Source organism: Sorex fumeus, unplaced genomic scaffold, assembly GCF_029834395.1.
Source record: "Sorex fumeus unplaced genomic scaffold, SorFum_2.1 ptg000054l, whole genome shotgun sequence".
NCBI lineage: Eukaryota > Metazoa > Chordata > Mammalia > Eulipotyphla > Soricidae > Sorex > Sorex fumeus.
The window spans coordinates 25,867,139-26,155,496 of record NW_026606111.1 but is presented as its reverse complement, the minus strand read 5'-3'; the positions used below and the strand labels follow the sequence as shown (position 1 = coordinate 26,155,496).

Below are 288,358 nucleotides of genomic sequence, written 5' to 3'. Positions count from 1 at the left end.
ATAGAGGAATGGACCAAAGGCCATATTATTTAATTTTATTTTTATGTTTTTTGACTGAATCACCGTGACAAACAGTTACAAAGCTTTCATGTTTGAGTTTCAGTCATACAATGATGGAACACCCATCCCTCCACCAGTGCACATTTTTCACTACCAGTGTTCCCAGTATCCCCCCACACCCCCTTCCCAACCTCCTTCTGCCTCTATGGCAGACAATTTCCCTCATATTCTCTCTCTACTTTGGGGCATTATGGTTTGCAATATAGATAGAGACACTATCACGTTTGGTTCTTTATCTACTTTCAGCACACATTTCCCATCCCGAATGATTCCTCCAACCATCATTGTCTTAGTGATCCCTTCTCTATTCCAGCTGCCTTCCCTCCCATCTCATGAGGCAGGCTTCCGACTATGGAGCAATTTTCCTGGCCCTTGTGTCTACTGTCCTTGGGTGTCAGTCTCATATTATGTTATTTTATATTCCACAAATGAGTACAGTCATTCTATGTCTGTCCCTCTCTGTCTCATTTCACTTAGCATGATACTCTCCATGACCATCCACTGATAAGCAAATTTCATGATTTCATCTTTCCTAACAGCTACATAGTAAGGAATATTATTTTCATAGCCACTGCTGGAGATAACAGATTACAAATTCTATGCTTAGCATGTATAGTCTTTCGCTTGGCCTGGTCTCTGGGCACTCAAACAACAACAACAACAACAACAACAAAAAACACGAATATATTTCAAATTTTGATCTCAAATGAATCTTGATTGGTTTAGACAGTAAAATATATTATTTTTGATATAGAAACAAGAGACTTATAACACTTCATCTATCCATATACCTGCAGGATTTATTAAAAACCATACTGAAATTTTGGATGAATCACATTGCAATAGATTTAAGAACTAATTTTGCCAAAATTAAACAACCGGGATACTTTGGAATTAAGGTGATTGGGAGCAGTACAAACAGAATAAAAGTTGCTTGTGTTTTTCCCTTCCTTCCTTCCTTCCTTCCTTCCTTCCTTCCTTCCTTCCTTCCTTCCTTCCTTCCTTCCTTCCTATAAACCACACATACCCAGTGGTGTTCTGGGCTTAGAATTCTCTTGTGTGTCTTACTTTCTTTCTTTCTTTTCATGGCTTTGCTTAACTACTTTCCTTCCTCTCCTTCCTCTTTCCTTTCCTTCCTCTGCATTCTCACATATTTGAAAGTATCCATCCAAGTACTCCATATTCAGCTGCTTCATAAAAATTAAAGTTAAAAATCTAAACATCAAATGTCACACTTGAATAAAGTGTTCCTTGGGAAGGCTGCTTCCAATTCAATCTTTAATAATAGCTTGAGCATACAGAATGCATGACTCGGAGTGGTGAACAAAAACCTTCTTAATAGTTGTTCGGGGGCCAGGAGATAGACAGCTCTGAGTCCAAGCTTCCCATGCCGGATGCCTGGGTGATTTCTTGGTACTGCATTGTCCCCAGCTATAAAACCCAGTTCCCGGAAGAGAACAGCACAGAGTCTCCTGCCCCCACGCCTGGCTGTCCTCGCCAGGGCCCCGTGGAGGGGAGCGGGTTGAGTTTCCTTCCCTGCCCCAACCAGGGCTCCAGCAGCCGAAGACCTCCAGAACCACCACCACCATGCTGAGACCACTCTTCACACGCATGAAGGTACTGGCAAAGAAACAAAAGCATGTGGGTCCTGTGACTGAGATCTCTAAGCCTGCTCGGATCAGGGCTGAGAATCCTCCACCCAGATCCTCCAAATTCCAGTAGGCAGGGGTCACACCCACCAACTGGCCCCCTGGCGCCATGTAATCCCATCAACAGGCCAAAACTCAGAGATTATAAAATCCAGCTTCTGGAATTGCGAGGCCGCATTTGCGGCCGCGCAACATTTTATTATCTCATTCCTACTTTGGACAAACTGGCAGGTTACTGAATGTAACCTGCCCACACGGCAGAGTCTGGTAAACTCCCTGTGGCGTACCCAATATGCCAAATACCAGTAACAATGATGGGTCTCACTCTCCTAACCCTGAAAGAGCCTTGAATATGGCACATTTTAAAAAATCTCAGGGCTAGTTCTTTTGCAAACCACAGCACTCAAAAGGAGAGAGAGGGAAATTCCCTGCCACAGAGACAGGGTGGGATGGGGGCTGGGGGATGGGAGGGATACTGGGATCCGTGGTGGTGGGAAATGTGCACTGGTGGAGGGATGGATGTTTGATCATTGTATAATTGAAAACCAAGCACAAAAATGTGTAAGTCTGGGAGTGATAGCACAGCAGCAGGGCGTTTGCCTTGCACGCAGCCAACATGGCCGACCTGAGTTCGATTCCTCCGCCCCTCTCGGAGAGCCCCGCAAGCTACCGAGAGTATCTCGCCCACATGGCAGAGCCTGGCAAGCCACCCGTGATGTATTCGATATGCCAAACACAATAACAACAAAATGTTTTTTAGTGGAAAAAAAATAAAAATAAAATAAAATTTAAAAAAATCTCAGGGCTAGGATGAAGGAGACATAACTGGGGCCTGCTTGAGGCAATCGACGAATAACAGGATGGTCGTGCATTGTCCCCAGAGCACCACCAGGGGGACCCCTGAGCACCAAGCTGGGAATAGCCTCCATCACTCTGGGGTGTGGCTCAAAAACAAAAGAAAAAATAAAATTAAAAAAGAAAGAAAATTGCTCATAGCCCAAGAAAGTCTCAATGGCAGTGTGCCTGCATAGTGGAGGCTAGAGGTCATGAGTTGGGTGCCACAGAATGTGGTTCCTGTGCCAGGTGTGATCTCCAACATATGGCAATCCAGGGAATGTGTGAGCACCAAAATAGAGCATGCAGCCACTAATCATCATGGAGAATGGGGAGGAAAATAACAGTTTCAAACAGAATAACAGTTAGAATAGTCGGATTTGTAGTGCTCCAGATAGTCCTCTGTATTTGGTACCATGCAGAAGGATCAGTGTGCACCAGAGTATCCACCAGATACTCCATGAGACAACTCTGGGGACAGGTGGTCAGCCCCACCTCTCACAGCATCTCTGCATCAGCCATTTGGAACTTTTTGAGGCAGGAAATGGGGGTCAATATCTGGCAGTGCTGAGGATTTACTCTCAGCTCTGTGCTCAGGGATCACTCCTACTGGTGCCCGGGAGTCCATATGTGCTACCAAGAATCCACACTGGGGCCAGTTGTGTGCAACACAAGTGCCCTACCAGGTGTGCTATCTCTCCACCCTGGCACCTTCTTTTTTTAAAAATATTTTTATTAGTGAAACACCATGAGGTACAGTTGTAGACTTAGAAATTTTTGTGCTTGGGTTTCGATTATACAATGATCAAATACCCATCCCTCCACCAGTGCCCATTTTCCACCACCGTGGGTCCCAGTATCCCTCCCACCCCCCCCCATGCCACCCTGCGTCTGTGGCAGGGCATTCCCTTTTGTTTTCTCTCTCCTTTTGGGTGTTGTGGTCTGCAAAAGAGGCATTGAGTGGCAATCATGTTCGGTCCATAGTCTACTTTCAACATGCATCTCCCATCCTGGGAGGATCCTCCCAACACCCTTTATATTTGGTGCTCCCTTCTCTATCTGAGCTGCCCTTTCTCCTAGAATGCCTGGCTGGCCTCTAGGCCATGGAGTAATCCTTCTGGTACTGATCTCGGCTATTCTTGGGTATTAATTTCCTATTTTGTTACTTTATGTCCCCCAGATGAATGTAATCTTTTTATGCCTATCCCTCTCTTTCTGACTCATTTCGCTTAGCATGATACTTTCCATGTAGTACCACTTGTATGTAAATTTCATGACTTCATCTTTTCTAACAGCTACATAGTACTCCATTGTGTAGATGTACCAAAGTTTCTTTAGCCAGTCATCTGTTCGTGGGCACTGAGGTTTTTTCCAGATTCTGGCTATTGTAAAGAGTGCTGCAATGACCAGTTGCCCCCCGCGAGCGGCTCTCCAGCACGGCCACAGCCCCAGAAGCACAGGGACTTAATGCAGAACCCGGCAGCTTGGAGCAGAAAAGTGAAAGGACTATGCGTTAATCCAGGCCATCATGTCTGTCTGGAGGGGAAAGGGTGTTGCCCCAGTCGCCTTCTCCTCTCTGGAAAGAAAGATGGCGGCCGCATGGGAGCCTTGTGGACAGCAGGTATGAGCCGGGGGAGTGGGGGGGCGACTAAAACCTCATGGGAAGGGGGCGTTTCGGTCCGCCCTTCACGCCCTACCGAGGCCACCAGTTGCCCCCCACTAGCGGCTCTCCAGCACGGCCACGACTCCAGAGCACAGAAACCAATTTCTTAACTATCTGACTTTCAGTATAAATACTTCCAGGGTCAATAAGTAAAATAGCAGAAATCCAAAACCAACATTTAATTCTTGAACCCAGCTGTAGAAAGCAAATCACGTCACAATGCTTTTTCAGCATGTCTGATTTGGGGGGGGGGGGTAAACTCTAAATTATAGTGGTGAATCTTTTATTGAAACAATGAATCTAATCAAAGCAGATAGAGTGTTAACTAGAATTCATCTGCCCCACAGGGACTGGGAGGGGTGGGGGGTGGGGTTTTATTGGGGTTCTTCATGGTAAAAAAAAAAGTATTGGTAAAGGGAAATGTGTTTGATATTTGCATGACTGAGACCTAAACCTGAAAGCTTTGTAACCTTTCCCAAGGTGATTCAATAAATAAAAAAAAATTAAAAAAAAAAAAAGAGTGCTGCAATGAACAAACCAGTGCAGATGTCACTTCGACTATACTTTTTTGCCTCTCTGGGATATATTCCCAGCAGTGGTATTGCTGGGTCAAGTGGGAGCTCAATTTCTAATTTTTTGAGAATCGTCCATACTGTTTTCCAAAAGGGCTGAACCAGTCAGCATTCCCACCAGCAGTGAAGGAGTGTCCCTTTCTCACCACATCCGCGCCAGCGTCGGTTGCTTTGGTTCTTTTGGATGTGGTCCAGTTTCTGAGGTGTGAAATGGTATCACATTGTGGTTTTGATCTGCATCTCCCTGATGATTAATGATGTAGAGCATTTTCTCATGTGCCTTTTTGCCATTCGGATTTCTTCTTTGAGAAAGTTTCTGTTCATTTCATTGCCCCATTTTTTTTTATGGGGTTGGATGTTTTCTTCTTGTGGAGTTCAACCAGTACTTTATATATCCTTGATATCAATCCCTTGTCAGATGTGTATCCGGCGAATATCCTTTCCCATTCTGTAGACTATCTTTGTATTTTGGTCACTACTGGCACCTTCTTAATACCTGAGCACAGTTCCTCAGACTAGAGGTTCGTTACCACTGTGGCATCTTTTCTTTTTGGAGTGTGTGTTGGTGCCGGGATTCAAACCCAGTACCTCACACCTGCAAGGGGAGTACGCTGTCACTCAATTCTGGTCACCTAGACAAATGGTTTCCATACTTTTATGCCCATGAACCAGCACTGGCCAGGCTGCAGTTAAAAACCACCAGTCTCCAGTTTCCTGGCGAACTAGACCCACCTGATCCTCCCCAATCTCTCTTCCTGCTTCACCCCACTTCACCCTGTTCTGGCCTAGCTGTTTTCTTTGTTCCTCAAATTTAACTGGTTGATTCTTGCTTCCAGGCTCTGTACCTATTCCCCCTGCACCCTTGACCAGAAAGGCTGTCCCTCAGCATAGGCTCCTAAGTGCAAGGGAAGCCCTCCTGGACACTGCTCTGTCTGCTCAGAGTTCAGACCTTCATCCTGCTGGTCTCCTTTACACACTAACTGCCCTTGGAAATGGTCAGTCACTCTTGTTGTCTGGGTCCTGCTCCTAACCCAGGAGACCAAGCACCATAAGAATTTGCTGGTTTTCATAATACACAAAAGGAGAGAGAGGAAGAAGAAAAGTGTTTGCCATAGAGGCTGGCTGGGAGATGGGGTGTTGGGAATGGTGGGAGGGAAATGGGGGACATTGGTGGTGGGAAATGTACACTGGTGGAGGGATGGGTGTTGGATCATTGCATGACTAAAGCCCAATCATGAAAAACTTTGTAATAGTCTATTTCATGGATAAATAAAAAATTTAAGAGAAAAATACTTATAAAAATATTTTGGCCCACCCACGTTTTTGAGATAATGTTTATTTACTAATTTTATTTATTTACTTATTTATTTATTTGCTTTTTGGGTCACACCCAGCGATGCTCAGGGGTTACTCCTGGCTCTGCACTTAGGAATCACTCCTGGTGGTTCACGGGGGACCATATGGGATGCTGGGAATCGAACCTAGGTTGGCTACGTGCAAGGCAAATGCCCTACCCGCTGTGCTATTGCTCCAGCCTTGATAATGTTTATTTTTTATTCTTTTAAAAAATTTTTATTAGTGAAATACCTTGAGGTACAGTTGTAGACTTACAAATTTTTGTGATTGGGTTTCAATTATACAATGATCAAGTACCCATCCCTCCACCAGTGCCCATTTTCCACCACCACAGATCCCAGTATCCCTCCCACCCCCGATAATGTTTATTTTATCTAAATGTTTTAAACTTCTTTCTAGAAAAAAATGAATTTGCTGGTTTTGGGGCCAGAGCAATAGTATAGCATGTAGGACACTTGCCTTGCAGGCAGCCAACTCAATCCCCAAGACCACAAAGGGTCCCTGAGAGTCCTTCTGTGCTCAGGAGTGAACCTGAGCAAAGAACCAAGAGTAAACCCTGAGCACCCCTGGGTGTATCCCTGAAACACCTCTTCCCACCAAGAAACCCCCCAAATCTTGCTCAAGGGCATGCAGCTAGTAAGTGAAAATCTTGGATCCAGTGCAGTGGGATGTAATACCAGCTTCCACCCTCCTCTTTTTTTTTTTTTTGCAGGGGGTATTTTTTATGAGGGCTGGGGGCCACTCTCCTGGTGGGCTTGGAGGATAGTATATGGTACTAGGGATCAACCCAGTTCAGCTGCATTCAAGGTGAGCGCCTGACCCGTTCTGCTAGCACCCGGGTTCTTCCTTGCACTACTCTTGTTGGAAATACTCCAGACCTAGTTCCTCCCTTTTACGGAGACACTGGTGCTTCACTCAACCTGCTTTCTCTGCTACTCTCAGGGAACATATTCTACATAACAGGCAAGAACCTGGAGACTCAGATGTCTCAGCATGGAGAGTGCAGAGCAGAGCCACACCAGGCTGCAATCCAATGACGAGCCGAGACTTCCCAGCTCAGCTCCTGCCACAGCAGAGCCTGCCTGGGACCACCATGTGGCCTCCTCTCCTGCCCCAGGCTTGGTGTGTTCAGCCTCTCACTTTAGTTTCCTACAAATTCGTCCTTGATGAACATGGCTGTGTCTTCCCCTGGTGTGCTGGGCCCCGTGAGGGGTGGAGTGAATACTGGTCCAGGCTCTGGAGGCACTTGTATCCCGTCTCGTACCTGTTTTCCTCCTGACATAGCTTCGTGGAAAAACGTGCCTTTATTCCTCCTTCTGAAATCTCACAAATATTATGACTGGCCATGTCAGCCATGCCAGCGAACTTCCTCTTGGTAAACTCAGGGCTGTTTAAATGGTGGCAGAAACTGGGCAGGGAGGCTGGAGTGGGCAGGGACAGACCCACGTCTGTCTTCCCCAAGCATGTCCTCCTGCCTGCTGTGCTGCAGAATAGTACCTAGAGCTTCAAGACAGTACCCAATGCTGTGGGACAGTACCCAGTGCCACAGGACAGTACCCAGTGCTGTGGGATAGTATACCCAGTGCTTTGAGACAGTTCCCAGTGCTGCAGGACAGTACCCAGTGCAGTGGGATAGCACCCAGTGCCACGAAACAGAATCCAGTGCTGCAGAACAGTACCCAGTGCTGCGGGATAATACCCAGTGTTGCGGGACAGTACCTAGTGCCATGGGACAGTACCCAGTGCTGTGGGATAGTACTCATTACCGCAGAATAGTACCCAGTGCTGTGGGACAGTACCTAGTGCCATGGGATAGTACCCAGTGCTGTGGGGCAGTACCCAGTGCCATAGGACAGTACCCAGTGCTGTGGGATAGTACCCAGTGCAGTGGGATAGTACCCAGTGCCCCGGGATAGTACCTAGTGCCACAGGACAGTACCCAGTGATGTAGGATAGTACCCAGTGCTCCGAGACAGTTCCTAGTGCTGCAGGACAGTACCCAGCGCAGTGGGATAGTGCCCAGTGCCACAGAACAGAACCCAGTGCTGCAGGACAGTATCCAGTGCTGTGGGATAAAACCCAGTGTCGCAGGACAGTACCTAGTGCCATGGGACAGTACCCAGTGCTGTGGGATAGTACTCAGTACCGCAGGACAGTACCCTGTGATGTGGAACAGTACACAGTGCTGTGGGACAGTATGTAGTGCTATAGGGTAGTACCCAGTGTTGTGGGTCAGTACCTGGTGAGAAGGCAAAATGGTGAAGAATAATGTTTGCTTTACTCAGGGAAGAGTGGACCTTCCTTAAAACCACTTCTTTGGAGCATGTGATCAATAGCCAATATCTTCAGTATGAAATGGTTTGTAGGTATGAGTGATAACTGACTTCAAAATAATGCTGAATATGGCCCCCAGACTAAACAAAAACAATATAGGCTTTAAGAGAAGGCTGGTCTCTTACTAGCTCTCCTTTTCCTGATTTCTTTTTCTTTTCTTTTCTTTTTTTGGTGGGGGGAATACCCAGTAATACCCATGGATTACTTACTCCTGGCTCTGAGCTCAGAGATCTCTCCTGGCAGCGCTCAGGGGACCTTATGGAGTGTCAGGGATCAAGCCCAGATCAGTCGTGTGCAAGGCAAGCACCCTACCTGCTGTACTATCTTTCCAGCCTTTTTCTGCTCTCCTTTCCTTGTTTGTTTTTTGGGGAACTGGGACCATTCCCCACTGTGCTCAGGGGTTATACTCCTGGCTCTATGTTCACTCCTGGTGATGCTCAGGGGACCGTACATAATATGTGGGATCAAACTTGGGTTGTACAACATGCATGGCAAGTGCCTTAACCCCTGAACAGTCTCTCTGGCCTATCCCTACTTTCTAAGAAAGCCTGTGCTTATGTGGGGGGGAGTCACAAGGGAAATAGTGGGAGAGAAAAGGTGGGAGTTGGGGAACAGAGAGGCGAGAGGGAGAAACCAAAGGACCCTTGGGGCGTAAGCCCTCTTCTCCCTGATCCTTTCCTAGAAGCATAAACAACAGGCTTCTAGGACTTCGGGCCCATCTCAGCTCTTCCCAGGAGCAGGCTGCCACCCAGGGCAGAGACTCTCAGGGGAGAGCTTGGCAGTGACAGAGGCGAAGGTCAGGTAGCAAGACTCTGCCGTGGGCTGGTCGCAAGCAGCTGATCTCCTATGAGACCTAAGGAGAAAACCAAGGGGCGTCTGTCTCTGGTGAGAACGTCTGTGCCCAGAACATGGTGGTGAAGTGGTTGAAAACAGACCACTGGCATAGTGGAGTGATTCTGTAATCCGTCATAACAGCCTAAACTCCAGAGCCTCAGACTTTGCCCCTCACAGGTATAATAAGCGCCTTTATTCAGCCTGCACAGGGTCTCCCTGTTGGGAGGTGGGGAGGAGGCCCTTATTGTAATTACATAGCTAAAGCAGATGTTTTGCTGGAGAACAAAGTCTTATTATATTCATTAGCAACAATCTTATGAGCCAGGTTCTTCTCACTAGCCAGTTAACTAATTGACAGGAGTTTGTATGAATAACACACTGCAGGCAGGCATTGCTTAATCTGGCCATTTCATTAAAAGCCCAGGCAAGCTCTGCAAGCCAGTCTGATTGCTAGCCTTCAGGGAGGAATCTTGCTTACCCAGACTCGGAAGTGGCCCGAAAAAAATGCGATCTCACCGGAGTAAGATTGTTTTATTGTTTTCTCCGCTTGAAGTCCTCGAGTGAGCAGTTTCTCGCTCCAGTGATTTTTTTCTCTTTTGTTTCCTTTGTGATGCCTCAGAATAAGGAAGTGATTTTTGTCCGGCTTTTTGTTTTCTTAAAATCTTATTGGCATGGTTCACTTCTTCTGAAGTAAAATGATTTGGGTAGTGAATTATCCCCATTCTTTCTGGTTTTCTGGGTCCTTTGCTCTCTTTCATTTTATTTCTTTATTTAATTTTGATGCCACACCTGGCAGTGCTCAGGGGCTACTCCCAACTTGGTACTGAGGTTCAGCAGTTCTCGGGGTACCAGGTGTGTTGGGTATTGAACCCAGGCCTCCTGCATGGAAAGCTGGTGCTCAGACCATTGAACTCTTTCCAGCCTTTGCCTCCCCTTTTAACAATAATTTTATGGGTTATAGAAAGAACTACTTCTCAAGTCATTAGCAACACCATAAAAAGATATGTAAGTGAGTGGAGAAATAGTGAAATGAAATTTTGTCTTATCTGGGGCTGGTGTTAGAGTAGAGCAGGTTGCCTTGCATATAGTTGACTTTGAAATCCTACCCATTCTTTAGGACCCAGATTAAATATTCCATTCACCATGACTTGGTCTCAATTTCCACATTGATAGAAATCAAATCCTTTCCTCTTCCACTCTCATAGTTCTTTATTTTTAAAAAAATTTTTTTTTATTAGTGAATCACCGTGAGGTACAGTTACAGACTTACAAACTTTTGTGCTTGTGTTTCAGTCATACAATGATCGAGTACCCATCCCTCCACCAGTGCCCATTTTCCACCACCAATGGTCCCAGCATCCCTCCCACTACCCCCCCCCGCCCCCCCCTCTGTGGCAGGGCATTCCCTTTCTCTCTCTCTCTCTCTCTCTCTCTCTTTCTCTCTCTCTTTCTCTCTGGGTGTTGTGGTTTGCAGTAGAGGTATTAAGTGGTCATCGTGTTCGGTTTATAGTCTACTTTCAGCCCGCATCTCCCATCCCTATCGGGCCCTCCTAACACCCTTTACTTAGTGGTCCCTTCTCTATCTGAGCTGCCTTTGCCCCCAGCATGTGAGACTAGCTTCTAAGCTGAGAAGTGATCCTTCTGGTACTTATCTCTACTATTCTTGGGTGTTAGTCTCCCATTCTGTTACTTTATATTCCACAAATGAGTGCAATCTTTCTATGTCTGTACCTCTCTTTCTGACTCATTTCATGTAACATGATACTTTCCATGTTGATCCACCTATATACAAATTTCATGACTTCATATTTTCTAACAGTTGCATAGTATTCCATTGTGTAGATGTACCAAAGTTTCTTTAACCAGTCATCTGTTCTCGGGTACTCGGGTTTTTTCAAGATTCTGGCTATTGTAAACAGTGCTGAAATGAACATATAAGTGCAGATATCATTTTGACTATACTTTTTTGCCTCTCTGGGATATATTCCCAGAAGTGGTATTGCTGGGTCAAATGGGAGCTCAATTTCTAATTTTTTGAGAAATGTCCATACTGTTTTCCAAGAGGGCTAAACCAGTCAGCATTCCCACCAGCAGCGAAGGAGAGTCTCTTTCTCCTCACATCCATACCAACACTGGTTGCTTTTGTTCTTTTGAATGTAGGCCAGTCTCTGTGGTGTGAGATGATATCTCATTGTTGTTTTGATCTGCATCTCCCTGATGATTAATGATGCAGAGCATTTTTTCATGTGCCTTTTGGCCATTCAGATTTCTTCTTTGAGAAAGTTTCTGGTCATTTCATTGCCCCATTTTCTGATGGGGTTGGATGTTTTCTTCTTGTAGAGTTCAATCAGTGTTTTGTATATCCTTGATATCAACCCCTTATCAGATGGGTATTGGGTGAATATCCTTTCCCATTCTGTAGATTGCACCCAATTTTTATTGAACTTCTACTCACCTGATTGTAACTCTAGTGAAGCACAATTATTTCCACCTTTGCTTTCAACCCTGCCTCCCATGACACCTTGCAAAGAGTTTGTACTGAATATTTGCCGGGTCATGTTGAATTTGCTCAAAAATGATAATTCTACTTTCAGTCTGTCTGTAAATTCTTTTCCTCATATTTATCTTTTGGGGGAGAGAAACCACACCCAGTAGTGCTCTGGGGACAACTCCTGGCTCTGTGGTTGGAGGTCACTGCTGCTTGTGCTTGGGGGACCATGTGTGGCACCAGGGATTAAACCAGGGTTGGCCATTCTGCATGACAAGGGCTTACTCTGGCCCTGAACTCAGGGACCACTCCTAGACAGCTCTGGAGTCCATATGGAGTATTGGGTATTGAACCTGGTTTAGGCCCATGCAAGGCAAATATTTTAACCACTGTATAATCTCTCTGGCCCTTATATTCATTAAAAAATAATTTAAAATATTTATCAGTGATCTTTGTACTACACAATTCCGCATATATAATTGTACACCTCAATAGTCCCATTTTTCCTATCATCAAAGTTATGGTGCCACATCATTAATCATCAGGGAGATGCAGATCAAAACCACAATGAGATATCACTTCATACCACAGAGACTGGCCCATACCCACAAGAACCAGGTGCTGGCGAGGATGTGGTGAGAAAGGGACACTCCTTCACTGTTGGTGGGAATGCCGACTGGTTCAGCCCTTTTGGAAAACAGTATGGTTGATTCTCAAAAAATTAGAAATTGAGCTCCCATTTGATCCAGCAATACCACTCCTGGGAATATATCCCAGAGAGGCAAAAAAAGTATAGTCGAAGTGACATCTGCAATTGCCTGTTTATTGCAGCACTCTTTACAATAGCCAGAATCTGGAAAAAACCTGAGTGCCCGAGAACAGATGACTGGTTAAAGAAACTTTGGTATATTTACACAATGGAGTACTATGTAGCTGTTAGAAAAGACGAAGTCACGAAATTCACATACAAGTGGTACTACATGGAAAATATGTTAAGCGAAATGACTCAGAAAGAAAGGGATAGACATAGAAAGATTGCATTCATCTGGGGAACATAAAGTAACAAAATAGGAAACTAACACCCAAGAATGGCCGAGATTAGTACCAGGAATTCTACTCCATGACTTGGAGGCCAACCACACATACTAGGGAAAAGGGAGCTCAGGGGAACACCAAATAAAGGTGTTGGGAGGACCCTCCCAGAATGGGAGAAGCATGCTGAAAGTAGACTATAGACCAAACATGATTGCCACTCAATGTTTCTTTTGCAAACCACAACACCCAAAAGGAGAGAGAGAACAGAGGGGAATGCCCTGCCACAGAGCCAGGGTGGGATGGGGGGGATGGGGGGTGGGAGGGATACTGGGATGCATGGTGGTGGGAAGTGGGCACTGGTGGAGGGATGGTATTTGATCATTATATAATTGAAACCCAAGCACAAAAATGTGTAAGTCTGCAACTGTACCTCATGATGTCTCACTATTAAAATTTTTTTTAATAAAAAACCCTCTTAAATGTAAATCCCAAAGCCAATCAAGTTCCAACCTTGTAAGACTGTTTAAATAACAGTCCCAATCAACTGCTATGTTAACTCTTCTGCTGAATAGTGAAATGAGAACACTTTTGACAATAAAATCCTATAACTTTCTATTCTGTAAAAAAAAAAGTTATGGTGCCGTTACAACTATCAAAATGACTCCCGAAGCCCATTCTTCCCTTCTCCCTCCCCATCATTTTTATTTTCACAATTAAGAGTTCTTATTGTCATGCATTTTGCCACTTAATTTTTTAATTTCTATTTTTAAATATGTATTTATTATTTTGGGGCCACACCTAGAGTTGCCCAGGGCTTACTCCTGGTTCTGCATTCAGGGATCACTTCTGGTGGGATTTTATGAGATTTCCCAGGTCAACCTTGTGCAAGGTAAGTGCCTTATCCGCTGTACTATTTCTCTGGTTCCTGCTTTTGTTATTTGTATACCAGGAGATGAGGGACAAAATTAAGTTCCTAGGCTCATTTATGATCTGTTGATTGGATTTATAATGCAAAATATGAAATCCAGGAATCTCGCTGGGCAGGTTACCACCCCTACATTGAAGCAAGATTAACCTGTCTCTCTCTCCCTAGGCCCCTGTTGGGAGAGCCGGAAGACCATATGGCTGGGCCTGTGGAAGGAAGGGGCAGGGCCAGCTTTGCTGGAAGTTCACAAGTGAGCACGTGCACAGAGAGCAAGAGCATGCCAGTTAGTTTGCAAAGGGTTGTGGGTTTTACCTGCACTTCTGGGGCAGAGCCTGTGCAGGAACACCCAGGGTGTTGGCTGCATGCTGCAAAGTGGTGTAATTACAGCTGGAGTGGGTGAACTATTCACAAGAAGTGAGTTCTTCACAAGAAGAACTCGATCCTGTTTGTCAATAAGTCAGCCGCTAGTGAGTCTGTTCTTAACCTGCAATGTGTTTCATATCTCTATGATTGGAAATAGTTATCTATCTCCAATCAAGAATGTCCTTATTTAGAAAAAAAAAAGAATGTTCTCATTTTCAGCACCTCATGTATTCCAGATGTTTTATAGGTTATTTGTTCACTCGTCCACATTAAAAAAGGAACTTAGAGCTGGGTATTAACCAGGACCTCACCATGTAAGGTAAGTACTCTACCACACTATTTCACATCCCTCATTCACACATACTTAACAGGATCTATGAATTTTATTTCATGAGCTATTTATCTACTTGCCTTTTATATTATTTTTTAATTTGGGGTTTGGGGGGCATACTTGGCTGTGCTTTCAGGGGCTTTCTCTTGACTCAGTGCTCAGGGATCTCTCCTGGTGGTGCTTCAGGGACCAAATGCTGTGCCAGGAATCAAATCCCAATCTGCCACACATATGGCAAGTGTTCTATCAGCTATACTATCAGGTCACATTTACTTCCTTTATTAATTTTTTAATTAAATTTTTTTCTTTTTTTAAGAGAAGTTTTAATTTTAATATTTTTACTGATGTAATTTTACTAATTTTAGGAACATAAATATTCTGGTCTTTCAAACCTAAAAATAACAATCCAACATAATTTTAGTTTATACACACCTTATATAGTTTTAGTTTATATACACGTTTAGCTAACAAACTAGGTATATAAAAGGCATAAAAAACATTTTGCAGGTGTGGGAAAATGAAGTTATGAATCTTGATTGTAAGGAGGGAAATATAGAGTATATGAGGATTTCCCCCTATCTTACACAGGGCATTTCAAATTTATAATCACTAATGTTCTTGCTGAGAGAATAAGCATTTTAATTTCATTCATCTGAAGTCTTAAGTAGAGCATCTTTCTTTTTTCCTTTTATTGAATCACTGTGAGATAGAGCATTACAAAATTGTTTATGATTGCATTTCAGTCATATAATGTTCTAACACCCATTCCTTCACCAGTGTAATTTCTTAGCACCAGTGTCCCCAGTTTCCCTCCCACCCCTTCAAGCCACTCTTACTTTCTTTTCTGTGCTGAACACTTCTTGTGAGGTTTAAAAAATATTGTTTTTTTATTTTTTGGTTTACAATGCTATTATTCATGATTTCTCATGGACATAATTCCAACACCACACCCATCACCAGCATACCCATCTCTCTCTCCCAAGGAACCAGCTCCTCTCCCTCACACCCCATCAACAATTACATGAGTCAGTTTCCCCATTAGTTTGCCTTTGGATCTTTGTTGCTACCTCACTGTGCATTTTTAAGTCCCACATAGAAGAGTGATCATTCAGTATCTGTCCCCTTTATTCAAATTCACTTATTTTTTTTGTTGTTGTTTGTTTGTTTGGGGGCCATACCCAGCAGTGCTCGGGGCTTACCCTGGCTCTGTACCCAGAAATGGCTGCTGGCAGTTTTTGGGATACCTTATGGGATGCCAGGGAGAGAACCTGGGTCAGCTACATGCAAAACAAGGGCTCTAACTGCTGTATATTGCTCCAGACACCTGACTCACTTATGAATTTTATTTATATTATGCATTTCTCTTTCTTTTCTAGAATTGAAGACTTGTTGTTGTTGTTGTTTGGGGGTCACATCTGGTGGTACTCAGAGGCTTCTGGCAATGAACATGGGGCTCACACCTCAACGATGTTAGGGATTGAAACGAAACCTGAGCTGAAGAATTCTGCATGTGAATATGTGCACTAGCCCTCTGAGCTGTCTCTCTGGCTTCATCGTTTTAGTAGGGGCCATCCCCTGTCATGAGCAGCCTAGCTGTTGAGACCATTTACACAGTGCTCAGGTCCAATGGTGCTTTGGGGTCACAAGGGCCATGACCAGTGGAGCACAAAGGTAGTGTGATGTCAGGGATCAAAGTCAGCCTCACATTTGCTAGGCATGTGTACCACTTGAGCTATTTCTCTAGACCCAGAATCAGGCATTCTAAAAGAACACATCCAAAGCCATACATTATTGGCTGGACAAGAGAGATTGCACAGTGCCAGTTTAAGTGTGTCTGTGCCTTCATGCAATGTCTTGGAAGATAATTTCAGCCAGTAATTTATGCCCCTTACCACCTATTGTGAATTCCCATGATTGGCTTGTTGAAGAACATGTTTAAAGGCAAGAGAAAAATGAAAGTCATAAACCCTCTGGGATTATTAATTATGTAAACCCATGCTGGTTAATGATCATAATAGCTCATGGGAAAATTTTGTTTCCAAGCACCTTAGTAACTCAGAACCTTTCTCTTTTTCTGCATAGACCCAGAAGGACCTAAACAATTTTTTTTAAAAAATGCCTCTCTGTTAAAGGAAGGGATTGGAAGAAAGATTACTAATATTTTGGGTCTTTTGTTTTGGTTTTGGCTTTTTGGGTCACACCCAGCAATGCTCAGGGGTTACTTCTAGCCGTGTACTCAGGAATTACTTCTGATGGGGCTCAGGGGATCATATGGGACCAGAGATCAAATCAGGTTTTGGCCATGTGCAAGGCAAACCTCCCTGCTGTACTATCTCTCCAGTCCCTGATTACTAATATTTTGATTTTAGATTCACTCCTATATTTTTCTTTTTTGTTTAATAGGCCACACCTGGTGGTGCTCAGGGCACTGCATTTGGTACCAGGACTGATCCCTTTGCACAGAGCCAGACCCCTCTCTTACTCTTGCATCTCAGAGCTGCCTGCCTCCTCCAATGATTTTTCACTCAGCTTATTCCTGAGTCTTGCATTAAGTCCCCAGCATTAACACTACCCCAGGGAAGACTCCCTAACCTGGGAGTGCATCTTCCCAGGACCCAGACACTACACTTGTGCTGTGCTTTCTCAATCCTTGGACTCATGAGTCATAGCGTTCCTCTCACCACGTTATAATTCCTTCACTGCGAACCGAGCTGTTTGTCTGTGATTTCTCAGCAGCTCATGGAGTGTCTGGTGCTAACAGGGAGGAAGGAGTGTGGGCCTGTTGCTCTGCAGCTAGCCTCTTACTATACACAGTACCACTGTTTGCAGGCCATGCCGGAGCTCTGTTCCAGGCCATGGCCTTCTGACCCCCTGACCCCCCAGATGGCCTCAGATCAGCCTCCCTGCCTGAGAGTCTCCTTCATCTAATCCACCCTGCTCACCAGGCAAGAACAATTGTCCTCAAGCATCATTTCCATCATATCACTGTCCTTCTGAGACTCCTACAATAGCTCCAATTGCCTCTTGAATGAAATTAAAACTCCTAATCATAGGTTTCAAGAGTCACTACCAATTAGCTGCCTCCCTTCCCCCACACCTAACTGCCCTCATCTTCTCTCGGGCTGCAAGCCTGGCTCCCTGCTCCCCACTTCCCACTTTCTGCCCTCCCTCAGCCCGCCTGCTGCTCTCTGCCTTTCTAAGCTTCCTTCCCTTCTGCTTCTCTTCCAAGTCAGGACCCTTCCTGCACTAAAAGAGACGGACCAACTCTCCTGTCTTTCCTGAAGAGGTCCCAGGTTAGCGCTGTGGGTTGCAGTCTCTGTCCTCCAGTGACTCACTCTGAACATCTGTGCTTGTGTATACTTTACAAGCCATCATGCCTGCCCTGTGGATCCTGCTTTCTATTTCTGGAATCTTTGGCCTCCTCCTGGGCTAGCAATGCCTTTCAGGTTTCTCAGACCAGATTCATCCAGTGTGTGGTACAGCCCTTATATGTCCTTGGCATCTTGATCCTGCAGGGATCTTAGCAGAATGCTAAGAAAAGGGGACAAAACAAACATGTCTCTTTGCTGGGGCAGTACTCAGGGGTTATTTATTACTCTCTTCTCAGGATTGGACCCCCTCCTACCCCCTGGCCCTCGAATGCTTGGGGGACTGTATGTGGTGTGGGGGGATTGAATTGAGGTCAGCCAGAAGTCACAGATGAATGGGGAGGTTTTGCCTTCCCAGCCTTAGCACCAAATAGTCAGATCTGCACAACCAGGACTAGTGTCACTTGGAGTGACCCCATTTGGTAGTGGACCCTATTAAAAAATAATACAGGGACCAAGTCTATGGCTCAAGTGGTTGAGCACATGATAACACCACATGGCATCCTGAACACCACTGGGGATCAGTTGTGGTGGACCCAGCAACAATGGTGTGACCCTTCTAAAAAAAAAAAAAACCTTAGGATTCTGGGACCTACCTTAAATTAGAAACTCTAGGGCACTCTACAAGAGTGGATTCAGGATATGTAGCCTTCCCAGATGGCTGGGGGCAATTTCTTTCTTTCTTCCTTCGTTTCTTCTTTCCTTCCTTCCTTCCTTCCTTCCTTCCTTCCTTCCTTCCTTCCTTTCTTTGTCACACCCAGCAGTGCTCAGGGAACCATATCGGATTCTGGGGATCGAACCTGGGTCAGTTGCACGCACTATCCCTCCGGCCCCTGAGGACAATTTCTGAACTAGTGAGGAGGTTTTATATTCATCATCATGTTTGGCTGAGACCAGCAATTATAGTGCAGGGAAGTGCTTATGTTTACCCAGAAAGGTTGGGTTGACACCAAAACTCAAGACTGGATGAAGGACACAAAGGGCTGGAGCATGTGGAGGTCTGGGTTTGATCCTCTGGACCACACATTTTCCTGAGCACCTCTAGATGTGACTTCACAACAAACCAACAACAATAACAACAAAGAATTTCAGCTCAGCTACTTGCTAGTTGTATAATTCTAGGAAATTATTAATCTCTCTGGATCTTAAATTTCCTGATTTGTAAATATGGAGCTAAATAATTTATTTGCCTCATGATATTATTGCTTATAACATAGTGAGTCTAACATATATTAACTCTTCAACTTCTCTCATCCCCTAAAACCTCCAGCTTCTTTCATCCCCCAAAACCTCCAGGTCCAATCTATTATTTACTTTTTTAAAATATACTATTAGTGTTTTATTTATTTTTTGGATCATACCTGGAGGTGCTCAGGGCCTACTCTTGGCTTCAGACTCAAGAATCACTCCTGGTGGAGCTCAGGATACCCTATGTGGTGCTGGGGATTGAACCTGGGTCAGTTGTGTGCAAGCCTTACCCACAGTACTATCTCAGAAATGAAGTCCAATGTTTTATTTTATTTTATCTTATCTTATTTTGCCTTTTTGGGTCACACCCAGCCATGGTCAGAGATTACTCCTCACTTTTCTTTCAGGAATTACTTCTGGCAGAGCACAGGGGGACCATATGGGGTGCTGAGGATCAAACTCGGTTTGGCTGCATGAAATGCCCTACCCGCTGTTTTATCACTCTGGCTCCCAGTGTTTTATTTTAAAGTGTTTTAGAGAACACAGGAGAGAGCCTAATGGTTTGCATGCATGCTTTACATCAGGAGGCCCAGACAAGATTCTTGGCACTGCATGGTCTCCAGAACACTGATGCGATTAACCTTTGAGCACCACCATGCATATCCCCCCAAAATACATACATATATATATATATATATATATATATATATATATGGGCTGGAGCGATAGCACAGCGGGTAGGACATTTGCCTTGCACGCAGCCAACATGGCCGACCCGAGTTTGATTTCTCCACCACTCTCGGAGAGCCCGGCAAGCTACCGAGAGTATCTCGCCCGCACGGAAGAGCCTGGCAAGCTCCCCGTGATGTATTCGATATGCCAAACACAGTAACAACAAGTCTCATGATAGAGACGTTACTGGGCCCACTCGAGCAAATCGATGAACAATGGGAGGACCGTGAACCATATATATATATATATATATATATATATATTTAAAAGTGCTGGGATTAGAGAGCTAGTATTGGACTTAAGGAGCATGCCTTATAGGAGCCTGACACAGAATTGTATCTGAGCAGCAAATGTTCCCATGGGCACAGATGAAGTGATCCCTCTCTCTGCCCCTGAACACAGACCTGGGAGTAGACCTCTGTTGCTAGATATGGCCCACAAACAAAAACATATAAAGAAAGTGCTTTGTGAGGGACAGGGCTGTGGCTCAGTGGTAAAGTTCTTACCTTGTATGTTGTGAGGACTTGAGTTTGATTTTCAGTACCACGCAATCTCTGAGGAGCATCACCAGGGTGTGCCCCCTCTAAAGAAAAACTCAAAAATAAAAACAAAATTGAATAACAATGTTTTGTGGGGTGTTTTCTCATTGACTTGTCAAAGACCAAAGCAGGTTCATTCTTTTCTACTGCAATCCATAAGCCAGGTAAAATGTTTGTGTTTGTTTTCTGTAATTAAATGTGCCTGAACTGTCAACTGTCCTCTTGTTGTTTATCAATTTGCTTGAGTGGGTCCAGTAATGTCTCAATTGTGAAACTTATTGTTACCATTTTTGGCATATCGAATCTGTCACAGGGAGCTTGCCAGGCTTTGCCATGCAGGTGAGATACTCTTGGTAGCTTGCCGGGCTCTCTGAGAGGGGTGGAGGAACTGAACTCAGGTCGACCGGGTTGGCCGCGTGCAAGGCAAATGCCCTACCCACTGTGCTATCGCTCCAGCCTGCCTAAACTACAAACTGTTATTAATATTAATTTTTGTTTGTTTGATTTGGGGCCACATCAGGAGATGATCAAGGATTACTCTTGGCTCTGCACTTAGGAATCACTCCTGGTGGTGCATGAGGGACTATAAGAGATGCTGGGGATTGAACACAAGTCGTCTGCATGCAAAACAAGTACCTTACTCACTGTACTATCTTTCCACCTTCTGTTAACTGCAAATTAAAAACTAAACTTTTCTTTATCTCAACCTGGTAGAAATATTAGAAATATTCATATCAGCAGAGTCGCTGACAAGACAGGTCCTCCTAGGACTCTGATCTGAGCAAAACAAAAGCACAAATACCAGTACTTACCAACCAGGACATACTCCCCGTACTTAAACTGGCACATTATCCAGTGTGTTGGTTTCAAGTAAGACTAGATCCCTGGCACCGCTCCAAAAGCAAACAGCAAAAAAAGGAGAAAAAAGAAATTTCCATTTATATAAAACCAGCTATAAAGTCCTGTTTGGTATGAACCAGCCCACTTTGCCCCATCCGGCACACATTGTTTCCTGCAGAGTTGGTCTTCCACAGCTGTGTTTTCTACCAATGCAAAAGCACTTACAACAGTGTTCGCTTTTACGTATCAAAGAATATTTACCCTAGTCCAGGCTGAAAGCATTGTATTTCTAAAGGAAATATAACGCCTAAATAAAAACAACATATCTTAAAATTCATTCTCACAGTCTGATCTTTTTTGGAGGTGAGACATTTATTCCACACTTAGAAAGAGACTGGCTTGGAGCCTGACAAACTGTGGTAGGTTTGTGAAGAACTGATACACAGGATTTTGTTTCCTATAAATGGTTACACTTACTATTCTTAAAATGTATCAAAAGCATCTTGAGCAGGATATGCTTGCGTTTTGTATTCTTTGGTTGCCATCTGCTGGTGGTCCTCTGTAATAGAATAGAAAATTCCCAGGAAGATGGCAACAACCTGATTATTGTTTCAATAATTTATTGCTCTGTGTATGTGTTTTGGGTTATCTTGGCAGTCTGGGGAGAACATATAGTGTCAGGGATTATACCTAGGACTCTCACCTGCAAAGTATGAACTCCCGTCCTTTGAGCTCTCTCTCTGGTCCTGACTTTATATTTTAGAGCAGGTGTAGCTTTACAGCAACATTGAGTGGTGAGTGTATGGAGTTCAAGGGTGCTTGTCCCTGATAACTTCCCCTGTTGCCCCACTCTCAACATCAGGCATCGGTGAGGCACATTTTTTACAGCTGATGAACCTACACAGGCACCTTGTCAGCACTCCAAGAGCCCCTTCTTTACATAAGCTACACACTTGCATTGTGCATTCTGTGAACTTGATCAGTTATATAATAACATGTATCTTCTATGATAATATCATATAAAAACTTTACTTGCTTTGAGAAATCTCTGCTTACTGTTTATCCCTATTTATGCCTTTTTCAGATGTCTTCCAATCAGCCATGCAGTATGAGTCTTTTCAGACTGACTTCTTTCACTTAATCATATGCATCTAAGTTTCCTCCTTGTCTTTTCATGGTTTGATAGCTCATTTCCTTTTAGTTTTGGATTATGTTTCCTTGCCTGAATGTAGTACAGCTTATTCTTCATCTATAAAGGGCATCTTGGTTACTTCTAACTGTAGATGCTGATGAATAAAGCAGCTATAACCATACAAGTGAAAACATTGGCATGGACATAAATTTTCAACTAAGTTGGGTAGATACCAAGGAGCATAGTTACTGGATAGTAAGAGTTGCTCATTCTTCATTTGTTTGTTTTTGGGGTCTCACCAGAAGCCATTAGAGCCATACCTAGTGGTGCCCAGGAAGCTTTGTGGTGCTGGGGGTTAAATTTGGAAGCTTGTGCTCAACTTTTTGAAGTATATTCCTAGCTCAAGAATTTCTCAGTACTAAGAGATCTAAATGGGCAACACTGGCCATGAATAGCTATGGCAAGAGGACTTAGCCTTATTCCCTCCACCTACCATATGCTCCAGAGGTTGGAAGTCCCACAAAAAAAATACCTACAAACCATTGAGTATTGTGTATTTCCTAACACCGGGTTTCTTGGCTCACTGGTGTTCAGAGATACCTGTGACTTAAGACACAACTGTCTAGAAACCTTGAGAGGAGTATGGCTAAGCAGCCCAAACAGGAGATAGGATTCACTAACAGGATCTGTGATTGAAGTTGAAATTAGAAAACAAGAAAAATGAACATTTCTTGAGAACTTAACCATGTGTCCCATACTCGAAAATAGGTCCCACAGGGGCAGGAGAGGTAATACAGGGGTTAAGGCTCTTGTCTTGCATATGGCTAACCTCAATTCAATCCTTGGCACCACATTTGACCGCCTGAGCCCCATCACCAGTGACCCCTGAGCACAGAGCCACGAGTGAGCCCTGAGTATAGCTGGGTGTTGCTCAAATACTTCATTCCCAAACAAAAATAAAATAAAATAGCTCCCATACAAATTAAATATCATTTATGTATATATTGATTGAACTAGCTGGGCACTGTCTTGCTAAGTGAAATAAGTCAGGAGGAAAAAAAGACAAATATTGGATGATCTCATTCATATGCAGAATCTAAGGAAGCCAAACAAACCCTGAATATGATCAACAGAACTGTGATCTGAGGTTGTGAAGGGAAGGGTACAGAAGCTTTGGGATAATGGTGGAGGGATCCTGCATTCTGGTGTGAACATGGTGTCACAACACCAAGTATAAGATAATAATATTGATACTATCATATGATAAAAATTATAATAAGCACATTGTGAAAAATAGAAATCACATAAAGACCATGGTGCATGCATGGTCTTTGGTGAGAGTGTAAGGACACTAACTACACTCATTTTTTTTAACCCAAAACATAAGCATTAACACCACCATATTGTATAACAATAAACTAAACAGATATATAGATGCATGAATAATACATGCTACTCAGAACAATAGCAGAGATTATGGAGGATTTATCAAGCAAGATTATTTAACTATCTCTTGTTCTGTTTTATTTGTTTTGCTCTGGTGTCACACTAGGTAGTGCTCAGTATACTCCTGGCTTAGTGCTTGGGGGGACCATGCGATGTCAGGGACTTAAAGTCTGGCCTCTCACAGATGAAGCTTATTCCCCAGCTTTTGGAGCTATCTCCCAGGCCCTAAATAATTGAACTTCATTATTCTGCCTCTAAACTTAGAATGAACCTCTGATTACAAATGATTTCTATCTTATCAAAATGTCCACGAATCAGAAATATGACATTGCCTAAGTCTTGTACATTGAATCAAGGTGCTAAATTCAAATGTGAACATGACAAGCTTTCCACTTCCTAATAATAAAGATAGGAGACAAAATCTATTCCTGCAGTGACTTCGTGAAGACAAAGTGCACACCATTGGTGGTAGGAGTGGGGCTCTGGCTCCCTTGGCTATGCACAACTGAGGACCCCTAAAGAGCAAAAGAAATTATCAGGAGGAAGTAATTTTGTGTCTGTGGGCATTTTGGGCCACACGCAGTGATGCTCAGGGATACTCCTGGCAGTGTGCTCAAGAGTGACCTCTGATGATGCTCAAGGGCCCGTATGCAGTAATAGGAACTGAACTGGGTTTGCCGCTGTGTGCAAGGCCACAGTACTTAACCCAAGTACTATTTCTCCCGGCAGCTGAATGAAGTGTTAAAGGGCAGTAAGGACCCAGTGAGGCAGAGAAGACAATGGCAGAGAGAAAATTCCAACTGAGAAAACAGCTCATGTCATGGCACAGAACACAAAACATGAATATTCCAGAGCTATGCTGTGATGCTCAGAAAGAACAGGTCTTTGCAGCTCTTGAGACAGTAAGACAAAGACCACTCATAATCTCAAAAAAAAAAAAAAAAGAAAAGAAAAGAAAGAAAGAAAGAAAGAAAGAAAGGGAAGAAAGAAAAAAGAATTTTCTGGAAATGGGGATTTTTCGAGTTAGAATGCTTGCCTTGCATATACGAAGCCCTCGGTTCCATCCCTAGAAGCACACCACAACAGAAGATCCCTCTCCCCCCTAAAAAAGCCAGTGTGGTTATTTTTATTTGCTACACCTAGTGGTGCTCAATGTTCTTTCCTAGCTCTGTGCTCAGGGGTCACTCCTGGTAGGGCTCTGGGAACCATATAGGTTGCCAAGGATAGAAACCAAGTCCACTGCATATGAGGCAAGTGCCTTCACTGTTGTGTTATCTTTCAAGCCCATAGAAGAAAAAGATTTGGTTACATGGGACTCTAAAGAGGACATACAAATGGTCAACAAACACAGCACAAGTTGATCATCACTGTAACACTGTAGATCAAAATCACAATTAGATGCTACTTCATGTCCATTGGAATAGAAAAAATTCAAAAAAGACAATAATAGAATTTGAAAGTATGAGGAAGAAATTGTCATTCTTATAATTGCCAATAATGTTGTAAATGATACAACTACTTTGGGAAACAAGTTGCCAATTCCACAAAATGTTATATATGGAGTTAGTATAGACCGAATAATTCTCCTATTTAAGCATATATCCAAGAGAACTGCAAACATCCCTTCACACAAAACCCTATAAAGAGTGCCCATAATAGCATGATTCAACCAAATGGGAGAAACAACACAAATGTGGGGACTGGAGAGATAGTACAGTGTGTAAGAGTTTGCACAAGGCTGTTGCAGGTTTGAGCCCTGCCATCCCAGACATACTCCCATGAATCATGAGGAGAGTCAGGTGCAGAGCCAGGAGAAAGCCCTGAGCACTGCTGAGTGTGATCCAAAAACCAAACCAAACCAACCAATAAACAATAACAACACAATATGCACTAATTGATAATTGGACACACCCATTGTGACATGTTCTTATACTGGGATATTATTTAGCCATAAGCAAGAACGATGATGTGCGAACACATACTACAATATGGATGAACTTGAAAACATTTTGTGAATTGAAGAAACTTATGGCAAAACACTACATGATAAGTGGTCCTATTTATACAAAATATATAGAACTAGCAAATCCATGGGGAGGAAGTAGATTAGTGGTTGCCGAAGAGAGATTTGGGAGAATGAAGAGTGACTGCCACAATGGACAGGATATTTTGTTGTTGTTGTTCTTTTACTTTGGGGCCATACCTGCTGGTGCTTAGGGATTGCTCCCAGTGGTGCTTAGGGATCATGTGATACCAAGGATTGAGTCGGGATTTCCCACCTGCAAAACATATGCTCTGCCCACTGAGTGCTCTATCAGGCCTAGAGTTTCTTTTTAGAAAGATAAAATATGTGAAACCAGACAGTGGCGATGCAAACACAACTCTGTGCTGAACCGCTCACCCACTTTAAGGAAGTGAATCTTAATGTCTACGAAATAAGTATCAATAAAATTGTTGTTGAAAAAAAATGAGGAGGAAGCATTCCTGAAATAGAGTTTTTCTTCTATCTAAGTGAAACCAGAACAGGAGAAAGGAGGCAGGAAGCTTAGGCAATGATATCTATAAGGAGCCTAACAACTAACCTCATTCACTTATACTACATTTGTAGAGCATTAACCGCCATCTAGATGCCAGGAATAAAGACATGAGCAAGAAAAAAAATATCTGCCTTCACTGAGATTCTATTTTAATAGGGAGAATAAGCGAAGTCCAGATGTTCCAGATGGTGGTGACGGTTACTCAGAATAATAAAGTCAAGCAGAGAGGTAAAAGGTGATGGCAAAATGGACACAATTTGGGGGATAGCTTTTGGAAGGTGGGACGTGCATCTGGCCCTCCCAGGCAGGGAGCCAGCCGCTTCGTGGGCAGCATTATTTAATCCACAGACGTGGCGGAGAACGCAATCATCCCCACTTCACTGATAAGAGAGATGAAACTGGAATTCACATCTAGCGGTTGTCCTTTTACAGCCTCTTATAACTTTCCAAAACACTTGCATGCAAATGGAATAATATATGCAGAAGTGCTTTGGGGATGATAAAGTGCTATGCAAATGCAAGTAATTATAACTATTTTAATGTAATCTGATTTGACCTCCACAGCATCCCCGTGAGGGAGGCGAGATGTGTAATGTTCTATCATTCTGCTGGTAACAAACACCCAGCTGTGAAGAGCAAAGTAAAGTGACTTGCCCAAGGTCACAGAGTTAGTGATGTATTTAGAATGAGCACCTGCATTTTCAGTTATTTAGTCATCCTCATTTTAGTGCAGGAGATAAAACTCAGAGCTTCCCACAGGCAAGGCCTGTTCTCTTCCATCGAGGCACACCCCAGTCCTAGCACTTTGTTTATAAGAGCTTGTTCTCTTATCTCCTGGAATCCTAAAGTTTACTGACATTTTTCTTGCCGGGTTTATTTATAGTTATATTCAGTATTAGAGCTAAAAAGTCTAGTGTTGGGGCGAAAGAGATAGGACAGGGTTAAGGTGCTAGACTGACAAGCAGCCCACCTTGGTTTGAATCCTGGTATCACATATGGTCCAAGGGTCACTTCTGAGCACAGAACTAGGAATAGTGCCTGTGAGCACTGCTAGGTGGAGCCCCAAAACAACAACAAAAGTTTAATGTTCAAGTACTTATAAATAATACATTGTAATAAGTTAATCTTGTTATGTACTCAAAAGAATTATATATTTCTTTTCCACTTTTTAATTTTTGGGTTTTTGGGCCACACTTGGTAGTGCTCAACCAGAATGCCTAAACTCCTGTGTGCTCCCTCTGATCCCTGAATTACTCTTTCTTTTTTATCTTAGATTTAATTCCTTCTGTAATTGAGAAGGTCCAGATTCACTGCTATTTGAGGTGCTAATCATAAGAGACATGCTGACAGATAAAGAACTTTATTACAGGCCTGAGAAATAGTAGAGGGGTTAAGGCACTTGCTCTGCATCCCACTGAATCTGGCTCAAATCCCCAGCATCACCTATGATTCTCTGAGGTTGTTGCTTAAGTGATCACAAGAAATGTTTTTATAGGGAAAAAAAGAACAAGAAAAAACATATTTAGAAAGACTGGATAATAGGCTGATGGTCACCTAGTGATGAATCCATTTCCTCACATGTTGGTTCCCTTTGTTGTATCTGCAAATCTCAATGAAGATTTCTGATGAAGGGACCAGTCCTCTTTCCTTAAGGACAAACCACAAGAGATAGTCTCAAGTGCCCCTCCTCAGGCGACCTTGCTGCTTTTTCATTTTTGGGAGTGAGAAGGTTGCCACACATGGTAGTGCTCAGGGTTACTCCCTGTTCTGTGTTTGGGTTTGATCCTGGCCCTGCTGGGGGACCATGTGGTGCCATAAATGAAACCCAGGCCTGCTGCATGCAAAGCATACACTCTGCCCAGTGAGCTATCTAGCCAGCCTGGTTTTGAATTTTTATTTCAGCTCTTAATTTCTTTGGTTCAGTTTCAGTTCTGCAGACTCTATCCTTCTTAACTTTTCCCTAGTCCTCACCTCTCTGGGGTCATGAACACACCTCACAGAGACACTCTAGGAATTAGAGAGAAGCTGCTAAGCTTCTTGGGGAGATGCATTCATCTTGATTGTAAATTGAGACTGGAGGTGCTGGAGCCTTAGTACAGGGGGTAGGACATTTGCTTTGCACACAGCTGATCCTGTTCAATTCCCAGCACCCCATATGGTCCCTCAAGCACTGTCAGGAGTAATTTTTGGGTGCAGAACCAGAAGTAACCCCTAAACATTGTCAGGCATGGCCTCAAAACCATAAGAAAAAACAAACGAGCAAACAAAAATACCCAAACCAAACCAAAGCAAAATACAACTTGAGATTAGATCATCAGCTCTCAAGAAGAGGAAATCTAGGGGGCCTGAAAGATTGTACAATAGTTGAGAAACTTGCCTTGCAAGCATCTGACCCTAGTTCAAATCCTTGGTATCACATTTGTTTATCTGAGCAACACCAGGACTGATCCCAGAGAGAGAGAGAAAGAGAGAGAAAGGGAGAGAGAGAGAGAGAGAGAGGAAAAGGAGAGAGAGTGAGAGAGACAGAGACAGAGAAAGACAAAGAGACAGACAGAGACAGAGACAGAAACAGAGAGACAGAGATCACAGAGAGGTGAGACTCATTCTTCAAGGTGACTCAATGTGCTTGGCTTCACATGCTCTAGATCAAAGGGAATTAGCAACATCTTCAAATGTAAGACTAGCAAGAGCAAATAGTAGCAATTAGTCTTCCATTTGTGGACTATCATTGACCATAAAGGGCTGAAGGCAGAGCCCGGGAGAACTCTTACTGCTATTTCAGAAATCTTCGAGGATTTGGTTTGCCAACGATGCCTGGGAAAGTGATGGTCAAATAATTTGGGAACTCTTACATCTTCTATCTCATTCTAAAATTTACATTTCTGTCAACATATTAAGAATTTAGGGTGTTCTGGTTTGTTTTTGGCCACATCCAGTGTTGCTCAGGTGTTATTCTCTCCAAGCCCTGCGCTTGGAGGTTATTCCCTGCCATGTTACCTGAATTGAACCTGGGTTTCCCATGTGCAAAGCATGGGCTCAGTCCTTTGATCCATCCCTCTGGCCCAAATGAAGGATCTTGGAATGTGTTTCAACCTGTCTTTTCCTCATTCTCTCCGAGTTGATTCATGTTTGGGATTCTTCATCTGAAACATGTAGGTGATGAGCGGGTTACACAGCTATAACACTTGTGACAGTTCACCAACAGCCAACAGCTTCTCACCTGTTCTTTGTTCACCGGCTGCAGACTGTAATCTATCTGAAGCTCTAAGGCCTGCTCTCATCATGAGTATTGGTTGGACAGGAACACTAGTGTGAGACTGCCTGTGCCCACATCTGAAGGCAGATGAACTTGACTTTATGTTTTTTCCCTTCTCCCTATTTTATCCCCCTTCTTGCTGATCTCCTCCTCCAATTCATTGTATTAATTGACATAGTCATTCTGCTCCCCCAAGTCCTTTATAAACTCATTCTGTCATTTTTATGTCAATCCTATAACTAGTTAACTTCACTGGTACAGAGGTGAGACTGAGATTTTTTAAAGACTTGAAACCCGGAAACCCTTTGCTCCTTGCTCCTATTTGTATTCAGTGACATGCAGTTATTGAGAGAACTGAGGGATCCCCAGGGGAAAAACCTAGTCCACTGCCCCACTGGGGTCAGGACATATACTGATCTGTCAAATTGATTAGAGTCCCAGATTGAAGCCAGCTTTCTAGGAGAGCACTTGATAAGAGGGATCTGATGCTGAACATCTTAAGTTCTGGAATTTGTCTTGTCTGAATTCTAAATTCTCCCCTCTTCAAGCTTGGGTGACCATATATATATATATATATATATATATATATATATATATATATGCCGACTTCAATTGTGAGTGTGGAAAGGTCTAACTGCAGCTGAATCTCACTAAGACAATGTTCCTGAAAAAACGAACTAGTCCCTGATGTTCCATTTGCTTTCAACGGAATGAAAGTTTCCGAATGCAGCAGCTATGTGTACCTGGGTTGAGAACTCAACATGAGGAATGACTTGGCATCAGAGCTGCGCAGGAGGAAGAGAGCGGCGTGGAATGCCTTCAAGAGCGTTGAAGAAGTTGTTAAGAGGACAAAGAACCTCCGGCTCTGGGCACATTTCTTCGACTCCACCGTTCTTCCTGCACTAACATATGCCTCAGAGACCTGGGCCCTATGAAAACAGGACAAAAATGCCGTTCAGGTATCCCAAAGACTAATCAAAAGAGCTATGCTTGGAATATCACATTTCACTCAAGTGAGAGAAGGAATCTGGAGTTCCATCGATGATCAAGAATCAGGGACGCTATCTCGTTTGCCAAGGTGTCAAAAATCAGATGAGCCGGACATGTAATGTGATTTAGAGATGACCACTGGACTAGAGCTGTTACTGACTGGATTCCACGGATGTCAAAAGGATGCATGGCTGCCCACCTAGGAGATGGTCAGACTTCTTTGTCAAAACCCTGAACAAACAGTTTGAAGCTCTTCATGTTCCTGGAGCGAACAGATGCCATTGGGCTACACTAGCACAAGGAAGAGACAAATGGAGATGTTACTGGTGCCCACTTGAGGAAATCAAAGATCAACGGGATGACAAGTGATACAAGTGATATATAGCACTGTAGCACTGTACTCCCATTGTTCATCAATTTGCTCGAGCGAGTCTAGTAATGGTCTCCGTTGTGAGACTTGTTACTGTGTTTGGCAAATCGAATACATCATGGGTAGCTTGCCAGGCTTTGCCATGAGGGTGAGGTACTCTCGGTAGCTTGCTGGTGTCTCCGAGAGTGGCGGAGGAATCAAACTCAAGTCGGTCAAGTTGGCCGTGTGCAAGGCAAATGCCCTACCACTGTGCTATCGCTCCAGCCCTACAGTTCCAGAAGGCAGAATCTAAATGATGGACATGGGAGTCTCCCGGTGGACGATTCCACAACGAAATAGACCACATCATATTCAATCGACGGTTTTGCCTGACTGATGTCGCTGTTGTCCCAAAATTTCGAACGGGATCGGACCACCGTCTCCTTCGTGCAAAATTCTACTTCACAGAGCGGGGAGAAAGGGCTGCAAAGTTCAAAAAGGGAACTCCCAGAATGACCACCAACTGGGAACTCTTTGGTACTATTGTGGCAACATGGGAAGATGCCATTGTTGACAACATTGACGAGGAATACGATCGACTGGTTCAGCACCTCCATGAATGTGCGAGGAACGCCAAGAGAGAGATAGCCACAAAAAATCGCCTATCTTCGAAAACTCTTGAGCTAATTCGCCAGCGTGGTTTGGAGCATGCCTCAGGCAACCGCAAGCTAACGTCCGAGCTCACAAAGCAGTGCAGAGATGCGATCAAGGAAGACCTCAAAGAGAGAAGAGCAGAAGTACTGGTAAATGCGGCAGAAGCCGGGAAAAGTATTCATAATGCCCGCCTGTCCTTCGCCAACTACAAGACCAAGATGACTGCCCTCCGACCTCCTGATGGATCCATCACATCCTCCAGAACGGCAATGGAGAAGATTATCCATGACTTCTACTCAAATCTCTTCGATAGCCATGTCCACTTGCCGACATACCAAATTCCACAGGATGGATATGTCGTTCCCAACGTTCTCCCTTCTGAAATCCGACACGCCATTTCATCGATAAAGAAACAAACAGCACCCGGCCCAGACAAGGTCAGACCTGAACACCTGAAGAACCTGCCGTCAGTACTCATCAATACACTGGCTCGGCTCTTCACTCGCTACCTGTCTGAATGCAAGGTTCCGTCCCAATGGAAAACCAGCAGGACCGTACTACTGTTCAAGAAGGGAGACATCCATGACATTGGCAACTATCGCCCGATCTGCCTATTGTCTGTCATCTACAAGTTGTTCACTCGAGTCATCCTAAATAGCATTGGCAGAACACTAGATGAAGGACAACCATGCAAGCAAGCCGGGTTCCGCAAAGGATTCAGCACCATCGACCATATCCACACGATAACCAAGCTCATTGAGGTTTCTCGGGAGTTCAAGATGCCGCTCTGTTTAACGTTCATTGATTTAAAGAAGGCCTTTGATTCTGTTGAGACGGAAGCGGTCATTGAAGCCCTAGCCAATCAGGGCATTCAAGCCCAATACATCAGGATCCTCCGTGAGCTGTATTGCGGATTCACTACCAGGATCTCACCATTCTACGAAGAAGTGATCGTTGATGTCAAGAGAGGGGTGCGGCAGGGTGATACCATTTCACCGAAACTCTTCAGTGCCACCCTCGAGAACATCATGCGACGACTGGAATGGGAAGGAATGGGAGTGAAGATAGATGGTCGGCAACTACACCACCTCCGCTTTGCTGATGACATTGTTTTAATAACACCAAACATCAGGCAAGCGGCACAAATGCTGGCCGACTTTGACCGTGAGTGTGGAAAGGTAGGACTACAGCTGAATCTTACGAAGACAATGTTTATGAGAAACAGCCTCGTTCCTGACGCCCCATTCACTCTCAACGGAACCACCATCTCCGAATGCAACAGCTATGTGTATCTAGGTCGAGAGGTCAACATGACAAATGACCTGGCACCCGAGCTGTGCAGGAGGAAGAGAGCGGCTTGGAACGCCTTCAAGAACGTCGAAGAAATAGCTAAGAGGATGAAGAACCTCCGGCTCCGGGCACATCTCTTTGATTCCACTGTTCTTCCTGCATTAACATATGCCTCAGAGACCTGGGCCCTACGCAAACAAGATGAGAACGTTATTCAGGTCTCCCAAAGAAGAATAGAAAGAGCTATGCTTGGAATATCACGTTTCACTCAAATGAGAGAAAAAATCCGGAGTTCCGACATCCATCGACGATCAAGAATCAGGGACGCTGTCTCATTTGCCAAGGTGTCGAAAATCAGATGGGCTGGTCACGTAATGAGATTTAAAGACGACCGCTGGACTAGAGCTGTTACCGACTGGATTCCACGGGATGTCAAAAGACCGCGTGGCCGCCCACCTTCCAGATGGTCAGACTTCTTCGTCAAGATCATGAACGATCGGTTTGAGGCCCTTCATGTTCCTGGAGCGAACAGATGCCATTGGGCTACACTAGCACGTGACAGGGACAAATGGAGACGTTACTGGCGCCCACTCGAGCAAATCGCCGACTAAGGAAAGTTAAGTGATTAAGTGATATATACACACACACACACACACATACATATGTATATATATATATGTATACACACTATATATGTGTGTGTGTATATGTTATCACTATATATACAGTGTGTGTATGTTATTACTATATATACTCTGTGCGTGTGTGTGTGTGTGTGTGTGATGCACTTGTTTTGAGGCTTTCCCAGTACTGCTCACAGGCTATTCCTGGCATTTGCTCTGGAGTTACCTCTGGCAATGCTTGTGGGGGGGGGGGGGGGTGATATGTGGTGCTGGAAGGATTTGAACTGGTATTGGCAGGATGAATGGCAAGCAGCCCTAACCCCTGTACTTTCACTTGATCCCATCTTTCTTAATCTCTCTAAGCTTCTTTGCAAGGAGAGCAGGTGCAGTTCTAGTATCTATTTCACAGGCATGTCTGAAAATGAAATGAGCTCACATGGGCAAGTACTCAATAAAAGTTCCTGTGCTCAGTAATGAGGCTTTTTGCATCAAGGAGCTGGTGGGGAGCAGTTCTGGATAAAGTGGAAGGTGAGCCTGGAATTTCACTTCCCTTGTGTTGCCCAAGGCTGTTAACAATGGTTAACAGAAAACTCTGCTCCTTTGGCACTCTAGTGTTCAGGTTTTGAACTTCTGAGGCTCCTTGTTGCATTACAATTTATATAGAATGTACATAGAATACTCTATGCCACCACCAAATTCTAGATAAACTACATCGTATGCAAGGAGGTAATCTTGCTGCAAGAACAATGATGTGGACTTTGCCCATCAAGACACAAATGCTCTAGCATTTAGTGGGGGCACAGCGTGGTGGTGAGCGCTGAGCAATGGCCTCTCTGGGTTCAGGTGTAGTCTGAACCTTCAGAATTGTAAACGAACTAGCTAGAACACTGTGAAATGAATATGTCCAAAAGGCGTGCCGCAAGGTATATGTTCAGCTTCTGCCTGAGGCTGGATTTCTTACAGCCTGTGAAGAGGGACAGAGAGAAAACAGCTCTGGGTATGTGAACCTATCTCTGGGGAAGCCCTAGAGACTTGGGCTCTGTTTATATAGAATAAATGAGTGTATAAGCACATAGCTGTATGAATTTTTTTTTAATTTACTTTTATGGGGCTGGAGCAATAGCATAGCGGGTAGGACATTTACCTTGCATGCGGCCAACCCGGGTTCGATTCCCAGCATCCCATATGGTCCCCTGAGCACCACCAGGGTAATTCCTGAGTGCAGAGCCAGGAGTAGCCCCTGTGCATCGCCAGGTGTGACCCCTCCCCAAAAAAAGCAAAAAATTTTACTTTTATTCTTTTTTGTTTGATGTTCAGGGCTTACTCCTGGATCTGTGTTCAGGGATTACTCTTGTGGTGCTCAGGGAACCAAATGCAGTGCTAAAAATTGAACCTGGGTCTGCTGCATGTAAAGCTAGTGCCTGATTCTTATACTATTTTTCTGACCCTACATATCTGTTTATATTTGAATATATACATATATTAGTAGATATACATGAGTATATATAGGCATGAGAGAGTGTGAGTATATATACATATATGTATGTTTATTCACATGAGTATATGTATGTATATATGGACATACATATATATGGGTATACACACACATTCGTTTATTGAAGTATTGAGTAGCTACCTACTATTGTTCACCCCTGGATTAGGATACCTTTTATTTCCTAAGCTTACATTCAAAAACCATTTCCATTTATAGGTGAAATTAAGCTAAGTTCTTTAGAAAGTCCTAAGTCATACAGTCAGGTTATGGCTTTTTTTGTTTTTGTTTTGGGGCCACACATAATGGTACTAAGGGCTTACTCTTGGCTCGGTGCTCAGGGATCACTCCTAGCAGATTCAGGCAACCAAACGGGGTGCCAGAAATTGAACCCAGGTAAGCCAAGTGCAATCTTATCTAGTACTATTGCTGTACTATTGCTCCAGACCAAGATTTTGACTTTTAATTTCTATATTTGTAAATTTAAGTATGTTTGAGTTGTTCTCTAAAATGTGATCTATCCTGGAGACTGTTCTATGTGCATTAGAGAAGAATGGGTATTCCAGTTTGAAGGATGTAGAGCCCTGGGATGTCCAACAATCCCAGTTCTTTTAGCTCCTCAATTAGGGCTCTTGTTGCATTACTGATGTTCTGTGTACTTCATGTGTCTGGTGGGGAAAGGGGTGTGTTGAAGTCTCCCACTACTATTGTAGTGTTTCTTTAAGTTTGTAAACAGAGCTTTATGGACTTTGCTGAGCCTTCATTTGGTGTGTATTGACAGTATTTCTTGATCTATTGTTCCCTTGACTGATAAGCAGTGTCCATCATTGTCTCTAATTATTTTCTTTATATTGAATGAACTTGGTATGGCTGCCCCACTTTTTTTTTTTGTTCTGCCATTGTTTTCCAGTCTTTCACTCTGTATTTATCCTGTGAGTTTAGGTGTTTTTTCCTGTTGGCAGCAAATGGATGGATTGTCTTTCCTGATTCATCCAGTTACTCCATGCCTTATATGAGTATTTAGTCCATTAACATTCAGAGAAATTATTGACATAAAAGATTTTGTTTCTCTGTGTGTGTGTGTTTGTGTGATCCAATTGTTTTTGCAAGAGTCTCTTTCTTTCTTTCTTTCTTTCTTCCTTCCTTCCTTCCTTCCTTCCTTCCTTCCTTCCTTCCTTTCTTTCTTTCTTTCTTTCTCATAAGCAGGCTTTTCATAATTCCTTCGGGACTGGTTTAGTTTTCACACATGTTGCCAATTCTTTTTTGTTTGAAAAGGTACTTATCCCTTTTTCAAGTCTCAAATACAGTTTTGTGGGATAATGGACTCCAGGCTGGAAGTTTTTGGGTTTTTTTTGTCACTACTTTGAATATTTCTACTCTTTTCTGGTTTGTAAGATGTCATATGGAAGTTCTGTTGTGATTCTTAAATTGTTTCCCTTGTATGTGAGAGCTTTCTTCTCTCTGGATGCTTTAAGTTGTCTCTTTGTTTTTTGACTTTATCACTTTGATTACTACATGTCTTGGTGTTCTTTTGTTTGAGCCTATTTTATTTGATACTCTTTGGGCCTCTTGAATCTGTGCAGGCGCCTCTCTCAAGATACCAGGAAAGTTCTCAGTTATTATTTTTTTGACCAATTGTTCTTTCCTTTTCTTCTTTCCCTCTTCTTCTGGTATTCCTGTGACTCAAATATAATTTCTCTCCCGGCAAGCTATCGAAGTATCTCACCTGCACAGCAAAGCCTGGCAAGCTGCCTGTGACGTATTCAATATGCCAAACATAGTAACAACAAGTCTCACAATGGAGACGTTACTGGACCCGCTCCAGCAAATTGATGAACAATAGGAGGACAGTGCTGTAGTGCTATTATCAATCAAGAATCTTACATTCTTTTTTTTTTTTTTGCTTTTTGGGTCACACCTGGCGATGCTCAGGGGTTACTCCTGGCTCTGCACTTAGAAATTACCCCTGGCGGTGCTCAGGGGACCATATGGGATGCTAGGAATCGAGCCCGGGTCGGCCGCATGCAAGGCAAACACCCTACCCGCTGTGCTATTGCTCCAGCCCCAAGAATCTTACATTCTTTTCCATTTATTTGCTTTCTTTTTTTCCACTTCATTATTAGTGATGGCTAGTATTTTGTCTTCAACGTCATTGATAGGTCCTTTGCATATTGAATTTTGTTGCTGTGACTTGCTATTTTATTTGTTAACTTGTTTGAGTTCATTTGTATGGACTCTTTGATACTCTGAATTGGTTCATCTTTAAGTTGGTTCAATTTTTCCCAGGGATTGCTATAGTTCCATGGTCAATGTATGAAGCACTGATTTGAATTCTTCATTGATGAGTCATGGGGTACTATTTGAGCTCAATGATTTGCCAGAATTTCTGTCCCTGTGTACTACAGCCCTATTTGACGAAGAACAGACAGAGGGACAGGTGGTGTCCCTGCCTCTCCCCAGCCCGTCCTGCAGACTCCTTTGGGTCTAAAGTGACTGCCAAGCATGCTGTTGCCAAGCCCCACAGGGTGCTGCCATGGGGATGCTTGCTCCAGACAGCCTCTCACCAGGTTGAGCACTGGAAAAGGAGCTGGGGGGGCTGCTGAAGGGACACACACACCCTGAGCACAACCCTGACACATCAGAAAACTCTGAAAAAGGATCCACATGGGGCCTGGGTGCTGAGGGTGCTGCCTCAGTGGGCCTCTCATAGGCGGGACGCATGCTGCCCAGTGACACCGGGCCATGCGTGCGAGTTCCTTGACTCCCTGGATGGAGGGGGTGGTACTCCTGGTGTGCATTGGGGGTACTGAGTCTTGTCCCCCTGGAAAGGCAGCACAGTGTGACCAAGAGTGGCACTGGCTCCAGGGGTCCTGGGACTGCCTCCTGGGGCTGGTGAGTTTCCAGGGCTCGGAGTGAGAAGTGGAAGGTCAAGTGAGACCACTCAGAGGGCACCTCACTTGTCTGTTTTTGGTGGGGGAAGCGCCCACACCCTACAATGCTGGGATTACTTCTGACTCTGCACTCACGGATCACTCCTGGTGGTGCTTGGGGGACTGTACGGGATGCCGGGGATCGAACCTGGGTGGGCCGTGTGCAAGGCAAGTGCCTTAGCTGCTGTGCTATTGCTCTGGCCCTGTCTCCAGTTCTAAGTGAACACTCCTTATACCATGGCTACCTTCTCCCCACCCCTGGTAACCCTCCACTCCGTCGGGGGAAAACAGGCTCCAGACAGCTGCCATTCCCTTACTGTTCAGGAACATTTGGGGGTACATTTTTGGGTTGTTTGGGGCCTCACCTGGTGTCTCCAAGCTGCTCCTCACTCCATGCTTGAGTCTCTCCTGGTAGTTCCAGGGATTGAATTCAGCCCTTGGAGCTCTCAGTGGCCATTGGAGAACAATTTTTATTTATTATTTCAAATTTATTTAATTTCTCTCTCTCTGAGAGCCTGGTAAGCTACTGAGAGTATCCTGCCTGTACGGCAGAGCCTGGCAAGCTTCCCGTGATGTATTTGATATGCCAAAAACAGTAACAACAAGTCTCACAAATGGAGACATTACTGGTGCCCATTTGAGCAAATTGATGAGCAACAGGAGGACAGTGCTACAGTGCTACAGTACTAGAGCAGGTGAAATCCTTTGTTTCACCATTGTCCCTAAAGATTTGTGCGTGCTACGATTTAAGTTTCAGATTCCCATATATCTGAGGTGTGATCTAATTTGTTATTTTTCAATAAGCAGTACTCTTTATAATCTATTAGTCTAACAATATCTGTGCCTTTAGGATGTTACTTCACTGGTCACACAGATTAGTGTCTAATATTTCCATTTATATAGAAGGGTTAAAATAGACATATTTGATGAAATATATAAGAACGCTTGGGATTGGTGGGGATATAGGAATGGTATTGTTGCTCAGACTTGTTACAATTTTTGGGGAGCTTGCTGTGGGTTCATGAGGGGACTAGAAGGGGAATCTTTAGTCCAGAGGAATCCAGGAAGAGGTTGCAGATGGTGGAGGAGTCGCAAGAATTTGACTTTTAAGTTCATTTGGAATGTTCCCTTTTATGTTGCTCTGCTGGCCTCCATGTTACGTCATTCAGGATCAGTGCACCCCATCTCTAATTGGACTCTCTCAACTATACCACATCCATTTGTCTAACATTTCTTTTTTACTGTTGTTTCCTCACCTATGGCCTTCGAGGATATATAATCAGCTTTGTAAGTCTCTTGACTATGTGAGAATCATGGCCCACATTCCCTTTTTCCACTTAATGTGCTCTTGCTGATTTGATCTGCTAGACTTCGGGCCAGATCTAAAACCTCACTACTGAGGTGTCCTTTCTGGTGCAGTGGTAAAATAGCATCTGGAGCATGTTAGCAATAGGAAATCACAGATCTCACACCAGACTGATTGGGTCAGAACCTTCATTTTCATAATCACCTCAAGGGATTCTAAGCTATTTAACATTTGAGAGGCACTATCCTGTTTCTCAGAGCAGCCACACACTTCCTGGTAGTTCCTGATTTAGTACAGTGTCTTCACACATCTGATAGGCAACTGGCCTCAGCAGGTCAGGAGTCCTCAGTATCACCTCATGAGATGTCACTCCCTGCATCTCATTCTTTTTTTTTTTATCATTTTTTTTATTAGTGAAACACCATGAGGTACAGTTATAGACTTAAAAATTTTTGTGCTTGGATTTCAGTTATACAGTGATCAAGTACCCATCCCTCCACCAGTGCCACCACCACGGGTCCCAGCATCCCTCCCACCCCCCATCCCCCCGTCCCACCCTGCCTCTGTGGCAGGGCATTCCCCCTTGTTCTCTCTCTCTTCTTTTGGGTACTGTGTTTTGCAAGAGAAGCATTGAGTGGCAATCATTTTTGCTCTATAGACTACTTTTAGCATGTCTCTCCCACCCTGGGAGGGTCCTCACAACACCCTTTATTTGGTGCTCTCTTCTCTATCTGAGCTTCCTTTTCACCTGCAAATGTGGCTGGCCTTCAAGTCATGGAGCAAAATTCCTGGTACTAATCTCAGCCATTCCTGGGTGTTAGTCTCCCATTTTGTTGCTTTATCTTCCCCAGATGAATCTGCATCTCATTCTTAAGAAAAATAGAGGTTGTCATGGTGGCAGGGGGCAACTACATTGAAAAGAGCTATGAGGAAAGGATAGAAACAGGAAAGAGCTTGCCTTATTATTTTGTTTGTGTGGTTTTTGTTTTTTGTTGTTGTTGTTGTTTGTTTGTTTGTTTGCTTTTTGGGTCACACCTGGCGATGCACAGGGGTTATTCCTGGCTCTGTACTCAGGAATTACTCTTGGGGTTCTCCGGGGACCATATGGGTTGCAGGGAATCAACCCAGGTCAGTCACATGCAAGGCAAACACCCTGCCCTCTGTCCTATCACTCCAGCTCCAAGAAGAGCTTACCTTGTATTAATGCGTGTTCTAGTTCTAAATTTGGTCTGCCAATTGGAATTAATAGGAGGCTCTGAAATAACTGGTAGACAGGGGCTTTAGGTATTAAGAAAAATTTTTTATGTTCCCCAAATGATGCATTTTTGTTTTTGTTTTGGGGTCACATACAGTGGGGCTCAGGGGCTAGTCTTGACAGTGTCCAGGGGGATCATTAGGTACTTTGGATGAAACTCTGGCATCCAATATGCAAAGCCTGCACTCTAGTCATTTGGCCTATCTCCCTAGCCCACCAATAGATTCTTCTATTTATTTATTTATTTTGGTTTTGGGGTCACACCTGGTGATGCTTGGGGGTTTATTCCTGGTTCTGGCTTTGGCTCTGGCATACTCCTGCTCTGTGCTTAGAAATCACTCCTAGTGGTTCTCAGGGAACCATATGGTATGCCACGGATCAACTCTGGGTAGGCCATGAGCTAGGCGAGTTTTAGACACCTGATTCTCATATTTAGCAAAGTTTGAGGACCACAGAAGTTGTGAATATTCTCTCCTATCAGTTAACACAATTATGGGATTTATATTGGATTCAAAGAAAGGTTGAATCAGGGTTCCTCTACTTTATTTAAAACTTGACTGGAGCAATCTTTAAAATTACAACGACCAGTTTTTATCTTCAACTCACAGATCAGAATCGTCTGGGACCTAAGAGCTGTCTTCTGAACCAGCACTCAAGGTGCTTTGCTCCACCTCCAAGAAACATAGTCTCAGAGACTGGTGGCTTATTAGCTTTAAAACCTGAAGCAATTGCTTGTTTTTTTGTCATCTTCCTGTATCTGAAAGGGCATCTGATCCTAGCAGGTTTTAAAAGAACAAATGGAGTCATCATTGTTCTATAGTTTTCTCTCTTTGGGGAGAAAGGGTGGTTTGAAAATAAAGGTTAGTAAAATAATAGTTCACTCATAGGAGAGAGGTATGGGTGGATCTTTACCTTGAGAAGTGAATGGTTTCTTAAAAAAAGCTTGGGCCAACTATAACTTGGAGCGGCAGTAAACTTGACCCTTGACAAACAGATACATAAGGAAGTGATTATTCATAGTGCAAAAGTGCTACTTGGTTTTAAAATCAAGGGCTGGAGAGACAATAGAGCAGGTGAAGCACTTACCTTGTTGTGCCAGCTGACTGACCTTGGTCTGATCCCCAGCACTTCCACCAGGAGTGATCCCTGAGCACAGAGCCTGGAGTAAACCCCGAGAACAACCAGATGTATCCCCCCACACACCCTTGCCCCCACCAAAAAAAGATTCCCTTGAGCAACGCTGTTCCCAGATTAGCAGCCGCAGCATCACCTGGGAACTTGTAAGAAATGTAAAATTTCAGGCCTCTGAGTCAGAAACTCTGGGGGTGGGGCCCAATAGTTTGCATTTTAACAACACCTCCAGATTGCAACTAAACTCTGAGAAAGTTCTGGGGTTTTTTTGTTTGTTTGTTTTCGGGTTTTTGGGGTGGGCGGGGTGGGGTGGGAGTGGGGCTCATGAAGGGGCAGCACTTCACAGGCAGCGTTAAGGAGATCATTAAGCTACTCCCAGTGCTACAGGGTTAGCTGGTTCAGTGCTCAGGCCTGGTGATGCTGGAGGTCACCAGGATCATACTTGGACATGCTCTGGGATCATGCAGTGCTGGGGATCAAATGTGGGTCCTTGTACTTGCAAGGCATGCACCCCTGCTGAATCTCTAGAAAAGTTATTTTTCATTTCTTTTTTTTTTCTTTTCTGTTCTTGTCATCTTATAAAGAGGGGTTCGGCAGGGTGATACCATTTCACCGAAACTCTTCAGTGCCACCCTTGAGAATGTCATGCGTTTACTGGAATGGGAAGAAATGGGAGTGAAGTTAGACGGTCGGCAACTACACCACCTCTGCTTTGCAGATGACATCATTCTAATAGCACCAAACATTAGCTAAGTGGCACAAATGCTGGCTGACTTCGACCGTGAGTGTGGAAAGGTTGGGCTACAGCTGAATCTCACGAAGACAATGTTTATGAGAAACAGTCTCGTTCCTGATGTTCCGTTCGCTCTCAACGGAATGAATATCTCCGAATGCAACAGTTATGTGTACCTAGGTTGAGAAGTCAACATGACAAATGACCTGGCACCTGAGTTGCGCAGGAGGAGGAGAGCGGCTTGGAACACCTTCAAGAGCATCAAAGAAATAGCTAATTCTGGCTCCAGGCTCATATCTTCAATCCCACTGTTCTTCCTGCAATAACATATGCCTCAGAGACCTGGGCCCTACGAAATCAGGATGAGAACGCTATTCGGGTCTCCAAAGAGCTATGCTTGGAGTATCACGTTTCACTCAAATGAGAGAAAGAATCCAGAGTTCCGACCTCCATCAGTGGTCAAGAATCAGGGATGCTGTCTCGTTTGCCAAGGTGTTGAAAATCAGATGGGCTGGACATGTAATGAAATTTGGAGATGACCGCTGGACTAGAGCCGTTACCCACTGGATTCCACAGGACATCAAAAGATCGTGTGGCTGCCTATCTACGAGATGGCCCGCTTTCTTCGTCAAGACCCTGAATGATCAGTTTGAGGCTCTTCGTGTTCCTAGAATGCGCAGATGCCATTGGGCTACACTAGCACGCTACAAGGACGAATGGAGACGTTACTGGCGCCCACTTGAGCAAATCGATGAGTAAAGGGATGTCAAGTGATCAAGTTCTTTTTGCTGTTGGACCACATCCTGCTGTACTTGAACTTACTCCTGGTTCTGCATTCAGGGATCACTCCTGGAAGTGCTTGAAAAACCATATGTGGTGCTCGGGATCAAGACTGGGATGGTCTCATATAAGACAAGTGCCCAAATCCCTGCACTACCTCTAGCAGTACTCTGGGCTTATGAGTACTCTTGGCACTGCATTCAGAGATCACTCCTGAAGGTGGTAGGACAACCTGGCTGTCCTTGTGCAAGGCAAGCACTCTGCCCACTGTACTTTCTCTCCAAAAACAAAAAGGGTGAGTCAGAGAGATAGTGCCATGTGTAAGGCATTTGCCTTGCACACAGTTGATCTAAATTAAATTCCCCTCACTGCATAAGATCCCTCTAAGTCCTGCCAGAAATGATCCCTGAGTGCAGAGCTAGGGGTAAGACCTGAGTAAAGCTGCACTGTGCCCCAAAAAACCGAAAAGAAACAAACAATGAAGGGGTTAGTTAGATTGTTCAAAGAGCTGAGCACTTGCAGGGTGTTTGGATTAGATCCCTTGCACGGCATGGTTCTTTGAGCAGTCCCGAAGCAGTGCCTAAGCAATGCTGGGAGTAGGCCCCTGAGCATCACCAGGAATGCCCCAATCCCTCCTTACCAAATAAAAGAAACAAGAACTGTCTCATTTGTGTAAAGGAAAAAATCAAGGGGCCTTGAGACCTTAAAATTTGTGGCTACAGCTTCCCAATAAATAGGCTAAAAGACCAGAGATCCTTAGCATCACATAGTCATTTCATGAGCACTGACCTAGGAGTAACCCCTGAGCACCATTAGGTGTGGCCTAAAAACAAACAAAAACCCACATTTTCAAGTCCTCCAAAAACCTTTTTCTGGACTTGAAAAGATGAAGTTATGAAATTTACATACAAGTGGTACTACATGGAAAGTATCATGTTAAGCAGAATGAGTCAGAAAGAGCGGGATAGACACAGAAAGATTGCATTCATCTGGGGAACATAAAGCAACAAAAAGGGAGATTAACACCCAGGAATGGCTGAGATTAGTACCAGGAATTTTGCTCCATGAATGGAAGGCCAGCCACAGGCTCTAGGTGAAAAGGAAGCTCAGATAGAGAAGAGAGTACCAAATGAAGGGTGTTGTGAGGGCCTTCCCAGGGTGGGAGAAGCATGCTAAAAGTAGTCGATAGACCAAACATGATTGCCACTTAAAGCCTCTCTTGCAAAACACAGTACCCAAAAGAAGAGAGAGAGAACAAGGGGGAATACCCTGCCACAGAGGCAGGATGGGACGGGGGGGTGGGGGGGTGGGGGGGCTGGGGGAGGCATGAGGGGTGGGGGGGGGATGCTGGGACCCATGGGGATGGATGACGGGCACTGGTGGAGGGATGGACACTTGATCATTGTACAACTGAAACCCAAGCACAAAATTTGTAAGCCTATAACTGTACCTCATGGTTTTTCACTAATAAAAAAATAAAATAAAATAAAATAAAAAAATAAATGGAAAAATTCAAAAAAAAAAAAAAAAAAAAAGAAAATGTTAAGTCATGTCCCAGCCTAAGTCCCAGGGCATCGGCCGAGATTCTGGGTGGCTGAGGTTTATTCCAGGGAAGCAGATCAAGGGGGCACTGAAGTGGCCTGATGGTCACCAAGCAGGACTGGCAGGGGAATTGCCCACAGAAACAGGAGCTCACTGGGTTACCCCTTGTCTTCCTTGGGGTTCAGTGATGAGGACCTCCTCTTCCTAAGGCCTCCCAAGTCTGTTTTTCAGCAACAATTCCTTTGGTTCTGTCAAAACAACTTCTTTTCCTCTATGTCCCCAATTTTAGGATTCTCTGGGGTTAGAAAAAGCTAAAAGAGTGTGGCCTGAGGCTTGTAATATAGAGGGGGGGTCACCTCTCTTGGGAGAAACTGCCCCAGTTGCATTCTCTGGGGTCTGATTAGGCCATGTCAGAGCCTTAAGGAAACTTTTGTACTGATAAGAACTCTAGGTTCCTGGGTGGTCAGTCCCAGTCAGTGGATGCTGTGTTATGTGATACTCCTCAAGCTCTGGTCTCCTTGATCTGCATTACTATACTAAAACACTCTCTTCCCCATGATGAGGGGATTTCCCTGCCATTTTCTGTACATGTGATACATGTTCTTTCTGTGTTCCTCAATTGTTCATGCTTGCTGATTGCCTTCATGAATATGCATGAATTTCCTGAAGAATGACTAGACTGAGTGAGCTGCTACAGTGGTCTGTTTCTGTGAGGTGTAAAACCTGACCCTTACTCCCGCTCTCCAAAGTTGTGCTTCAGCCCAGGCTCATGGATATCCTTCCCAACTAAAATGGTTCCATTGCCGATAGAGCCCCTCTGTGTATTCAGTAGGTCCTGTGGTTTTTTCCTAGGATGACAATTCCAAAAGCACCTTTTATTTCTGTGATTTCATCTCAGATTCAGGAAGTGAGTTTGATTCTTAGGATGATTAGTTGTTTGTTTGCTTTCCCAGAGTGGGTTTTGGTAACAGGAGATGAAGACATTTAGCAGGTCATTAAGACATTAATTAATACCAGACTACTAGGATGTGTCTGAGACTGTCCTCCACAGATGTGTTTTGTTTTGTTTTCGTTTTTATTTTTACTGTTTTATTTATATTACGTGGTTGCAACAGTGTGTACTTAACACATTAAGAAATGTTAGGAAGGATTCATTTAATACCACTCAGCTATGAGAAAAGATGAGATCTTGCAGCTTGTTATTACTTAGATGGGATGAAAGGATGTCATGCGAAGAGAAGCGAATAAGAAAGAAAAAGATAAGCACCAGATGATGTCACTTCTGTGCAGAGTAAAGAGACAAAGCAAATCTCTGATGGATAGAAACAACACTGAGGTAAGGTCAGAGGACTGTGATCTAAGGGTACCTGTTACCAGGAGGAGAGCAAGCGTTAGAGTAGTGATGGAAGGCGAGGGTGTTGGGGGACCTTGAATAAAAGGTGAAACTATCCAGGCACTCTGGTGGTGGGCATGGTGTAGCAGTAATGTAGGCATAAAACAATAATATTGGCACTACAGTTAGAAATAAATAAATTTTCTTAAAAAATTCATCTGTGTAGCATTTACCTAATAGAGAAACAAATGCAGATCCTCCAGTGGGAACAAAGAGCTGTTCCTCATTCAGAGCTGGCTAGAGCAGAGGTTCTATCACCTGTGTTTGGCCAAATCAAAAGCTTCATTTATTTGGTTTTTGGGCTACATCCAGCAATGCTAGGGCTTATTCCTGGCTCTGCACTCAGAGGTCACTTTAACGGTGCTCAGGGGACCATGTGGGGTGCTGGGGATTGCATCTGAGCTGGCCACGTACAAGCAAGTGCCCTCTTCACTGTACTATCACTCTGATCCCTGGAATGGGGGAAGTGGAGGGTTTCCAGGGATTATAGGGTGATTGTTGGGATACTGGGGGTCAGCTAAGAAGGAACAGGGTGTCCTCTGTGATTGGTTTATGCAAATCAACTGGCTGTTGATCCTGCTTTGAGAATGGGGGAGGGGATTGAGAAACTGAGTAAGAGAAATAGTTCATATTGGTTAAGGTGCTTGTTTTTGCATGCAGCAGACCCAGGTTTGATTCCCGGCATTACATATGGTTCCCTGAGTTCTCCAGTAGAGATCCTTGAGCACAGAGCCAGGAGTTAGCCCTGAGCACCACCAAGCGTGAGACCCTCTCCCCCTAAAAAAATAATTGGGAAACTGGCCCAGACCTGGTCCTGATGTTCTGGCTCATTGCTGAAGAGATTGTATCTTGGCTCCCTGAATGGGTTTCTGTAAGGACAATGGGTTAGAGTTCTATTGGCATGCAATTTGATCATTGTTTCATTGTCTATCCAGATGAGATGACAACTTAACCTGTAGAACAAGTTTTATTATTTATTTAGCACATGTGGTCTCTCGCTGACTTGTCCAGTGAATCCAAAATGGGATTGAATGGACTCAACCTGCAGGGCAAAGGTTCCATCTATTATCTGCCTTGTTAGTGTTGGCAGGGATGACCATAATCATGTGTTTTTGGTAGACTGGAACTTCCACTGATGCTGAAATGCTTTGGCAGGTTATTAGTCTGCCATAGGGTTGTTCCTTGGAGTCTGTCCTAGCCTGGGGATGGAGAGGGGCATTAAAGACCAGGACACAAGAATAAACAGTCTCTCATCCCCTGCAGCCCAGGGCAAAGCAGTCCCCCATCAGCTGCTCGTCTTGGCTGGGCTGTCAAGACTCTTCCACTGACTTCGCAACAGATGCAGCCATGGTGCCACTATTTTTGTTGTGAGTGGGCTTGTTGCAACCCAACAACTCAGAGATACCATACTCTGGTCTTTTCATTGTTCAATGAAGGGTCTCAGCCAGGTGCCCATGGCCAGGGAGCTTCACCATGAGACCACCCACCCATAGCCAGCCATTGACATCAATGGCATCTGCACCCTTTGAAAGGTTTTGGAATCTACTCCCTTGTGAGGCAGTATCCATGTCTTACCATAAAAAAAAGAAGAAGAAGAAAGAAAGAAAAAAAAAAGCTAAAATGCTCGCTTTCCAGTTTCTCCTGACTTGAGTATAGAGCTGAGACCCAGGGTTATTCATTAAGCACTGGAAAGCAACCTGAAGCTTTCTCATGATGTAAATGCAAAAATCCAATAACTCGGTATTTCCCACTATCTATTACTCTGATGGTTTGTTTTGGGTTTTGGTTTGGGAACCACACCAGGCAGTGCTTAGGGGCTATGCCTGGCTCTGTGCTAAGGGAAAGGTCACTTCTGACATTGCCCAGAGAATAGAATTCGGACCTCTTGCATGCAAAGTATGTCCTCCAGCCCATTAAATTACCTCTCTAGTTCTAATAAAGTTTACTTTAAAAGAACTATTGGTAATATGTAGCTTGTAATCTGGAAACTGGACTTAAAAAAGTATTCCCCCCACCTGTTATTCCCATCACAGCCAGACTGGACCCCACGCTCATCTTTAAATATACTCTGATGAGTCCATCTGCATTTCCCTTCAATTTCTATTTATATTTCAAGACTAGCTCAGTTGTCATCGCTTCCTCAAAGGTTTCTGATTCTCTTCATCACAGCATATAACTCTTTTCTTTGAACTTGAAAATAACTAGAATGTATGCAATTCATAAAAATCAATTCCTACCTTGGATTTTTAGTTGCATGTTAAAATAGCATTTTCTCTTTTATTAGATTTTAGGTGAATTTCTAGAGGCCTTTTTGTAGCACTTTGTATTCCCCACCATTGACAAATAGTGTATGTGAGATCAACAAATGCTGAATGACTTAGATTCTATTTTGTAATACCTGCCCCTGCCCCCCCCCCCCCCCCCTCATTTTAAGACTATACCTGGCATATTCAGGATTTACTGTGCTGGCTCTGTGCTCAGGAATCTGGCAGTGCTTAAAGGACTTTTTGTGGTGCCAGGGATCAAACTGGGGTCAGTTGTTGTATAAGGTTTTACCTCCTGCTCTATCTCTCAGCTTTATATTTTATGTTTTTGCAGTGCTGGGGATTATTCTCAGGGTCTCATATGTGAACGGCTAGTCCCTTATCCCTGAGCTACATCCCCAGCTCAGGAGAATATAACTTTGTAGTTTTATCATTTCTTCCTTGTATACTTGCTACCATTTCCAGGAATATTCCTTTGATTGTCCAGCACTGTAATATTAAGAGTGATACATCTTGATGATTCACCATACAAATATGCCCCGCTAGTTCTGGTTCCTGTATTGTGTAGGTAGTGAAGGAGGAACTGTTCAGAATCAGAAATGACTCTATGAAAAATTCTTCCACTCACTAAATGTTAAAATTGTAAGATGAGGATTTGTTCCTCATTGAACTTTGTAAAGAGAGAGAGAGAGAGAGACAGAGACAGAGACAGAGACAGAGAGAGAGACAGAGAGAGACAGAGAGACAGAGACGGAGACAGAGAGAAATCTTGGTGTCTGGACATACAGCTCAAAGGACTCAGTGTATGCCTTTCATGCAGGAGGCTCAGGCTTGATGCCTCGCACTATGGATCCCCAGAGCACCAGGAGGAGCAACTCCCTCTCCCTCCCCAACACAGGGCTGAAAGTAGCTCCTGAGCATCAGTAGGTGTGGTCCAAAATTGAAAATTAAAAGGAAAGAAAGAGCATAGTAGGGATAGGGTTCAATATGCTGGGAATACAGTTATAAGTTGACCCTATTTTTAGAATTCTATACCACAGGAATGATCAGATTTTTTTCTATTTATAGAACACAATTTTATAGTAATTGTAATTATTATAAATACTACTTGTTTTTTAGTAGATCTAAATTTTTGGATAATTTTTTAGATCACTTTTTATGTCACAGTAAAACCGAGTGGATGGTGAAGAGTTTTCCCATACACCCTGCCCATATCCCAGTATAACTTCATTATCATCATTCCCCCTATTGGTAAATACTTTACAATTGATGAGCCTACATCAACATATCATTATCAATCACAGTTTGCAGTAAATGCTAACTTTTTTCTCTTTTGATTTTGGGCCATACCTGGCTGTGCTCAGGCCTTATTCCTGGCTCTGTTATCAGGGATCACTCTTAGCATGTTCAAGGTACCAAAGACAATACCTAATCTGGGTTGGTCATGTGCAAGGCAAGTGCCTTACCTGCTGTACTATCTCTCCAGACTGTAAATATTAATTTTATATCAAATTTTATTATCATAGTTTGATTATTTTTCTTAATTACGGTTGGTACTCTTAATTTTATAAGCTTCAGAACCTACAAATAATTGTTTTTCGACAAATGATTTTTATTTTTCCTTAGAGTTTAATCTCTATTGTGTATTTTTATTTTTATATATAATCCTTTGAAATTATATATAGTGAATTCCTCTTTTAATTTATGGTCAAGTATATCCTCTTCCAGGCTATATTTCAATCTAGTGGGAAATTTAATTAAGTGATACTTTGTGGTTTACTGTAAAATGTCATTTTTTTTTATTAGTGAAACACCATGAAGTACAGTTGTAGACTTACAAATTTTTGTGCTTGGGTTTCAATTATACAATGATCGTGTACCCATCCCTCCACCAGTGCCCATTTTCCACCACCACTAATCCCAGTATCCCTCCCACCCCCCATCCCCACATCCCACCCTGCCTCTGTGGCAGGGCATTCCCTTTTGTTCTCTCTCCTTTTTAGTGCTGTGGTTTGCAAAAGAGGCATTGAGTGGCAATCATGTTCGGACTATAGTCTACTTTCAGCATGCATCTCCCATCCTGGGAAGATCCTCCTAACACCCTTTATTTGGTGCTCCCTTCTCTATCTGAGCTGCCTTTCCCCCTAGCATGTGTGGCTGGCGTTCAAACCATGGAGTGAATCTCCTGGTACTTATCTTGGCTATTCTTAGGTATTAGTCTCCTATTTTGTTACGTTATGTTCCCCAGATGAATGCAATCTTTCTATGTCTGCCCCTCTCTTTCTGACTCATTTCGCTTAGTATGATACTTTCCACGTAATGCCACTTGTATGTAAATTTCATGACTTCATCTTTTCTAACAGCTACATAGTACTCCAATGTGTAGATGTACCAAAGTTTCTTTAGCCAGTCATCTGTTCTTAGGCGCTCGATTTTTTTCCAGATTCTGGCTATTGTAAATAGTGCTGCAATGAACAAACAAGTGCAAATGTCACTTTGACTATACTTTTTGCCTCTCTGGAATATATTCCCAGGAGTGGTATTGCTGGGTCAAATGGGAGCTCAATTTCTAATTTTTTGAGAATCGACCATACTGTTTTCCAAAAGGGCTGAACCAGTCGGCATTCCCACCAGCAGTGAAGGAGGGTCCCTTTCTCACCACATTTGCGGCAACACCGGTTGCTTTTGTTCTTTTGGATGTGGGCCAGTCTCTGTGGTATGAGATGATATCTCCTTGTTGTTTTGATCTGCATCTCCCTGATGATTAATGATGTAGATCATTTTCTCATGTGCTTTTTTGCCATTCGGATTTCTTCTTTGAGAAAGTTTCTGTTCATTTCATTGCCCCATTTTTTGATAGGGTTAGATGTTTTCTTCTTGTGGAGTTCAACTAGTACTTTGTATATCTTTGATATCAACCCCTTGTCAGATGGGTATTGGGCGAATATACTTTCCCGTTCTGTAGACTGTCTTTGTATTTTGGTCACTGTTTCTTTTGAGGTGCAGAAGCTTCTTAGTTTAAGATAGTCCCATTTGTCTATCTCTGTTTTCACTTGCTTGGCCAGTGGTGTGACATCTTTGAAAATACCATTAGCTTCAATGTCATGGAGGATTTTGCCAACTTTGTCTTCAATGTACCTATGGATTCCGGTCTGATGTTGAAGTGTTTAATCCATTTTGATCTTACTTTTGTACATGGCGTTAGGCAGAGATCTGAGTCCATTTTTTTTTTTTGCATGTAGCTGTCCAGTTTTGCCAGCACAATTTGTTAAAGAGGCATTCTTTGCTTCACTTCACATTTCTTGCTCCCTTATCAAAGATTAGATGATCATATGTTTGGAAGGAGATGTCAGTATATTCAAGCCTGTTCCATTAGTCTGTGGCTCTGCCTTTGTTCCAGTACCATGGAGCGATAGCACAGCGGGTAGGGCGTCCGCCTTACAAGCGGCCAACATAGCCGACCCGAGTTCGATTCCTCCGCCCCTCTCGGAGAGCCCGGCAAGCTACCGAGAGTATTCGATATTCCAGACACAGTAACAACAAAGTCTCCAATGGAGACGTTACTGGGCCCGCTCGAGCAAATCGACGATCAACGGGAGGGCCTTTACCTTTACCTTTTGTAGTAGAGTTTGAAGTTAGGGAGGTTGATTCCTCCCATTTTCTTTTTCCCAAGAATAGCTTTAGCTATTTGTGGGGGCTTATTGTTCCATATGAATTTCAAGAGTGTTTGCTCCATTTCTTTGAAGAATGCCATGGGTATCGTTATAGGGATCGCATTGAATTTGTACAATGATTTGGGAAGTATTGCCATTTTGACAATGTTAATTCTCCCGATCCATGAGCAAGGGATATCTTTCCATTTTCTAATGTCCTCTTTTATATCCTGAAGTAGCGTTTTGTAGTTTTTCTTTGTACAGGTCCTTTACTTCCTTAGTTAAACTGATTCCTAGGTACTTGATTTTCTGGGGCACAATTGTGAATGGGATTGTTTTTTTCATGTCACCTTTCTCTCTCTCACTATTTGCGTATAGGAAAGCCATGGGTATTGATTTTATAGCCTGCAACTTTACTATACCAGTCTATTGTTTCTAAGAGTTTCTTGGTAGAAGTTTTAGGGTTCTCTAAGTATAGTATCATATCATTTGCGAAAAATTTTTGATACTACACATTATACATGATTTAGGAATAAAACTGTACCAAGTAGTGTTCACAGATGAATCGTCCAAACTATGCCTTTTCTTTTGTCTGGTCACTCAGAAATATTATGTTATTGGCTATAATGGTCGTTGCTTGTCGCCTCACATTATTTTTATCTGTGTATTCACCATAGTCTACTTTCCCTTCCACAAAAATTCGAGACCCCTTCTTCACATACTGATACGCCACATCTCTGAGGCCTGGCTGGAATACTGATATTCTGAGCCATGTTGTCTTCTGCCTGACGTTGCCCATTTGGTAGGCTTCATTGTACCCTGAACGCCACATCTCATTTGTGGCTAGAGAAAATATGATGACTGGGCTTTTTCCTTCCACCTGTCTTATTACGGGGTCCTGGCCCACCCGTCCAAGTAACTGCACACGATTCAGAGAGCGCTCAAGAACCAAACTGCTCGCTACCTCAGACTGGTGTCTCACGAACTGGTGAAGTACCTGTAATACAGATCTTTTAAACATGATTTCTAATGTCTTTTCATACAAATCTAATCTTTGGCCTTTTCCTGCCGCCTCGTCACCCCAGCTCCAGTGCACTCCCGTCAATCATTTTTTTTTATTAAGCAATATATATGTTATAATGCAGAAAGTTGACTCAGGAATATCCTGAGTTTGTCAATGAATCATTGACAAGTTGGTATCTAAAAAACTGGAATAAAAATATAGTAATAAATATAGTATTACAAATTCTTAGCTTTGTAATTATAAAAGCAGGGATAAAATAAGAACAATATTATAGGTTCAATGTCCTCATACAAACAGGAACTAAAACATAAACCAGCTCCCTTTAAAAAATCACAGTCCATAATTTCTATTTTAACATTGTATTCATGGTTTCAAGATTGAGTATAATAAAATCTGATGTCTCTCCTACCCACACCTCCCTTCTTGTTATCACCAGGTATATGACAGGAATTTCACTGGGTCCTCCAAGTCTTCACGGGTTGGAGAATGAAAGTACTGTGAAAGTTTAGTATCTTTTATCTAGTCAAAGTATGTGAATGTAGATCATGATTTGAAATTTCAACTGGAGTAATGCTGAAGCTACTTATAAATCCTAGGTGTTGTACAAATGTTACTTTGTTTTAAGTAACTCTTGTCATTATGATGGGATCTATTTTTCATCTTATTAATAGCAAATACAAAATGCGTTTGATTTTGTTTATTATAATACCATGATTTACAATGTTGTTCATAATACATTTGTTTCAGGCATTCAATGTTCCAGCACCAATCCCACTACCAGTGTGACCTTCCCTCCACTAATGTTCTCAGTTTCCCCCCACTCTAGCCTCTCCCTTAGCGGGCACAAATTTATTTGATATTATTTGTTCAACAAAATGGCAAGGGGAATATTAAAAAAATAGATCAATAAGAGTCAATTTGTGATACTTGTTATATCTCACAAAGGTATAACTAAATTAATTCCCTTAATCACTTAAACACTTAACTTCCCGTTAGTCGGCGATTTGCTTGAGTGGGTGCCAGTAACGTCTCCATTTGTCCCTGTCGCGTGCTAGTGTAGCCCAATGGCATCTGTTCGCTCCGGGAACATGAAGGGCCTCAAACTGATCGTTCATGATCTTGACGAGAAGTCTGACCATCTGGAAGGTGGGCAGCCACGCGGTCTTTTGACATCCCGTGGAATCCAGTCGGTAACAGCTCTAGTCCAGCGGTTGTCTTTAAATCTCATTACGTGACCAGCCCATCTGATTTTCGACACCTTGGCAAATGAGACAGTGTCCCTGATTCTTGATTGTCGACGGATGTCAGAACTCCGGATTCTTCCTCTCATTTGAGTGAAACGTGATATTCCAAGCATAGCTCTTTCTATTCTTCTTTGGGAGACCTGAATAGCGTTCTCATCTTGTTTGCGTAGGGCCCAGGTCTCTGAGGCATATGTTAATGCAGGAAGAACAGTGGAATCAAAGAGATGTGCCCGGAGCCGGAGCCGGAGGTTCTTCGTCCTCTTAGCTATTTCTTTGACGTTCTTGAAGGCGTTCCAAGCCGCTCTCTTCCTCCTGCGCAGCTCGGGTGCCAGGTCATTTGTCATGTTGACCTCTCGACCTCGGTACACATAGCTGTTGCATTCGGAGATGGTCGTTCCATTGAGAGCGAATGGGGCGTCAGGAACAAGGCTGTTTCTCATAAACATTGTCTTCGTAAGATTCAGCTGTAGTCCTACCTTTCCACACTCACGGTCAAAGTTGGCCAGCATTTGTGCCGCTTGGCTGATGTTTGGTGTTATTAAAACAATGTCATCAGCAAAGCGGAGGTGGTGTAGTTGCCGACCATCTATCTTCACTCCCATTCCTTCCCATTCCAGTCGTCGCATGATGTTCTCGAGGGTGGCACTGAAGAGTTTCGGTGAAATGATATCACCCTGCCGCACCCCTCTCTTGACATCAACGATCACTTCTTTGTAGAATGGTGAGATCCTGGTAGTGAATCCGCAATACAGCTCACGGAGGATCCTGATGTATTGGGCTTGAATGCCCTGATTGGCTAGGGCTTCAATGACCGCTTCCATCTCAACAGAATCAAAGGCCTTCTTTAAATCAATGAACGTTAAACAGAGCGGCATCTTGAACTCCCGAGAAACCTCAATGAGCTTGGTTATCGTGTGGATATGGTCGATGGTGCTGAATCCTTTGCGGAACCCTGCTTGCTCACATGGTTGTCCTTCATCTAGTGTTCTGCCAATGCTATTTAGGATGACTCGAGTGAACAACTTGTAGATGACAGACAATAGGCAGATCGGGCGATAGTTGCCAATGTCATGGATGTCTCCCTTCTTGAACAGTAGTACTGTCCTGCTGGTTTTCCATTGGGACGGAACCTTGCATTCAGACAGGTAGCGAGTGAAGAGCCGAGCCAGTGTATTGATGAGTACTGACGGCAGGTTCTTCAGGTATTTAGGTCTGACCTTGTCTGGGCCGGGTGCTGTTTGTTTCTTTATCGATGAAATGGCGTGTCGGATTTCGGAAGGGAGAACGTTGGGAACGACATATCCATCCTGTGGAATTTGGTATGTCGGCAAGTGGACATGGCTATCGAAGAGATTTGAGTAGAAGTCAAGGATAATCTTCTCCATTGCCGATCTGGAGGATGTGATGGATCCATCAGGAGGTCGGAGGGCAGTCATCTTGGTCTTGTAGTTGGCGAAGGACAGGCAGGCGTTACGAATACTTTTCCCGGCTTCTGCCGCATCTACCAGTACTTCTGCTCTTCTCTCTTTGAGGTCTTCCTTGATCGCATCTCTGCACTGTTTTGCAAACTCAGACGTTAGCTTGCGGTTGCCTGAAGCATGTGCCAAACCACGCTGGCGAATTAGCTCAAGAGTTTTCGAAGATAGGCGATTTTTTGTGGCTATCTCTCTCGGCGTTCCTCGCACATTCATGGAGGTGCTGAACCAGTCGATCGTATTCCTCGTCAATGTTGTCAACAATGGCATCTTCCCAGGTTGCCGCAATAGTACCAAAGAGTTCCCAGTTGGTGGTCATTCTGGGAGTTCCCTTTTTGAACTTTGCAGCCCTTTCTCCCCGCTCTGTGAAGTAGAATTTTGCATAAAGAAGACGGTGGTCCGATCCCGTTCGAAATTTTGGGACAACAGCGACATCAGTCAGGCAAAACCGTCGATTGAATATGATGTGGTCTATTTCGTTGTGGAATCGTCCACCGGGAGACTCCCATGTCCATCGTTTAGATTCTGCCTTCTGGAACTGTGAGTTACCATGAATGGTCTTGGTCAACATGATGAACTCAGACAGTCTCTCACCCTGTTCGCTCCATTCCAGGCCATGGGTCCCAATGTGAAGTTCTTCAGCTGATCTTCTCGGTCCTATCTTGGCATTAAAATCACCCACAATGATCTTGTAGAAGGTGTGGTCTTCTTTATAGAACTTCTCTAGCTCCATGTAGAACTTCTCGTTTTCTCTTTCATCATAATGAGATGTTGGTGCGTAGACAACGAAGATAGAAACTGCAGGCAGTGAGCCACATCTATATCAAATTAATTCCCTAAGGATTAACTAAACTGGTTGGTGCCGGTTGAGTCTTCTGTGTTGTGGTTTTTGCTCATTGTGCTTGGTGGGCTTCTATGCAACCTTTCCATCAAATTTGCTATCCTCCTACTGGACTATCAGTACTATGAAATTTGTAGGTGTTGCATGGCTACATATGCAGTCATGTGCTCCAGGAGCTGGGGAGCTGAATGATTTGGTGGGTTGGCAGCTTGAGGTTCAGTTGTGGAGCTGGATTGTTTCTGTGCTGGAAGATGTTGGGTTTGAGTAGAGCATAAAATTTGGTTAAGTCTTATTGGAGGATATTTAGCTCTAAATGAAGAAATTCTGGAACAAATAAGTACTTGAGAATAAAGAAAATTTGGTAGACTTTGGCTGAGAAAGTTTTTATAGAATGGAAGAACAGGGTAAATACTAGGAATAAGTGCATGGCCAGACAGATAGAATGGGAGGTAAAACACTTGCCTTGCATGTGGCTGATCCAGGATCAATCTCTAGTGCATACAATACAACCAAAACACAGCTAAGAGTAAGCCCTGAGCACTGCTGTTGGGGTCTTAACTGTGCCTCTTTCCTTCTCCCCAAAAAGAAATAATTACATCTACCCACTGAAAATTTTGGTTCCTCCCAGTCTCTTTGAAGAGAATTCCATTGAGCAGAAAATAATTTTGGTTATGGCTACATGTATGTATTTTGATAGGTATAAATGTAAGTCAATACCAGTAGTACAAAGATGACTTGCAATGAAGGAAAAATTCACTCCAAGGAAAAGCAGATCATTAAGCTAAACATAGGTCTGTTATACTAGCACTGTATCTCTGTAGCACTGTCCTCCTGTTGTTCATTGATTTGCGCGAGCGGGCACCAGTAACGTCTCACAACAAATTGTGAGACTTGTTACTGTTTTTGGCATATCGAATACATCACGGGTAGCTTTCCAGACTTTGCCATGCGGGCAAGATACTCTTGGTAGTATGCCAGGCTCTCCGAGAAGGGCAGAGGATTCAAACCCAAGTTAGCGGTGTGCAAGGCAAATGCCCTACCCGCTGTGCTAATTGATTAAGATATTTATTAGCAAACATAGAGAGGCAATACTAAAATATGCCTTTTATGTGCTATTATACAAAGAATAAATGTATTTATAGCTCTGGTTTTACTATATTTAGTTTACTAAATATTAAAATTATTTGTTGTTGTAAGTAACAAAATTGTTTGAAAAAATTTTGATTCATTATCCAGTATTTGTCATCTTTCCTCTTACTTACTTTGCGTTACATGATACCCTCAAGTTCTATCCAAGTTTCAGTGAATTGAATGATTTCATTATTTTTTTCATGGCCACAAAATATTACACCATGTTTATATATCACAACTTCTTCATTCAGCTGTTGTGGAACATTTGGATTGCTTCTATAGTTTGATCATTGTAATAAATGCTGTAATTAATATAGGTGCCTATATATATTTTTTCAAATGAACATTTTTGTATTGGGGGTAAGAAAGGAATCAGTGGACCATATAGAAGCTCTAGTCTTATTTTCTTGAGTAACCTTCATACTGATTTTCATGCAGCTTGAATTGGATAAATTTCCTCAACAATGAATAAGGGCTTTTTTTTTCACTACAGACTTTCCAACTTTATTTCCCATCTTGAATGTCTGCTGTTTTCACTGGTATGAGATGATATCTGATTGTTAGTTTAATTTGCACTTCCCTAATAATAAACAAGACTAGAGAATGGAATTATTAAATGACGGAAATCCCTTTGCCCTGAATCACAACACTGAGAATGCCACCAAGTAAGGTATGTGGGATAGAAGTTTGTTGAGGAGTAACTAGAGGTTATAAGGACATTGGTTTTAGGTCTTTGATGGTGGTGAGGTAAGGCATGTACATGATAATCATAAAGACTTGACACTAGATAATATATGACCCAAACTATAACAATTAATTTTAAAAATTAGTTTGCCAATGGGGTGGGGTGTTAAGATACTGGTGGAGGGACAGTGATGGTGGGTGTGGAGTTGGAGCATTGTATGCCTGAAACTATTGCTAGTTTCAGTATTGAAAATAACAGTGCCTAAAAATATTTTTGGAGGATAAAACTTTGTGTACTATGAGGCTGGCAAGATGACCCAAAGGACTAGAGGACATGCTTGCATTTAGGAGCCCCTGGTTTGATCACAGATCACAAACCCGCATGGTCTCCAGAGTACCACCAGGAGCAAAGAGTACCACTGGGTCTGACCACAAAACTGGAAAGAAAAACATACCCCAAAACATCCCAAACAAAATAGTGAATCAGAAATTATATTGAAATCAATTTAATATATGATTTGGATTTGCTTTGGTGGGAAATTTAGATAATCGCTTTATCAGTGGTCAGTAATGTTCTGAGATAAAATGTGTAAATGAAAATAGAGGATGTGTTTTAAAATCTTTGATTGTTTTTATTTATTTTTTAAAAAGTTTTGTATTTTGGGGTTTTCCCTCTGGAAAGAAAGATGGCACCCGCTTCGGAGCTTTATGGAAAGCCAGGTATGAGCCAGTCGTGACAGAGCAACTGAAACCTCATGGGAAGGAGGGTGTTCCTGGCTTGTCCTTCATGCCATACTGAGGTCACGAGTTGCCCCCCACGAGCAGCTCTCTGGCACGGCCATGGCTCCAGAAGCACAAGGACTTAAGGCAGAGCCCGGCAGCTTGCGGCAGAAAAGTGAATGGACTATGCGTTAATCCACACCACCATGCCTGCCCGGAGGGGAAAGGGTGTTGCTCCCTTCTGCCTTTTTCCTTCTGAAAAGAAAGATGGCAGCCTCTTCAGAGCATTATGGAAAGCCAGGTATGAGCCGGTTGTGATGGGGTGACTGAAACCTTATGGGAAGGGGGGGCGTTCCCAGCTTGTCCTTCATGCCCTACCGAGGTCATGAGTTGCCCCCCACGAGCGGCTCTCCAGCACGGCCATGGCTCCAGATCCACAGAAACCAATCTTATAATTATCTGACTCTCAGCAGAAGTACTTCCAGGCTTAATAAGTAAAATACCAGAAATCCAAAATTTGATTCTTGTAACCAGCTGTAGAAAACAAATTATTTCACAATGCCTTTTCAGCATGTCTGATTTGGGGGTGTAAACTCTAAATAATAATGGTGCATCTTTTGTCGAAACAATGAATCTAATCAAAGTAGTTAGAGTGTTAACTAGAATTCATCTGCCTCACTGGCATTGGGAGGGTTGGGAGGGGGATTTATTGGGGTTCTTGGTGGTGAAAAATAAGTATTGGTGAAGGGAAATGTGTTTGATAATTGCATGATCGAGACTTAAACCTGAAAGCTTTGTAACTTTTCCCACAGCGATTCAATAAATAAAATAAATGAATAAATAAATAAATAAAATAAAAAAGTTTTGTATTTTGGGACCTGTAGAGATAGTACAGTTGGTAGAGAGCTTGTCTTATATGTGGCCAACCCAAGTTTGATTCCTGGCACCAAATATGGTCTTCAGAACACCACCAGCAATGTTCTCTGAGTGTAGAGCCAGGAAAGCCTGAGCTCTGGTGGGTGTGGTCCTAAAACAACAAAAAACCAAACAAACAACAACTAAAATCTTTGTGATTGATGCAGGGGATGGGGGGGCCTACCCAGCTGTGCTCAGGGATCACTATTGGTGGTGCTGGAGTCCTGACTGGGATCAGGCAAATTCTTTAATCTATGCACAAACCCTCTGACCCTTGATCCATTTAAAATATATATTCATGGTTTATTTTGAAGTGCATAAGCTTCTTAATTTAAGATAGTCCCATTTGTTTATCTCTGTTTCCACTTGGTTGGTCAGTGAAGCGTCATCTTTGAAGATACCATTAGCCTCAATATTGCCAAGGGTTTTGCCGACCTTGTCTTCAATGTACCTTAAGGATTTTGGCCTGATGTTGAGGTCTTTAATTCATTTTGATCTGACTTTTGTGCATGGTGTTAAGTGGAGGTCTAAGCCCATTTTTTTTTGCATGTGGTTGTCCAGTTATGCCAGTAACATTTGTTAAAGAGGCATTCCTTGCTCCACTTCACATTTCTTGCTCTCTTATCAAAGATTAGATGTTCATATGTTTGAGGTTGTGTGTACGAATATTCCACCCTGTTCCATTGGTCTGTGGCCCTGCCTTTGTTCCAGTACCATACTGTTTTAATTATTACCGCTTTGTAGTAGAGTTTGAGGTTGGGGATCGTGATGCCTCTTCATGTCTTTTTCCCAAGAGTTGCTTTAGCAATTAGTGGGCATTTCTTGTTCCATATGAATTTCAGGAATACAAATACAATCTTTAGAACGGGAAAGGATATTTACCCAATACCCATCTGATAAGGGGTTGATATCAAGGATATACAAAGCACTGATTGAACTCTACAAGAAGAAAACATCTAACCCCATCAAAAAATGGGGCAATGAGATGAACAGAAATTTTTCCAAAGAAGAAATCCAAATGGCTAAAAGACACCTGAGAAAATGCTCTACATTACTAATCATCAGGGAGATGCAGATCAAAACAACAATGAGATATCATCTCACATCACAGAGACTGACCCACATCCAAAAGAACAAAAGCAACCTGTGTTGGCGTGGATGTGGCCAGAAAGGGACTCCCCTTCACTGCTGGTGGGAATGCCGACTGGTTCAGCCCTTTTGGAAAACAGTATTAGCCGATTCTCAAAAAATTAGAAATTGAGCTCCCATTTGACCCAGCAATACCACTCCTGGGAATATATCTTGGAGAGGCAAAAAAGTACAGTCGAAATGACATTTTCACTACTATGTTCATTGCTGCACTATTCACAATAGACAATATCTGGAAAAAACCCGAGTGCCCGAGAACAGACTACTGGCTAAAAAAACTTTGGTACGTCTACACAATGGAGTACTATGCAGCTGTTAGAAAAGATCAAGTCATGAAATTTACATACAAGTGGTACTACATGGAAAGTATCATGCTAAGCGAAATGAGTCAGAAAGAGAGGGGCAGACATAGAAAGATTGCATTCATCTGAAGAATATAAAGTAACAAAATAGGAGACTAACATCCAACAAGAGCTGAGATAAATACCAAGTGGTTCACTCCATGGCTTGAAGGCCAGCTGCACATCCTAGGGGAAAAGGCAGCTCAGATAGAGAAGGGAGCATTAAACAAAGGAAGCAGGGAGGATCCTCCCAGGATAAGAAATGCATTCTGAAAGTAGACTATAGATTGAACATGAATGCAGTCAATACCTCTTTTTCAAACCACAGCACCCAAAAGGAGAGAGAGAACAAAAGTCTCACAACAAGTCTCACAATGTTACTGGGCCCACTTGAACAAATCGATAAACAATGGGAGGACAGTGATAGTATTTATTTATTTATTATTAATGAATCACTGTGAGGTACACTTACTAACTTGTGAACTTTCGTGTTTGCATTTCAGTCATACAATCATGGTTTATTCATCCCTCCACCAGTGCCCATTCTTCTCCACCAATGTTCCCAGTATCTCTCCCACCACCCCCACCCCATTCCCCACCACCCCACCCTGCCTCTGTGGCAGGGCATTTCTTTTTGTTCTCTCTCTTTTTGGATGTTGTGGTTTGCAATATAGGTATTGAGTGGTCATGGTGTTCGGTCTATAGTCTACTTTCATCATGCATCTTTCAACCTGAATGGGTCCTTTATTTATTTTTGGTTTGGGAGCTACACCTGGCAGTGTTCAGGAGCTACTCCTTGCATTGTGTTCGTGAGTGACCCCTGGCAGTGCTCCAGGGACTATATGTGGTGTTGGAATTGAACCTTGTTTCACTACGTGGCCACATGCCAAGCAAGAGCTTTACCCTATGCCCTATGTCTCTCCAGTTCTGGTCTCAGGTTTAATAAGTAAGTATGATTTGTTCAAAATATTTCTTCATGGTTCCATGAAGATTGTTCCTGCTGATAAAAAGTAGGAAGGGGAATATTTATTTTTAATACATATTGCCACAAGTTTGTAAAACTGATATATTATGAAATGCTAAGTAAAACTTATAATCAGAGTAATACAATTTAATCAATAATTAAAAGCATATAAGCACTTTTAAAACCTGCTAAGACAGCTAAAATGTCAACATGACAAAAGGAACAACAGGATCTTACCCACCTCAGATGAGTCCCCCCTAACTGGCAATTTGTTGAAGAAGGCAGATTGTTGAGTAGTCCCAAGGTCAAGAGCACAAACTTCTTTCTGCACTTCCCTATTTTAGTGTTTCCGTTATAATCTAGTATTCAAAAGCACAGCCCAGAGAAAATGGGAAAAGTAGAGAGGATGGTTTTCAGATATTTCCTTTCAAAATGTGTAGGAAGACTTTTGAAAGAATCAGTTTGAACATAATCTGTTGTCAAGAAAGGTGTCAATAATTAGGAGAAATGCTAGATCCAAGGACAGGAAGTAAAAGAAGACCTGCCACCAGCTTTCTCTCCCAACGTGTGAAGTGTATTGTATGAAAGGAGCTTAGTGAAAAGATAAGACCCGTTCATACAATATATTTGAATGTTGTATGGGGGGGCAATTCCCTTGGTGCTTAGGGGTTTCTCCTAGCTCAGGGCTCAGGGGACACTCAGGTACTGGTGGAGGGGGACGGGCAGGAATCAGGCAGTGCTAGATTCAACATCAGGGAGAGCCAAGCATGCAAACATTCACTCACTCCCTGTCAAGCTAACTTCCTGACCCCATGATAATCTTATGATTAAAAAAAAAGCAAAATAGTTTTATTTAAGTTTGAGAGAGAGGAGAAAAAGAAAGGGTACTGGAAAAAAGATAATGAAAAAAAATAATAGATAAAGGAACCCCATAAAGTGAGGGAAAGAAATTGCACATCCCAAGAAGGTACAAGGGGGATTCCAAAGTGGAATGAATACTTAGAAGGATTTAAAAAAATATATAGTGTAACATGTGATATTTCCATACATAGCTGGAGCGATAGCACAGCGGGTAGAGCGTTTGCCTTGCACGCAGCCAACATGGCCAACCCGAGTTCGATTTTTCCGCCCCTCTCGGAGAGCCTGGCAAGCTACCGAGAGTATCTCACCCACAAGGCAAAGCCTGACAAGCTCCCTGTGAAGTATTCAATATGCCAAACACAGTAACAAGTCTCACAATGGAGATGTTACTGAGCCTGCTTGAGAAAATCCATGAATAAAGGAAAGACAGACAGACAGTGACAGCTTTTCCTTTGAAATGTTTTTTTTTTAAAAAAACATTGAATCACTGTGAGATATAGTTACAAAGTTGTTCATGATTGGGTTTCAATCCTACAATGTTCCTACATCCATCCCTTCATTAGTGTGCACTTCACACCAATGTCTCCAATTTCCCACCCTCCTCCCCAGCCTCTCTCTGTGGGAATCACTTTTCTTCTCTCTGTCTCTGTCTCTGTCTCTCTCCTTTTCGACATGATTTGCAATACACACAGGTTCTGATAGGTTATCTTGTATATCCCTTTACCTACTTTCAGCACTCATTTCTTATCCAGAGTGCTCATTCCTAACATCATGCAATGCTTTTTTTGGATGGATTCCCTTGAACCTTCACAATCACCGTGTGAGGGGTGGGTCATATGTATCTTCCTTTTTGATCCACAGAGGGGCGATGGAGACATTGAAACAGAGGTTAACCATGCTGCTGGGAGAGGTGAGCCACAGACCAGGACACCCAGCTCTCTCTGCTTCTATCCCTGCTGGCATCTCCCAAAGAGTCAAGAGACAGACTCCTGAGCACAACCCTCTCCCAGCTGAGATCTCCCCTGACCCCCCACCCACCCTTGAGAGTGCCAGTCTCTCTTAGGAAGATGTAAAGTCTGGGACCAGGTGGACTAGCTTTGTTGGAGTCAGTGATCTGGATCGAAATCAAACTCTTTTCTTTTTTCTTCAGATTTAAAAAATAAACTTTTTATAACGTCCACTGCTTGGAAGTTATTCTTAGTAATGCAATAACACATTTCACACGAGATTGTTGCTGAAGTCTATTTTTAATTTTTTTTTATTTGAAGCATTGTGACTGATGGCAGGGTTTCATGCTTATAAGGTTTCAATACTACACCCTCCACCAGTGTCGGCTTCCCTCCACCATTGTCTCAGGATTACCTCCCACCTGCTACCTGTCATTGCCCCAAACCATCTGATTTTCTTGCTGTGCACAACGCTAGGCAATTTCTCCGGGCCTCAGTTTCCTCATCTAGGATGTCTATTGGTCTATTCCGTGGAATTTACTGATTACTAAATGACTCAGTGCCATAAAGGTCTCAGCATTCTGCATTGGCGGCAGCAAATGCTGGATGCCTTGTGGATATAAATATTAGCTCGGGTCGCCTTCTATTATATATACTGATTTGGACAATATCGGTCTACAAAAAAAAAAAACAACCAAAAAACAAAAAACAACCCGCAATGTTGACAGCTGGGTTTTAATAAGCAAAGGAAACAACAATCCCTGGCTCCTACCATCCTGCCTTTTAGTCCTTTTGTATCCTGAATACACCCTTGTCTCTAAAATGTTTCCGAAAGGAAACAATACTATCCAACAGAACAATTTGAAAAGCGGGAGGCCAGCACAACGTGTGAGGGAGTAGATGGAGAGATGCGGAGGCAAGGACGCCTCAGCCCTGCTCCGAGGGACTTTGAGCCCAGCTGCAGTCAGCCGAGAAGTTTGGCGCTGCGTTCCCTATTCTGCGGGAAATTCAACTGCCCCTACACCAGGCTAGAGTGGGACACTCCAGGGAAAAGAAGCCAAGGACGAGGAGTCTGGGACGAGGATCCTCAGGTGAGGGGCGGGGTCCTAGAGGAAGACCTAGAGAAACTCAGGGGCGGGGCAGTGGCGTAGGGGGTGGAGCAGAGGGCGGGGCCTCGGCGGACGGCAGGCGACCTAGAGGCCCTCGGGGGGCGGGGCTATGGCTTAAGGGGTGGAGCAGAGGGCGGGGTCTCGGTGGATGGCACGGCTGCCTAGAAGCATTCGGGGAACGGGGCTGTGGCGTAGAGGGTGGAGCAGAGGGCGGGGCTTCTCAGGATTTCATGGCGGCCTAGAGGCGCTCGGGGGGCGGGGTTGTGGCGTAGTGGGTGGAGCAGAGGGTGGAACTTCTCAGGAGTTCACGGCGGTCTAGAGAAGCTCGGGGGCGGGGCTGTGGCGTAGTAGGTGGAGTAGGGGGCGGGGCCTCGGAGGATGTCCCGGCGGGCTAGAGGCGTTCGGGGGCGGGGTTGTGGCGTAGGGGGTGGAGCAGAGGGCGGGGCGTCGCGGGATTTCACGGCTGCGCACGCCACGTCTCCCTTAATGAACATGTGGGGGCCTTAGCGGCCGGAGGAGAACCCTAAGCGGGGCGGGCTCTCTTCTCGCGAGAGCTGGCGACGGCAGCGCGGTGGCGGCGGCGTGTCGGAGAGAGTAACGTGGGGGCGGGGAGGAGAGGCGGCGGCGGCGGCGGCGGTGGCGGTGGTGGCGGCGGCGGCGGCAGCGGCGGCGGCGGCGGCGGCGTCGGAGCTACGCCACACAGGGCCGGGGCGCTGGGAAGGCGAGCGCGGAGTGGGGTCGTGGCGGCGGTGGTGAGGCGCGGGAGGCGGCGGGGGGGAGTGCCATGGCGGGGCAGCAGTTCCAGTACGATGACAGCGGGAACACCTTCTTCTACTTCCTCACCTCCTTCGTGGCGCTCATCGTGATCCCGGCCACTTACTACCTCTGGCCCCGAGACCAGAACGCCGGTGAGTCCCGCGGGCAGCTGGGGCTCGAGGACTCGCGCCAGGCCCGGCCGGCCGCCTGCGGGCCGTGCCCCCTTGCCGGGGCCCAGCCGTGGCCGCCGCGTCGCGGGGCGGGCGGGGGGGGGGGACACGGTCCGCCGTGGGGCCGGGCCTGGCGCGGCGCGCGGGGGCTCGGCCGCCGGGGGCGCGTGCGGGGCGGTGTGTCGCTCGGCGCTTCCCGGGGGGGGCGGGGGACCCCTCGCACCCCTCTTGGTCGTCCTCCTCGGGAGTTGAGGCTTCACACCCCCCTCTCGCCCATTGTTCGGGACGCTCCTCGCAGCCTCCTGCCGCCTCTTTGTCTTCTCTTGCCTCCGGTTTTATGGGGTATTTTCCTTGCTGCGAGGGAGCGGGGCGGGATGGGGAGGATTGCGGGTCGGGAGGCGAGGGAAGAGTTGGCAGAGGAGGAAGCCCCGCGAGCAGGCACCACGCTTAAGCCCCCTCCCAAACCACGGCGCTCCCCCACTCGCACCCCCCCGCACACCCCTCCCGTGGCCCTGTTGCAGCTGTTGTTACAGATGTTTGACCCCCTCCTTCCTCCCGATCTGATCGGGGTGGCATGTTTGGTGGGGGGAGATCACCGGACGCCCCCCACTCCAGTTGCTTTTTCATTTGTTCGTTCACACGGTGGGGCTTGGAGCAATGCTGATAACTCCCGTCCCCCCCCCCCCCCCCCCCCCCCCGATTTAAAAAATAAAAGGGCTGTTGGCTGTTTCCTTTTCCTTGGAGTTTCCTGTTTATGACGGAAAAAGTGCAAGTCTGAAGGATGAAATCTTTGTAGGTTAGTTCGTCTTTGTCGGCAGTTGTTGAGTTGTTGAGTTAGCCCTGCTATTCCTTCTGATTTTTTTTTTCTTTTCACAGTAAGCGCCACGGGGTTAGAACGCAGGGATCGTCTGCTTTGGCAGGCCTCTTACGTTGTGGGTCGTCGTTGGTTGATACGTATTGCACTGGGCTAAGGACATATGGCAGGTGACATTCTTAGTGTTGGTGGAGCTGCAAGGCGCCTAAGAGGTCATAGCCGATAGTGTTGCCAGTAAGTAATGAGTAGGTTTAGAGCAACAGCATTTAGAGAAAGCTTTTTGTTTCCCAAGAGCTATGCTAACTTGCTGTGAAATACCATCTCTAGTTGGGTGTGAAGATCTACCAGGGTCTATACTTTGGGGAAATCGTTAACAGTTCTGTAGCTTAGAAACTTGTTACGCTTTTTAACACTTTTTATGGTTTGTAAGAAATATTTTTTCCCCTTTACCTCCACTAGTTCTAATTTTTTTTCCCTCTCTTCCCTTCCCTCTTGCAGTGGTAAATCACAATCAATACACTTGATTGTGATCCTTGCACACTAGCTCGTACTAATGTGCAAGGTCCTGTTTGGGGTTCACACAGCAGATTTGGGATGTTCATAACAGTGCTCACTTCTTTGAGTGGGGGTGTCCCACTTCTTTGCAGTTGCAGTTCTTGCACATGTGTTCACCTGGGGTCACACTCTTTCCACTTTGGTGTCTAAGCAGGTTCGATTTGTGGTGCACACCAGATGTCACTGTGGTGCTCCCTTGTTTGCTCTCTGGTGGGTGCATTCCAGGCCACAGAACTTGCACAGCTTTGTGCTTGCTGAGGGCTGCACCCTTTCAGTGCAGTGACAGTACACATCTGATAACATGAGGCTGAAAATTGCGAGGCTCATGTTTGTTATATACAAGTGGCACAGGGCAACTAAATAATCAGGACTAAGTTCTTTAGCCACTGCTGAGCTACCTTGCTACCGGCACACCCTCTCCCATTCTTGTTATGTAATGGTACTAAATTAAACTGCATATAGGATAAATAACAACAAAAGATTTTATCTCTTTGTGTGTTTGACACTAATTTTTTTTAAATTTTAATGAATTACTGTGAGATGCAGTTACAGATTTACAAATTTTCCTGGTTATGTTTGAATCAAACAATGCTCAAGTACCCATCCCTCCACCAGTGCCCATTCACTACCACCAATGTTCCCAGTGTGGCTTCCGCCAACCCCACCCCTTCCCACCCCCTGCCTCTGTGGCAGACACAGTCCCTCAGTCCCTTTCTCTCTCTGTCTCTCTCTGTCTCTCTCTCTCTCTCTCTTCCCCCCCCCCCCCCCGCCCTTTTGGGTGTTAAGGTTTACAATATAGGTGCTAATTTGCCATCATGTTTGATCCATAGTCTACTTAGTCTACCTTACCGAGTGATCCTTCCAACCATCATTTACTTACTGCTCTCTTCTCTATCCCATGTGCCTTTTCCCCCAGCACATGAGATCGGCTTCCAAGCCATGGGGCCATCCTCCTGGCCCTTATCTCTACTATCCTTAGGTGTTATTCTCCTATTATGTTACTTTATATTCCACAAATGGGTACAGTCATTCTGTGTCTGTCCTGCTCCTTCTGACTCATTTCACTTAATACAATACTTTGCAGGTTGATCCATTTATATGCAAATTGTATGGTTTCATCTTTTCTAACAGCTGCATAGTATTCCACTGTTGACACTAACTTTAAATGCTGGGTACTGAGCCAAAGACCACCCAGCTTTACTGATCTTGATAGGAATAGCTCAGCAGTAGAGTACCTGCCTTGCTTGTGGAGGACCTGCTCTTGATCCCTGCAAACAAATAAAACTGCCCTAAACAAAACAAAACTGGCAAACAATTGTTTCTTCCTTCAGTGGATTGTTTATGAAAACTGGATTTGGGGATCTTATGCATTCTTTTAAAAAGCGGTTTTAATGCTGGGCTTAAAACTCAGTCTCACATGTGCCAGGCAAGCATTCTCCCACTGAGCCACATTCCTGGTGCCTCATTGTGCCTTCTTTTCCTGAGTGTATATAAATTATATGGCTGCTTTGTACAGTGGTTGTGGACATATATGACAAAGTATTTCTTTAATATGGGCTTGAGTTCCCCAGAGGTGCTTGTTTTCTGGCAATATTCTGTCCCATGATTTAACTTGACAGTTCAGTATTCAGACCTCGCAGTGCCATGAGGGTCACCAGGGTCATACCTCTTGGTGATAGGGGAAGCATATGGTGATGGGTATTGAACTAGCCTAGGAATGCAAAACATGTCTGTTTCACCCCTTTCTGCTATCTCCCCATTCTGTGATGAACTTTTATTACCATAATGGTTTCCCTTGTCTGTCAAACCAGAGTTACTCCTCTGGTGATTGTGTAGAAGAGCACACTTTTCAGTTTAGTTTGTTTGTGCTTCTGTTGTATGTGCGTTTGGTTGTTGGAAGGCAAAAGGGTTTTGGGAAAGTACGTAGATTGGTTTAGATTTTATTTTGAGAAGAGCCCTAATTTTGTTATTAGTCATTTTAATGTACACTAGTTTTTTTTTTTAATGGGAGAGTCATATTTTCTTGGTATTATAAAACTTGCCTGATAACATATATTTGAGTCCCTACAGCATGCAATTGGTCTTGAAACAATAGTCAGAAATTAACATTAACCATTTTTAGCTCATGGACTTCATCTATTAATTCAGTGAATATTCTTAAATGTTCAATGAGATAGATACTAACTACTCCATATTTTTTCTTTTTCTTTTTTTTTGGGGGGGGGGGGCGGGATCACATCTGGCAGTTCTTAGGGACTATTCCTGGCTCTGCACTCAGGAATCACTGCTGGTGGGCTCTGGGGGCCATGTGGGATGCCCAGGATCGAACTGGGTTGGCTGCGTGTAAGGCAAGTGCCCTACCCTTTGTATTATCTCTCAGGTCCTAACCTCACCATCTTAGAGGAGGAAATTGGAGTTTAGAATGTTTATGCATGGTGAGCTTGAATTAGGACATCACTCCGCAACAACCGCTAAGCCCTCCTGTTTCTGTATTGTTAATGAGAAAGGTATTTGGTTGCTCCTTGCATCTGGTGCTCTGCTTTCCGCTTGTCTGGAACAGTAAATGTGTGTGTGATGTATTTGTTTGGTCTTCCTGAAATTTTTGTTAAGGAAATGAAAGGTGAACAACACTTGGGTAGTTTTTTGTGGTTCTCATATATAACTTTATTTCTTTAGAAATACCATGTCGTTAAATGTTTTCTTCATAGTTGCTTTATTTTTCTTCTGAAGTTACTTGCAGTTTCTGGCATTTACAGAGAAATGTTGAACTATGGGTTCTATTCAAAGCTCTGAAAAAGACAGTTTGCTGACTTGTTACTAACAAGAGTCTGTTTGTTTTCGTTTCTCATATTTAGCTATTGGAATATTGATTGATTATTGATGCTATTTTAGATCCTCAAGGATGTAAGTTAATACTGTATTTTAAGTTCTGAAACATTCTGAAGCCCTTCTGTCTCAAGGGGTTTAAATAAAGGATATAGACCTATATTACAGTAGTTTTTAATAATGCATCAGGATTTTGTTTTGTACCTTTTTTGGGTGGGGGGCGGTCCTCGTCAGTAGTGCTGGGGGAGCATCATCAGGGCTATGTGCAGTAATACTTAGGAAATCATTTGGTGCTGAGGAGAACCTAGGGCCCTTTGCATGCCAGGCATGCATTCTTATCCATTAAGCTCTCTCCATAATCCTCAAAACGGAATGCTTAGGTATTTGATTTTGAAATTTCTTTAGTTTTCTTTTGGTAAATCAGACTACCTGGTACAAAAATACAAAAATATAGACATTTATTTCAGTTTGAATTTCAAGAATTCTCTTTTTTTGGAGCCGGGTTGTGGGGCTCCAAGAGGAGCTCAGGGGGCCTAGTCAGTGGTTTTTTGGGGGAGCGTGTGGTGCTGGGGAGCAAACCAGATTTGGTCTCCGGCTGGACACATACTATTTCACTGGCCCCTGAATTTCAGGAATTTTAATTTTTTTGGTTTTGGCATTACACCTGCTCGCTCAGGGTTTTGGGCTTACTCCTGGCTCTCTGCTCAGGGATTACTTCTGGTCGTGCTCAAGTGACCATATAGGTTGACCACATTCAAGACAAACACCCTACCTGCTCTTCTATAGCTCTGACACCTAAATTTCAAGAATTCTGAGGCAGTCTTGAGTTTCACCAATACCCTTTGCATAAAAGTGGGAGATTTCTTTTTATCAGTAATCATGTTTCCAACTTTGGTTTCAGGAGTAATAACTTAGATTTTTTTTTAAAAAAAGAGTACATTAGGGGCTTTGTGTCAAGGTTGATGATTGTTTTAATAAATCTGTTTTGGTAATTTCAACTGAGTTTTGGACATTTCTTATGGAAGTATGGTACCTTTTTGCAGATTTTAAAAATCACGGTTATGTAAAACAGAAATAGCTTGGTCGAGGGCTTATATTAATTGGCATGTGTTAATTGAAACCACTAGGTTATCCAAAACATTATCAGTAGGGTTCTTTTGCTGGATTTTCCCCTTATTTGTGAGCAAAGTGCGCATGCAGTTAGTATCTCTTTTGATAGGTAATGGGTTCTTTTTTCTATTTTCTTTGTAAATTGGCTGAGATTATCAAATACTTCTTTACTACTAGGGATAAAAGCTTTGTGTGAATTGATAATATGGAGACTATAGATTTCCTTGGCTATCCATTAGAATCACTTGGGGGAACTTTTGAAAACACACTCATTCCCAGATTTAATTATTCTGGAGTGGGTGTTACATATTGTTTTTTCTCAGGGGTCCGTGTGTATGTGTGTGTGTGTGTGTGTGTGTGTGTGTGTGTGTTTGTGAAGTAAAACAGATTTTATTTGGAAGGTTTTTGAAAGTGTGGAGGGGAAGTGAGTATGGGGAGGTGGTGGTGGGGGGGAGGAAGTAACCCTTTCAAGAGAGAATGCAGCTTCTCCGAGGGCGGAGAGCCTTAAGGGTCCTTGTTTTATTGTAAATTGCAGTTAGGTTTGAGAAGCTCCTAGAGAACTTTCTTAGTAGTGGTCTTTTGCTGGAGTAGTCCTCATGGGGGTGGTGTATGTGCACTTAACTAAAACAAATTTCTAATGTCTCAGCATTTTTGTTTTACAACTTAACTCTAGAACTTATTGTAGAACACGGTATATTGCCCTGTTTGTTCTTTCTTGAGGACAGTGTGTGTTTGTTTTGCCTGGTGATTTTAAAATGACAAATATTCTTGGTATTTAAATCTTTGTTATAGTTGAGATAACATGGCTACAGTAACGTTAACATTTATGGTATTGATGTACAGTTACTGTCCCTCCCCATCATCAAAGTGCCCAAGATCCTGCCCTGCCCCACTGTCCTCAGGTCACTTCTGACTGATTCTTTCCATGTTCTTTATTTTATGTGAAATTTCAATCTGACCTTTATTCCAAAGTGTGCTCCTTTAAGGTACAATACATGTAGTGTTTTTGATGTTTATTGCTAGGTTCTCATTAATTTGATAAGATAAAGTTTTTCTCCCCCTCATAGTTGAAGATTATATATCTTTGATTTGGAAGGAGGTGGGGTTGGACCATACCTGGCAGCATTTAAGGAAAGTGCTTTAACTCCTCATCCCTATTTAATTTACCTCTCTCTAAATAGGGGTAGTAGAATTAAAGTAAGGAGTTAATAGATAACATGTAAAGTGTTTAGAAGAATGTCTGAGCCATACTTGGAGGCTAAATTTCTACTGTTTGTGTTAGTTGTATGATCTTTCTGGGCCATTTGAATCTTTTGTTTTAAATCTTTGTTACAATAATGTTAACTTTTATGATATTGGTATACATTGTTACTGGTATCATTTTGTTTACTTATTTTTGGATGTGCCACACCTAGTGACGCTCAGCGATTATTCCTGACTCTGCACTCAGAAATTACTTCTGGTGGTGCTCAGGGGACCATATGGGATGCTGGGGATCCAGTCTGGGTTGGTTGCCTGCAAGGTGCTATTCATTGTATTTTCACTTTGGCCCCTGGATTTGGTATTTATGTAATCCTAATTTTTGTCTGTTATTTGAAAATTTTAATGAAATTAAAGCAAAGTTACATTCATTATTCTTTGCTTTCTTTTGAACATTGTACAAGTGCACTAATTTGGAGTGTAAAGTCACTTACACTGCTTAATAGAATATTAAAATTTTCAGTTTGAATGTCAGTAGTTTTGTTGTTAAGTTCTAGCCTATTCTCTATTATTATTTCAAACTCTCAGCCTCATTTTCCTAGGGGTAATAATAAGCTGTTCTACCTACAGACCTAAGTATTATTTGTGAGAAGAAATAAATATTTATACTTGCAAAACTTAGCAAACTATAGAAATGACTTCATTTAGCACATATTAATAGGACATTGAGTTTGTGCTTTATGGATCAGTTTTTAAAAAAGTGTGTATGTATAATTTTTTTCTTATTGAGTTGCATATACTAACGAAGTGCAGAAGAGCACAAAAGAACAGAATGAGAACTGCTTTTAACTCATCACCCAAATTACCCAAAAGGTTATCATCATTTTGGTGTGTGTCCCTTCCTCTTAACTCTAGATACCACCTCATCTTTCCTTTTGGGGCCACTAGACCCAACTTCCCTCTCCAGTCTGGAACAGATGAAAGGACTCATGCTCAGCTATGTTTTGTGCTGCTTATGTATTTATTAGCATCAAGTTGGGCAGTGTTCAAAGTAGTCAGTCAGCAGCTTGAGGTAGACTCTTATTTTATCCCAATTTTATTAATTAAAAAAAAAAAACCAGCCCTGGAGGAAACCATTAACTTACCTAAATCCATATATATAGTGCTGTTGAAGCTTTCTTATGCTAAGGCTCCTGCTAACTCTATAATGCCTTCTGTAATATTAATAGCATAAAATATTAAAATGACAATTGTAGAGCACAGAAGTAGGAATGAATAGTTCTGTTTTGGGATTTGGGGCAGTGTTTCATGCATACAAGATGATTTGAGATATGCCTTAAAAGGTAAGTGGGAGAAGGGCTTTCCGAATGTTGATGAAAGCATATGCAGGAGAACAGAGCTGTTTAGTGTATGGTAAAGATTTGAATGTAATTTGGTGCTTAAGAGCAAGGCAGCCATTTTAGGAAGTCTTTTTATTCTCTGAGTTATTAGGTAAATATTGAAGTTTTCAAGTGGAATATGACATCTTTCTTTTTGTGCAGCATTATGTGGAGAATTGTTTGGCTCTAGGTGGGGTGGGAGATGGTGACTGGGTTTTGAAAAATTATATGGTTGAGACCATTTTTATAGACTCACTTAATCATTGGGGTCTAGGGGAATGGCAAATTGGACAGAACTCTAGGATAGCTTAGGTTATTAATGAACTCTTAAGTCCCAGAAGTAAAAAAGAGTAAAAGTACAGATTTTTGAATTTTCACTCGCTGCTGCCTTTATTTTTCACCCTCTTAAAAGCTGTTTAGAGAATCGGGAACGTAGTTCAGCAGCAGAACACTTGACTTGCAGATATGAGGCCCTGGTACTGCGGAGGAAAAAAAGTAAAAATGCTATTTGGTGACTGGTCCACTAATAAACTGTTAACCTTTATTAGTTTTGGGACTAGTACAGGGAAAGTGATAAGATGAACATTTTTTTTTTAAATTTAAAATGGAATATTGAAGGGACAAGTCAAGTTGGTAGTGGGTACTTGGGTTTACCTTTCTCGGAATAGCAACAAATCCATACCAGCTTTTGAATTAATTTGTAAAAAACTGACCTGAAATCCTGACCAACAAACCTTCCTCGGCAAGTGGCAGAAGCATAGTACCCAATAACTGGACCTAGGAACTGCTCTTGTCAGGAAGGAAACCCCACTTCAGGAAACCCCACAACAAGCTGTAAGTGGGTAGGGATTCCTTCTTTCCCTCCCTGCTTCCCTCCATCCTTCCCTCCTTCCTTTTCTTTCCCTCTTATTTTGGGCCCCAGCCAGCGGTGCTCAGGTTACTCCTGGCTCTGCACTCAGAAATTGCTCCTGGCGATGCTTGGGGACCACATAGGATACCTAGGATGGAACCCAGGTCAGCCAAACAAAAGAAAAGTACCCTACTTAACAGTTCTTATCTCTCAAGCCCCTTGGCAGAGATTTCTGAAGTCTGGAATTTTATCGTGGGAATCAGGGTGTGAAAAGTTTGCACCAATTACTCTGTACCCCTGTCCTGTAGTCCTTAAAATACTGGAGCAGGAAGCAGCAAACTATAAGGTATAAACCGGGCTTGGAGTTACTGGTAGAAGCCATCTAAATGACCATATTCAACCTTGTTGATGGATACCACAATGCATCTCTGTAGAAACAAACCCTGAGAGCAAATCTTTGGGGAGAACGCTACACATCCTGTGCAAATCACCACGCTGGCAAAGAGACACTTGTCAGCATTGTTTGTGTCTAAGAGATGAGCAGACCTGGCCAGCCAGTTCACATCTGATACTCCTCTACACAGATATCAGGCGGCCAGTCTTCTACTGCTTAGCCATTTAGCAGTGACTGCCCCCTGCCTCATGGCCTTTGACTCTGCTTCTTGCCAGCCCTAGAGCATGGATTCTAGTGATGTAGTGCATGCTCTAGGGTCTGAGGTCTGAGGTTCCAGTATTCTTTTAAACCCACCTTAGCACAGAGAGGTGTAGGCCTGCTCAGATTTGGTACTCAATTGACCGCAGATTGCTAGTTGAACTCTACTTTATTGCCAAGACCAGCTTGAACCCTGTGCCACAGTGGGACAGGTGCCTGTATCCCTTATTGAATGCCCAGCACAATGGGGAGAGAAGGCATCTGCCCCAATGGATCAAGAGGGCAGTGTGCAAAGAACTCAGACAACAGAGCTGTCTATGGAAGACTTAGCCTTAGCAATAGCCTTAATGATGATCATAGAAATGATAAAGTCTGAGGAAAGCTGAGGAAAATTCAAATAGAAATCACAGAGCTAAAAAGAGAAGTGGAAAGACCAGGGAAAATAGCCTGGGGGCAGGGATACAAAGACCCAAGTTCAATTTCCCAGTTTGGGACTGTGCCACACTTTACCACATAATTGGCACAGGATTTATGCCTTTTTAAAAAACTTAAAAAATTTTTTTGGTGTTTGGTCAATGCCTATGGTGCTCAGGGCTGACTCCTGGCTCTGTGCTCAGTGATCACTTTTGGGCTCGTATGAAATGGGACAGTATGAGATGCTGGGATTGAACCTGGGTTGGCAGCATGCAAGGCAAGTGCCCGACCCAAGCCTTCATGCCAGTAATTTTTTTACCCCAGGTAAGTGGAGTATGATCATTATGCCAGGCTTAAAAATTTTTTCTCCTTTTTAAAATTGTGTTGGTAAACTCTTTGGCGTAAGATTAGGAAGCACAAATATCGTGAATATATTTTAAAATTGAATAGACCACATTGATGCACATGATTTCTTCCTGACAGCTATTTTTTGGTCTGGAAAAAAAAAGTTAACAGTTGGGGCTGGAGCTATAGTACAGAGGGTAGGGCGTTTGCCTCGCATGCGGCTGACCTGGGTTCGATCTCCAGCATCCCATATGGTTCCCCAAGCACCAGGAGTAATTCCTGAGTGCAGAGCCAGGAGTAACCCCTGAGCATTGCTGAGTGTGACCCAAAAAGAAAAAAAAGGATATAAAAAGTTAACAGTTATTACTGATTTGTGCATTATATAGTGGAAATGCTACATTTGACAAAATTTGCTGCAGATTTGTGAAGTATGAACTTACTTATCTAATCTGTGTCCAGAGGTTCTGCACCACTATCATTGGTTTTGTTATTTGACACGCTGCCTCATTACTATTCTTATAAGACGTGTTTCCTTCACTGTCTGCTGCAGCATGTTATCTTTAGATTTGTCTAGTGCACTATGGAAGTTTTTGACAACTGTTTCACATGGCATAAGATCCCAATTCTCTCTCTCTCTCTCTCTCTCTCTCTCTCTCTCTCTCTCTCTCTCTCACACACACACACACACACACACACACACACATATAGTATTGGTGTTTGGACCTCACCCAGTAGTTCTCAGGCTATTCCTGGCTCTGTGTTCAGTTGTTTTTTTGGCAGAGCTTGTTCCATTAGGCAGTGCCATGGTGGGACCCAGGCTTCCAGAGTGCACTACATGTTCTTCAGCCCATTGAGCTGTCTTTCTGGCCAAGGAACTTTTATTTGAAAAATTAATAGCTGAAAATTTCTCCTAAATTGCTGAAGGTGTTAGACACCCAAATTGCAGGAAACTGAGTTCCAAGCGATACTAAGACATGTTATAATTAGAATGACAAAAGTCAAAGATAAACCTACAAATAGCATAAGCGAAGCAGAGTCATATGAAGAACCTCCTTAAGATTCTTAGCGGAGGCTGGAGTGATTGAATAGTGTGTTGGGTGTTTGTCTTGCATATGACCGCCCCAGTTCTAATCCCATATGGTCCCCTGAGTACTGCCAGCAGTGATTTCTGAATGTAGAGCCAGTAGTAATCCCTGAGCGTTGTTTTTTGGGTGTGGCCTCAAAAAACTAAAGAAGAAAATGAAAAGATTATCGGCTGATTCCTCCCCCCCCCCCATTTTTGTTTTTGGGGCCATGCATGGTAGGGTTTCCCTTCCCCAAATACTGTAAATAAACTAAATATAGCAGTGTCCTTTTTTTTTTTTTTTAGGGGGGTGGTCATACAAGTGGTGCTTAGGGCTTACTCCTGGTCCTATGCTCAGGGGCCACTCTTGGCAGGACTGAGGGGGACCATATGCCGTGCTGGGGATCGGACCTAGAACAGCCTTGTATATGACAGGCACATTACCAGCTGTACTATCTCTCCAACCCCGGTATGTTGATTTTGTCTAAGGGTCTAGCTGCATGATTTCAATTAGAATCAGTTGTCTCAATCGTGTTTGAGTACATTCCGCCCTACCTCCTTCCTGTGTTTGAGTCCATTCCCCCATATCTCCTTCCCTTGTGTTCATAGTCATTGTGGTGATGTTTGGTGGGTTGCACCACCCTTTGTTGTCTATCTCACATTAGAGGGTGCACACCAGTGGTACTGAAGATCCTGAGGACAGTGCCAGCAGGGTCACACTTGGCGGTTTGGAGAGGTGCTGGGGTTTGGCCTCATGCCGGCAACGTAGGCGATTTACCACTGATCCTGGAATGTACATAATTTTCTTTTCCTTTTCCTTGCTGTTTATTTCCCCCTTTCTCTTCTTTTCCTCTGTTTTTAGGTCTCCTTGCAAGTTTTGGCAACCGGACTAGCGGTTCAGTGTGAGGGCTCTAGAGTGTGCTGCTTCTTGAGCTCGTGATGCTGGGGACTACCCAGGCCACCTTGGCGATGCTTGGGAGCCTTTGCCTGCTTCTGGCGATTTTTCAGGGACCACCTGTCAGGAACAGATTGGGTTTGGGCACATGCAGAATAAAGTGCCTTGGAGCGATAGCACAGCGGTAGGGCGTTTGCCTTGCACGCAGCCAACATGGCTGACCCGAGTTCGATTCCTCCGCCCCTCTCGGACAGCCCGGCAAGCTACCGAGAGTATCTCGCCCGCACGGCAAAGCCTGGCAAGCTCCCTGTGACGTATTAGATACGCCAAACACAGTAACAACAAAGTCTCCAATGGAGACGTTACTGGGCCCGCTCAAGCAAACCTGTATATTCTCTCTCTAGCCCCTAGCTATTTATTTATTTATAATTAATTAATATCTATGTGGTGTCATGACAGTATCACTGTATCACTGTCATCCTGTTCATCGATTTCCTTGAGCAGGCACCAGTAACGTCTCCATTTGTCCTATCCCTGAGATTTTAGCAAGTGCCACAGTAGAGCTCCTTCTGGACCAGGGGAATGAGACCCATCATTGTTACTGGGTTTTGGCATATCGAATACGTCATGGGGAGCTTGCCAGACTCTGCTGTGCGGGAAGGATATACCCGGTAGCCTGTCGGGTTCCCCCAAGAGTGAGAACTAGACAATAAAAGGTCGTGCGGCCATATTTGCGGCCACATGCTTCCAGGAGTTGGGTTTTATAGTCCCTGGGTCTTGGCCATTGATGGGATAACACAGCGCTGGGGCAGTTGGTGGGTATAATGCCTAGCTACTGGAAGTTGGGAGATCTGGGTGGAGGAGGCCCAGTCTCGATCCAAGTGGGCTTGGAGATCTCAGCCCTGGGTCCTGCACACCTGGGTTTTTCTGCCGGTTCCTTCATGCTGTCTCGACAGTGCCCAGCTTTATAAATAGAGCCCCTAGCTCTATTTATAAATAAAGCCCCTAGCTTGCTTGCTTGATTTGTTTGTTTATGTATTTATTGTGGTGTCCTGTTTTAGGCTATTCCCTGCTCAGTGCTTGGGGGGTTGTTCCCATGCTGCTCAGGGGACCACGACATGCCAGAGGTCAGAGATTGAACCTAGGCCTCCTGCATGCAAATTACGTGCTTGGCCCTTTGAGCTCTCTTGGCTCCTGGATTTTTTTTTTCTAGTAGAAAAAATTGACTAGTATCACTTCTGTCTTCAAAGAAATCCGTAAGAAGTACATGTTTAATTTAGAACTAGTCTTCAGAGAACTTTTAGGTAATGGTTTTGTTGTTGTTGGTTTGTTTTGAGGCCTGGGCTTGTTATTCCTGGCTTTGTGCTTTGAGATCTCTCCTGGCAGTGCTCAGGATACCATATGTAGTGTCTGGGATTAAAACCAGGGTCAGCTGCATGCTGAACAGTTGCCTTGACCCACTGTCGTGTCTCATCAGCCTGAGGACTTCAGATTGTGAAGGGGTTTTAGAATTTTTGACGTTTGTGTTATTTTAAAAGTAGTCAATTCCTCTGTGTTCTGTCTTGCCAGAAGGGTGTCTTGCCAGAAGGGTAAAGTCAAGTCCTGTACTTAAATCCTACACACTAAAGGAAGCCAGCTGGGAACTTGCAGTATGAATTATGTTACAACACTGATTTTATTCACTTATTAATTTTTGGGTTTTTGGGCCACATCCAACAGTGGTGTTCAAGATCTCTTTCTGGTTCTGTGGCTCAAGAGTGACCCTTGGCAGTGCTTAGTGTGGTCCTGGGGGATCAAACTAGTGTTTGCTGTATGCAAGGCAAGTGCCTTAACTCCCATACTTCTTCTTTGACCCTGTATAGAATCATATATGATGCCAGACATTAATAAGAGCATTATATAAAATTGCTTTTATTTGAAGATACACTGTATATGTACTTGATCTTGAAGAAACTGGAAAATGGTTCATTTACATTTTATCAGATATTTGTACTTTTTTTATAGTTTTCAAATTTTATTCTTTTTGAAAACAAGCTATGTACTAAAGTTCATATTTTTTTTTCATTTTTTATAATTTTATTTATTGAATCACCGTGAGAGCAGTTACAAAGCTTTCAGGTCTAAGTCTCAGTCATACAATGAAACACCTGTACCTTCACCAGTGCCCATTCTCCACTACCAAAAACCCCAATATACCCCCATCCCAAACCCTCCCCCTACCTGTGGGGCAGATGATTTCCACATTACTCTCTCTCTCTACTTTGATCACATTCAATATTTCGACACCAGACCCACCATTATTATTTGAGATTTTACCCCAAAACTCAGATCTGCTGAAAAGGCAACAGTAGACAATTTGTGTTCTATTGCTGGTTATGAATAACATATGATGTCGTGTGGCTGTAGTAGGGCCATGTGATTTTGAAATTCTGAAATTTTAACACTTAAATCTGGAGGGATTTCTGCTAAAAGCCATTGGGTTTCGAGATTTGCTCCTGAGTCTCTGGGATCATGGCCATTGAGCAGCTTGATCAGGAGCCAGAAAGGCCGTTCGTGGGCGATGACTTGGGGTCTCATTGGGGTGGGGAGGACAGGCCCGGCTCCACCCCCATCCCAACAAGTTTCGTCACTGTGGGCCTAAGCTTGACTGTCCAATGGCCTCTGGAGGATGATGACCACCGAACCGCCAGGGGGAAGCAGGCAGAGGGACAGCACCCTTTCCCCCCTGGGGTGGCCTGGCGACAGTAACCTACTGCGTGGTCCGGATGCATTTCTGCCAAAAACCATGGGGTTTCGAGATTTGTTTCTGAGTCTCTGGGATCATGGCTGTTAAGCAGCTTGATCAGGAGCCGGAGAGGCCATTCGTGGGCGATGACTTGGGGTCTCATTGGGGTGGGGAGGACAGGCCTGACTCCCCCCCCATCCCACGAGGCCCAACAAGTTTTGTCACTGAGGGCCCAAGCCTGACTGTCCAGTGGCCTCTGGAGGATGACGGCCACCGAGCCGCCAAGAGGGAGCAGGCGGAGTGACAACACCCTTTCCTCTCTGGGGTGGACCGGTAACAGTAACGTACTGTGGGGTCCGGACGCACTTCTGCCAAAAGCCACTGGGTTTCGAGGTTTGTTTCTGAGTCTCTGGGATCATGGCTATTAAGCAGTTCAATCGGGAACCAGAGAGGCCATGCCTCCAATTATGTAGCTGAGCCGGAGGTGGTTTGTGGGTGTGTTTCCCACTACCTAATTTTTGGCTGTTTACTTTCTTGGTAAACTTTGCCCCAAGTTTTTGGGGTCTGGCCAAAGGCACAGCAGCAGTTTTGGGGTATCTGGAAGTCTGAAGGCGCCATCAGGCTACTGATGCACTTGCCTCACAGGTACAGATTGACCTGCTGGCGGCACCCTACCTCTATATTTGTACTTTTAATTATCCTTTTATTGAAACATGAATGTACTTGGCCTTCTTGTAAAAAAAATGTTTCATATTGGGTATGGAGAGTTAGTATGGTGGGTAGGGCCTTGCATGCAACCCACCTGTGTTCTATCCCTGGCACGCTATATGGTCCCCTGAGCACTGCCAGAAGTGATCCTTGAGCACAAAGCCAGGAGTAAGCCCTGTGCACTGCTGGGTGTAGCTTCAAAAACAAAAAAGTTTCATATAGTATATATAGTATATATAGACTTTTATGAGAAATGTTACACTGTCTCAATATTACTTTGTTTCTTTCAGGGCTCTGTTGTTCATTTTCTTTTCTTTTCTTTTCTTCTTTTGTTCTTGTTTTGTTTTTGTGCTAAACCCAGCTGTGCTCAGGGGTTATTCCTGGCTCTGCTCTCAAGAATTACTACCAGCAGTAGTCTGGAGACCATATGGGATACCAAGGATCGAACCTTTGTCGGCTGCATGCAAAGCAAGCATCCTGTCCACTGTACTACTATCTTTCTAGCCCTTGTTCATTTTCTTAAAAAGGTGTTCCTGGGGCTGGAGTGATAGCACAGCGGGTAGGGCGTTTGCCTTGCACGCAGCCGACCCGGGTTGGATTCCCAGCATACCATGTGGTCCCCTGAGCACTGCCAGGAGTTATTCCTGAGTGCAGAGCCAGTAGTCCCTGTGCATTTCCGGGTGTGACCCAAAAAGAAAAAAAAAAGGTGTTCCTTACATTTTGTAATTGTTATACAGATGAAAGAATTTTCTTATGTAAATTTCAGATATTTTTGCATTTAGATCTTTGTTGAATTTAATGTAGTGACTGAACATTTCATTATTTGCCTCTTCTTGAGGTAACAGATAATACAAAGATAATTGCAAATGTAAACATAGTCTTGTTTCGATAGTATTTGTTATCTGAGTGGATGGGAAGAATAAGAATCAGTGTATTACATATACTAATTATATCCAGAACATTACAACATGGAAGAGAACTAAGAATCTATGCCCAATAAATATCTTAAAATTTTTTTTTCTATTGAGGTTCTGGGATTTACAATACAATACAAAATTTACAATAAAATTTTTAAACTACAGATTATTCCTCGCCTAAAAAAAGTATACTGTTAATTATACTTTTTATGCATGCATCATTCCAATACTACACCCATCCAATAGATGCCTTATTTGCCCAAAACTCATGAGGATTTATTCTCTCCTCTTTTCAGTTTACTTTATCACAGTATTCTCTGTCTCTTGCTAATTATAGCTATTTCTTCAATTGGTCAGGCAAAAAGTCTTTGTATGGTTTTTGTTTGTTTCTTTTGTTTGGGGCCATACTGGGCAATGCTCATGGATTATTTCTGTCTCTGAACTACTCCTGGCGGTGCTTGGGGGTAGGGGTTGGGGGCATTCGGGCCTTATGGGATGCTGGGGATTGAAACTGTGTTGGCCGGGCCATATACAAGGCAAATGAGATTAACATGAGTTGGTGGTCTAGAGTCTTGTTTCTTTTAACTGTTGGCTCATGACTCCAACTAAAGGGTATATAGTGCAAAGAACCTTGGCAGTGGCAAAAGGCTTCTGAATGTGCAGTACCAAAAATGAATGCAAAGTCAAACACAAAGAGTCTGAGATGTTTCTGGCAGAATTTGCACCTGTTGTATTTTGTGGATGAAAAGTGGTCACAAATAGAAAAAATCTTGGCAGCCCTGGTCTAGAGCAGTGATTACCAATTCTTTTCATGCAGATTATTTTTCTCATGTCTTTTCAAACAGCAATATTATAATACAATATTTTCCCTATAGTTTTAATTAATAAAAGAACATCATTGTCCAAACAGTGACTGAGCCAGTTTTCAACATGGTGAGACAATTGGTATATTGTTGTCCAGCTGAAGAAGAGACTTTGGGAGCTAGATAACTGGTCTGTGATATCTTGTGCAGACTGTTCTGAATGTTGAATATAACTTTTTGATTCTTCATTTTCTTAGACGCCTTACGAATTTAGGAGTAGTTTTAGGAGCTACTCAGTTTTATTTGGAGAGGGATGTGGCACATTACAGTATTCAAGGGCTGCTTCTGGCTCTTTGCTACCTCCGGGAACTGTGGTATCAGGGATCTAGCCTGGGTCTCTTCCATGCAAAGTATGTGTTCCTACCATTGAGCACTTTCTCTCACCCCTAAATTTTGGAAGGAAAAATGATACATCTTTTGTTTGAATGTTAATGTCTGTATCATTTACTGTGTTTTTTTTTTATAGTATAGGAGTACTGCTATTTATTCAGCCATTGATTAAGCTGATTGAATTGGGCATGAACTCCACTATCATTTACTATATTAATTTTAGTAATTAAAACCTTTTGAATTTTATTAATAATTTTTATAATTTTAAAAATACCAAAAGGTAGAAATACTTATTTGAATTGATAAATAAAGATACTTTAAAAAAATATTTTGGTATGCCTAGTTCCTTTTCTCTCCTCCAAAATGCTTCATAAATCAATGGTATTCCTAACAATTTATAGTAAGCATGGATAAGCTAATACTTTTAAAATTAGAAAGTTAATAAACCTTTTATTCTCATATCATGAAAAATTGGAAGGACATTTTTGGTGATAGTAACTTTGACTTGAGCTCCTTCTTACAGATATTTGGAATGTGTGTCATGGATGTCTGGTATGCTAGAAATCTAAGTGCTATTGTGTAACTATATACCCTGTGGTGTACTTATTGATTTAAGTGTTTTAACTTGAAAAAGTTATGCAAACCTAGTGACTTTTGTGTTTGATAAAACAATATATAAGTTTTGACTTTGGGGTAGTTATTTTTAATTGAACTACAGATTATTCCTGGCCTGAAAAATAGCCTTTCGGGAACACCAAGTGGAGGGTGTTTGGAGGATCCTCCCAGGAGGGGAGATGCAGGTTGAAAGTAGACTGGACTGAACATGTTCGCCACTCAATGCCTCTTTGGCTGATCACAGCGCCCAGGAGGAGAGAGAGAACAGGGGGGAATGCCCTGCCACAATGGCAGGGGGGGATGGGGGGATGGAAGGATGGGGGGGGAGGGATATTATCCTGGTGGTGGAAAATGGGCACTGGTGGAGGGATGGGTATTTGATCGTGGTATGACCGAGATCCAAGCACAAAAATTTGTAAATCTACAACTGTACCTCATGTCGTTTCACTAATAAAAAAGAAAAAGAAAAAAAAAAAGAAAAATAGCCTTTCTAGTTATTTTCATGTCTGAAGTATATAATTTCTAGCTTCTGGAACAGACAGTATATTTTAATGTTTGTAAGAATATTTTTAGCTTTCTGTAGTAGATGGAAAGGAGAGAATTTCTCAGAAGTTACTGATATGTGACCAAATATTTTGGTTAATGTCAAGTTTTACATTTTTAATCAAATTATTTAAGTCTGACATGAAAAGTGGTTGCTTGGTACTTGAATAAAGTGTTTCAGATAGGTTAAATTTTCTACCACTTAGAACAAATAACCTATCTTATGAAATATTTTAAAGGTTACATAAATAGGCATTGCTTTCATGTTTCAGTAAAATATTAACAGAACAATGAAGGTTAATAAGGTATTACTCTGGTTTTTTCTTTCAGTATGAAAGATTATGTGACATTACTTATTTTTCTTTTTGACAGAGCAAATTCGATTAAAGAATATCAGAAAAGTATATGGAAGATGCATGTGGTATCGTTTACGGTTGCTAAAACCACAGCCAAATATTATTCCTACAGTAAAGTAAGTAATTGGTTTCAATTAACAGATATATTTAGTACTTACTCTCTCCTACATATTATTAAAAATAGGGGTATAATAATATGTACATGAGTAAAACAGGTCTGTAGAGAAATTGTAGCCTTAGAGTAGGGTAAGCTGTGATTAGTAAGTTGAAAACTGCCTGTACAGAATGGTTCCGAAGTTTAAAGTGATATAGAGTGGAGAGTGTGCTTTTGATTTAGGAGGAGGAAAAGGTTCTCAGAACTTGAAAGAAGACCGTATGCATCTTATCAGGATTTGACTTTTATTTTAAAGATCAGGGGCATCAAAAGCTGGGCAGTGGTGGCCAAGTTGGCCTTTTATAGTGCTAATTAAAGTTTATTGAGCACATACTGTATGCTGGGTGCTGTGCTAGGTTTTTATATGTGACCTCATTCTATACAAACTTGAAGGTAGATATTCTTGCATTTTCTTTTTTCTTTTTGTTTGTTTATTCTTTTTTTTTTGTTTATGTAGGAGTACTGCTATTTATTCAGCCACTGATTAGGCTGATTGAATTGGGCATGAACTCCACCTTACTTTTTTTTTTCATTTTTTATAATTTTATTTATTGAATCACCATGAGAGCAGTTACAAAGCTTTCAGGTTTAAGTCTTGGTCATACAATGAAACACCTGTACTTCACCAGTGCCCATTCTCCCCCACTGAAAACCCCAGTATATCCCCATCCCACCTATGGGGAAGATGATTTCCACATTACTCTCTCTACCGTCAGTATTTTGACACCAGACCCACCATTATTATTTGAGATTTTACCTTAACACTCAGATCTGCCTAAAAGGCAACAGTAGACAATTTGTTTTCTATTGCTGGTTATGAATAACATACGATGTCACACAGCTGCAGTAGTGGCTGTGCGATTTTAAAATTCTGAAATTTTAACAATTAAATCTGGAGGGATTTCTGCTAAAACCTGCTGGGTTCCGAGATTTGTCCTGAGTTTCTGGGATCATGGCTGTTAAGCAGCTTGATCAGGAGCCAGAGAGGCCATTCGTGTGTGGCGACTAGGGGTCTTGTTGGGACGGGGAGGAAAGGGCTGGCCCCACCCCTATCCCACGAGGCCTCACGTGTCTCTTCACTGATGGGCCCATAACTGACTCTCCAATGGCCTTTGGTGGATGGCGGCCACCGAACCACCAAGGAGGAGCAGGTGGAGGGACAGCACCCTTTTCCCCCTGGGGTGACTCAGGGACAGTAACCTACTGTGCGGTCTGGACGCATTTCTGCCAAAAGCTTCTGGGTTTCGAGATTGGTTTCTGAGTCTCTGGGATCATGGCTGTTAAGCAGCTTGATCAGGAGCCAGAGAGACCGTTTGTGGGCGAGACTTGGGGTCTTTTTGGGGTGGGGAGGAAAGGGCCAGCTCCACCCCCATCCCATGAGTCCCCGCGAGTCTTGTCACTGCGGGCCCAAACCCGACTGTCCAATGGCCTCTGGCGGATGGTGGCCATTGAGTAGCCAAGGGAGAGCAGGCGGAGGGACAGCACAGCACCCTTTCCCTCCTAGGGTGGCTCAGCGACAATAACCTACTGCGGAGTCCAGACACATTTCTGCCAAAAGCCGCTGTGTTTTGAGATTTGTTCTAAGTTTCTGGGATTGTGGCCGTTAATCAGATGGATCAGGAGCCAGAGAGGCCGTTCGTGGGCGACGACTCGGGGTCTCGTTGGGGTAGGGAGGAAAGGGCCGGCTTCACCTCCATCCTGTGAAACCCCTTGTGTCTTGTCACTGAGGGCCCAAACCTGACTGTCCAGTGGCCTCTGGAGGATGACAACCACCAGGCCACCAGGGGGAACAGACCAAGGCACGAAAACCTATTCCCACCTGGGGTGGCCCAGTGCTGTTAACCTACTGCAGAGACCGGACCCATTTCTGCCAAAAGCCATTGGGTTTTGAGATTTGTTTCTAAGTCTCTGGGATCATGGCCATTAAATGCAGTTCTATCAGGAACCAGAGAAACCATGCTTCCAATTATATAGGTGGTTTGTGGGTGTGTCTCCCACATACCTAACTTTTGGCCATTTACTTTCTTGGTAAACTTGGCCCCAAGTTTTTGGAATCTGGCCAGAGGCACAGCAGCAATTTAGGGGTATCTGAAAGTCTGACAGTGTCATCAGGCTGCTGATGCACTCGCCTCACAGGTACAGAGTGATCTGCTGGCGGCACCATACCCCCTTGTTTGTTTATTCTTGCTTTTTCTCAGAATAGGAAACTGAAGCCAATACAATGTAACTTGACTAAGGTCAGGCAGCTACAAGTGGTGGAGTGGGGACTAGTCAGCTACCTGTTATTTTAACAGGTTTATTTGCAGAGACCCTTAGCATGGTTGATTAGAGGATGCCTATTCACTTTTTTTCAGCTTGGTTTAAAGCCTGGGATTTGAACCTCTAAGCCCTTAGTCTCTCCCCCAACCCCCTGCCTCCCATGGGTTTCTCTACTTTTTCTTCCCTTTGTTGTGATGACTGGGAGCTGCAGACACACTTAGTTGCTGATCTTGCCAGGGACTGCATGTGGAGTTGTGGTGCTCGCACCCTTGAGCAAACTGCTTGCTGGGAATCACTTCTTCAGGTGCAGTGCTTAAAATCTGTTTGTTGATTCTGTACTCTGTTCTGAAGGTTGCAGTGCTTGAGTACGTTGTGGCTGTGCTTATTTGGGTGGGGTCACGCTTCTGACCATAGTGCTTGCATTTTTAATTGCTTTGTGCTGCAGTTGCTTACTTTACTTACAGTACTTGTGCACATCTGGCTGCTATACACTGGTGACTGCACTGTACAGCCTCAAACAGTAGAGCTGGGACTGTGATCAACATTGGGATCAGCCTCCTGCCCTCACAGTTGCAAGGCAGGCGTTTGCCACTGAGTCATCTTCAGGTCCCAAAGCTTTAAATTTACAGAGTGGAAAGAGTTTCTATTTCTGGAGGACTCTATCTTGTGAATGGCCTTCATCTGTACCATTGATAGGAGGGGAGGACCAGCAGAGAACAATGGTAGAAATGAGGGTTGAAGAAGGAGCTAACAGGGTGTATGCTTTGCTATGCAATGTGGGTTGTGATCCCCAGCACTGCAGGGTCCCAACCTCTAGTACTGCTGGGCAGGGCCCCCAAAGAAAAACTAAATGAAATGAAAAGAGAAAGAAAAATGGTAGAACCATTGGTCTGTTTTCATTATCAATAAATTATTGATCAATAAATCAGTTAACCACAATTAATTGGGCTTCCCAAGCCGTGTTTAAGAGGTAGTGGGGACATCCCCGCTGTTCTCAGCCAGCTAGACCGGTGGTAAAATGCATATGGTGGATGCGATGCTGCGTGGGCCCTGTGGTGCTGGGGATTACCTTGGATGCCCAGTGGTTCATTCTCAAGCCATACCTGTTGGTGCTCAGGGGCCTTTTGGTCTGCATGCAGTGATACTCAGGAGCTTATTTATGCTGCTGGGACATGTGCTCTACTACTTGAGCTATATCCTGGCCCCAAGAGTTCCTTATTTCTACTTTTGTTAAGGGAGGTGGTTTAGTCATACCCCATGATGCTCAGGTTTTGTGCTCAGGTTCCCAAGACATGCTAGAGACTGAATTGAAGCTCCAACGTGTGGATGTGCTCCAGTTTGATAGTTTCTTTTCCAGCCTCTAGGACCATTTTAAATCTTAATTTAGATGATGATGATAGCTTTTAATATATCTATAATTTCAGGGAGTTAACTGGTTTTTCTTTATAAGATTTGACTTTGCCTAGTCTTTGTAGAGGGAGGAAAAACTTAGTTTTACTATTGAATTCATGATGTGAAATTAAATGGCAAAATTAGTATATGAATGTAGTTTCATAATCACCTGTTTTTTGTTTTTTTGTTTGATTTTGGTTTTTGAGCCGTACTTTGCAATGCTTAGGGGTTTACGCCTGACTCTGCACTCAGGAATTACTCCTGGTGGTGCTTGGGGGACCATATGGGATTCCGGGGATTGAACCTGGGTTGACTGAATGCAAGGCAAACAAATACCCTACCCTCTGCACTATTGCTTCAGCCACTGAATCACTGTTTATTTTTTGCTATTCTCTCTCTCTCTGTTTTTTTTTTTTTTTAATTTGTTTTGGGGCCCTACCCGACAGTGCTGAGGGATTACTCTTGACTCTGTGCTCAGGAATTAGTCCTGGGAGGTTTGGGGGATTATGTGTGCTGGAAATCGAACCTGTTGTGCAGCATGCAAGGTAGATTCTCCACCAGTGTACTATCACTCCAGCCTCTCTCTCGCTTTTTGTGGTGCTGGGACCTCATTTCAGGTCTCATGCATGCAAGGCCTGCATAATACCTGTTGAGTCACATCTCTTGCTCCTTCTCATTTTATTTTATATTTTTATTTTTTATGCTTTTTGCTTTTTGGGTTATGCCCCGCAGTGCTCAGGGGTTACTCTTGGCTCTGCACTCAGGAATTAGTTGTCGTGGTGCTTGGGGGACCATACGGGATGCCAGAGTTTGAACCCGGGTCTGCCGTGTGCAAGGCAAACACCCTACCCACTGTGCACTGTACTATCCCTCTGGTCCACTATCCCCCTACTTGGCCTCCTCACTCCCCCAACCCCTTCTCGCATCAGACTTTTACACGCAGCAAAAAGCAAATACTTTTGGCCTCCCAAGTTGTTTCTTCTTTGGATTTAGGTAAATACTTTGTGGGTTTCTGATCCTAAGTTGTCAAGATAAAAAAACATTCTGAAGTTCTTATAAAATTAGTAAACTGAATAATTGGAAATGCAAATTTAATGAAGAGTATTTAGATTCATACAACCACAAATTAGATAAGGTCAAAAACTATGAAATGTTTTTCCATAGTTAATACTGAAGCATTTTCTCAAAGTTAAACAGCTGTAGGAGTCAGGAACATAGTGTATGGAGTATATATTAGAGCATGTGCCTGACCTGGGTTTGGACTCCATGACATGCACCCTCCCCCCCCCCCCCCCCACACACACACACACACACACACACACACTGGCTTCTCTCCATGTCTGGGTTTCCCTTGCACTGTAGGACCAAGTACTGAATTACTGGACTGGTTGGCCAAGTATTGAAGGGAGTGGTCACTGGGACCCCTGAGCACTGCTTGGGAGAGTCCACTCACCTGCCCACCCCCCAACCCCCCCAGTCCTGCTATTAGTGTGTAAGAGATCTCATTTTTTGTAAGTGGCTTCAAAAATGATTCTTTTTTGGGAGGGGAGGGAGGTGAAACAAGGTAGGTTTTATTGAAACTTACTTAGATGTGAGGGGAGAGAGGGGGAGAAGTACATGTTGGAGAGAACACAGGCTTCTCTAGAGTGGAAATAAGCAAAGAAACAGACAGACAAGGAAAATCATGGGCTTGAAGAACAAAGCCCTTTTCTTTCTTTCCTTTCTTTTTTTTTTGGGTTGGCATTTATTTATTTATTTTTGGGAGTGTGAAGGCATGTCCAGTGGTACTCCAAGCTCTGCACTCAGGAATCCCTCCTGGCAGTGCTCAAGGGAACCATACATATGGGGTACCAGGAGATTGAATCCGGGTCAGGTTTACAGAAGGCAAGCACCCTACCCACTGGTCTATTGCTGCAGCCCCCCGAAACAATTCTTAAAGTATGATTAAGAAAAAGCATAAGGACACAGAAATTTCTGAAGATCTGTTTCGGGAAAAGACTTTTCTGAGGATAACAAATAAGCTTTTTGGAAAATGGGCAAATAGCTTGGTATAACCCATTTGTTTTTACCTTTGCATTGAGCCTCAAGTTTCATTGGATGTGCTTCTTTTTATCCTTTGGGATTTTTAAATTACTTTATTTCTCTCTCTGTTTTTAAGAAGAACCATGATTTACAAAGCTATTGATAGTTCAGTTTTGGGTCTATATATATCAACACCAATCCCTCCAGCAGTGTCAACTTCCCTCCACCAGTGTTCCCATATTTCCTTCCCCACTCCAGCTCCCCACCCTCTCCCTGACTGTCATTACATTACACTACAGTGGTTTCAGCTTAGAGCTCATGTTTTAAGTATTGTTGAGTCTGTGTTGGAGAGATGGCTATACCACTCACCCATATTACCAGATATGATATATATTGCCAGTATATCACCAGCTATACCACTCACCCATGTCACCCATAGCACATGATGCCTATTCACCCATTACTTCCTGTTTTCTTCTTCCCTTCTTGATTTCTTTCCTTTTCTGTCTTTCTCCTCTATAAACACTGGGCTGAAGGTGATCTAGACATTCCCCTTTACTTCTGTCATTAGCCTCTCTTCTCCCTGTTTCTTCAACTCACAGGGCCAGAGCCACATCGAAAATACCCACTAGGATGATCACCTGTGTGTTGGGTTCCCTTTCCCTTCTCCTTTTTTGCTTTCAAATAATGCCTTAGTGGTTTTTATTTCACCTCTATCTTATTTTCTGAACTTGATTAATTTTAGGAAGGAGTTAGTAAAACTAACATTTTTTGGTTATAAAATATCTTTTCAGTGTTCTTTACCATATTGAGGATATTGAGAGTATTAGCAGACTTTGGACTTGAATGAAAATTATTTTAAATAATTTTTGTTATTCATTCAGCAAGTAGTTACTGTGTATCTACTATGTGTCAGGTGGTATACTGGGTGGTGATATACTATGATTTAACAAATAGACATGGTATCCAACTCAGTTTTTGGGGGAAATGGCAAGTAAGCAAATAATGACAATATAATTATGTTGTTTCAAGGACAGTGTAGGGGTTCCTTGAAAATGCAGAGAATTTACTCTGGTTCCAAGCAGAGTAAATGAGGTCTGAACTGAGACCTATTTTGGTAAGAGTTGCTAATAATAGTCAGTAAAAAACATGAACTAACTTATAACTACCTCTGAGACACCTTTATAAGTATTTTTTGTAATATCTCTTAATTCTCATAAGCACCCTACAAGTTGGAAACAGGGTTGTGAAAGACTAAGTAACTTGCCAAAATTTTGGTTAATAAGTGGTGATGCTGGGGTTTGACCTCAGGTAGTTTTATTCCAGAGTTCTGTGAATAGCCTTTTCCTAGCTAGCCAGCAGAATGTGAGAGTGTTCCAGGTGGGGCTTCCTCATCTTTGAGCTAAGATAGGCAGGAAGATAGTATAGAAGCAGCTTTGAAGTATTAGGCCAGTTTAAAGGTTTGAACTATAGTTTGGTCAGGTAGGAAAGAATTTGCCTGTGAGTGCCAGATGTCTTTGAAGCTACTTCTATCAGTTAAAACTAAGATTTTGTGCTCAAAGAGCTTGCAATGAGCCAGAGTCTGCATTTCTGTGGCAGTAAGTAAACAAAGGCTCCATATTGATGTCTCGCGACAAGGGATAAGGATTATTTCCTGCAGGAAAGATAATTTGAATTGTCCTGATGAAGAGGGTTTGAATTGGCAGAGATAGGGAATGGGAATTCTAGGTAGAAAAATGTAAGAGAATGAAAGCATGATGGAAAGTTTAGAGAATATTGTAAGTTATGGATTTATTTTGTTTTTTGTTTGGAAAAGGGTGAGCAAGTAGGTAGAAACTGGATTTTCTAGAGTTTTATTTCAAATAAACTTGAGTTAATGTTCCTACCGAAAGGTAAAATACGTGGAATATTTTTTTTTTCTGTTCTTGAGAATATTTCTTTCTAGTTCTGTTGTATTAGTCCTACAATGATTAATTTTTGTCTTTGTTTAATAATTCTTAGTATAACAAGTTATGCTACAAGGGGTAAAACAATTAATTAGTTTATTATGTCACTTCTAAGGTGATATACTTTTCTCTCTTGGATATATATTGGATTTTGGGCCAAACCTGGTGGTGCCCAGAGCTTACTCCTGGCTCTGTACTCAGGGATCACTCCTGATGGGACTGGGGGATCATATAGGGTGCTGGGGATTGAACCCATGTCTGCCGCATGAGAGGCAAGAGCTCTACCCACTGTACTATCTTGCTGGCTTCTATTTATACATTTTAATAAAATCTTTATAGAAACTGATTACATTGTACATACAACTTTTTTGTTATTTGACAATGATGGTGGTGGCACGTACTTATTTGGTGGTCAAAGTTGCACACTGTGTGTCCTTTTGTGCACTGTGCGTGCACACACACATACACACACACATACACACACACTGTGTATGACACTATTGTTCTCACAAAGGAATTCAAGGCCTAACTCCTGGATGGCAGATGTTTTACCATAAAACCATATGTTTGGCCCCTATATATGATTTGGTGAGGGATGGGGGCAGAGGATGCTATTGCTTAACCATTCTTTTCCACTTTCTATGCTTAATTATAATTTTTTCCTTCTAAATTTCTTGACAAGAATAGGTCAGAGAGAAAGGTTTGTATACTTTTTTAGGGCTTTTGGTTACTACTACAAGATACTCCATCAAGGTGGAGAGTATATTAGTGTTTCTTTTTTACTTTAGCTTCTCCATTCCTGGCAATAGTCTTTTTTTTTTCTTTCAGTTGAATCACCCTGACTGAGATTAACAACTGCAAAGTAACAGTAGACTTTAAGTCAGTGTAAGAAACTTACTGGAGAGAATACACTGGTGTTTTTCAAGTTACATGTTTTTTTATATATATATATATACATTTTTTTTTTAATGTATTTGCATGGTCTGACTAAAAAAATGTTCCTTAGTGTGGTTTCATGGTTTAATTAATCTAATTAAGCTGTAAATGGTTTATGTAGTTCCTTATAATGAACACTTAGGTTGTTTCCAAAGTTTTATTATTATAAACAGTGCTATTCATCTTTGCACAATTGACCCATTTTTTTAAACTATCATCTCTTTAATTTTTTGTAGTTTTCTTACTAAAAGTATAATAGCAACTTTTTTGCATTAAATAATTTACCAGATTCTTTGGTATTGTTTATTTTATTTGAACTAATGTAATAGATTCAACAAGATCATATGTTGAATAACTTATTTGCTTAACATTTATAAATAATACTTAAGAAGCTATTGCAACAAGGCTCTACTAGATTCTAGAGAATTCAGAGGTGGAAAAGTCTGTGATTGTTACAGGAATTTATAATCCGCTCTAGAATTTGAATAGGCAGCAGAATGGTGATATGTGACTACATTGCTTTATGCCTTAATCTTGATAGAATGTCTTTAGACTCTTACAGCAATACCATATGGATGTATTTACTTATACTTTACATATCTTTTCCCTAAACAGGAAAATAGTTCTGCTTGCAGGATGGGCATTGTTTTTATTCCTTGCTTACAAGGTTTCCAAAACAGATCGTGAATATCAAGAATACAATCCATATGAAGTATTAAATTTGGATCCTGTAAGTAATATTTTTATACAGTACATATTAGTTAAATGATCTGTGAAAATACTGTTGACCCATACCTAAAACAAATTAGGCTGTGCCTAAAAAATCAGACTTTGGTCAGTTGTATATATATTTTAATTAAAATAAGAGACCGCATCTCTTCCTCTTTTTTGCTGGGAATGGCTCGTGGGTTTTTCACCGCACCTAGGAGTGCTCAGAATACATGCAGAGCTTACTTCTGGTTCTATGCTCAGGAATCACTCCTTGAGGTACTAGTAGGAACCATGTGTGGGGCCAGAGATCAAAGTGGGGTCAGCCACATGCTAGGCAAAATCCCTGTACTGTCTCTCAAGCCTTTCATTATTGTTCATATGAGTAAGATTTTTAGACTACAGATGATGTTTGTTATCCTTTTAAGTATTGGTCTGCATTTGTTAAAAATGTAAGAATATTTGAAGATGAGACTAGAAGTTAGTGACCAATTTAAGATTGGTTTAAATTTTTGTTAAAAGCAGGAGGTTTATTTATGTTGGACAATAAAAGTCTTACTACCCTTTAATATTTAACATCTAGGTGGAGTATTATGGTTTTTTTTTTAAGTTGGAGTGTTACTTTTTTTTAAAAAAAATAGTCTTGTAAAGAATTGGTACCATTTGTTATAGAAAATTAGTTTATTCTTGAGTATAATCCAAGTTCTCGATTAAACTTGATTCTTGGGTCTCATCAATCCCAGTTAAAAAATCTTTCATATATGTCGATAAGAAGGTAGAACTGAAATTAATGGTAGGGATCATCTGGCCTTTTATTTTCAATAGAGAAAATGAGGTCTGGAAAATTGGTGTTTGTTCCAGGGTCTCATAACTTCTTAGTGGCCAAACTGAATCTAGTGTTTTTTCCATATAACCCTCCCCAACAAACTATTTTCTTATAGTTTCTACTCAGTAAGGGGCTTGATTAAGAGACACACAATCAAAAGTGTTTATCTTCTATTTTTCTGCTTTGTAAAAGCTTGCATAATATCCAAATATCCAGTTATTGTGTGTGGTGATATGGTCTTTAAGAATTTTTTTTAAGATTGAAAGGTTTTGGGGACATATTTATGCCCAAAAATATCTATGAAGAAACTATTAATAGAAACTAAGTTTAGGAAACAAAGTTAACTTACTAAATTAGTTATTAAAATTTTGTGAAACACTTGAAACCATATATTCTTTAGAGTTTAGTTTAGAAAGGAAGTTAACCTCCTTTGATTTGAGTTTTTTTTTTAGCTAGACTTAATTTACTGTGATTGTTCTTTGATAATTAAATGTCATTTTCTTATGTGTTATTTAACATTAACATATTTCTTATGTGTTATATAACATTATGTAGTGTTAACCCTCAAATCATCAGTACCTAGTACAGAATTTTACATAGTAGGTGCTCAATAAAATAAAACTTTGATAAAGTAAGTGTATATAAATATATTTTTGGTTTTGGGGCCACACTCAGTTCTCCTCAAAGCTATTTCTTGGCTCTGTATTCAGGGATTACTCCTGGGAGGTTGGGAGACCATATGGGGTGCCAGGGATTGAACTTGGGTTAGCTATATGCAAGGCAAGAGTCTTATCCACTGTATGATCTCTCCAGCCCTTTCCCCAAATAAGTATATTTTTATTTAAATTAATAATTGGGATGAAAATTATGGGACCAAATATACAGAATTAAAGCTACTATTTTTTTCTGAAAATATTTAAGTTCAAAATGGAATGAATTATGTTTTATGGCATTGTGCCTAATTTTAGTAATATGCAACTTTTCCTTTTAGGGGGCAACAGTAGCAGAAATAAAGAAACAGTATCGTTTGCTGTCACTGAAATATCATCCAGATAAAGGAGGTGATGAAGTTATGTTCATGAGGATAGCAAAAGCTTATGCAGCGTAAGTATGAGAGAAGTCATCATCTGTTTCTGATTTTGTTCTGGGGTCACTCCTGGCTTTGTTAGAGGTTGGCTCTCCTGGTGGTGGTGGGGAACCATGCAGTACTAGGGATCAAACTCGGGTTCTTCTGCATGCAGCTCATTTGCTCAGCTTGTTGAACTCTACCCCCTCCCCCCTCCCCCCCCCCCCACCCACCCACACACACACACACTCACACACAGCTCTCTTCCCGTTCTGCGTCACTGGAGTCAAAGCATATTTTGGTAGAGATAATTTTCTATCACACTAAAATAGCAAAGTAAAATAATAACACATTTTTATTAAATATTGACCCACATTGTGAATCTTTGGAACTCTGGCAACTAACTTATGGTGCTTTTACCATGTAAAATCAAGTAGTTACTGATACATTTATTGAATTGCTTTCTATGTATCTTGGTTAGAAGAGGGTACTTAACACCTTGATTTTACTTTTGATTTTTAAGTTAAATTGTATTTTTCTTATTTTAACAGTATGGCTTGTCTCAAAACTGTTTCAAGATGAGTTTACTTTATGGAAAACAGAATAGACTATAAAATTAGAAGTAGTTATTCCTTGTGTTGTTGCTCTTAAAAGAGATAAAGGTTAGCTGAGTTCTCAGGACAGGTGATAGATACATTTCCACACAATTCTTGCATTGAATTAAAGAGTAAAAGTGTTTTATTTTGAGGACTTAATTATATGTAATATAAGCTAGTTTAAAAACTGTAAATAATAGGATACTCAGCAGACTGTGAAATTGGCATGCAAATAGAGGAGTACAGAAAATATATTATTTCTTTTTCTTTTTTTAAATTGAATCACATGAGATACACAGTTACAAAGTTGTTCATGATGGAAAATATTTTCTTATTAATATGCTTGATAAACTATGTTGACTGCGTACCTTTTCTCAGATTTTTTGGAGTCTTTATTATTTCCAGGGATTTCATAAGACTGAAAATGTAATAAGTGCTTTCAGGAGGCCCTAAGTGTGCACTGCATTTCTTGCCTGCCTGGCATATCCTCTGGATTGATGTTTCTCAGGTGGAGTCTCCTTTCTTCCTTCTTTGGCCTTCAAGCATTTATTCTGGCTGCACATATTTTGCTGTTTCTTCAGGTCAGCTAAGAATTTCAGAGGAAGTCAGATAATCAAAATAGTTTAGTATCTTTAATTTTAGTGCTTGAGGCCAGTTATATTTCTCCCTCACCTTTCAGGTGTTGTAACGTTTTTAAGTTTTGTTTTCAGATTGCTGAATGTCTGATTCTTTATGATGGATGGTCTGTATTCCAAACACCACAAATATGTCCTTTGTTTTCATATGAGCCACATAATCATGATATAGTATGTTTTGTATTTCAGATGTCTTTAATAATTGATGACCTATCAGACAAATGAAGAGCTAAAATGATTTTAGGATTCAGAATTTTTTTTTTTTTTTTTGGTGGGGAACTCACACCAGGCGGTGCTCAGGGCTAGCTCTTGACTCTGAACTCAGAAATTATTCCTGGAGGTGCTCTGGGGACCATATGGCATGCTGGTGATTGAACCTGGGCCTTCCGCATGCAAGGCATACTTGCTGTACTACTCCCTTGGCCCCTCAAAACATCTTTAAGTTGTAAAATCATAACTAGGATAGATAATAGTGTGTATTTTATTAAATGAAAGTTCTGATTGTCAGTGAAACTCTTTATGTAAATTTCTAGCAGCCTAAGCATAACTCAGGTAACTTTTGGAATGCAGTTCTAGGCCTTGATCTATAAACTCCTGTCGAATTTATTTCTATTATTTTTATTTCTTCCTTATTTGCCCAGTTAATAAACAAGCGAGGTCATTTCTGTTTCTATATACTAGATTCAAATTTAAAGGAAAGACTGATTATTTTTGAAGAGTTAGGCCAAATATTGAATTCTTGTGACAGTAGTCAGCATTTGGTTTTCAGATATAAAACCTGTCTTTGAGACTGAAGCAATAATACAGCAGGTAAGGCACTTGCCTTGCATGTGGCTGGCCAGGGTTCAATCCTCAATACCACATAGTCTTCCCCTAGGCACTAGATGCTTAGGAGTGATCCTTGAGTGCAGTATCAGGAGTAAGTCCTGAGTATAACTAGTTTGTGGGCCAGTAGCAAAGATGTTACTTAAAGCTATTTTAATTTTTAAACATAAATTTTTGTGGGTTCTTACACGTGAATGTGTAATTTACGTGCCAAATTCAATGCCACTCAACATTCTTTAGATGAGGATTCACAATATGGAGTTCTTGAAATTGTATACAAAATTTGAATTTTTTTTTCCTGAAGATAAAATGGGCTTAGATTTTCTTAGGTTTTTGATTGGTTCTATGACAACAGTTTTCATTACCCTAGTTAAAGGATGTAATCATGTATAGAAAATAGCAAGAAAAAAAGACTGGAGCGATAGTACAGCAGTTAAGATGTTTGATTTGTATGCAGCCTACTGGTATTCAGTCCTCAGCATCACATATGGTCCTCCAAGCCCACCAGGAGTGACCTCTGAGCAGAGTCAGGAATAAGCCCTAAGTGTTGCTGGGTTTGACAAAACAACAACAACAACAACAATAACAACAACAACAAAAAATCCAAAAAAGCAAAACAAAACCCCAAAACCCCCAGATCCTCACATTATATTAGTATTGTTGATCTTGTTTAAACTTACATGATTTGTATTTGTTTAAAATTACATACTAATGATATATTTCGAGTTGGAGTATATTAGTTGCTCTTTGTGTGTGTGTGTCATATCCCTTTGTTTGAAACAAGATAGTTGTAGCTTCCATGCAGATTGAACCTGGCGTTCCTGAATGCAAAGTCTATGTTCCAGTGCTTTGAGCTATCTCGCTGGTCTTATCAGTTGTTTTCTGACCCCAGTTCTTCAGAAACATTGATTCCTTTAATTGGAATATTTGGCTGAGTGCCTATCATATAGGATCTCTCTTTGTAAAGATTGGTTTAGTGGTTGAGTTAGTGAAATTGTAAGGAGGGGTGTATGTGTGTAGTTTGAAAAATCAAATACTTTTTTTAGTGAACTGAACTTTGTTTTGAAGAATTTGAAATCATTGTTTAGAGTAGTGATTTATTGTGCTACCATAATCAGGCATAAATAAAAGAATTTTTTTTTTTTTGGAGAAGTACTGGGTAGACAGTAGGATATGGACAGAAAAAGAAATGACTAAAAAAAAATCTCTGGGTGGGATGGATAATAGTCTGGAGAAATCAGGTAAAAAAATAAATCAAAACATTTTTTGGGAGGTGGGGCACCCCTGGCAGTGCTTAGGTCTTTCTCATGGCTCTGCACTCAGGATTGCTTCTGATGAGGGTGTTGGGGTCTGGGTCAGTCCTACCTGCTGATTCCCAGGGCACATTTTTTTTTTTGCATTATATATATTTTGCATTATGTATATTTTTATTTTGATTAACACAACTCTGAATATGATTCACTGGTCAGCATATACTACATATAATTTGGATTACAAGAAATTGCATTAGAAAGATCTGATTATCTCACACAACTTTTTCAGAGTGCAAAGAGAAATGCCTACCTCACACCCTCTTTTTCTTTGCCAGACCACCTTCCATTCAGAGAATGAAGACTGGCACTTCATTCTGGGTATCTCCTTTTTGGGATTTCACTTCCATGTCCTTACTACAATTCTCTAGTTACCCAAGTTGTTCCAGTGAACTCATTTGGTGTTTACTGCTGATTCTTTTTTTTTTTTTTTTTTTTTTTTTTGCTTTTTGGGTCACACCTGGCAATGCACAGGAGTTACTCCTGGCCCATGCACTCAGGAATTACTCCTGGCGCCGATCAGGGGGCCATATGGGATGCTGGGATTCAAACCTGGTTCGGCTGTGTGCCAGGCAAATGCACAACCGCTGTGCTATCGCTCCAGCCCCACATACCACTAATTTTTAAAAGTAGATGTTATTTCCCCCATTTTAAGATCATGAAACTTAGTAATCTTTTAAGCAGTGAGTTCACAGAACCAATGACCCTTCTTTCAGTCCTTGAAAATGACCTATTTAGAACTTTACTAATTATTGGAAGACACAGGGCAGTTTATGTCAATTCCCCAACAATTGAAATATACTGTATCGACTTAACATGAAAAAATAGCTGGTAATAGATAATAAGCCTTTCTTAAGTGTCTACTCTGACACATATTTCTCCCATCCACAAATCGCATAGATTATTTCATTTACTCCTCATTCTAACTTCATGGACCGCTACGGACCTCCACCAGAGTTTCCTCTGGCTTCGCCCTGCCCAGGCATAGGAGCGATAGCACAGCGGGTAGGGCGTTCGCCTTACACGCGGCCAACATGGCCGACCCGAGTTCGATTCCTCCGCCCCTCTCGGAGAGCCCGGCAAGCTACCGAGAGTATTCGATATGCCAGACACAGTAACAACAAAGTCTCCAATGGAGACGTTACTGGGCCCGCTCGAGCAAATCGACGATCAACGGGAGGGCCTTTACCTTTACCTTTACCTAACTTCATGAAGTAGGCGCTGTTATTATTTCTCTCTCTTCCCTTCCCTTTGTTGTTGTTATCATGGCTGGTGACAACATACTTGGTAGTAGAGTTTACGCACGTGGCTGTCATGCTGACTGGGAGTTGCATACTTTAGACTTGGTGACCACACACACTTGGTTGTGATACTCTTTTGTTGTGGTGTTGTTGATCATAGTGGCTTTGCCACTAGGATTTACTAGATGTGTGGGGCAGTGCTGGGAATATAATTCAAGGCCTCATCTTGCAAGGTAGGTGTTCTACTATCAAGCAATCCCCAGAATAGTAAAATAAATACTCCTGTTACCTTTATTTCAAAGGTGAGGAAACTGAGGCACAGAAATGTTAAAAGATTTACCCAACTCCTCAGAAGTAGAAATTGCTTTTGAGTCCTGGCAATTGCAGTGAGTCTGTGTTCTTATTTGCTCCACCATCTGCAATATAGTGGATCTCACTTCCTGGGGAATTGTGTGTTTTCAAAAGGTCTGGCAGCGCCCTATCTCTCTCACCACCTGTGTTCGGTGGTCTCACATTGCTTCCCCCACCCCGGGGAGGTCGATGGCGATAGGCAGGCGAAGGAAGGAAACGAGGGCTACGAGGGCTACGCTGGTCGGTATCAATTGTAGTTTATTCCAATCTTCACTCTCACCTCTGACTCTGCCCTCTGGAGCCCAAGCTCCTGAGCCCGAGCCCACGCCTGCGCCTCAGTCTGAGCCTCAGTCTCTGCTCTCTCGAGCCCAAGTCCCCTTCGGGCTTACACTCTTAGTTTATATAGCAATCACGTAGGGTGGTGACACAAAGGTGGGTTGAACATTAACAAATCAGCAAAGAGAGGTAAGACCACTCCTTGAGGAGATTAACTCAAGGATAAAATCTCATCTAAAGAGATTTATTCCAGATTACTAGGAGATCTGCTCAAGGGTGGGATCCCAACAATGGTGTATTCTTTCCTCAGCTAGTAATCTACTTAAATAGTTGTAGTAAGTCTACTTCCAATATTTCTAGCAATGTCATTCTGTATGAGCACAGAAAGAGATAAACTTATAGTTTGGTTCTTCCTGAGGACATCTCACTATATATTTATATATAAATTTATATATATATATGTATATATATATTACAGTCCTCAGACCAGGTTAGTCTTCCTAGCCCCAGCAAGGTCCTAGTCTCTTCGTTACTTACTTTTGGATCATGACAGCATTTGCCCATGATGTGCCCTCAACTTATAGTTGAGTATTGTGGCGCTTTGACCTGGCATATTTCGATGCCAGGGTAGCTCACATCTTGCCCTGGGTCCATTCAGTCCCTCGTGGGGACCCTGCTTTTGGGCTGCTAGGAACTAAGGACAGCTGAGTCAAGAAAGCAGATGTGCAGGAGTAAAAATTATTCAAAGTCAATCAACTCCCAAGTTACAAAGCATAATTATTAACTGTCTTCCTGTGTCCATACAGAAAGGACATTGCTTTAAGGTAAACTATGCAAAGGACATAACTTATAATACAAGTTCAGTGTCCTTAGAAGGATCTGATCTTACAAGCTAACAGAATCTGATTAGGGAGAAAAGGTGATTAACTGGCTGGGGAGGGGAGCACAGAGAAGAGTTTACAGATAAACAGAGGAATGGGAGTGACTGGAGCACTGTGATGGGTGTAACCCGATAAACCTGAGCTCCCTGTGGCAATATTATTCTACAGGGAATCATTGAGCTAGTAGAATGTGCTGGGGTTAAATGTTGCAGGATCTCCATGTCTGTCTGTGACAAACCATGCTTGAATTTACCTAAGCCACAACAGTAGGTATAACTCCCAGTGACTTCATTCCTATTCAGTAGCATGCACCTGGACCAGAAGGCACTCATCTTCATGACAATTCCATAAGAAACCTAGTGCCCTCCAGCCCCCCCTTTTTTGTGTGTTTTGTTTTTGGCCACATCCAGGGATGCTCATGGGTTATTTCTGACTCTGCGCTCATGAATTACTTCTGGTAGCTTGCGAATCCTGGGGCTCGAACCCCAGTCAGGCAAACGAGGGTCACAATTTTTTGAAGAATGTTATTCCCTTAGCAGAAAAGAATTTTAGTGCTACTCTTATTAACTTGAAACCTTTGTAATAATATTTCGTTGTCTCCTTTGTTTTACTGTGACTTTAGGCCAGATACTGTGTATGGAATTAGATGTAGCGTTAAGGACAAAAATGTCAAGACACTTATTTTTACAAAATCTAAATTGTTCAGCTATAAAAAGTATTTTCAGATCATTCAAAATTAATTTGTAGTTTGGGCTATTTCTGAAAGTCGCTTCTGTGTTATCTCTCAGAATGGAGCTTTGTGAACAGAAGCAACATTGCATGTGTTCTGAGAAACAGAAATACGGCCACTGTACTGAGGCTCTTGTGAATGGTCTAGAACTTGCCTTTCTCGGGGTCTGGCACTGCACAGCCTCCAGACTCTACCAGGTCTAGCCCTTGTTGTTTCCAGCACTGCTAGACCCTAGCCATACCTCATCTTGGGGCTGGTCCCTTAAGCACTTCTTTGGAGGCCTTCATACCACTGGGGGGAAAAATGACTATATTGTTCTTTTGGGGGTGGGGCAATGCCTGGCAGTGCTGAGGGATCATATGCAGTTCTGGTGTCAAACCCAGGATGGCTGCATGCAAGGCACATGCTGTACCCGTGTTGGCTTTCCTGCCTAACATTATATTTGGACATAAACATAATTTCATAGTTTATCTGCAAAGGAAACGCCTTTCTTATTTTTATAAGATAAAGGAATCCTTTCATAATAAAGGAATGCCTTTCTTATTTTATTAGTAATCGTTTTCTGCGTTTGTGCTTTGTCTTCTTAAATAAAAACATTTTGGAAGAATTGAAATAAAAATTTTTTTTCTTGTAACAGATACAAGTGGAGCCTGAGGGGCCTGAAATCTAATCATTCTGACTTGCTCCATGCCTTGAACCATTGTCCTGATTCAGTTATTAAAAATAAGAAATCACTGCTACTTTGATATGGCCTGGGCTAGGGAGTTGATGCTTTAGAAAAGATATTTTAGTAGGTATTTTCTTGGCTCTACTGACAGTTGCTTTAGAAGAAATTTGTGATCTCAGCACATTGCAGATAATTTTTTATAGTCATAGAGTTTTGTTGGTGTTTATTTGTTGCTTTGAGAATGTGGTGCCAGTTTAGAGGTAATTTTGTGTTAATGTTTGTTAATATAGAATTATTAGTCATAGCTTGTTAGTCATACTTCTACATTCTCTTCCCAGAATATGTAGCTTTTATTCAGCAGAGTTCCACATTGAGAGGTTATGTATGTTAATATTTACCTTACGTTTATTTAGGTTTTAAAAACAATTTTAACCTAACTTTATTTACAAAAAAATAAAACCAGTCACATCTTTATTAAAGTGTAAGGATGTTCAAGATAGTTTGAAACATATATGAAGGAATAACAGTCACTTTAGTCTTTAATCCTACTTTTTCTCTCAGAAGATGAAGTAGCCTTTGAAGTTCGTTTTGGTTTGAACAGGTTAATCTTGATAATTCAGGTTCTTGAGTCAGGAATTCGATGCCAAGGCTGAGTAGTCCGCAGTCTTTGTGAACATCCATTCCTTCCCTTTGTTTCTCACCCTCATGCTTTTCTTTTTGCCGATTTCAGAGATTTTTCTTGATTCTCTGCAGCATCTTCAAGAAATGTATTGATGATGATTTGTCTATAGCACTGAGCTTACATAGTTGGGGAGGTGGTTGGGAGAGACCCTTTTGGACACTGATGATGAGTGTGGTGTTGGAATGATGCATTAAAAGCATAGAAGATTACCAGTACTATAAATCCTGGTACCTCCTTGAAGAGTTCAAAAAAAGGAAATGAGCTGGTTAATGGAATTTTTTGGATGTGGTTTTCTGATTGTGCAACTTTGTTTATTTTTATACTAGTTTAACAGATGAAGAGTCCCGGAAAAATTGGGAAGAGTTTGGAAATCCAGATGGACCTCAAGGTGTGGTAAATGAGTAAAAAATTCTGGGGATTGGTATATGTTATACAAACATTAGCTAGATTGGAAAGTAGGTGGGACTTTTTATAGTTTATGAATGTGAAAATTAAAATCACAAGAAGTTACTGAAAAGTAAATTGACTTCCTTTTAATTTTTACTTTGTTTTTCCTGTCTAAAGACTAGCTTGAGGGGCCAGAGAGATAGTACAATGTGAAAGGTGCTGGCCATACACATGGCCAACCCAGGTTCAATCTCTGGCATCCTGTATGGTTCCCTGAGCACGACTAGGAGTCATTTCTGAGTGCAGAACCAGGAGTAACCCCTGAGCATTGCCAGGTGTGGCCCAAAAAGCAAAAACAAAAAAAAAGGACGAGTTAATTTCATAGGAGTGGTTGGCATTCATCATTTCCAGTTACTTGATAAAAAATGGTTATTTACTATAGCACTGTAGCACTGTCCTCCTGTTGTACATCGATTTGCTGGAGCGGGCACCAGTAACATCTCCGTTATGAGACTTGTTACTGTTTTTGGCATAGTGAGTATGCTACGAAGAGCTTGCCAGGCTCTGTGGTGTGGGCGGAATATTCTCCATAGCTTGCCGGGCTTTCCAAGAGGGACGGAAGAATTGAACCTGGGTTGGCCACTTGTAAGGCAAATGCCCTATCCGCTGTGCTATCCCTCCAGCCCGATTTATTTACTAGCTTTAAATATTATCTTATAAAGTTAGGGTGTTTATAAAAACTCAGTAAAGGCAGAAGAATTCAGGTTTTCTAGGAAGAATGGATACTATGGGCTTTTTCCTGTTTTAAAAAATGTGAAGTTATGTAATTTATTTACCAATAGTAAAAATAGTAATAATTCAATTATAATCTGAAAAAATTGGACCCTATTTTAGCCACAAATTTCTTCTAAGGCAGCTGCCAGTAGGGCCAGGAAAATACCTACTAAAATTAACCTTTTCTAAAGCATCAAATCCCTAGCCCAGGCCATATCAAAGTAGCAGTGATTTCTTATTTTTAATAACTGAATCAGGGCAATGGTTCAAGACATGGAGCAAGTCAGAATGATTTGGTTTCAAGCCCCACTTGTAACTGTTATAGAAATTTTATTTATTTATTTAGAAATAAATTTTATTTGGAGGGTTTTTAAGGTGTGGAGGGAGGGAGAGGGAGAGAGAGTAATGCGCTCAAGAGAGAACGCGGGCTTCTGCAAAGGTGGAGAGAGCCCCTACACACACCCCGGCATTAGGTGTGAAAGCATGAAAGTACACATCTCAGGGGAGATGCGCCGACACATGTGCTCGGGCCACACATGTGCTTGGCCACTTGGGCTCGGGCAGCATATGTGCCAGAATTTTTTTTTTTTAATTTCATCTCTTCAAGAGCATTTTGACCCCTGAGCCTTCATTTTTCAGTTTAATAGATAGTTTCTATAAATAAAAACCATATCCCTAATTTTTATGTAGTGGGGTACACGTATAATATCTTTCTCAATGCTTTTTGTTGAGGGGGGCCAAAATTTGGGAAATAAATGTAAAATCAGAAATGGAGACTCTAGACAAATATTCTTCCTATTTTAGCCACAAGTTTTGGAATTGCCTTGCCAGCATGGATAGTTGACCAGAAAAACTCAATTTTGGTGAGTGAATTCAAATAATACACGTTCTAACATGTTTGACATTATCTTGGTTATACAAAGAGATCTTTTAAAAAGAAATTGGCATAATTGTTTTCAATTTAACTCTATTTGTGAAAACCTCGTACATATTTGCAGAAAAGAATTGGTTTCCATTACAGGTTTCACCTGTTGTCTGAATGTAGATTGTTCCTATATTTGTTTCTATTTGGTATGATTTTTTTGTGTGTGTTGGGGGTGGGGGTGAGGGATAGGGGCTATTATGTAGCTGTTTCTGGGTGGTGCTTAGGGCTTTCTCTTAGCTCTGTGCTCAGGGATCATTCCTGCTGGGGCTCAGGGGACCATTTATGGTACCAGGGATTGATCCAGTCAGATACATGCAAGGCAAGCACCTTACCCACTGTACTATCTCTCCAGCCCCCTATTTGGTATGATTTGGTAAGCTAGTTTTTAGGTCTGGTAATACTCTTATCGTAAATTTACATGAAATATTTTTTGAGTCTTCCCAAATTATCCTATGCGTTCAGGTAGGTAAGGGACACTATTACAATGTTGCTGATTTGCGGCATTGTATTTTTTTAAATTATCTATCTATCTATCTATCTATCTATCTATCTATCTATCTATCTATCTCTATATTCTTTTTCTTCGTTTTTTGGGCCACACTGTGGTGCTCAGGGTTTACTCCTGGCTCTTCATTCAGGAATCACTCCTACTGGACTTGCAGTCCATATGGGATGCCAGGGATTGAACCCAGGTTAGCTGCTGCACAGTCGCTCTGGCTCTGTGGCATTGTATTCTAACTTCAGTTTTAAAAAAAACTTTTTTTTTGGGGGGTTGGGGGTCAGAAGGTGCTCTCCAAATGGTACCCAGAGCCCGTCCCAATGATTCTTGGCCCTCTGGACTGGTGATAACAGTACAAGGGTCTGAGGATTTGGTGCTACAAGGTCCTGTAGTGCTGAAAATTACATGGGCCATTCCAGTGGTACCCTGGAACCTCCCAGGCTGCACCCAGTGATGCTTGGGGGCCCACATGTGGTGCCTGGTGATTGAACCTGGGTTGGCTGCATGCAAGGCATTTTCCTTAATACCATTACTCTTTCTCTAGCGTTTTAGTTTAAGTTCTGATAATTTTTCTTGAAGCAGTTTCAGATTTACTTTTTTTTTTAAAATTATCTTTTATTTAGCTTTGTATTTAATTTTGAGAAACATCTAAAAGTCTTATATATTTATTGATTATTTGTATCAGAGTTTGTGTCTTTTATTACTGGATATGACACCCAGAGCCTTACAAGGCAGGTACTTTACCACTCAGCTACGTTCCCTGGGCCATGAAGACATGCCACCCCAACCCCTCCACCCCTCCCTTTTTCTTCTCTTTGTAGTGGTTTTGATGACCAGGGAGGGGTCACGCATACTTGGTTGTGCTTACTGGAAGTTGCACACTTAAGTCACGTCCTTGTACTTGCAGTGCTGGCAAGTGTTGTAGGTTTGGTTTTCGTTGTGTTCGCATACACAGTGTGCCAGAGATGGCACATTTCTTACTGTTGCAGTGGGGTTCACATGCATCTGTCTGCTTGCAGTTAGTGTTGTGGAATATTCCTGGGGATCCAGACTCTCAGCCTCATGCTTGTGAGGCAGGTGCTATGCCTCCGATCCACATCCTCATGCTTAGATCAGCCACTTCTGGTGTGTTTATCCAAAGTAGTACTCCAAATTTAAATGATCTCTTCTTTCCCTAGGCTAAATTAACTTTCCTGTCAGCAGACTGTGTGTATTCCCTGTGGAGCTTCAGGAGGGAGTAGGACTTTAGCTTCTAGTCAGTGATAAATGCAGTAATTAAAACCTCAGGAATTATTTTAACCTGTTGTTCAGCAAGAGATGGCCCCTTGCTTCAGTTTCCTTGAGAATAATTATCTGGAAGCTATCTTTGAGTCAACAACAGCAACAATAACAAAATCCTATTGTGTGTAATTTGTTTTGAAAGTGGCTATTGAATGGTAAATTTTGAATGGTAGACTAGATTAGTATTTGTTATCTTGAAGGTACGTAGTTACTGTCTATGAGCATGTTTGTCATGCTTAAGTTTCTCTGGAACTAAGAGAAGAAAAAGATAGCAGCCAGATTCAGGATCATGCTATAGGAGAAAAATTGAAGACCAATAGACGAATGGCATGGAGACAAAACAGTATGCAGCATACTACTTGCAAAGTTGTGGCTATATAAGTTCTTGACTGGCAGGAATATATAGTTTATAGTTGTTTTGCTGGTATTATGTATAAAATATCAGTAATTCTCAAGTTGGAAGTAATTTAGTGGATAAGAGCCTGAGCTCTAGAGCTGTGAAATATCTGGATTCAAATCCTGACTCCACCACGTCCTAAAGCTGGGCAATGCAGAACATACTATGTAACGTATATGTATTGCAGGCTTCTATCTGGAAAGGAAAATGACAGTGGTCCCTTCCTTATGGAGTTTGAAAGTAAGACTTAAATAAGATAGTACATGAGTCATCCTTTTAATAGTGCCTCCCACATTGGAAGCTTCAAAATCAGTGTTTATGAATTTTGTTACAGTTTGTCATAAAGGGAAAGCAATCATTGGTCTCTTTTCAATTCTAGGTTTTACTTGTATATGGCTTGGCATTCATGGTTATCCTTCCAGTTGTTGTGGTAAGTTTTAGTTTATTTACTTTTGGGGGGGCACATTCAGCAGTGCTCAGGGCTTACTCCTGCCTTTGTGCTCAAGAATCACTCCTGGTGGGGTTTGGGGGATCATATGGGGTGCTGGGGATTGAACTGGGATGAGCTTGTGCAAGGTCAGTGCTCTAGCTACTATCTCTCAAGCTCACATATCTAGTTTTCTTTTCAGTTAACTCTTTTCTTTTGGAAAAGGGATTGGTGGCATGCTTTGAAGTATCCTCATACAATCTTAATTTGTATTAGAAATATAATTCATCAGTGTTCAAACCTTAAAAATATATTAAAAATTTAGGTGTGTTTTAACAAGGTCTTTCAAAGGTGACATCACTTGAGTATATTGAAGCACATTTCAAACAACTGAGATTATAGAGCTGTGTTTAGAGTTTACAGTCTCAGTCTTCCTTTGCCACTTTCCTCAAAGTTTGGTGCATAACCTTTCAAACACATACTTTTAAGAAAAAAATGGGAAAATTATGTCTGGCACAATAGCACAAAGGGGTAGAGTGCATGCAAGACTCCAAGATCAGTCCCTCGCATAACTTACCACCCCCACCCCTTCCATATTTATTTCTGGTGAACCCCTAGCATTACCCAGCCTGAGCATGAACTGTCAGGCTGGCTTAACAGGACTGAGAATTACTGAGTGTGGCCCTGAGTTGCCAAATTCTACTGGGGAGATCTCTAATTTTTAATAAAAAGGAAAAATAGGAAAGAAAACTAATCTATTTGTTTTGTGACTGTTTTACCTTCCTGTGTTAGGAGCAAAGTATATAGAGCAGCCCCATTGTTAAAGATAGCTATATAGAAATACCATAAAGTTAATGATTTTATTGTTTCCTAACTGGTGGTTTTCTTCCTGATCTTTCTCTAGGAATACCGTTATGAGGCTAATTATGCCTTGTCTTACCTTTTTCATAGACTTGTGTGAGGATCCTGTCAGACAGAATAAGTGAAATGAAATCAGATCAGCAGTAAAAAATGATTTCTGTGTTTACCAAATTAAAGACATGCTGTTTGTCAGGAACCAACCGATCACAGTAGCTTGTTTAATTTTTATTTTGTTTTCAGTTTCTAGCTGAACCTTAAGTTTTAGTCATATGTTATATGTAGTGAGGTAGGTTGATATTTGGTCTTTTGGCAGTATAAATATTTGTGAAATCATTGGAAATATCTAACAGTGTTTGTTCTGCCTCTCAGGTAATTTTTGGTTCATGAACATTTGGAAGATTTAGCCACAAAGTATATTCTGCCTCATATTTGATATATGTTGTAATTTTCATAGTTTGCTTCTTTATTTGTATTTTAGGGTTCTTGGTGGTATCGCTCAATACGCTATAGTGGAGACCAAATTCTAATACGCACAACACAGATTTATACATATTTTGTTTATAAAACCCGGAATATGGATATGAAACGTAAGTAAATGTAAATAACTAATTTTCTGTATATCCTTTATGTGAAGAAATTCCACTGTATAGTTTTTTTTTCTTTTTTTTGCTTTTTGGGTCACACCCAGTGATGCTCAGGGGTTACTCCTGGCTCTGCACTCAGGAATCACTCCTGGTGGTGCTCAGGAGACCATATGGATGGGATGCTGGGAATCGGACCTGGGTCAGCTGCGTGCAAGGCAGACTCCCTACCCACTATGCCATCACTGCAGCCCCTACCACTGTATAGTTTTATAGATAATTCTTGAAGTAATAATGCTGGAGGAATTTTCATTGATTAGTCATTTTTATTGATTTGTTTATCTGTTGGACTTAGAGCTCCTGGATGCAACACATGTGTTCCAGCTCTATGATCAGCCTCCCATGCCTCCGTCCTACTCTTTCTGGGAGAAATTATGCTTCTTAGCAGTGGAGAACAGATGATTTTTTAACATTGTGCATGGAATACTTACTCTAGGATAAATAAAATTGCTTAGGAGGGGAAATTAGTGGGGAAGTAAATTTATTGATATACTTTCATCTCTCTTTTTTCCTTAGGTCTTATCATGGTTTTGGCAGGAGCCTCTGAATTTGACCCTCAATACAATAAAGATGCCACAAGCCGGCCAACAGATAATATACTGATACCTCAGGTTAGGCCTGTCTTTCAAGCACCTTGATAAGCATTTCTGCATTAAATTCAATGCTTTCAAAGTATATATTTAACCCCAATTGGTTTTTATTTATTTTAGCTAATCAGAGAAATTGGCAGCATTAATTTAAAGAAGAATGAGCCTCCACTTACCTGTCCATATAGCCTGAAGGCCAGAGTGCTTTTATTGTCCCATCTTGCTAGAATGAAAATTCCTGAGACCCTTGAAGAAGGTATTTGTGATTCTATTATCTACAGGGTTTTGGTGTTATGAATGCAACACATTTAATTAGACCTCATAGTGCAGTGTTTTTGTTGTTGTTCTGTTTTACTCAATCAAATAAATTGCTCAAGGACCTTTTAAAAAAGAAATCTACCGCTATGTAATTATTTCATAAATAGTTTGAAGGTCTTAGTAAGTCAGATGTTTTGGTGAATGTTTTGATTTCAAGGTGAGAGAATATTCTATATGAAAAATGTTTGGTCAGTTTCAGATTATTACAGTGTGGCCTTTTGTAAAAGGAATTTTCAGTCTTTAGGGGAGAGATAAAAATGAACTTAATAGATAACCCCAGTTAGCTACTTCTATTCCCCAGCAGTGGTTACCAATATGCCTTTTAAATTTTTATTTATAACTTCATAAGAAGGGCTTGTAGTCTTATATTTGCTAAAAACAGTTCACTGGGATAGCAGTGTTTATAATGATATCAGGATTTTGGTTTACCAATTTTTGGACAGGGTGTGGGTAGCACTGTAGCACTGTCCTCCCATTGTTCATTGATTTTCTTGAGTGGGCACCAGTAATGCTCCATTGTGAGACTTTGTTGTTACTGTTTTTGGCATATTGAATACGTCATGGGTAGCTTGCTAGGCTCTGCCATGCGGGTGGAATACTCTTGGTAGCTTGCTGGGCTCTCCGAGAGGGGCGGAGGAATCGAACCCAGGTCAAAAAACGTGAAAGGCAAACGCTCTACCCACTATGCTATTGCTCCGGTGGGGTAGGTGGGGTTATTTCTAAATCACTACTCAGAAATGACTCTTAGTGATCCTTAGCAGTGCTTGGGGGACGATATGCGGTGTTGGGCATCAAACTGGATTGACCGCATGCAAGACCAGCAAGGGCCTTATATCTTGAACTATCTCTCAGACTCTTGAGTGTTGTCTTTTTACTTTCATATTTAAGTCAAGGAGTTTTTGTTTGTTTGTTTATTTGTTTGTTTGGGAGCTACTCCTGATTCAGTACTTGGTGGTGTCTAATTCACCTACCACAGAGGTATGTGGTATGGGGATTAGACTAGGAGCTCCCACATGCAAAACACTTAGTCCTATCTCTTAAGGAGCCCTCAGGTAGATTTTTTGTTTGTTTGTTTGGGGGCCACATGTGGCTGTGCTTAGTACTCACTCTTGGCTCTGTGCTCCGGGCTCAATGTGGCAGTGTTCAAGGGACCATATTCAATACCAGGGATTGGGGTAGGGTTGACATGTGCAAGGCAGGCATACCCCTAGACTATCCCTCTAGCCCCTCAATTAAATTTTTTCCCCTTTTTTATTATTTATTGAATCACCGTGAGAGCAGTTACAAAGCTTTCAGGTCTAAGTCTCGGTCATACAGTGAAACACCCATACCTTCACCAGTGCCCATTCTCCACCACCAAAAACCCCAGTATACTCCCATCCCACACCCTCCCCCTACCTGTGGGGCAGATGATTTCCACATTACTCTCTCTCTACTTTGATCACATTCAATATTTCAACACCAGACCCACCATTATTATTTGAGATTTTACCCCAACACTCAGATCTGCTGAAAAGGCAACAGTAGACAATGTGTGTTCTATTGCTGGTTATGAATAACATATGATGTTGCGTGGCTGTAGTTGGGCCATATGATTTTGAAATTCCGAAATTTTAACACTCCCTCAATTAAATTTTAAGAAAACTCCTCATCCTTAGGGATGAGGAAGAAAGGCCACTTCCCTGTGGTTGATCAAAGACTTGGATGCTTATGATGAAAAGGAGTATAGTTTTATCATTGGTATTGAAAGTGCTATCTAGTAATTTTGTTCCTAATGTTCTCTATGATTATGAAATTAACTCTGTTTTTAATAATTATATCCAAGAAATGAGGAATAAATTTTTTAGGTTGAGTACTAACTCTAATAAAATAATCATAGCAATTAACTTGATATTTATGTCCGGCATAAATATCATTGTTCCGTCTTTTCTTCCTTTGTCTGCATTTAGTTGACATTTATCCTCAATTTTAGTTTTTAAACTTCCTCATAATTATAATTAGAAGAGATTTTTTAAAGTTCTTAAATATATTAAGATTAGAATGCCAGAGAAACAGTATAGTGAATAAGGCGCTTGTCTTGCATGTGATTGATCTGGGTTAGATCCTGGCACCCAGTATGATACCCTGTGCCACCCCAGGAGTATTTTCTGAGCTCAGCTAGGGGTGACCCAAAACTAAAATACACATATATGTATATCTTCCTCTTACAGAACCAGGAGTAAGCCTTGAGCACAGCCAGGAGTGGCCCAAAAACTATCTTCCGCACAAAATAGGAAGTTATAAATATACTTCTACAAATTAAAAATTTGCTCTTGAAACAACTAATCTGAACTGGGTTTTTCTGACTGCTCTTCTGGAAAAGCTGTTATATTCAGATTGTGAAAATGTGAGGTGGTGAAATACTTAAGGGATAACTTAAATTTAATGGTAGTCTTGGGTTGCTAGTATTTTGTTTCAGACATTTTATTGTTTTGCAGATCAGCAATTTATGTTGAAAAAATGCCCCGCGCTACTTCAAGAAATGGTTAATGTAATCTGCCAACTGATAGTAATGGCTCGCACCCGTGAAGGTGAGGAAGAAACGTAATTATCTATATTACCCTTTCTCTTGTGAGGACAAGAAGATTGATTGTGGTAGTTTTGAAAAGTTATGGGTACTTAATTTAATTTTATCTGTAACTTGAATCAGTTTTCCTGATTTTCTTCGTAGATTTTCTTCTTTACTATATTTTTGCATAATGTAAAGTCTTTATTACAGTCTGTGATTTTGAATATAACTTTTTCTTTTTCTATTGTTATTTATTGTTTGTAAAGTTTATTTTTATTCTTTTGGATTTAAAAAATAAATTAGATTGTTCGTTATTTCACCGAAGAAATGAAAGTTTTGTAAGTGATGTAATAGTGATTCATCAGGCATGAAAAGTGCATAGCTGTTATGTAAAGAAGAGTTTTCTGGAAATAGTTTTTTGCATGAAGGAAGAAGAGAAAGGTATTCGTGGAGTGGGAGACCTTGAAAAAAATAAAAAGAGATGGTTACTTCTGTGTTTTGTGTTGTTAGGAGGATGTCAGAAGTGTTATATGATGTCACTGTATTCAGGATACTGGTGGTATCTCATAATTTACTGTTACAGGAGGTGATTCAGAAAATTTTTATAACCTTAATAATAAATTAAAAATTAAAATATTTAATAATTTTAATAATAATTTTAAATTAGTAGTTGTTGCTTGATAATGTACATTTGACCTCATTTGTTTGTATATACTTAGTATTTTTCCAGTAACTGAAAGAAAAAGCAACATTGTGAGGTGTTAAGACTATTGGGCATGAATCTTGTTTTGCTTTTTGTTTTTTTAACTGAATTAATACTTCTGAACATAGACAAAGTCCAGCCCCCCTTGTTTTTTTCTTCCTGTTCTTTCTAAGAAAGGGAGTTTCGTGCTCCAACTTTGGCATCCCTGGAAAACTGCATGAAGCTTTCCCAGATGGCTGTGCAAGGCCTCCAACAATTTAAGAATCCTCTTCTGCAGCTTCCTCACATTGAAGAAGACAATCTCAGAAGAGTTTCTAATCATAAAAAGGTAATTCTTTGCTACTCTAAAATGAAAGTGCATAGCTGTTATGTAAAGAAGAGTTTTCTGGAAATAGCTATTACAAGTTTCTTAGATTTAGAATCTCTTAAAAAGTCATTCTGTTAGCATCTTCTTGATTAGGTAGAAATTTCATTACTATTAATAAGTGATTTTACTACTTTTGAGTTTAGTGTTTGGCAGTTTATTCCATGTATTACTACTCAGAATCAGCATAGAAATTGAGAATGCATTATATACTTTCTAGTCATATTTTTGTGCCTTAAAGATAGGCTCTGCTGAGAAAACATTAGGTATTTAAAACAAACTGGTCAAATAAAAATAATTCTTTTTAAATCCCAAGATGAAGACAGTAATGAATCTTAAGATAAAGGGCTGGAGAGATAGCACAGTGAGCTGGAGTGCATGTATTGAATCAAAGATGTCTGGGTTTAGTTCCTGGCACCAGATGGTTCCCCGAGCATTGCCAGAGTGTTGCACAAAGCATTGAGCTGGGAGTGGCTCTAGAGCACCACTGAGTGGCCAGAATCAAAACAAATAAAACAGAAAGATAAAAATAGAGCAAAGACATGTATAAATGAAAATTTGAGGAGATAGAAGAAAAAAATGAAGGAAATTGTAATTGAGGCTTTACTGTAGTTTGGTAAGTTTAGTTTTATAATTTTGGTTTCAAACATTACTGTCGTTGAATGAACAGAGGATAGACATTGGTTTTATAGTATAACAAGGTATAATTAGTACATATTAGGAATTTGCATAATCTCTATATTTTTTAGATTGCCACTCATACCTCTCACCTTATTTTAAATCATAATTTAAAACTAAAGTCATTTCACATGTCTTATGATTTAATTCCTGTTTATGAAAGTAAAGATTAATAACTGACACCAAACACCTGGAAATTGTTGTGCACTATCCTAAGTAACCATTTTGTCAAAATGATAGTGCTGCACTAATAGTGATATTTAGAAAATAACAAAAAAAATTAGAATATGCATAATGAGCTCTTAAGGATATAGCTATACTTGAAGATAAATTTATCCTTTTAAAAGATATTTGAAAATAAACTTAAAAATAAAAGTCAGACTGAGATTATCAAGTGACAGTAGTTCTTTATTGAGTCAAGATTCCATTGGAATGGTTTTACTTTTACTTTTTTAATTTGTTTTTGGGTCATGCCTGGTGGTGCTCAGGGCTTATTCCTGATTCGGTGCTCAGGGGTCACTCCTGGCATGCTTGGGGGACCATATGAGGTGACAGGGATAAAACCTGGGTTTGCTGTGTGCAAGGCAAAGTCCTTGTCACTCTGCCCTATCTGCCGTACACTTGAGCTTTTTTTCTTTTAACTTTTTCCTTCTTTTTTTCTGATAAACCAGTATTAACTTTATATTAGAAATCCTAAATTGAAGATCTCTTTTCAGAAAAAACTATGAAGTAGTTATATTTTCTGTGTTAAATGTACATTTTTTAATTAGTTGCCAGTTTTAGTTTCAGTAAACATGTTGATAATTTTTCTTTTATGAGAAGTTTTATGACTTGGATTACTTTGTCCTCCTCTTTTTAAAAATTTAGTACAAAATTAAAACTATCCAAGATTTGGTGAGTTTGAAAGAATTAGATCGTCGTAATCTACTGCACTTCCTTGAAGATGAAAAGTATGAAGAAGTTATGGCTGTCCTTGGCAGTTTCCCTTATGTGACAATGGACATAAAATCACAGGGTAAGTGGGAGCTTTCCCCATTGAACATTGTTCCCCTTTTGATAAATTTTCTTTTTTTTTTTTAAATTTAGCTCAAGGTTTTTGAAATACTTTATTTAAAAACTTGTAATTAGATTTTACATACACTATAGTTTACCTGTCATTTTTGCCATGATCAAAACTGTTTGCTTAAGAGTTTAACAAACACTAATAGAGAATCCTTTTATTATCCTCATAATGGTATTAATGTGAAGACTCTTGTTTTGAAGTGTACCTTTTGTAATCTCTTAGCTTTTTAAAGAACGAAAGAGATTTTCAGATCCACTGAAAGAGTTTGGAAGTGTGTTTGTGGTTAGTGTGAAAGGAATAGCTGAGAAAGCAGTGGTAGTTTGCATGTTATGCATTTGTTTTAAAAGACCCAAGATTAAAACTTGGTGGTGCCAGTATAGCTATTTTGTGACCTTTGGCATTTTACTTTATTTCTGTCCATCAGCTGCTTATTTAAAGTGAAAATAACAATGAGTCAGAGAGCTATTTTGATAGTTAAAAATATAATAAAGTAAAAGTGTCAAAGACATCTGCTAGAAAGTTTTAGAGTAAGCAATCAGTAAATTATTTATTGAGTAACTTTATAGCATGTTTAGCTAAGTTCAATTTTGTTGCATTGACAATAAAATTTGATTTTTATTCTCTTTTTATAGTATTGGATGATGAAGATAGCAACAACATCACAGTAGGGTCTCTAGTTACAGTGTTGGTTAAATTGACAAGACAAACAATGGCAGTAAGTAATCCATATTTTTGTGCTTTAAGAATTATGTATTAAGGTTCTTTTGATTTTATTTCTCACTTAAAGTCACGCATTCTCAAAGTTAAAAAATAGTTGTACCACATTAATTTTCATACGGACTTGGAAACTGGACTAATTATAATTAATTCTTCATGTAGTGATTTGTTAATTCCCTATAAAACACAATAACAAGGTAAGGTGGATAATAGTTCTTAAACTATAAGCACTAAGCACTAAGCATTTTATCACAAACTTCTTTTTAGTCAGGTTTTTTTTTCTTTTTTTTTTTTGCTAGTGCTGGGAATTGAACTGAGGGTCTCATATCTGCAAAACACTTTATCGCTCAGTTAGGTCCTCAACCCTTTATCAATTTTTTAGAGATAAAAAAACCCTCAATTTTTATTAAAAGCAACTTAAAATTGCAGTAAAATGGAGGGTTTATTTCCCCCTTTTGGTATAAAAATTTATGCTGTCTGAGGGAAAAAGCAATGCAAAAAATATAAGAAGCCACAGTCTTAGCACTGTTAGCACTGTCAGTTTTACAGCTCATGCCTTTAGATAGCCTGTGCATGAATACCTATAGAGATAACTATGTTTTGATTGAGGATCTCCCCTCTGACCGACTTCCCTGAGGAAGCCCCTTCACAGCTGCAGACCATCAGAAATCAGTTTTGTATATATCCTTTCAGATCTTTCTTCATGCTTGTGTTTACTATGTGGAGCTTTACGATGCACATACATGTTGTGTGTGCATACTCTTATACACACACAGAACTCTTCATTAAATCTAATCAAATTGTGTGTGTTTTCTGCATCTTTTCTATTACATACTTACTGCATCTCTACGTTGCAGCCATAAAAAAATTAGCATTTTCACCTCAGGTGGATTTTAGACTCTTCTTCCTGTGGTCTCTGACCATTTGCAGGACTCTTATATTGCATTGAAACACATTTCTTAAATCTGGTAGGAAAAGCATATTTTGTAGTTTTAAGTCAAACTTGTGTTATATCAAGTCAAACTGTGTTATATTTTGCTACAGCACAGATGAAACTAGAGGGGAGTTATGCTAAATGAACTCAGAAAGAGAAGACAGGTCCTGGATGGTCTCACTCATGTGTGTTTATAAAGAAGTAAAACAAAGGGCCCAAACAAAACTTAGTCTCTGACCACAGAAATAAGGTCATCATGATGGAGTCTTAATCTCAAGGGTCTTAGGGTTTAGTGGGGAATCTATGCTAGGGTTTAGGTGGGCCTGGTGTGGTAACATGCATCACTAAAATATAGAAATATACCCTTGTAATTCTTTTCTTGATAAAAAAATAAAATTAAACAGTCGACCTTGAGCTGTTGACAGTTCTGGACTAACTAGTAGAATAAAAAGGCAAAACTAGGACTGGAGCAATAGTACAGTGGGTAAGGTGCTTGTCTTACATGTGGCTGACCAGGTTCGATCCTCAGCATCTCATACCCTGAGCACTGCTCGGAGTAATTCCTGAGTGCAAAGCCAGGAATAAGCCGAGTGCCACTGGGTATTGTCCCCCAAACCCAAAACTCATAGAGGAAGAATAAAGAAGAGGTTTTTTTCCCCCTGCTATTTGAAGGTAGAGTGTTCCTTGGAAACCTTTCATGTGCTTGAACTGCACAAAACAATTGCACAAATCTGTGCTAGAACTTCACAAAAGAAAAGAACAGTTTTCATTAATTCATAGGGAAAATGTTTTGAGCTCACAAATCAGGACAAGAACCTACTTATTATACCAAAATAATACAAAGCCTAAAACACGATTATCATGTACTGAAAGCAGGAGCGATAAGACATGTATAAAATAATTTGGGGGAGGTCCCCCTTCCTCACCCCTCCCAACTTTGGGTGTCATACCCAGTGGTGCTCAGGATTTACTTTTGGCTCAGGGATCCTGGCAGGCTCAGGGTACCATATGGGATGCTGAATTCAGGTCAGCTGCCTGCAAGGCAAGTGCCTTACCTGCAATACTATTGCTGTGGCCTATGGTAGGTGCCGCTTTTGCTTCTTGAGGAATACACATGCCTCTAGACTAATTTGCTACAAAAAATTGCTGAATGTTATTTTTGTTTTTGTACACCTTTTTGTATTAAAAGGAACATTTCTCTGGCTTTATTTTAGCTTGCAAAACTAAAACTAATGTAGGTCTTTGGTAAAAGGAAAGTTGATATAAGCAACCCTTCAGTGTTTATCTGCCAGTTCTTGAACTGATACTTCAGAGTGATTAAGAGTCCAGATAATAAGTGAAGAAATATAGCACAGGTGCTAGAATTAGACAAGAGGCCAGCAAACTTTCTGTAAAGGTTTGATAATAGATGTAGTTTGTGTAGCTTATGCTATTTCTAACATTTACTGATCTTAAAAATAGGCATGGTTGTTTTCCAGTAAAAGTGTTAATAAAGCAAGCAGTGGGGCCATAGTTTGCTGACCCCTAAGTTATATTTGTTTTTATTAGCACTGTCCTATAGCACTGTCCTTTCATTGTTCATCTATTTGCTCAAGTGGGCGCCAGTAATGTCTCTCAACAAATTGTGAGAATTGCTATTACTGTTCTTGGCATATCGAAAACGTCATGGGGTGCTTGCTAGGCTTTGCTGTGTGGGCGGAATACTTTTGGTAGGTTGCCGGGCTCTCCGAGAGGGGTGGACAAATCGAACCCCTGTAGGCCGTATGCAAGGCAAACCTGCTGTGCTGTCGCTCCAGTCCACACAACCCCCACATCATTTGTTGTATTCTTAGATTCTTAGTGGATTTGATTCTTGTTGGAATCTTTTTTTTTTTCCTTTTTGGGTCACACCTGGCCATGCACAAGGGCTTACTCCTGACTCTGCACTCAGGAATTACTCCTGGCGGTGCTCAGGGAACCATATGGGATGCTGGGAATCAAACCCGGGCCGGCCGTGTACAAGGCAAATGCCCTACCCTCTGTGTTATCACTCCAGCCCCTGTTGGAATCTTCTATACTGATTCTAAGTGTATTATGGTAGATAAGTCTTTAGGATATGTTATTTTTTCTGATGTTCTGATTCTGGGCTAAAAGCCAATAAGTTGTATGTTCTGATAATAATGAGTAAACTAATAATTGTTTTATAAGGTTTTAATGTCAGAAAATACATTTAAATTAAAAATTGCTATGTATTATGAGAATAATAGAGAAAGTTAGAACTTTGAAATATTTTTCTTATAATGTAATGAAAAGAAGAGTTTTCTTTAGAGAAACTTTAGAGGGACTGGGGAGAGGTTTCAAAGAGGATTCAAAGAACTGTAGTGCATGCACCAGAGAGAGAGCGAAACACACACACACACACACACACGCACGCACGCACGCGCACATTTTATACCCTTAGAGTTGGGATGTGGCTCTTTATACCCCTAGAGTTGGGATGTGGCTAGCTCCAGAGTGTAGTGCCTGAAATACTTAGTATAAGCTTTTTAAAAAAAAAAAAATATATATATATATATTTTGGGGGACCACACCCAGTGGTGCGCTTGAGGCTACTCCTACCTCTGTGCTTAGGGGTTGCTACTGACTGTGCTCAGTGCTGGGGGTTGAATCCAAGGCTCCTCCTCATGCAGGCACACTAGCCCTTTGCACTACCTCCCCAGCCATGAACTTTGGAGTATTTGTAAATTCATCATGAATGCATCTTAAGTTACTGCATTTCTGAATTTAAGTAGACAAAACTTTCATTCAAGACAGATATGAGAAATTTCTTAAATATGTCTAAATTTTCATTTAGTAATTGCTAAATAAGCATGTAGTTGATTTATTGAGTGATTTTTAAAAATCTCTTGGCTCTTTACTTCCAATTTTTAGTAGTTAAAGAGACTTACTGGTAGTAGAAATAAAGGTTAACAGGCATATCTTTATTCTTTCTCACTGCCTAGGAAGTATTTGAAAAGGAGCAGTCTATCTGTGCGGCAGAGGAACAGCCTGCGGATGATGGGGTAAATACTTGGGTGTTCTTACTCTCTGTTGTGATCAGTGCAATGTGTAGTTAGCTGATTGCTTTATATGGCTGTGAGTGTGTAATTCAGTTGTTGGAACATTCAGCTATTTTCACCATAAAGTTGAGACTCCCAGATGAAGCCACTGCTCTAACTTCTGAGTGTGTATGTATGCTGTGATTTCTAGCAGGGCGACACCACCAAGAACAGGACAAAAGGAGTATGGCAGCAGAAGAGTAAAGGACCTAAGAAAGCTGCGAAATCAAAAAAAAAGAAACCTTTAAAAAAAAAAACTACACCAGTGCCCTTAACACAATCAAAGCAACAGAAACAAAAGCAGGCAAATGGAGTCGTTGGGAGTGTAAGTTGATTATTATCGTTATTATCTTTATTGAGGGAGAACATATTAAAATGATCAAATTTTAGGTGCAGAAGTCCTGAAGTTTTATGTATGTAAGTACTCAATGGTCATCAGATCAAGACTTAGAACTTTCTTAATTTGGGGGTCAGAGGTAGGGGGTATGTCTTTTTGGGTCACACCCAGCAGAGCGCAGGACTTACTTTTGGCTCTGTGCTTAGTGATCATACCTGATCGTGCTCAGGGGATCGTGCTCTGGGTATCAAATGGGGATCAGCTACATGCAAGGCAAGCTCCTTTCCCTATACTATCTCTCCAGCCTTAGCCCCATTTATTGAAAGATTATGCTCTCTGAATTGCACTGATAACTTGTTACAAAACATGTGACAGTAACTGTGTATGTGTAGATCTGCATTACAATCATCTTTTTCTTTACTTATTCTTACGCTAATGCCACATATTAATTACTGTAGTTGAATTATGATAGTATAAGTCCTCAAACTATTCTTTAGACTTGTATTAATTATTTTAGGTACTTGGTTTTCCAACTAAAGTTTTTACATAAAATCAACAATTTTCCTTTTAAGAAAAAAAGGGATTTAGATTTAGAATTTAGATTCCACTTTTAGAATTTAGATCAGTACAGCACTGAATCAGTAATTTGAATTCACATGCTAATAAAACTGAATCTTTTGGGGCTGGAGCAATAGCACAGTGGGTAGGGCGTTTGTCTTGCACGTGACTGACCCGGATTCGATTCTCAGCATCCCATATGGTACCCCGAGCACTGCCAGGGGTAATTCCTGAGTGCATAAGCCAGGAGTAACCCCTGTGCAACGCCAGATGTGACCCAAAAAGCAAATAAATAAATAAAACCTGAATCTTTTCATTGTTTTTCTATGTTATTTGTGTGTTGCTTAATTTTTTTCAGCAATGTTTTTATAATTTCCATTGCAGAGGTATGCCTTATTTAGTTCTTCTGCTATTGAATATAACATTAAAAAGAGATTATTTTCAGGACTGGAGAGATCGTACAGGGGTTAAGGTATTAGTACTGCATGCAGCCAACCCTTAATTGATCCAGGCACTGCATTTGGGCATCCTGAGTGAGCACTACCAGGAGTGATCCTTGAGCATAGAGTCAGGAGTAAGCCCTGAACACTGCTGGATGTGATTTATTCCCACTTCCCAAATATTTTCAATGCTAACTACTCATATAGAATAAGATTTCTTAAAACTTTTTTCTCTTGTGACCACTTTTCTTTCATGACCCCAGGTTTATGAAATGAATGTTTACTGATAATAAGTCATCACTTTATTTTAAAACAAATTTTTCATGACTTGTATCTCATGCATGTCAAGCGTGCACTTTCCTGCTGAACCATATCCTGGTTCTATTTATTTCTGTTTTCTTAGCATTTAGTGTGCTTTTTTTTCTTGGACTAATTATTTTGTGTGGGATATTGACCTTCCTTATTGCATTATACTCAAAGTTTTTTTTAATTTTAATTTTTTAGTTTGCAATACTGTTAATAATGGTTTCTCATGGATAATTCCTACATTATGCTGGTTTTGTTTGTTTTTGTTTTGGGGCTATACCTGGCATGCTCAGGGGTTACTTCTGGCTCTGCACTTAGGAATTAATCCTGCAGGTACTTGGGGGACCACATGGGATGCTGGGGATTGAACCCGGGTCAGCTGTGTGCAAGGCAAGTGCCCTATCTGCTGTACTATGTGCAGCCCCATAATTCTGCACTGTATTCTTACCAGGAAAAATAAAATATGGAAAGTAATTTTTAAACTCTCAAAGCATTACTTTTATAAACTTCTCTTTCTCTCTGTAAATAAAACATTGCATAATTGATACTCTGTAAATTTTGGGGCCATAGCCAAACAGTGTTGTCGAGCTACTCCTGGCTCAATGCTGGGGTGGGGGGTGGGGGACATTTCCAGTAATGCTTGTTGGGGAACCTCGTGGTGCTGAATCAAACTCAAACCTCTCCCGTGTGCAAAGTGTCTTCTTCAGCTCTTTGTGTCATCCTCCTGTACCCTAATAGTTGCTTTTGAAGGTCTTTATGCTGTGGTACACTTTGCAAATAGAACTAAAATACTTTACAAACTCTGAAAAATAAAGTAGTCTGATATATAAGCCTAACTCTCTGACTGTGACTTCTACAACATATTATTTATAAATAAGAATCTTCATAGTTTTCTAAAGTCCTGAATGAAGAATGGTATTGAAGAGTGGATATATTTGGTTTGGGTTTTTGAATTATATGCAGCAGTGATTGGGGGCTGGCTACTCCTCTATTTTTTCTACACAGGACTTGCTCATGGTGATTCTCAGGGGATCATATGGGCCTCAAACTCTGAGCTCCTGCCTGTAAACCCTGGGCTCCTGTGCGCAAAACATGTTCTCTAGCCCATTGAGCAATGTCCCCAGCTCAAAAGGAATTTTTTTTTTTTCAGGGCCAAAGTTGTAGTGCCAGGGATTGAACCCAGGTCTCATGAATGCAGGACATGTACTTTGATTACTGAGCCACATCCCTGGCCCTGAATATTGAATGTTTAACCTTGAGTCAGTTTAATTATATTGACAATAAATTGGCTTTAGGAACTCAGAATGATAATATACTCATTGCAATCTACCAAGAACTTTTGTGGTTGCTTTCTCATTTTAGGAAACAGTGGTAAAAGAAGATGAAGAGGAAGTTTCTGACAAAGGCAGTGACTCAGAAGAAGAAGAGACCAATAGAGACTCCCAAAGTGAAAAAGATGACGGTAGTGACAGAGAATCTGATAGAGAGCAAGATGAGAAGCAGAATAAAGATGATGAAGCAGTAAGATTTAGTAGTTTAAATAGTTGGAATTTAAATACCTATGATCAGAGTTTGAGTTTTTGTTATTTTTCATTTGCTTGTTTTTTTTTTATTTTATTTTATTTTTTTTCATTTGCTTGTTTTAAACAGGATATTTTATAAATCTGTTTCCTTCTAAAAATATTTTTGAGGGATGATGGTCAGAATTACACAGAAAAATAGTTTTCTAGTAAGGATTGAAAATCCCAATTCTCAAATCTTTAACTGCTAGGTAGAGTTGAACCTGAGTCTGAAATGAAGTCACTTTGGTCACGTAAGCATTGTTCAGTAGTGGAGATGTTGACTAAGGAAATGTAGATTGTGATCTAACAGTTGGAAGTTTTCACAGAAATTGCAGGTAATGTTTAGGGCAAAGAAATTTACTGTGGACTCAAATGTCAAGAGGCTGGTTGACAGAAAAGCTAATATTTAAAGAATTCTACCTTGATTCAAGTGCTATGTAAACCATTAAGAAAAGGGGGAGTTCTTAAGGGATTAGTTATGTTTTCAAGGTACAGAAAATAGAATAATAAGTCTCATGGTATGTTGAACATGATTTATGGGAAAGCTGTAAAAAAGAACATTTAATGAACAAATAATGGTCTTTTGAGACTCATTACAAATGAACTGTAAACTGACCAGCCTTCATGATTGTGTTGCTCTTTTGTATTGGGTCATTGATCTAAACTTAACCCTTATGATTTTATAGAGAAAAGGGAATCCTATGAATAATCTTTGAGGCTAAAAAGAGAAAGGTAAAGCCCAAGGATAAAATTATAAAGAGGTAGTAGCACAGCTGCCCTTGGCAAGGGTGCTGGTGTGCTTGTGGGTTGGGGGGAGATAGAAGTGGGGTGGGACACTCTGTTGAGTCACTAGCCTTTGACTGTTTTTTTCCTCATTGGGAATTCTTTTGATTGTCCCAAATTTATAGCCTATCAAAAAATATTTCCCAACTTAGCTTTGAGAATGAGTTCTCATATGCCTTTCTGAATAAATTAAAAGTAGTAGATGTGATTCTTAGGGTTTTGACAGAATTATTTTTATAGATGACAGTACAGAGTTCAGAGAAGTCTGGGTTGTTTGATATAGCTAAAATCAAAAGGACAAGCAAGGAAAAAGGTAGGCTGTGGTCAGTGGCTGTGCATTTGATACTGAAGGGTTGGATTTAATTAATTTAATTTTGTGGGAATCCCCAGAAGTGTTCAGGGACTACCAGGGCTACAATTGTCAGTGCTTGGAGGATCACTGAACTTGAACACAAGTGAACTTGGAGTGTGCAAACAAGATTTGCACTTCAACTCTTTGAATTATCTCATCTCCTGGATTTGATTTATTAAAGGAAACACTGTGAGATTTCATTAGGATTGTGGTTAGTATTGTTGAAACAGTAGCTGAATGAAAATGGAAACTCCTCAAAATGATCATAACATATTTTACTTAAAATATTTTAATTTTTATTAGGAGTGGCAAGAATTACAGCAAAGTATTCAGCGAAAGGAGAGAGCTCTACTTGAAACCAAATCAAAGATAACACATCCCGTTTATAGTCTTTATTTTCCTGAGGTGAGTTGTACATGCCTTGGTATTCCATTCATTTTCTCTTCAGATATTTCTTCAGTTGTCTTTCATCCCTCTGGGTATGTTAACTATGCTTTATACCCAATTGGTCACATTTTTGAAAGTTTATTTACAAAATACCTTTTACCTTTATAAAGTATCACAGTATGTTGACTGTATTGTTTATAAATAGAATTATTCACCTTAATTTCTGTGTTTTCTTACATTTCTTAAATTTCTATCTTTCCTTTCTTCCCCAGATTACTGAGGATTGTGCTTAATAAGGACTTCTCATTAATATTTCATACTGTCTTATTTTGTATTATTTTTTTTAATATTTTGCTTCTGATTAGATACTGGAAATTCTCACTTCTGTCTAGATTAACACAGGATGAAAAAATTCCTAAGCACCAGAGAGATAATACAGAGGGTAGGATGCTTGTCTTGAACTCTGTCAACTCAGGTTTGAACCCTACATTATGGTCCTCTACTTCATTAGGCATGATCCCTAACACAGAGCCAGGAGTAAGCCATGAGCATTGCCAGGTGTGGTCCAAAATCCAGAGATTTAAAAAAAAAAAACTAAGAGTCCTTTCTAAATCTGATCCTGGTATTTAGCCTGTTCCAGGAGACTGGCACCAGTTAGATTCCATAAGGGCACATCATGACTGAGTCTCTAACTTAAGACAGAACTTTGTTGCTGTTTGTTCCTTCATCCCTGTTTATTTTATAGATGAAGGCTGCTGAATTTTGGGCTCCCGTTACAATTCATATGAGGGAGAAGTCTGTCCCCCACCCTCATGCTCTCCCCTGACACCAGGGATTGCACCCAGGTCCTCAACACTTGTAAGGCATGTGATCTATCACTGAGCTACAAATCCCCCAGCCCTAATTTTTGATCTCGACAGGTTTTATGTTGCCTTTCAAATTTTGGATTTGCTTGACAGTTTGCTTCTGTGTGTGATTGTCTGCGGATAGAGGTCAATAACTTGTTGCCTTTCAGTTCGGGAAAGCTGTTCCTCAGACTGTCTCACAGCTTGGCCACAGAATCTTTTGCTCTCCACTCATGTTTGGCAGGTGACTTCATGTCTAAATCTGTTTTCTGCTCTTGGATGTCAATCTAGAGTTTCTGGGGGCTGCTGAAGGCACATTTCTATGTAATTTGACATTCTTAATAAATAAATGAGTGGCTCTGCACAGACTGTTGTTTTGACTTGGAAAGAACGAGGCCCAGACTTCTGTCTTACTGCACACACTGATCTTCTGGCATGTCCTGAGCTTTAGCTCATCTGTTAGGGGCATTTTGCCCATTTCAGTGGTCGTCTGCCAGCACCATGGCTTCTGAAACCAGGCGCATAAATTCCACTCATTGGCTTTAAAAGAGCCAAGAGATGCTATGTGCTGCATAATTTGTACCCTTATGACAGTTTCATTTTATACCATGCCTAGTTAATAATCAAAACATTCATTCACTCTCTTAGAATATTCTAGCAGTGAAAATACTCCTCAATCCTATTAATCTGCATCTGCGTGACGAACATCTCAAAGTACCGTTTTTCAGATCCATTTTGTTTAGAATTTTTCTTCATCTTCCTGCCTACTTTCCTTACCTGCTTAGCCTATCATGCTATCTATTTAAAGTATTTAGAATTTAATATTAACAATAGATTTGCATGTCATTGTAACTCATTTTATATTTAATATGATATCAATGGTTGGAGACCCCCATACAACAAAAAATGTTTTTGTTTAAAGTGCAGATAACTAAGGGAATGCCCTGCCACAGAAGCAGGGTGGGATGTGGGGGTGGGGGTGGGAGGGATACTGGGACCCGTGGTGGTGGAAAATGGGCACTGGTGGAGAGGTGGGTACTTGATCATTGTACAACTGAAACCCAAGCACAAAAATTTGTAAGTCTGCAACTGTACGTCATGGTGTTTCACTAATAAAAATTTAAAAAATAAATAAGTAAAATTTAAAAAAGTAAAGTGCAGATAACTGATAGAATATCTTTCTACTTTCAGCATTTGCATCAAAGATATAGATGCAGTGCTATTAATTGATAGTCACTAACTTCTTTTTTTTATTTAATCATTTTTTTTATTAGTGAAACACCATGAGGTACAGTTATAGACTTACAAATTTTTGTGCTTGGGTTTCAGTTATACAATGATCAAGTACCCATCCCTCCACCAGTGCCCATCCTCCCCTACCACGGGTTCTAGCATCCCTCCCCCCCCCCCAGTCCCCCCCCCCCCACCGTCCCACCCTGCCGCTGTGGCAGGGCATTCCCCCTTGTTCTCTCTCTCTTCTTTTGGGTACTGTGTTTTGCCAGAGAGGCATTGAGTGGCAATCATGTTTGGTCTATAGACTACTTTTAGCATGTCTCTCCCACTCTGGGAGGGTCTTCACAACACCCTTTATTTGGAGTCACTAACTTCTTAATAATTATTCTGAGGTACATTTAGAAGTGCCGGGCTTACTAAAAACAATGTGTAGTGAAAGGTATAAATAACTCTTAAAATCTGTGATGCTCACTCTGTAGTACAGTGATTGGATATATTGATTTCTGATTTCACTGCCCAGTCCCTACCTTCCACTGATACTTTCTTCCCTCTGAATATGTGAGGGTTGGATTACTAAGACTATTTGCCAGATGTAAATAGTTTATACTTTCATAATTTTTTTATTTGTTTTTGAACCACACCCAGTAGTGCTCAGGACTTATTCCTGTCTCTGCACTCAGGAATTAATCCTGATGGGCTTGGTGGATCGTATAGATTGATGGGAATCAACCCAGGTTGGCCGTGTGCAAGACCATACCTGCTGTACTATCTCTCAGTCCCATCTTCATTTTTTTAAAATACCTTTGGCCACTTAAGATTAGTCTGGGCTTTTTAATAAGCAGCCCATCAATAGGAGTTCAAGGTCACTTCAAACCTCCCAGTTAAACACAATATTCTTTTGGAAAGAAGATTTACAAACTTTAAGAACCGTTTATTTAGTAAATATTCAACATCAAATATGTCCAGTCACTGTATCTTTGCTGGGAATACAACAGTGAATAAAACAAGGATAATGTCTAAAATAAGACCATCAAAACTATTTATTTCTGATTATGTATATATATTTTTGTTTTATTTTGCAGGAAAAACAAGAATGGTGGTGGCTTTATATTGCAGATAGGAAGGAGCAAACACTAATATCAATGCCATATCATGTGTGTACACTCAAAGATACTGAAGAGGTAATTGTCCATCGTGATTTCAATTTTTTTTCCCTAAATTTTAAATTATTTTTATAAAGTTGTTCACAATAATTCATTACATTTAATATTCAAACACCAGTCCCCCCAACATTGCACCTTACCACCTCTATATTTCAAAATGTTTCCACCCCAAATCCCAAACCCCCAAAACAGAACAGACCAGTTCCGCTAAAAATGGTCCAATAAAGATTTTGGTTCTTAAATTACACACATGTCCCCATTGATGAATTGCATAGGTTTCTTTGCTAACTCATTTTTAGAAGTCATTTTACCATATTTGGCTTCTTACATTTTATTAACACTCATTTTCAAACTCATAAATACCTCTTGAAGGGGGTCTTTGAAAAATACTGAATTACTTAAAATTATAAAAAATGAACAGTCTTTTTTGTTTTTTGACTTTTGGGGCCATACTGGACTGTGCTTAGGGCTTACTCCTGGCTCTGTCTCCAGAGATCACCCCTGGCAGTGCTCAGGGGACCATGTGGCGGTGACTCTCAGCGCCTCCCAGAACCTCCGCATATTAACCCTCTCAAAATCTCCCCTGCCCTGTTCTTTGGTGGAGTTTTTATATTGACTTCATCATGTCAGCATGATTGATCGTGAACTCAGTTCTCAGCGCTTTCCCAAAGAAGGGAGTAAGGCTGACCCTTCCCAAGTCCTGATCCAGGCTTGCTGTTTCTTATGCCAGCCTCTGTCCAGGAGCTTACCAGGATTCCCCTTATCAAAACAAAAGATGTGCCTGTCATCCACAGGGTTCCAGGGTATTTATGAGCCCCAAGGTAGGGATCAGAGACCAAATAGGAACAAGAGAAGCTCCTAGTTCTGTTACCATGAGGGAAATTAAAGGGGGGTTGGAAAAGTACTTCTGGGGGTTGCAAAAGTACTTGACAAAGGAAGTCTATGTCAAGTAGACTTCCTTTGTCAAGTACTGGAGGTGGAGGTGGGGGGAGCAACAACCAAAATATTTTTTCTTACTCTCACTGCATTTATCCTGGAAATATGAATATTTGGTAATGAAGTCTGTTATTTCAACATTAACTTTCTTTTTATACCCTTTTTTTTTCAAGTTATCAAGGTTGATGAACTTAGTTGTTTTATGCTTTTTTATTGTGAATATACAAAAACAAATCAATTCTGCCTAATCTGGTTTACTTTTTTTGTGTATACACACACACACACACACACACACGTACACACACGTACTTAAACACTTCAGGAATTTTATGAGTGAACTGTTGTTTCCTCCCCATCTCAAGATAGAGACTTCATGCTATTTTTATCTTTTAGGTAGAACTGAAGTTTCCTGCACCCGGCAAGCCTGGGAATTATCAGTATACAGTATTTCTGAGATCAGACTCCTATATGGGTTTGGATCAAATTAAACCATTGAAGGTAAAAATAGTGACTCTTTAATAATTGTGGTTGTCTGTTTGAGCAAGTGCTTTGGAGAAGCATTTCTAATTTTAAAACAGTGATAGAGAAAAATAAGTCAACTCGTGTTTTATAATGTACTTCATGAGCTGCTCTGTCAGTAGTGAATTAAGTTGTTGAGTTGAAGAAGTGAAATGAGTGTATATCACTTAGGTTAGCATTCTTCAGCCTTTCTCTTGCAGACTGGCATCTGTCTGCAGAACAGTGGTTGAAGACCACTGACTCAAGTGGTACATTTTCATGTGCATTAGTACGGTGTGACTTTTGGCCTCCTGAAAACCAGAAGGATTTGTTTTCTTCAGAACAGCACATGTCCTTCACCACGATTCTCTTACACCGTTTGATAATTTCTAAAACTCATTGATGGATAATAGTGAGGGTTGAATCCAGGGAGTTACACATGCAAAAACATATCCAGCTACTGAGCCACTAAAATGAATTTAATTTTTTACCATTGAAGAATATCTTTAAGTATCATTGGAAGCTTACTCCTATCAGTATTTACTACTTACTTATCTTGAACTTCTTTGCTTTTTGTTTTTGGGGGTCATACCCAGGTCGTGCCCAGGCTACTCTAAGCTCTGTGCTTGGGGGTCACTTCCGGTGGTGCTCAGGGGAGCAAGCAGTACTGGGGATCTAGCCGGGGTCCCTTACATTCAAAGCATGACATCATTGCACTGTGTGATATCAAAGCAAAGGTGCCAGTGAACGTCTTTTTTCCACCAGAGTACCATACTTCTTTCCTTTGACTCTAGAATTTTTCTTCATGCTTCTGGGGGTTGCACAATGTCTCTGTAAAACATCTCTTTAAAAATTACACTTGTGGTTGCCCCCCCACCCCCCCACCAGAAGACTTCCTGAGATAGTACTCAGTGAGTGTTCTTCCTCAAAAATCGCAATTATGGGGCCAGGGAGATAGCTTAGATGGCTGACATACAAGGCATGTGGAAGCCTCGGTTTTGATCCCGAGCACCCCATGCTCCCCCCAGCACCACCAGGTGTGGCCTGGATGGTACCCACAACCATCTGAGGCGCATTGGTGAAGAAAGAATCAGTTTATTCTCTTTCGCGCTATGTAAAAAATTCCACAAATATACTTATTAATATAATAGAAATTCAACTATATTTTTAGTTCAGATTTTTTTGGGGAAGGAGAGTGGGGCCTCTACTGTTAGCCTCAGGTCTTCTTCCTGGCTTTGCACTCAGGGATCACTCCTGGCAGTGCTCAGGGGACCATGTGGGATGCAGGAGATTGAAGATAGGTCAATACCTGTTGTACTATCTCTCCAGCTCCTCAGCTATCTGTTAGTCGATTCACATCTGGGATATCTGTTTTAAACTTATTGCTTCATAATTACTGTGGTCAAAGAAAACGTTTTCTGGGGTCAGATAGTGTTTGCCTTGTTTCCTGCGAATCCCAGTTCTGTCTCTGGCTCCACATATGGTTCCTTCAGCACCACTAAGTGTGATCCAAAATCCAGACGAGGAAGGAGAACAAACAGGAAGCCTTTCACTTTGCAAGATGTTTCTCTCCCTATCCCTCCTCACATTTCTGATGCCTGTGTTTTAATTCTTCTGTGTAGTTGGAAGTTCATGAGGCTAAACCTGTGCCAGAAAATCACCCACAGTGGGACACAGCAATCGAAGGGGATGAAGACCAAGAGGACAGTGAGGGCTTCGATGACAGCTTTGAGGAAGAGGAAGAAGAGGAAGAAGATGATGACTAAGCAGTACTGTGGACCATAATATTTGCACACATTTGCAAGTTTCTGCTAGTTTGGAAATGTATAATAAACCAGAAGCAGTGCGAGCGAGCTGAGGGCGTGTTAGTTCTTTGCTAGAAATGGGTGCGTGATCTGACGGGGCAGTGGCGGTGCCTTGGTACAGTCAAAAAAATGCTGAAGGCGGGTCAAAGCCTTTCCAGAATGGGACAGTGCATTTATTTCATCTGCAAATGATAATAAACCCTTTGTTATGACTGTTTGGATGTGTGGGTTATGTATTATCTGATCAATTTATGGTTCCAGTAAAAGTAAAGGTACATTGGAAATCTATAAATGAGCAGCTTTTCTTTGTTTAGCTTTAGTTTTTAGCAAACATTAAGGTATGATAAACACCTCAGCTATGTTTTAAGTAACATCTGCTCAAGTTTCGATCTCTTGAAAAGCTCTATCATTTATTGACATTTTGCTGCAGGACTATAATAGCTCCACTTGTACTTTAAATCTTTTATTTTTACCTGTCTTGATCATAAGTCAGCTTTCTCTCACATTCCACACAATACAGAGGGCTACATTTGGGGATTTTCATTTTTTTTCAATTGCCACGAGTTACCAGACAGATTATAAAAATGGCTTAGACCATTTTTAAGCCTTTGTTTTAGCAGATCAATGCAGGGTCTAATTCTTCCTATAAGCTCTAAGTCTAAAAATGATTATGGGACCATATGTTCTCTAATGTTGGCAACTTACAAAGTTATTAAGTAACCTTTTTTAAAAGGTTCACTATGAAAGCTGAAATAAGTTCTTAGCTTTTAATCTACCTGATTATCAGAAGCCTTTTACGGGGGGAGGGAAAATATATATATATATATATACATATATATATAAAACATGCAAAGGAGGCATTTTTTTGTATTCATTTTGGACTCCTGTCAATAAAATAGAAGTTTGGCTCATTTTATGTTTGTAATGGTGTGTGTCTTTTTACTCACAGAGATAGGATATAATTCACTTGTTTATTTTTAAACTAAAAGTTGAGTACGGTTTCCTGCTGACGTGACTGCTGTTTCTGTGTACTGTAGAAGGATCCATGAGTGAGAGGAACTCCCTTCACAGCTCAGCTAGGAAGGGTGGTGCTCAGAAAGAGGAGTGATGTGTGCGTGATGAACCATTATGGCCAAGTGAGTAATTTTATTTCTACGTAGGGCGGAGGCAAAGTATAGGACGATTGTACCCTTCCTCCCCTACCAGGTCTCCCTCAGCTGAGAACTGTTAGAATATTGTGACCCATGTCCTTTAAAGGTTGCTGCTCTCCATGCAGAGCCGGCACTGGTATTTCGTTCCTGCAGTGGTTGGAAATAAGACTTGAAAATTTCGAAAAAACATGAATGGCTTTGTGGGTTCTAAATCTAGGATGAGTATTCCCTGTAATTTGGTCAAGACTGTTTGCGTTGGAACTGCCTTGACTTGTTTTGTTTTGTTTCAGGGTCTAGTGAGAAGCTTCCTCTGTGAGCAGGAATAGCCATTTTAGAAGGAGACGGGGGTTGATTTTCCCTAGTGGCTGTTCAGTCTCTGAGGCATTGCAAGTTCACATGTAAACACTTGGCTTCTTTGATCCAGTGACGTGGCTGCAGTGGTACATGTGTGAGGTCCTGGGTTTGATCCCTAACACAACATTGTTCACCTCACCCCTCAGCACACACATACCCCACACCACTGAGCACTCAGGTGTGGCCTCCACAATAGACAAAAGAAGCCTTTTTTTTTTTTTTAACGCTGCTATTTGTAACACTAGACAAGATGACTTCACAGCCCAGTAATTTAGCACGGTGCTTAGAACAAGCAGTACCTTGGTAGAAGAATCCCTCTAGTCTGTTGCCCTTTGCCCTTTGATATATATGCACTTTACAACCAAAGATGCTCAGATTTTCTCCAGTGAGCCCTCCAGGTAACTTTTCCATTTGCTTTAGGGAAAGCGTTGCACCTTCTATTTATGATCCTTACCTCTCCAGTAAGTCACCGAACACCACCGCAGCCCTCTCTCTCTTGGTTGAGGTGAGGTCTAATAACGGGTTGCATTTAATGAAGTGGAAACTGCGTAGTTTCAGTTCTCATCCCATCAAGACAAGCAGTGACCAACAATTAGTCAGCAGAGAGATGGAAATGCCTTCCTAGTGAAAGCATTCGTTGTGTTGCCCATACAGAGCGAGAGGGATGTTCACAACATTGGTACTTCGTAATATTTCTTAACCCCTTCAGTTGGCCAAGAACCTATTAAACGGTCTTCCATGAAGCGACCACAGAGGAAAGTCCGGGAGTTGTAAATTCAGTCTCAAAATCAAATGCTCGTATTCTTTAGAATTATTTTTTTTTCATGAAAGTTTTGTTTTGGGGGCACACCTGGCTGTGCTTCGGGCTTACTCCTGGCTCTTTCAAGGGAGCACATATGGCAGGGCTCAGGGGGACCATATGTGTTGTGAGAGATTGAATTGGAATTGGCCACATGCAAGGCAAACACCGTACCCTTGTACTGTTTTTCCAGCCTCCACATGAATTTTTTTTTTGATTAGGAAGCACATTGAATAATGTTTTTTTAAAGAACAACTTCTGTCTCCCAGCTTGCACTGGGGGGGTGGGGTAGTGAAGGAGTTCCACTCTCCCGTCCCATTGCATGGCACACTGCCTCATCCCTGGACGGCACTGTGGATTCGAGGGAGGGGAGGGTGCCAGAGGACAGGTGTGGGAAAGGGAGCGTGGGCAGTGAGGAATGGGATGTGGTTCTCTGAGCATGATCTCATCAAATGCAGATCCTGGAATGTTCTTTAGCCACAATCCCTACTTCATTTGTGACTTATACTCTCTTTTTTGAGGGATTACTCATAGTATATTTACTCAGTTTCTGTGGGCCTGGTTTTGTCATTGGTTAGTGGGGCTGTAAAGAATCAGAGTTATTTTGTGTGTGTATGTGTGTGTGCGCTGCGGGGGACCAAACCCAGGGCCTCACACATGCAAAGCAGACACTCTACCACTGAGCCACATTCCTAGACCAGAATTTGTGTTTTTATAGACTCCTGGGTACCAGGGCAGATGTGTGGAAATTCATTATAATCTACCTAATGTCCATTGTCTTGACTGTCCTTTTTTCCTTAATAATTTCCCATGATAGATACGGCAGTGGGTTATTTTAGGGCAGCCATATTAATTTTTTGATGTTAAAAAAGGGGGGGCGCTGGGGAGGTAGTACAGCAGGTAATGTACTTGCCTTGCACACAGCTAATCCAGGTCGATCCCTGGCATCCTATATTGTCCCTTGGGCACTACCAGGAATGATCTGAGTGTAGAGCAAGTAATAACCCCTAAATATTGCCAGGTGTGACTCAAAACAAAACAAAATTAGGGAAATTCTTATCTTTAATTTTTTTAGTATTCTTGAGCATTACCCTCCCCCGCACCAAATATTCAGTCAGCTGTCCACGTCCCCCTGTTTAGTCATTAGTGAAGCCACTAGCAAGGAGCTATGCCATGGCATTATACTGGCTGGGATTGATTAGTTGAAATACGCCTCACCAAGTGAGCATCCGGCATCTTCACACGTTTAAACTTGTTGCTAGGGCTATTTTGCAAAACAGCTGTGATCTTGTTTTTCTGTAACCTGAGCTAAGATTCCAAATACAGAAATCAGTGGCATGCTTTCGGGCTGTGGGGTCAGGCGGGGCTGGGTGCATATCCCAGGACTGTGGGGATGATCAGTCCCATGGGGAAATGTTAAAATGGTGATTTGTATTTAATCTCATCCCTTAAGAATTCTATTTTTATGTGTTTTATAATGTACATAATATACTGTACAATTGTACACTTACATAATTTATAAATAAACAATACATTTATTGGTGCATTTTCTTTTTAAAATGATTTCAGTCCCTGATCCAGACATTTGGATCGGGCTGCTTTGCGGTCCTGCTGAGATGCCCTTTCAGCAGAGAGAGAAAGGCTTGGCCGTTGGCTCTCACCGTCACAGTTCACAGATTGGTAGCTCTGCTGCCGATGACAAGGTTGCACTCCATGGCATTCACCACCCTGGGGCAAAGTGGTCATTTTCTGAGATGGAATTGAGCAGACTGGGGAATGGAATTATGAGACGGGGAGAATTGCTGAGCAGTGACCTGGTGCAGCAGCATGAGCTGGTGACACTTGCAACCCATTGATGGCTGCCAGTGAAGGGGGCGTGTGGGAAGGACAGTTTGCTCTCCTGCCAGCACTCTAGATTGCAGCCTCCCCCCAGCATGGGTGATGGAGAACACCATTAGTCAGTGCTACGAGGGTGGGAATCTACTCTGAAGACCCCCAACTTTCCACCTAGATTTCCGTTCTAAGAGGGTAGCAGGGCTATATAACTATATTGCCTTGGCTGAGATTATCTTTGCTTGTGGTAGCACTGTAGCACTGTTCTCCCATTGTTCATCAATTTGCTCCAGCGGGCACCAGTAACGTCTCCATTGTGAGACATTACTGGTTTTGGCATATTGAATACGCCACGGCAAGCTTGCCAGGTTCTGCCATGCGGGTGGGATACTCTCAGTAGCTTGCCGGGCTCTTGGAGAGGGACGGAAGAATCAAACCCAGGATGGCCGCGTGTAAGGCAAATGCCCTACCCGCTGTGCTATCGCTCCATCTTTTGCTTGTGGTATTAAACCAAAATAAAGGACATGTTCTCTATCTTCTGGGATTTTTTTTTTGTTGTTGTTGTTGTTTTGGGGACACACCTGCTGATGCTCAGGGCTTATTCCTGGCTCAGAGCTCAGAGATCACTCCTCGAGGGACTTGGGGGATCATAGGGGTTGCTGGGAAGGAACCCAGGTTGACCACTTGCAAGGCAAGAGCGCTTCCTGCTGTACAGGTTCAGGCCCGGGGATTATCTCTTGATCTTTTTCATTCTGATCTCACCTTTGTGTTTTCATTCTTTTTCCTTTCTCTTTTTATGACCGTAGGACAGTGCTGTCAGGATGGCATTTGCTGTGTTGTGGGATGGTGCTGGGATTGAACTCCGGGCATTCCACATGAAAAACTCCGGTGGAACCACTGTATTTCATGAGGTCATCATCACTACCACATAATCATTACACTCTGTCAGTATTACCAGCACAATTAAAAACTTTATACACGGGGCGGGGTGGGGGGGGGGGGAGAGAGGGGAAGAGGGAAGAGGGGAGAGAGAGGTGAGAGAGGGAGGAGAGGGGAGAGAGCAAGTGAGCAAGAGAGAGACAGAGAGAGAGAGATATTTGGGGCCAGAGAGGAGGTTACGGTGCTTGCTTTGCATCCTACCAACCATGGTTCAGATCCCCAGCACCAAAAGTGGTACTTGACCCCCTGCCTTGAGCACAGCTAGATGTGGCTCCCAAACAAATCTGTGATAGTTCTGCTATGAAACATTGTATATCCCTAGGCCATTAACCTTTGTCTTCTTTTCCTGTGTTTTCTAATATATTAAAGTTACTTCTAGGTTTCTGAGGTAAAAATATGAACTTCCTTTCCAACAAAGTCCAAAGATGGTGCATATTTTGTCAGTTAACTAGAATCCTATCATTTGCTTGAGAGAGGTGAACAATCAGGACAAGCAACTTCTTTTATCCCACAAAATAGAATTTTTGCTGTTGTGTTTGGGCCATATAGAGCTCTGCTCAGGGCTTACTGCTGGCTCTGTGCTCAGGAATCACCCCTGGCAGTGCTTGGGGATCATATATGTTGCTGGGTATGGAACAGGGCTTGGCTGGATGCAAGGCAAGTACCTTTACAACTGTATTTCTCTAATGGAGCCACTGTATTTCACTTGAGGTCGTCACTACCACATAATCATTACACTGTGTGAGTAATACCAGCACAATTAAAAATTTCACACACAGAGAGAATATAAAATTACAAACATAAGAGAATATAAAACCAAAATAAAACATTTGTATTATGCTGGTATCAAGGACAGTGAAGGAGGGTTGGAGAAAGAATACAGAGGTCAAGACATATGTCGTACTCAGCCTGCCATGTTCGATCCCTGCCTGTTGCCACCAGCACTGCCAGGAGCAGAGCCAGGAGTAAGCCCTTAGCATAGCCAGGTGATCTGCTGGAAACCCCCGTCCCCCTACGGCCTAAAGAAAACAACTGAAGGGCCTAACGTTTTCACTTTGTACAAGCTGGCAAGTTACCGCCTTCCAGCCCTGGTGGCAAACTGGGGCCTCTGAGGTTGGTAAGATCTTCATGTCCCCCAGTCTCCTCTTGCCCCCAAGTTCCATCAGGTTCCATGTGGTCATGTGTGTGTGTGGGGGGGGGGGGGGTGCATACAGATTCCATGAGTATGTTTGAGCCCCAGCAGAGGAACTAAGCTTAGAGAATCCCATCTAGAATGGCCTTGCTGGCAAGCCCAGCAGGAACTAACTTATGGGCATGTTCAGACAGTCTAGAACAGAACTGGGCCTCTGTTCTCACGGGGTGCAGAAACGAGAGAGAACCATGCAAAATTGTCTCCTGAGAGCTGGAATTTAAAATATATGAGTATTTCTCCTTGGGGGAATTGAACTGAGGTCATTCATGTGTAAGAGAAGTGTCTTGTTCCCTAGAGTACCTTGAACTTTGAGGGTCTTGGGGGCCTGGTAAGGGTTCATTCCTGGCAGGGTTCAGGGGACCATATGTGGTTCTGGGGATTGAATGCAGCTCAGCCATGTGCAAGGCCCTAACCACTGTACTATCTCTTTGACTTATAGAGTATTTACAAAGGCCCAGAGCATACACTTTCACAGAAAAAGCATTCAACTTAGTAAAAATTGAGTCAGAGTCTCTCAAGAATATTGTGCATTTAAACCTCTTTATATATTTTTAAGTTTCAGTTGAAAATAGTTTTCCTAACTTAGACTAACTGAAACAACCCAGAATTCTCCCACTTGAATTCAGTCTAGTGTCACAGGGGCAAGAACTATCTACAAAATGAATACAGCCACTGTGTTTAGCCACCAAAGGTTTTGATAATTACTCTTTAGGTCCCTCCCCAAAAATCTCTATCCCAAATCTGTTTCCTCTTAAAAAAAAAAATTCCACTACCCTTCTTTCAAACAAACCAAAATTTTACCTATACACGAGTCCGAGTCTGTAACAATTATGATCCAAAGATTATCTCACTTGCAATTTTCTATCATGAATTTTCCATTCTCTTCCATTCATTTACTTTTTTTTTTCTTTTGTCACTTCATTATTGGCGATGGCTAGTATTTTGTCTTCATTACCACAGATATGGTCTTCCACATATTGAATTCTGTTGGCGTGACTTACTGTTGTACTTTTAACTCCTTCAGTTTCATTTGTGTGGACTCTTTGATACCCTGGATCTTAAGTTGGTAGAATTTTTCTTCCCCTGATGGCTTTATTTCCATGGCCATTAGAGGGAGCATTGATTTAAGTTCCTCACCAATGAAGCTTGAGGCTTTATTTCAATCCATTGTTTTGCTGGGACTAGTATCCCTGTTCTGCCAGAGCAGGTGAATCCCTTTGTTTCCCCATTGTTCTTAAAGATTTGTGGGTGCTTTGATTTGAGCTTCAAACTCTCAGTTGTTGAGATCAGATCTGGTTCTGTCACTCAGAGAAGGGGCGACACAATAAATGTTCATTTTTAAATGACTTTATTTGAGGTAAATCATACACAATATAATAAATGCAATGGGATTATATAAGTCATGAAAATGAAGAGAGATAACAAATGTCAATGTGGATGAATTTTGCCAATCTCAGAAGACATTTTATTGTTCCATATCTAAGTTTCCAAAAGCAGGTCAAATGACAGCACAGTTCTAGTTAGTAGAATAATAAAATAAATCAAAGTATCGATTTCCATAAAAGAATGGAGGTTACTTGAAAGTGTGGATGAGGCAGGAAGTGGGTGGGCCATGAGGAACACTTTATGGGCAGGGTAGCAAGGATTTTGCTTTGTGCAAATCATTAAACTCTATGCCTCTGTTCTGTACCTTTGGTCTTCTGAATATATGTTCTGTTTCACAAAAAGTTGAACAGAGAGAGTGGAATGGGAGAAAAAGAGTCAGAAAATGTAGATGACTTATTGTTTAAAAATTTTTACTTTTTAAAATTTATTTTTATTTAAAAAATTTTTTAATTTATTTTTAGAGCATTATAAAACCGTTTATGATTGGATTTCAGTAATACAGCATTCCAACACCCATCCGTCCACCAGTGTACATTTCCCAGCACCAGTGTCCCCAGATTCCCTCCCATCCCCCCATCCCCCCCTGCCTGCCTCTTAGGTTTTCTTCTCTCTCTCTCTCTCTCTCTCTCTCTCTCTCTCTCTCTCTCTCTCTCTCTCTCTCCCCCCCCCCCCTTTTGGGCATTGTGGTTTGCAATATTAATAGTGAAAGGTTTGTAGATGACTCTTTAGAGGAGTGTTGGGGTAAAGAGGACCAAAGAAATAGAGACTATAAGAGAACAGAAATCAAGATTTTATTTCTTTGCTCATTGGGCCATGCTCAGCAGAGCTCTGGGGCTACTCCTGACTCTGACTTGGGTTTAGCTCCTGGTGGTATTCACGGGGACCATGTGGTGCCTGGGATTGAACTTGCAAAGCATGCACTCAGCGTGTTGGGCTATCTCTCTGGCCCATGTTTTTTATAACACAGCAGGTAGGGTGTTTGCCTTGCACGTGGCCAACCCGGGCTAATCCCGGTTCGATTCCTCCGCCCCTCTCGAAGAGCACAGCAAGCTACTGAGAATATCTCGCCTGCACGGCAAAGCCTGGCAAGCTTCTCGTGACATATTTGATATGCCAAACACAGTAACAACAAAGTCTCACAATGGAGACGTTACTGGTGCCCACTCAAGCAAATTGATGAACAATGGGAGGACAGTGCTACAGTGCTAAATAAGAAAATAGTACCGTTTAGGCAGAAGGACATCATCCACTGGAGAGGAAAAAATCAAACTTGTATGGGAGAATAGAACATATATTGAGAAGACCCCACGAGAAATTCTGTCGGAGGGATGAGGGCTGGGGCTGGGCTGGGCTGTGTGCCAGGATCTTTGCTATTGAATTAGGGTTCTCTAGAGAAACAGGACCACTTAGAATGATTCTGTAGCTGTATGTCCTACTAATAAATTGGTGTCTATACATTCTACGGTAGGGCATTTGCCTTGTGCGCAGCCAGCCCGGCCGAGCCGGGTTCGATTCCTTTGCCCCTCTCAGAGAGCCCGGCAAGCTACCGAGAGTATCTCACCCACACGGCAAAGCCTGGCAAGCTACCTGTGATGTATTCGATATGCCAAACACAGTAACAACAAGTCTCAAAATGGAGACGTTACTGGGCCCGCTTGAGCAAATCGATGAACAATGGGAGGACAGTGCTACAGTGCTACATTCTGCTGTTAATTCTCCTTTCTACCCATCTGCTATCATCTGCAGGTTTCTCTGTTAAGGAATTAACTCAGGTAATTCTGGCTGGCAAGTCCAAAAACTCCAGCATAGGCGCTGAAGAGAGAGTACAAGTGTTATTTAAGGCATTTGTCTAGCATGCAACTGGCCTGGGTTTGAACCCCAGCACTACAGGTGGTCCCCAAGCACCTCCAGGAATGACCTCTGAACACAGAACCCGGAGTTAAGCCCTGAGCACTTCTGGGTGTGGTCTCCACATCCAAAACAGCAGCAACAGGAAGCCAGGAGAATCTCAAGGATGGCTGGGTAGACTAGGAGGTCCTGAGGGCTGGTGCTGCAGTCCTGAATCCTCCTGTCCAGAGCCTCGCCCCTCAAAGTCAGTTATTCCTGCAGATGCCTTCAATGGATTGCACAAGACCCACCATGTTACAGAGGGTGATCTGATTCACTCAAAGTTTGTAGAATAATCTTAAGTAAAAATTACGCCCCCCACCCCCCCGGGAGCTGGAGCAATAGCACAGTGGGTAGGGCGTTTGCCTTGCACATGGTCGATTCCCAGCATCCTATATGGTTCCCCTGAGCACCGCCAGGAGTAATTCCTGAGGGCACGAGCCAGGAGTAACCCCTGTGCATTGCCGTGTGTGACCCAAAAGGCAGAAAAGTAAATAAATTATCCTTCCAGGATCCAGAGTGATAGTACAGCAGGTAAGGCTCTTGCCCTGTGAGTGTCTAACCAGGTTTGATCCCTCAGCCCTTCTAAGCATGATCCCTGAACACAGACCCCTGACTACCACTGGATGTGCCCCTTCACCCCAATTACCTTCCCAGCAACCCTCAACTAATGTTTGATTAAATGTTGGTGTCCTGGCCCAACAGAGCTGACCTGGACAAATCAACTGCCTTGAGTGTCTGGAGGTCACCTTGTGTGTGGGGGGGTGGGGTGGGGGGGGAGTATATTAGGACATTTCTTGCCTTCCATGTTCCCTTAGAATCGCTGCCTCTGCTTGTCTGGAGCAGGTCCCACAGCATTGTGGGGAAGAGCCGGACGGAGTGGGAGAGGATAGACTCCCCGCGAATAATGTAAAAAAAAAACTCAACGCCTTTACTTATTTATTTTGGTAGCACCAGTGGTAGAACCCAGGTCATCACATATACAGGGGGCTGCTGTACCCCCAGCCCACTCCCCTGACTCCAAGCCTTTGATCTCTGACTTTAGAATTTAGAGCAAGAATCTGAGATGATGGTGAACACAGTGTGAGGACCACTCTCTGTGTCTCCAAGCATTGTTGGTGAGTCTTCTACATTTTAGAGCACGGAATTCCCTCCACAAACTCCAGATGGTGTGGGTGGGGCCCGTGCAGGGCACAGCTACCGGACGGCTGCAGAACGGAGGCAGGGGAAGAGTTGCCACCAGGAGCCCAGGGACCCTTCCGTGGGTTTAACCAGGGCCTCCTCCCTTCTGTTGCCAGGACTGGCTGCCCAGGGGTAGCCGCTGCGGTGATGATCCTGTCTGAGAGACGGGTCTTTGGTGGGAACGACTACTTTCAGGGAGCATTTGCTCTACCAGGACCAGCGCCCTGCCCACCCATCCCTTCCTGGTCCCCAAGGGGCTCAGGGGTGTGGGCCCATTTTGTGTGGAATTAAACTGGGTAAACGCGGCGCGGCCTCCCCGTCTCTGACCACCAGGGGGCGTGCGGCGGCCGAGGAGAGCGGGGCGCGGGCCGGGAACGGAGGTTTCCGTGGCAGGGACAGCGAACCACAGCCCCAGCGCCCTAGGCCGCGCCCCCAGCCCCGTTCGGAGCTTTGTCACCTTTGTCCAACCCCAGTACAGAACCACTTTCCTGGGATCTCCAGACGCCAAACGGAGTTTCCTTCAGTGTTGGTTCCTCTGCTTCCTAAGGAGCCCCCCCGGCCCCACCGGATCGCCCCCGTTCCTTGCTGTCCACAAGGCCAAAGGTCCAGACCCTCCACCACCTGCGGGAGGAGGGTGACCATGGGAACTTTCAAGGCTTCTCTCTGGAGGAGGGATGATTCAACCTAGCCTCAAAATGCGTTGAACCCTCGTTAGGACCCAGGCTTCCACCATCCTATCTGAGTTGCCTGGGGCTTGCTTTGGGGGGCTAGGGGCAGCTGCCCCTGGAGGGAGTGCACCCCCAAAGGATGCCCAGGTAAGCAGCAAATTGTTCCTTAGTGTGTCCTGAGTAACACTGGCAGCTCGCTGGGACTATTACCTACTATATTATAGTGTTATGTACATACTAGTAATTAGTATACGCCCATGTATGTTATCTATGTGCTATAAAATCATGAGTAACAAAACAGTATAGACACACCAACAATGAATATATTAATTTACATTATATAATATAAATATATAAATATATATCTGGATGGATATATAATAGCATATCATAGTTATGTTCAAGTAATACATAGGGCATGACTAAATAATTTTTTCCTACCTGAAATTCATATCTATGTATATAGAGAGGTATATCTTCATATACAAATAGAGATCCATATTCCTTGTTTATCTACAATTCAGATTTGACTATTTGGGTTTTTATTTTTTCTGGAAGCTCTATTGGGGAATGAGTTTGTGTGGCAGGAAGAGAGCCTAAGAGTGTGGTGTTCACATTTGGAAAAATGTTCATTTCTGTCTGGGTTTTGAGTAACTTCCTCTAGTCTGTCTTGAATTCCCTTTATGAAACACCAGCTCATAAAAAAAAATCCTGCTTTTCTCTGCTTTATTTCACTGAAACTTTAGTATAACCTTGTCTACGGTAGCACTGTCCTCCCGTTGTTCATCGATTTGCTTGAGTGGATACCAGTAACGTCTCCATTGTTAAGACTTGTTACTGTATTTGGCATATCGAATACATCACGGATAGCTTGCCAGGCTCTGCCATGCGAGCGGGATACTCTCGCTAGCTTTCCAGGCTCTCTGAGATGAAGGGAGGAATCGAACCCAGGTCGACTACATGCAAGGCAAACGCGCTACCCACTGTGCTATCACTCCAGCCCAGCCTTGTCCATGTTTTTAAAAAATTTTTAACAAAAGTCATCAGTTTCCCTAACAAATTTTAAACTGATCATTTAATCATGTCATTGAACCAAAGCTGCTGTCTTTTATGGGGGAAAATAGGGTGGTTAGATCACACCTGGCTGTGCTCAGGGCTTATTCCTGACTCTGTACTCAGAGATCACCCTTGGTGGGGCTCAGGGACTTTATGGAATGCTGGGAATCTAACTAGGTTGACTGTATGCAAGGCAAGTGCCTTACCTGCTGTACTGTCTCTCCGATCCTCACTTTTGGGTGACATTTCACAGCCTCTACCCTATGGGGTTACACACACACTCACACACCCCACACACGCACACACACTGTGTCCATTATATTTAGATTATGGATCAAAGGAACTGGCAAAGGGCAAAGTCCATAGGCCACTCCTACTGATACAGCGGCCCCCACATGCCCGTTTCTTTCCCCCTATTGTTCTTCTTGTTTCTGGGCCTCACCTTCTTGCTCATGGAGCAGAGGGAATCAGGTGTACCAGCTTCATCAGGCAGCTGGAACAAGCGATGGAAGACAGGGTGGCTGAAACCCCCAACACGAACTGTCTCCTTGTTTCAGAGGCCACACATCAGGGCATGCCTAGGGTTGCCCCCTGGAACTATGGGGAGTTGTCCCAGGTCACCTCGTCCCACCTCTCTCCACAGGATCCTTTCTCCATGCAAGTCTGTCTCTGTGTCCAGAGTTCTTCTTTACACAGGAAGCTGGTCAGGCTGGATTAGTGCCTCCACGAGTGACCCTGTTTTAGTCAGTTCACTCTGCCAAGATCCTATGGAAAATAAGTTAATGTCTGAGGGAATTTATCTTTTGGCTAGGTGGTGACCTAACTCAACCCATGGCATTCATGAAACCCTGGTGAGAGAGGGCGCCATTTACTGGGACCTGAGGGAGAGTTCTCTAGGGCACAGCTGCTCCCACACAGGACCTTGGCTGCCAGGTTGGAGCTTTGGTCAGGACGTTCTAGGAAGGACAGGAATTCCTGCTTTTGGAAAGTTCCAGTTACATCACTTGGTGTTTACCTTAGCACCTGGTTTTATTTGGTTTTGGGTTCACACACAATGGTGCTCATAGCTTCCTTCTGGCTTTGTGCTCAGGGATCACTCCTGGTGGTGCTCAAGAGAGCATAGTTGTTGCTGGGGATCATACTGGCCACGTGCAAGGCAAATGCCTCAACCCCTGTCCTTTCTGTTTAGCCCAGCACTGTTTCTGATCTGTGAAGGAAATCCAGAGATGTTTGATTTTTTTTGACAAAGGAAAAAGCTGGTGTCCACACTTTCCTGCAGCCACTATGAGCCCCAGAGGCCGTGCTCTGAGCACTGCCAGGCTCTGCCAGCCCCAGGACCCCCACTTTTACTCTCGGGCACACTCTTGTAAGCTTCATGTGTGATGTGGCAGATTATTTGGGGTATTTAGGAACACTGGAAAAAAATCCCTTTGCATGAGTGATAATGACTTCTTAGCAGTACTGTTTTGATTATGCTTAGGGATCACTTCGGGTGAACTTGGAGGACCATGGAGGATGCCAGGGATCAGGTTTGGAGTCTCCCATATGCAAGTCAAACATCCTAGCCACTGTACTATCTCTTTGGGCCCCTTTGAAGGGATTTGTAAGAAATCCTCTTTTATTCTTCACACAGTTGTGCAATGTGAGTGGCACACCAAGTTCAGTGGCGAGCTAAGTATTGATCCAGGGAAAGGAAACAAGGACCAGACATTTGGAGAATTTAAGGTAAAATTGGATCTTGGAGGGCCAAAGGGATAGTACAGTGGGTTGTTAAGGCAAATGCCTTGCATACCGCTGACCTGGATTTGATCCCATTATCCCCTATGGTCCCTGGGTTTCACCCAGGAATAATCACTGAGCTTGGAGCCCTGAGCATGGCCAGCTACTGAGTCCTGGTATCACATAGCATCAGGAGATAGCACATGCTGGTTCCCAGGAGTCTCCAAGCCCTAGCGCTGCTCTTGGCGATGTCCAAGAGCTATCACTTCCTGCTGCATTTCACCTGCTCTCTGGACCCCTCAGCCTCACTACAGGTGCTTTGCTTTCCTTTCCGAAGTCAAGTCCTTTGTGTTGCTATTTTGGGGACATGATATTTTTGTTCTTCCCAATATACAATGTGTTGGAGATAGAAAACTTTCCTGTGAATACCAGGAGTGCCGGGGGACTGCTGTGAAGGGTACTTCTGTGCCTGCCAGCACAACCCAAGGCTCTTGAGGCAGTTGTTGATGAAATGAATTGGAATCTGGCCTTAAAAATAAAGTTATTTGGCACAGTGAGGAAGCTTTGATCCTACTGAGAGCCACAGGAGCAGCTGGGGCTTGACTGACTTCCACACATTTCTTTGTTTGGTTTTAGGGTACTGGGGACCAAATGAACCCAGGTCCTCCATGTGATCAGCACATGCTGTGCCACTGAACCACATCCCCAGTCCATTTCTGCACACCTTTTAAAGATATTGGAGGCTGTGTCTACAAATCAGTACATGCAAATAATTTTGACCTCCTGCTCCTGTGTCCATTATAAGCATATGGATACATTTTTGGCCAACATGTTCATGCAAGAAGAGATTTCAGGGTGAAGACTATTTGTTCTTGTGTGTTTTTGGATGGGCTGGAGCGATAGCACAGTGGGTAGGGTGTGTGCTTTGCACACAACCGACCCGGGTTCAATTCCTCTGCCCTCTCGGAGAGCTCGGCAAGCTACTGAAATTATCTTGCCCACATAAAAGAGCCTGACAAGCTCTATGGAATACCCATGATGTATTCGATATGCCAAAAACAGTAACAACAAGTCTCATAATGGAGATGTTACTGGTGCCCACTGGAGCAAATAGATGAACAATGGGAGGACAATGCTACAATGCTACAGTTGTTTTTGGATCACAGCATGCTGTGCATAAGGCTTACTTACTCCTGGCTGTGACTCAGGGATCACTCCTGGCAGGGTTTGAGGGCACTCTATGTACTACCAGTTCTATTGCATGCAAGGCAAGCACCTTATCCACTGTGCTTTCTTCCAGGTCCTGTTCTTGGGACTGTTTATTTTTTTAATGAATCACCATGAAATACAGTTACAGACTTAAAAACTTTCATGATTACGTTTCAGTCATACCATGATCGAGTAAACATCTCTCCACCAGTGCCCATTCTTTACCACCAATGTTCCCAGTATCCTTCCCACCACCCCCACCTCATCCCCACCCCCTACCCCCCACCTCTGTGGCAGGCACATTCCCTTTTACTCTCTCTCTCCTTTTGGGTGTTACGGTTTGCAATACAGGTACTAAGTGGCCATCGTGTTTGATCCATAGTCTACTTTTCAGCAAGCCCTCCAAGCATCATTTATTTAGTGGTCCCTTCTTTATCCCAGTTGCCTTTTCTCTCAGCATGTGAGGCCAGCTTCCAAGCCATGGAGCAATCCTCCTGGCCCTTATCTTTACTATCCTTGGATGTTAGTCTCCATTATGCTACTTTATATTCCTCAAATGAGTACAGTCATTCTATGTCTGTCTCTTGGGACTGTTTAATGCAGCCACTGATCTACCAACACCCTTCCTCCTGACTTCCCTCTTGCTACAGCATATATCTCATCATGCTTTGGTGTGTGCTGTCTCCGAAGACCCCCTGCTGGTGTCAGAACCAATCAAGTGCCTCGTGGTTCCATTTTTCCCTTTCTCCTCACTACCCATTGTTACATTTCCCATTGCCAAATTGTTCTGTCATGGATAAAATTTGGTTTTTAGATTTCCAACCATCTCCCATACTTCTTTCCTTTAGAGAAGCACATCTCATTGGACACAGTGTCCTGGAGAGTTTCTCTCCTTTGTTTGCTAGCTTTACCTTTTGTGTATTTTTCTCTATTGCTCTCTCTCTCTCTCTCTCTCTCTCTCTCATAGGAAATCAGTTCACAGTTACCAAACTCTGTGCCACAAGCCTAGGTGCCCTACCTGCCATTTTTTTCCTTAGTATCTCATTCCTGTCTCAATCCTGCTGACAGGGTGTGGTAAGGACTCCTTCCTACCACCCCCTGTCGGTTTGGGTGAGTTTGTATGGGACATCCCCATGTAGCAATGCATTCAAGCTTTTGTCCCAAAGCTGAATATACCCCAGCATGTACTGGCCCTTGCACCCTCTGTGGGTGTGTGGGATTTACCTCCCTCTGTGCAGTGTCCAATAGGGACTGCCGATAAGAGTGGGCAGCTTGATGGGAGGGCATGCCCCATGTGACACTGGTGCTTTCCTAGGTTCTTTTGACTAAGGACTTTCTCTGTGCCTCAGAATATCTGGCAGGTTTCACTGAATTGAGCTCCCATATGACCCAACAATTTCACTTCTTGGCATCTACCCCAAGGGCACCAAAACTCTGTTTAGAAAAGACATTTGCACTCCAATATTCATTGCAACCGTATTTACAACAGCTCAAATCTGGAAAAAAACCAATTGTCCAAAAAACAGAAGACTGTGTAAAGAAGTTATGGTACATGTACACAATGAAATACTACTCAGCTGTAAGGAAAGATGTTATTATGCAATTTGCTGCTATGTGGATGGATCTAGAGAGTATTATGCGAGTGAAGTTAGAAAGAGAGAGACAGATACAGAATGATTTCTCTCATATGTGGGATAGAAAGAAGCATCGTGAAAAAAGTAACAAATGACCGAAGGCAATAGAACTGGAGACTTGGTCCACAGAACTGGCTTACCAATGGAAGGAGTTGAGGGGACGAGGAGGGATCCTTGAGACAATGGTGGAGGAAGCCAGCTCTAGATCTGGGGCAGAAGGATCTTGGCTCCAGCTTCCCAAGATGCGTACTTACCCCAGCAGGGCTGCTCCTTCCCTGTTGGTGGAAAGGGCGTGGCTCAGCCTGAGGATGCAGACTGTTTCTTAGCTGTTCTACTCAATGCATCTTCGTGACTCTGGAAATTGACAGAGAAGGGGGCACACTTTCTATCTTCTCCCAGGATTTGTGAGTCGTATACAGGTTATGATCTGACTTCATTTTTTAAAATTTTTCTACTGTTTTATTTATTTATTTTAAATTGAATCACCATGAATTACACTTGCAAAGCTTTCAGCCATACAATGATCGAACACCCACCCCTCCACCAGTGTATATTTTCCACCACCAATATCCCCAGTTTCCCTACCACCCCCCACCTGTCCACCCCTCCCCCTGACTTTATGGCAGACAGTTTCCCTCTTTCTCTCTACTTATGGGAATTATAGTTTGCAGTATAGATAATGAGAGGACATCATATTTGGTCCTTTATCTACTTTCAGCACAAATCTCCCATCCCAGGTGATCTCTCCAAACGTCATTGACTGGTATTCCCTTCTCTATCCCAGCTGCCTTCTCCCCCAGCTCACAAGGCAGACTTCCAACCATGGAGCAATCTTCCTGGCCGTGTCTCTACTGTCCTTGGGTATTAGTCTCATATTATGATATTTTATATTCCACAAATGACCGACTTCAGTTTTTTGCTCTTCGGAGTCATTGCACACTTTTTCTCCAACTGAAAAGTTGTGGAATTTCCCTGTCCTGCAAATTTGTCAGCACCAGTTTCCTATTCCTCAGGTGATGTGCAGCATTTAGTTTGTTTTTACTTGAGCCCATGGTCTCACACATACATGATAACTTTAGCTACATGCCCAATCTTTATGGTAACATTTTGTGTGTGTGTGTGTGTGTGTGTGTGTGTGTGTGTGTGTAGGGGTCTTATACCACACACAGTGTGCTCCAAGCTCACTCGTGACTCTGCTCAGGGATCATTCTTGGCTCTGTGCTCAAGGAATCATATGCAGCATTGAGGATCAAACAGAAGTTGGCTACATGAAAAGCCTTTCCTCTCTACTATTTATTTTTTTAATTAATTAATTTTTTGCTTTTTGGGTCCACCTGACAATGCTTAGGGGTTACTCCTGGCTCTGCACTCAGGAATTACCTCTGGCAGTGCTCGGAGTACCATATGGGATGCAGGATATTGAACCAAGGTTGACTGTGTGCAAGGAAGACGCCCTATCACTGTACTATCGCTCCAGTCCTCTCTACTATTTCCTTGGCTCCCATGTGAGCAGTTTTAAGCAATCCAGTCATTTTTTTAAGGCATATACATTGTGTCTCTAGACCTAATTCTCCTGTATAGTCAATATATTATAGTATGCTCTATATATAGCTTTTGGGGAAGTTTGTGATTTGGGGGCCATACTCAGCAGTACTTTGGACTTACTCTTGGTTTTGTATTCAGGATCATCCCTGGTGGTACTAGGGATCAAATCTAGATTGACAGCATGCAAGGCATGCCCCCTATGTGCTCTATTTTTCTCCAGGCCCTATAATTTTTATATGTACTGGGGGTTGGGGAAACCCTGTGGTTTGTCTTTTTGCAAGACTCACTCGATTGTAGTGATTTCGAGTTGTGCATGTATTTGATGATGAGTTTAAAAAGGGAGACCAAAACTGAAAGTGAGAACCCAGAGCTAGCTTTTTAAAAAATTTTAATGTAGGAGTATTGCTATTTATTCAGTCATTGATTAGGCTGACTGAATTGGGCATGAACTCCACCTTACTTTTTTTTATCTTTTTTATAAATTTATTTATTGCATCTCCATAAGAGCAGTTACAAAGCTTTCAAGTTTAAGTCTCTGTTATACAATGATAAAACACCTGTTCCTTCACCAGTGCCCATTTTTCACCACCAAAACCCCCAGTATACCCCCCATCTCACACCCTCCCCCTACCTGTGAGGCAGATGATTTCCACATTACTCTCTCTACTTTGATTACATTAAATATTTTGACACCAGACCTGCCATTATTATTTGGGATTTTACCCCAACATTCAGATCTGCTGAAAAGGCAACCGTAGACAAATTGTTTTCTACTGCTGGTTATGAATAACATGATTTCACACGGCCACAGAAGTGGCCACATGATTTTGGAATTCCAAAATTTTAACAATTAAATCTGGAGGAATTTCTGCCAAAACCTGCTGGGTTCCGAGATTTGTTCCTGAGTCTCTGGGATCATGACCATTAAGCAGCTTGATCAGGAGTCAGAGAAGCCATTCATGGGTGGCGACCCAAGGTCTTGTTGGGGCGGGGAGGAAAGGGCCGGATCCACCCCCATCCCGTGAGACCCCGTGTGTCCCATCACTGCGGGCCCAATCCTGACTGTCCAATGACCTCTGGAGGATGGCAGCCACCGAGCCACCAAGGGGGAGCAGGTGGAGGGATAGCACCCTTTCCCCCCCTGGCATGACCTGGTACCAGTAACCTACTGCAGGAACCAGACACATTTCTGCCAAAAACCACTGGGTTCTGAGATTTGTTTCTGAGTCTCTGAGATTATGGCCATTAAGCAGTTTGATCAGGAACCACAGAGGCCTTGCCTCCAATTATATAGCTGAGCTGGAGGTGGTTTGTGGGTGTGTCTCCCACTACCTAATTTTTGTCCATTTATTTTCTTAGTAAACTTGGCACCAAGTTGTTGGGGTCTGGCCAAAGGCACAGCAGCAATTTTGGGGTATCTAGAAATCTGGAAGCACCATCAGGCTGCTTATGCACTCACCTCACAGGTACAGAGTGACCTGCTAGCAGCACCATACCCCAACAGAGTAAGAGTTCCAAGAGTTTGCATATGCAATTTCTATTCAATTGAGGGGTGAAGTGAGGTTTTGCCTGATGGGATGTGGCAAATGCAGCCCCCAGGAGCATGAAGGGGATGGCTCTGAGAACAAAGAGACGAATCCGCTGACCTGTGAGGATCATTTCTATGCCAACTCCAGCCCACCTCTTTAAAGAACACCCCCAGTCTTGCCGAAGTGATTTGTAGGAGGGTGAATCTTTCAGGAGTGCTGATTGGCCATTTCTTTTACAGATACTACAATTCTGTCCACTCTCAGTATTTATCTTTTTAAATCTATCATCTTAGATATCTCCTGACAGATATTTAATATTTCTATTAAATTTCCATTTATTCTCTCATATTCTTAATTCCAGAAACTCTGTTTTATCTTTTTTATTTTTGGTTTTTGAACCACACACACCTGGCTTGCAAGGCAGGTCTTCTGCATGATATACTATTTCTCTGGCCCCTCTTTTGTCCTTTTAATGTCCCTTTTGTAAGAGAGAAAGCCACCTATCCTCATATTATTAATTAAATATATAATATCTTCCAGGATATATATCATAACCTTAAAATTGCTTTTTTCTCTCTCTGAATTTTATATCTCCCCAGGATTTCTTTTCCTTTTTGTTTGCTGTTTTTGGTTTGTCTTTTTATTCCTGAGGCTCTGATTTAGTGAGGCCCTTAAAATGTGGCCAGACTGATTTGTCACCAGTGGATTTCATTGGAGGGGAGGTACTGGGTGGCTTGTGCTGGGAGATCTACAGAGAGTTTTCCAAGGAACCCTCCAGTGTATCTCTAAAAGCCCGGCAGTTGAGTGGGATGGCTGTGGGTCTCTCTGTTCAGCACGTGATCTCTGAGTGCCATCCTTGTGGGGATGGGAGGGGTTCTGGTTTTCTAGTTTCTAGTTACCCCTTCATTTCACTTTTGGGGATTCCAAGGCTTCTATTTTCAAACCCTTTCTGCACCCCATAAAATGGGGGCTTTCTAGGGTCCTCCACTCCAGAATAAAGATCTACCTCAAGGGCTCAGATATCTTTTTTTTTTGTAATTTTTTTCCCTTTATTTTATTTTATTTTTTTTTTACAGTTGTAGATTTACAATTTTTTGTGCTTTGGTTTCAATTATACAATGATCAGATACCCATTCCTCCACCAGTGCCCATTTTCCACCACCATGGATAATATCCCTCCCACCCCCATCCCCCCATCCCCCCTGTCTCTGTGGCAGGGCAATCCCCTGTGTTCTCTCTCTCCTTTTGGGTGTTGAAGGGCTCAGATATCTTTTGTCCTACTTTGCACCTTCTACAATTTTGTGGTTTTTATCCCTCCTTTCCTTCTATTTGTCATAGTGTATTTATGCTGTTTAGATTCTCTTTGCCCTTATTTATGTATCTTAAGTACTATCACATATTGCCGCAGATGAATGCATTAGATAGATGGATGGATGGACTAGATGGATGAGACAGGTAGATGGATGAATTAGATAGATGGGTGAACGGATGGGTGAGTGAGAAGGATGATAGATTTATATAGATAAATGGCTGTTGCGAACTGCTCTGGATTCTTGTGAGCAGTATTAGATGAGCATGCTGTGGTTCTTTTATTTGACATCCCTTCATTTTACAGCTCATGGAAGTATGTCTCCACAGTCTGCAGCTGGCACACCAGCTTCCAAGAACACCCACCTTCTATAAGCAACCCTGATTGCTGTCCCTCTTCTTATCCTCCTCATCACCCTACTCTCCATTTGCCACTTACCACATCTGTCTTCTCCACACCACACCAATCTCTTCCTTATTCTCTACTTTCACCCAAGCTCTAGCAGGCACTTCTACACAGTGAGATGGGTTTATATATGCCTTACATATCTCCACCCCTTAGTTTAGTTTTGGCTATATGATTGGTTAAACTCTATGAGCTAATCCAGTTGGTTATGCCAATCAGAGTGTGTAAACAAATAAGGGTATGGTGGGATAACCAATCAGATTGCTCGTGCATTTTTAAGGGGTTGTTAAATGCTATAATCTGTCCTCATGCAAATAAGATTTGTAGGATGACTAATTGTATCACATATGTAACTTTGTATTCATCAGAAGTCTGGCTGCTCCTTCTTTATTCTGGTTCTCTCCTCATTTTCTCAGTAACAGCTGGATGGAGATAGATGAATTAGTTGGATGGATTAGAAGGATGGATGGATAGATGAAATGAATGGATGGATTAGATAAATGGATGAATAAAAGGATTATATGTACACATATTTAGAATAGAAGGATTGGAGTGATAGCACAGCGGTAGGGTGTTTTCCTTGCATGCAGCCAGCCTGGCCGAGCCGAGTTCGATTCCTCCGTCCCTCTCGGAGAGCCCGGCAAGCTACCGAGAGTATTCAACCTGCATGGCAAAGCCTGGCAAGTACTGAGAGTATTCAATATGCCAAACACAGTAACAAGAAGTCTCACAATGGAGACATTACTGGGCCCGCTCGAGCAAATCGATGAATAATGGAAGGACAGTGACAGTGACAATGTAGATGGATTAAATATACCCATATCCTCTCTGTCTGTACTGGGCTCGCATAGTCATTTTGCAGTCTGACTTGCTATCTATTCTCTTTTATTCCTTACATCAGTTGAGAACATCCATTTTGTAATGAGAGAAGCTGAAGCCTAGAGGGGTTGAGTCTCCTAACAAAGTTGCAGGTGTGGTCAAACTGGGCATATCACATGTTCATCTTTCTTTTCATTTCAGTTTTTTTTTCTGTGTCTCTTTTCATGTTCATTTGACTGTAACTTTAGGCTGAACCCCTTACATACTGGGGAAAGCTGAGTATTTCTATGGAAAGCTCCCCACACTTCCTGGCTCTGGTGCACTATTGAAGAGGTCATTCCTGGTTTCCATCACTGGAAAGTCAGTTCAGGGTCAATGCCCAGACAGTCTGCTGAAAGCAGGCAATCTGGTGCTTCCCAGAGTATCCCCGGAGCCCTGAGTTCTGTGGCTCTTGTTCCTTCTCAAGTACCCAGACCACCAATCTCCCCACGCTTCTCTGCCGCTCCCTATGACTTAAGAGCAGGGAACTGGTCTGCCCACCCATTCCCTCAGGCAGGCCTGGCTTTTAACTCATTATCCACAAAACCCCAAAAAGAATTGGGGGGTGGACTGCAGACCCAGATAAAGAATCACATTTCAGGGGCTAGAGCAATAGCACAATAGCAGGGAATTTGCCTTGCACGTGGATGACCTGGCTTTGATTCCTGGCATCCCATATGGTTCTTTGAGTCCACCAGAAGTGTTCCCAGAGTGTAGCGCCAGGAGTAAGCCCTGAGCAATGCTGGATGTGTCCCCCAAACCAAACAAACTAGAAAAACAACATAGCTCACAACACTTCCCTCTAAAGGCTGAAGAGTGAGTGCCAATTCCATTAGTCCTCCTATCCAAAAGATGCATGCCTTCCTTAAAAAATACAGTACTCCAAAATCAAGTTGCCATTGTAGCTCCTTTGCCAGCAGCTTGCCTCTATCCTGCTGAATTCCCAGTTTTCATGTCTCGGGGAAGTTGGAAGTCTACCCCATTCTGACCCTTGACTGCATTATCTTGCTTCACCTGCCTTGACCCAGTATGTGAAAAATACTCAGCATCTTTCCTGGCTTTTACGGGAAACTCAACCACACCTAGCACCTCATAACTTCTGTGGTATTTCTTGAAGATATGGTTTCTCCGGGTGTAGTCAGGATGCGGGTCACAGGCACAGAGCATATCACCCCAGTATCTCTCCCTGTGGCCCCACTCTTGAATTATTCTTCTAGCTGGTCCCTTCCCCATCTCCAAGTCCATTAATTCTCGATAATTTTGATTTATCTGCATACCTTCTTCACTTTTGCTAAATATGAGTTCTGTAATTCTTATCCAGTTGTCCACTGCTCTCCAGTCTCAATGCGAGAGAGAAATTTTTGCACCCCACCCTTATTCTCTCCTTCCTTCCTTCCTTCCTTCCTTCCTTCCTTCCTTCCTTCCTTCCTTCCCTCCTTCCCCATCCTTCCCCTTCCTTCCTTCCTTCCTTCCTTCCTTCCTTCCTTCCTTCCTTCCTTCCTTCTCTCTCTCTCTCTCTCTCTCTCTCTCTCTCTCTCTCTCTCTCTTGTTGGGTCATACCTGGTGATGTTCAGGGGTTATTCCTAGCTCTGCACACAGGAATTACTCCTAGTGGTGCTTGGGGGACCATATGGGATGCCGGGGAATGAACCTGGGTTGACTGCATGCAAGGCAAACACCTTACCCTCTGGCCCCTCTAACCCCATTTTCAAAGGAGAAGTTAAGCCAACTGGCATATTCTGGTGGATATCATTAGTTCAAGGGTGTGGTTTGGTCCAATTCCAGCCAATGTGCCAAGAGAGATATTGACAAGTGTTTCTAGGGAAGAAACTGGTTCTCCGTGGAAGCCCCCTGCAGAGCTCTCCCTGTGTTAGATGTTACTAGGGGAGTGGATGTAGCATCTGTACTGTGGTCATGAAGCTGCCCTAATGATTGCATCAGGTCTTGGATGACATCATTGGGCTGTTGAGTCAAACTTCTCTAACTAGAGTTCTTGCCAAGGAATGCTCTTCTGTTTTTAAGCCATTTTGAGTTATTTATTTTTCTTTATTTGAGATACCATGACTCACAGTACTGTAGTGATAGGATTTCATGCATACAACACTCCAACACCACACCCTTCTTCAGAGTTAGAAGCTCTGGTGTTCTGTTGATATGCAGCCTTCATATCAATTATCTCTCCACAATTCCAGTTAAGAGATCTTATTTTAATTTCATTGATATAAAAAGAAACTTGAGATTTAAGAGGGTTATAGAATAAGCAAATATTTTAGTAGCGGTGATAAGGAAAACCTCTACTACTCATCAGTTAACTTGTGTAACTTTATTTTGTTTTATTTCAATTCTTTTTGCTTTTTTTTTTCGGTCACACCCAGTGATGCACAGGGGTTACTTCTGGTTCATGCACTCAGGAATTACTCTTGGTGGTGCTTGGGGGACCGTAAGGGATGCTAGGATTCGAATCTGGGTCGACTGTGTGCAAGGCAAATGTCCTATCTACTATGTTATCGCTCCAGCCCCTCATGTAACATTATTATCAAATATATTTACATATCTATACATCTTTGTACAAAGATATAAAATTATTCATAATTCTACTACTGAGGGATCATTACTAGTGGTATTATCTCCAGTATTTTATAAATCATTTTATTTATTTGCTTATTCATTTTTTCAAAATAAGATTTTTTTCTTCCTGTTTTTTTATAATCTACAATTTTGTAACAACTACATAAAAGAACAGACAGTTCTGTCATGGTCTTCTATAAGCTCCTTTTTATTGGTTGCATTGTCTATTCTATGGTGTGGATCCAGGATACATTTAAGGAAGAATTTTTTTTAATTTAAGACTTATTATAGTTAATATAATGTTTACAATGATGTTGGCATTTATGGTCTTGGTGGACAGTAACATAACTTCACCTCCTCCATAGGACCCAAGAACATCCCAGTCCCCAACCAATGCCTTTTTGTCACGCCCTATCCACCTATATAATCTTTTATTTAATTGAATATTGAGTTTATCTCTACTTATCTTCATACAGAGAATAGTTTTGTCTTTAATTTTAAAAGATCCCTGCTTATGTAGTTTAAACTAAAATCTGACCCATTGAATCAGAGCCTTGGGTTGAAGGAACGGAAGTTGGGAGAGTCAAGAGATCTGACAGTTCCGTCTCTCTTACCTGATTAATTAGGTCAGCCTTTTGCTGCCTTGACTTCTTCTTTGGCAAGCTAGTGTGATCATAAGCCTTGCACCTACCATGAGTCTCAAATTTTTCCAGGAGCGTTTCTTTGCTTCTCAAGGAATGGAATCTTTATTTGTTTATTTATTTATTGCTTTCAGGGTCACACCTACCGATGCACAGGGGTTACTCCTGGCTCATGTACTCAAGAATTACTCCTGGAAGTGCTTGGGGGATCATATGGGATGCTGGTTGGTCACATGCAAGGCAAACACCCTACCTGCTGTGCTATCGCTCTGGCCCCAAGGAATGGAATCTTCATCTTTAAAATGTCTTTGCTTTGAACAACCCAAATTTGCACAACCTAGATGTTGGAAGCAATGACTTACAGGATGATGGAATACAAATTTCTAATGAGGCTTTCAGACATCCAAATTGTAATATTAAGAGACTTAGGTTGGAATGCTGTGGTTTGACCTCTGTCTGCTGTAAGGATTATGCCTCTACTCTTAGCAGCAACCAAAAGTTGGTAGAAATAAATCTGGCACAGAATACCTTAGGGCATGAAGGAATGATGAAGTTGCATGCAGTTTTGAAGTCTCCTGATTGTAAACTACAAGTTCTAGAGTTGTGCAAAGAAGCATTTGATAAGGAAGTCCTGAAACTGCTAGAGGATGTGAAAGTTAGCAATCCACACCTAGTCATTAACCTGATTGTAATGATCCTAATGGAGATGGCTCCTGGTGGCAGTGTTTCTGATTTTCAAGGAAAGTAAACATCTTGGAGTGAGAAGACTAGGGCTCTTAGCTTCAGATACTATGATCAGATATATTAAATTTGACTTTCGTTAGATATAGGTTAGCCATTTCTTTATAAAATAGTCTACATCATATGAGGGTTGAGAGGCAAAAATAAAATGAAAAACAAACAAACAAAAAAGGTTTTTGCTTTTTCCTTCCTACCTCTACCCCAAACTGATAATCCGGAGCAACCATTTACCATCCTATTGAGAGAGGGTAATGTTTTTTCTAAAATACTTTTAAAATTTGATTAACGAACCATCATTTACAATGTCATGGATAGTTGAATTTTAGGCATAAAATATTTCAGTATCAATTCCACCACCAGTGTCAAATCCCCGCCACCAGTGTTCCCATACTCCATTCTCCCCCTCCTCCCCACTGCCTGCCACCTTGACAGGCACATCACAGTTTAAGTCTCATGTTTTCAGTGTTGTTGAGTCTGTGGTTTGGTTGTATGGCTATACCACTCCCCCATGTCACAAGTAAAACCAAAGTCCCACCCCCTGTTCCCCCCATTACTTCCTTTTCTCATCTTCTTTCTCCCCTTGGTTTCTCTCCTGAGAGATGGTACTTTTTGCCTCTTAGTAGCTATGATCATAGCACATGCACATCTGCATTCTTCAGCTTTGCAGAGCAAGCATTTCGTCAGATGGTAGAATTTAAAACCTATATAAGACCACAGAGATTATTTAGCCCATTACTCCACCCTCACAATATAGGAGGGTCATGATTTGACCAATGTCACTGAGTTGATGGAAGAGTTAGTACCAAGGCCAGAAAGTCTGTGACCAGTTGATTAATTTCTTTTACTCTGGGACAGGCTGCCTGTAACAGTCTTGTGACCATCACTTCTGAGCTGTGTGACCTGGGAAACTTAGGTAATATCCCTAAGATTCAGTTTCCTTAGCTATAAAAGGGGAATGGCACTCAAGTACTCATAATACTTTCTGAGACTATTGTAAATGAGATGACAGGGATAGCACTTGAGCAAGAATAGTTCACTGAGCTATATTAGCTCTGATTGGTGTGGGTGGTTTTTTTTTTTTTATTTTTAACAGCAGTACACTCTCCCTTGTCCAGCACACAGCTATTTTGTGTTGGATCCCAACTCTTTACTAGCAACTGACAGAGATTACACTTTAAATAAGGAATTTGCATTTGGGACACTCCCCCAACTCCCATCTCCATAAGCTTCTCCTTTTGGTGGTACCCTTCATAAATAACATTTTTATGAAAAGAGTAGAACGTGCAACCTCTGGTCTCAGGCAGAAATTCCCAAGTCACATAGTCCCAGCTATGTCATCATCTTCAGGAATGCTTGTACAAGACTTAGAAAGAGACCTTAGACTAATGCTTTAAGCACTTAGAATTTTTGAAACTATGAATTTATTTTCTTAAGCCCTAGCATCTTGGTTGCAAAAAGACCTTTAGGGCCCAGGGATGTAGTTCAATGGTCAAGTGCTTTCTTTTCAGATAAAAGGTCTTCATTTAGTACCCGGCACCATCTCACATGCTAAGTTTGATCCCAATAGCCATTTATGATCCCTTGTACCACAAAAAAGTGTGCAATTTCTGGTGCACTACAGCTAGAGGTGTGAGAACAAAACAAATATAAAATGTGCAATCCCTGATGAGTACTTCCACCCTGATTATCACATGACAAAAAAAAAAGGGGGGAACTATGAGTATAGTCTATCTATATCTCTATCTATATCTCTATCTCTCTCCCTGGACATGAATATACATCCATGGACATGAATATACTTAGATCTAAAAATATATTTCAATAAAGCTGGCTTTAGTTCATTTACACTTTAGCTATCATTGCAGGATGGACCTGTTAGAAGTCAATGCCCTTATTCCAGAAGCTTCCAAGGCTAAGCACCTGCCTCAACAATGGTCTTCTGAGAGAAGGAAAAGAGGATGAATTCAAATGGCCATCACAGAGTCAAAGGGCTTGAGGGAACCCAAATCTCCTTTTCTTAGGGCAGATTGTGCTAAAACTTTGTCCTCTTTAAAAGGATTTGGGCAATAAGTTTTATTACTTAAGAAAGATCAATTTTATTTATTTACCATGTTGATACCAGCACTATTTTTCCCCCATCTGGTGGCTTCATTAAGAAAACTTTGCCTTCTTGGATAGATGAAGACAAACTTAAGTCTAATATGAAATTTTGGTAATGAGAACCATTTTTGTTGGTACAGACAGATGTGACACCCAAGTGTTAGCCACAGGTGTTATACCACTGGTGTCCAGGTGTTCAGAAAATAATTTACTTATTTACTTGGGATTTTAGTGCCCAGGGGTATAATACTTGGCCCTATGCTCATGGATTGCTTCTGGAAGGGCTTGGCGGGATGGGGTGGGGGTGGGAGTATATATAGTACCAGAAATCAAACTTGGGTCAGATAAATGCTGGTTTGGCATCATGAGCTCTCCAGGTTGGCTGAGTGCAGTTTGGAGTTACGTGAGTGTCTGTTCAGCCCTGAGGTTGAGGTAGACACAGCCCTTAGTAAAAGCATCTACTGGACCCTGAACCCTTTTTCTGTCTCTTCTTCCTCCTCCTTCTCTGCCTTCTTCCTCATCCACTTCTTTCTCAAAGGAAACCAATTTAATTAAAGACCCAACATGAAGAACAGTCAAACTTACCCAGTCTCACATAAAAGAACACAAAAATATCAGGTTATTGAGATGAACCAGTGCCATTTACTTCCTGTTAAATCAGTAAAAAGTTTGGATTCCAAAAAACTATATTCCCCCAGTTTTACTATTTGAGATGATTGCTTTTTTTCTTACTAATAAGACTTTGCATTTATATTCAGAAAAACTTAGGGTGGGTAATATTTTAATTTTCCATGCTTAATGACTGTCCAAGTTGTGACCTAAACTTTAATTAGCCTTAAATGATGTGTTTAGTCTTGGCTGACTTGGCTCATTGCTCATCTCCAGGAGTAATCCCCTGTGATGGCCACATTGTCACAGAATGAATATTTGGTCTTGTAGGATATCCTTGGAAATAATACCCCAGAATGGGATGAATGAAATGAACACTAAGAGTCCTTGCTCCACATCACAAAGTAAATAAGTAAACAAAAAAAGGCAGAAAGATGGTGAGAGAGAAAACATCTGTTTAGTAGTACAAACGGATTTATCACAGAGAAAGCAATGGGACTGAGGGGTGAACTGTGATCCTTTCCTTGTGTGAGAACCTTCCTTCCCCATGCAGTCCCTGCAATGCTGACAAACGCCAAAATGTTTCTGTTCTCACACATACAACTTGAGTATCCTGAGTAGGCCTGCTTGAATGCCCCATCACACAGCAGGTGTTGGGCTTTACACTTTAAAATATGGTCCGGAGTATTCATCTGTGTTAGCATATCTTCTGCACACAGTTTCACCTAAACAGTGAAGTTCATAGACCCTCTTTTTTTTGTTTCCTTTGTCCAAAGTCAAACATGTATTCGTTCAGATCGGCCAATATGAGCCCTGGACTGGCCCCACTGCTTCAGGTCTGGGACAAAGAGACGATGTTATAGTCTGGTTTCTATGGCAACAGAGGAGGGGCGATGAAAACCGAAATGTTGGAAACACTCATTCTGACAATTGTGACATAATTCAGGTTATTACAAGGACGGAATTACCAAAGAAGCAGAAGTGTCATTACCTTGCAGCTCATGTTAGCAAAAAAAAAAAAAAAAAAAAAAAGAATCTACATAGCATATTTCTCTGCTAAAGAGGAAGGAAAAAAGAAACACATACACAGAAATACACACACATGCGCGTATGTGCATGCACACGTGCGTGCGTGCACACACACACACACACACACACACACACACACTGCGATTTCTGCATGTAAAATGTGTGTGTTCTTTAAAAGCCAGTGGTTGGCTGGTTTTCCGGACATGATGTGGTTGCAGCTGTCATCGTAATGGAAATTCACTGCTGTAGCTATGGTAAATCGAGTTTTCTGCCTGTGCTGAATGCATTAGTCTAATGAGATGTTTGCAACCGGAGAGCTGGACTGCTGGAGGCTAACTGTGAGCTCCTCACTCCCGAGTGGAAGATTAGCTTCTGCAGTACTTGGTTTGCATGTCCTGAAAGTCTTCTCTCTTCTGAAGCAGCACTCCTGGCCGGGCGGAGAACCTGCAAGGGCTCTGGTGAACAAACTGTAGGTAAGAGGGACGCACAACTGCAGGGTGTGCCGTTGACATGGGCACTTTCCTCTCTGATAGGTTCCCCCACCAACGCAGCTTTTCTGGGGTACACAACTACTTCTCTGGAAATGCCCGAGTGTCTTGCAGGAAGCTCCCAAAGCTAGCAGGTCACTTCACTGTCCCCTGATTCTGTGACAATGTTTGATTTCTTAACCATCTCTCACAGGGGAATATAGAGCAGAAAATGGTGTAGTTTATACATTTTAGGGTGTCAATACATTCACGACTTTTCAACTGTGTACTGGAGTAGGTAGAAAGTAATTCCCCTACCATTATAGGAGTTCAAACAATGCATGAGCTACATTTGGGCAGGATGATTTTATTTTTGTCTTGATTTGTTTCTTACTTAAAAATAATATTGTTTGCCTTGGGATAAAAGGATTTTCCTAATGTTGATTAAAATTGGTATGTTGTGAGTATGTGGGTTGATTTGACATGCCTATTGGTTTTTCTGAGTAAACTAGCATAGGTGAAGAGAAGGCTATAGATAGAGTGACGGTTCTTGGCAGGTTTTGGGGGAAAGCAACTGATGCTGGAGTGAGAAGAGCAGTTTTCCCAAGTTCAAATCCTTCTCAGGGTGAGTGGTCAGTGCCTGCCAGCAGCTCCTCACGTTCTTCTGTGCCAGCAGTAGCCTCACCAGGTTGCTGGTTGAGGTGGACAGGACAGTGCCCATGGATGAGGTGCTACTGGCCCATAAGTGTTGCCAGATTGTTGCGGTGCAAAGCCACGGGTCTTCCTAGTAACCATGGAGTGGGGCAGTGGGTACTGTCTCTGGAGCCTGGATCGACACCTGAGAGGGTTCAAGATGAGTGGCTTCCCGACACCGGGGCTGTTTGGTTGGTCCCAGACCCCCTTGGCGCATGAGAACAAAACTCAGGGGTTTGCAAATCAAGCCAGTGGGTTAGTCTCTCTGTATTTTCCCCTTTTCAACCCAATAGTTTTTTCTGAAGAGCAAGAGACAAAGTGGCTTTTCCTTCTGCTCCAGACTGTTTTACTTATAAAGCGAAATACTTGGAGTGAAAGCAGAAATATCACTAATAAGGAATTTACTGGGAGGTGAACAATTTCAGAGTGCAGAGTTGTGCAGGTGGTATTGCTTGGTGGAGTGAGCCTGGAACGAGGGGGGGGTGACGATTACCTAGAGAAGTGGAGTGATCATCTGAATTCCAAGAAAACAAGTATGTCACACTGGCAGTTTTAGGGAAGTGGTTTGTTGGCTTCAAAATCTTTACCTTTGAGACATATTTATGACAGATTTTTTAAAAAATGGAAATGTGCTTTCTTGAGCTTTTAAAATCCTGCCTGTGGAAGGGTGCTGCAAGATTTTGATAAATTTCTCCATCTGCTGGATTTGCAGAATTATAAGAAAAGTGCAAATTCTTTAAGAAAACTTACTTTTCATATTAAGCATGCTTAAATTTCTTCTCTGTACCACCAAAATTACTATTGTTTGCTGGAAAAAAAACAGTCAGTGAACAAGAGTAGAAAGAAAAGTAAACATAAGAGAACAGAGAGAATTGTGCTGGGTCTTTCTGAATTGGGGGGGAGTGTTTTTGAGACACGTGAAATAGCAACAGTTTCACTTTCTGAATCCTGATTTCTGGGGCTCCCCTCTGCCTCCAGGACTCCCTGCCAGCAGCAGGTGAGGCAAATAGACCAGCTGCTAGAAACTAAGCCCCCTCAAGTACTGTCAATATTGCTGCCTGGACTTTCTAACTGAATTTTTAAAAAATAATGATTTTACAAGGAAGATTTGCTTATGACGAAAATCCAAGTGATGTCCCCATAGAGCTTCTAGAGAATCTGAATTTTCCCAACTCAAAATGATGTGCAATGAACATCGCAAACAGATTGTGTTCAATCTTTTATAAGGTGGTAGCTTTGGTCTGTATGGGAATCCTAATTTGGGGTTTCCAGTTGTTCAGCGAGTTGTAGGACTGCACCCAGATGGTCCCTTAAATCCAAACAAGGACAGCTCTGAAAGAAAGAACTTGTATGTAAATTAGGCTTAGGGAGTTGATTTTTGTTTTATAAGTCTGTTTTTCAGTGTGTGTGCATGTGTGTGTGTGTGTGTGTGTGTGTGTGTGTGTGTATGTGTGAGAGAGAGAGAGAGAGAGAGAGAGAGAGAGAGGTCACACATACACTCGTCCCTTACACCACCATAGAATAGCCTTGGGTCCAGGCAAGGTGGGGGAGATTCTAGGGGTTTGCCCCCAAATCCTGGGAGAGCCCTGCAGGGACACTGTACCCCTGAAAGCCTCAGCATCACCCTGGACTGGGTGTGCTTGCCACAACCCACATCTCCCAAAAGAAACAGGAGGTGCCGCTGGCCCTCACTGTGTATCAGGGCTGGGGGTCAGGGGAGCTGTACGATCCCAAGCACCCCCAGTTTCCTTCTTTGTCATTTCTCTCCCAGTGGACCTTCCCTCCTCTTTCATTCTCAAGTGGTGAGGGGGAGAAGGGGCAGGAAATGAGAAAAGACTCTCTTCAGTCTAATTACAAAGGTGCGGAAAATGGGATGGAACATTTGGGAAAGTGAAGCTGGCCCTTTCCGGGAGCCACCGGTCCTTAATTTTGGTGGGCAAACCTGATGTTTTTGGGCAGGAGCTCAGCTTAAGTACCTCTCTGTACACATTCCTTCTTAATCCTGTGATCTCCCAAAAGGCTGCTTTGAGATGAACACATTTTTAATGTTTTTGCTGCTTTCAAAGGCTGACAGGTGTGTGTGGTAGGGGAGTGGTGGTGTTTATAAACAGCCCACAGGAGAAAAATCAAATGGCTTGGTACATACATAATGTAACAGAAGCCAGCATTGGGCCTAGTAAATTGCTCTAAATTTTAATTAATGAGTCACCAAAGTCACTACCAGCCTTAACAATTAGCCCTTTATCAATAAGGTGATAATTAACTTTCTTTGGAATTAGCAATTTCTCAGCTGCCCAAGTACCTGGAATGCTGCCTATTTTTAACAATTGGTCTTTTTCAAACCTATTAGATTTGGATTTGAGCACCCACTGTGACACTTCCCATTGCAGTTCAAAAACCACCATTCTATGAGCACCCAAATCGTCGTAAAATTTTCACAAATCAAGGAGTGGCTTGAAATGTTTGGATGGCATTTAAATCTGTCATTTTCTCGTCTTCATTTTCCTTTTCTAGCCACCCCATCCTGTCTTTGCAAGCCGTCCGCACTCTTATCCCGGCTATAAATACCTGCTAGAATCTCCTTATCAAATCTCTGCTGCGGATCCTGAGTTTGTGGGTGCGCACAGAACAGATTCGAGGGTTTTGGCTGCAGGCCCAATGAGGTTCTAAGTGTGTTTCACTATTGTTGCCTTGATCTTGTTTCGGTTCTCATTAGGGTGCTGATCTTTAATATTTCTGTAAACCTTCACCAGCAGTTTGTCAGACAACGAGTTTCAGAACGAAACTCGGAGAGAAGTTGCAGGAGGGCTAGTTGGAAGATGTTTCCAACAGATGGAAATTTGACTTCTTCCTACCCACGGGTCTAAATGTCTGCAGGGGTGTAAATACATGGGCCATTTCAAAGCAACCCACTCCAGGAGGAATGGTCTCAGGCACAGTATCAGGGTCTTCATCTGTGTACACACATGCTGATACGTCCACATGGCCCTGTCTGCACACACACACCTCCACAGAGGCAAGCACATGGCAGGCTGCTTCAGCAGCTGTGTTGGCTATTGAAGGCCCCAGACTGTTTCTTCTGAAGTCTGCCTTTCTTTCCTTTTCCCAGGATTCAGTCTGCTCTAGCTTTGGTGGGCCCCAACTTTTTTTTAATTTAATTTTTTAAAATTAAGTCATCGTGAGATATGGTTACAAAGTTGATCATGATTGTGTTTCAGTCACACAATGTTCCAACACCTATCCCTTCACTAGTACACATTTTCTACCACCAATGTCCCCAGTTTCGTTGTCCCCCCGCCCCCCTCCAGTCTGCCTCTATGGCAAGCTCTTTTCATCTCTCTCTCTCTCTCTCCCTCCTCTCTCTCTTTCTCTCTCTCTCTCACTCTCTCCTCCTCTCCTTCTTTCCTCTGGACATTATGATTTGCACTACAGGTACTGAACGTTATCACACACTTTACCTACTTTCAGCATGCAATTCTTGTTCAGAGTGATCATTTTTAACTTATCAGTGTCATAATGGCCCCTTTTCTATCCTAACTGTCCTCCTCCCGACACTGCTCCCCCCCTCTCCCCCACACACACCCTGCCATAAGCCCTAACTTGAAGCAAGCTTTCAAGTATGGGCCAATACTCCTGGTCTTTGTTTCTAATGTCTTTGGGTAATAGTCTCATACTGTGGTTTTCTTATTTTTCATATCGGGGGGGGGGGGGGCAGGGGCCACTCTCTGTTAGCCAAGAGACCTGGCTGTGTGCAGCTGGCAGCAGTGACACAGGCAGGCACAGTGCAGCCTTCAGGAGGGAGGGCTGGAGAGGAGCAGTGAGCGGGACGTGTGCATTCTGGAATAAATCAGCACTTCCTCATCAGGAGAGGCACGGGGCTGCCGTGAGGAGCTGAAACATCGCTGACTCCTTGCAATACTTACTTTGTGGACTGCTATTTTAGGATGGAAAGGAATTTTTTTAACGAGTGGCAGTCCTCACTTTGTATTATGCTCAAAAGTTATTCCTCTGCGTCTCTGTGACATGGTGAAATATTGGGAGTTGACTCTGAGCCCCAACACGCAGTCTCCCCTGGGCTGGGGATTTCTGTTCGGCCAGCTGTCTTTGCAGAGAATGAGGTGACACCAACTCTTCCTTCCGTGCCCACTGGCAAGGTTCATTCTCCCTGTGTGTTTATTTGTGGAAGGCAGATGTGTATGGGTTTCATTTCGTTTTTTGGCAGGGGTGTTAACGATCCCTTGAACAGCCCTCAGGCCCAGTGTTGCTGATTTTCAGGAATGGTGGCTGTGCCTATGACCAGGCTGAGTCACCATTTGAGGAAGGGGCTGGGTGGGACCACTGTAGCCTTACTTTTCCCATGAGCTGAATGATAGAGAAATGGAATTGGCTTTTAGGAGAAGACTATTGTGTCAGAGTCTGTCTTATGTCAAGGTCTGACTCGAAAGGGGGTGACACTGTCCCATAACCCCCTCGATGGTGATGCTGATTTTGGGAGCTGGTTATTCGGTAACAGTGGTCTTTATCTGTTATCTTTCTCTGTGCTTATCATTACTGGGCAAATGCCCTTTGCTGGAGAGAGAATACAGGGATTAAGGCACTAGCCTTGTACACAACCTACCAAGGTTATCTATCCCTGGTACCTCATATGGTCCCCCAAATCCTGCCAGAAATGATTCTTGAGCATAGAGCCAGAAATAAGCCCTGAACACAGCTGGGTGTGGCCCCTCCCAAACAAAAGGAAACAAAATAAATAGAATAAAAGGTAAATAACAAGCAAACTACAGGAACAGAAGAGATAGTGCAGGGGTTAAGCTGCTTGCCTTGCATGCAGTCAGTCCTGGTTCAAATCTCTGGTACCACATATTTTCCACAAAGGTATTGTCAGGAAGTCACGTTTGAGCACTAAGTCAGAAAGAGCTCCTGAGCACCTCCAGGTGTGGCCCATAAAACAAATGAAATTTAAAAAAATGAAAAAAAATCAGAGCAAACACTCAGTCTTTTGAAACAGAACCATGGACTTGAGAGTAATAGTAAAGAAATAGGCATCCTTCATGAGGATGGGGGCCGAGTGAGTGGGACATTTGCATTCTGGAATAAGGGCAGAGTTGGACAGAGCACCCTCATTGGGTTCCAGTGCAACTGAGGCCAAGTGGCACTGGACAGAGAGATCCTGGGATCAAACTTGGCAATAGGAGCTCATGCCACCCCCATTCCAACGAGGGTCTGAGCCTCACTTTCCCTCCTTAATCCCCCAGACAGTGGGGGAAGAGTTCACTCATAGCCAAGAGTCATGGGGGAGGATCCTTCAACAGATGGAAGGAAAGATTTTTTTCTTTCTCTTTGTTGCATTAGTTCACAAGTCATTTGGGGACACACTCTCTCTGATGAGAAAACCAGGAGTGAACACTGAGGGGTGTGCTTTACCCTGGTGTCTGGAGCCAGACCCTGAACCTTCTGCACTAGACCCATGTTAACACTCGTGGCAGCCACGTTGAGTTCTGGCCTCAAACACAGCCTGGGAGCCAGTCTGAAGTTGGCTGCCCAACTTCAATTCTGTTTTGACAGGCAGCTGTGGAGGAAGGAAAAAGAAGAACTTCAGAGTGCAGAGAAAAGCACATTGGAATTGTGTGTGTGTGTGTGTGTGTGTGCGTGCACGCGCACGTGCACACACATGCACAACTCTGGAGTGTTCATTTACACTTTTGGTTTAGGATCTAGGATTTGGAGGTCACATAAGTTAAAAATAATTTCTTAAAGGCATTTATCCAGATCCCAAGTCAGTAGGAATCATTCTTATTCTTTGAAGCCCTCTGAGCAGAGAGAATGACCTCTTCATAGTCCTTGAGGATATTGTATCCTTACTAGAGGGAACTTAACTCTGATACTAGGACTCAAATGATGAAAGTATTAAGACATGTTTATCCCAAGTTGCATAACAGAGAGTTGTCAGTGATGCTATCCACTGTGGGAATAGGTCTGTGTCACTTTTCAGTCTTGATAAACCTGTGGTTTTATTGGTTGGTTCCTGGTAACTGCTACTGTGGGTGCTGCTAACGCAGTTTGCCTGGAGATTTGGAGATGAAGGGAGGTGAGTCTAATACTTTTTGTGCATCCCCCCCCACCATACTGAAAGTTCTCCCTTTCAGAAACTAAAAGGTGCTTCAGCACATTTGGTTACATCAGTTTTCAGATCTCATTTGCAAAGACATTTCTGGTGGAAGTTGTAGAGAACTTTACATTGTGTCATATAAATTATAAGCAAAGCATAACAACAGTGGGTGAGGAAAAAGAACTTCAGATGCTTGGAATCACTGATGCGTAGTGAACATAGAAGTCCTATCTTAATGTTCAACGTGGTTGCTTTCAAGTATTTACTGTAAATGACAAGGGGAGACTTTTTGGTGGGACTGCATGATGCTTGATGTGCAGATCGTTCAGAACTTCCCTGGGAGAAGTCATTATATGACTGTGTGTTTTAGATCAGGTGAATATAAATTCTCTCCAAGGAATTAAGGTTAGAAACTTGAATTGGAGTTTGATGTGTGGAGGCCAGTGACAGAGGAGGATATAGAGAATTGATCTTTTCTTTCTCTTGCTGGCCTTTTAAGTTAGATGTTATTTGACACGGACTCAGTGGAGAGTTCAGTAAGGAAAATGCACATTCAGAAAAATGGGTCTTCCCAAATGGGTCTTCCCCAGTTTCCTGAAGCAGCCAAACTCCATGTGCAAAGAAACAGAGGTTTAATTTTTTTTCGTTTTCTCCTTACTCCTTATGTAAACACTATGGTTTACAAAGTTATTCACGATGATTTGTTACAGAAATTCAATGCACCAACACAAATCCCACCATCATTGCACCTTCCCACCAGAATTCTCTCCAATTTTCCCAGCCACCCACCCCTTAAGCCTGCTCCCATAGCAGGCCCTTGATAATTTATTTTATATCGCTTGTTATAATTTGCTACAAGAATGATAAAAAATGTTTCCTAAGAAGGAAGTTAATGAAGATTGTGTGTCTCCCCATGGAGCTATTAAGCCCTTGTGTGAGAGATCACTAAGATGTTGTTACAAGTTAAACCTTCTATGTTGATATTTTGTTAATTGAGAGTGGATGTCTTCTATATTACATTTTATTCAATCTGGTGTGCTACTCCTGGTTTATCAGTGTTGTAGAGTTTGAACTCTCATGCCAGGGGTGGAACCCCTGGTGTTGCTCCAGGAAGCCCAAACATTTTAACAGGGTAATAGAGCTGGAATTAAATTTTTAACTGGATTGAAGTTTGGGGTGTGTATGTGATTTCCAGGGCTTCTGGAAGTACAGAGAGATGAAGGGAAGTAGCCCATCCTTGACTCCATGAAAGCCTGGAGATTTCAGTCACAAAGCCCACACATCTAAGTTTTTCAACAGATTAATTTCTGGATGAGGCTCATTCTGAGCAGTGGAGTCTGTTTGTGAGCATGATGGTGATTGTGGAGTATTGAGGATTTCAGTTGCTAGGGCTCTGTTTGGACAGGTGCTGGGATCACCTGTACTTCTCCTCGGTGCCCTGAATGACTCAGCCTTGTGCATGGTCCAGAAGAATCTCTGCAACTTGATAATCTCTTTTGAGATTTACTAGGAATTTCTGGATCATGGCTGGTGAATGAGCATACCTGGTGCCAGAGGTGGTTTGTGCGAAATTGAGTTTTTGGATTGGCTCGAGAACAGATTCGTGGGCAGGAAAATGGAAGCTTAACCACCTTTTAAAAATGTTTCTGAATACAGGTTGGATCACTGTTTTTATGACTGACATTTTCATGCTTGAAAAAAACATTCTATGGAGCCAAAGACCATATGCCTGCTTACGAATTTGAATGGTAGAATGTGTGGGTTATGTGGCCTCCTGAACAGAGTGAAACCAACCCCAGGCCCCTCCCAGCATCCTGCTAGGTAGACTGGTGATTTGTTTGGTCTGTTTGGGGATCGGGGTTGGGTTTATCTTTTTTAGCCTTAAGAACACAGCTTAAGGGGGAATGCCCTGCCACAAAGGCAGGGTGGGATGGGGAGGACGGGGGTGGGGGTATGGGGGAGTGGGTGGAAGGGATACTGGGATCAGTGGTGGTGGAGAATGGGCGCTGGTGGAGGGATGGGTATTCGATCATTGTATAACTGAAACCCAAGCACAAAAATTTGTAAATCTACAACTGTACCTCATGGTGTTTCACTAATAAAAATATAAATTAAAAAAAAAAGAATACAGCTTGTACAGGATAAGGACAAGTTAGTTACACAGGGTCATGAAGCCCCTGTGTGACCCAGACCATTTCCAGCTGACTCACTCTGCTCTAGATGCAGGGAGGCTAAAATAATAACAAATGATGAACTTGAGGGAAAAAAATATCTAACGAGTAAAAGGAAGAATTAAATGCAAAAAACCCTCTGCTCTGAGAAGTGACTCTAAATGTGTCCCAGAATCTTTTTGTTGTTTGTTTTTCTGTTTTTGGGTCTCACCAGTTATACTCAGGGATCACTCCTGACCCTGCACTCAGGAATCACTCATGGCATCGCTTAGGAAACCATATGGGATGCCAGGAATCAAACCGGGGTTGTCCTTGCGCAAAGTAAGTGTTTTATTTGCTGTACTATCTCTCTGGCCCCAAATGAGTGCCAGATTCTGAGATAGAGATGGCATGAAAGGCTTTCCTCACATAACGAGTCCCAAACTCTCTCTGAATGTTGCGGAAGCGGGGTGGACGGTGTAGTGTAGCCTCTGCCCTCAAGAGGCTGCCTCCTTCTGCTGTTGGAAGCTCCAGTTGTTTCACTCCAGAGCAACCCCCTGCTTCTTTCTCAGTATCCTGCTCTGAGAGTTGCCGTTGGCCACACCATGTCCCTCCCAAGTGGTATATGGCTGAGTAGAAAAGACAGCTGAACAGCCCTTGAGATCTAAGGCAAGTCCTATGGTAACCTTGGGCCTCACTGAACTTCCCCTCCTTCCTGGAGGTGGCACGTTTTGTTGGTCCACAATGGTGAGTGGTTCAAAGGAATTAGTATAGGAAAGGGTTTATATATAGACTGTGAAGTGCTGGACAAGTTTCAGTAGGTACGTATTTTCATTCATTGGACAGCCCATGCTTTCAAATACCAAATACTTAAATCCGCTTCATTGTTTTTTATTTTTCACCCCATTTTTTATTGAGGTATCTTTATTTACAGTACTGTTAATGATAGTTTTACCATTCAATCACCACAGCTATCCTCCGCCAGTATCCAAGGGACACCCTCCTATTCCCTCTCCCCCCGCCCCTTCCCCCCACTCAGGTAAGCTCAGTCTCAAGTCTCCTGCTGCCTTTGACCATTTGTTGCTCCCTTACTATGTTTTATTTTTTTATTTGGTTCCTGAATTTTTGTTTTTGGGTCACACCTGGAAGTTCTCAGGTCTTCCACCTGTCTCTACACTCAGGGATCACTCCTAGTGGGCTGAGGGGATCATATGTGGTACCAGGCATCAAACCTGGGCTGTCTGTATACTATTCTTCTGGCCTCCTTACTACGTTTCTTTATATTTAACATATGAGAGACCATTCAGTGTCTGTCTCTCTCCTGACTGGCTACATTCAGCCCTATACCTCTAGTTCCATCCATGTAGTGACAAATTGCTTGATGCTGTTATTTCTTATAGTGGAGTAGTAGTAAATTGTGCATATTTACCACAGGTTTTTTCCTCCCCTCCCCCCCCCACTTTCATGCAAGTTTTTATTTTAAGCTTTTATCAAAATCAGCATCCAAAGTAACTTAACCCTCAAAGCCAATATTGTTCCATTCAGGAATGGGGGAGGTTGCTGGGGTGATTCTCAGCTTTCTTATGCAGTCATCTGTTCTTGGATACTTGGTTGCTTCCAGATTTTGGCTATTGTGAATAGTGCTGCAGTGAACATAGGATTCCCAATGAAATAGTATTCTGGGGATGTTTGGAGTAGATACCAAGAAGTGGATTTGCTGAGTTGTACAGAATCTCAATTCTTAGTTTTCTGAGGAGTGTCAGTACTGTTTCCCAAAGAGGTTGAACCAATTGACCAACTACTAACAGTGAATTAGGGTTCCTCTTTCCCTGCATCTCTACAGCACTGTATTTTTTAAATTTGTGCCAATAAATAAAAACTGTACCACAAAAGAAACGATGAGCAGAATAATGGGGAAAAAACAACACCCCAGAGACTGGGAGAAAATATTTTCTCACCACACATATGACAAAGCGTTAATGTACAAATATCCAAATGATATATAAAATGCTTGTGAAACTAAACAATAACAACACCAACAGCAAAAGACAACTCTATAAAAAAATGGGGAGAAGAGGCGAACAGAAACTTTGTCAAAAAAGATATACAGATGGCCAATAGGTATATGAAAAATGTTATGCATCACTAGTTACCAGGGAAATGCAAATCAAAACAGCAATGAAGTATCACCTCACACAGAAGGAAAAGGAAACCTCACTGCTGGTGGAAAATGTCAAATGGTTCAGATTCTTTAGAAAAAAATATGGATATTTCTCAAAAATCTAAGAATTGAGCTTCCATATGGCTCAACAAATCTGCCACAAGTGCTTTATCTTTTAACTCTGGTTTAATTCACCTGCAAAATTAATGAGGAGGTTATTTTTAACCACCATTGCACAGAGTGGGAAATAAAGACTTAAGTTAAATAACGTGTCTTGGGTCACAGGATCCTACATAGTTAGGTTGAATCTTTCCTTCTGCAGTTTTGAAATCCAGATCCCTGTGGTCTTCGTGTCTTTTCACCTGCAAAGGCTGAAGAGAAAGAGCTCTTTCATGCCTCAGAGACAGCTGCTCCTGCCATGTCTGACTGGGCAGTTCCATCAGGTTCCAGAAAGGAAACGATTCCCTGGTGTTTCCACTTGGAAAGGCATTTTTGACCCACAGCAAACTTGTTTTAAAGCAGTCAGCCCTCAGCCCTGTCAGACTCAACCCTTGCTTTTATTACACATATTTTTTAATGTCCCGCCTACAGTCCTGTAGTGAAATCCCTGATACTGCACCCACCCACCGCCATAATTCAGAAACACCCACGTAATGCCATACATGAAATGTAAAGAGGAGCAAAGGCAATGTGATTTATGATGGCCTGGGGGCAGGCACTACATGGTGCTGTCACTGTGGGTGTGACAGGTGCTTGACATGTGATACCTCCACTGCAGTCTGAAGTGGGGACTCTGTGGATGACATGGTGTTCCAAAAAATGGCTGATAACTCTTGGAATAATCTTGACCAAAATCAAGACTCCCCCTTCTCTCCATTTCCTTAGAATTTTATTTCTGGAAAATAAAGTATATTACAGCTAAGCTGAAAGATATTGTATGGGTCACTTTTGGGTTAAGAAAGGGGTTTCTTTTTGCTTGTGTGCCACTATAATGAAACCCAGCTGCAGATGTCAGGCTGCCTCTGTGCATCCAAATTCCCTGGCTTGAGCTCTTAGAGGGCAGAGATGCTTCTATGCCCCCAGCACCATACCAGATGAAAGCTTGGCCAGCACAGTGTCTACGGTGGCCTCCAGGAATGTAAACACCACTGTGCACCTGTAAGGAGAGCACAGGACCAATGAGATTTCCACTTTCTCCTACTTCCCTAAACATTGGAATAATCAGGGTTTAGCAATAAGGTGGGGCTGTTTTTACAGCCAGAGCAGAGTCCTGTTAGTTATCATGGTAGGATTTTGGGAATATCTCTGACATTTTGAGAATGTGCTTGCCTGTGAATTTCCTCCAGAAGCTATAAATTTAATCTAAAGGATAAGACCCTTTCTACTATGCTTCATTTTCCTTTACACTTATGCATAGTTTTATCTATTTATTTTTGGTCTTTTTTTGGGGGGGGTTGTGTCTGGAGGTTATACATAGGCTTTCCCCCATAAGTATATTTTCTAGCACTGTAGCACTGTCCTCCTGTTGTTCGATTGCTTGAGCGGGCACCAGTAATGTCTTACAACAAATTGTGAGACTTGTTGTTACTGTTTTTGGCATATCGAATACGTCATGGGGAGCTTGCCATGCTTTGCTGTGCGGGCGAGATACTCTCGGTAGCTTGCTGGGCTCTCTGAGAGGGGTGGAGGAATCGAACCTGGGTCGGCCGCATGCAAGGCAAATGCCTTACCTGCTGTGCTATCCAAAAATCTGTAAAATCCTAACTGTTCTCTATGTTTGCTTTAAAGCATTAACATTTATAGGAATCTGTGTAGCTTTGGTTTGTTTGATTGGTTTTTGGTTTTGAGGCCACATCTGAGAATGCTCAGGAGTTTGTGGCCAGGGATCACTGGTGGTTCCCAGGGGATCATATATGGTGCCAGGGATCAAACTGGGGTCAGCTACATGCAAGGCAAACACCTTAACCCCTGTATTATCCATCTGGCCCTATTGTTTTACGAGTTACCAGGGTCTAATAACTCTGGAATGTTTCATTATTCAGAGTAACAAACAACAAGCCTGAGTTCAGTTCAACTAGCTCGCAGGTCACCCCATATTGGTGATATAACTAGTCTCAATGCCAAGGGTGCTTGACTCATGCCTTTGCTCCAGTATCAAACCTGGCTGCTGCATGAGTTATGACCATGTAGTACACTTTGGTTTGTTTTGTGGAAAATCCACATTTGAGACTATTTCCTCCTGTGTCGGAACTAGAAGAGAACAGGCTGGAGGAATTGGGGATTTGGGGGACATTCTTTCTGTGAAGCTCTGTGGTCTAATTCTTCCTCTACTTGGTTCTGTACTGTACTGATGGGTCTTGCTTGGCTCAAAGGATGCGGAGGAAGTACTCTGCCAGGGCTGGCTGGAGCCCTGCAGGTATTGTGGGTCTGCTGGAGGGCTTGTTTCTCAATTGTCCCATGTGAGATGTAGGACTTCCTCATGGCTGCATTACCATGAGAGACAGGAAAGAGGGAGTCATCACACATAGGGGTGAAGCCACCATCTTGGTGATGGATTTTCTTGTCCCCATCCTCCCAGTGGGTGGCACATGAATCCAACTGTGGGATCCAGCCTTTCTTGAATTCCTGACTCACAAAACAGTAAGACATGATCACTCCCATTCCCCAAAGTGGTTTAATTTTCAAAATGTAGCAAATGATGGAGAAGAGTTTTGGCATCTTTTCTATGATTTTGTGTATTGTTTTTGATATCTTGGAGAGGATTTTCCATCTGAAAATATGGTCAGACTCATTGTAAAATACAGTTGATCTCTACTTGCTAGGGACTGGAATGAGAGATAGATGTTTTACATATGTATACTTTAACATATTAAATGTTCAACTAATTTGAAAGGCTCTTTGTACCTATTTCATAGTAGCATTGTCCACAATAGCCCAAACATGGAATTGACCCAAATGTCTATCAATAGATGAATGGATAAAGAAACTGCACTATACTGGAGAGAATATTACTCTGACATTAAGACAAAAGAAAATAAACGTTTAAAAAAGATGAAATTGTGCTTTGGGGGACAAAATGGATGGGACTTGAGTGCTAAGTAAAATGCAGAGGAAATGAAATACAATTATTGGATTTTTTTCCTCAGATGTGGAATATGAGCTAGTAAAACAAATGATATAATATGAAATAACAAAACTAACTCTCACAAGTGAAAACTGTGGTGGTTGCCAAAGGCCAAGAGGAAGAGGTGAGCAGAGAGGTCTCTGCAGCCAATAAAACTTTGGTGGTGGGAGAAGTGAAATTTAGAGGTCTGAAGATGTACACAGATGAGGTGTGAAGCTCACACAGAGTTATGAAGTGAAACCCTTCAGATTTCATAATATTTCAAACAAATGCTATAAGTCAATGAAAAAATTTTATGTGTATGTCTTCAGGGCAAGGTGACTTATAGAGTATAGATTTAATTTTATAATTGTTTACATATTTCTACTTTAGCAATAAATAATTTACTTGAATTTATGAGTGAGATATAAAGTGTAATTAAAATTTATTTATTTAGGGGCAGGAGTGATAGCACAGCAGGTAGGGCATTTGCCTTGCACATGGCGACCCAGGTTCAATTCCCAGCATCCCAATAATCCCCTGAGCACCTCCAGGAGTTATTCCTGAGTGCAAAGCCAGGAGTAATCACTGTGTATCGCCGGGTGTGACCCAAAAAGCAAAAAAAATTATTTAAATATTTAGAAAGTATGAAGAAATATAATACAGGAGACATATTATCCAGAATTCTCCAGGGAACAAGCAATAGGAGAGATCTATAGAAAGAAGGAAATATATATACATATATATGTAGATAGATAGGTAGATAGGTAGGTAGGTAAGTAAATAGATATATAAAAAGGTAGATCAATAGGTATATAGATAGGTAAATATGTGAGTATATAGGTAGGTAAATAGGTAGAAGAATATTACAAGGAATTAGTCCACATGATTATGGAGGTAAAAATCCCAAGATCTGTAGTGCATAAACTGGAGACTAGGGAAGGCAATGGTTTAAGTTCTAGTTCATTTGTTGCACCTTCTAGACTCAAGAAGAGCTGATATTTTTTTCATTTTAATTCAAGGGAAGGAAAAATCTTAGGAGCCAAAAGTTATCAGATAGGAGGAGCTCCTCTTACTAAGGCGCTCTGTTCTGTTCTAGAATGACTGATTGAGTAAAGTTCATGAAGGGTAAATGCACTTTACCCAGTCTATGGATTCAAATGTTGGTTAAGTTCATACTTAAACTCAACATTATAGGGACCAGAGAGATAATTCAGGAGTTAAGGCACATGCCTGGCATGTAGCTGGACCCCATTCATTCCCCAGCACCACCAGGTTCAACCTTAGAGACCCCTGAGAACTGTCAGGGTGGCTCTCGGTAATCCCAGGCACTCTAGGGTTTGCCTGTGAAGTACCACACACACAGAAGCATTGAACAGCTGGCCTGGGTGGCCAAGAATTGTTGGAAGGTGCCCTGGGCCTCCTGAGCAGAGCTTGGAGAACTATGACTTCCTTTTCCCAGTGCCACCACCAACAACAAGAAGCTAGCCATCTTAAGACATGGCAAATGCTGCATCTAACTATCTGAAGCTTGGTAAGCAAGCCGCTGACTCTAGTGTCCATCTCTGGCACTGATGTCCTAGAAGCTATTCTTCAGCTCACCCATAGGGATTGTGATCTTGTCAGTCCTTCCCAGAATGTCTCCTGGGAAAGTTATCCAAAAGTTGGCTTTCCATAAGAGTATTCAGTAAATGTCCCTGGTGGGGATACAACTCTGAGGAAGTTTGAGCTAGCCCACAGCTTCCTCCTGCGCTCTCAGGAGAGGCAATTCCCAGCACCCATAGCTGGTCACCATGTTTACAGTCAGTACTTGGGCCTCTCACATTTCCACAGCTGCAGCTTCGTTCTTTTTATACTCCTATACAGGACCTTATGTCACAGCACACCCAGTCCTCTGGTAAGGAGACAAAACCTGGTCTCTCTGTTGAATGTGATATCTTGTTCAGGTGTGATGCATAGATGCAATGTCACAGAGCCACAGCAGGTCCATGTCTCATGGCCCTGAAGGTAGCTGGACATTTTTATGGTCCTCTCTGGGCTCTGCTTATTTAGATAATGTTGGGTAGCACCATCCATCTTACCTACCCAAGGTTCTTCATTTGCTCCTTGAATTACTATTAAAATTGGGATGAAAAGTGTTTAGTTCAGCCTTTATGTTTGGCTTTTTTGCCTTGCAGTATATTTGCAGAATAGAAAGTCAATTAAGAAAGGAAGAGACTCTCCCTCAGTGGAGTTGAAGAAGACACAGCTTTTTCTGAAGTGGATGGATGCCTTTGTGGCATTCTGGACAGTACCCAGTGTACACAGGGTTCTGCAAATCAGCACAGCCTGTCATCACACTCATCACTTTCTCTCAGTCTGACAGGGACAAAAGCTTCTAGTCCTGGTGATGATGAGTCAATATAGTGCTGGAGAGAGGTCCCGGCAAAGACTGGATTCAGAAGCAACATGAGGAACCACAGAAAGACGAGTTGCAATAATAAAAGCAGCAATTTCACACAAACAGCTTGGATTTATTTTAACTATATATTTAAAAGTTGAAAACAGTACTGATCTACTTTACTTGCTAATGAATAAAATGTATTCACTGTGGGCTAGTTTAGTCTCCTAGGGCTGTGTAATAAAATATCATAGGCTGGATGCTTTAAATAGCAGAAATATTCTTTTTAGGGTCTTGGGTGAGAAGCCCAAAATTAAAGTTTTTAAATTTTTTTTAATTGAACCACTGTGACCTACACTTACAGAGCTTTCATGTTTGAGTTTTAGTCATATAATGATCGAACACCCATCCCTTCACCAGTGTACATTTCCCACCATCAATGTTCCCAGTGTCCTTCCAAAATCATGGTATTGGCAAAGGCCTCTGCCTTTGACTTACAGTTACCTTCAAACTGTGTCCTTGCTTGAACTTCGCATGTGCACCCCCCATGTCTCTCCCTTTTCTAAGGATACCAGTTCTTTTGATAGGGGTCCCCAGCAATATATCTTCATTTAACCTTAACTGTCTCTGTAATTTTTTTTTTGTTTTTCGGCCACACCTTGCTGTGTGGAGGGCTTATGCTTGACTCTGCCCTTAGGGCTCACTCCTGGCAGTGCTTGGGATGCCATATAGGATGTTGGAATTGAACCCTGTTCAGTCATGTGCAAGGCAAATGCCATACCCACTGTCCTATCACTCCAGCCCTACTAATTGCCTCCATCAGGGCTCTATCTTCAAAGAGAGTTCAGTCAGACCTTGGGAATAAGGGCCTTCATAGGTGAATTTGGGGGATGCATGATTTAGAGCACAATAGTTATTATCTTAAAATTTCATTGGATAGTTTTTACTTGCTTTACTGTAAACTTTCATTAATAAGTATGCCTCAGTCTAAAGTCTAATTAGCAGATAAATTAGTCTAGCGTAGACCCTGCAGAGATGCCTGACTTAATTCCCATATCTAAAATGCCTGACATGCTAGTGTCATCGGTTGCATTGTCGCTGTTTCTTAAAATTGGTTTGGGGGCCACACCTGACTGTGCTCAGGGATTTCTCCTGATGGTGCAAAGGGAAGGCAAGAGTCTTACCCACTGTACTCTCAGGCCCAGTGTGCGGTCCTTGTTAGCCCAATCAGCTGTGCCTGGGATACGCTGGAGGCACACCATCCCTCAGTTCTGGCACTCAATTCCTTGAATTGGCCCAATTGCACTCTTTCTAGGACGGGTTTCAAATATATTATATACAACTCACTCCTTTCACATAATTGACTCAGCACATTTTATGGACAACTCACTCCAGAGTTGACTATATGCCTCCTGCCTATCCAATTGTTAATAGTTAAATCCCAGAATTAACTAATATATAGAAAGCAGAAATACTCCAAGCAACCCAGAGACAGAATAAGACTTCTGAAGACTGTGCTAAAGTGGGTCTCTCTCTCTCTCTCTCTCTCTCTCTCTCTCTCTCTCTCTCGTGTGTGTGTGTGTGTGTGTGTGGTATATGTGTGGTGTGTGTGTGTTTTCTGGAGGCCTCCACTATGTGGTTCTGATCAGTGCACTATCTTTTAACAAATTTACTTTATTCTCACCTGAACCATCTTGATCTTCTGGTAGATTCTTTTACTCCCCACCATGGGATCCAGCAAGGCCCAGGTTCCAGCTCCTCTTCCTTCAGCAAATACCTGAATTTGACTTTTAAGTCAGACTCATTTCTGCTGTTTAATTCCAGATGGCTGAGGGATGTTCTCTCAAAAGCTCCTATTCTCCCCTCTGAGTGTTCAGTGACCATGTGGTGCTGAGAATGGACCTGGGCTTCCCACAAGCAAAACATATGCTCTGTCCTTCAACTTTGGCTCCAACCCAGGTCATTATACTATATATTATAAACCTTGTAGCAATGTCTAAATAGGGAAGATCACAGAAGCCTTTGCCCTTATCTAGTCATCCTCAGAGCCACTGTGATTTCTCATGGTCTTTGAATATCTTCTAGAATTATTTTCCTTCAGGACATGTGACTTGCTCCTTGACCTGGTCCTCCTCACATACTTCCTCTGTGCCTTCTTTATGTATCCTATGTAGATTTTTGTTTGTTTTTTGGACCACACCTGGCAGTGCTAAGAGCTTAGTCCTGGCTCTATGCTCAGGGATCACTCTTGGTAGTGCTTGGGGGACTATCTGTGGTGCTGGAGATTAAACCCGGATTGGTTCCATACAACGAAAGTGTCTAAGTGTCTTTTTTTATATATAAATTTATTTATTGAATCACTGTGAGAGCAGTTACAAAGCTTTTGAGTTTAAGTCTTGGTCATATAATAATGAAACCCCTGTCCCTTCACCAGTGCCCATTTTCCATCACCAAAAATCTCAGTATACCCCCCATCCCACACCCTCCCCCTACCTGTGGAGCAAATGATTTCCACATTTCTCTCTCTCTCTCTGTCTCTCTCTGTCTCTCCCTCTCTCTCTCTCTCTCTCTCTCTCTCTCTCTCTCTCTCTCTCTCCTTTGATTTCATTCAATATTTTGACACCAGACCCACCATTATTATTTGGGATTTTACCCCAACACTCAGATATGTCAAAAAGGCAACCATAGAAAATTTGTTTTCTATTACTGGTTATGAATAACATGCGCTGTCACACAGCCGCAGTAGTGGCCATGCGATTTTGGAATTCCGAAACTTTAACAATTAAATCTGGAGGGATTTCTGCCAAAACCTGCTGGGTTCTGAGATTGTTCCTGAGTCTCTGGGATCATGGCCATTAAGCAGCTTGATCAAGAGTCAGAGAGGCCTTTCATGGGCGGTGACTCGGGGTCTTGCTGGGGCAGGGAGGAAAAGGCCGGCTCCACCCCCATTCCCTGAGGCCCTGTATGTCTCGTCACTGTGGGTCCAATTCTGACTGTCCAATGGCTTCTGTAGGATGGCAGCCACAGGGGAAAAGGCCAAGGCACGAAACCTATTCCCACCTGGGGTGGTCCGGTGCCAGTAACCTACTACAGCGACAGGACCCATTTCTGCCAAAAGCCACTGGGTTCCGAGATTTGTTTCTGAATCTCTGGGATCATGGCCATTAAGAAGTTTGATCAGGAAGCAGAGAGGCCTTGCCTCCAATTATATAGCTAAGCCAGAGCTTGTTTGTGGGTATATGTCCCATATACCTAACTTTTGGCTGTTTACTTTCTTGGTAAACTTGGCCCCAACTTGTTGGGGTCTGGCCAAAGGCACAGAAACCAATTTTGGGGTATCTGAAAGTCTGAAGGCACCATCAGGCTGCTGATGCACTCGCTTCACAGGTACAGATTGATGTGCTGGCGGCACCATACCCCATGCAAGGGAAGTGTCTTATCCACTGAACCCTCAGGTCTGGATATCATTAACTGATATTGCTGTAGGACTTCAGAGTATTTTTCTGGTGGGCAAGGAGAAAGAAGAAAGGTGCAGAGATACAGTCCTTCTTGCTGCCAAGAGCAAAATCTTAATGGTCACCCATCTTTTCTTCTTTGACAAATATTCCCAAAGATATGCCTCATTCAGCTTCCCTTTTCTACAAATAAAATTTGTCTCTAACAGAAGAGGGTGGAAGCAACAGCCAGACACTACTACCCTTGGGGGAGTAATTGATGGAGATGTGTAAAAGGAATGTAAATTCTGAATCTCAAGCAATTATGCTAATGTGATTTAAAGCATGATGGGTGACGTTTGTTTATTTTCCCCTCAAACTGTAATTAATTCATGGAAGTGCTGTCGGTTGTGAAATTTTAGCAAGTGGATAATGGAACTGTTCTTTGAAATAATCACAGCGGCAACAACCTAGTCGTTTGACAGGAGTGTAAAGGGGATGCAATTACAGTTTGGGAGAACAGAATGAGGTCCCCATCCTGGATGAGAACACGGAGGCTTGTCTGGAGTTGGGCGTTGCCATGAGCACAAATGGCAAAGATTGTGCATGCCTCAGGGATGCGGCAAAGTCTTTCCTCCTCATCTAGCCAAGGAGAAGTGCTTAACTTCTCAACTATTCCAACTAAATTCCTCCAGGGAACAGCACAAATAAGTATGACAATAGCGCTGTAATGGGACCAGAAAGGCTGATGCAGCATTTTCTTCATTTGTGTTCTGCATTAGCAGGGAGCTTTGGCCTCCCTGGGCAATAAAGCGGGAGCATATTGGTTCGATTGTAGGCATTTTAATTAGAGGCCTTGGGAATAGCTCTGTTCTGTGGCAGTGGAGGGAGAGCTGGCCCCAGCGCCTTTCCCTCAGGCCTTCCCCTGCCCTCTGCAGTCATTAAAATTCTAACAGATGGCAGGTGGTGGTGAGAGGAGGTAGCTTTTAAGGAAAACGAGAACTCCAGGTGGGCTGGTGTCCCGCACTCATTGGCCAATTGGCTGTCTGCACCCAGGTCCTTTGTTTGAACAAAGTGGAAGCAAGGGAGGACAGAAATGACTCGACCCCATGAGGGGCACCTCTGCATTTCTTGAAAGACTTTTGGACTCTTTCTACACTCTCCTAACTTGGCCTAAGTCAATGCAAGAATGAAGACAACGGACTGGAGTGAAAGCACAGTAGGTAGAACACTCTCCTCACACATGGCCAACCCAGGTTTGAGCCCTAGTGCCCCATATGGTCTCCCAAGCCTGCCAGAAGTGATCCCTGTGTGCGTAACCAGAGTAAGCCCTGACACAGTCAGATGTGCCACCCCCACTCCCCCAAAAAAGAGAATAAAGATATCATAAATCAAATGCGGTGAGAGCATATGCCTCCTGAAATGTATGGGTAGAAAACAGAAGAAAGCATTTCAGCAACTAATTTTCCAGTTCCTAAGGATACTTTAAGGTTTCCTCATCCCCCTGCCCCACCCTCATGCACATTCATTAGCCAACTATTTAATGGGCAGGGGGCCAGCCCTGCTACTGGAAAGGTGAGTGGACGGATAATTCTCATGGAAGACAGTCCATAGTGTGCCTGGATCACCACTGGGACAAAGAGCCAAGAGCCCAGAGAAAGGAATGCAACTCCCGCCTCCCCCATCCCTGCCATGGAGGTGCTGCCTCTCAAGCCAGAGTACTAGGCCTTCCCCTTCCCCCCTCTCCCTGGTCTTTAGACAGGCCCTGGAGGTAGGCAGCCTCAGGTGGGCAAGAGTGGGACTAATCAGAGGTGAGGGGTCCACTGATGTTCAGGACTGCCACTTCTGTGCTAGTTCTGTGTATAATCACCAAACGACTAGGAATCCCACAGCTCTGTCTCGCTGCCTGCATTCAGTGGTCTCTGGTTACTTCCCCACCTGGGACAGCCAATGCTAAGGGCAGATGAAGGAAGAAACGAGGGACAGGCTGGTTGGTGATCAGTTGCCATTTATTCCATTCTCCCTACACGCCTGTTCCAATCTCACTAAGCCTCGCATTCCCTTCTCCTCCTGTCTCTCTCTGCTCATCTCTCTGCATTCCCACTCACCACCGTGGTCTCTCTCTAGTCTCTCACAAACTCCCAGCATTGGGGGTAGCAACCACACCTAGGTTGGATAGCACAGTCAACATATCAAATCGGTTCCTGATCATCTGCAGCTAGGAGATCTGCTTAAACCACAAAATACCATCTAGGGTTTTTCTCCTTTCCTTAGTCCAACACTCATTTAAACATTCATCTTAATTTTACTCCTTAATAATATTAGTTATTATGTATGGACACAGTAAGAGTTACAGTAAGCTTATAGGATGGCTCTCCTGGGGACATCTCGTCACAGACTCAGACTACAGTGCTCAGGTCAGATTAATCTTTCCTAACCCTAACAGGGTCTTAATCTAGTTTTTTCTTTTGGGATCATGACAGAATTTGTCCATGACCATGCTCTTAACTTAAGTATTATGGCACTTTGGCACGGCCCATTTTGATGTCATTGTAGCTCAAAGCTTGCCCTGGTCCATCCAGTCCCTCATTGGGACCCTGCTTTTGGGGTGCTAGGAAGTAAGGGCAACTGAGGCTTAAGTTGAGAAAATAAATGCACAGGAGTGAATATTATTTGGAGTCAGTGAACTCCCAAGTTACAAAAGCATAGCATTAACTGTCTTCCTGTGTCTATACAAAAAGGATTTTGCTCTGACTTAACTATGCAAATGACTTAAGGAGAAGAGAAAAAGCAATATTTACAAATTAACAGAATCTGATTAGGAGATAAAGGTGATTGACCGGTTGGGGAAGCATAGCACAAAGAAAGAGCTTACAAATAAACATAGAGGAATGTGAGCACCTTGGGAGCACTGTGATGGGAGTAACCCAATACACCTAAGCTCCCTGTGGCAAGGCAGAAAGGACAAACCAATGTTATCCTACAGTTCTGAGCTTGAACACCAGCTGCAGAGGCCCATGTACATCCTAAAGGGCCTGGTGCGGAGTTACATTTCCCCTCGTTCCCCCTCCCCCCAGCCCCCAATCCAGTACTAAGGAGCAAATTGGTCCAGAGATTCCAGGACAGTGGTTACTAGGCTCACTGTTCATGGAAAACTAGAAGCCAGTTAGTGATGTGACTTACAGCTGTTGGTAGATTCATGCATTTGGCAGTAAGCGCCTCTGATGGGCAAGACTGTGGAATAACTTATTCTGTCTAGGCACAGAGACTAAATCAGATCAGTATCTGCAGGGTTAGGTGTGAGTGTCCTGCTCACTGACGTTCACCACCTCCTCTAGGAAGCCACCTGACGTGTTCCTTCTCACAGGGCTGTTCAGTTGCGCACCCTTATGGGTTGAAGTTAAATGTGTGTGTGTGTGTGTGTGTGTGTGTGTGTGTGTGTGTGTGTGTGTGTGTGTGTGTGTTCTCAGTGCGAAGTCTGAGAGGAAGATGCTAAGTAAGGTAAGAGGTTCTGTGGCCAGCAGCAGTGTCTAGAGTTTGGTTCCCAGCCCTGCCTCTGCACAGGTGATTAATCACCTCTCTTCATATCCCAGAGCCCCAGCTTTCCCAACATTAAAATGCAGAAAATAGGGAGCAGAGAGATAGTGCAGTGGATGAGGTGTTTGCCTTGGATGTGGCCAACCTGGGTTTCATCCCTGCATATGGTTCCCTGAGCACAATCAGGAGTGAACCTAGAGCATAGAGCCAGGAGTAAGTTCTGGACATCACCAGGTGTGGCTTAAAACAATCAAATTTTAGTTTGATAAAACATATCAAAGGTGTGGGAACATAGCTCAAGGGTAGAGCATTTGACTGCAGATCAAATTCTAAAATAAAATAAAAACTTAGACAATTATACTCATAGCATGGGTAGCAAAGAGACAAAGGTGTGTCTTACACGTTGTAAATTACCTGATCCTCCAAGGAGACTGCTAGGCAATGAAGCTGATGTGCTTATAACACTTAGGACAAGGATCATCAATGGAAGCTCTGCTCATTGTTAGGAACAAACTCTCTGCACTATCTTGAGTTGAAAAGGGGGACCTCTAAGTCAAAAGCTGCTGGGAATACAGCAATGGCAGGCAAGAACTCTGAGCGTCCCCTGGCATCATGGTGCTAAATTGCCTTTGAGTCATGAGTAAAGAAATGAAGAGAAAGCTCCTCAGATATTATTATTCAGATGTTAAGGGGAACCCGGGACTTCCCCCTATATTCTCTCTCTCTCTCTCTCTCTCTCTCTCTCTCTCTCTCTCTCTCTCCTTAACAGTTCTGTTTCTTCTCGGGGACAGTGTTCACATCAACACCATTGTTCTTATTACAACTGCCAAGATCACAGTTAAGAGCCAGGTTGATTTCTCTTCTGCTCTCTTGGCCAAGGGCTCTGAGAGCTGGGGGCTTTGAAAAGCATTCCCTGTATTTGTGAAAATGTATCGTTTAGAAGAATATGCTGTAGAGTAAAGAATGTGGTTTTGGGGCCTAAGTGATAGCACAGTGGGTAGGGTGTCTGCCTTGCATGTGGCCGACCCGGGTTCAATCCCCGGCATCCCATATGGTCCCCTAAGTACCGCCAGGAGTAATTCCTGAGTGCAGAGCCAGGAGTAACCCCTGAGCATCACTGGGTGTGACCAAAAAAGAAAAAAGAAAAAATCCCAAAGAATGTGGATTTGGTTGAAAATAGGTTTTAATTGGTGTTTTCAGGCATTGTTTAGCTTTTACCTAATAGAAACATTGGGGTTCAGAAATTCAGCCTGGGCTCGGAGTTTCAAAGAGCTGCATTAAATATTCCTGTGGTCACCACAGTTCTGCATCTTTTTAAAAAAGAGTATAATGACAACCTTTCAGTGTCTATATTGCAAAGCATAATGCCCAAATGAAGAGAGAGAGAGAGAGAGAGAGAGAGAGAGAGAAAGAAAGAGAGAGAAAGAGAGAGAGAGAAAGAAGAGGTTTCTACCATAGACGTAGGCTGGAGTGGTGGGGAATTGGGGGTGGGTGGGAGGGAAACTTGGGACATTGGTGCTGGGAAATTACACTGGTGGAGAGATGGGATTCTGGAATATTGTATGACCGAAGCCCAATCATAAACAGCTTTATAATGCTGTTTTCTAATCTAATCTAATCTAATCTAATCTAATCTAATCTAATTCTGTTATCACTGTCACTGTCCCACTGTCCTCCCATTGTTCATCAATTTTCTCAAGCGCCCAGTAACATCTCCATTGTGAGACTTTGTTGTTACTGTGTTTGGCATATCGAATATGTCACGGGGAGCTTGCCGGGCTTTGCCATGTGGACAAGATACTCTCGATAGCTTGCTGGGCTCTCTGAGAGGGGCAGAGGAATCGAACTCGGGTCGGCCATGTTAACAGCGAATGCTGCCATATATTTAAAACAGAGTATAAAAGCATGATGCTTAAAACAATGTTATATTCATTTTATTTTAAAACCTTATTTATTGATTGATTTCTGTGATTTATAATACTCAATAAAAAGTGGGTTTCCCAGGGAGCTCAGATAAAGAAGGGAACACCAAATAAAGGTGTTGGGAGGATCCTCCCAGGATGGGAGAAGCATGCAGAAAGTAGACTATAGGAGAGAGAGAGAGAGAGAGAGAGAGAGAGAGAGAGAGAGAGAGAGAGAGAGAGAGAGAACAAAAGGGAATGCCCTAGGGTGGGATGGGAGGTATGGGGGTGGGAGGGATACTGGGATCCGTGGTGGTGGGAAATGGGCACCGGTGGAGGGATGGGTATTTGATCATTGTATAATTGAAACCCAAGCACAAAAATGTGTAAGTCTGCAACTGTACCTCATGATGTCTTACTATTAAAAAATTTTTTAATAAAAAAAATGTGGGTTTCCCATGCACAGAATTTCAACACCACACCCATCACCAGAATATGCACCTCCTTCCTCCAAGGTACTCAATGCCTCACCCTTCAGCCCTACACCCCCAAGTTCTGAGGGTCAGTTCTCCCATGTTCTGCCTTTGGACCTTTTATGTAATTTGCTGTATGTCTTTAAGTCCTGCTTTTAAAATGGCCACTGTGTCTTGCTTCCTCACAATTTGTGAGACTAAACCTGCTTTGAAAGGCATAGGATCTGATTTTTTTTTCTTATTCATTTCATTTATTTTATATTTTGTTTATTTATAAACTGATTTATGTGCTTATGAATGAAGCAGCACACTTATGTGGTTGTGGATGAAACAGCACATTTTTGGACTAGTGATGCCTTTGCCCCTCAGGAATCATTACTGGTAGAGGTTGGGGGACCATATGGGGTGCCAGGGATCAAACCTGAGTCGACTACGTGCAAGACAAGTGCACTACCAGCTGTACTATCTCTCTATATCCTACCGTAGGTTTTCAGACATTCAATGTTTCCACCTCCAATCCACCACCTTGATTCTCCATCTCTCCACAGCTAACCCCCTTTTTCCGTCCAGCTCCCAGCCTGACTCTTTGACAGTTACATTTTTTACTTAAGATAATTTTGTTTGTTTGTTTTATTGTCACTCAACTGTGCTCGATTTGCTTGAGCGGGCCCAGTAACGTCTCCATTGGAGACTTTGTTGTTACTGTGTCTGGCATATCGAATACTCTCGGTAGCTTGCCGGGCTCTCCGAGAGGGGCGGAGGAATCGAACTCGGGTCGGCCATGTTGGCCGCGTGTAAGGCGAACGCCCTACCGCTGTGCTATCGCTCCAGCCCGGCGCTCGCCTTACAAGCGGCCAACATGGCCGACCCGAGTTCGATTCCTCCGCCCCTCTCGGAGAGCCGGCAAGCTACCGAGAGTATTGGATATGCCAGACACAGTAACAACAAAGTCTCCAATGGAGGCGTTACTGGGCCCGCTCGAGCAAATCGACGATCAACGGGAGGGCCTTTACCTTTACCTTTACCAACTGTGCTCAGGGCTTACTCCTGATCTATGCTTAGGATCATTCCCAGCACTCAGGGGGGCTTATGTAGTGCTAGGAATTGAACCTGGGTTGGCCAACCACATACAAAGAAAGCGCCTGACCCACTGCACTATCTCTCCAGGCCCCACAGTTACCCTTTTAAGTTTTTTCTTGTATTTTGGGTCCTGTGCTTTTAAAGGTTGATCTAGTGGTTCAGACATATGCAGGTACTTGACCTCTCTACACATAGAGGTCAAATATCTCTATATGTCCCTGTGTTACTTCTGGCTCTCCTCTCTTTGCTTTCCCCTCTACATTTCTCTTTCCTTGGCATTTTTCTTTCTATAATCTAGATCCAGAGGTTCCCCTATCTTTTCTGTCTACCATTCCCTGTCTACCATTTTACTCTATAAACTACAGATTAATAAGACTATCCCATCAAGTTGCTGTGACATGGATGAAACAGAAGGCTCTTATGTTAAGTGAAGTAAGTCAGAAGGACAGGTCATTTTTCTTCTTTAATGACCGTTGTCATATTGTAGGCATGACCTTCAAATACAAGCAAAATAAGACACATTTCTGCTGCTGTATTAAAGGGTCTGGCAATCATTTCCCATATGGGTTGGAGAGCTAATATTTTAGATTCTGGGACCATATTGTTCTTGTTTGTTTTTTTCAGTGCCAGGCAAGGTCTTCCATGTGACTCTTCCCCTGAGCCATCTACCCAGCCATTTTCTTTTTGTTTGTTTGTTTCCATGGAGCTTCATGACCAAGCTAGGTCCTTGGCCCTGGCTCACGTGGTTTTGACTCCAACACCCCCCACTGCCATTCTATTCTTTGCCATCCCACCAACTCTCCAGGACACTCTACCTCCCTCAGATGCACTGGTTCATCAATTCTACCCCTATTCCCAGGACCTCCTCAACTGGAAAATAGGTAGTGATACTTCTACACAGACTGATTGTGATGAAAATACAAACCACTGCACTTAAAGTCCTTGCCAGACCCTGGTTGCTATTAGGTCATTGTCCTCTTCCTTCCAGTTTAATCTGGGAAGCAGAATCCTTCCTCTTTCCTGGGATCACTCATCTACTTCTCACTCCATTCACTTGTACTTACTCACTCAGCTCTTCTGTCTAACATTCCCTGCTTGATATACTTGATTCCTTGATATACTTTGCCTACAAACATTCTTAAGTCTCTCCTATTTCAAAAGGGTTGAAGCGGAAGAAAGAAGAAAGAGGAGGAAGAGGGAAGGATAAAGAAGAGAAGGAAAGAAAGGGGAGGAGAAAAAAGGAACTCAGGAGGAGAAGATAGAGGAAGAGTGGTAGAGGAGGAAGAGCAGGGCAGGAAGAAGAGAGGATGTAAAAGAGAAGAGGTAAAAGGGGAAAAAGGAATAGAAGAGGAAAAAGATGAAAGTATCAAAGGAGAGAGGGGAGAAAAAAGAAATGGAAGAAAGAAAAAGAGGAGGAGAAAGTAAAATGGAGGAAGTTGAAGAAGAGGAGGAGGAATAATTGAGGAGGAAGAAGAGATGGAAGAGAAAGAGAAAGAGGAGAAAGAAATAGTGGGTTAAGAGAGGAAGAGGAGAAAGAAGAGGAGGGGTAGAAGGAAGAGGAGGAACCTTTATTTGACCTTTCCTTTTCCTCCAGCTACTATGTTGCCCCTCTTTTATCCCATTAATCTCTGACTGCCTTCACTACCTCACTCTCTGTGAATTTCTGTTCTCCTTTCTGTTCCCCTTAGATTCATACTACCCCAGCAGCTTACACTCACACTCACCTATAAATGATGGTCATCTATAAGATGGTAAGGAGGGGGTGTGCCCTCCTGATGGGCTGAGATAGGGCAATCCTTGAGTCCCTGGAAAGCCATGTGTCATGTGGCACCTACTGGTCCCATTCTCTAGCACCTTCTCCAGCTTCTTCAGGGCCAATGTCAATGATGGGTGTGACCCAAAAAAACAAAAAAAATGATCTACCTCAATCATCCTCTAGAAACATGATAAGGTGAAAGGGGACTTCCCCATGCAAATCCAGAAGGTAAGGTAAAGCTCAAGGAAGAGAAGCTTCCAGAAGGTAGAGAAAGGGCAGCTTAAAACTAGAAGGACTGGCTGCTGGACCTCTCATCTATGCAATCAGGACCCGAGGAAGCAGGCAAGGATGCAGCTCTACTGCCAACTAGAGTGGGAGTTCATAAAATGGGGAGAACCACTCAGAACAGTGATCTAGAGGTATCCCAGCTGAGGAAGATGCAGGGAGTCAACCCTGGTAAAATTGCAGATGTGCTGCTCCACTTTGGACTGCCTTGAGAACCCCAGATTGGCCCACATTTTTCTTTCAAGAGATTTTTTTAAAAAATATGATTTTATGAATAACCACTGATTATTATCCACTGCTAGCAGGAGAGGCTTGGAGAGTTAGCCAATTTCAAAAATTGACTATTTGTGTATTTTGCAAAGGTATAAAGTATATAGATACGAAGCAAAGAGTGCTGTTTTGATTTTAAATAGGAGGCCCACTTGGAACCCAATGCATTGCAGCATCTTGCAATCAACAACATATTGTCCTTTGGATCTGGCCAGCATTCTTTCTTCTCTGCTCTCAACTTCCCTTTGGACTCCAAGCACAGAAAGTATGAAATTAAAATGGGGGAGCAAAGCTCTGGACCCTATCTTGCCTTCCCATGAGGCTTTGTCTCAGGGAACTATGGAAATTCTGCCAGGACTTAATTTTCTAGCTGGCTGTTGTGGTTTATATCTTCTAATTATTTTTGGCTTTATACAAGTTGTACACATACACAGGGATGCAGAAAAAGATAATGAGTAATTTAGTACAGAATCCGCACTGCCCGGATAGCCACACAGCCAACTGAATGAGTTTTTTAAGCTTATTTTTTTTAATTAAAGAATTGTGATTTACAAGGCTTTTGATAGTGGAGTTTTAGACGTATATTATTTCAACGCCAATCCCACCACCAGTATCAACTTCCCTCCACCAGTGTTCCTATATTCCCTCCCCACCCCAACCCCCAACCCATTCTCACCTGTCAACTTGATAGGCACATTTCAAAGCTTTAGTGGTTGCAGCTTAGATCACATGATTTCAGTTTTGTTGAGTCTGTGTGTTGGATATATGGCTCTATATATGGCACTACCCCTCACTCTAAATGAGTTTTTAAAATTGGGAGTCAGAGAGCATCTCCACTTGGTTTGTACACATCTAGGGTCTTGGTATTTTGCTCAAGAGAAGAAATAATGTGTAATGGGCGCTGCCTGCTTGTCCTCTCCTCACCCCAGTTTTAATCTCTCACCCTATCTCCCACCACCTTCCCTCAGCCCCTCTCCACCCTCTATCCTGGCCTCCTGACCATCCCTAACATGCCAAGTCCGACCCCTCTATCCCACCCCAGGACCCTGTTTCCTGCCTGGGATGTTCCTCCCTGCTATCTCCTATAGCTCACTTGCTAAGTTTATTGGGGTCTCTGCTTAAAGACCCATTAGTGAGAAGTGACCTTCCCAGACCATTAGGATCAACAGAACCTCACTGCCCCAGCTCCCTTCACCAAATCTATTCACCATTCTAATCACAATTTCATCCGCATAGCACATACCACCCCATTATACCAAAGATTTCTTTGTTGATTGTCTCTCCTCATGAGAATAGAAGTTGCTTGAGAGTAAAATGACCCCAAAGAAATTAAGAGCTGGATCAAAACAAAACAAAGTTAAACCATAACCAAAATCAAAACCACCTAGTAAGGCCCTCTGGGAAGTTGCAGTTATTCTTACCTTGTTCTTTCTCCTTCCCTCCCTCCCTTCTCCTCCCTCCCTCCCTCCCTCCCTCCCTCCCTCCCTCCCTCCCTCCCTCCCTCCCTCCCTCCCTTCCTTCCTTCCTTCCTTCCTTCCTTCCTTCCTTCCTTCCTTCCTATTTTTAAACTTTATTTAAAAACTGTGGTTCCAAAGTTGTTGGTAATATGATTGTTACACATCAATGCTTCAGCACAAATCCTAACACCAGTGTGACCTTCCCTCCACCATTATCCCCAGTTTTGGACCCACCCCCTAAGCCTGTCCCCATGGCAGGGACAAAATAATTTATTTTGCTTTTTACAATGAAATGGTAAATGGAATTATCAAAAAATAGTACAGTAAAAGAAAGTTTGTGAAAATTGTTATATATTTCACAATGTCATTAAGCATTGTCTGAGGATTTACTGAGCTGTCAACTGATAGTTTAGCCTTCTGTGTTATTGTTTTGCTTACTGAGCTTAGTTGACTTCTATACTATGCTCCCATCTAATTTGCTGTGCTCATCCTGGGCTGTCAGTATTGTGAAAGTTGGAGATGTCACATGACTGTCTATGCAACCATGTGCTCCGGGAACTCCAGGATCATCTGTGTATCTAGAAGTTTCCTCTGCTTGGCGACTTAGTTGTGACTAAGATTAGTTGGGAATTGGTGAAATTGGGCTATGTTATGGTGGCAGCTGTGGGGTGTAAGTGTGGCTGCAGGGACTTCAGCAGGAAAGAGGCTTGGTCCACCACCCTCCTAAGGACACCACAGAGATTTCAGCAATGTACCCAAGAGTTTTATCTACTTAGCTTACTCTCTTTTGAGATTAGTTGTGAAGCTGTGAAGCTGGACTGTTTACGTGGTAGCAGCTGTGGGATGTGGGTGTGGCTTTCTTACTTGCCTGCTTGCTTTCTCTTTCTTGCTTTCCTTTCTTAAATGTAAAATTGTTTATAGGTTTTAAGTAAGAGATTAATAAGACAAATCATGCAAACATTAACTATGAGATAGAGAAATCACTTTTTGTGTGTTAATATCACACAAAATAGATTAAAAGACAAGTAGCTTCATTAGAAATAAGGACACTTATTAATGCTAGAATAGGAAAGAGTCGAATCAAGAAGATATATTTGTATTGCATTAAAATATTATAAAATCTTAAAAGCATTTGTATCATAATAATACCTGTGATAATTAAAAACTCATGTGGCAAACACTGGCATAGCTAAAGGAATCAATTCACCATGTGAGTTGTAGATTTTTAGTATTGCTTTTTAAGTAACTATAGAACATTGAAATTAATAAGAATATAGAAGATTATAGAAGAGTATTACCAAAAACTTAATCTAATATTTATAGGTAATTGTACTATAACACTTCAGTAATTATCTTTAAATACACCAAAACAAACCAAAGACTGGCCATAAAACATATCTCAGTAACTGTTTTGGGAGAGAATCATACCCAGAATTGCTGAGGGATCACGACTTATTCTGTGCTTAGGGATCACTCATAGATGAGCTCAAGAGATCAGATAGGGCTCTGGTGACCGAACCTTTCAGCTGTGTGCAAGGCATGAACCCTACCTGCTGTACTATAACTTGATGTCCTACCCCTAACGCCCAACATGCACTTTTGGGGGGAACTCTCAACTTTCTTGTTATTTATTTTTATTTAGGGGCCACAGAGAGTTACTCCAGGCTGTGAATTTAGGAACAACTCCTGGTAGGCTCAGGATACTGAGGATCAAATCCAGGTTGGTTGCATGCAAAGCAAGGGGCAGACCTCTGTACCCTCTTGCCTTTTGGTAACTTTCAAGAGACTGTTTTAAACATTCGGAATATTTTAATTAAAAAAAAAACTCAGAACATACTAGGAAAATCCCCAATATGTGAATATTTTAGACATGTATTTTAAATTAACTCTTGCACTAAACAAGAAATCATAAGGAAACAGAAAATATTTTGAACAGATAGAAAATAAAAAGAAACAGAAAGGAAAACCCAATACTGAAATTTAGTTGGCTATGGTTAAAGCAGCGTTTGAGAGTAATTTATGATTTTACATATTCATATTGGAAAAAGAGAATGATCTAAAATATTGTAGCTTCAACTTTAAGAAGCTAGTACAATTAGAGCAAATGGTCAATAGTATACAGAAGAAAGTAATCAAGTTAAAAGTAAAAAAATCAATAAGCTAGCAAGCAGAAGTACTGGTAAAGCTAAAATTTGGCTCTTTGACCAGATTAATAAAACTGATACCCTTTAATAAGATTTGTCAAGAAAATATGGAAAAATGAAAATTTCCAGTAGAGGAGTGGAAGAAAGAACATTTATATAGAAACTGAAAATATTTACACGATAAAAGGGTATTATGAATAATTTAAATAATAAGTTCTTTGAAAATCACAACTAAATAATTCTAATACAAAATAAAATAGAAAAACAAAACAGTGCTTCATCTCATAGAATTTAATCCTTTTACATGGAAAGTAGAAATAGAAGAAACATTTAAATCTGAAAATAAACATTTTAAAATACTAAATATAAACCATATTACAAAGGTAATTTATTTTTAAAAATCCATCCCTTAAAATCAGAAACAAACCAGGACATCCTCTGTCACTACTTATATTCAACATTACCCTGGAAGGTTCTAGTCACTGTAATACGATAAGAAAAAATATAAATCAAAGGGAAAACAATATTGGAAAGACAGAAATACAAAATATAACTCTCAGATGTGATTGTGTACATAGAAAATCTAGAGAATGTAACAAACAAAACCTTACCAGACAAATGTCATTTAGAAGTAATTTACTAGAATACAAAAGTGAATGTATATAAATCAATTGTATTTCTATTTTAAAGTGGCAATGAAAAAAATGAAGAAAAAGTAAACTCAAAACATACTTAGTGATAAATTTAATAAAATATATTCCGTTATACTAAAAATTAGAAGAACATTTCTGGAGAAAAATAAGGAAGTCATGAACAATGAAAACACATACCCTGTGTATGGATTGTAAGACTCACAATTTGTTAAATCTCAGTTCTCTCCAAACTAATTTTTATATTTAATGTGTTCTCAGTTAAGATGTCAGAAAGTTTTTTGGCATCTACAAGAAAATTAAAATGTAAACGATAAAATCAGCTTTACTTTTTAAAATTAATTTTTTTTATTTTATAAAGTAGTTCACAATGTTTGATTGCATTTAGTATTCAAACACCAATCCTATCACCATTACACTTTCCCATCACCATATTTAGGGTGTTTCCATCCCGAACCCCAACCCTTGCCCCAAAGCAGAACCGAAATAATAAATTTTGTGTTGTTTGTTATGAAAAACCGCTGAAAATGTTACCAAAAAGTTTCCTTAGAGGAAAGAGTGTGAGGCCATTAAGCCCTTCTATAAGAGATCACTAACATGTTTAACAAAAGGTTGAGACTTGTGTGCATATATATATATATATATATATATATATCTGTAAATATATATATTTCCCTCTGAAATTGGTTTCCTCCTATTTTGAACCCCATCAAATGTTGTGCGGAACTTTTGGAGTATCGGTGGTGTGAGGTTTGAGTTGTCGATCCAGGAATAGATTCACTTGTGGGTGAGGCTCGGCCCTAGTGTATAGAGAGTGGCTGTGAGCATGATGGTGGTTGAGTTCTGAAGGTTTTTGGCTGCCGGGGCTGGGTCCCTTGGGACGGGGTGGTCTCTCACCCACCTCCCTCTAGAGCGCCCCAAGTGAAACAACCTGGCGTGGGGTGTGACAGCATGGTTAGGATGAGTGTCATGTAATCCTCCTTTCTGGTAGAGAAGGACACGTGACTCTGGATGGTGGCTGATGACGAGATTATCTGGTGCCTGAAATCATCTTTAAAAAACCAAATACAGTTGGAAAACTCAAATGGTCTTATTTAAAGACTTACTATAAAGTTATAGTATCTGAAAGAATTTGGTATTAACAGAAGGATAGACTAATATAGAAACAGTTCAGAAATTGGCTTAAATTTATATGGTTGGTTGACTTTGTCAAAGGCACCAGAAAAAGTCAATGGAGAATCAAAATACTTATCAACAAATTGTGTAGGGTTAACTAGGTAGCTGTAGATTGAATCTCACATCGTACATAATAATTTGAGAAGAATAATAAGTATTAAACTATAGTAGATAGAACCACAAAACTTCCAAATTAGATGAAAACAAGACACTGCCATCATGATCTTGGGTGGGACACATTTAAAACCACTAATCATTGCTCAAAAGGACCTTCTCCCCAAAAGAAATAAAAATTTTCTTCATTTAAAGACGCAAAGAATAGGCAAACCACAGACTGAGACATTTTTGGCTTTTGTTAAGTACACACATTTGACAATAGACTTGTACCCAAAAATATATAAAGAATACCTATAGCTCAATAATTAAAAAATAAGTAAATAAAAGAAAACAATTTAACAAATATGTGGGCAAGAGACTGTTACAGGTTACATTAGACAAAAGATATGTACATGACTAATACAAACATAAAGGTGTGAAGACCGGCTCAGTACTGCTTTCATCTAGGAAATTCAAATTTAATTCCAACAGTGACAATGGCTAAAATGAGACAGAAAGCATCAATATTGGTGAGAATATGGAGCAACTGGCCCTCCTTTTAGACCTCAGGTATGGTGACGATCTACCAGATACTGAAAATGGTTTGACAGTTTCTTATTAAGTTAAAGAGACAGCAACTCTAAGGTTCATCAATTCTACTTTCTAGGGACTTACCCAAGAAAATGAAAGTGTATATCATTCACAGAAAGACTTGAATGTGAATGTTTTTGGCATATTTGTTTAAAATAACTCAAAACTGGAAACATTCCAGATGTCTTTTGAAATTTGGATGGATAACAGATTGTGCAAATTCAAACGGGTTAGTATTCAGGGAGGAAAAAAAATAGAGCTATCAAGATAGGCAGAATATGGGCTAATGGAGCCAGAAGCAAAAAGAGAGTACAAATTATATGATTCCACTTATGGGGTTCAAGAACACATTCAACTAATCTATGGTGAGAGAAATTGGAAAAGTGGTTTCCCATTGGGGAAGAGTTGACTGAACAGAAGCATATGGAACTTTCTAAGGTGGTAAGAATTTCCTCTAGTTTAATTATGAGTTACATTGTGCATGTATTTGTCAAAATTCATCAAATTGAACTCTCTCTATATATTTGCAGTGCTGGGTATTAAATCCGGGCCTGATACATGTGAACCAAATGCTCTACCTACTGAGCCGGTATCATTTCCAGCTCAAAATCTTAAGACAAGATCTGTGCATTTCACTGTATTTAACTTATACCTAAATTAAAAATTATTTTTTATTTAAAAAAAACAAAGTTAAATGCTAAAATTGAATTGTACTAATTATCCTGCGAGAAAAAATTATAATAACATTACAAAAAGGGCTATCATATTTTCTTCCTTTTCAGAAAGGATGTATAAATATGCTTTTATATTATAACAAAAGGCTCCCATAGAAATATACAGGCTAGTTGGCATACCGCATGCTGAGAAATGGGGTTTTTTTTGTTTGTCTTTTTTGGGGGCCATACCTGGCAATGCTCAGACTATTCCTATCTCTAGGTTCTCTTGGTAGTGTTCAGGGGGTTATATGTGGTGCCAGGGATTCGAACCAAGATTGACTCATGCAAGTCACATGCAAGGCAACTTCCTTCCTTCCTTCTCTGCTACCGCCATGACTGCTAAAAGGTGGTCTGTTCCCCAGTTCCCCAGTGGAAAGGTTGATGCAGGCCCTTTGTGTTGAATTGAATCTGACCTCCTCAAGGTCCAGTGCCCATCTGGAAATGCATAATGTGACCTGCTTTGAGAAGAGAATCTTTGCAGATGTAATTAATTAGGGATGAGGTCATACTGGATTAGGGTTAATCATAAATCCAGTGATGAGTGTTTTGACCTGATGGCTGTGTGGCGGCACAGAGGCACACAGAGAAGGATGAAAGTCTGGTGACCATGGAGACAGAGATTGGAGGTATGTGGCCAATGGCCAAGGAACCTGGAGGCTTGCGTGCAGCCACTGGAGGGATGTGATCAGTTCTCAGATTCTCCCTCAGGAAGAATCTTCTGTCAAGAGGGAAACAGTCTAGCTGACACCTTGATTTCAGGCTTCCAGCTTCCTGAAATAAAAAGGAATAAATTTCTGTTTTTCTAAACCATCAAACTTGTAGTAATGAATCATGGCAGTGCTAAAAAGCTATTCAAACACGCAATTAAGTGATCAAAATGTAAAATTTAAGTATGCAACCATTTGGTGCTTAGATTTTAATCAAATGAAGCAAGATAGTCTCTAATATAAGAACGTACATGCCTTCTTTTTTCTATGCAATTGGGATCACATATAAATGGAATAACTTTAATATGCTCTGACTACTTCTTATTGTTATTTTCTATAGGAATAATAAATACTGGAATCATTTCCCTGTGAACACACAGAGATACCTGAATGTGCTCCTCTGGTTGCTGGCAGTTGGGGAAGGGACGGCTTTGTAGCAGCGAATTGCTCTTTTTTAAAGACTGCACTGTGTTCCAGGATATGGATTTACGATGATTAATGTTGCCAGTCCAGTTCAATAAGACAAAGGTTTATTAAATGCCGCATCTTGAGTGCTTCCATTTAAATCTATTCAATTCAATCTAGTCCAGTGCGACTAATCTAATAACTGTCTGCTGGGCACATTCTTTGTGTCCCTCACTCTGTTGTGATGATCACATCTCTTGGTTTCATTCTAAATTGACCACCTCTGTCCCTCAGGTCCCATCATGAAGACGCTTTTGAAAGTCTTATAAAATAAAACTAGAGACTGATGACACAACCACAGTAAAAAGGATTGACGTTTGGAATAATCCATCCCCCCGACCCTTTCTCTACACTAACCTTATTTCACTAGGCTTAAATATCCTTGCTTAATTGAGCTGCTTAGAATGTAAGATTTGTGTCTTAACCTCTAAAGTAATGACAGAAGAGATGGATGAAAGCAAGGAAATGTCCCTTAACTTGATTCATAATGAGAACAACTCAGCTCTTGGAAACCATAAGAATGCCCCCAATGGTTTTGTTCTGCAAAGGTTCAGTTTGCATTGAGTACTGCCCCAGTTATTTGGTCTGCATTTCACGTACCTGCAGATTTACTGTCCTGAAGTCTGAAGGGTTGTCTTCCATGTTACCACATTCACTTTTTGCCAATGTTAGTTAACTTGGCCTTCCCACTTCTCAGTTTTCTTGAGAGTTCTGGTCATCACCCTTTTAATTAATACTTGAAATTCTTGCCACAGTGTGAATGTGAATGGTGGGGAGATGGGATCATTGGGGACCATCAGAGAAGTTGTTTGCTATAACCGGGTTCTGCCTCGTAAAATCACATGGAGTAATTTCTCTTTTCTCTGGGCTCACTGTTTCTCTTCAGTTTTTCACAACTGTTCCACAAAGAGAAGTTGCTATTTGTCTTTTTCTCCTCCTTTTGAATTCAGTGTTTATTTTAATTTTTGCCTCCAGAGACAAACTTAAAACTCCAGATATTTTGTGAACAAGTTGTTGCTTCTGTTCATCTAGACACTGTACAATCTGTATTCCATGAACTTTTGAATGGAATGGTTGCATCAGTCTTAGTAAGTCCTGCCATTAAAATCATACATCTGTTTTCACAGATAGTTGATAGGAAAGAAACCTTTCCTATCAACTGTCTCCTATAATCTCTGAATAATATTTTACAATTTTTTTATTTGGGGATCACACCCAGAACTGATCAGGGGTTACTCCTGGCTCTATACTCAGGGATAATTTCTGTACTTAGGATAGGACTGAGGTTGTGCAAGGTTGTGCCTATCCTATTGTACTCTCTCTCTCCCTATCTTTAAAAAATTAAGTTTGATTGATTGAACTGAAAAATTTTGAGCCTTAATTCTGTAATTGGTCCCCTTAGCTTCCCTCCCAGATTTGTGAGATCTATTAATATGATAGTCCTACCTTCAAAATCCTCATCCATGCCAACAGGAGCAAACAACTGGGAGTGAAAAATGGGGAAGTAGAGGGTAAAGAGAAAATTCAAAGGTCTAAGCGTGTGCTTTTCATGCTGGAGGCCCCAGTTTGATTCTTGGCACTGTATGCTCCCTAGAACACCTCCAGAACACCACCCCAAGCATCATCATACTTGAAGTTACCACTCCCCCTCCAACTCCAAATAAATAAAACAAAATAAAATATCCCCAAACTTGAGATTAGAGCATGCCACTGTAGTCAACCCACAGTTTGGTGCTATCATCAATCAAACCACTTGGAACCTGGGAGTGTCTTGTTTATTTGGGTTCTACCCAGTGCTATTATCCTGTTCCTCACATTTACTATCTGATCCCCAAAACAATTCTGGGAAATTCTGTAGAAAAACAGTTCACGCTAGTAGCATTTTTCTGATTTCTAACCCAACTTCCTTTTCATCCTGAATACATTTCATTAGGTGAAACCTCACACTTTAAGGAAATTTACTCCCAAAAAGCCAAGATCCTAGTGTGGTAATGCTCTACTCTGTGCCTTGGGAGTTTGCAGCTTGGAGCTGCTGCTGGAAAATTTTGAGTTATGATATAAAGGAGAAAGATACTAATATGTCAAAGGGATATATTTGGTTCAAGTTTCCTAAGCAGGTTACATTCTGGAGGTGAATAATCCATTATGGAACTATTAAACAAATCAGCAAGTTCTTCTAAGGGAATGTGGTAATCACTGACATTAGGACGTTGGCTCAGGGCTTATGCTCTGCACTCAGAGGTCTTTCCTGGGGGTGCTTACAGGACTATATGAGGTGCTGAGGAATCAAACCAGGGTCAGGCATGTGCAAGGCAAATGCTCCACCCTCTGTACTACCTCTCCCACACACCCTACCCCTCTATTCCTTAGCATTTTGTTGTTTGGGGGTCTACTCTCTGCTCATTTTGAGCTATGAGAGTTTTCTTCCATTGTAGATGACTGGCCTTCCCACTGGCCTTCAGAAACATGAGTCTGAGCACCATGTCACTTTGGGGCCAGGCCCCTAGAGCTAGACTGAGGCTCATGAGGTGTTGACTCCAGCTTCCCCATGAGTACTGCATCCAGAGGACCCAGCAATTCTACTTATTGGCATATATTCCCCAAGTACAAAAACATGAATTCCAAAAGATATATCCATACCTATGTTCTGTGCAGCACTTAGTACAGTAGTCAGTGTATGTAAATAACCCAAAATGTCCAAAAACAGATAAAGAGGTGGTAGCACTGTAGCACTGTCCTCCCATTGTTCATCGATTTGCTCAAGCGGGCACCAGTAGCGTCTCCATTGTGAGACTTGTTGTTACTATTTTTGGCATATTGGATATGCCACGGGTAGCTTGCCAGGCTCTCAGAGAGGGACAGAAGAATCGAATCCAGGTCGGCCATGTGCAAGGCAAATGCCCTGCCCAGTGCGCTATCATTCCAGCAATATATATGAAGATATATATAAGAGGTGGTGTTATATTAATATTCATTATATTCATATATATAATATATATGTTGATTGTATTCATATGTGTAAATGTAATGAAGTAGTATGGCAGTATAAGAAAAAGTGAATTCTATTTTTTTCTTTGTGGTCTGTGAATCATGCATGGCTGTGCTCAGGGTTTACTCCTGGCTCTGTGCTCAGTAATAACTGTCAGGGCTTATGGTAGAATCCAGACTGACCATGTACAAGCAAGCACTTTAACCCGTGTACCATCTCTCCAGCCTGTAAAGACAGAATTTTATCTTTAACATGCATGGAACTGGAGGGTATCATGTTAAATAAAGCCAGTCAGAAGGAAAAGGACAAACATCAGATGATCTCACTCATGTGTGGTATATATAGAAGCAAAATAAAAGAATAGACATTATCTAATGATGACAAACACTTAGCCCTGAATTACAAAACTGAGATTATTAAAGGGGTATAAAATAGAATAAAGAGGTGAACTAGCAGTTACATAAAGACATTTGGTGGTGGTGAGGTGGGATAACTGTATATCAAAATCATTAACATTAAACTATTATAAATATGTTAGCTAACTACAATTAAAAATTAATTTAAGCTTCACATAATGGTCACACTCCACATTTTTGTTACAACAGCAGCAACCAAAAAACTGTAAGATCTGCAATGATTATGCTGTGAAATGTGGCAAGAGGTTTCTCCAGACTTTGGTCTGGAGAAGTCAGCCTTTTTGTTTATTTGTTTGTTTTTTGGCTTAGTGCTACACCCAGTGGTGCTCAGAGATTGCTCCTGGCTCTGTTCTCAGGGATTCTGGCCCTCCCGTTGTTCGTTGATTTGCTCGAGCGGGCCCAGTAACGTCTCCATTGGAGACTTTGTTGTTACTGTTTTTGGCATATCAAATACGTCACGGGGAGCTTGCCAGGCTCTGCCGTGCGGGCGAGATACTCTCAGTAGCTTGCCTGGCTCTCCGAGAGGGGCGGAGGAATCGAACTCGCGTCGGCCATGTTGGCTGCGTGCAAGGCAAACGCCCTACCGCTGTTCTCAGGGATACCTCCTGGCAGTGCTCAGAGGATCATAAGGGGTGCCAAGGACTGAACCCAGGTCATCTGTGTACAAGACAAGCACCCAAGCTGCTATACTATTGTTTTGGCCCCTAGAGAAGTTAATTTTTGAAAAACAGCATCAGGGCTGGAGGAATATTACAGTAGGTAGGGCATTTGCCAGCTGACCTGGGTTCAATCCCAGTATCCCATATTGTCTCTCAAGAACTGCCAGGAGTAATTCCTGAGTGCAGAGCCAGGAGTAACCCCTTAACATGACCAGGTGTGACCAAAAAACCTAAGTAAATAAATAAATGGAAAGCAACATTTCCCATGGCACTTTTAAGCAGAATCAAAGTCTTTGGAGATGGCACTCTTGGATCTCAGCAGATCATATCATGTGAACGAAGTAGAAAGTGCTGTGCATTAACGGTGCGACTTTTTGGCAAGATATGACAACTTTCTGAGTGCTGTCCCATCTGTGCAGGTTTACCAACTCTTCATCTGTTTCAGGAGCACATGATAAGACATCTTAAAGGCTTGTAGTGGGCCTTAACAAAACAGTGAATGCGAGTTTTAATAACTCATTTATTTATTCATTCACTATTTGCTACTGTGTTGGTTCCTGGAGCTGGGCCTTCTGACTGTGTCTGTTAAGGCCAGCACCTTAATCAAGGGGACATAGTGTGAAGGAACTAGCTCTCCTGGGCTCAAGAGCTAAGGAATCCTGTGTTCCAAGGCTGGGGTGCCCTGAGGGAAGTAGGGGTTATTTGGAGGACTGTTTGCTGATCACTGGCCTCATGGCTGTGACTGGCCAGGCAGCTCTACAAGGCTGTATCATGTGGCCCTTCTTACTCTCCACATCTGCTCTGAACATGTGCTGTGACAGCTTCCAGAATCTTTCTGGGTGTCAGAGACTGAGAAGCTAGTTAGTGCTGAATGGAAAATTCAACTGTGCTGTCTGTAAGCTCAGTTCAATAGCCCTTGGGATGGGTTCTGTGTGTGTGTATGTGTATGTGTGTGTGTATTGTGCGTGTGTGTGTGTGTGTGTGTGTGTGTGTGTGTGTGAGTGTGCACTTTTCCCCAGCCCAAGAAAGTCTGGGGTCATAATCTCTGCACATAGTAGGTACCCAGGAAGCATTTTGTCAAATAATTGAAAGGAATGAGTGTGGAGAAAAAAAAGTTCATTTCAGGCCAATACTTCTCTTTCAAGGACCAAGAAACTACTCTGGGGTTCTGGTCCTGCGGATGCTACAGGCCGTGTAAAGGGGCTGATCGAAGGACATGGCTAGAGCAATCGTGAACTGTCTGCTGTGTCCGTGGTACAATGATGCTATGGCTGCACTAACAGGGAATGGATACTCTGGTGTGATCCTTGGTAGTCAGAAACAATTTCTTTACCATAGAGAGAACACCAGAGCATTTTCCTGTCCTTGCTCCAGTCCTTCTTCCTCTTCACTCATTCTTTTGTTTTATTTATTTATTTTTTGTTTGGGAGTGACAGCCTCACTGCTCAGGGGTTACAAAGTCAGGAACAATTCCTGACTTTGCACTCAGGAATTACTCCTGGCAGTGCTCAAGGGACCATATGGGGTCCTGGGGATCAAACCTGAGTTGGCTGCATGCAAGATAAATTCCCTACCTGTTATACTATTGCTCTGCCCCCTCCTTTCATCTATTCTCTCCCCAGACCTGGTTTTAATTTGCACATGTGTGAGGTTTTTTTGTGTGTGTGAACCTGGGAGAGGAAGCTGGTCTGGAAGGATCATGTGGAGATTGCTGCTCCTCACTTCGGGTCTCAAGGGCTGCATCCCCTACCCCCAGCCCCAAATCACAGCTCTCTAGGGAACTGAAAATTGCCCCACTGGGACCAGTCACATTTTACCTTCAGATGAGTTTAAACTAGACAGGAGCTAGACCACCAGATGCTCTGGAGGAAGAGGCAAGTTAAGCCTTCTCTGGGTACCTTACTTGTATTTCCAAAGTTTGGTTTACAAGACCTTGAGTTTGTTCTTCGTTTGCTGTCTTTTGAGGACCCTGCAAACAAGCTTGTTGGATAGTGGATTCTTATTGTCTCTCTGTTCTTTGCAGAGGGACCAAAAGAAAATAAAGTCTTGGAATAGCAATGCTTTACATCACACAGGGCTTTGCAGTTTAGGATGAGTTCTTGGTCGTCTCTTCAGATCCTCATAGTGACTGATCTTATGACTTTGGCAACTACTGATGTTTCCATTTTACGGATATCAGAACATAAATGGTCAAGAATGACACTACTTCGCTTCTTACTTTCCACTGCCTAACCTTGTTTATGGACTCTTGAGCACTGTTACCCATCACTGGTTTTGACCACCGAATATATACTGGGGAAGCAACTTTAAACTACCAAATATGAAGTAGCACAATCATTTTTTAGAGAATCAGGTGTGTGCTTAATTTTTATTTAATTTTTTAATTGAATAGTCATGATACATGTTTACAAAGCTGTTTATGATTGGGTTTTGGTCATATAATGTTCCAACACCCATCCCTCTACTAGTGTACATTTCCCATCACCACCAATGTCCTCAGTTTCCCTTCTGCCAAATGCCGCCCCACCCCCACAGCCTGCCTATATGGCAGGCACTTTTCATACTTTTCATCTCTCTCTCTCTCTCTCTCTCTCTCTCTCTCTCCCCCTCTCTCCCCTCCTCTCTCTCTCTCTCACACACACACACACACACTCTCCTTTTGGGCATTATGGTTTACAATACAGATACTGAGAAGTTATCATGTTTGTTCCTTTACCTACTTTCAGCACACAATTCTTATCCAGAGTGATCATTTCCAACTATCATTGCCGTAGTGGTTCCTTCTCTATCCCAACTGCCTTCTCCCCCAGCATCTAAGGCAGGCTTCCAATTGTGAACCTACTCCTGGACCGTGTTTTTACTGTCCTTGAGTATTAGTCTCATTTTGTTTGTGCTTTTTTTTATGTCTCGCAAATAAGTACAATCTTTGTATGTCCCTCTCCTTCTGACTCTTTTCATTCAGTATACTTTCCATATCCATCCACTTATAAGCAAATGTCGTGGTTTCATTTTTCCAAACAGCTGCATAGTATTCCATTGTGTAAATGTACCATAGTTTCTTTATTCACTAATATGTTTTTGGGTACAGATTCTAACTATTGTGAATAGTGCTGCAATAAATATAGAAGTATGGTATTTCTGGGTCATATGGATGCGTGTTTAAATTTATCTCAAGAATGCATCTCTCCTTTATTTGCCCAAAAGGTGGAAGAGTTTTTTTTCTGCTGATTGATATGATCTGCAAACATAGGCTCAAGGTGGTTTGTTTTTCTTAGACAGTGATTTTTAAGGGAAAATGTTGAGCTGATATATCTCTGTACATGGCACCAAAGAATGCTTTAAACACAGTAAGAGTTTGCAAATATTATCATGATAAAGTTATAATACATCTTTGTACTTCAATCTAACAAGTACGTGCCTGAAACTTGGTGTGAAAATGCACCTATTGGTGATGTGATTGCTTAAAGCTTTCATAAATCTTTGAGATTAGCAAAGGGAATCCTGCTGTGTGAGGCACTGACTTGAAGAGAAGTTATTTGTGTTAATTGAATCTTGTTAGATCCCAAGTCTATCGTTGGTTTATATTAACCAGAAGCAGCATCTTGAAAAGAGAGCTTTGTAGATAAAACCAGAAACAAGCACCAAACCACTAGTGCTTTCTCAAAACTAAAAGTATAAATAGAGAACAAAACAGGAAATGGTGGTTTTCAAAAAAAGAAGAAGAAGAAGAAGAAGAAGGAGAAGAAGAAGAATAACAATGACTTATCACTACCTAAAAAGTGCCTTTCCTTCCACTGTGTAATGAATTCTTAGATGGAGTGACAGAAAATAGCTATTGCCACTGTTGAGCAGACAGCCCCAATTTAGTGAGCTGATGCCCACAATACTCGTGAAAATTCTTTAAGATTTAAATTGAGTGTATGTCATAGAATCCTGCTAAGAGATCCACCCATGGGTGGAATTACATCTAAGGGTGTATTGCTTTCTCCTTTTCTTAGCTAGTAATCCATTTAAGCAGTCATCTTAAATTTACTTCTTAATAATATTCCTAGTCATTCTGTGTGGGCACAGTAAGAGATACATTAAGATTAAAGGATGGCTTTTCCTCAGGACATCTTGCTAAATATTCCAGACTACAGTCTTCAGGCCAGATTAGTCTTTCCTACACCAGCAGGGTCTTCATTCAGTAAGTTATTTTTTTGGTCACGTCAGTTTGTTCAATGATTATGCTCTTAACTTATTATACTTCTTATGGGGCTTATTCTGTCCCTTTTAGATGCCAGGGTAGCTTATGGCTTTCCCTAGTTCCATCATTGTCCCTTGCTGGGACCTCAACTGAGGCTTAAGTCAAGTAAATATGATGAATGCCCAGAAGTAAATATTATTGGGATTCAATTAATTCATATGTTACAAAAGCATAGCATAATCTCTCTTCCTCTTTCTATACAAAAAGGACATTGCTCTAAAATTAACTATGCAAAGGACATAAAGGAAAGAGAAAACCAGTATTTCACTTACATATACAAAATCCAGAGCCCTGAGAAGAGTTTGACTTTACAAGTTACAGGGTCTGATTTTGGGATAGATGTGATTAACAGATAGCGGAAACAGAGGACAAAGGAGAGGTTAAAGACAAACACAGAGGATTGGGGGTGCCCGACGGAATTGGGTGTGCCTCAGGAGTAAATCAATAAACATAAGCTCCCTATGGGAGAAGCAAGGACAACCCGATGTTAAACCTAAAATACTTAGAACTATAATCCAACAGGTGCTTTTGCTGACTGTTGAAGTAAGAGACAGATGGAATAAGAGCTTTTGCCTCTTTATCTGAGAGTTCCACTCAACAGAGTGTTTAGAGACTGAGATGGGTACAGAGCTGGGTAGATGCCTAGAGATATGAGAAGACCAATCTCTATTTATCAGTCAATTAGAAGTAGAGCAAGATCACAAGCCAGTCCCCCTGCTCCCCCACCCCACCTCCAATCCTTTCACTCATCCCTAATACTACAACTCCTGTGCACCTGAGATGCAATTGGTCTGGTCCGTCAAATCATCACTGATACTGCCTATGTCCTGCACCTTGCAAATGCATAACCTTAGGGTGTGATGAGGGTGGCACCCAGTTATTGGAATGCAATGAGCAGCCTTTCAGGGTGCTCTGTCCAAGATCCACGTACCTCTTGCAAGCTGGTGCAGTTGACCTGGTTGATCAAAGCTGTAGATGGTGGACAGTTGCTCATTCTTCTCTGGAGTCAAAGATTATAGACCAATGATATTTGTGTCTATTTTCATCTTTTGAATGCATGCATGATTCAAAAGGCAGAAAACAGTGTGCAGGGCAGAGTTCCTTTCCCTCTCCAGTCCCTCCCTTCCCCTGAGAGACAATTGCTCTCAAATTTTTGCATAACATGATGAGAGATGTTTTATGCATATATCCAGTGGGTCCCAGAAAACAGGTAAATATACTCTTCTGCTGAGCAGTTACCCAGCCAGGAAATCTCTCATCCTCTGTACATGCCTGTCAGTCACTCTTGCAAATGCTTCACAGCTTTCCAAATTTCGCTGCTTGGAGTGAGCGTCCCATTTCGTTGTGTTTCTTCTCAGTTCTAGCCTTTTTCATCTTTCCTCCTTCCTCTTAAATATGTGAGCTTGGGTCTCTGTCACTCTTAGAGAATAAAGGAAGCTGAACCCTTAGAGAATAAAGGAAAATCCCAATATTCACGGGAGGGAGGCTCTGACACTGTCAACCCAGGGGATACTGGCTTGAACAGGTTTAGAGCCTTCCCTAAATCATGTGATGAAGGAGGCAGAAAATCCTCTGTACCACCCTCCCCCTTTAGCAGACTTTCCAACTCTAAAACCAGGAGGTCTCTATATACTTATGAGGCAGTTGGAAGCTTCACCCCGGGGGTTGAGAGACCAGTCTAAACAAATCACTAACTCTAATTTTTTTTTTTTTGCTTTTGGGTCACACCCAGCAATGCACAGGGGTTACTCCTGACTCATGCACTCAGGAATTACTCCTGGCAGTGCTCGGGGGACCATATGGGGTGCTGGAAATCAAACCCAGGTCAGCCACGAGCAAGGCAAAAGCCCTACTCACTGTGCTATCACTCCAACCCCACTAACTCTAATTTTTAATTTTTTAAATTCCTGCCCTCCCCCTCCCTTCATTGGTGGTGATGGTATGCTGCTCACAGAGGTTTTGCATTTCCTTAATTTGTGTTTCTTGCAGGCATGCTCACCAGGGCTCACACTTTTACTTGAGGTCACAATTGAGGCTTGTGCTGCTCATTAGTGGGGCTTGGGTTAAGGGTAGGGGTTATCCCTGCATACGCACATGCTCGCTAGAGATTGTGCTTCCTAGCCGTGGTGCCTGTTCATCTTTCCTTAGTTGCAGTGCTCTCAAGACATTGAGCTCAGATGTGCTCACACATGGAAAGTAGGCTCGACATGTAATGTGGCTGGAAAAGGCTTCTGGCACCAAGGATTGCATAGAGCAGAGCTGTCAGGATCATGCTTGGTCACATGGGACACCGGGGGTTGGAACTCATGGCATGCACTTGCAGAGCAGAAGCTCTAAGCCACTGTGCTATTCCTTCTGGCTGAAAAAATGCAATTTCTCTAAAGATCTTTGGCAGATTCATCACCTTTAAAAATGTCATTGAGCCTGCTATCCATGTGGTTGCTATATGGGATAAGTGGATAAAGGTCCTTCTTATTTCTGGATCACTTTCTATTTTCCCAGGACAGGCTGACTTATTTACAATTTACTTGCAGCCATATAGATCTATTTCATAGGTAGAAAGGAAGGCATATAGCTGTGCTTAATTAATGGAACAAAATGCTTACATATAAAGCTCTCTCATACCTATTAACAATAACAATGAACAATATATTGTTCTATTCATCAATGTAGGGTAGTAAAGCTAGAGGTTGGTGATCTTTGTCTTCTATTATAAAACTCTCATTTTTCCCAGTTATTCTAATTCTTTATATCACTATAGTTATTGGTTTGTATATTATTAAATCTTGCTTTTTTGTCCTCTTATAATAATTTTTTTCTTCTGATAAGATAGTTCAAGCTAGTTCTGACCTTTCTGTAGCCCCAAGATATAAAATAAATTCTAAAGAGTCCTGGTTTCATTCAGGGTGGAGAATAGGATCAGAGAACAAAATGTGAGCACACAAGTGAGTACTCAGGAGTGAGGGTTTTTGAGTGTTGTATTTGGCTTTTATTGGCCCAATTTTGGAGTTAGAATTGAGGGAAATGTCTGTTAAAGAAATTAACTTTCCTCCCATTTATCAAATTATTTTGCTATCCCTATTCTTCTTATGGTATGAAGGTTTCACTGACCTCCAAATGTTCTGTTGTGTTGATGTATTTCTCTCAATGAGTTATAAACCATAAAATTGTGTGTCTGTGGGCAGCTATGAACCTTATGTCTAGGACAGAAACTGGATTTTATGGGCGCCTCTGTCACAGGTGCCAGGTGCACTCTGTGGTACAATGGTGAACTAGAGTGATGGACAAAATATAGCCAGGCCCCAGGAATGTGCTTAAATCACTTTGCCTGAAACAATGAGAACTTCCTACAAACCATCAGTTAATGCCTGCCAAAACTGGGGTGGGATAGGAGGTAGCTGAGAAAAGTAAGGATAGCAGAACTGAACTCAGAATGGGGTAAGTTTGATAGAAGCTGAGATGCATTCTTACCTTAACTTTGAGACAACTTTCTTCATTATTTTTGGTGGGAAAGATAATGTTCAAGACTAGGACTGTTTTCTGTTTGTTGTCTATAAACTAATAACAAAGAAGGAGCATCTTGATCAGGATAGTTTAAAATAAAACTCAATAAAACTCAGACGAAGTTTCACAATACAATTTTTACTAGAAAAAATTGGATGGTTCTTGGATTTATGTTTATTGATCATGATTCATTGACTCTAAGATGTCGTTCAATTCTATTAACATACTATAATTTCAGATACCATCCAGAGGGGAAAAGTACACTCGTGCAAATCCAATGGGTTTACAGAGTAGTTTTTAGTGCGCATTGACTTTGATCAATGAGACATAGTTTTTCTCTTTTTTTTGTTTTGTCTATTTGTCTTATGGTGCTGGTGAAACAAATCCAGGACTTCATACTTGCAAAATATTCACTCTATAACTGAATTCTATCTCCAGCTCCAGTAGTTTACTTTAACAAAATGAGGAAACTAGAACTTCAGTAGCTTATCTATCTGAAATAACTTGACAATACAGTTACGTATCCTTTAAAATTGTTTTTGTTTAGCATGATATTTCTAAGAACATGAAGATTACTGATAGAACACTTACTATTGAGATCGTTAACAAATCAAACTTGTGTCTGCAAAAGATGCCCCCCAAACGTTAGGATTTTAAGAATTTCTTCTCTGTTATTTTCCGTCCTGAGTGAAGCAATCTGGTCCCTGCAGTGCTGTTCAGATCAGGATACAGATGAAGTGTCCATAATTTTACTCAGTTATTTCTGCAGCCTTTTAAAGCAACAATTTCTTACTTTCATTGATAGGCTCCACTAAGTCTTAAAAATGAATCTCAGAACTGGAGTGATAGTACAGTGGGTAGGGCACATGCCTTGCACATAGCCAACCTGGGTTCATTCAATTCCCAGCATCCCAAGCACCATCAGGAGCGATTCCTGAGTACAAAGCCAGGAGAAACCCCTGAGCATTGATGAGTGTAACCCAACAAGCAAAAAAAAAAAACCAATCTCCTCACCTAACTTCACTAAGTTAAAGTGGAAATCTCTGCCCCACTTGTCACAATCCTGAATCTTCTGAGTTCATAATACCTCTCTGTGCTCTGGGTCGTGATCCATCAACTAGGTATTGCTACAAGAGTTAGGCAACTCTCCTGGAGAAACTTATCCTCAGCATTTTAAATGTAAGTGTGCAAAGTATTTTCTTGGGAGAAAGGATTTGTACATGACCAGCAGCTCTTTCCACTCTTCCCACCATAAACATTTTCATGTAGTTGAGATCATTTTTATTTGTAATTGGTGTGATTTTTTAAAAATTTAACCTCAAAAATTTAAGAGTATTGTTAAAAGCTTCTTATACTCGATTATTTTATTATCCATAGATCTATTAACTCTTCTACTATGTTTGCTATTTGGATTGTATCCATTTAAGTTTTGCAATTCTAAATGTGTCCAAATGACATGTCTGTATGTAAATCTATCTGCATTTTAATCAGGTGCATAATTAGCTTGGATACACTTGATTTTTACTGCTAATTTTTTTTCACAGGCAAAACCATAAGAATTTATAACCCAAATAAATAGGAGTGACAATAGTTGTGTTTATTCAACACTGTTGTTATAGGGCCAAAGATGAATTAACTGGGGGACCTAACATCAAGCCCAAGTTGTTTCTTGCTAAGGACACCATATGTTGTGTTTGGAATTGGGAATCTACTATGCTCTCCACCCAGCCAGTATAGACTGCGTTTCTTCAAGAGAGCCTTAGGGAACTTACTCTTCTAGAAATTATGCCAGGACCCCAACAGCAGTGACAAAGCTCTTTGGCCAGCTATTTGGTCTCCCCTTCTACTTGGAGGTAGCTATGGCCCAAATCACCAACCCAATTCCATGTTTGCCTTGCAAACCAAACAAACACTTGTGTTTTTGTTTTGCTTTGTGTCTGGACTAATTCTCAGCACCTCTTCTACTTGTGAGATATTTGTCACTTCCTTCTGCAAGACTGGCCCCGGCAGAAATGCAGTCTCAGAGGATCCCTGGAAGAAAACGAGGTCGGCCGCCTCTTCACGCAACACCCATGAAAGTGCCAGTTCATAACCTTTACTCTTCATCAGCTGGTTCTTTACCAGCTGCGAAGATCCCAAAGAAAAGAGGACGGAAACCTGGGTATAAGGTATGGCTCCGACATCTCCTCTCTTCAAAGTGGGGGCAGAGCTCTGCTGTCAGCTGTGAAAACAGCATGAGAAAACGTTTTTCTCAGTGCAACTCGTGTTGGGAGAAGCCTCTTCTTCCAACAACCGCTAGTGGCTGCTTGTCTTTGCTGAAGAAGCAAATGACGCAGCAGGGGCAAGTTGTAAGGCGCTGCAGATTTTAGGGTCACAGCAAAACACAAATGATTAAGCCTCAAAGAGACATGACTGTTTTCAGACAGCATTCCCCTAACTGTTCCTCCATGGAGGTCCTGGAATTTATTTCAGTAGAAGCAGATGATGTTCCTGAGACATTAAAATTAATAATGCGAGAGGATTTGGGTCAAAGGGTCCAGAAGAAATTTCCCAAAGAGCCATAACCAGGAGACTCCATGAAAATTAAGAGTGTTAATTTATAGTTACCAGCTTACGAAAGGTGCTGGCATCGAGTTTGGCTACGACCAGCCACATCAGGCAAAATTAAAATTCAATGACCCTTTTAAGAATAGTGTGAAAAGTCTGGGAAATTGGGTGGTCAGTAAATCCTCCCACATAACAACTGTAATCACATAAAAGAGTCCAAACCCCAGTGGGAACTTCTGTTCTCAGATATTTCTGAAGAGGATACTAGAAAAGTAGTAAAGCTTGTTACATTGAAACATTTTGGTAGAGGCAAATGAGCTTGACAAGTTCCCCTTCTTTTACTTTTCTTGAAATAAAGAACTTATGTTCCCATCTTGAGATCTGACTGCTCCAACAAAAATGCAAATTGGCAATTAACTCTCATATATTTATGAAAATAAGGAAATTATTTTAGGTCAGAAGAATGACAAATCTTCTGGAAGAAGTGGTAATGAATTTAACCTTTCTCTCTTTGGGTCTTCCAACTGATGGAAAATAAAAACAGTAGATTGGGAGGTTACTCAAAGTTATTTGGGAGTCATCGGTTTTATTAAAAGAAACATTAACTCAGCCGTCTCCTGAGGTAGAGTCCTCTGCCACTTGTTCTTTTCTTTTTTTTTTTTTTTTGTTTTTGTTTTTGGTTCACACTCAGTAATTCTCAGGGCTTACTCGTGGCTCTTCATTTACAGATCACTTCTGATAGTGCTCCAGGGACCATATGGGATGTCACGGGATCAAACCTGGGTTGGCTACATGCAAAACAAGTGCCCTACCTACTGTACTCTCACTCTTGCTTCTTCTTTTTTTTTAATTAAATGTCTTTTCCTAAATTTTATTTTATTAAAGCAACATGGATTTACAAGGTTATTCATTGTTGAGTTTTAGACATATTGTATTTCACCACTGATCCCGCCACCAGTGTCAACTTCTCTCCACCAGTGTTTCCGGGTTGGATCTCCTCAACCCCACCCTTATTCTGCCGTCTTGACAGGCACCTTTTAAAGTTTGGTCCTTAAAGTTTGGGTCTCATGATTTCAGTGTAGTTGACTCTGTAGTTGACTCTGTGATAGTTAGCTCTGATATTTCTTAACATCACCAATATACCTTGGCCCTCACCTCCTGTTGCTTCTCCATCTGTCTCTTCTCTTCCAGCTCCCCCACACCCCACATCACTGTCTTTCCTTCTCCTCCCTATATTTTTGGACCAAGGGTGATCAGGGCATCCCTCCTTTAAACCCTTTCCTCATCTTGTTACTCTAAATACCATATATAAATGATATCATCCTGTATTTATCCTTCTTCTTCTGGCTTACTTCATTGTTAATTTTCTAACAAAGAATGCCTCCTTTTTCCTCAGGGGCACAATAACCTCTAAGTTTTGTCTCTGGAGCTGGGCCCCGAGCAGTTCTCCTTGCCGGGCTCCCGCGCCATTGCTGAATGTGGGAATTGCATCTGGAAGGCTGCAGTGGGGCAGCCATTCTGTTTATAGAGGAGTCCAGGAGCATATCCAGAGCCTGAAGAAACATACTGAAAGCTTTTCTCTTATAGTTGGCCTTTCTTCTACTCCCCTGGGAACTGTGACCCAAGAATGAAAATTACTGACAGACACAGCATTTCTGGGGCCAGGAAAAATGGAAATTTACTCCATGGACCAAACCCGACTTGGCACTTTGTCTCCTTAAAAAGAGAATTTTTAGGAGTTCTGACTTTCAGAAACACATCATGGTAGGAAGGAAGCTTGGGAGTGGCAAGCTGCTTTGTAGGTACCTAATACAGCTGACACATTCCCCTTTGAGGACCCACAGACCCTCTTCCCTACCCAGATTTCACTGTCTGATTCCATTCCTGGAGTTCATCAACTTTTATTAGGTCCATGTCTGGAGGTTTCTTTCAGGCCGATGTCCTCTAAACAGATACCCAAACCATGGACTTATTGTGGGAGAAAAATGGTTCTAAACCAGATGCCAGACTGTGAGAAGTTACAACCTATTCAGGATGACATGAGGGAAATGAGAGTCATAAAGAATTCTTCACAAAACTAAAATGATCATGCTTAAAGGACCATCTTTTGGCCATAGAGAAAGTACAGAGAATAAGGCTTTTTTTGTTGCTTGTGCTTGATGCAATTTGATCCCTAACATAGTATATGGTCCCCTAAGGCAATGCCAGGAGTGATCCCTGAGCACAGAGCCAGGAGTAAGCCCTGAGCACCTCTGAGACTGGTTCCTCAAACAAGGTTCCAATCAAAACAAAAGCAGTATCATCTTTTACTCTTGAAATAGCTACTTTCTATTATTTTGATGTTAATGTTTATTTTATTTTATTATGCTGTATATTGTTCAGGAGTTGGTCCTTTACAAGGACTTTTTAAAAAATTATTATATCTTGTGCATTGTCTTTGTTCATGGTTTTAAAAATGTCCTTACTTGGCAAAATAGAATAGGCAACCCAGGAAGTCCCTCTAGTTTTATTTTGACAATTCCTTAGACTCTTAAGCCCTGTTTTACTATTAATTAAAAGCTTTTAATTGTGGAGAAGCCAGTAAGAAAACAATGCAGTTTCATTCCATTTACCAAATGGCCCCTAATTTTGCACTTTTAACTATCTAGGACACAGTTGGGAATCCAGAAGCTGTTTTTAAAAATCCTGAGCAAGCTTAACATGGTATTGGCATATCTTGAAGATCTTACATTTTATTTCTAAGAAACTGCTTTAAACCCTTCCTCATTTTACTTTTCCCATCAACACATTCTCACAAGCTTCATTACAGCAGCTTAGTATCCAGAGAATTGAAGAAGACATTTAGGGAAAGAATTTTGCTCACATAGATGGATACAGAGAAAATAATATTTTTATAACAATTTATGATAATAAGATACTTCTATGGTGATAGTATAATAACAATTAGCAGAGACTCCCCAATGTATTTGATCCACTGTCCCCATTTTAGCAAAAAGTTACACAGGGTCCTGTTTCATTGGAAATCTACCTCTCTAAGCTGCCCTCCCCCCCATACACCCCGATTTCACCAGAGACTAGTTTTTACCCACACATAATTCCAGCATTCCCCATTGTCCACTCTGTAAAGAGCATATTTTAGAAAAATTGTTCTCTATGTAATATAGAATATTACCAAGCAGTAAACACTAAGTTTTGTGGCTGTGGTAATATTATTAATATTATGATGTTTTATTTGCATGAACAGCATCATCCTAATGAGATGATAGATGTTTGGATCTTTGGTAGATTCTTCCCCAGGATAATGTGAAGAGGCCTGTTTGTGCTGGCTCTGTTATAGTCCCATGCTGGTTGATGACTGTCCCTCTTACATGGTGCTGTTCCATGCTGCCCCCTTAATCACCTCCATGGTGATGTTTGCAGATGGGACATCTTTCTGCGCTGTATTCAGACCCAAACTCTCCCTTAAAGACAAGTAGAGGTTGGCCCTGGAGGCCCCCAGCTTAATCCGTGGCACTGCAGGGTGCCCTGGTTCCTATAGAACCACTGGCCATATTGCCCACAAGCCAAGCATCACAGGATACTATTGGCTGTGGCATGTTACCCTTTCTCTTGAGTCTTGAGAATAACTTGAGTGAAGGGCGAGAAGAAAAGGAGAGTTCGTGTGGTCTGTCACTCCTGTGGTGATGTCTCTTTGCTCCAGTCTCGTACCCACACTGCTGAGGTGTCCCACAGCTGTGAGAGCAAAAACCTCTCCACTCTTCCTATGAAGAGTCATACTCCACCTACCATGAAGCCTCCTTCCTGTATTATCAAACATGATATTCACCTTTCAGTTGGAATTCACTGCTGGTGGATAGATAGAGCTTCAGAGCCTAGAGCTCCCTGAAAGCTCCAGGTGATTTTTCTGGACTCAGAAAACACCCCAGCTTCTGGGCTACAGCTGTAGCTGCTAATCATGCATCCCAGTGATGCAGGTTCCGGTTTCCATGTCAAAAGCTGAGACCATGATTTAAGCAGGAAGAAAACAGTGTTGAGTTTTTAAATTTCATTTATTGTATGTGGAGGAACCTCTCAAGAGGTACCAGGAGGCTCCAGGGACACTCCTGGCCAACCAGGCCACTGCTCAGTGCTAGGACCTGAAATTGCATTGCTTCTCCAGACCTATAGTGTTCTGAGACTACCAAGACCACATCAATAGTGCATGGGGAACCCCCTGAGCCACACATGACTATATTTGGGAGGTCAGTTGGTATTAGGATTGAACCCAGCTGGGCATCTGCAAGGCATGTGCCCTAAAGCCTGGTTATCTCTCCATCCCAACGCCAGGCCTTTACATTTGCCAGTTGCCCCAATGTATACTACTACTTGAGATGATCTGAATCATCTCATAGTAATCTCATAGTAATACTGGAGCGATAGCACAGTGGTAGGGTGTTTGCCTTGCAAGCTGCCGGCCGGGCTGAGCCAGGTTCGATTCCTCCGACCCTCTCAGGAGCCCGGCAAAGCCTGGCAAGCTACCTATAACGTATTTGATATCCCAAACACAGTAACAAGTCTCACAATGGAGACATTCCTGAGCCCACTTAAGCAAATCGATGAACAACGGGAGGACAGTGCAAATAGCAAGACGAACTATACATGGCCCTTACTGAGCGTATCTACATTTGAAACTCTGAACACTTTTTGTGCATTTTCTTTCTTTCTTTTTTCTTTCTTTCTTTCTTTCTTTCTTTCTTTCTTTTTTTTTTTTTGTTGTTAACTTGCTTTATGGAGGGATACTGTGCATTTTCTTATGCAATCCCGGTAGTTTGCAAGTGAGAGGAGGCAGAAAAACCACAGGAATTAGGCCCAGAGCTACCAAGCCCCTTTGTGTGAGGCCACTTACCTTCACACCCTGGAGATCTGTGTCTGTCATTGTTCAGGACTGTGACTGTCCTTCCGCATTTGAAAAAGACTAAATCAGGGCCAGAGAGATCATTGAATGAAATGAGAGCAAGCTTTGTTCACAGGAGGCCTGGGTTCCATGCCCAGCATGGCACAATCCCCTGAGCACTTCTGAGCACAGAGCCAGGAGTAACCCTGACTCACTACTGGGGGTGGCCCCCAAATGAAAACTGAACCAAACTCCCTGAAATGCCAAATTAATAGTTAGTTCTGTTTAATGAATTGAGAAAAGTTAAACATATTCCAGAAAGAATCTCACCCCTGATATATTAAAAAGGAATCATCAAAATGTTTGAAAGTTCTGATGATGGTATCATTAAGACTAAAAATCCTGCATTTATAACAAAGGTCAAATAAAAATGCTTTAAAGAAGAAAAAGGCTGATTACTCTCTTATAGTAAAATCTGGGAAGGCTATTTGGGGCTGACGGGAGGGTAACAATGTTTGGGGCACCCAGGCTTCTCTCTGTTGTTACTCTGCTACTATCTTAACAGTCTCTACCTCATTCATGCCCTAAAATAGCCACACTGGGACTGGAGACATAGTACAGCAGGAAAGGTACTTGCTTGCACGTAGCTGACCTGCGTTTTATCTCCAACATTGTATATGGTCCCCAAAGGACTGCCAGGAGTGATCCTTGAGCAAAGAGTCAGAAAAAAAAGTCCTGAGCATCAGGAGAGGTAGCCACCACCTCCCCTCTCCCCTGTTCTCATGATCCTGTTGATCCCTCCAGCAGAATGGGCACAGAAGTAGAGGGGGGAGCAACTTTCAACTCTGGGCACACACCCCTCCCTGGGCCGAGCGTGAGACCTTGGCCACACTTAGCTCCAGGGCATCAGCAAAATGTAGTGTCAGCCAATTTGATGAGCAGCTAAAATGTGGGGTTTTATAGGTAAAGGATAAGGGGACGTCTCCATTGTCCAGAATAGCCAACGGCCTCCATTGAGAACTCCAAGGACAGTCTTTCATTTAGCTAAAAAGTGACTGACAAAGAAAGTGATTTTTTAAAAAAACATGGAAAAATACTACCTAAATCAGCAAAGAAATCATTTTCTTAGGTGCCAGAGAGATAATACAGGATTCCTTCTTATTGTCTCCTTCCCCACCCCACTTCCCCAAAGCATGTGCTCTCAACAGTGTGTAACAAAGAAGTCAAGTTCCCAAGACGTTCAAGTGAAAAAATGCTTGCCCTTAAGTAGAGGGTTGTGTTTATCTCCCTACTTATTGAAAGCCTCTTTCTGAGAAAAGCTCTCATAAGAACAGTTGAATTAGCTCCAGCACTGTTGGTGATTATCCAGTGCTTGTGCTGCATTAGGGCCCTAGAGACAAGTTCAACAGGCTGCAGAGGGAATGGGAATCCAGTGACTTTCCTGTGCCCATTTTCAAGGCCTCCCCTTGCTGGGAGGGAGAGAGTGCCACCAGTGCCCCTGGGGGAGAAATGCTTATGCAGAGGACTTCGGGGCCACTACCTGGGGCTAAACAACGGGTAGGGAACAGCTAGAATGGGCTGTCCTCTGGTCATTGGCTGAACCTGCTTTCAACCCCAGGCTTGGTACAGGGTAAGGGTTAAGCCTCAGCCATGGGGCCAGGGCAGTAGGATGCCAGCCAAATTCTTTGTATAGTTCAGACAAGAATGTTCATCAGTATTTTCCCTTAAGTAGTAAGTCAAATATAAACCACAAAGTTGTATCTTGGAACTGTGCTCATTTATCAAGAAAATTATTTTTTATTTTCTGGTGTTTCAGCATTACCCAGTAGTGCTCAGGGTTTTTTCCTTGCTCTGTACTCAAAAATCACGTCTAGTGAGGCTTGGGGGACCATATTTGGGACCAGGGGTTGAATTGGGGTTGGTAATGTACACGGCAGGAACCTTAACCCTGTATTATCTCTCTGATATCTGAGAAAATTATTTATTTCCTGATTTAGCTCATGGTTTTTGGAAACCAAAATATTTACAATTTTTATGCTATTCACAGTGTCACCATCTGAGACAGGATACACTTTTCATTGCAGTAACAGTGCCTTTAGAGCTACATAGATTTCAGGTGGGCATAATTCAAAATCAACATGTGGGCGCCAGAGCAATAGTATAGCAGGTAGGGCATTTGCCTTGCACATGTCCGACCCAGGTTCAATCCCCGGCATCCCATATGGTTTCCCCAACACTTCCAGTAGTAATTCTTTTTTTTTTCCAGTAGTAATTCTTGAGTGAAGAGCCAGAAGTAGCCTCTGAGCATCACTGGGTGTGACCCAAAAAAAGGCACTGTAGCACTGTAGCACTGTCCTCCCAATGTTCATCAATTTGCTCAAGCGGGCCCAGTAATGTCTCCATTGTGAGACTTGTTACTGTGTTTGGCATATCAAATACGTCATGGGTAGCAAAAAAGCAAAAAAAAAATATATCAACATGTTGGGTCAAGTAGGTAGGATACTTACCTTTTATGTGGCTGACCCAGGTTCAACCTCCAGCATCTGATAAGGTCCCCCAAGCACTGGTAGGAGTTATTCCTGAGCACAGAACCAGGAGTAAGTCCTGAGCATTGCCAGGTGTGGCCCCCAAACAAAAACAGTTATAATAAAAATAAATAATAAAATAATATATAAGAAATAATAAAATAATGGGGCTGGAGCAATAGCACAGCAGATAGGGCATTTGCCTTGCATGCAGCTAACCCAGCTTCGATTCCCAGCATCCCATATGGTTCCCTGAGCACCGCCAGGAGTAATTCCTGAGCGCAGAACCAGGAGTAACCTCTGTGCAATGCCAGTTGTGACCCAAAAAGCAAAAAAAAAAAAAAAAGAAATAAGAAAATAATAATAAGAAAATCAACATGTATCTATAATATCTTAAATTTGCCACTAAAAGAACAATTTTATCCTTCACTCTATAATTGGCTCTTTTTATCCAATGTATCACCTTTCTTTCTCCTTCCCTTTAGGTAACCACTAATTGGTCCCATGGTCTAAAAGTTTAGTTTGGTTTTATTGAGTTTATTTGTTTTTTCTATAGCCCAGCAAGCTACCGAGAGTGTTCTATATGCCAGACACAGTAACAACAAAGTCTCCAATGGAGACGTTACTGGGCCCGCTCGAGCAAATCGACGATCAACGGGAGGGCCTTTACTTTTACTTTATATGCCACAATAAGTGGCATCATAAGATATTTGTCTTTCACTTATTTCACTAAGCAGGACATATTTTTATGTTTAATCCAGTGTTTAAATATTTCCTTCTTCATTTTCCTAAGTCTATAATTAATGAAAGGGTATATTCAGCCCTAATTTACAGCATTTGCCCATTTATGTGGTGTTCTTTTCCTTCCTTACCTGCCCTGTTTCAAGGCACAGCGTGATGTCTTACACATGGCAACGGTCAGAGCTGGGCAACAGGCCACCTTGTAATTCCATTCCCATGCAGACACAATTACAAAATATTTAGGAAGTGGAAAATTGCATTTATTACTTTTGTTTTTAACAAGTTTTATTCAATTAGTACTCTGTACATGTAAGTCCTTTCATTTTCATTTTTATTTATTTATGGTCTCCCCAGCTATATTCTGGGGGCCTGGGAGTCACTCCCAGAGATTCTCAGCCAACTGGGCTGGTAGTTTAGTGCTAGGGTTGAAAATGTGGTGCTGTGCAAATCCTGTGCAGCCACCATGGCCATACCACACTGCATGGGGCTTTCACGGTCACACCCGGTGATGCTAGTGGGCCATGGAGTGAGTGGATCAATGGGATCAGTCAGGCATATGCAAAGCATGTGCCCCAACTTGAGTTCTATTTCCCCACTCCATTTCTTTAATGTTCAGTTAAATGATTATACTAATAATTAATTGTGATTTTCTTGAAAGTGTAGCTGTTTAATTTACTCTTGATGCAGACAATCACTTAATCACTTAACTTCCCGTTAATCGTCGATTTGCTCGAGCGGGCGCCAGTAACGTCTCCATTTGTCCCTGTCTCGTGCTAGTGTAGCCCAATGTCATCTGTTCGCTCCGGGAACATGAAGGGCCTCAAACCGATCGTTCATGATCTTGACGAAGAAGTCTGACCATCTGGTAGGTGGGCAGCCACGCGGTCTTTTGACATCCCGTGGAATCCAGTCAGTAACAGCTCTAGTCCAACGGTCATCTTTAAATCTCATTATGTGACCAGCCCATCTGATTTTCGACACCTTGGCAAATGAGACAGCGTCCCTGATCCTTGATCGTCGACGGATGTCAGAACTCCGGATTCGTTCTCTCATTTGAGTGAAACGTGATATTCCAAGCATAGCTCTTTCTATTCTTCTTTGGGAGACCTGAATAGCGTTCTCATCTTGTTTGCGTAGGGCCCAGGTCTCTGAGGCATATGTTAATGCAGGGATGCAGACAAGGGTGGGTGTAAATCTCTGCAGGAAGAGCCATGTCGAGTAGTTCCAGATTTGTCTGAGCACACCCAAAATCAGCTACCTAAAAGGAGATTCGCAGTAAATTTATTTAGTAAAGATTGGAAGGACTCCTGCATAGGGAAGTGCATGAGAGAGAGAGAGAGAGAGAGAGAGAGAGAGAGAGAGAGAGAGAGTCATAGGATGGTTGCTATCTAGGATTTATAGATTCTAACACAATAGTACTAGCTTGGACACTATCCTATGACTAATGATGCTGTATCTGTTCTCATCCTAGATGACTCACTAAGTTAGGATACCCTGACATCTCCAGATAAGATTTGAGAAGTACATGTAAAAACTCATTGATTCACATGGGCTCTGGGTATAATTATGTCAGCTATGCCCTTCGGAAGGTGCAGGCTCTGACCTTGGAGGTTGTTGACACTTTCTTTTGGCCTCAAGGATTTTTACATTTTCTGGACAAGGGAGATTGTTGACAATTTCCCTGCCTTAGTGTGGTAGAAGAATTGTAGATGATGTCACTGCCTCTGTCTGAGTAGTAATTTGCAGAGACCACTAGATTTCAAGCTAACAGAGTATTGGGTTTTATAATGAGGTTTAAAATGAACAACTGACAAGGGAAAAAGAGGAATCTGTTTTTACTATTGGCAGATCCAACCCTTCCTTCTGCAATGAATTCTTCTGGCACTGGTGTCTGTAGCCCATGTCCCGTGCACCCTTTCTTATCCACATGGTGGCTGGCTGATCCCACGTCCCCTATTTTATAGAGTATGGTCCCCTCAGCAAATTCTACCCAAGACCCAAATCCCACCAAGCCTTTCTTGAAATGAATCATCCCCACTACTGATTGTTGTAGTTCTAAGGACATTATGGACTGATTTGCTGAAAATAATAATTCTCATGGATCGATCAGTTTTTCTGAATTCAACTTTATACAGTAATGATGTTTTTTGTTCTCTTTTCCATTCTTGTTTCTCCTGGTCTCGGGGAATATCTGTTTCATTGTCTGCTCTCTTTTCGCTTTCTTCTGTCAGAAAGAAATAAAATCATTCTTCCTGCCTGGCAGAAAAGCCACCCTGTTCGCTGCCTCTAAGTACAGAGGACACTCTAAATGCAATACAGGGTAGGAGGGAGAAAATTCTGGCCTCCTTCTGTCTCTGCTCCAATTACCCTTCTGAAAAGCACAAGACCATCCCCTCACCCCACTCCAAGCATCTCTCTGTCTTCACTGTGATGTTGGAGTGTGTATTACCCGGATAATTTTGTTTTCTTAGACAAGTTTTAGTGCAAGAACTGTTTACCTAGGACCTGGAGTATAACAAAGCAGGTCTCAAGACTAAGGGACCCATCCCTTAAGTGTTTGATCTCTGTGCTGAGGGAAGAGAGACACAGCATAGAGGATCCAGAGACAGGCTGGCTTCTAGCAATAAAATAGGCCATGGCCTGCAAGCTTCTTGTTGGAGTTGATTTACATTTCCCACAGGCCAATCTGATAATCACAGTAAGGTATTCACTTTTCCATTACACTGTGCTCCCATCGCACATCCTAGGAACCTGAGGGGATTTTGTGTAGAAAAAGGAGGCATATGGCCCCAAGGAAAGTTCTGGGCAAAGCCCTCCTTCCTCAGACAAGGGTGGGGAGAGCTAGAAAGGGAGCATGATTTAAGAGGAAAATTGATCCCCTGTGCCTCGGATGGTTTCCTGAGCCCGCAGATGGGCCCCTGAGCCCCATCTGGAGTGATTCCTGAGTGCAGCAGGATGTGCCCCTCCCCCTAAAGAAAGAAGAATCTGACATGTTCATTCCCATGGGCTGCTGAAACAAAATGCAGAGAACTGGGAGGCTCTGAGAATACAAATACACTGTCTCACGTCAGCTGACCTGGAAGGAGAGGTCTCAGAGCTGTCTTGCAGGAAACTGGTATTCTTGAGAGTTCTTTGACTTGAAGGCAGCATTATCCTTGTCACTTCACTTCCTCTATGTGAGCCTGTCTCTAAATCCCCCTCCTTTATCAGGACACAGAATGTTTAGGGTCACTCTGATGACCTCACAGAAACTGGATAATCTGGAGAAGAAAGCATTTTCAAATAAGTCACACCCACAGGTATCTGTGTATATGTGGAGGTGCGGGGAACATCAGTCACTTTGAGGGAGACACATTTCTTCCTTAGTATCCAGAATAATAATCTTTGGGTTCCCCCCCCACACACACACTTTTAAAAATTATAACATGTGATTTACAAAGTTGTTCATAATACAGATGTTTCTGGCATTCAGTGTTCCAACACCAATCCTACCACCAGTGTGACTAACTACACCAATGTCCTCAGTTTTCCACCCACCCTCAGGACTGTCCCCTTGGCAGGTACAAACAAATTTACATCATATTACAACAAAGTGGCAAATGGAAGTATCCAAAATTAGTTTGATAGAAGTCAATTTTGATCATTGTTATATCTCACAGTGGTGTTACTAAAGTCATTTTCTGAGAGTTTGTTCAGTTGATGTGTTATTGTTTTTGCTCATTGAGCTTATAGGTCTTCAGAGTAACTTTCCCGTCATATTTGCTGTGTTCCTACTGGACTGTCAGTACTATGTAATTTGGAGGTGTGCAGCTGAAAAGATTTGGTGGATTGGTGGATTGATGAGGTTCAGTTGTGAAGCTGAGTAGTTTCTATGCCAGAAAAAGGGGGCGGGAATTAAAGGATGCTAGGTGTGGGTGAGGGCTTCTGGGCCTTCTGGCAGAGAGGGGTATCTGCTACCCCCATTCTAAGAAGACCCCTAATTTTTTACTTTTGACTAAACATTTTTTATTTATTTTATTTATGTTTAAATCAATTACTGATATTTTAAATCGGATCTGTGTCTTGTTTTGTGAAGTCTATTATTCCACTCATTCTAACTTCCTTTCATCTGGCTTTCTTGGAATTATTATTACTTATATTTTTTCTTTCTACCCTTTGAAAGTTTAAATTCTGTTTTCTAGGGTATAAAAATTGTCCTGCAAATACAACTTATTTTCTTTTAAATTTTTTTAATTGAATCACAGTGAGACACAATTACAAGGTTGTTCATGATTGGGTTTCAATTATATAATGTTCCAACACCCATCCCTCCACCAATGTACATTTCCCACCACTAATGTCCCCAGTTTCCCTGCCAACCATCTCCCTACCACCTGCTTCTATGGCAGACACTTTTCCTCCCCCTCCGCCCTCTCTTTCTCTATCTCTCTTCTCTTTCCTTGCTCATTCCTTTAGGGCATATGGTTTGCAATACAGATACTGAAAAGTTATCATGTATATCCCTTAACCTACTTTCAGCACTCAGTTCTTGTACAAAGTGATCATTTCTAATTATTATTGTCATACTGTTTCTTTCTCTATACTAACTGCCCTTTGCCCCCACACAATTGTGACAAGCTTCCAACTATTACTAGTACTACTGGCTGCTGTTTTCCTGGCCTTGGATATTAGTCTCATACTATTTTTAAAAAATATTCCCAAATGAATGCAGTCATTCTGTATCTGTCCCTTTTAACTCATTTCACTCATCATGATATTCTTCATGTCCATCCATTTATAGGTAAATTTTATGACTTTATTTTTTTCTAACAGCCAGTATTTTTTTTTCTAACAGGGCAGTATTCCATTGTTTAAATATACAATAGTTTTTTTTATCCAATTGTCTGTTCTGGAGCACTTGTGTTGTTCCCAGATTCTGGCTATTGTGAATAGTGCTACAACAACCATAGAAGTGCAGATGATGTTTCAGCTGAATATTTTTGTCCCATAGGGTATATTCCCAGAAGTGGTATTGCTGTGTCAAATGGGAGCTCAATTTCTAGTTTTTTTGAGGAATGTCCATGTTATTTTCCAAAAAGACCAGTCGAAATTCCCACCAACAGTGAATGAGAGTTCCTTTCTCCTGCATCCGTGCCAGCACAGGTTGTTCTTCTTCTTCTGGACATGTGCCAGTCTCTGTGGTGTGAGATGTTTTGATTTGCATTTCCCTGATGATTAGTGATGTAGGACATTTTTTCATGAGCCTTTTGGTCATTTGAATTTCTTCTTTGAGGAATTCTAGATAGGTTTGGTAGAGTAAATATAAGAAGGATTTCTTTTCTTTTCTTTTCTTTTCTTTCATTTCCTTTTTTTTTTTAAATGAAGCTGGGGTAGCTCAACTGGCTGTGTTCAGGGCTTATTTCTGGCTCTGTGCTCAGGGATCAATCCTGGTGGGCTCAGGAGTCCATATGAGGTGCTGGGGATCAAACCCAAGTTGCCTGTATGCCAGGCAAGTACCTTACCTATTGTGCTATCTTCCTGCCCTCAAGAATTTTTATTTTCTTAATGTTTATAACTTGAGGTTTGCATAGGGTGGGGAAAGGTGGATATACCAAGGGGTACTCAGTGCTAACTCACTGCTCTGTGCTCAGGGACCATTCCTGGCAATGCTCAAGAGACCATAAGTGGTACCAGATTGACTGCATACAAGGAAAGCACCTTGTCCTCTATACTATCAGAAGGATACTGAATTTAACATATTTAAAAGTAGTAAATAAACAAGTTTCTGTTCGTTTCTTCTCCCCATTTTTTGATGAAGTTGGATACTGCATCAAATCCAACATATTGTTTGGATACAACATATTTTCTAAAGTTAACCTCAACCTTACTTCTTCTGAAATAATAATATAACATTAGGACATTTTAATGCCAGTAATATCTCCACTTACATTTTTCTGTTGATAGACATTTTAGCTTTTTTTGTCATTTTCATAAGATGAAAATTAATAGTGTTTTCTACAGCCATTTTAATTTAAATATTACTTTCCATTTTCCTAATGCGCATCTTTTATGGTGTGGAAATATACTTATTTTATTTTTATTAGACATATATTCTGCTACCCTAATATTACAAAGAAAGTAAACTAGTTAAGGGACCAGAGCAATAATATTGCATGTAGTTAGGGCTGCGGCGATAGCAGGGATGGAGTGATAGCACAGCAGTAGGACATTTGCCTTGCGCTTGCCAGCCCGGCTGAGCTGGGTTCGACTCCTCTGCCCCTCTCCAAGAGCCCTGCAAGCTACCGAGAGTATCTCACCCACACGGCATAGCCTGGCAAGCTACCCGTGAAGTATTCAATATGCCAAACACAGTAACCACAAGTCTCACAAGGGAGACATTACTGGGCCTGCTCGAGCAAATCAATGAACAATGGGAGGACAGTGCTACAGTGCAGTGCTGGTTTGGGGGCTATACCCAGCAGTGCTCAGGACTTACTCCTGGCTTATTTTTTAATTATTTTTATTTTTTTTTTAATTGAATCACCGTGAGAACAGTTACAAAGCTTTCAGGTTTATGTTCAGTCATACAATGATCAAACACCCATCCCTTCACCAGTGCACATGTTCCACCACCAAGAACCCCAGTATACCTCCCATCCCACCCCTCCCCCTGCCTGTGTGTCAGATGATTTTCACCTCAGTATCTCTTTACTTTGATTACATTCAAATTTTCAACAAAAGACCCACTATTGTTATTTGGAATTTCCTCCCAACTATCACACCTGCCAAAAAGGCATCATTAGATAATTTGTTTTCTATTGCTGAAAATGAAGATATATGATGATGTGTGGCCGCTATTGTGGCCACGCGATTTTTTATTTTTTAATTTTATTTATTTATTTTTTTTTTGCTTTTTGGGTCACACCCAGCAATGCACAGGAGTTACTCCTGGTTCATGCACTCAGGAATTACCCCTGGCAGTGCCCGGGGGACCATATGGGATGCTGGGAATTGAACCCGGGTCGGCCACCTGCAAGGCAAACGCCCTACCCGCTGTGCTATCACTCCAGCCCAGCCATGCGATTTTTGATTTTTGGTATTTTAGTAATTAAGTCCAGAGACATTTCTGCCAGAAGCGGCCGGGTTGTGTGTCCAGAGACACACAAATTGGTTTGTGTGTCTCTGGAATCATGGCCGTTCAGGAGAGGAGAAGGCCTTTGTGGGTGGCAACTCCGGGTCTGGACCGGGCTGGGGGGAAGGGACTCCTGGCTTATTTTTAACCAATTTACTTTTAAGTGAATACAAGTGAAACTGCAATCTTGAGTACATCTTATCTCTTTAAAATTGTTTTTGTATTTTAGGTAACATGGTTATAAATAGTATTAACATTTAAGGTTTAGATGTATGAAATTAAACCGCCACCAAAGTGCCAAAGACCTTCCACTGTCCTCATGTAACTTCTAGCCCACCTCTTCTTTCTCCCACTGCTTGGTAATACTCAGCTCTGTAATCCAAAGTCAAGGGTTTGTCATCATTTAAAACTGTCTATGCCCTTGTTTTGTTTCTCTATGTTCCACAGATGAGTGAGATCACCCAGTTCTTGTCCTCCCTGACATACTTTGCTTAACATGATACCTTCCAGTTCCATCCACATTGCAGCAAACTGCAAGGTTTCTTTATTTTTAGAAAAAACATTTTGTTGGGTGTGGAATTTTAGGTTGTTATTTCCTTTCAGCACATGGAAAACATTATTCTACTTGTCTTTAGGTTTATGGTGGTAAAAGTCTACTTTAGGTGTTGCCTACAAGGTTTTGCATCTTAAAGTTAATCAGAAAATTTTTTCTTTGTGTTCTATATATTCGGGTAGGGCATTTATCTTGCATGCAGCCAACATGGCCAAACCAAGTTCAATTCCTCCGCCCCTCTCGGAGAGCCCGGCAAGCTACCGAGAGTATCTTGCTCGCATGGCAAAGCCTGGCAAGCTACCCAAAATGTATTTGATATGCCAAACACAGTAACAAGTCTCACAATGTTACTGGGCCCACTCGAGCAAATCAATGAACAATGGGAGGACAGTGACAGTGACAGTTCTATGTATTCATTTTGTTGTGTCTACCTGTGAATTTCTTTTTTATCCATATTCTTTAGGATTTGTTGGACCTTCTAATATTTGTGAATTGTACATTTTGGTCATACCTGGAAAATTCTTTGCCACTCTCTTTTCATATTTAGTTTCTACTACATTCTCTGTTTCCTTTCCTTCTGAAACTTGAATGTTAAAATCTTATAGTACCCATGTCTTTTTAACTCTGTGATTTTTATCTGTTTCTTTCTATGCTGATTTTTGGATAATTTCTTATGATACCACTCTGTTCACTAATTCTTTCTTTAGTTATGCTGTTATATATGTCCATCTAGATTTTCACTTTAGTTATCTTATTTTTCATCAGTAGAAGTTAAATTTGGTTCTTTTTCAAATTTACTATGCTGTGTCTTAAAAATAGTTTCATACCCTCTTGAGATATTTTCAAACACATCCTTTGACTTCTTTATATCTAATGTCATATACTCCAATCTGATAAGAGTACTGCAAACATTTGTGGAATTTTATGTCTATTTCTTATTTTGGCTTCTTGCTTTCTTGTGTTCTTGTGTGTTTTGAACTTTGTTGTTCATCAACCTTGACAAATTGTTTTGAGGACTTCTTTAAGATCTTGTCCAGAGATGATATGCATTTGTGTTTTTACATTCTTGGGTGGCACTGTCAGAAAAGCTAATTTTTTTAATTTGGGGGGAATCTGAGGCAACATTGGGTAGTGCTCAGGACTTGTCCCTGATGGTACTTAGGAATCACTTCTGGCAGAGCTCAGGGAACCATATGTGGCACCAGGAATCAATCCATGGCCACATGCAAGGCAAGAACCTTCCATAGCAATTCCCAAGATCTCTGTTTTACCTATATTTGGCCTGGATGGTTTCTTTGTCAGTACTTTCATATTTTTATAAATCTTACATTTTATTTATTATTTGCAATTGGGTTTTTTTCTTCATGTTTGAGCTCACTAGAGGTGCTCAAGAGTTATCCCTGCCTCTGTGCTCAGGAGTGACCCCTTGCACTGCTGGGGTGAGGTGGGGAGTGATCATACATGGTGCTGGGGATTGAACTGAGTCTATTGTCCTCAAGGCAGGTGACTTAACTCCTCTGATATCTGTCCAGCCCCCAGTTGTTTCTGGTTTATCTACATAACCTACTTTTCTGTATTCCTGGAAACAATACTCCACATGCCTTTCTAACCAATATTAAAAATATGGTACTGACCCAGAGTGCCAGAGTGATAGTAAAGCAGGTAGGGTGCTTGCCTTGCAGGAGGCTGACCCAAGCTTGGTCCCTGGTATCCTATATGGTCTCCCAAGCCCGCCAGGAGTAATTCCTGAGTACAGAGCCAGGAGTAACCCCTGAGTACCACCAGGTGTGGCTTTCAAACCAAGCCAAAACAAACAAACAAACAAAAATACCCAAAATATGGCACTGACATTGATTCTGCCTCAGATTTCTTAGTGGTTTTTTTTTTTGAGCCTTACCAGGGAGTCTAATGTGACACACATGTAACATGATGAGGCGGATGAGAACTTAGAAACCAAAATCTTTACCTTTTTAGATGGCCTAGGAAGATGAAGCCAAGAGCCACTAGATGAGTTGCTGAGGATCCCATGTAATTTTGAAACAAAACCAGGATTAGAAATTGGTCCTACATCTGCCCCTGTGGTCTCCCTATACCCTGCAACACTCCTGGCCCTGTGTGTTGGGCCAGTGTGTTCCAAGGGCTGTAACAGATTTCATGAGTTCACCATTAGGAGAGAAAGCACATGTGCTCTCCTGCTTGTCTTCTCCCCACACCCACACGGGACTTCTCTTGTCTTATTGTGATGCTTCACTTCTCGAGAATTAGAGGGAAAATGTCTTGAAACTTTAAAACTAGAGCCAGCATCACTTCCCTCTGAGTTAACTAAATAGCATTCGGGAAAATGTCTATGTTGTTTGTTTTTATTTTAATGTTTTGGGTTTGGGGCCACACTTAATGGTGCTCAGGGCTTAACTCCCGGCTCCAGCTCCGTATTTATCTGAGGGTTTACTAAACTGCTGTTGCAAGTTAAGCCTTCTGTGTTAATGGTTTAGTTAGTTGAGATTGATTGGCTTGTAATTTTTATCCCATAGAATCTGGTCTGCTACTACTGGGATGTCAGTGTTGTAGAGTTTGGAGATGTCACTCCAGAAAATCCATAATATTTAACTGGGCAGGCCAGCCAGAAGCATGGCAGTGACTCTGGGTTATGGGAGGGGCTGGTGAGGGTTTGTAAGGGCAGGAGCTGGCCCGAACCCCTCCTGAGATCACCCAGAAGTTCCCATCAGAGAATAGTTGTCTGAAAAAATTTTCTAACTAGTTGATCTCTTTCGAGATTTATTTATGAGCCTCTGAAACAAGGCGAGTAGATGAGCTTAGATCGCAGCAATAGTGGGATGTGTGCTAGTAAAATTTTTTAGATTCGCTTAAATTGATGATGAATCTTAAATGTTTTCTACTTTTGACCTTTTTTTTTTTTTGCCCAAGAGAAGTTTATGACTCCATATAAACTGGTTAGGTGGAAAAATAAAATATTTATTGATGATAAAACATAAAGAATTTTATTTTAAAATCAATGTTTAAGATTTTTTTGTCAGCTTCATGTTCAGTTATGTGATCTCCCATTTGAGGTCTGCACCCTTAGTTTAAGAAGCTCAGGATTATATAATGCAACTTAGAGCAGGCAGCTCCTGGGTGAACAATTCTTGTGTACCATTATAAGACTGTTGGGACGCCGATCTGCTATGAGGTGTGAGGAGAACAGGTGTGCAAAGGCTTATGGGTGTGTGCTTGCATGTAGAAAGTAGTGTAGAGTCTCTGCATCCTAGGAAAGATGGGCAATTTCCCCCTTCTGCAACACTGCTGCAACAAAAAACTTGGAACTCCTTCGCATCTCTGGGATCTCTAGTAACGACAGTAAACTAACAGCAATCATGATCACTAACATTAATGAAGTATCTCCCTGTATGACCCCTCGACTAAATGTTTTCTTTTCATTCTTGCCATTTCCTGGGAGGAGCAATTATTCTTCCCTGTAGAAGGTGGAAAAGCAGGCTCTGAGAAACATCTACTACAAAACTTAAGAGCGGGTTCTTGATCAGCTGAGTTGAACTAGAACCCAAACTCAAGGCTGGTGTTTCATGGTGGATGCTCATGACTAGCTGGGTTGATTGTTCAATTCTGCTATATTGGTTCCCCCTTGCTGATGTTCAGGCAGCTGCTATAGACACATTTTTAACTCTCCCAACCAGGTTCCCTACCTTCCTGGACCAGGAAAGATTCTGGGAAGGTTTGGGAAGTATTTCTAGATTTTCATGGACCATTGGCCTCTCTCTTTCAGCTCAAGACTCAGGTTCTTATGACGCCTTTGGCTCTTTCACCTCCATGCAGTACCCCAGAGCCTGACCTCAGCTCCATCCCTCAGGATGCAGCCACCATCCCCAGCCTGGCTGTCCCACAGGCTCTCACAGGTAGGTGTGCCAGCTGAACTCCAGGGCCGTGATGATCTGCTCCCCACCCAACACTTAGCAAACCAGAGAGTCACATAAACACAGGTGAGGATGAGACTCTCTTGAGAGAAAGTCCTGGTAGTTAGGGTCATTGATTCTTTCCCTTCTTTTAATTTTAATTTTTTGGGTTGTGCCTATGCCCTGCAGTACTCAAGTCTTACCCCTGACTCTGTGCTCATACATCAGTCCCAGACGTGGTTCTTAAGGGACCATATGTGGTGCTAAGGATTGAACTGGGGTTGACCACATAAAAAGCAAGCACCTTAGCCCCTGACCTGTCTCTCTGGTCCTCCTTTTCTATGTATTTATTTAATCTTTGGGCCATACCCAGCAGTGCTCAGAGGCTACTCCTGGCTTTGCGCTCAGGAATTACTCTGGGCGGTGCTTGAGAGACCACATGGGATGCCGAGGATCAAACCCAGCTGTGTGCAAGGCAAACTCTCTATCCATTGCACTATTGTTTTGTTCCTGGTTCTCCTTTTTTAAATTATTTTTTGGTGGAGGCAGTTTGGTTCATAGCCTGCAGTCCTCAGGGCTTAGACCAGGTTCTATGCTTAAGAATCACTTCCGATACTGGGATCTGTATCGGTGGTGGGAAATGGGCACTGGTGGAGGAATGGGTATTTCATCATTGTATAACTGAAACCCAAGCACAAAAATTTGTAAGTCTACAACTGTACCTCATGGTGTCTCACTAATAAAAAAAAAAAAAGAATCACTTTCGGCAAGACCAGTGCTAGAGATCCAAATGGGGTCACTCTTTTAATTTTATTTTTATTATTATTCCTATAATTTTCTTCTTATTATTTCTATTCACAAAGTTTGTATAAGAAAATGTTCTCTATGTAGTTAGAAAAAAGAAAATTTATTAAGTTTGAAAACAAGTGTAATTCTCATTCTCGCTCTCTTTTTTTTTAATTGAATCACTGTGAGATACATAGTCCCAAAGTTGTTCATTATTGGGTTTCAGTCATACAATGTTCCAACACCAGTTCCTTCACCAGTGTATATTTTCTACTACCAATGTCCGTCCCCAGTTTTTCTCCCATCACCTCCTCTGCCCCAGCTTGCCTCTATGGCAGATACTTCTCTCCATCTCCCCCGTCCCACCTCTCTCTTTGTGGTTTGCAGTACAACTACTGAAATGTTTCTTATTCTTTAGATTCTTAACATTAAAATCATTGATGTAATATTAAGGGTTCTTTTTCTTTTTAAAAATCAAAAATTATTATTTTTGGCTTAAAATACTATAGAGAATAGTTTCTCACAGACACAATTCCAACACTGCACCATCACCAGTGTTCCCATCTTTCTCCCTCAAGGAACCCAGCCTCCCTTCCTCTGGCTACTGCCCACCCTCTCCTCCCATCCCCACACTAGAAGGCCGATATTCAAAATCTATAAAGCATTCACTAGAATTTACCAACACTCAAGTTTTAATTCTTAATTCGGCAAGAATGGGGTCTTCTTTGGTGCTTACCAACTTTCCCCGGGCCAGAGCCAAGGGCATGAGACATGGCCATGCTGGGTGCTGAGGGCTCGGGTCCCTGTTTCCACAGTCCGACTGTACATCAACAAGCAGGCCGATGCAGGGCCCTACCTGGCGCGGAGGAAGGTGCAGCAGCTCCCAGAGCACTTTGGGCCCGAGCGGCCATCAGCGGTCCTGCAGCAGGCGGTGCAGGCCTGCATCGACTGTGCCCACCAGCAGAAGCTGGTCTTCTCCCTGGTCAAGCAGGGCTACGGTGGCGAGATGGTGTCGGGTAAGCCAGGGCTGTGTCATGAAGAGGGCCTGGGTGTCTCTGATCCTTGGGAGGTTTGTCAGAGGTCAAGGCCGGGTTGTCCTCCATGGGCTGAGCTCCAGTGTCCCTAATGAGCTGGTGTGCTCACGGACACCCTCCAACCTCCCCCACCACTCCAGGAGGTCCAGAGATAGCTGCTTCCAGATCAGAACAAGAAGGTTGGGCACAGAATCCTCACCCTTGATTGTCCTCCTTTTCCTCCCGTCTTCCCAACCAGCCGCAGGTCCTCTGACTCTAACTTTCAAATACACCAAGAACACCAGCCCGGACATCCACACTGGCTCTTGACAAATCTCAGACTACACCTCTGCTTTCAAACCTCAAAGGCACCCTTGTCACTCACAGAAAAAATCTCAAGTTCTTCCAGCCTTCGGCTCCCCCAAATCCATCTGTAAACTGTCCTGACTGCCTCTTGGGTCTCTTGGGCACTTTTTCTGAGCACTGTACTCAGATTGCATGCACCATGGCACCTCCTGGGGGTGGTAGTAGGGGAAGGGGGGAGGGGGAGGGGGTGGGGAAGAAGTGTTGAGCTACATCCAGCAGTGTCCAGGGCTTACTCCTGGCTCTGTGCCTAAAGATCATTCTTGGAGGTACTCAGAGGGTACTGGAGATTGAATTGGGGTCAGACACAGACAAGGCAAAGTGCTCTCTTTGGCCCATGAGAGCTATGTTCTTGATCCCAGCTGCCCTCTGAGGTTGAAGGTGGGTCCTTCTGATCTTTTCTCCTGCTAAATAGTGGGGCTCAAGATGAACTTCAGGGGGCTCAGGGGTTAAGAGGGAGTCCTTAATTGGGGGCTCACCTTTTTTGTTGCTTTTTGGGGTCACACACGGCGATGCTCAGGGATTACTCCTGGCTCTGAACTCAGGAATTACTCCTGGTGGTGCTCAGAGGACCATATGGGATGCTGAGAATTGAACCCAGGTCGGCCACGTGCAAGGCAAACGCCCTACCTGTTGTGCTATCGCTCCAGCCCCCAAGGGCTCACCTTCTTGAATGTATTTGTGTGACTGAGTTCTCCAAGATTCTTGTATGCCCCAAGTTTGAGGCACTCCCTTTTTTCACATTAGCCCCTTTCTTTTACTTCTTTCTTTCCTTCCTCCTCTCTTTCTTTCTTTCTTTCTTTCTTTCTTTCTTTCTTTCTTTCTTTCTCTCTCTCTCTCTTTCCTTGTTCTTATTTTATTTTATTTTTAAACTTTAATTTAACACTGTGGTTTACAAGGTTATTTGTAATAAAATTGTTTTGGTCATTCAATGTTCCAACACCAATCTCACCACCAGTGTAACCTTCCCTCCACCATTGTCCTGTTTGTCCTGTTTCCCACTGAGCCCCGCACCCCCACCCCCTTCTTCCTCCCTTGACAGGCACAAAATAATTTATTTCAATTGCTTATTATAATGAAGTGGTTACTCTAATTATTGAAAAATAGTTTGGTAAACAAAAAGCCATAAAAATTGTTATATCTCAAAATGGGGTTATCAAAGTCACTGGGGGGTTACTAAGCTGTTTGTCTTCTGTGTTATTGTTTTTGTTTATTGAGCTTAGTTGTCTTCTATTTTATTTTTTTCATCTAATTTGTTGTGCTTCAACTGGGCCATAAGTATTGTGAAATTTGGAGATGTTGCCGCCCATGTCTGCATCCACACACTCCCGGAGCTACGGGATCTGTAAAACTGGGATGATTTTTGGTCTGCATCCCCTCCTGAAAGGGCCCCAGTTTTCAGCCCAAATACTGGTGTTCTATTGGTTTGGCTTGTCATATGTTCCAGGATTCATTGCGAAGCTGTGAAACTGGGTCTTGATCATGGCAGCAGCTGTGGGATGTGGGTCATTTCAACCTTTATGAGGCCTCAGGGGCCTTTACGGGGCAGGAAGGGTGTGTAGATTTTGACACAAAGGCAGGGGTGAGCCAAGGCTCAGGGATTTCCAGGAGGGTCAGCACTGAGTACTTGACATTTGTCTATTGGTGCACTGAGGGGATTCTTCATGTTACCCCTCCCACCCACACACCCCCGGTTTTGGTTGTTTTTTTTTTTTTTGGTGGAGGACACACCTACAGGTTCTGAGTGGTCATTTCTCTGGTTTTTCAGTCTCGGCAAGCTTCGATGGGAAGCAGCACTTGCGGAGTCTGCCTGTGGTGAACAGCCTGGGCTATATCCTCCGCTTCCTCACCAAGCTGTGTCGGAGCCTCCTGTGTGATGACCTCTTCAGCCACCAGCCCTTCCCCCGGGGCCACAGGGTTTCCCAGGAAGCCCAGGTGGAGGAGGAAGGCAGGATGAAGTCAGGTAAGTCCTCCAGTGATGTCTTTCACTGCCCTCGGGTCCCTGGTGCCCTTGAGGCATTAGTCTCTTAGCACTTCATAGAATACCTGCTGAAGGCCTGGAGGCTATATCTCTGGGTCTTCGGGGAGTCATGGGACTGAGGACCAAAGGCCACTAGGTGATCCCCAAGTTTCATTAGGAGGAGATCCTCCATTATAGTGTTCAGGGTTAATCTTCTGAGTTCAGTTAATGTACCAGATCTTCTTACACAATGTGTATTTTTAATAGTTTCACTCTCCTCAAGCTAAGATGCTTGAGCATTTATTCTTTGCTATTGAGAAGTTGAGGATTGTAAAATGAAGGAACTAAGAAATCCAGAAGAAAATTTAAGGCATGGGTCTTTCCTGCAGGCCTCAGATGTTGAAGGCCAATCTAGAGTGTAATTGTGTGTCTGATGGCAGTGACTAGACCAAGCTACATCAAATACATGTTCCAGGGAGAGTGTTTTTATCTCTCATCCCAGAATGCAAAGCAACCCCCACATCACATGTTTCCCTTCTATCCCAGACTAACTCAACTTGGGGAAGTGGTCTGCATGAAGAGTGGCAAGGACAGGTAGGCAAACTTGCCACAGCGTTGACTACCTGAGGTGAGAGGCCATTAGGGGATGCTCCTTTCCCCCTTTGCAGAGCATGGAACATGATTTTGGGTTCTGGATTCCAGGGTCCCAATGAGGAGCATAAAGTGCCTTTTCCCTTTCTCTGGAAGTGGTAGTGCTGATCTATTAAGGACCTACAAACAGAGAAATTTAAATCTAGTCATTATCTCCTTCTGTAAAACCTTCGCTGAACCTTCTGTTCAAAATACAATGCAAGGACTTGTCTTAGGATAAGTTATATATGTGAGTTTGGGAAGTTTTTGAAGAATTGAGTGGCTACTGTGATTAATGAAAAATGGATACAGCCATGACTATGTGCTTACGGACTGACAGCATTCCCCAAAGGGACATTTACAATAAGAGTGCCTGTTTCTTGGGGGTTGGAGAGATAGTACACTTGCCTTATACACAGATGACCTGGGTTTGATCCCCAGCACCCCATATGGTTCCCCAAACCCCACCAGGAATGACCCCTGAGTGCAGAGCCAGGAGTAAATCCTGAGCACTGTCAGGTGTGACCCTTCTTCCCCTAAAAATTGGCTATGTCTTAAACCTAGAAGGACGACAGAGAAAGTAAATTCAGAATCTTAGCCTGGAGTATCTCAGGAAGTGTCAGGTACCTTGTCTACAATTTTACTTTAATCTCTTAGAGACCTGGGAAACTGGAAGGAATTCAACCTTTAGGAAGGAAGGCACCTAATGAAATATGGCTGTCATGAGCTGTCACTGTATGCTCCTACATGTTTCCTGATGTCTGTGTCTGTGGGTTTGGGAAAATCAGGTTTTCATTTCCTGTGTTAAATGATGATTTAGAGTTACTGATAAATAATGTTTCTCCTGGTTCTGAAAGTCTTTGAATCTGTACTCTTCTGTCAACCTTCACTGACTCAGGAATATATTCTCAAGCTAATGTATCTTCTAATGAATCTTCTAACGAGAGTAACAAGAATGGCCTAATCTTGCTTCTCAGATGCTTGGATCGTTGTTTCACTGAACAAGCCATGACCTCTGGGATATAACCATAAAACTACATAATTCTTATTTCCATTTCTTTACACTTATCCTGTGATGAAGGAGGGTGTAATTTAGCAGTAGAACACTTGCCTTGAATTGCATACTTGCCCTGAGTGCAATCCCAGATACCACATAATCAATCAATAAAATAAAATTTTCCTGTGAGCTTACTTCTCATTTGTCCTTGAGTGAAATTTAGGACACATCTTGAAATTTTTCTGGGCTCCTTTTAGGTAACAGAACATCCTGTATTCGATAGTGAATGTGTCCCCAACAGGGTGATAATCAATCTTTAGGTTTTAACTCTGACACCTAGTTTCTGCTCATTCCCCACTCAGGCTTGCTTCTGCAGAAAAGGCAGACTTGGTGGCTTCTCCTCTACTCCACTCATGGCCCTCAACCTTGTGTTTTTGTCTCTCCCTCTTTTAGATAATATTCTCTATGATCAGAGTAGGGGGAGGAGGTGAGGCTAGAGGTGGCAGAATTTCAATATTGCTGTGCATTGCACTCTAGCCTTGAGCTTTGGACAGCTGTTAAGAGCTCCTCATCCTCTGGGTTCTTACTTGGGCCCTTTGGTGACCTCACCATCTCTCACCAGCATTTTCCTGGGCATCTAACTCTTCCTGGTCTGTCATTCAATTGCTTCCACAGCTTCCAAGTAGGTGGGAGTTTGAGGAGGGCTGGGGGCGGGGGGCATTGGTGGTGGGGAAAACTCTCTAGTTTCTTTCTCCTTGGTCCCTTTACATCTCCAACCTAACCCATGGAAGGAATCTCAGGTGATTTCACTTCTCAATGCTCTTCCTATGCCTTTTGGTTCCTAAGAAACTCACCATCCTTTGCTCAAACAACTGGGTCTGTAAGCGGATCCCTGTAGGCCCCTCTCCTCTGCTCTGCTGTCTGAGTAGTCAGACTTTGATTTCTCACAGGAATCAAGCAATAAATCATGGTTTATCTCAAACCCCAGGGACATAGACATGCAGAAGGCCTTGGGAGCATGCTGGGTGATTTTCTCCACAATGCCTCCTCTAGTTAATCTATTTTTCTAGTCCAGTTGTGCCTTTGGCTGGATCTGGGTGGCCACCTAGAGATCTTTCCAGTGTGTCTTTTTGCAAAACCTGCACATCTCCTGAAAGTATGAGTACTTTGCAGCCTCAAACCAAACAGAAAGTCAAGGAGTTTCATTTTAATATGCTTCCAGAGCCCAGGATGAGAGATCGCTCAGTATGCTCTTGCCTTGGTTTCTACCGTGTTAGCTCATTATCCAAGCTCACCATGCTAAAAGAAGTTCCAGGTCATTCTCAGAGTAAGGGAGCTGCCTCTCATCTTTCTTTGACTAACACAGGATTTTCCTTTTGAAATGAGGTATTCCTTTCTTGCTTCCTTGGCAAGCATGGGAGGAATGATGCCAGTTATCTCACTAAGCCTGTTTTTAACCTCTGGCTGCTTTGAAAAACAGATGGCTCCAAACATAGAAACTTCAAGGGCCTGGGAGTTGCAGAATGGAGTGCTTCACGTTTCACATGTTCAGGTGAAGGAACCCTATGCCCTGAGCATTATCCTCACCCCTCATCTTTCCCACCAGTCTAAATGGACACCTTTAGAGCAAGATATTGCCTCCTTACCATTGCTCTGTAATTGTTCCCTTAAATAACATACTACTATTGCTTTAGATGGTTAATTGATGTGTCATCTGCTTTTCTGCCATGATAGCAAATAAGACATGATTTGAGTAAAGGAAAGTGGGGATGTTGGTTGACTCTGAGTTCCCTGTGCACCCATAGAACCACATAATTCTTTTTTTTTTTTTCAAATTTTTATTAGTGAAACACCATGAGGTACAGTCGTAGACTTACAAATTTTTGTGCTTGGGTTTCAGTTATACAATGATCAAATACTCATCCCTCCACCAGTGCCCATTCTCCACCACCACTGATCCCAGTATCCCTTTCACTCTCCATCCCCCCCATCCCACTCTACTTCTGTGGCAGGGCATTCCCTTTTGTTTTCTCTCTCCTTTTGAGTGCTGAGGACCACATAATTCTTAAACAAGATTGTAGGGTTGTGGGTCTGAAGCAATAGTACAGTGGGGTAGGATGCTTGCTTCGCAAGCCACAGACCCAGGTTCGATTTCTGGCACCCCATATGGTCCCACAAGCCCACCAGGAGTTATCCCTGAGCTCAGAGTCAGGGGCAAGCACTGAGCACTACTGGGTATGACCTAAAAACAAATAAAAGATTATAGGATTGTGAGCTCATTTGAATGAGAATCTGCTCTGTCCTAAGGCTGTACAACATCAGAGTAGGACTATTGTGGGCTTGGTGCCACACAGAGCTCTTCCAGACAACACGTCACCTAGTGGCCAGACAGCATGAAATTTCGACACATTAGGGACCATCAAAGGAAGTGGAATGCTTGCTTGTAGTCAAAACTGGAGAATGTGGGGACGACATAATTTTTGGTTGTAGTATCTGACAGCAGGTTGTAGAGATTTTCTCTCTGTGTCCTGAAGTTACATGTAACTAAACTGAAGTCTTAATTTTCACTTTAATTCTGATCAAGAACATCATCACCTAAGAAAGGCAAAAGTTTGGCAGCCTATAAAGACCCTTTAACCACAGATTCTAGCTAGAGATATGTTCAAGTTCAAGGTGTGTGGTGTCAAGAAACTCCCAGGTATGGAGGGTAGTTAAGATAGATGAGAGTCCAGTATGACAACAATAGTTGGACATGATTACTCTGGACAAGAACTGAGTGTTGAAAGTAGGTAAAGGGATATGCATGAATAATCTTTCAATATTGTAAACCATAATGCCTAAAATAAGGGAGATGAGGGAGAGAGAGAGAGAGAGAGAGAGAGAGAGAGAGAGAGAGAGAGACAGACAGACAGACAGACAGACAGACAGACAGACAGACACAGAGAGATGCCTGCCATAAAGGCTGAGGTGAAGGGATTTGGGGGTGGATGGGAGGGAAAGTTCTGGGAAATTACACTAATGGAGGGATGGGTGTTGGAACATTGTATGACTGGAACCCAATCATTAACAACTTTGGAATGCTCTATCTCATGGTGATTCAATAAAAAGAAAAAAAGGAAAAAGAAATCCCCAGTTAGATAATCTGGCAGCCAAAGAGTCAGCGGGAGCATCCACAGAGCACCTCCTCAGGTGGAGGTGAATGAGAATGGAAAAGAACTGGGGAAAACCAAAGCTATTCCGAGGTGCAGGTGTATGTCTGGGTGGTAATGATCTCTCTGATACTGGTGATAATGGAATGGGGTGATAATTGGGGAGCTGGCAACCAAAAGTGTAGAGTCATATGACCTCTAAATGGTCCCTCCCATGCTTAGCATCATAGCTAAAGGCAGTCAAGGACCACCCTAGACAGCCAGGTACTCCCAGACTCCAGAGAAGGACTTTCCAAAGGTGAAGGTGAGAACTCCAAGACTAAGGGACCATATTAGGGCAGACAGTGTGCTTCTTCTAAGTCGGTTCCTAATATCTTGAAATCTGAACCATCTCTTCATGCATTCTTTCCCTGGCCCAGGGAAAACCAGCATTAAGACTCATGCAAAAGTCTGCAGTCACTTTGGAACTAGAATTCTTTTTCAGGGGAAGTTGGAAGGGGTGCACATCTGGCTATACTCAGGGTTTCCTCTGGCTCTGAGCTCTGGGATCACTCTTGGCAGTGCTTACAGACCATATACAGTATAGGGATCAAACTTGCATTGGCAGCACCCAAGGCAAGTGGTTAACCCCTGTACTATCTCTCTCCACTGCCCCTACTCCCACACAGAATTCTAGCATTCCTTGAGACCAAGAGATTTAGTCTGTTCTCCAGTTGGACTAGCTGCCCCCCAAACACAATTTGTCTGTTAGAATCCAGACCAGCTCTCCAGGACCTTAGGACTATGAGGCAGAAATATGGACTTGATAACATGATGTTGTCAGAAGCCATGAGATGATAGAAAATGTTTAACCTAACCTTTGAATGTTGGGTGGGGGAGGGTCTCAGTTATGCTTAAGCTCTAGGGGGTGCCTCTCAAATGTTAATGTGCTCAGGAACCACCTGGGGCTCTTAATAACTTGCAGCTCCTGGGCCAGCCTGGGAGGGTTGAATAATATAACCTCTCTGTCTGTCTCTGTCTCTGTCTCTTTCTCTCGCTCTCTGTCTCTCTGTCTCTCTCTCTCTCTCTCTCTCTCTCTCACACACACACACACACACACACACACACACACACACTATATGCATCTGCATTTCTAATGGGTGCCAGGCAGCATCAAAGTGTCTGGTCCAGGAGGCACTCAGACCACGTGTAGGGAAACTTGCTTCAGGGTTTTAGCATAATCAGGCTCTCTGTGCAAGGACAGTTGCCGCTGAAGAAGAGTCAGCATCCCTGAGAGGTGTCCACGGTCTGGACAAGAAAGGGCCATGGGGCCAGAGCGGTTGGGTGAAGTGACCCTGGGGCAGCACAGGTGAGAAATCAGAGGTTTGCACAGACAGGATGAGGAAAGAAAAGGGAAAAGGTGAACTCCTGAGTATGGCCTGCTGCCACCTCTGCAGGTACCCTGTTGCCCTTTGCCTGCACCCCTAAAAGATACCCGTGGGTTCCCCAGGCCTTTGTTTTCAACCTGTGGTGGCTTTGAATTCTGCCTTATTCTGCAGGAATCTGCTGGTGTCTCTCTAGTCCCCAGCAGAGCCTGAAACAACATGAGTCTGCAGTAAATATTTACTGACTTGAAATCTATGCCCCACAACAGAACAAACTGTCTTTCCCCCAAGAGTAAGGGAAATCATCTTTGGAAACCACAAAAGTGATAGTTGAACACTTCTGCAAGATCTAATTTAGAGATTGGTTTCCTGCTCTTTGAAGGTTTAGCATGATGGGAACAAATTGTTTCTTTTTTGTCAGTAGCTCTTTTCGACATGCAGATAGGAAGGAATATGAGATGAGTAAGGACATTTATTCTTTAATTTTGCATTGAAGTATTGTTGCATCAAAACTTATGAAAGTTTCGGGTGTGAGTCCCTATAAATTAACATCTACCTAGACTACATATTAAATTCACCCCTAATAGTCCAATTCTGTTCTCCACCCTCACACTCAGCCCCTTTTACATGCCTCACCAAACCTCTTCCCCTTTCTGGTAACCACTTATTTGGTCTCAATGCCTGAGTGGTTATTTTTGTTTTATTTAGTTCATTTGTTTGGTTTCATTCTGTACCACAAATGAGTGAAATCCTTCCATGTTTGTACCGTGTTTGTCTTCATCTGGTTTGTTTAGCTAAGCACATTATTGTTTAGGTCCCATCGTGTAGTTGCAAATAGCAGGATTTTCTTTGTATTGCTGAGTAGTATTCCACTGTGTATGTCTATCACTATTCCTTTATTTAGTAAGAACATTGAAACTTGAAGTTTGATGTTGTCTTCCTGGGATGGTGTCTGTAAGCCAGGTACTACTGCAGGGACTCTCACATTATGGATAAGAATCGAGTTTAGAAATCAAATCTGCTTTTCAATAGCTCCCAGAGAAAATTAGAGGATAGCTACTTTCCAAAAGGGCTTCCTTCCTCCCTTCTTTTCTTCCTCTCTTCCTCCATCCTTCCATCCCTTTCTTCCATTCCTTTCTTCCTTCCTTTTTTCCTTCTTTCTACTTCTTTCCTGCCACACCTAACTATGCTCAGGGCTTACTCATGGCAGTGCTGCTCAGGGAAACATATATGAGGCCTCATGATGGATCCCACATTTGCTGTGTGCAAGACAAGTGCCTTACCCACTATCCTATCTACTCATTCCCCAAAGGCTGTTATTTCTAAATGGAAACATAATTTATCAAGTGTTATCAATTACATTATGTATAACATTATACACAGAATACACCCAAGTGACCAGTTGGCAAACACATATCAAACACCTTCTATGTTGGGTGCTGGGGGGCCCACCAAGCTAAGGGTCCTCAATCTAAGGCATACATCAGGAGTGGGAAGGAAATTGACATGTTCCTCCCCTGCCCTTGGCTTTTCTATTCTGTTGCCTGGTGCTCACAGGATGGGGCGAGTGTCCAGTCTCATCCTGAGGCTGACCCTGCAGAGCAGGTGCTCATACATGCTGGTGGTGTCCTTGTTTCTAGCAAAGACCCCAATAAACATGACCCCCTTTGGACGATGGAAGGGACCCTGCTCTCCAAGTGGATCAAGTGTGTCTCCTCCTTCTGGCCCCATGAGTGTTTCCTACTCATCCTCATGCTCAGTGACCTCTCTGTGGGCGCAGGCCAACCCACCAATAGCAGCTTCTCACACTGCAGAACTCACCTAGGGAGCTTGCCCCACTGGGTGCTGGGCTTTGTTCTCTTCTGGCATTTTAAATGATCCAGAAAATGCTGGGAAGAAGAAATGGAAGGAAGACGTTATACTGAGACTTCCCTGCAGCCACTTGTCTCTACAAACAGGCTGGTGGTGCTGGGCATCACACCGCCAAGGAGATGGCAGGAGGAACAAGGCCAAGCCAGGGATCAAACCTGGGTTGGCCTCATGCAAGGCAAGCACAGGACCCACTGGACTGTCTCTCTAGACCCTGGAGGGAAGTCCCTTCTGAGGGAGCCTGGAGAAGGGGCCTGGGAAGGGGGTGGCCAGTAGCACACTTCCTTCCTGTAGGGCTGCTCCAGGAATTCTAGCAGTCCCACCCGTGCCCTTGCCCCAATGGAAGAAATCAGTCGGAATCAACTCCTGGGTTCCAGAAAGTTAATCGACCTCTAGGTGACCCCTGGCACATCCATTCCCCCCATCCTGTGTGCAGCTGGCTAGATGGTGCTGGGATGCCTGGGTCAGCTGCAAAGGTCGTCTTGTCTCTGACAAAACAGAGGAGACCCAAGGAGACAGATTGTGCTCTTTAATTTATATGTCAGAATGCTGATAGCACCAGGGCAGAGAGCAAAGGTCAAGGACAAGGCGTGCAGCCACTGCTGGACAATCATGATGCACAATCGCTGTGACTGGAGGCTCCCATCACCCCCTTTGGATTATTCCCCTGCACTGATCCCCCAAGCTGCTATGTCAGGCCCTAAGGTACTCTCTGCAGGATATCCACACCATTATCAACAGGTCACCATCAGAGCCAGGGTGGAAATAAATTATGCCAAGAGGAAGCCATGTCACTTAGAAGCTCAGGAGGCTTCTAAATAACCCCCCTTCCTGTTCAGGAGTAGTTTTCTGGGTCCTACCCCTACATAAATAGGCAAACCCATTGCTTAACAAAATAACCCCACAAACTTCTCAGCAGAGATTGAGACAGATAATTGCTTCATGGCTGTTTAGACAAGTACATCTCAACTGCTGCTGAGTTTATAGTGACTGCTGCCAGTTTGAACATGCAGAGTTTGCAGCAATGAGACGACCCTCCCCCTTCCATCTATGTTGATTATCAAACTCCTTTATAACATTTCACATCCCCCCAAATGCAGTGACTTAAAGTCATATTTATTCTCTCCCAGTTTCTTTGAGCCGGGAGTTGTGCTATCTGTCCCCTTCTTCTCCCCCAAACCCTTAGACTGAAAGTTTCCTAAAGGCTCTGCGGGGTGGAGGGGATGACTCACATCTAAGCATATTCATGTCACTGGTGATGGGGTTTTGTTCCGCTCGGACTGTTGCTTCCTCTGTGGTCTGCCCTTCCATAGAGTACCTCTCGGCACTGCAGCTTGCTGTGCCGGTGTAAACAGCCTTAGAAAGCTTCATGGGTCCACCTGAGAGATGGGATGTCCACTCAAAACCAAAAACTTGCACAAAGTCCTCTATTCCGGGCCTCTGATCGTCTCCTGACAAAGCCTCACTGTGTTTGCTGCAATGCTCAAGGAGCTAGCTGGTTCTTGGGGGCCGTGCAGGTATCAAACTCAGAGCCCCATACATGCAAAGCATCAGTTCTACCACCTGAGTCGCCACCCTGGTCAAAGACCACTTTCAAGTTCCTCAGTTCTATTGAAGACCCTCCAGTGTGATGACTGTAGAGGAATCAGTCACAGCTGTAGGGAGCAACGCTTACCTTTGCCTTCTGCACCTCTTGGGACTGCCCAAGTAAAAAGAATTGGCATCGCTGTAAGATCATCCAGATTCAGAGAGATTGACTTGGAGAAAAATTTCCATGGAGGAAATCCACTCAGAGGCTTAGAACAAAGCTATAGCTAAGTGGCTTCATGGGGGAGGACTCCTGGAGGTCAGGCAGTAAAACAATGGGGTGGTTTCCATGCATGTCATTAGGGATGAAAAAAGATAAAACGCACTTCCATGGACCAGAGGGGAGTCATGAGGTTGCTTCTGAGGGCAGAGGGGTCTGAGCAAAGAGACAAGCTTCAAGAGAAAATCTATACTGGCCAGGGACCAAGATAATGGAAAATGTGATTGAAGCGAAGGAAAGGCTTTGCCTCCTCCATGGAGAGCCCCGTGCCCTTTGAACCAGGAAGGCTGGGACCAGGGAAAAACAAGATGAGCTTATCTGAGCAAGAACAAGGGGCGGGACTGAGCCTGAGAAAAGAAAAGTCTGCAAACCTCCTCAGAAGCCTCAGTGAAAGGCAGCAGAAGTACGAGGAGGAGGAAGTACGCTGTTTGCTTCCCGAATGATCCCCGGAGGTCCCCTCTGCCTCCTGCAGCAGCACTGAGCTCCGGCATCACGGGGCTGTCACCAGAGGCTGCCGGGTGGCACGAGACAGACGCACAGCCCAGGTAGGTAGCAAACAATTCCCCTGTGTCCCCAACGCTGAGCAGAGGGGAGCAGCAATCCCAGAGACCTGTCATTGTTTGGGGCCAGCGGGGAGCTTCTTCTCCCTTGTTTCTCCCCCTCTTTATGCTTCTCTCTTTGTTGGTTTCTTTCTTTGAGTTCCAGAGCTTACCAGCGAGGCGCCTTAGGTGCCAACACCTGGTGATACATCCGCTGCTATTCAAGCAGCCGTGTTATCGGACCTGTGGTATTGCTTCCTGCCCTAATCTGGGTTGCAGGACAAGGGATCTGTGAGGCTGCCGGCACTTTCAAAAGAGCCGCGCTGTGCTGTACACACATGGAGCCCCCTGGATACGGATCTGCTCGTTTGACCTCCTTGTTCCTGGGCTGGGTTGCAGAGCTGCAGAGCTGCAGAGCTGGGGAGACAGGCAAGCCACTGACCCCAGCCTGGGGCCGGTGGCCATGTAGGTTATAGGAATGTTCATTCCAGGCAGCTGCTCCTTCAGCTGGGAGGTTGTGCCTCGTGTGGGAAACAGGTGGGGAGATGGTGTGTGTGTGTGTGTGTGTGTGTGTGTGTGTGTGTGTGTGTGTGTGTGTGTGTGTGTGTGTGTATGCAAAAGTGTGTGTATGTATGAGAGAGATTCTGAGTCAGAGATACTAAGGACTGTTTAGTGCTGCAGAAGAACAGGTTTTTTTTTGGGGGGGGGCAGGCATCAAGAGGGCTAGGCAATGAAAGAAAAATGCTAGTTTAGCTCTTTAGTTAAAATATAATAAAACAGATGGGAAGCAATGGGTAGCAGGGGTCAGGGGGATTCAAGTTCATCAGTGGTGTAGAGGAGTGGGAGAGCTAATATCCAAGCCACAGAGTCAACAAGGCTGAAAACAAAAGACCCAAACTTCCACAGCCGAACTGAAAAATGTGCTTATTAATGTGGCAGGTTGGGGCTGGGGGCTGGGTAGGAGGGAACCTGGGAACCCTGGTGGAGGGAAGAAGACACTGGTGGTGGGATTGTTGATGGAATGTTGTATGATATGTCTAAAATCCAATGATGAATATAAATCATGTAAGTCATTGGGTAAAGCGTGGTGCTCTCATAAAATTAAAAATAAATAAATAAAGCAATGCAAGCACAGGGGTTGGAGAGATAGCACAGTGGGTAGAGCGTTTGCCTTGCACATGGCCGACCCGGGTTCGATTCCCAGCATCCCATATGGTTCCCCCGAGTACTGCCAGGAGTGATTCCTGAGCGCAGAACCAGGAGTAACTCCTGTGCATCGCTGGGTGTGACCCCCCCCCCCAAAAAAATGCAAGCACATGTCATGAGCAGTTGGGTCTTGCACCCTTAGTAAAAGTTGGTCAGCCACAGCCAAGAGTAAAACTTGGTCTCTCTGGCTGAGGCTTTGCACTCACAGCCCTTCCCTCCATACTTCTCTGGCTTTCTCAGGCACTGGGCTATCTCCTTCCTGTACCACTCCCCACTTTTCCTTGGAGAGTCTCCTCATCCCAGGTACTCCTGCCTGACCCTCTAGGGCTGTACTAGGTGTCCTTTAAGTCAAGAGGGTATGAGTTTCCCAAGGCCCTTCACAGGGAGGCAGGAGGAGAGTGCATGCACAAACATACACACACACACACACACCACACACACAAAACACACACATGCACACACACATATACACAAGCACACACACACACACACACGCACACACATACACACACACACTCGAGAGTCAGAAGCTTGCAGTTTCTTTCCCAGAACTCAGAAACACAGTTTGGATTCAAAAGCAAAGGGTATCCCTTAGACTTGGGTGGGCTTGAGCACTTTTAGAATGTTCTTTGGCCTTGCATGTATGCAGGTTTTACACACAGTGGCTGGAAAAGAAATCATGGAAAAGTAGCCCTAGTGAAAATGGGCCATCTGTCTTTCTTGTAAATGTCCAAACCCAGGAAATGCTGCTCGCTTTTCTAATGAGTCCTTTTGCATTTCTTGTAAAGCCTGCTCTTGCGATGGTACAAATAGCAGATTAGTCCTTTTTCTGGAGGAAAGACTGATTTCTGAGAGGCAGCATTAGCATCTTGATTAGAAGGTCAGATGTGTGGCAGGGGTGTAGGAGAGAAAGCGGATGTTCAGCATAGGCATTAAATGCCCTCCAGCAGAGGCTGGCCTGGATCAGCAGAGGCTGATCTACTAAGGAGCCAGGAACCCGACAGCTCATTTCAGATGGGAAGCGATGGTCTAAGGACTCTGGAGGGAAACAACCCTGTGCATCCACAAGTCTGAAGTCCCACACGCAGAGAGAGTTGGGTCTGCGGCCCCACCTGCTGTTCACTCAGCAGCAGCCACAAAAGCACTAAAAACTTGTGCTTCTCTCTCCCAGTACAGCTCTCTTTGTCCCTACTTTAAGGAATCTGTTTTAGCTAACAGTTTATGGATGCCAGGAACAAATTGTGCACACTATAATTCATCTGCCTGTACGTTGGGTGATTTAATACTTTGGAATTGAATGAAGGGATTGAATGAATTTGTATACAGCATTCCTCTTTATCAACCAAAGCAAGGTGAGTTGGGGTTAGATGGAAGGAAGGATTCTCAGCAACAGGCAACAGGAGCCTTAGTTATTTAATCTCCTTTTCTTCTCTGGATACCTCATTGTCTGAAGAAAGAAGCTGTGACTAGTTTAGTGCATTCCGCTGTTTCTATGTCTGAATAAGACTTACGGAAATGTTTACTCAGCATGTTTTGTTTTTTTTTAAATAAGCTCTGTGTATGAATATGTATGTTTGTGTATGTGTGCCTGATGACAGAGACTGAACCCAGGACCTCATTCATGCAAGGCATGTGCTCTACCACTAACCCTCAATTCTCTTCTTTATTATTTATTTTTTAAAATTTTTATTAGTGAAACACCACGAGATACAGTTGTAGATTTACAAATTTTTGTGCTTGGGTTTCAGTTATACAATGATCGAGTACCCATCCCTCCACCAGGGCCCATTCCCCACCACCACTGATCCCAGTATCCCTCCCAATCCCCATCCCCCCATCCCACCCTGCCTCTGTGGCAGGGCACTCCCTTTTGTTCTCTATCTCCTTTTGGGTGCTGTGGTTTGCAAAAGAGGCAATTCACTTCTTTAAACTTTACTGTTTAGTCAACTTAAACAATGATACTATATTGTTGGATAACATTGGGTTGTCCTTGATCCTCCTGCAGGGAGCTTAAGGTTTATTGAGCTACTCCCACAACAGTGCCTGTGGGCACACCCAATTCCATTAAGCACTAATAATCCTATATTGCTTTTCTCTTTCCTTTATGTCATTTGCATGGTTTATTTAGCAATGTCCTTTTTGTTACAAACACAGGAAGACAATTCATGCTATGCTTTGTAACATGGGAGTTAATTGACTAAAATATTTACTCCTGGGCATCCATATTTACTTGATGTAAGCCTCAGTTGCCCTTAGTTCCTAGCACTCCAAAAGCAGGGTTCCAACGAAGGGACTGATGGACCCAAGGCAAGCTGTAAGCTACCCTGGTATCAAAAGGGGATAAGCTAAGCACCAAAAGTATAAAGTTAAGAGTACAGTCATAAATGACAGACAAACTCTTTCATGACCCAAAAAGAAGTAACTGAATAAGGACTCTGCTGGGGTTAGGAAAGACTAACCTGGCCTGAGGACTATGGTCTGGAATATATAGGGAGATGTCCCCAGGAAGAGCCAACCTTTAAGCTTAATATATTTCTTACTGTGTTCATACAAAATGACTAGAAGTATTATAAGTAAACTAATATGATTGTTTAAATGGATTACTAGCTAAGGAGAGGATAAAGCAATACACCCTGGACATAATCCCACCCTTAAGTGGATCTCCTAGTAATCTGTAGTGCTGAACCCACAGATGAGATTTTGTTTTTGAGTTAATCTCCTGAAGGAGTGGCTTTACCTCTGTTTGTTGTTATGATAATGTTATGATATCCACCTTTGCGCATCCCCACCCTTCATGATTTCTATATAACTATGTTGTAAGGGGTAAGAGGGGACTAGACATTGAGGACTAGGAGAAATGAGAACTGAGACTTTGGGACTTTGGGACTTTGAGGTCTTTGAGGACTAGAGGGTCTGTGAGGGAAAGATGTATACTAGATGGCTAAGATGACTGGAAGTAGAGGACTATAATAGGACGAGACAAAGAAGAAAATGTAATGAGGGAGAGGACTTTGCGGTTCACGAGGAGACTAGGATGATGGAACTATGATGACTGGGACTACGACATCAGCTACAACTACAATTGCACTGTAAGGGGAGAATTTGGATGATACAGAGAAGGAGAGAGATATAAATTGTCTGAACCAGCCATTCTCCACACACTTGGACGAGTCTCATGCATGAAGGAACCGGCAGAGAAACCCAGGTGTGCAGTACCTGGGACTGAGATCTCCAAGGCTGCTCGGATCAGGACTGGGCCTTCTCCACTCAGATTCCCCATCTTCTAGTAGCTAGGTGTTACACCCACCAACTGCCCTGGCACCATGTAATCCCATCAACAGCCAAGACCCAGAGACTATAAAACCCAGCTCTCAGAAGCACGCGACTTCTTATTGTCTAACTCTCGCTCTCGGAGAACCCAATAGGCTACTGAGAGTATCCTTCCCACATGGCAGAGTCTGGCAAGCTCCCCGTGGCATATTTGAAGGGCCCAAACCCAATAACAATGATGGGTCTCATTCCCCTGACCCTGAAAGAGCCTCCAATGTGTTACTTGCTAAAATCTCAGAGCTAGGACGAATGGAGATGTTACTAGTGCCTGCTCGAGGAAATCGATGAACAACGGGATGACAGTGATACAGTGATATGAACCAGCCTGGGGTCCAGACCCAATTTCTCTATCCCCCCCCCCCACCCCGTTCCCCTGGACATCCAGCCTGGGGAGCAGTTCTCAGCCACCCAACGCTCAAGTCCTGCATGCCCCCCACACTTTTATGTTGGAAACACACACACTACATCAGTGAAATCATAGTTTGAAGGGGCACACTGCATTTTATTTATGCAGTCTAAAATATGTGACTATTAAAAAGTAACATTCAGGGCCAAGCAAGAGTACAGGGATTAAGGTGCATGTCTGGCCTGAGCCAACCAGGCTTTGATCCTTGCAGCCTCCTTGAGCATTGCTGGGTGTAGCCCTGGAGGCTCCCAGCACCACCAATGTCTCCCGGATAATCTTTGGCACCACGGAGCCCTGCAGCAGCATATCCTGGGACTCTCACATTGAACCACTAACCTGGCTGAGAACCACCGGAAATTTCCCCAGGGCTACTTGAGCACTAGTTGGGTGGTGTACCCTGGCATCAAAAAATAAAATAAAAATGAAAAGTAATATTCATTCAGCTGGTGATGTGGCTCAAAGGTCTGAAGTACAGATCTTGTACACATGAGGCTCTGCATTCAATCTCCATTATTGGACTAAGCCCTGAGCACAGCCAGGTGTAGCCTAAAAAACAAAACTTTTGTTTTTATTTACTTTTGGGGTGGAGGTGGGGTGGGGGTGGGTCGCCCCAAGGATGCTCAGGGGTTTCTCCTGGCTCTGTGTTCCAGAGTGATCCTTGGCAGTGCTGAGGACTAAGTCAGGGTCGGGTACATGCCAGACAAGCACCTTTAGCTCTGTGATTTCTCTTCAGCCCAGAGCAGTCATGTTTGCACCAGGTGTGGTGTAAGCGTCAACACTTCTCCTTCAAACAGGGAAGAAGAGGCTGCTCCAACCAGGTTTGAGCAGATGCCTCTCATCCATTCTGAGTGGCACCCTGGGGCATGCACCTGATGGAGCTTTCTTCTTCTCACTCCATCAGGAAGTGCTGGTATGAATCCTGGTATAAATCACTCTGGCTTCCTGGGAGCCTCAGACTACAGCATCCTGCCTGGGCCTGGGGGTTGGTCTCCATGGGGGCCCCAGGCGCACATCCCCATCACCAGCCTCCCTTGCTGTGGAGAGGACTCCTCCTCTCCTCCTGCCTTGTGCTCCCTCAAGTCGTAGCTACTTCTGATGAATTCATTTGGATCATAGCCCAGAAGCCGGATTTTATTACCTTTAATCTCCACCATGGACGTCAGCAGTTTTTCTAAACCAATAAAATCCATGTTCCCATTTGCTGTTACCACACATTGTAAGCAGATAATAATCTTCCATCTGCATTTACATTTTCCAACAAGAGTACAGAGGAATGAATTATTTGCCTTCGCTACCTTAGACTAGGAGAATCCATAGGCGCAGTTAACTTGGCTGTACAATAATTAATGAGCAGAATAAATGTTTAAAACATTTTCATTGTTTATCATGCATATACATAAAGCAGTTCTACTCAGCCCTTCATAATCTGAATATTAATGTGGCGTTTGTGGCATGGCTGCCTTACTGCTTTCACTGGGCCAAACATCTACTCAATAAATATTTATTGGGCACCTTTTGAATGCGAGTCTCTGAGCCGCTTCCTCGCACACACTAAAGCTCCCAACAGCGGAGACACCAAAAGGTTTAGTCTCCCAGAGTCTGGGAACTTCTCAATAAAAGGAAAGTGATGATAGCCTTGTTGATAGCAGTTCAGATCATGTAGGCCAGATCAAGTGGTCCATTTATGTGCCTTTTCCTTTTCCTAACTGTCAGGAAGCAGCCTGCTGTAAAGCTCTGTGGGCTGCTCCTTGGCCTTGTCCTGTAGGCGTCTCCCAACCCAGAGGGCAGAGATGCTATAGAGATCATCGAGGGGAGAGCTCAGAATCCAGCATCCTGACAGCACTGTCCAAATACCGGGTTAGGAGGCTAAGAGCATGTGTGCCCTTGGTTGCTTGGCTTAACCTGTGTCTTAGTGTCCCAAGCAGTATTTGTTGCTTTGTTTTGTTTGTTTGTTTGTTTGCTTGTCTGTTTGTTTTGCCGAATGGGCATGTGGGTCACTCCCAGTGGTAGCACTGCAGCATTGTCCTCCCATTGTTCATTGATTTGCTCAAGTGGGCACCAGTAACAAATTGTGAGACTTGTTGTTACTGTTTTTGGCATATCTAATATGTCACGGGCGGGTAGCTTGCCAGGCTTTGCCATGAGGGCGAGATACTCTCGGTAGCTTGCCGGGCTCTCCAAGAGGGACGGAGGAATCAAACCCTGGTGGGCCATGTGCAGGGCAAGTGCCCTACCTGCAGTGCTGTCGCTCTAGCCCTCTCCCAGTGTTGCTCAGGGGCAATCCCTGAATGTGTGTTCAGGAGTGAATCCCGGCAGTGCTTGGGGACCATGTGTGGTGCTTGGATTTGAACTGGGGTCAGCTGCATGTCAGGCAAGTGCCTTAACCCTTCTCCAGCCCCAAGTCAAATAAATAGTGCTAATTGGACTTGCCCTGCACTATCTTGCAAATATCCAAATAGAGTCAGATTGAGCTTTAAGTGTTCAACATATGAAATTTGGGGCAGGGTAAACACATTTAATTCATTACACTCCTATTTTTTTAGAGTTTGTGAAGAATTGGTTCTAATTTTTAATTTAAATCTTGGTAGAAGTTTCCTGTAAGGCCAGCTGGGTTTGGAATTTCTTTGTGATGACATGTCTAAGTAATTTTTTCTAATAATTTTACTGGGATTATCTATTTCATTTCAAATTAGTTTTGCCCTTATCCATTTCTTTGAAATTACCTAATTTATTGGGCTATAATTATTCATTCCTAATTAATCCCTTACTTTTCTGTCGGATTAGTCATAATATCAGCTTCCAATTACAATTCTAGTAATTTCTAGTCATTCTCTCTGATTCTAATAATTCTTCTTAGCCAACCTAGTCCAAACTTTATTAGCTTTGTTCTTTTCAAACAATCAGCGTTTGGTTTTGTTTATCTCCTCTATTATTTTTCTATTCTCTAGTTAATTTCTGCTCTAATATTTATTTAAAATTTTTTTTTTTTTGGCTGGCTTTAGCTTTAGCTTACTTTCCCCTGCCAGTATCTTAATCTAGAGGATTAGGTAATTACTTTGAGATCTCTCTCTCTCTCTCTCTCTTTCTTTCTTTTTTTTTTTTAATGTAAGTACTTGCAGATACAAATTTCATTCTGGGCATCAGTTTAGCTATCCCATATGCAATGACATTTACTTCTATGCCCACTCCCATCTGTAAGAAGAGTTGCTGGCTCCTCTAGGAGAATTGGATCTTAATCTTTTAATCCCTGCATTGTGAGAGGCTTCCGGCAGAAGGAGGACATATGGATCCCCTAGCTCCCACTGTATTTCCCTGTTGGCCCACCTTGGAGGATCCATTGGTTTTTGTTATTCTAATGCATTTTTCTTGAGTATGCATAGCTATGTTCAAATCATGTATGACATATGGGTATTTATTCATGGGGGTAATGAGATGTGATCTTGTCTGGACTGAGAGAGATGGACGAGACAGAATTATTAGAATAGTGTCCTTTCTCTTCCTAGTTCTAGAATTCATCTGGACGTTCTCCTTAAAATAAAATAACGTTCTCCCACTCCCCACCTCTGCACACATATATGCATACACCATTCAGCTGCACATAATAACTCTGAGACAGTTCAATTGGCTAGAACACTGAGTTTTAAAAGTGTAGACTAAAAAATAAATAAAAGTGTAGACAATTCTGAGTTCCTTGGGTGGGAGCTGATGAGGATGCACTTGGCAGGCTCTTTGGATCCCTGGACTTCGCACAATCTCTTCATCTCTCATCCTAGGGTTTGGGGAGTGTCAGCATTTGTGTGTCTGTTAGCCCTCGTAGAAGGTCAGATTGTCCTGTATGTTGGGGCTAAGGGTAGGGGGCAGGAGGGAGAATCATCACTCGTCGGTGGCCCATGCTTCAGCAGCTTCCCCACCTCTGATACCTCACGCCTCCTCCTTTCCTCTCTCCCAGGAACCCTGGGCCAGGCCAGGTGAGGTGGCAGGAGGGAGGGGGAGCAAAAAGGGAGAGTTTCCTGGGTGCCCCAGGAAGGGGGGGTGCATCTTGGAGATGTTCCAGAGATGTTTCCAGAGGCCATGGAGGGGGCAATTAGCTTTGTCTGGGTTTTATTTCCCAGTCTTTAATAACTGGGAAGGTCCATTTTCCATTCTGCCGGCAGAACAGATGTCCCCATCCTAGCCACCACACACTCTGTGTCCTCTTGGGTGTCTCTTCACTGGGGAGGTGCTGTCTGGGATTCTACTGTGGGGTCCTTTCCTTCTCGGCTTCTGTCGCCCCATGCGACCGGCCAAGGTTGGCCAAGACCAGGTGCTGGCACTCCTCGTGAGCTCTTCTCTCATCTCGGCTTCTCTGCCCTGCCTTCTCTTGCTCAGACACAACCGTTTCCACCGAGGAGTGCCTGACGAGCCTCGTGGGCATGAGCCGCTATAGCATGGACACCTCCATCTCTGCCTTTAGCCACAGAGGCGCCCTGCCCACCGCCTCCTCCACGTACTGTAAGAAGCAGAACTCTGCAGATGTTGCTCTGGGGGGAGCCCCAGCCCCCACAGCTGGTGGTTCCCGCAGCAGCACCGCCACAGCACCTGGCAGCACCACAGCACCAGGACTGAGGCCCCCAGGCTCCAGCCCCAAGAGAAACGGGACCTCACTGGATGGAATCAGATGCGGTAACGTAGCACTGAGTGGGTTCCCCCACCCCCAGCTTCCTCTCCCTCCTTCCACAGCACATACGTATGTGTTTGTGGGAAAGGGTCATGGATGAAAACGGGACCACAGGGAAATCAGAAGTTTCCACAAGCACCTGCATGAGTTTTTATTGATCTCAAAGGCAGCTGATCTCAGTCCTTATAAGCAAAGAAACTAGTGTCTTGGAGCAAGTTAGGCTGTCGGAGTAAGTAGACTTCAAACTGTACAGTGACCCAAAGGCAAGGGAAGTTTGTTGTTCAAGAGCGCCACAAAAGAACTGGAACGATAGTACAGTTGGTAGGGCATTTGTCTTGCATGTGGCCAACTGGGTTTAATCCCCAGCATCCCCTATGGTCCCTTGAGCTCTTCCAGGAGTAATTCCCAAGTATGGAGCCAAGAGTAACCCCTGAGCATCACCAGGTATGCCCCTCCACACTGCCTCCCCTCCCCTCAAAAGAGTTCTAAAAGAATGCTCTTGGTTGGGGGTGGGTATAATCCCAATGAGGGGACCCAAGCTCTGTTTGTGGCTCTGTGAATCCCTTCAGCAATGAGAGAGCAGAAAGGAAAGAAAGAGGTGCAGAAGACTCGGGTGCTTCTCCAGGCCTGGGGGGAGGGGCTGGGGCATACAGTCGCTCATATTTCATCTGCCAAGGCATCAGCGGTGCAGGCGGGTTCCATGTCAGGAGGAAAAAGAAGCAGGTGCTGGTCAAGACTTTCTCCTTGCCTGGCAGGTGGTTCAGGCGACAAAGACACTGGAAAGGTCAGCGCTCTGTGAAGGAAAGTGTCAGGTTGCTGGAGCCACTTGGTACATTGAAAAAATAAAGTGGGGGCCAAAGAGAGAGAGAGAGATAGCATAGTGGGTGTGGAGCTTGCCTTGTACACAACTGACCCAGGTTCAATCCCCAGCATTCCATTCTTCCCCTGAGCACTGCCAGGAGTGATCTCCTGAGTTCAGAGCCATAAGTCACCCCTGAACATTGCTGAATGTGACCCCCAAACAAAAACCAAAACAAAACCAAAGCAAATATGTGCAACTTTCCACCTTGGATTCAGGAATGGGGACTGGGGACCAGTAATCTCTCAGGGAAAGTGGGGTCAGAAGGGCTGGGCTGGATGCTTGCAGTGCCATGTCCTGCTGTGACCTTTTGCATATCTGACCTTGGGGCTTCAGTCTCCTTGTCTGCTCCACTGGCTATTGTGTATCTTGGTTTTTATTGGATGAGGTTCCTTGGGGGGCAGAGGGGTGGTGGTAGTGGAGGGTTTGACTTTTGGTTTGGGGGCCATACCCTGTTTTGCTCAGGGTTTACTCCTGGCTCTGTGCTCAGGGGTTGCTCCTGGAAGTGCTCAGGAGACCACATGTCTCTAGCAAGAGCTAGAACCTAGGTCAACTGTGTGCAAGGCAAGCACCGTATTTGCTGTACTATTCCCTCTAACCTTTGATTTTGGACCATTCTCAGTAATGCTCAGGGCATACTCCTGGCCATGTTAAGGGGAACCCACACTGTGGTATCAGAAATCAACCCTGGGCTGGGCATGTGCAAGAAGCAACAGGAACGATAGTGCCTCCTCATTAGTGTATTGGAAGGATTAAATAAATCCCAAGGTGCATTGAGTACAAGGATGGGAACCCCAGGGAGACCTGATAAGCAGCAAAAGCCACAGACTCCAAAGAACACGGCCCTCAGCAGCTCACAGCACATCAGCTCTGCGGCTGGGGAGGAGGTCACAGGCCAAGAGACCAAGGAGTCTCCATCTTACCCCTCTAGGGCCCTGAAAGCGCTGATGGTCTCTTTGGGCAAGCCAGATATCTGTGCCATGGCTCACCACTTTGCACTGAACAAGCTTCATTCGCCAGATTTTTTTTAAATTTGAGGCCACACCCAGGGATTACTCCTGGCTTTGTGCATAGGGATTACTCTTAGCAGTGCTGAGGGGTCCATATGGGGTGGTGGGGATTGATCCAGGGTCAGCTGCAAGGCAAATACCCTACACCTGTGCTATCTCTCTAAGCCCCCTCCAGGCTCCACAGCTATTTTCTATGGCCTGAGGTTCAATGTACACCCTCCTTATAGTCTCAGCTGGCCCAGAAGAACCTTGGTTGACAAAGGAGGGGGACCATCAGGTGGGGTGTTGGAGAAGGCGACCCCGAGGGAGGGAGCTGGGGTTCCTCCAGCTCTGGAGGCTGCCGCCAAAGGTCAGGCTCCTTCAGACATCCCTACCCCCCACCCTACTGCTGTCACACCCCTTCCAGACATGAGAACTGAGGAGGGCAGCATTGTTTAAGTCTCGCTGCTTCAGCACTTGGGGACACAGGGGAGACACATTGCACCGTCTGATCTGTCTGATCTCTCAGTACAAGAGGCGGGGACAAGATCTAGCACTCACCAAGGTTCAAGGGAAATTGGGGTGTCAGTGTTTCCATGGGCTAGTCCCTAGAGTTGGCACAGTACCTGGCAGGGGGCATGAACTCAATAGCCATTCAATATTTCTGCACCCCTAACAGGTGCCTGTGCCCCCTGGCTGCCCCACTTCCCCATACCCCTCTACATTTCAGTGATCTGATGGCTATTGATATGGGCCTCCCCAGAGATGCTCAAGGACCCTGGCAGCTCAGGGGCAGGAAGTATATGCTCCCCCCCCCCCCAATTTATTTATTTTTTAAAAATTGAATCACTGTGATATACACATTTACAAAGTTGTTCATGATTGGATTTCAGTCATATAATGTTACAACACCCGTCCCTTCACCAGTGTACTTTTCCCACCACCAGTGGTCCCAGTTTCCCTTCCCTTAACAGTGCTCTGTCCCACACCCTGCCTCTATGGCATGCACTCTTTCTTTCTTTCTTTCTTTCTTTCTCTCTCTCTCTCTCTCTCTCTCTCTCTCTCTCTCTCTCTCTCTCTCATCTCAAGCTGCATTGTCCTCCAGTATTTTGTAGTGGCCTGTAAGATGGGGCACCCTCCCACCCCAGTTCGATCATTTCCCTCCCTCCATGGTCCTGCCACTGCTGCCTTTTGTCCTGGAGTTAATCCTGTGCCCAAGAAAGCCCCTCTCAGGGCTGGAGTGATAGCACAGCAGGCAGGGCGTTTGCCTTGCACGAGGCTGACCGAGGTTCAATTCCCAGCATCCCATATGGCCCCTGAGCACTGTCAGGAGTAATTCCTGAGTGCAGAGCCAGGAGTAAACCCTGTGCATCGCCGGGTGTGACCCAAAAGCAAACCAAAAAAAAAAAAAAAAAACCCCAAAAAACAAACAAAAAAACCAAGAAAGCTCTTTGCACTGGGAGTCCCAGCTGCTCCCAGGAGACCCCACACTCTCCACACCTCCGCTCTCAGAATGTTGGGTGTGATGAGAATCCGCCCCCACTGCGCCCACTGCCCGGCTCCCCAGCCCTGCTGTATGCTGACGCCTGATCATCATCCTCATGAGCACCCGGGGGCCTGTGCTCTGATCTGCAGGATTTGGGGGGCGTGGGATGCTCAGAGGCCTGAGCCCCTGGTACGCACGCTGCTGCAGGGTTTTACAGCGGAAGTTCAGGGCTGAGCCTTTGTGAGGCGCTGAAGAGAAAGAAAATCATTCACCTTTTGTAGGGGCAGCAAATCTTTCAGGCTGCAGGGGTTCCTCTTAACCAGTGCTTTCTCAGGGGTGCTAAGTGGAGCCACAAACTCATGTTACCTTCTCAGCATGGAGACTGGGGGAGGGGTAGGGGAGAGCAAAGGCAAAAAGCAGTGAGGAGGGATGGAAAACAGGGTTTCAGTTCTCACCACTGTGAATGCAGCTGGAAATGGAAGATCTTATTACAAGGAAAAGAGTGGAAATGTAGGCTGGGTTGCCAGCTGGCATCTCCCCAGTACAGGTGTCCTTTTCCACCCCCTCCACTGCGGTGGTTCAGCGGTCCAAAGTACTTTGCATGTGCATTGTATACAGGAACCTAGGTTTGGATCCCTGCACCAGGTACCTTTGGGAGTTATTCCCAGGCACTGAGCTTGGAGTAGACCCCAGAACTCCACACCAGAAAAAGAAGTCAAATAAGTGTTCGGCTCTCCTACTTCCTCCTGGGCCATTTTGTTCCCATCTGCATACTCCCTACTCTCCTCTTAGGAGAAAGAGCCTGGTTCTTGGGGGCATCTATTTAACAGCTATTTCTGGAGCACCAACTCTAGGCACACATCGATGACTCATAAGTTAACATTTTGAAATTTGTCACTATAGTCGATGTCCATAATTATATTGAGTAGTATTGAAATCAGTTGGACAGGCCAAGAAAGTGAAGCTCCAAAGAAGATGGATAAAGTGTTAAATCAGGATTTGACTTCAGCTGGAAAAGCCTGTCTTTCAAAACTACTACTGGGACTTTTGTTTGTTTGCTTTTGGTTTGGGGTTATAACCTGGCTGTGCTCAGGGCTTCTTCCTGTCTCTGTGCTCAAGGATCACTACTGCTCAATGGACCATATGTGGTACCTGGGATCAAACCTGTGTTGGCCAGATACAAGGCAAGTGCCTGCCCGACGTATTATCTCTCTGGCCTCCACTACTGAGATATTTCAAAACATGTTTAATGAGGGTAGGGTGAGAACCTAAGCAGCAGAACACAGGCCTGACCTGTGTGAGTCCCTGGGTTTGATCTCTGGCACCGCAAGACACCTGAGCACCGCTAGGATTGGCCCTGGTTCCCTGGGTGCTACAGGTATGACCTCCACACATACATATATAAATATAAATGACGTACATAATCAACAAACTACTCAATGACGTTCTAAAGGACAGGGAAGAAGGAGTGGGAGGAACGGATGTAATACATCCCTTGTAAATCGGGGCAGAGTGGAGTTATTATTTGGGGCGGGGAGATGGATTGGTTTTGGAGCCACACCTGGTGTTATTCTTACTCTTGGCTCTTTACTCATGAATCACTGTTGGCCAGACAAGGGCTGGTGGGGCTTGGGGAACTGTATGAGGTGCAGGGAATCAAACCTAGTTTGGCCACATGCAAGATAAGCACTTTACCTGCTGTATTATCTCTCCAGAGTTTTCTTCTTTTTTCTTCCAAATCATGCTCAAAAGACTTGGAGGCTCACTGACATTTTTCAGTCAGCTAGTCTCAGTTCATTGCAAGGGTCTGAGGATGCAATGCTGTTTGTGCCCTGGGTGCCAGGAGTTACCCAGGCCACCCTGCACTGCTGGAGACTCTCTGGACTGCACCCTGCAGTGCTTGGGGACCTCCACGGCTGCATCTGGTGATGCTCAGGGAACCACAGAAATTGGACCAGATTAGATGTATGCTAGGCATGTGCTCTCACCACTGCACTCCCCGCCCCCAGGTTGCAGGGCTTGATTAAGTTTGTGGGTCAACGTTTGCACAACTAAACTGAACATGTGAAAATATGAGCCAAGAAGTCCAAGTGGCAGGCAATTAAAGGAAGAGAGAAAAGCTCTTGCCTCCTTATATATTTCTCATGGAGCTGCCCACCTGGGTATCAGCCCCAAACCCTCTGAAAAGCTATTCAGTTCCCTCTGCCTCAAACCTGCTTTTCTCAATGTGACTGAGAAATTGTCTCCTGGGTGAAAGCAGTTGGTATTAAGAAACCATCCCTATTCAAGAGGGTTTGACCCAAGTTTTAAACCCTGGAATTGATCTAGAAGTAGATTTTCCCTTCTGGTGCTAATTGAAATGGTTTCAAATCATAGAAGTCAGAAAAAATGGCATAAGGCTGTGTGGCCTTGGGGGTAGGTCTCAATGATGGGACAAAATCCTCCACCTTGCAGATACCTTGTTGCCTGTGTTTGAATAACTGCCCTGGCTTTCTGCTATCACCACATCATAGCTGACGAGCTCAGAAAGAGTGGATTTCCAGGACACATGCCCCTGGGCTTCGATGATGCTCCACTGCAAATTCAAGAAATCTTTCCTGTCTCTCATCCCAGGGAGAATCTGCCAGGGCCATAAAGAGATTCAGATCACAGAGGCTTCCTCCCCTCTGCACTGCCCAGGCAGTGGTAGAATCCCTAAACCCCTGCTTCAGAATCAAGGTCCAAACTTTAGACTCAAGAGAAGTGAATCTGGTGATGATTGCTGCCACCCTGATGCTTGGGTTGCAGTTTATTCCTCGAGAGTTGGGTGTGGACTGACAAGTCAGCCTCAAAGGGAGCTGCAGAAACATCTCAAGGGACTGAAGCACATGCCAGACATGCACCAGGTCACGAGCTGAATCCCAGACACAGCTCAGCCTCCAAGCACCTGCCAGGTGTAGCCCTGATGACCGCTTGAATACAGCTGGGTGTGGCCCTGATGCCTTCCCATGCCACTGGGCCCAAGCAGCATTGCATCTCCAGGCAGGGCACTGAACCATCAGACTAGCAGGGCTGGTCTGAGTATCACTGGATACTCAGTGGGACCTGGGACTATTCACCACTGATTGACAAGCCTCCCCCCGCCCCACCAACACACACACACCCCTGGAATCAAAACTAGAGTGAAAAGAAACAATGGGGCTGGAGAGATAATACAGGATGTAAGGCCTTGCATGCAGCTGACCTCAGTTCAATCCCCAGCACTGAATACAGTCCCCTGAGCACCTCCAGGAATGATCCTTGAGTTTAGAGCTAGGAGTAAGGCCTGAGCACAGCTGGGGAGGTATCCCCCCAAATCCCTCCCAAAATAGAATGGGTACAGCACATTCTGAGAGGGAGTGGCATGGGGAAGATTATGGTGAGGGCTCATTTATTCTAGGCAAGACATAGAGGAAAGAGCACTGTGAGATTTGGGGTCTGTGTCAAGGAGGTCAGGATTTACACCTGGAAACCACACAGCAATGAACAGGAAGTGATCTGATGGCCGCAATGGCATTTATGGAATGACATAGGTCAATCATAAGAATAGAGGAGCTACCGTTCCTTTTAACTTTGGTCTTGTGTTCTGGGCCATGCCTGGAAATGCTCAGGGGCCACTTCTGGCTTAGGGCTCAGATGATTGTGCAGAGCTGAGAAGCAAACTCAGGGCTTCCTCCTGGAGTGCCTGTGCTCCAGCCCACTGAGCATCTCCACAGCTGAAGTTGTCTTTGGATGAATTCCTCCTCCTCCATGTTTCCCATTAACCCATTGAATCCTAGTGAGGCAGAGAGCCTGTGACAGGTGCAGCTACTGAGATACCGTAATTGGGTCAGTCCCCCGCCAAGTACCCCCAGATGGAGCACAATACATTAGGCTATGGGTATCTCCCCAGCCTCAGGACAGGGCTGGACAGGACAGTGTGGCACCTCCCCACTGTGCCAGACAGCAGAGACATACGCTGGCAGACAAATACATGAGCTGAATCAGCACCGTGATTTCTAGATGCCCTAGAAATATAGACAGGATGGGCTCTGAGGCTTCCCACGAATGAGGCAGTAGGGCAGGCTGGAAAGGCTTCAGGGTCTGTCCGGAAGGGGCCTTGGGAGAAGAGGTGCTCAGTCATCACCTCCAGGTGGAGTAAAGCTTACAGCCAGTCCCTGCAAGTCTGTGGCTTCTCCTTGTCTTTCCCTGAGTTTTCAGTTCTCCCACAGGCAGGACCCCCCTGACTGAGATACAACAGCAGAGTTTCTCCTCCTTCTCTCCTCACTCTCACCTGAGAGCACCCTGAAAATTCTATTTTTTGGTTTTTTTTTTTGTTTCTTTTTGCTTTTGGGACCACACCCAGCAATGCTTAGGGGTTACTCCTGATTCTACACTCAGGAATTACTCCTGGCAGTGCTTGGGGGAGCCTATGGGATGCCCGCGAACGAACCTGGGACAGACGCGTGCAAGGAAAAAGCCCTGTCCCCTTTACTATCTCTCCGACCCTGCGCCCTGAAAATTCTTACAACAGAAGTCACCCAAACAGAGACCCAATGTGGCCCTGGTGGCTGGCTTGCCTGGGCCCTCCTGTAGAAGAAATGCACCCTGCAGGAGGGACCCGGGGGAGCTGAGAGCAGGGCCTGCTGTCCACTTCTCCTCAGCCCTCCCTGCCCATTCGACACCCACTGTCAGGAGCCTGGACGAGGACTCCCTAGGCACTTTAGAAGCTGAAGGAGCTGTGCTTTCAGATGCTCCCTTTTGTTGTTTGATTTGGTTTGGGGGCCACTCCCAGCAGTGCTCAGGGCTTGCTCCAGACTCTCAAGGATCACTGCTGGTGGCACTCAGGGGACCAGAAGGGGTGCCAGAGATTGAACTAGGGTTAGCCACACGCCAGGCAAGTGCCTTACACTACACCCACACACACACTCTCTCTCTCCAGTCCCAGGTGCTTCTTGTCAGATGTCAATGCCACACAGTCTCTGGATTCTTTTTTTAAAATTTTTTTCTATTAATTCACCATGAGGTACAGTAACAATAATCACATGTTTGAACTTTGATCACACAGCCAAACACCCATCCCTTCCACCACCAAAATCCCCAGATCCCTCCCACACACACACCATTCCACACCTCCCCCTGTTTGGCAGACAATTTGCAAAATATTCTTCCTCTACCTTAGTTACCATAGATATTTCAAGACCAGTCCTACCACCCCTCATACCTGCCAAAAACGCAATGCTAGACAATGTGTTTTGTATGGCTTATTATGGATAAAATATAATGTCACGCGGTTGCAAGAGCAGCCACACTCTTAAGGAATTCTAAGTTTTTAATAATTAGGGTCTGAAGAAATCGCTGCAGCAAGTTGCTGAGGTCTGAGATTCATCTGTGTGTCTCTGGATCGTGGTCACATGGGAGCTTAAGTAGACAGTGGGTGAATGTGATATAATCTTGGCATCCCATGAGGCGGGGCGGGGGGGGGGGGGGAGAATGACCCACTCCTCCCCGTCCCGTGAGACTTGGGATTCGCCATCACTGTGAACTTGCACCTGGTGCTTCTAGAAAATGGCGCCTGCTGGGGCTCTTAGAGGGCCGGCGGAGGGACAACACCCACCCCCATCTGAAGCAGCCCAGTGGAGAAGGACTTTTGCAAAGTCCCAGGCCATCTCTGCTGCAAGTTGCTCAGGTTCGAGATTCATCTGTGTGTCCGTCCCTGGATTATTTGACTTGGGTCCTGAGAATGCAGATGGAGAGATAGAGGCTGAGCCAGTGAGTCAGAAGGACCCAGGGGTTTGGCCTCTGGCTCTTCATGTGCCTGGGGACACTTTTAGAGCTGCCATGGGCCCAGCTGGGTGTCAAGGGCTCACTGCTCCTCCTTGGGGCTAGGAATTCTTTTCAATGCCCTTTCTCACACCAGAGAAGCACAGACACGCGCGTGCGCGTGCGCGCACACACACACACACACACACACACACACACACACACAGAGTCATGGGGTAACCCCTGCTGATTCCCAGAATGTTGATTTTTTTGTTTGCTTTGTTTTTGTTTTGGGGAGCCACACCTGGTGATGCTCAGGGTTTATTCCTGAGTCTGACCTCAGGAATTACTCCTGGTGTTGCTCAGGAAATCATACGGGATGCCAAGTCAGCAGCATGCAAAGCAAGTGCCTTACCTGCTGTTCTATCTTTTTCACCCCAGTGACTCAACTGCCAGTTAGAAAGCTTTCCCTGAGGATGAACGAGGTTGTGTTTGTGATTGTGGGCAAGTGCATAGAAGACAGTATAAGACTCTCAACCACCAATAGCTGTGCCATGGAAACTGTCCAGGATTATTATTTTTATTTGTTTGTCATTTTTCATTCTGACCAGTTTTTTTTTTTGCGGGGGGGACCCACACCCTGTGGTCCTCAGGGCCCCCTCTTTGCAGAGTTCAGGGGATTATGGGATGCCAGAGATCAACCATGGAGCTCCTGCATGCAAACATCTGTTGCGATCCTTTGAGCTACCCATCTCCCCCAGCCTCTGTCCAGAATAACTTTAAATACAGATTCACTGTTATTCTGTTCCTGGAAAATGTGCATTCATCTTTATAAATGACCTGACTAGGGGAGAGAGCTCAGTGGTAGAGCACATGCTGAGCATTACAGGCCTGAACTGGATGCCAGCACCACACACCCTCACACAACAGTGCTGGGGCTTGAAAGAAAAATAAGGGGGCAGAGATGTGGCTCAGTGGTAGAATGCTTGCCTAGCTTGTGTGAACCCTGAGTTAAGAAAGGAAAGAAAGGAGAAAGAGAGAGGAAGGAAAAAGGAAGGAAGGAAGGAAGGAAGGGAGGAAGGAGGGAAGGAAGGAAGGAAGGAAGGAAGGAGAGAAAAGGAGAGAGAGCGAGAGAGCAAGAGAGCTAAAGAGATAGTGCAGGGGTTAAAGCACTTGTCTTGCATGCCATTGACCCTGGTTTGATCTCTGGTACTGTATATGTTCCCCTGAGCATCTCTAGGAGTGATCCATGAGCAGAGAGCTAGGTACTGAGCACTGTTGGGTGTGAGAAAGAGAGGAAGGGAGGGGGCGGGAGGGAGAGAGGAAGGGAGGAAGGAAGAAGGGGAGGGAGGGAGGGAGGGAGGGAGGGAGGGAGGAAAAGGGAAAGGAAAAAAGAGAAGAGAATAAAGAGATAAAGAAGGAAAGAAAAGCATCAAGAAGAAGAATGCCTTCTCCTTCCCTTAAAGTCTATGGTCAGGGCTGTGAATGTGGTCCCTTTAGCTGAAGGATATTTGTGCATCCATCATGTCCCAGCCTTGTCCCATCTCTTCTGCCTGGCCTGGCTGTGTCAGGCCAGACCCATCTATCTTCCTGACACCTTCGCTGCAGCTGGGAGGAGAGAGTGTGGATTTATTATGTTTGCAAGCACCGCTGCTGCAAAGACTTTACAAACCTGCCAATGCAAGGTTCCGTTCCTCCTTCTAGAGTGAGTTTCTGTGCTTGGCATGACACGTGGCATCCCATGTGTGGTAGCTCCACCTTGTCTGACCACAGGGTGCCTCGGAATAGTGAAGAGTGGAGAGCCACCCTGCTTCATACCCCTGCAGGAAATGTAAGACCCCAAAAATGTGCATAGCAGGAAGAGGAGGCAGGCCACTGCCCCCACAAGCTGGGTCTCTCCCTGGTCCCCAAGTCATCCCAGCAAGGCTAAGAACCCCTGCTTGCTTCAACCCGAACATGGCCCCCCAAGAAACAGGACCCTGCCCAAAAGGTTGCAGGCTCTGGGGAACAAGACTGGGAATACATCCATTGGGTGGTTTTTTCCCTTCCCAGTCAAATGCAGGAAATTAGATTTGACCTCTGCTCTGGTCCCTCTAAAATCATTCTTGGCACCCGCTGACTTCCAGCTTTGTAATCAGAGCAGCTATTATGGCCGTGATTAACGCCCTCATGCAAGGGGCGGGATCCACAGGCCAGGACCATTACCTTGCTTCCCAGCCCAGCGGAGTGTCAGCACAGATGGTTTCCAAGGCAGGGAGCTCATCTCTTCTTTCCAGCGCTCACATCCAGGGGCATGTATAATTTCCCGGCACTGCACCCCACTCCTCGAGGATCAGACAGGGAGCATTTCAGTGCAGCTCCCTCCAGCCCCTTGTCCCTGGAGGTGCATACCCCATGGGCTCATCTTCTGGGTCTCCCCTCTGATGGGTGGGGGGGAAAGAAGGTGTCAGAGTGATAATACAGCAGGTAGGGTGTCTGCCTTGCACACACTCAGCCCAGGTTTGATCACCAGCATCCCATATGGTCCCCCAAGTACTGCCAGGAGTAATTCCTGAGTGCAGAGCCAGGAGTAACCCTTGGACCCTGAGCATCACTTGGGCCATGATCACGAATCACTAATCATGACCATCCTGTTATTCGTCGCTTGCCTCGAGCAGGCCCCAGTAACATCTCTTTCATCCTAGCCCTGAGATTATATTCAAGGCTCTTTAGGAGAATGAGACCCTTCATTGTTACTGGTATTTGGCATATTGGGTACACCACGGGGAGTTTGCCAGACTCTGCTGTGTGGGCAGGCTACATTCGGTAGCCTGCCAGTTTGTCCAAAGTAGGAATGAGATAATAAGATGTCATAATAAGATGTCACATTTGCGGCCGCGCGGTTCCGGGAACTGGTTTTTATAGTCTCTGAGTCTTGGCCGTTGATGGGATTACACGGTGCCAGGGGGTCAGTTGGTAAGTGTGACCCCCGCCTACTGGAATTTGGAGGATCTGGGTCATGATCCAAAAAGCCAAAAAGAAAAAAAAAGGAGAGAGAGAAAGAAAGGAGAAAGGAAAGGAAATATCAGCAAAGGCAGTTCAAACTCAACCTTTGGGTTATTCTGTAAGAAGGTGACTTCTTTCTGTGAATGCAGGTGGAAGGGACCTGAAGGCATCTCTGCCGTTTCTCCACACTGCCAGCTCTATCAACTTACTTACTTCCCAGTGGCTTGGAGATAGGGGAGTAATGATGGAGAGTGAGTCCAGAAGTTAATCACCAGTATTGTTTATTCTCTGAACATCGAAGGGTCTAGCCATGGAGCGCCTCAACACTGCATTTTTCTGCATCCTTGCACTGAGTATCTGGCTGGGTTGGCCAAGTGTCACCAGGAATAAGCCCTAGGTTTTCCTTTCTGGGGAGTGAAAAGGAAAACGGGATTCTAAGTGTGAAGTTCATGTCCACTCAAGGGCTAATCAACTGAGACACCCGGTGAGGGACAGTGAGAAAGAGCTTTATTGGCAACAGGCTGGTAGATGAACACAGGGCCTCAAAGTCAACATCTTGTCCACACAATGGCACGAAGGGGGTTATCGATTCCTGGAAAAGAGTAGAGGGAAGTTTCCAGAAAGGCAGAGTTGCAGGCCGGTGGGCACCACCCTGAGCAGTAAAATCCTCCTGTGGGCCGGGTTTGGGTGAGACAGTTCAGGAGGAGGGAGGAATCAGCAAGGCCTCCTTCCAAAAGCCTGACAGTGGGGGTGGGACAAAGGCAGGAAGGGCACCAAGGTTCCAGAAACAGGACCAAAAAAATGGGGGGAGGGAGGGAAGAAGCTGGTTTTGAAGGAAGAGGGCATAGCAAACCCCTAATTACACTCCTGCCTGAGGTCAGCCACACGGGACATGCACTTTGGCTCCAGTGATAATCACGCAGCCCTTGTTGGTCCAGGCCGGCTGCAGGCAAGCACAGGACCAGTCCTCGGGTTTGGATTTTTGGTGTTTATTTTGGGGGATGGCAGGACACACCTGCAGTTCTCAGGGGTTACTCTTGGCTCTGAGCTCAGGAATCATTCGTGGAGGATTGAGGGACCATTGTGGAACGCCAGGGATCGAACTATGGTTCACCCTGCAACAAGACCTAACAGCTGGACTATGGCTCCAGCCCTAGGGCCAGCCCTCTGTGGTCGGGCCAGAGGGGGAGTCACCGTGGTGCTCTCTCTGTGGTGCTCTCTGTCCTCTCTCTCGGCTCTACTCAGCTTCATTTCTCTTTGTTCTTCTCTTCTCTTTGTTCATTTCTGCTCTGCTCAGCTGGTCTTTTCTCGGCTCTCTCTGTTCTCTCTCTCTGCCATACCCTGCTCTTTGCTTAATTTTGCTTTTCTCTATTCTGCTTTGATCATCTTCGCTGCACCCTGCATGTCTTTGCTGTGCTCTCTCTGTTCTGTCTACACGCTACTCTGCGATTTGCTCTTCTTGGCGCTTCTCGATTCTGTTCTGCTCTGCTGAGCTCTGCTGGTCTTTGCTCGGCTCTGCCCGACTCGTCTCGTCTCTGCTCATGTACTGAGGGGCACTGGAGGTGAAGTCGGGCAGTAGGGGAGCCCCTTCCTTCTCCTCTAGCCCTGCAAAGGCTGGCTGGACCCCTGCCAGACTGTGGGTTTCTGGAGAGTTTGACTTGCAGCAGGTGGAAGGGACCTGAAGGCATCTCTGCCATTTCTCCACACTGCCAGCTCTATTCTGCACCTTCACCTCGGCACGCTTTAATTTTCATTGACTTTTGGGCCTCCTCAGTGTTGTTGAGAGCCACCAGGGCCAGCCCGTTGGAAGTCACATGGGCTGAGGAGCAAGGTGGGGCCCTGTGCCCTCCAGCCCAGAGCTGTCTCCCCTGGACACACTTTCTCTGATGCCTTAGGAGACTTCTTCAGCAGAGATGGGCAGGGACAAACTTTATTTTTTTTTCCATAAAATATTTTAAGTAAGAGTAAATTCAGTTAGCATCTCTGTTAATTGCACACTTTCTTTTTTTTAAATTTTTTAATTTTTATTAGTGGGACACCATGAGGTACAGTTGTAGAATTACAAATTTTTGTGCTTGGGTTTCAATTATACAATGATCAAACACCCATCCCTCCACCAGTGCCCATTTCCCACCACCACGGATCCCAGTATCCCTCCCAATCCCCATCCCCCCATCCCACTCTGCCTCTGTGGCAGGGCATTCCCTTTTGTTCTCTCTCTCCTATTGGGTGTTGTGGTTTGCAAAAGAGGCAATGGGTGGCAATCATGTTCGGTCTATAGTCTACTTTCAGCATGCTTCTCCCATCCTGGAAGGATCCTCCCAACACCCTTTATTTGGTGCTCCCTTCTCTATCTGAGCTCCCTTTTCCCCTAGCATGTGTGGCTGGCCTCCAAGCCATGGAGTAAAATTCCTGGTACTAATCTCGGCCATTCTTGGGTGTTAGTCTACTATTTTGTTATTTTATGTTCAGGGACGAACTTTAAGCTCTAAGGGTGCAGAACTTGAGCTGGTCAATGAGTCCATCGCTAGTACTCCTCATGTCCTGAGTAGGGGGCTGTGCTCCTGGGCTGCCCCAGGCTCATCAGTCATGTTCTCTGTCACGGGAAGTCACTGGGTCACGCCATCCCAGGACATGTGGAAGTGGGGGACAGGCAGCACAGGGCGGGCGCTGAGACCCTGCGTCACGGTGTCCTTCTCTCTCTCCCCCATCCAGCCTCAAGCCCTTCTCCGGACAGGCCGGACGCCAGGCGGCTGCGCAGCCGGAACCCCTCCACCTGGACCGTGGAGGACGTGGTGTGGTTCGTGAAGGATGCCGACCCCCAGTCTCTGGGTCCTCACGTGGAGCTCTTCAGAAAGCACGTATGCAAGTCGGGGGTGGCTGGGAGGGCGGGAGGTAAGGAAGGAGTCTGAGGTTACAGGAGCCACTTCCCAAGGGAGCTCTGGACTTAGCCCTGGGCGTACTGTTCAGGGGACACAAAAGATTCACAAGCCCTCAGAGCACAAGTTCTTAGTTTGGCTTGATTTGGGTTTAATTTATGTTTTCTGACTTTTGGTTTGGGGTGCATGTTTTGGGGTTTTTCTCCCCCTTCTGGTTTGGGGCCATACCCAGAACTGCTCAGGACTCATTCCTGGCTCTATGCTCAGAGATCACTCTTGGCTCTGTGCTCAGGGATCCTTCTAGCTCTGTGCTCCAGGGTCACTCCTGGCTCTGTGTTCTGGAATCTCTCCTAGTTCTGTGCTCAGGGACCACTCCTGACTCTTTGCTCAGGGATTACTCCTGGTGCTCTGCTCAGGCTCACTCCTGGCTCTGTGCTCAGGGATCACTCCTGGCTTTGTGCTTGGGGGTCACTCCTTGTTCTGTGCTCAGGGATCACTCTGGCTTTGTGCTCAGGGACCACTCCTGGCTCTGTGCTCAGGGATCGCTCCTGGAGGGAATGTATATATTGCCAGAGATGGAACCTGTGTCTCATCTGCTGCAATCTCTCCCGCCCCTTGGGATTATTTATCTCCATAAAGAGTTCTCACCTTCAGGCCTTTGTCAGGAGAGCATGTCTTCTTGCCCATTTCCCACCTGTGCATTGAGCAAACATTTGTAACTCACCTATAACATGTCAGGCTGACATTCACAGTGCTGTAGCTAAGCTGTTTGGTGGATCAGATGAGCAAATGGACTCAGCGTCCAGCACGGGACCCCAGAAGGTAGTCTTCCATCCTCAAGCAATATTTTTATTATTTAGGAGATTCTGAAATAAACATGACAAATGAAACAAAGGGAAGAATACCATACCTACTGAGCTGACTATGTTTGTTTTCCTAAATCCAATTGTCCCCAAATACAGTAGATTAAATACACCCAAGTCCATAATTATAACCTTAAGGGGCAAGAAGTCTGAGAGTATGGGGCTCATGGGGCTGAGATCAAGGGGTCAGCAGGGCATTTATTCTGGTAGTGAGAGGGAGAATTCCCAGAGTCTGACCTACCCTTGGTTGGTATGCCCTATCTGCGTCCTCAAAGCCAATGCCATCAGCTGGATCCTTCTCCAACTGCTTCTCCAGCTGCCAACTGATACCTTCCTATTTCAAAGTCAGCTTTCTAGCAATCTTATGTCCATCTATAATCTTAATTCCCTTCTGCTTAATACCTCTGCCATGTAACTTAACATATTCACAATTTTGGGGATTGTACCTAGACATCTTGAAAGAGAGGAACGAGCATTTTATTCTGCCTACCATAGTTACTATTTTTTTTTCATTTTTTGTCTCTTTTTGTTTGTTTGTTTGTTTTTAGTGTTCCTTCCTGTCTCTTATTTTATTTGGTGTTTTTGTTGTAGAAACCATTTTCTTGAATCTTGGAGAGGACTCTCAGATAATCCAACAATGATATTTTATGAGGGATGTAATTGACTTCCTTTTTTTTTTTTTTTGGCTTTTTGGGTCACACCTGGCGATGCACAGGGGTTACTCCTGGCTCTGCACTCAGGAATTACCCCTGGCGGTGCTCAGGGGACCATATAGGATGCTGGGAAACAAACCCAGGTCGGCCGTGTGCAAGGCCAACGCCCCACCCGCTGTGCTATGGCTCCAGTCCCTATATTTGACTTCCTTAACCTTGAGAACAAGGACTTCAGAATGTGTTCTATTAAGACAAATTTGGGTGGGAGTTGTCTTGCTATCTTTCTTAGTGCTAGGAAACTGGAAATCTAGGAATGAAGTGAAGTGAGAATATTAAATGATAAGATGGGTTTCCCTACTCTGTGTTTTATGGAGGACACAGGGACTGAGTGATTGACATAGAGTAGGTGCTTCCTCAATACTGGATGGATGGACAGATTGACAGATGGACAGATGGGTGGATGGGTAGATGGTGAATGGATGATGGATGGGAAGAATATTGATCCTTGGAGAGCTATATGAATTCTATAATTATTCCTCTTCTATCCAAATGGGCACCCCAAATTTTTATCCTTTGTCTGCTTTGACCATAAAATAGCACTACAAGTAAAAAAGGAAATTCAGCCTTGCTAAATTTTATATGAATAATGGGAGGTATCATTTTCCGAGACAAATGGAACACCTCCAAGATCTGAAGGGCTTGGCATTCCCTTATTGAGTCTTCATGCTAACCTCTGGGATGAAACAGGTGCATTACTTAGTGTTATGCCACCCAGTATTATTGAGAGGACCAAAATGCACCTGAAATCCCTCATTAAATGTAATTACCAATTTGGTAATCATCAAACGGTAGGTAAGCCTCCCAAGAAAAGAAATGAACAATTAAAATAGTCCAGTTTGAAGCCATAATAGTTAATTAAAAGTTATAAAATTGATTTTAACAGGTTAATTTAAAAAACCCTTATAATGAGAGATCAAGTTTGAGTTTTTAAGTATAAAAATGATGTTTGAGGAAGAAAAGAAAATGCTGTTGTGTGTATCTCTGTGTGTTACTAACATACTTACAATGACAACTGGCTTTTTTTTTCTGGGTTCTGGACCACACTCAGTAGTTCTCAGGAGTTACTCCTGGCTCTGTGCCCAGGTATTACTTCTGGCAGGGCTCGGAAGGCCATATGTGACGCCAGGAATCTAATAGAGTCAACTCCATACAAGGCAAGAACCTCGCCTGCTGCACTACCTCTCTGGCCCCCTGAGGTCCCTTCTGTAAGGATCCAGTGCCATTCATGATCTAATTCCCTCTCCAGGTCCCTTCCTCCTAGCACAATCACATTGCAGGTGAGGATTTCAACGTGTGAGTTGGCACAGGGCACATGCAAACATTTGGATCCCTGCAGGCCGCTTGCTCCTTTAGCCCTAAAGCCAGTGAGAAGATAAACATCCTCTGTGGGATATTGAGAACATGGGTGGGGTTGCGTGTGATTCCTTCAATGAGGGGAGGAACAAGGATAAGAAAGATCCAGTATATCAAATGATTCTTGGGAGGGAATGGGTAAGGTACATATTGTTGCTTTAAAAGAAGATCTTGTGCCAGAGAAATAGTACAAGAGGTAAGACACTTGCCTTGCAGGCAGCTGAGATGTTGACTATGACTCTGGTTCAAATCCCAGCACCCATGGGGAAAGAGTGGCACTGGGGTCTTTGGGTGAGAGAGGTAGGTACACTGGTAGTGGTTGTGATGTTGGAATTATGTGCATGAGAAATCATTATTAATGTAGAATCCAAATCTGTACAAAATTAAAAAACAACAAATCCTAAGCGCCACATATGGTCTCCTGAGTACCGTCACTTATGTGTACAAAGGTATAAATAGCACCTGAGCACACCCTAAACCTTCCCCCCAATAAACCAATAATTTGTTTAATTTGAAAAAGTATTTTATTATATAATTATGTTTCAACAGAATATACTAATTTTTTCAATTCTAAGATGCATATTTTTCAACATTACAGCATCTCTAAAACTGGGGTGCATCTTACAATCCATAATAAGGAACTATATTAGAATTTTTTTATTTAAACTTCTTTTAAACACTATGATTTACAATGCTGTTCACAGTCCACTTATTTCAGGCATTCCATATTCCAACACCAGTCGTACCATCAATGTGCACTCACCTCCACCAATATTTCTAGTCTCCCACCCACCCCCAAGTCTGCTCCTGTAGCAGGCACTAAATAATTTATATTGCTTATTACAACATATATCTCATAATGGTGTTGCTGAAGTCATGGCCTGAGGATTTAGTGAGCTATAAGGTACGAGTTAGACCTTCTGTGTAATTGTTTTCACTCATTGAGCTCAGTGAACTTCTACTCATTTTTCCCATCTACTTCTCTTGTTTCTCCTGGGCTATCAGTTCTGTGATGTTTGGAGGTGTTGCACAGCCACATATGTGGCTGCACCCTTTAGGGACTTTGGAGCTGGGACAATCAACTGCAGGTGTCTCTCTAGAGTATCCTGGAGCTGGGTTAATCCTCTGGTGGCAGTGGAAGTTCAGATGTGGGTGGATGGAGCACTGGGCCATTGGCAGTCTGCTCTCATCCCACCTAAGGTCTGAAGACCTTGGCCCTGTGGCAGCTGGGCCTTCCTGATACCTCCCATTATTCATATGGAATTTAGCAAGGCTGAATTTCCTTATTTACTTGTAGTGCTATTTTCTGGTCAAAGCAGACAAAGGGATAACTTAGGATATCTCTCCACAATATCAGAGTTTAATCTGAACGTCTCCCCATTGTCTTTGTCACTCTAAAATAACAGTGGATCTAGGACCAGAGGGACTGTGTCCAGCGCAGGGATTACAGTGCTTGTCCTGCAGGTGGCTGTTCCTAGTAGGCTCTTGGGCACCATCTATGGTCCCTGACATGTAGCCAGGGCTCACTCCTGAGGACAGAGCCAAGAATGGGCCCTGAGTACCACTTTGACAGGGCCCCAAATCCTGTAAATAAATAAATAAATGCCAGTCTTGCGTCTGTCTTGGCACACAGAGATGTGTCTAAGCTAATGCACGTCCCCTTCTGCCTCCCCTGACCCTTTCTGCCTCCTCTTTTGTCATAGCCACCATGCCCTGCCACTGAGCTTCTTGTTTTCTGATCCTGTTCCAGCAGGAGATTGACGGCCATGCTCTGTTGCTGCTGAAGAGTGACATGGTCATGAAGTACCTGGGCCTGAAGCTGGGACCAGCGCTGAAGCTCTGCTATCACATTGACAAGCTGAAGCAAGCCAAGTTCTGACAGTTTTGAAAAACACAGATGCGAAATCCAGACCACAGAGCTCAAGATTATCTTCTGCCTTACCAATGTCCAGTTCTCACTATAAAATAAACGTAACAGCCACAACCACTATATATATATATATACATATATATATATATATCAAGACGTGGTCTTCTTGTAAGACTTATATATCTTGACCTCTAAAAAAATTCAACATAGCCCTTTGGGAAGGTGTCTTTGGGTTAGTGATTTGCCTAAAAGAAAACACACACACACACACACACACACACACACACACACACAGGACCAAAAAAAGTAAAAGAGGAAAAGTTGATTATTTTTAGCATTCCCAGTAGGCTAGTCACTTGGGGAAATCCTATCTCTATAATAAGAAAGTGAGGAACTGAGGGTTGTCACCCAAGAGAGCCCTGGGCAGTTCCAAGGATGGGAATGGAAGGATTTGGACACACCCGACGAGCACCACCTGTCTTTAAGGCTGACCTGGACTCATCATTGTGAAGCTCGCTGGATTCAGCCCTTGCAGGCGGCTCCTGAGAGTAAAAGTCTCCCTTTGCACTACATGAGAAAGCAGAACTCTTGTCTCTGAGGAAGGGGAAAACAATCCTTTTCGTTCCTAGCGGTCTGAAGTACTGCGCTGGGCCACTAGAGGGCAGACTGCTAATGAGGTTCCCGAACCCTCGCTGCCTGCGCTGGAGATGCAGGCCGGGGCTGGAGGGTTTCTCTGAAGGAGACTCAACTGACGCAGACAGCGGGGATTTATTCCACAGACGGCGCCACAGATTGCAGTTTGGGAAGACACCACCGCGTCGAAGGTTCTAGTTCATCCCATCATGATCTGACCGACTGAGAGGCTTAGGCAGCAAAGAATTTGGAAACACGTTCCTGCCCAGATGGGCCCTTGGAGTATCTTCCCTCCCCGAATCCTTGCTGAGGTGTCGTGTGCTGGCACTGGGAAGAATCACAGTGACATTTAGTCATGAGTTTTCTAATAAAAAAAAAAAACGGGAAATGTCTCAGCTAAGTACTGAAATGGGACCGTGCTGACTTCTAGTTACATTGCTGGGTAATATAGTTGTATGCTGTGGCTAATTTTTCTAATCCTCAACAAATACACGGACATGCTATTATTGGGTTTAATTCAATTTGCAAATAGGTTTTCCTTCCTCGCTGTGGAGTAATAGGGAAAAATTGATTTTCTCTCCCTTGGCAGCTGAGTCCAGGAAAGGGCGACCAGTCCACGATTCTCTAGACTGAAGGGCAACCTCATCTCCATTTACATCTTCGTTCTTCTGATCCTCCTCGTGTCTCTCTTTTCCTCTCTGTTTTTTTTTTCTTTTTGGGTCACACCCGGCGATGCACAGGGGTTACTCCTGGCTCTGCACTCAGGAATTACTCCTGGCGGTGCTCGGGGGACCATATGGGATGCTGGGAATCGAACCCAGATTGGCTGCGTGCAAGGCAAACGCCCTACCTGCTGTGCTATCATTCCAGCCCCTCCTCTCTGGTTTTTAACCACTCCCTCACTGAACAGAAAACGTATCTGAAAAATGAAATTGCCTTTGTCACCGCCTACTCTCTTGACACAGGTGTCCATAGCTCATGACAAAGACAACTTGGATTTGGTCTGGGGACAGAGTCTTCAAGATCTGGAAGTCCCCGGTAGACTCTGTGACTCCAAGTAATTGATGCCTAACCACTCAGGAGAGTTTTTTTTTATTTTTTTAAAAATTGAATCACAGTGAGATGCACAGTTACAAAGTTGTTCATGATGGGATTTCAGTCAGACAGTGTTCCAGCAACACCCATTCCCTCCACCAGTGTACATTTCCCACCACAAATGTCTCCAGTTTTCTTCCTGTCATAGTCACCCGCACACATCCCCCCAGCCTGCTTCTATGACACTTTTATTCCCTCTCTCTCATCTCTCTCTCTCCCCTCCCAATTTGGGCATTATCTGCAATATAGGTACTGAAAAGTTATATATCTCTCTACCTACTTTCAGCACTCACTTCTTGTCCAGAATGATCATTTCCAACTATGGAAATGATAGGAGGGTTTATCTTAATCTTCCCTCCCCCCAAAGTTATAGAGAGGCCTGGCAGAGAGAGCAGGGGTGAGGGTGCATGCTTTGTACAGACTGGGTTCAATCCCCAGTACAATTCCCAAGCATCACTATATGTGGCTTTGGGGGTCCCGAACACTGAAGGGGTTTTAGCACCATAGAGCGGCAGCACATCCCCTGGGCTGAACACCCAACCGCTGGCCCTGTTGGCTGAGTATCACAGAGTGTCCCTGGGCCCCCTGAGCACTGCTTGGAACCGCATCCCTCCCAGAAGCAGCCCTGGCTATCTGATAGATTCGGAACCTCTGGTGAGAAAGGAAGGAGATCCAGAAACCCCAGTCCTCTGACTCCCTCCCTCCACTCCTTCCATTCAGCCTACTGAGCTTAAGGGCCCCCTTCCATTTCCATCAACCCCACTGAGAGGTTTTCAGAACCTCCCACCCACTCTCAAGAGAGTGTCCCAATCTACAAGCACATGAGCGCGGGCGTCCTGAAACTGAAGCCGTCCCAAGACATCCAAAGGACACGCTGAGGCATTTTCAGAGTGAGGCGCTCCCATCTCGAGCCCCCAGAAGCTGGCTCTGTGTTAAGGGGATCTGTGCTCCCCGAGGCGCCATCTCCTCTTGCATTCAACTTTAAGCAGGACAGATTGCTGAAGCCATGATATTTAAGGTTTGACTTTTTAAAAAAATCTCATTGCTCTTAAAAATGAATGCTACCCTATCAAAGCAGAACCCGAGGAGGAAATTCTTCCTTGCCTGCTACTGAGCTTTAAAAAATGCAATTAGCCGACTGAATTATTATAGCAATTCTGCAATTAGAATTATTCACCCTTTTCGAAAATCTTGTCAAACCACCAAGCTGAATAGCTTAGCCTATGTGAAATACACCATTCCATTTTCTCCACACCCACCTTAGGGAGTCTGACCATGTATGTCCTGTTATACAGATGTGTGCTTCGTGGAAGGGCCTTGGGATGCCACTGGGGTTGCTCTGCTTTGGGTCATGGCAAATCATGCCAGAATTTTGCATGATTCCAAATTAAGGAGTGTATGTGTTTGTGTGTGTGTGTGTGTGTGTGTGTGTGTGTGTGTGTACGTGCATATGTGTGCATGTGTGTATGTGCATGCATATGTATGCATGTCTGTGCGCATGTGTATGTGGGGGGCACACACGTGTGTTTACGTGTGTGTGCACGTGTGTGTATGAGTTTGTGCATGTGTGTGTGCGCTCATGTTTTAGATGTTTCAAATTACACTAGTCTGTTAAGCACTTTCTTCTCTTAAAAACCAAAACAATTCTATTGTTTCTAAGGCATTTAAAATATTTAAATATTTTAGGAGGCACATTATTCCCTGATGAAGATGTCAGGTAAGAGATATAGATGGGGTGTGTGCATTTGTCTGGTACTATAGTTGGAAGAGTCTGAGGCACTATCTGGGATATAATAGATAATATAAATTAAATATAACATAACTAATATACAACAAATTACAACCTTATATATAACATATACTATAATATTATATATACATATCATCAGCTACTATGTGTGCTTGGTTTGTAGGTCCCCATGGGGGCCAGAGAGAGTGCTGGAGCACATGCCTTACATGTCAGAGGCCCCAGGTCAGGTCCCCCTAACACTATTAGGTGTGTCCCTGCTGGTCCCCAGCAAGCAGCATCTCATATCAGGACCCAAGTCCTGAATTGTTCATCCAGATTGGTCGACTATCTCTGAGACACAGTGCATTGCCTGGCAGGCCACCCAAAATAAAGAGAAATGAACTAAAGAAACCAAACTCCCCCTCTTTGTAATGCAAAGAGGGATTCAGACTGACTGGTTATTTCTAGGTGCCCCTCCTAGGCCAACAGGGTAAGGCTTGGGGGCAGCTAGGGATGATTCTGAGGTTCCCAGCTCGCCCCCTTCCTGGCTGATGGGAGGTGATGGGCATGCTGAGGAAGCTCCATGTGGCTGAGGAAGAGCCCAGTGGGCAGCAAATGACCACTTAGGGGCTTTGTTTAGTGCCCCCAGTACCTCCAGGGGATTCCTATCATCTTCCTTGAGCAAGACTGTCAGGCTCGTTTCCTTTCAGTAAGAGAAGCTTCTCAGGAGACGCAAACATGGCGTCGGAGCACTCTGGTGAGGAGGCGAGTTGAGGAGGGCTGGCTCAAAGAGATGATGATTAGGGCAACAAACAGTGACCAAGCATCACACCCACCACCAGGGCCACACTCCACACCCCAGGGACCCTGTGTTGGATTGAGGTGCCGTGTGGAGTATTTCTCAACTTCAAAAGTAAGATTAGTTTTTTGAGATTCAGAATTCTGTCATATCTCTGAAGAGAACTGGCAATGCCCGGAAACAGAATTTAGTCATTTGTCAGAAGATCTGGAAGAATGGTAATGTGGGACTTCTCTCTGAGGAGCTGGCAGGTTTCTGAGAGCAGAAGGTGGGTGTCTGATATCTGTCCCACCAGGGTGCTTTCAGGACTTCTCCAAAGGGGTTAAAGAGGGAAAAAGACAATTCACCTTTTCTGAGGGTGGGGGAAGGGGATCGGGCCACACTTAGCAGTGCTCAGGGCTCACTCCTGGCCCTGTGTTCAGGTATCACTCCTGGGGGTGCTAAGGGTTGAAGGTGGGGGGACCAGAGGTGGTGTTAGGGATTGAATCCAGTCAGCCATGTGGTGCAAAGCAAATGCTTCCTCTACTCTACTCTCTCTCCAGCCCTTGACAACAAAAATGTGTTAAGGAAAGGGTAAGACCCTGCTCGCAGCTGTGTTTTCTTTCTTTCCTTCCTTCCTTTCTTCCTTCCTTTCTTCCTTTCTTTCCTTCTTTCCTTCTTTCCTTCCTTCCTTCCTTCCTTTCTTTCTTTCTTTCTTTCTTTCTTTCTTTCTTTCTTTCTTTCTTTCTTTCTTTCTATTTTTTGGTCCAAGCTGCTCAGATCGGGACTGCGCCTTCTCCACCCAGATCCCCCATCTTCCAGTAGGTAGGCGTTACTCCCACCAACTGGCCCCCAGAGCCCTGTTGTCCGATCAATGGCCAAGACCCAGAGACTATAAAACCTGGCTCCCGGAAGCTGGAACCTCTTATTATCTAGTTCTTACTCTTGGAGAACCCAGCAGGCTACAGAGAGTATCCTGCCTGCACAGCAGAGTCTGGCAAACTCCCCATGGCGTATTCAATATGCCAAAACTCAGTAACAATGATGGGTCTCATTCCCCTGACCCTGAAAGAGACTCGAATGGGGCACTTTCTAAAATCTCATGGCTAGGACGAAGGAGACGTTACTGGTGCCTGCTTGAGGAAATCAATGAGCGACAGGATGACAGTGATACAGTGACAGTGATATTTTTTGGTCACCACCACCACTACCCCCACTCCAAGCCCCGAAAGTGAGATCTCAGCCAGCGCTGTTGATGTCTGCACACATACCTCAATTCCTTTTCCGGAACTCCAGCACTAAAAATTGCAGAGAGTCCGACATCTGGAAGTACCAGCACTTCTTCTCAAATCTTAGTGATGTCACCCCAACAGTTTCCTCAAGGCACACATGCAGTGCCCCAGCTTCCAGCCCAGGCCGTGTAACCCAGGAAGAAATGCCCTGGGAACCGCGTGCAGGGCGTTGTCCCCCGCACTGGGCCCCCTCATGAAAGAGGATCCCTTCATGGACAATTGGGAGCTGGAGGTTCTAGAAATCTGGCCTTCACTTGAAAGAGAATCGCTCTTATTTATTGTCACCAGTTAAACATGATGGAAACATGTCTGCTAACAATTTGCCTTGTGTAATTTGTTCTAATGCTAATCAGCAACAGCTGGGATACTTCCTGTGGTAAATTCCTTTGTGGTCACAGCCGTACTATCACAGGGACTTCACCAAGGCACCATCCCCCCCCCCCCCCCGGCCCCGCCCCCACCTTCAGGAAATGTCCCTTGCTTAGGAGCTACTTTGGAAGAAGGCACGTACATTGAGGAGAGTTTGTAGTTCTTCACTCTCTGCTCTCCTGAGTCAAGTCCAGGTACGTGCTCTTAAAGCTGGGAGCCTAGAGGTTCTCCTCACTCTTAGCATTGACTTTGATTTCCACAAGAGAAAAAGCTGCAAGTAGAGCTTAAGAATGACTTAACTAGGGCTGGAGCGATAGCACAGCAGGTAGAGCATTTACCTTGCATGTGGCTGGCCCGGGTTCAATTCTCAGCATCCCATATGGTTCCCTGAGCACTGCCAGGAGTGAAAAAGAATGACTTGAATAGGGGCAGAGCAATAGTGCAGAGGGTAGGGCATTTGCCTGGCAAACAGTCAACCCAGATTCAATTCCCATCACCCCATATGATCTCTTGAGCCTGCCAGGAGTGATTCCTGAGCAAAGAGTCAGGAGTAAGCCCTAGATATTGCTGGGTGTGACGAAAGAAAGAGAGAAAGAAAGAGAGAGAGAGAGAGAGAGAGAGAGAGAGAGAGAGAGAGAGACTGGACTAGTGCTGCGGAGACAGTACAGAAGATAAGGTCCTTGTCTTACATGGGGTCAACCCAGATTCAATTCCTGAACTCAGAGCCAGGAGTAAGTACTGAACACTTCTGGGTGTGGCTCAAAAATCAAACAAAATTCCACTCGCCCTTGCTCTGAGCTGCCAGCCGCTGGCCTCCAGATTTCTGCAGTATGACCTAAGCCTTAGTATTTGTTCAATGCTCTGGGTGCCTATTGCAAAGGTCAACACAGAACTACCACGAGATACTGCTTGGGCCAAAAAAAGATTTTGGTGGTAAAATATTATTTCTCAATAGTAAGAGCAGGTAAATGCCTGCCTTGCACACAGCCGACCCCAGTTGGATCCTCAGCACTGTATATGCTCCCCTAAGCCCGCTAGGAGTGATTCCTGAGTGCAGAGCTAGGAGTAAGCCCTGAGCACCGCAGGGTGGGCCCCCTAAAATTTATCTATCTATCTGTTTGTCTGTCTGTATATCTATCAATCTATCTACCTATACGTAGAGATAGATAGATAGATAGATAGATAGATAGATAGATAGATAGATAGACACCTACACATATTTCTCAGGGTCAGAGGAATACAGATGTCTGTGACTCAGACATTTGTGAGGAAACTGATTCTACAATCTTTCTCTTTTCCCCCAAGCAGCTATACCACCTATCCTAAACACTGATCACTGTAGAGCCCTGGCTCTCCCGTGCCATGATGGAGGAACAAACACTCTAAACACCTCAGAGATGGCACGGCCATCAGCTCAGTCTGTCTTGTCCTGTAAAACAAGTGAAGACGTTTGGGCCTCACCAACAAAGTCAACAAGAATGAGGGGAACCTGGGAGAATTCTCAGTATGTGAGTCAGACAGTCAGACATCCAGTGAGTGTTGCTGTGGGCACAGATGCCCGTGAGGTCAGCTGTTGCCTGAATGAATCCATGAGGGCCTCTCGCTTCAGTAACCACTATGACTCCGGGACACCATTAGAGATTCTTTTATGCCCACCGGGGACGTGAGCAAGTGAGGAGGCTTTACTTCAGACATGAACTAGTTAGGACTGATGAGGGGCACGTGATCAGGGCCTGCTGGGAATGTGGGAGAGAGCACTGCAGTCTCTGCCCGCAAGTCTGAGTTAGACTTCATGCTGCTGCATGGGTGCGGGAGAGAAGCAAGAAGAAGAGGAAATCAAGGACAGTGGAGGGAAGATTGCAGGGGTGGTGATGCTGCTTTCTCGGTGCTCCGTCTTACTCCACAGAATCATCTAGAGATGATGTGGAACTCAAACCCGACGGTACTCATGCTGCCGAGCTTACGTGTTTACTTAGAGGAAATTCTGAATGATGGAGTCAGTCCTCTCTGAAAAGATAGAAATGGTGGGATTCAAAGGAGCAAATCCCATCTAATACCAGCCTTGGGGACGGCTCCTCGTCAAACCTCTGAGATTGACAAAATTGTCTTGATTTTTTTTCCCCCCAAAAAGCCTCACTTGCTTTTCAACACGTTTGCCCTGACAGAGAGGGGAATTGCCCAAGGAACAAACCAAGAGGCGAGGCCATGCCTTTCTTCCCTCTGGCTCTGCAAATGCTCACCAGCTCAGCATCTGCACTCAGCATCTTCACTCGGCATCTGTGCTCAGCATTTCTTCAGTACCTTTTTTTTTTTTTTTGGCCCTCACTGTGCAATCCTGAGAGCCTCAGATGGTAACAAACACTGTTTTTGTTCTAACCTGTCTCTTCTTAGCATATGAGGCTTCAGAAAAGAGTAGCTGAGCGCCCTTCTGTGGCCACTGCAGAGGGCTGCTATGGCAGGTCTAACCCACAAGCCACTCAGTGCTCCACAGGGAGGTCACAGGGCCTTTGAGAATACGCCATCCACAGGAGCTGGGAGGGAGGTCCTTCCCTGTCCCTTCCCAGTTTTTTGAAGGAACATTTTTACTTGTCTATTTTTTTGGGGGGTGTCACACCCGGCGATACACGGGGGTTACCTCCTGGCTTTGCACTCAGGCATTACTCCTGGTGGTGCTCGGGGGACCATATGGGATGCTGGGAATCGAATCCGGGTCAGCCACGTGCAAGGCAAACGCCCTACCCGCTGTTCTATCTCTCCAGCCCCTTTACTTGTCTATTTTTTATTTGGTGGCCACAGCCAGCTATACTCAGGGGCTTCTCCAGCCTCCGTGCTCAGGGTCACTCCTGGCGATTCTCAGAGGACTGCGATCAAACCCAGGCCTTCTACATGCTAAGCATGTGACCCAGCCTGTTGCACTGTTTCTCCACCCTTCCTTTCCATTCTTTACCCATCTTCTCCCTCAAGCTCAGCTCTGGAAACATTAGGGATATCTCTTTTTTCCCCAAGGACCAGAGCATAGAATAATATAACCACCTTTTTGTTGCATAACCACAGCAAATCTTCAAAGGAACGATTTCAAAACCAGCATAAATTTCAAAGTTGTCATTGTTTAGAATAGCTGGGGTGCCTGGGGGGGGAGGTGTCATCTTTAGAACTAGGGTATGTTCTT

General features: G+C 43.0%; 3 protein-coding genes across 5 annotated transcripts; 2 read left to right on the top strand and 1 right to left on the bottom strand.

The window, feature by feature from the left end:
* Positions 1-52,369: 52,369 nt before the first annotated feature.
* On the bottom strand, positions 52,370-52,937 carry LOC130033539 (single-stranded DNA-binding protein, mitochondrial-like). Its single transcript, XM_056125304.1, has one exon. The coding sequence runs from the start codon at positions 52,886-52,888 to the stop codon at positions 52,442-52,444; it is 447 nt and encodes a 148-aa protein (XP_055981279.1). The 5' UTR covers positions 52,889-52,937; the 3' UTR covers positions 52,370-52,441.
* A 12,929-nt stretch (positions 52,938-65,866) lies between these two features.
* On the top strand, positions 65,867-134,158 carry SEC63 (SEC63 homolog, protein translocation regulator). Of its 2 annotated transcripts, none has more exons than XM_056125113.1 (21): positions 65,867-66,180; positions 85,375-85,474; positions 94,683-94,797; positions 96,593-96,705; positions 105,188-105,249; positions 106,827-106,885; positions 109,504-109,554; positions 110,891-110,999; positions 111,570-111,664; positions 111,764-111,896; positions 114,436-114,528; positions 115,383-115,537; positions 117,119-117,266; positions 117,947-118,029; positions 121,947-122,006; positions 122,197-122,367; positions 125,046-125,204; positions 126,684-126,785; positions 129,928-130,026; positions 131,338-131,442; positions 133,065-134,158. In XM_056125113.1, the coding sequence occupies exons 1-21, from the start codon at positions 66,057-66,059 to the stop codon at positions 133,206-133,208; spliced, it is 2,280 nt and encodes a 759-aa protein (XP_055981088.1). In that variant the 5' UTR covers positions 65,867-66,056; the 3' UTR covers positions 133,209-134,158. The 2 variants fall into 2 exon arrangements, with proteins under 2 accessions (XP_055981088.1, XP_055981087.1); XM_056125112.1 differs by having other exon boundaries at positions 65,870-66,180; positions 122,194-122,367.
* Positions 134,159-163,992: 29,834 nt separating this feature from the next.
* SCML4 (Scm polycomb group protein like 4) lies at positions 163,993-279,388 on the top strand. 2 transcript variants are annotated; one of them, XM_056125330.1, is made up of 8 exons: positions 163,993-164,063; positions 215,159-215,373; positions 235,334-235,463; positions 237,062-237,262; positions 239,391-239,585; positions 259,248-259,541; positions 274,331-274,476; positions 279,177-279,388. In XM_056125330.1, exons 2-8 carry the CDS (start codon positions 215,218-215,220, stop codon positions 279,300-279,302), a joined length of 1,248 nt encoding a protein of 415 aa, XP_055981305.1. In that variant the 5' UTR covers positions 163,993-164,063; positions 215,159-215,217; the 3' UTR covers positions 279,303-279,388. The 2 variants fall into 2 exon arrangements, with proteins under 2 accessions (XP_055981305.1, XP_055981304.1); XM_056125329.1 differs by lacking the exons at positions 163,993-164,063; positions 215,159-215,373; positions 235,334-235,463; positions 237,062-237,262; positions 239,391-239,585 and adding an exon at positions 249,832-249,943.
* The last annotated feature ends 8,970 nt before the right edge of the window (positions 279,389-288,358 follow it).

Bases quoted from the DNA above. Each gene is read 5' to 3' on its own strand.
- LOC130033539 (XM_056125304.1), bottom strand. From the start codon at position 52,888: ATGTTTAAAAGATCTGTATTACAGGTACTTCACCAGTTCGTGAGACAC.
- SEC63 (XM_056125112.1), top strand. From the start codon at position 66,057: ATGGCGGGGCAGCAGTTCCAGTACGATGACAGCGGGAACACCTTCTTC. The intron at 85,475-94,682 runs GTAAGTAATTGG...TTCCCTAAACAG, and splicing joins AATATTATTCCTACAGTAAA to GAAAATAGTTCTGCTTGCAG. The intron at 114,529-115,382 runs GTGAGGAAGAAA...GTTCTTTCTAAG, and splicing joins AATGGCTCGCACCCGTGAAG to AAAGGGAGTTTCGTGCTCCA.
- SCML4 (XM_056125330.1), top strand. From the start codon at position 215,218: ATGCAGTCTCAGAGGATCCCTGGAAGAAAACGAGGTCGGCCGCCTCTT. The intron at 235,464-237,061 runs GTAGGTGTGCCA...CTGTTTCCACAG, and splicing joins TGTCCCACAGGCTCTCACAG to TCCGACTGTACATCAACAAG. The intron at 274,477-279,176 runs GTATGCAAGTCG...CTGTTCCAGCAG, and splicing joins TGGAGCTCTTCAGAAAGCAC to GAGATTGACGGCCATGCTCT.